This window comes from Mesocricetus auratus, unplaced genomic scaffold (assembly GCF_017639785.1).
Source record: "Mesocricetus auratus isolate SY011 unplaced genomic scaffold, BCM_Maur_2.0 Super-Scaffold_100024, whole genome shotgun sequence".
NCBI lineage: Eukaryota > Metazoa > Chordata > Mammalia > Rodentia > Cricetidae > Mesocricetus > Mesocricetus auratus.
This window is the reverse complement of record NW_024429205.1, coordinates 20372849-20630819: the sequence shown is the minus strand read 5'-3', so window position 1 is coordinate 20630819 and position 257971 is coordinate 20372849. Positions and strand designations below refer to the sequence as shown.

Here is a 257971-nt window from a genome sequence, read left to right as displayed (position 1 = left end):
AGTTTGGGGATTTTATTGACAACACATCTCATCTTTTGGATATTGATATGTTTTATATCAGGTATCAACACAGTTGGCATCTGTAACCATATCATCAGTTACCATCTCATTTATTTACTTATTTGAATAATTTATTACACTAAGGGACCAGCAAGATGGCTCTGTGGGCACAGGTGTTTGACCCCAAGCCTGATGACCTGAGTTCCATTTCTGGAGTCCACGTAGTAAAACGAGAAACGCAATTTCCACAATTTCCACAAGCTGTCCTCACTCCCACACGCATGCCATGGGCATTTGAACATACGTGCACACACATACAAATTAGTAAGAGTTTATAAAAAACCAAGTCCTAGATCATTGTGTGTAGTGCTGAGACTCTAGAGATAAATATGAGTCCTGTACTCTAGAGACTTGGCATTAGTAAGGAAAATAGCCAACTAAACAGATTAGATGCCATGTGGGAGCCAGCAAAATGACTCGGTGGGTGAAGGCACCTGTTGCCAAGCCTTGGCAACCTATGTTCAATCCCTACCACCAGCATGGCAGGTGAAAAGAATTGGCTATTGCTGCTGTCCTCTTTTTCTACATGCCCTATGTGTGTGTGTGCATGCGCGCGTGCACGCACACACGCACACACACACACCACAAATGTAATTTTTAATATTGTCTTTGTTTTTCGAGACAAGAGTAGACCTGAACTCCCAGAGATCCTGCTTCTGCCCCCTGAGTGCTTACAAATGTAATTTTTTTAAAAATGTGGTAAATGTTGTCATAGAAATGTATCAGCCAGGGGGCTGGAGAGAAGGTTCAGTGATTAAGGGCACTGATTGCTCTTCCAGAGGACCCTAGTTCAATTCCCAGCACCCACAAGGCAGCTCACAGCTGTCTGTAACTCAGTTCCAGCAGATCTGGCATCCTCACACAGACATATATGCAGGCAAAACAGCAATGCACATAAAATAAAAATAAATTATTTTTAAAAAAGGAAATATATTAGCCGGGCAGTGGTGGTACATGCCTTTAATGCCAGAACTTGGGATGCGGAGGCAGGCAGATTTCTGGGAGCTTGAAGCCAGCCTGGTCTACAAAGTGAGCTCCAGGACAGCCAGGGCTACACAGAGAAACCCTGTCTCAGAAAGAAAGGGGGGGAGTAAAGGAGGGAGAGAGAGAGGAAGGGAGCGAGGGAAGGAAGAAGTATCATTGAGCACAGCAGACTACGTTTAATTTCATAAAGAATGGAAGAATAACTCCATAATATTGCCATTTATGCTAGAGATCAAAAAGTCGGTAGATTATCAGACAAAAAGAACAATGTAAGCAAGCGAGACTGTCACTGCAAATGGAGTATTGTGATTTTTTTCAGTGCATTTTTGCTGAGCCGTTGGAAGATGAGGCTTGAAAGGGGACAAGAAGAATGATACTTGATGGTAAGATTTAAGTCCCAGTTCCTAAGATCTTCAGGACAAGCAGCAAACACCTAGGATTTTGCAAAGATGCTCTGGGTAGTTTAAGGGTATTAATGACATTTGTCATCATTAGAAATAAAAAAAACATTTATTACTCTTCTTTGAATCAGTGTATCAGTATCTCAGAGGATGTCACAAGAGCCTAGATGACAATTCTGGGACATTTGGTGAATATGTCCATGATTAAGTAACCCAGTTTAAAGCTAAATATCTTTAGTGGTAGTTTTGACAATTTTAACTTATTTTATGCTTATGCATTCATTACTTAATAATTTATGTTCCTGGTGAACCATTAATTAAAGATAAAAAGCAAAGGAAACCTGACGCCGAGCCATCGGCTAATATGTCTGCCAATGATCCTTCTGTGTATTTATCTCCATGTGATCCACACAGCTCACAGACCTAAGTAATCTGCAAAGTGCCGCACTGTGAAGCACCTACAGACACTGGTTAAAACATGGCATCTTTCTAAAAATGCAGAGCTTATCTTCTGTGAATTACAAAGTCAGAACAAAAGCAATATTGAGAATTTTTCCAAACAGGAAAGCTACTGACAGAACCTGCTGTCATCTCAGGAAGCTTGGTCCCCTTCCCTTCACTGCAGGTCTCTGGAACAAACACATGGGAAGAGCAGACAGCTAGCGACTCTGAACACATGTCCACAGGCTCTTCAGCTCTTGTGTCATGGACATTTTGCTTGGCATGGCGATTCCTTTCTTTGTTCCATTGGTTACACGGATCCTGCTCTCTTCTCTCCCAGCAGTCAGCAGCTGGTGCTGCTTGCCATACAAACCCTGCTTCCCTGTCTTCTTTGGACCTGTGCTTCTCGGATTGCTAGTTAGAGGACCTCAAATGAGTTCTTTTAATTTTACAGGTTCAGGTTGAATTGGTTAGCATGCTGCAAAGAGAGACAGGAATTCCATCCAGGAAAAAAAAATTGAAAAGCAACAAGGTCCCTAAGTCACCTCAGTGTCAGACCGTTAGAAAATTTGGATTAGGAACAAAGTTGGGACAAAGAAATGTCCTGTGTAAAGTGTGTGTTTGAAGTAAGACCTCATTTGAAAAACCGAGATTCTCAAAGTGCCACATGTTCATAGGAAACACAGTAAGAAGTTGCCGAAATCAAGATCGTGTCAGACACGGCATCACTAGAGCCAGGAGAGCATTTGCTCCCTTCTGCTGGAGATAATCGCGGTACAAATACTTTCTACATGCACCATGAGAGAGTCCTCCTGCATCAGCGGTTCTCAACCTGTGGGTCACAACCCCTTTCACAGGGGTCACCTAAGACCATTGGAAAACACAGATGTTTACAATTCAGTTTGTAACTAGCAAATTTGCAGTTATGAAGTAGCAACGAAAATAATTTTACAGTGAGGTCACCACAAAATGGGGAACGATATTGAATGGTCTCAGCATTAGGAAGGTTGAGATCCACTGTTCTACATGGGTCATATGCCTCCGTATGTACACACAGATTCCATAGGTTTATCTTTAATGGTCTTTAAAACAGCAGACGTTCGGTCAAGGTGTCCCCAAAAGAACATCTGCCTAGTAACAGCCCTTCCACCAATGCACTGATAACAACTCCTGCTTCAGATCTGTGAATTTTCAGTCCAAACAGACCAGGTAAGTTTCTCATTCTTTGCCTTTAAGGGCTCCCTTTTCACTTGGTTTCTTCAATACAGCCATAATCTACTCTATTAGACATAGTCCCCACAGTGCTCTCTTGTTCTCTCTCTCTCTGATGGTTATTTGGGCCAATGGTGACCAGAAAATGCCTGCTCACAAGGTGAGGAAGAATGAGTTTCCACTGAAGCATCCTTTTAAAAAGGTGTTATGTGTTGAATGTTTGATCCTCAATGCAACTTTCAGAGATGGGACTGTTGGGATGTGATTGGATCACAAGGATACCAATTTAGCATTATTGGAAATTAGTAGGAGGTGAACCTGTTAGGTTACTAGGATCAAGCCCTTGGGGGTGGTATACCTTGTCCCCAGTCCCCAGTCCCAGGTCCCTTTTTTGTTTGTTTGTTTCCTAATGGCCATTAGAGGGCTCCACCATGATGTTTCCACCGTGGCTCGGAGCCAGCCATGCCAGGACTGAAACCGGGCACGTAGTAAACCACTCTGTGAGTTTGTCTTACAGTTTTGTGAGAAACTAATGCAAGGTTGTAAAAGAACTTCACCTGGGAGCCGGGCGGTGGTGGCCCACGCCTCTAATCCCAGCACTCGGGAGGCAGAGGCAGGCGGATCTCTGTGAGTTCGAGGCCGGGCTGGACCGACAGCCTCCAAAACAATACAGAGAAACCCTGTCTAGTAAAACCAAAAAAAAAAAAAAAAAAAGAACTTCACCTGGGAATTTCACAGTGGATTTATCTTCACGCAGGTTTGGAGTTCTAACTGGTGTATTGCCAAAACCCTCACACGTAGGGTGGCAATGTTCTGCAGGTGGAACTATACATCTTAGAAATAGAAAACTAAAAAAAGGGGGGGGGGGGATTTGAATGACCAAATATTGAAAGCCAGTTTTTAAAAAAATCATTAAATTCTTAGACAAATGTATTAGCACCAAAATTCACAAAATTATAGATCACTTGAGTAGGATCAGTAAGTATGGAAACAATGGCAATAATAGATATTCTCCAACAAATCTGTCTACAGGTAAATGCTGTTTGTTTTTTTTTTAAAGCTTAAGACAAGGTCTCCTGTAGCCCAGAGTGTCCTTAAATTTGTTATGCAGCTGAAGATGACCTTGAACCCTTGACCTTCCTGCCTCTTCCTGCCTCTGCCTTCCAATTTCTGGGTTCACAGGTGAGCTCCACCCTGCCAAGCCTTTTGTGTATTGAAATAAGGATTCATGCAGCCCAGGCTTCTTGGACTTATTTCTCATCACACACATGAAAAAACATCGGAAGTGAAAATATATTAATTATTTGATTGATTTAATTATTATGCAATGCATAAAGTAAAACATAGTATGCTTCATAAATATGCATTTGCTAATTAATAACATGTATTTTTATGTGATGAGTGTTTAATTGTATGTGTGTATGTGAACTACATGCATGCCTGGTGCTCTCTGAGTCCAGAAGACGGTGTCAGATCCCCTGGAACTCGAGTTACAGATGGTTATGACATACCATGTGGATTCTGGGAATCAAACCTGGGTCCTCTGAAAGACCAGCAAGTGCTCTTAACCACAATCTCACCAATTAATAACAGTTTTAATCCAGCAGAAGACACCCCCACATGCTCATTTAGAATCTCTAAATAACAAATTTACCACTTATTCCCAGACCCTGGGAACTACTAGCAAATTTAGCTTCACACTGAAAAGGGAGTGAAGGACTGAAGGGGAGTCCTGTGGAACCTTGAATGGCAGGCTGATTGCGTGGTTCACAGTTTACATTAGTTACTTCTATTGCTGGGCCAAAAGCAGACCGAGGAAGGAACGGTTTGCTTTGGCTCACAGGCTGAGGGTGCAGACCTCCATGGTGGGGAAGGCAGGTGTCAGCTGGTCACATTCCAGCCACCGTCAGGGAGCAGACCTCCATGGTGGGGAAGCAAAAACCCTTCCAAACCATGAATTCTAAAGTGTGTCTGGACTGATGGTGCCATCATTGAAGGTAAATGAAATGCTTTGAGTAAATTCCTAGGCTCCAAAACCACTAAAAATGAACTGGAGCGATAGCTCAGTGGTTAAGAGGAGCTGGGTTCAATCTCCCCACCCACATGGCAGCTAACAGCTGTAACTCCAAGATCTGATAGCCTCACACAGACATATATGCAGGCAAAACACCAATCCACATAAAATAAATCAAATTTTAAAAATCACTGTAAACCCAGATTATGGTGACTCCTTCCTGTAAATCCTCCACTCTGGAGGTGGACATAAAAGGATTACGCTGAGTTTGAGGCCATTTTAGGATATCTAGTAAGTTCCCAGCTAGCCTGAGCTACAGAATGAAATCCCATCTCAAAATAAGACATCTGAACTTGGGTGGTGAAATGATTATATATATAAAAAAATAATCTCAGCCGGGCGTTGGTGGCGCACACCTTTAATCCCAGCACTCGGGAGGCAGAGGCAGGCGGATCTCTGTGAGTTTGAGGCCAGCCTGGTCTACAAGAACTAGTTCCAGGTCAGCCTCCAAAGCCAGAGAAACCCTGTCTCGAAAAACCACAAAAAAAATCTCTCCTGTTCAATTTAAAATTTCCATGTGATGAAAGATCTGAAGAAGACATCTACGGTGCAGCGTGGAGAGGTGAAATAGAGCCAAGAAACACAGGAGATACCATAGTAAGAGCCCCAGAAGTCAAGGGCAGCAAGAATGAAGACTTTACTTGAGGATTAATAACACTAAAGGACATAGAAACTCAGTACTTTCTGCTCAACTTCACAAGAATCTAAAAACTGCTTTGATAATGGGGGATGCCCTTCTGTATATACGCTTCTCTTATTGGTTGATGAATAAAACACTGATTGGCCAGGGGAGGCAAGAAGATAGGCGGGGCTAGGAGATGAGATTGCTGGAGAGAGGGGAGGAGGGGGCAGAGAGGCTCCACAAGGAAATACCACGTAGAGACCGGGAATATAGGGCACGCCAGGCCTTCTCTGGCAGCATAAAGCCACATAGAAATACATAGATTAGTAGTTATGGGTTAATAATTGGGACAGAGCTAGCCAGTAAGAAGCCCTAGCCATTGGTCAACAGTTCATAAATTGAAAGTCTTTGTGCATTTATTTGGGGCTGGAAAGAAACTCCGCCCATAGCTTTGTTGTTATGTGTGTGTGTACATGTTCACATGGGTACACAGGTATGCAGGGGTGTGCCTGCTTATGTGGCATGTGCACGTGGGAGGCCAGAAGTCAGCCTCAAGTGTCATTCCTCAGGGGCCATCACCTGGGATTTTGAGACAAGGTCTCTCGTTGACCTGGAGCCTGCCAAGAAGTCTAAGCTGTCTGGGCAGGGAGCCCCGAGAACACGCCTGTCTCTACCCCCCTCCCCAGCGCTGGGATTACAAGTGAGTGCCACTGAACACAGACCTAGGGGTCGGGGCCAGGTCCTCGTGCTTGCAAAGCTGGTGTTTTACTGACTGACAGAACTCCACATCCCTAAAGCCTCTTTGAAGCAGTGTGTTCCTTGACTTAGTAACTAGCAACCTGGGAGAACTGAGAAGCATTGGTATGTAAGTGCTGTGAAGACAGGAACAGCTGAATTAAGTACACTCAAAAATGCTGAGACCCGGGGAGAAAGGATCTTAATGCTTGCCCCCAAATAAAAGAGTTGTCGTATCCACATGAGTAATAAAGTCTTCGAGGAGCTGATGGGTTGTTTGAAATATTGGGCACCAGAAAAAAAAACCAGAATAAACTCCCTAATGTGCCAAAAGAAAACAACTTCCTATCTAGACTCAGTGAAACTACTCAAAAATGTAAGACAGAGTGGAGGAATTATCAATTACACCTAACTGGGCTGGCCAGAACGTACAGAATGATGATGAATACAAGTGTCTGGGGTTTACTCCAAGAATGTATGGATGTTTACTATGACAGAGACGCTTGCACACCAGTGTTTACTATGACAGAGACGCTTGCACACCAGCGTTTACTATGACAGAGACGCTTGCACACCAGTGTTTACTATAACAGAGACACTTGCACACCAGCGTTTGCTGCAGCACTATTTATAGTATGTAAGTCGTGGAACCAACCTATACGTGCAACAGCGGAGGAGTGGATGCTAAATGTGTGTGTGTACACAGTGGGTACCCCCCATCACCACCCCGATCATAAACAAAGCTAAATGGAGTTTTCAGGAAAAGGGAAGCAACTGGAACTCATATTAGGTAATCTAAGCCAGCCTCAGAAAGGCCAACATCAAATGATTTTTCTCATTTGTAGTTTCTAGATTTTATATGGATACATAAAATCACAGATGTGAACATGCCATTAGAGTAGAAATGAGATTATCTAGAAGAGTTAATGAAACTAATGGAGAGACAGTGAAGGAGAAGAGTACGGAGGAGAAGGGAACTGTGCTCCGTGTACGACACGTACTCACATGACATTGTCATTACGTGACAGCACTATATACAATGGATATTCACAGTGAGAATGATTTCTAAATAATGCATGACTAAACATAATGCAATGACTAATACACTATACCACACTAATAAGATAAAGTGGAGAACTGCCATGGTCATATCAATGGTGCAGAAAAAAAACCCACAAACATCCATTCATGGTTTTTTTTCCGTAAGAGAGTCAACAAATTAGAAATACCAGGGAACTTCCCCCAAAATACATTGAGTCCAGTATTATTCCCCAGCTTGATATGTCGAAATCCTAACTTCCCAGGTAATAGTGTTAGTAGGTAGGGTCTTTGGAAAATGTCTATGTCATGAGATAGAAAACTACAAAGTATTGTTATAGAAAGTAAACGGTAAGTAAGACATTCTTTGCTCATGACTGGAAGGTGTAATGCTAAAAATGACTTTGCTAATGCAATCTATAGATTCTGCAGGGATGTTGTGTAAATCCTATCCAAACTCCAATGGTCTGTCCTAAAAATCCCTATGGAATTACAATAGTCCCTCAGGAGCCAAAACAATCTTGAAAAAGAACAGTTGAAAGACACATACTTTCTGCTTTTAAAATTTAGTGCAGAGCTGGGCGGTGGTGATGCACACCTTTAATCCCAGCACTTGGGAGGCAGAGGCAGGCGGATATTTGAGTTCAATGCCAGCCTGGTCTACAGAGTAAGTTCCAGGACAGTCTGGTCTACACAGAGAAACCCTGTCTCAGGGGGAAAAAAGCAAGAAAAAGAAAAACTGTACAAAACTATAGTACTCTAAAATAGTTGTGGTATTGGTTTAAGAATAAATCTAAGGATCAATGGAATCTAATATTAAAAATCAGAAACAGACCTTGTTGATTCCCCATGGGAGGTCTCACCCTCTCTGAGGAGTGTATGTGGGGGGCGAAGGAGGGGAGCTGGAGGACTGAGGGAGACGAACTGGGATTGGTATGTAAAATAAGATTGTTTAAAAAAATCAGCTGGTTCTCTACACAGGCACCAGGATCATTCGATGCAGAAAGATTAATCTTCAACAAATGGTGCTTGGACAGCTGGACAACCACATGGGGAAGGAATGAAACTGGACCTTTATCTCATATCTTATTTTAAAATGAACTTGAGATGGAGTGAAAACCTAAATGTAAGAACTATTTAAGTTATGCAACTCTTTACAAATAAAAAAGGAAAGAAAGAATTGGGCTTAGTGTTAACATTCAGGCATCTGTACTGGCCTGTCCTTGGGGTTCTGACAGGATACGCCCTCAGCTGCAGCCGCCTGAGCACATTCACTATGTTCCCTTTTAAAAGGGCCCTGGCCACCTCCCGTCCCTCTCTCTCTCCTCTCCCTCTCTCTCCTCTCTCCTCTCTCTCTCTCTCCTCTCTCCTCTCTCTCTCTCTCTCTCTCTCTCTCTCTCTCCTCTCTCTCTCTCTCTCTCTCTCTCTCTCTCTCTCTCTATCTCTCCCTCTCTCTCTGCCTGTCTCTCTGTCTCGGTCTCTGTCTGTCTTTCTTCTGTCTTCAGCTGCTCCTGCTTCCAGGGGCTGGTCTCCCTCCTTCCCTCCCCCCTTCCCATTCCCTTTCCCCTAAATAAATAAAAAAAAAACCTCTCTACATGAGTTCTGTCCTATGCTGTCTTTCTCTCTGGTGCCACTTTTTAAAATTACAACAGCACTTAGGGAGATGGCTCAGTGGTTAACAGCACACACTGCTCTTGCAGAGGACCCAAGTTTGATTCCTAGCACCCATGTCAGATGGCTCATAATTGCCTGTAACGCCAGCTCCAGGGGGATCCAGCACCTCTGGCTTCTGCTGACACCTGTCCCTCGTGTTCACACTCACAATTACACAAACACAATTCTGTACACACACACTTTTTTAAATGATAATAATAAACCTAAGCAACAGGACAGAATGCTATGGTTAATTTTATATCGACTTGGCTAGGCTATGGAGCCCAGTTGTTTGGTCATATATTAGTCTAGAACATTTCTTTGACAGGAATTTTACATATGATTAACATTTAGAATGGGTACACATTAAAGCAGATTGCTTTCCATACTGTGTGTGGGCATCACCCAATCAGCTGAAGGCTTAAAGAAACCAGAACTCCCTGAAGAGGAACAAATCCTTCCACAAGACTGAAGCACACAAAAGTGTACCCATTTTACTAGCCTGTCCTGTCCTGCAGATTTTGGACTCAGGACAATGACATTAACTCTTACCCAGGTTTGACTATGAATTTCAGAGGAGCTGCCAGAACCAATTTCTTAACCTTTGTCTCTTCCTTTGGAGTGTGTGTGTGTGTGTGTGTGTGTGTGTCATAAAGAACAATCTGGTCTTTCTTCCAGATTGTTAGTACAGAACTCCAAAAACCCTTGTAACTCCATGAGTGTTGAGGGTGTCTGTTACATTAATGAGATGAAAATGCAGATTTGCTTCTATTTTTAATTAAGGAAGCTGGAACAACCATCATTCTAAAATCTAATTAAGACCTGGCCAGCCAATATATTTATGCATAAATGCATAAATCTCAAACAAATTATCAGCAAACTGAATCTAATAAATCTAATTAAAGTATTGGGACCAACATTGCAAATGTGTTATAGGTATCCTAGGAAATCACACTTGATTTATTATCTTACATTCTCATGCAACAAGAAAAAAATTCATGACCATCAAAATAGAGGCAGAAAATATGCTTAATACTTAGCATCCAATATAAAGGGACTAAATTAAAAATTTTAGAAGATTTTTTTAAAAAATGAACACCAATTCTTGATAAAACTTCCTTGATTTGGTAAAGAATATTTGAAAAACACAGAAAACATTATACATAACTGATGAATTATTGAAAAATTTCCTTGACTTAATAAAAGAGACAGAGGCCTACAACACACTGCTACTGAATATTGTACCGGAAGTCATAATCATAAATGAAGGCAAGGAGAACAAAGACATAAAGATTGGAAAAATAATAAAACTGTTATTTACACATGACATGATTTAGAGAACTTTCCTACAGGAGATTAAAGTCAAAGTGATAAACTTAGAGGGCCCTCTAAGCAGGGCAATGTGGAATTGTATTTTCAGGTTTTGGCATTATTTATAAAGTGATATTTACAAGGGGCAGTGGTGGCATACATCTTTAATCCCAGCACTCGGGAGGCAGAGGTAAATGGATCTCTGTGAGTTCAAGGTCAGCCTGGTCTACAAAGTGAGTTCCAGGGCAACCAAGGCTACACAGAGAAACCCTGTCTCAAAAAACAAAAACAAAAAAATAGGAAGGAAGGAAGGAAAGAAGGAAGGAATGAAGGAGGGAAGGAAGGAAGGAAGGACGAAAGCAAGAGAACTGCTTGTCTAGCATGTGAGACCCTGGATTTGGTCCCTAGCACTAAACATAAGTAAATAGATGATATAGATAATAGATAGATAGATAGATAGATAAAAATAAAATGCCTTACCAAATGCCATTATGTGCCTCCTGATAATTATCATTACCTATGAAATATGTCCCCTCTCAGAAGAAAACAAATTCTGATAAATCTTAGACCCAACTTCCTCCTGGTTATGGTTCATATTGAGTTGCTGAAATAGATTACTTGTGATCAGCTCATTTATGAAGGAAGGGGTATTGTGGAAATATTAAGCTACAAATGATAGGGATGTCATGTGATATTTTATTGAGGGAGAAATCACTTACATGATAAGCTGAGAACCCAAGGTCAGGCTCCGCTACTCTCAGTGATTCGACTGGAACCCCAAGACAGAGCGTGTCTCCTTTACCCCAGCTCTTTATCTCCCGTCCCTAGGGGTGTGGACAGCGGTACAAGTGCCTAAGATCTCTCCCTACAATTTCCCTTTCAGTCTAAAGAAAAGATTTGGACTTAAAACAAAACTAAATTGTGTCAATATACAAAATGTCTCAAGCATATATAAAGCATATATACATAGAAGATGATAAGGATATTTATGTATCAAACATCATGAATAGAAATAAGACTTTACACAGTATGACGAATTATGATAAACAAATTATAAATCACCAGAAGATATAATAATATAACTATATCCCATAGTATTGGTATGGATTTTCATTTACTGATACAAATTTAAGGTCAATTTTGTGATGTGTATATTCCTGCTCTTGTTTAAGTATTGTGTTTATACTGATCTTTTAAAATGTAGTGCATAATTAAATACAGATTGTATATAGTCACCTATAATAGAACTTATAGTTAGGTTAATTAGGTTTTCTAGATATGCAGAGATGTATTTGAGATGGATAGATTTTCTCCAAACCTTTCAAAGATCTGCAGAATATATGGCATTAAATGGTTTAGGGTTTTTCATGATAGTGAGACACAACTATCCTGGCACACCAGTTACATCTGAGAGGAAGATGGGCATCGAAGAACTCGTTATGGAGTTTGCTTTCAACATGGCAAGATTAGTCATTTGGGCAAGAAACTGCTCTTGCCTGGACTGTTTGACTGTTGCTGTATAATCTGGACATGCAGGACCCACAGGAAAGTGACTGCTGAACTTGATGGGACAGTCCTAAAGGGTTCCTGTTTCATGGAAGAGTCTGCAGACATTCTACAGGACACACACACACACACATACACACAATGACTGACAAACTGCCAATGCAGGCGTGCAGTTTAAAATTTCCTGCTTTGCTGAGAAGTCTGCCAGACACGCTGTGGCCTATGGGATGAAAACGGATGTCCCAAAGTTACAGAGGAACTTTGCATGACTGTCCAGGTAGTGAGATATCACTGTTAATTCTAGTGTTTCTATATTATCCTTCTGTGCTCTTTGATGGAGATGAAGACAGATAGTTGTAATGACCATACTCGGCATGCCTGCCTCTTCTATTTTAGTCATTCCAGTGAGTGTGTGGTATCAAATTGTGGCTTCATGTTCATTACCCCTGATAACTAATAACACTGAGCACTGTCTCAGGCTTATTAGTCATTTGGAAATTCTCTTTTGTAAACTGCCTATTGAAGTCATTTGTGCTTTGGGGTGTGTGTGTGTGTGTGTGTGTGTGTGTGTGTGTGTGTATCAAATTCAGTAAACTGCTCATGCTAAGCAAACACTACCACTGAGCTATATCTCTGGTCCATTTTCCTTGATTTTTTTTTTCTTTTAGGTTTTTTTGTTTGTCTGTTTTTTGGTTTGGGGGGGGTTTGTTGTTGTTGTTGTTTGTTTTTCAAGACTGTCTGTGTACTCTCTCTGTAGACCAGACTGGCCTCGAACTCACAGAAATCTGCCTGTTTCTGCCTCCTGAGTGGTGGGGTTAAAGACGTGTGCCACCACTGCCCGACTTTCCTTGACTTTTATTAAGGGGAATTTTAGACAAATCAAAGGCACACAGAATTGGCAGAGGAGCCTAGTGTGAACAAAGCCCTGCATTCAGTCCTCAGTATGGGGAAGCCAGTCAGAGGAGGCATAGCCTACTAACGTTAAACACGTGCACCCTGTGCTCAATTCCTCTCCCGCTGGAGATAAAGATGCCCCAATAAAGTTCCATTTGCAATTCACTTCCTAAGGCCTTCTTTGTCTTGTCATGTGATTATAAATCTTTCTTTATAAAAGAAACTCACTATGGTCTGCCTTGCATCCATGTGAGGGACAACATCCATACCACTCCTCACATTCTTTTCCCCAAAAGTTATGTCATAGCAATGTATTCACTTCAGTTGGAGATCCTAGACAGTATGTCTTCTTCTTCTTCTTCTTCTTCTTCTTCTTCTTCTTCTTCTTCTTCTTCTTCTTCTTCTTCTTCTTCTTCTTCTTCTTCTTCTTCTTCTTCTTCTTCTTCTCCTCCTCCTCCTTCTCCTCCTCCTCCTCCTTCTTCTTCTCCTTCTCCTCCTCCTCCTCCTCCTCCTCCTCCTCCTCCTCCTCCTCCTCCTTCTTCTTCTCCTTCTCCTCCTCCTCCTCCTCCTTCTTCTTCTCTTTCTTCTCCTCTTCCTCCTCCTCCTCTTCCTCCTCCTTCTTTAATCTCTCTGCGTACTCCTGATTGTCCCGAGTAAACCAGGCTTGCCTTGAACTCAGAGAGATCCTCCTACCTCTCCTTCCCAAGTGTGGGGATTAAAGGTGTGCACCACCATGCCCAGCCTAAGGCTTCTTGAAGTGAATTAAGAGAAAGACAAGCTCACGCCTTTAAACCCAGCCCTTGGGAGACAGAGGCAGGTTGGTCTCTGAGTTCAAGGCCAGCCTGGTCTACAGAGTCAGTCAGGAGAGCCAGGGCTACACAGAGAAACCTTGTCTGGAAAAGTCAAAAAAGGAAAAAAAAACAGGGGGGAGCCACCTGTCAGTGCTGCCTCAAACCCCCTCTGCCCTCCATCTAGTTTCTCCTGTGGCCCAGGGGATAGGCATTCAGACAAACCTATAGGGCTTCAGCATGGAGAGAAGTGGGTTTCGAGAGAGTGGTTATCACATACCTCTGTCTTGGCTGCCACCTGTGTCTGGCTCTGATACCTAGAAAACAGTACCCATATGCCACAAACCAAGAAGCCAAGTAGCATAAGGCTGAGATGTGCCGGCGGCAGGGGGACATCCAGCCCCCACATTATCGCCATCGCTCAAGCCCATGCCCCCTCTCCTCTCTGTACAGTTTCTGTCTCCACGCTGGGATTCCATGACATCACAATAGGCACTGCCAGGTAAAGCCAGTCTGAGTGCACGCTGAGGTCCCAGCTGCTGCCCTTCCCCGTGACCGACCTTGGCTCTCAGAGCTCTCACAGCCAAACTTGCCATTGAGGAAGGAGTGACAAGGCAGAGTTCCAAAGGTCACCCAAAATGGCTTGCCCTGACTCCCATTTTCCTTGGAGCTGGTCACTGTCATTTTGAACTGGGTCTATGGCCATAAATTTCAAACTGCAGCTTAGAACACAGAATTGAGTGGAATCTAAGGGAGTTGGAATAGTTCACAGGTCTCCATATTTCCTACACACATCACACTGAGTAGTGGCCTTAGAGGTTTCTATGGTCTCAGTGCCACATTTAGAATGTCACTGTATCATCACACTGTCTTCTCTAAAGTCAATACAGTATGATGTGATAAATTCACGTGATAAATTCTTTTTTATATATAGGAACACTAATGAACTACTGACTATTTGGCTCCATTTTAGAAGACAATGTCTTTTCCCCACAGGGTTTTCTGTCTATAGGGGCAGTGCAACTAATATTCTTGGGAAGCCCACTAAAAAAGAGATAGTTAAATATGGTGTGTGTATGTTTTATGAAGCACTGTGCAATTTCTTTTTAACATTTCTATTTATTTATTTATTTTTTGGTTTTTTTGAGACAGGGTTTCTCTGTGGCTTTGGAGGCTGTCCTGGAACTCGCTTGGTAGTCCAGGCTGGTCTCGAACTCACAGAGATCCGCCTGCCTCTGCCTCCCGAGTGCTGGGATTAAAGGCGTGCGCCACCAACGCCCGGCTAACATTTTTATTTTATGTGCATTATTGCCATGTGTGACAGATTCCCTGGACCTGGAATTGCAGACAGTTGTGAGCTGCCATGTGGGTGCTGGGAATTGAACCTGGATCCTCTGGAAGATCAGTCAGTGCTGTTGACCACCTAGCCATCTCTCCAGCCCTGCACTGTGCAATTTCTAGAAGGATTTTAATTCTGAAGAACTTTGACTTGTACACTGAGCACATGCTGTTTGACCAGCCTGGAGCCTTGAAAGAATAAGGAATAAGATATCCCTTTGGGTTATTAAAACATTTATGTGAAGTTCAACAGAATTTTTAAAGATTTGTTTTTATTACTATTTTATGTGAGTTTGGGGTGGGTTTTTTATTTGTTTGTTTGTTTTTTGAGACAGGGTTTCTCTGTGAAACACTTCTGGCTGTTCTGGGACTCCCTCTATAGACCAGGCTGGCCTCGAACTCACAGAGATCCGCCTGCCTCTGCCTCTTGAATCTCTGAACTTAAGTCTCTGCAGAGCAGTATACATTCCTCTCCATTGTGCTACTTCCAGCCCTGACAAGGACCTTTAGGTTATGATGTCAGTGTGTCCCCTAAGGGTTCATGGGGTGAAATTTCACCCCATGGTGAGGTATTAGGAGAATAGGAACTTAATTCATCTACATAAATAGTTGTTTATTGTTAAATATAATATTTTTGATACAGGGTCTCAGCCCAATCAGGGCTCAGATTCACTCTGAGGCCAAAGTTGGCCTCTAACTTCTTTTTTTAATTTTTACTTAATTAACAGTATTGTCATTTATTTTACATACTGGCCACAGTTTCTCCTCCCTCCTCCTCTCTCCTCCCATTTTCCCCCTTCACTCCTATCTACCCCTGTCCCCATCCACCCTCCTCTGTCTCCATTCAGAAAGGGGCAGGCCTCTTATGGGCTTGTACAAAGCCTGGCACATCAAGCTGGGGCAGGACCGAGCTCCTCCCCCTGCACAAAGGCTGGGTGAGGTAACCTAGCATGGGGAACAGAGTCCCCAAAACAAGCTGAGCAGCAGGGTCGGGTCCTGATCTCACTGCTAGGAGCCTTACAAACAGACCAAGCCACGCAACTGTCACACACATGCCTAGGTCGGGCCTTGAACTCCTTGATCCTGTTGCCAGCACCATTCACGTATTGAGAGGGCATGTGAGCACCACTAGCCTGCCTTCAACTATGGTATTTAAAAGTAGGGCCATCAGAGGTGATTAAGCATAAGATTATGCACACAGAGGCCCCGTGGTTGAAGACTGGTAGGTAGCCTTAGAAGGGAAAGAGAGAAAAGTGGACAGACATACACACATGTGCTCCCTGTTCCACATCTGGACTCTACCAGCAAAGGGTCTGTTGCCAGATGTGACCTTTCAACACTGCTTCAACTCAGAGTCAAAATAAACTTCTTTTCTTTTCTTTTTTGTGGTTTTTCGAGACAGGGTTTCTCTGTATTGTTTTGGAGGCTGTCCTGGAACTCACTTTGTAGACCAGGCTGGCCTCGAACTCACAGAGATCCGCCTGCCTCTGCCTCCCAAGTGCTGGGATTAAAGGCGTGTGCCACCAACGCCCGGCAATAAACTTCTTTTCTTGATCAAGTAGCCTAGAATGTGTGGGAAAGATATTCTTTGTGTCTTAAACATTTAGCCACCATGCAAGGGATGTTAGCAGCTCTCTGGCAGAGCAGGTCTCCAGCATGCATGCGTCTGAGTTTAATCCATAGCATTAAACAGACAAGGTAAAATAACTAAAGCAGTCTATAGGTGCTCAAAGACAAGACGTAATGAACAAGTGACATAAACATAGTCTCCATCTTCCCCTCGGTCCACTTGCACAGTGTCTGTGGCTGCTTTCATGTCTCCATGTCAGGGTTAGGTAGCTGTGCTAAAGGAAGAGATAGCAGCATAGCAACCATGCATATTCCAGGGCTGAGAGTTTCAAACCCAGGGCCTCACGCTTGCTGGCCAAGCATCCTACTTTTAAGCTACCCCTAGTGAATGCCTTTTACAAATTACACTTGTTTATTATTTGTTTGTTTAGTGTGTGTGTGTGTGTGCCCGCGCGCGCGCACGCGCGCACTTGCACTGTGGCCTACATATGGAGGTCAGGGGACAACTTGATAAAGTCAGCTCTCTTCTTCTTTTCAAATATATATATATATATATATATATATATATATATATATATATATATATATATATCGGTTTTTCACTCACTCTGTAGACCAGGCTGGCCTCGAACTCACAGGCTGGCCTCTGCCTCCCAAGTGTTAGGATTAACCAGCGCCTGGCCTCAAATGTATTTTTTTTAGATTTAGTTCTTTTTATGTGTACAGTGTTTTGCCTGCATGTATGTATGTGAGCCACATGTGTACCTGGTGCCCAAGGAGGTCAGAAGAGGGCGTCAGATTCCCTGAAGCTGGAGTTAGAGGTGGTTGTGAGCTGCCCTGTGGGTGCTGGGAACTGAACCTGGGTCCTCTGGAAGACAAGTGCTCTTCACCACGGAGCCACCTCTCCAGCCCTGTGCTCTGTCCTGAGAATCAAACTCAGGTCATCAGGTGCAGTGGTTTCCTGCTGAGTCTTCTCAGCAGCCCTGTGTATCGTACACTATGCACACTGATCAGAATGTTAAATCAATCAAACATTTCTCTTATGCATAATTCAGGACCCTGAGAATATTTAAATTCATTTAGCTCTTCCCACACATGACAAACTATTATAATTTGCTTTTGTTTTGTTTTTTTTTCAAGACAAGTTTTCTCTGTGTAGCCCTGGCCATCCTGGAACTCACTCTGTAGACCAGACTGGCTTTGAACTCAGGGATCTTCCTGCCACTGCATCCTGAGTACTGGGATTAAAGGCATGTGCCATCATATCCCAGCAGGAATTCTAGCTCTTTAATACACTTTTTATTTTGGAGTAATCACAAAAGCTGTATTAATAGTATAGGAAACCCCATTTACCCTTTCTCCTCTATCCTTGACATTTTTTAAATTTTTATTTTTTGTGTATGGATATTTTGCCTGCATTTATGCCTATGATCACATGTGTGACCAAGACCGTCAGAAGAGGGCATCAGAACCCCTGGAACTAGAGTTACAGTTCCACCATCTGGGTGCTGGGACTCAGCCCAGGCCCCCTGGAAGAGCACCAGTGGTCGTAACCACTGAGCCATCTCCCCAACCCCACTCTTTTTGTTCTGTTTTGTGTTTTTGGTTTTTTGAGACAGGGATTCTCTGTGTAACAGCTCTGGCTGGCCTGGAACTCACAGAGATCCGCCTGCCTCTGCCTCTCGAGTGCTGGGATTAAAGGTGTGCGCCACCAACGCCCGGCCCCAGGCCCACTCTAAACATCTTGTACAACTTCAGTATACTTGTCAAGACCACGAGATAAACCTTCGATGTGGAAACAGGAGGATCCAGAATCCAGTGTTATCCTTGGCTATGTTGCAAATTCAAAGCCAGCCTGAGCTACAAAAACCCTACCTCAAAAAATAAAGCAAGTGGGCTGGAGAGATGGCTCAGAGGATAAGAGCCTGCTCTTCCAGAGGTCCTGAGTTCAATTCCCAGCAACCACATGGTGGCTCACAACCATCTGTAATGAGATTTGGTGCCCTCTTCTGGCCTGCAGGTATGCAGACATATGCTGTATACATAATAAAAAAATAAATGTTAAAAAATAATATTTAAAAAAAATAAAATAAAGCAAAAGCACTGGCACCTTTACTATTAACTAGACCAGCCTCCATTTGGATCTCACATTTTCCCACCAATGGTCATGTTCTAACCCATAGTACCATGCTGCTGGAGGCCAAACCCAGAGTCCTGAGTGCTCTGCAAATCTCTACTACTATGCCAGATTTGGGGGGGGGGTCTCTATGACGTTCTCTTTATGCTTAGACTGAGACTGTGTGTGTGGGTGGAGACTACACAGCCTGAAGGGGCTGTCTCATATCATCTAGATTCTATGTGCAAATGTTTGTCCTTGCAACACTAGGATCTAATCCCTGTGTATAAACCCCACCTTCAGTTTAGATGGGATTCTGGGCATTTTGCTGTGTTTGTTGAGCCCATAACTGGAACTGGGTTGGTACTTTCATCCCCCACCTGGTTCAAACTCCCTTCTTTGACCTTACAGGCTCTTTAACATATTTAAGACCCAAGCTAGCCTCCCTAAACCCAATACCTCCTAAGTTGTGAAATTAACAGCTAATTGACCTGGAAGAATGTTCATGAGTTCCATTTTTTAATATATAAGACTTTAAATGTGTTCATTATCCCTGTCTCCCACCCTAAATACTCTTGGTTTTGATCCAGCAAATGGATATCCGAGGGATCATTTACTTTTATCTTCTTCAATCCAGTGGTTATCCCCGTCAACATTTCAGCATCATCGCAGCCTACTCTCTAGCTGTTTCCATTCCCTCAGATGTTTGCTTTCTCCAGCGAGTGCTAGCTACTTGGGGGCAAGTTGTAGCCCACTTGTCTCTGGATAATTATCTGGGACAGAGACAGAGCTCTTGCAATGTAGCCTCCAATTCACAATCTCCTATGCATCCTCTCACGTGAAGGGATTACAGGCATGCACCACCATGCCTTAGTCAATTCTAACACATTTCTGAACTTCTTTAGCTCTGCCTAGAGTCCAGAATCCCCTAACAAGGACCTAACTCTGTTTTTTATTCCACATAACCACTGTAAGCCTTCAAAACATCCTCGGGTTTTATTTGTCTTACTTTAATCTCTTGTATTCCAAAGCTTTCTTTGATTCTTGGCTTTCCCTGTAACATCACCAAATAGTTCTAGCCTGTAAAGGCTTCCTAACTCCCTCCGTGGGGGGAGGTTCTGGGGCATCTCTGAATTGGCTATCCCTCGGCCACAAGGGGGAGCCAAATCTCTACAGTAAGAGCCTTGGCCGCAGGTAGTGAAAACTGCTCCTAGGAGGAATCCAGGTTCCTTTGATTTATCAAACCCGAGATAGACAAAGTCTAAAGCTGTGCAGACAAGTCTCTAGTGTTTGTTGGGTCCTACCACCAAAGGGTCCCCAGCACCCCCAGAGCTCCTTTGCTCTTTCTTGCAAACACAGGGAGAGGATGCAGCCAAAGCTCACTGGTCTCTAAACGGATATGGCCTTCATTCTTGTCAAAAGGATCTTGTCTCAGTGGGATTGTCTTTCTCTAGTGAATAGTATCTGGAAAACAGCTTCTCCCTCGCCCGAAATTACCCGATGCCTCCATTTTCCTAGTTTGTGTGTACTGAGTCTGATAACTAACTTTTTGCAAGGTTAGGTTCCAAAACAGGACATTTAATTTTATTTCTGAGATCAGAAGATGCCAATAAAAGTGGAAATGACCCGACTGAGAGAGGACTCTTCCCCGATCCTGGGCTGTTCGTGTCCCCGCCCCCAAATTAGGTGTATTGCTGGCACAAGTCCTCTTGGGACCGGACCCGGGCTCTGTCCCTTCATGGTCCCAGAAGCATCAGTTCACTGCACTCCAGGCTGCAGGGTCTCCGAGGGCTCGAGTGGTGCGCTTCTGACCCGGCCCAGAGAGGGCGCTCCTGACAACTTCACAGACGGAAGGGGCTGCAGCCAGGCGCGCCTTAGCCTCCATGATGGGGCACCGGAGTAGCAGGCTCAGCAAGGCTGTGGGGATCACCTGCAGAAAGGAGCAGGGCGAGCTGCGGAAAAGGTGAGGTCATTTGAGAAAGAACCCGGGAGGAGACAAAGAATTGGGCGCAGGAGTTAAGTTGGGTCCAAGAATAGGAAGTCGTTACCAAGACTAGTAGGCCCAAGAGCAGAGAGAAACCTTCACTGAAGCTGGAAAAATCCTGTGCCAAGAGCCTTCTCTCAATTCTTGATGCCCCTCCAAGGCAGAACAGAAGCCCCTTGGTTGGCACCTTTTTTTTTTTTTTTTTTTTTTTTTTTTGCCTCTGTCATTTCTGTTACAGTCATGCCTCCTCAACCGGCCCCAACCCCCATCCCTCCAAATGGCTCCATGTGGCACGGATCTCTGAGCTCTGTAAATCAGTGTCACACCAAGTTCCTACGATGTTTAAGATCCTCGAGACATGCTTGTGGAACGACCGGCCAGGGGGAAGGATACCTTCTCCTTCTCGTGGGCAACCTGGACATGGTGGGAGATGGGAGCAGCCCGGACATCATCGGACAAGGATTGAGGAAAATGGATGGCTTGGAGGAGGCTGTCGATGCAGCGAGCCTTGGACTGTCCAGAGAACCGCTGTGAAAGTTAAGGTCAGTGTCAGGATAGATGCCAAGGAGAACTGAGAACGGAGGCACAGGAGAAGGAAGTGTTTTGAGAAGGGGGAGGGCGCTAGGATCCTGAAGACTGGCTGAAGACACTGTGGAGGATTTTCACTTCCGGCAATCACCAGGTATAAAGAAGAAGTGGGTTAAAGGAGTTGGAGGACCATCACTCGCCCATAATGGATGGGAATTGGTGAGATTTACAGCTGGGATCCAACAACCCCATGGATCAATGATCAAGGGTAGCAACCCCCAAGGCAGTCAATCCATCATGCTCTCTGGTCAACATCCATTCTCTCTCCTTCCTGGCATTAGCCCCTTTCTTTTTCCCTGGATAACTTGTTGGTCTCCATTCTGAGGCATCTCCCATCCTGCCCCACCAGTGTCTTCAAAGTACACAAAGCAGATGGGGGGGGGTCCCTTTCCACCCTGGAGGACAGGGATTGGTTCAAAGTTGTGCACATGACCCAATACAAGCCAACAAGAGCCCTCCCTCGGGCAACGGGAACTCTGATTGTCAGGACGTTAGACTGGCGGTAACTGTGGCCCCCAATGAAGAAAACGGGCCTGAGATTGAGAACAACTCAGAGGAAAAGCAGAGCTTACCGAAGATTCTAGGTCCTGGAACTCACTTTTGTAGACCAGGCTGGCCTTGAACTCTGAGACCCACCTGCCTCTGCTTCCCGAGTGCTGGGATTAAAGGCACGTACCACCACCACCCAGCTACAAGTTGGGTTTCTATTGCATCTTTGAAACTTAAAGAAAGTCGCCTGGTAGTTACAGTTTCAAACTCGTTGTGTCTTTGTGTGCAAGTAAAGCAGATCGGAGGATGTACCTGAGAAAGATACGCCTGGGGAAAACTAGCCCTTAACCCTACATCGCTCCCTGACTTTGCAAAAAGAAAACACCTTCTGTGGAAGTCTAGGTTCGGGGGTCTCCCATTACTTTCCCACCTGCAACATGGCCAGTGCCCTCCAAAAGAGCTTGGAGTTGGCGATGCGGAGGTCCAGCATGTGGTTCTGTAGAACCTTCCCCAGCAGCACATGGGCCCCGGTACTCACTGTATTCAACACCCACTTGGTGCTTAGCTCACGCTGGAACTTCTGAAATGCAAACACAAGGGAGCTGAGAGACTGGGAGAGCAGCAGGGTCAGAGAGCCACATTGCAACACAGAAAACTTGTGCTGAGAAACCAGACACCAAAACACAGATCATTTGTTTGATGCGAACAACCTTTAGCAATCTTTTTTACTTTTTATTCTATTATCATAAGGGCTAAAAACTAAACTGTAAGCCAAGTGTCCTCACTTCAGTAAACTAAATTGGTTGCCCCAACTGCACAGGATGTGCTTGCTCATGCATATAGGCAGGAGTGAGTAGGCAGGAAGTACATCAGGACGGATGCTTGCCCCTGATTGGACAAGGGCAGGAAGTAAATTGCCTTGTGGGTTTTGCCTTTATTAACACCTGATTAACCCAATTCAACATTATTCTCTGGCAGTCCCAGGTGTGGATCTGACCAGTGTTCATCTTTCTGATCAACATTTATTAAAGTTTGCTTTAATTAGACAATTGTGGATTTGGCCTTTCTCCTCGAAATTTTCAAGTATAACAGCATACTTAAAAAGAAAAGATGTATATACGTGTACTTTGAACATGCATGGGCATTTTGCTGGCATGGGTGTCTGTGTATTGTATGTCTGCTGTTGTTTACCCTGTGGGTGCTGCCAATTGAACCTGGGTCCTCTGGAAGAGCAACACGTGCTCTTTGAAAGGAGATCGGAGCAGCGGGGGGCTTCCTTTGGGACCCTAAATTAGGCACAAACCACACCCAAACACCTGTTGTCACAGAGAGATCCTTTATTAAGTGGGGTGGGGTGGGGTGTGCTAAAGTGACTGCTTTCTGATTCAAGCAGAAAACTGCAGCAAATGGCCTTGCAGGTGTCATTGTTAAGAGGAAGAAAAGGGGAGGTCTGTGTTAGAATGGGCTAGGATGTAGTGGGATATTTTTATTGGGCATATTGATTAGGTGAACCAGAGAGGGCTTTTGATTGCTGGACTTTGGTATTCATACTCAGGGAGTCTGGCATGCGAAAGTGTCCAAATAAAGGAAAAGACCTTCGTGGTTTTGCTCTAGGACAGTTTTTAGCAAGGCAGAGGGAATGGGAGAGAAGGACAGGGCCTGCCGGAGACATGCGCCCTAGTGGGCTGGTGTCCCTCCACTCCTGACTACTGGAGACATGCGCCCTAGTGGGCTGGTGTTCCTCCACTCCTGACTGCTAAGAGACATGCACCCTAGTGGGCTGGTGTCCCTCCACTCCTGACTGCTAAGAGACATGCACCCTAGTGGGCTGGTGTCCCTCCACTCCTGACTACTGGAGACATGCACCCTAGTGGGCTGGTGTCCCTCCACTCCTGACTACTGGAGACATGCGCCCTAGTGGGCTGGTGTCCCTCCACTCCTGACTACTGGAGACATGCGCCCTAGTGGGCTGGTGTCCCTCCACTCCTGACTACTGGAGACATGCGCCCTAGTGGGCTGGTGTCCCTCCACTCCTGACTGCTAGGAAACATGTGTTCCAGGGTCTCTGTCCTTCTGACAGTATGAGATTGGAAGAGTGTGTGCTGGAAACTTTCTGATCACTTTTTAAAGGATTTTCTTTTTATCACTGTTGCATGAATGCTGGGGGTTGGAAGCAAGCATGAAAAGCAAACATTCTCTATGGTTTCTGCTTTAGTTTTTGCCCTGACTTTCCTCAGTGATGGAGTTTGCCCTGAGAGTCACGAGATGAAATAAACCCTTCTTGTGCCATGCTACTTTCGGTTATGATATCTTATCACAGCAATAGAAACCCGGAGAGAGAGATGCTATATGCCATTTATCTCTAGGTCTCTAGGTCTCTAGGAAAGAAGTCAATTAAATTTGAGTTATATTGTTACCCATTTATCCCATTAAGTATCACTAACAAAGTTATTTTGAAGTTTATATGATTTACTTTAAAATTCAAATGGAGAAATAAACCTGCAATTATAACCAGGAAAGTCCTTAATATTTAATTAAGGGAGGACTAATCCTCCCAAATATCAAACATGCCGTAAATCTTCTATAATTAAGCTCATAGCACCAGTGCATCAACAAACAGGCCAGGGGACCAAACAGAAAATCCAGATTGCGTGTAACTTTACAGAGATGCATGCAAAGTCACTGTCTTGCTATTGAGCCGGTGCACATGGGACTTGAACATAGGGCGCATGCGACACCCTGCGTCACTCAAGACAGTCTATACTTAAAAATTAAACTGGGACAATTGGTGCGGCAGTTTGGATGAGACTGACCCCAACAGGCTCATATATTTGAATGCCTGTTCCACAGTTAGTGGGAAAGGTTGGAAAGAATTGGGAGGGCCTTGTTGGAGGAGGTGTGTTGCTGGGGGTTAGGCTTTGAAGTTTCAAACACCCAGGCCATTCCCAGTTAACGGTTGTGGTCTCAAGATGTGAACCCTCACCTGCTGTTTCAGCGCCAGGCCTGCCGGCTGGCTGCCACACCCCCTACCCTGATGGCCATGGACTCCCTCTCTGAAACTGTAAGCAGGCCTCCAGTAAAGTGCTTCCTTTTACAAGTCTCCTTGGTCCTGGTGCATAGTCAGAGCAATAGAAAAGTAACTGAGACAGTTAAGTAATTGCTAGGGAAAATATAAGTGAGTTTACCGTCTTACTGCTTACACAAGAATAAACAAAATTCCTAGGAATTGCAAGCAAGAAGAAACACGGAGGTGCCCGGACCAGCATCCGTGGGGGAGGGACTACCTGTGCTTCAAGCCCCAGATGGCAATGGAGAGATTGACAGACTCAGCCTCGGAAAAACTGAAGCAGACTTTTTGCAGACCGAAGCCAAGAGAAAGTATTTACAACATGGGTCAGAAATAGAACACTAATGGCTTCATGAAGAACCCAAGGCCAAGGGTGTCAGCAAAGATTTAAAGGCCTATTAGAAGAAGTAAATGCAGGCACGGTGGCGGGCATCTGTAATCCCAGCATGCTGAAGGCAGGAAGGGAGGGATCAGCATGGATTTGAGGCTAGTCAGTTTACATAGGGAGGTCCAGAACTACAGAAGGAAGGGTTTAACGGGGAGCAAGAGAGAGCAGGGAGAGAGGTGGAGGAGGGGACAGGCTTGCAGAGGGAGATGCTCCACTCTCACGTCACAGAGATACAAGCTGGGGACTGGCTCAGCTGCAGAGCATTTACCTAGCATGCGTGAGGCCCTGGGTACCATTTCACTACTTCAAAATGTCAATAAATAATATAAGTGAAAATGCCACAGAAATTGAATGAAGCTAGACAAAACTCTCTGGGACGCTGTGTGGAGCCAGCACTAATATAAACCCCAGCTGTGAAAAGCAAAAGGTAGAAAGCCTGTGGAAGAAAATTTTACAGCATCCAGCAAAATTACATTTGTGTTTAACCTTTGACAAACACCTAACACTTCTAGGTATTTACCTCAAAAAATGTGTGCATAAACCTTGCTTCGTTATTGGCAGTAGCAAAATGTTGAAAAGAAGTTAATGCCCCAAATAAGAGATTGGATAGGTCAGTTACCATACTGTGCACACACAGTTGTCAGGGAAGAAGGGATCTGCACACTGCAGTTAAGTCGTATTCAGGAAGTGCTAAAGCACACGAGATGTGAAATGTACGCCACGCGTTGCCCAGAAAAAGAGGGGTTTATTTGCCTGCTTTCCTTTCGGTTTAGTTCTTTAAAAGAAGCATGCAAGATCTGTTCAAATAAGGATATGAATAGCCCGAGGAAGACATCCTGAACAAGCTCTTGTTCTGAGGGTTAGAATGAACAATAAGTATTAAGAGAATGTATTAAGGGAAGCCACTCGTGGTGCATACCTTTAATCCCAGCACTCAGGAGGCAGAGGCAGGTGGATCTCTGTGAGTTGGAGGTCTACAAAGCGAGTTCCAGGACAGCCAGGGCTGTTACACAGAGAAACCCTGTCTCGAAAACAGAGAGAGAGAGAGAGAGAGAGAGAGAGAGAGAGAGAGAGAGAGAGAGAGAGAGAGAGAGAGACTTATTAAGGGGCTGGAGAGACGACTCAGTGCGAAGAGCATTTACTGCTCTTGCATTGGATTGAGATAGATTCCCAGGACCCACCCTGAGAGGTTCTCAATCTCCTGGAACTGCAGTTACAGGAGGTTAAATACCCTCTTCTGACCCGTGGCACTGCACATACATGGTGGTGCACATATAGACAAGCACACACACACACACACACTAAAATTAAATAAAAAAGAACATATTAGCTGGGTAGTGGTGGCACACACTTTTAATCCCAGCACTCGGGAGGCAGAGACAGGCAGATCTCTGTGAGTTCGAGACCAGCCTGGTCTACAGAGTGAGTTCCAGGATAGCCTCCAAACAATACAGAGAAACCCTGTCTCGAGAAAAAAAAATTTAAGTCATGCATGATGGTGGACATCTATAATTCCAGTATTTAGGAGGTTGATGTAGGAGGGTTATGAGTTCAAGGCCAGACTGGGATATATAATAAGTTCTAGGCCAGCCTTGGCTACATAGAAACCCTGTCTTTAAAAAAAATCTAAACATTTAACAACAACAGAAAATTCATGAGTCCATAATGACATTAAACAAATACAGATGGGATAGGGAGTGAATAGGAAGTTCCTTGGAGAAGAGAGCCAATTAATGAATATAGATAAGAGGAAGAAGGTTAGAAATAGAAAATCACCAGTTGAGAGTCACCACAGGAATAGTTGAGTCAAGCAGAACTCATCAGCAGATGCGAACACAGTGGGTAAGGACGGCTGGGTGGCAGGATGCGAAGAAACATAGCAGCCGTTGCTACCACTGAATAAGCCACCATGGCCTCGCCAAGGAAGAGACGAACAGATGCCAGGTGACTCCTGATGTGACATGCTCATCTCCTCCCAAAGAAAACAAAGACAAATGTAAAGCTGAATACACAGCAAGTCGTTTGTACATTTGGAAATGTGAGGTACATTCTGGAAAAAGATTTGCTTAGACTTCTAAAAATATCACTGTCATGAGAGACAAGGGGAAAAAAGCAAAAACAAAACCAAAAGACCAAAGACTGTTAAAGAAAAGCAGAGAGGCCTACTGACTAAAGTCAGTAGATTATCCTTGATTGGATTCTAGATCTGGAAAATAACAACTTCCCCAGGGATCTCTCAGGAAATCTGGATTTAGGTAATGGTATCAGATTAACTGTCATTCCCAGAGTGGATAATTATATTGTACTTATAGCAGCAAATGCCCTTGCAGGAAACAGATTATTCTGAAGTGATTGGTGTGAAGGTTTGTTTTCTGAGACAGGGTTTCATGTAACTCGGGGTGACCTCAAAGTCCTTACGTAGCTGGGGATGGCCTTGAGCTCTTCTTGATTCTGCTTCTGCCCCCCAAATGCTACGATGCTGTGACACTCCGCCTGGCGTAGTGTGGAGTGTAAGATGGCTTCGCTTATCTTTCAGATGAGCTAAAGGGAAGAAAGAAATGAAGTAAATGTGGCAAAGGACTGGTGAGTAGGGCAAAATGTTTCAAATTAAAAGTGAAGGCCAAGCTGGAGAGAAGGCCCAGTGGTTAAGAGCACTGGCTGCTCTTCCATAGGGTCCAGGTTCAATTCCCAACACCGGCATGGCAGCTCACAACTGTCTGTAACTCCAACATCTGACACCCTCACACAGACACACATGCAGGCAAAACACCAATGCACATAAAATTAAAAAAAACTTCTTAAAGTGAAGACCATTACAATATCAAAAATATTCCTAACCAAAGATCAACACGTCTGTGCTAGTTTTTGTCAACTTGACACACACTAGAGTCACCTAGTAATAGAAGACTTCAAATGAGGAATTGCCTCCATCAGACTGGTCCATGGGCATGTCCTTATGACATTCTCCTGGTAGATGCCGGATGGGGGAGGGCCCAGCCCACTATGGTGTGTGGTGCCACCCTGGGAGAGTGGTTGTGGCCTGTGTGAGAAAGCGGGCTGATGAAATCGCCCAGTGGGTATAGGTGCCTGTTGACATCCTAAATTCAACCCCTGATCCACCAGGTAGAAGAAGAGAGCCAACTCCTACACACACACACACACATTCACTCATACTCATGCATACTCACAGTCATACACACACATACACACATTCACACATACACATATTCATACATACACACACTCAAACGCACACAAACACACATACTCACACTCACACACACACATTCACTCATACTCACACATACTCACAGTCATACACACACATACACACATTCACACATACACACATTCATACATACACACACTCAAACGCACACATACACACACTCACACACTCACACATTCACACATACACTCACACACAAACACATACTCACACACGCACACAAACACACATACTCACACTCACACACATATACATTCACTCATACTCACGCATACTCACAGTCATACACACATACACACATTCATACATACACATACATACACACACTTACACACATATACACATCCACACACTCACATATACACACACTCTCACACACATACCCTCACATGCACACACTCTCTCACACACACACACACACACACTCACACATACACACAAATAGTAAAATGTAATGGAAAATTTAAGGAGAAAACTGAACAAGCCATGGAGAATAAGGGGAAGCAGTTTCTCTCCATGGTTCCACCTCTGTTCCTGCTTCCTGCTGGAGCTCCTGCCCCAACTCCCTGAAATGATAGACTGTAAAGTGCCAGATGAAAGTCTTACCCTTTCCAAGTTGTTTTCCGTCAGTGTTTAAACACAGCCGCAAAAAGCAAACTAGGGTAAAGTCTCAAAGAAAGCTTTTTTTTTTCCAGACAATTTCACATGGAAAGATGAAGTCAGTATTCAAGTGAAAGACTGGAACCTAATAGATTTGGATACGGACAAAATTTAAATAACATGGTGCTACATTAAAAGCAGAAATAGTCAACCAGTGGTGGTACACACCTTTAATCCCAGCACTCGGGAGGCAGAGGCAGGCAGATCTCTGTGAGTTCCAGGCCAGCCTGGTCTACAGAGCGAGTTCCTGGACAACCAGGGCTACACAAAGAAACCCTGTCTCAAAAAAGAAATAAAGAAAGCAGAAATAGGGGCTGGCGAGACGTTGAAATTGATCACATATGCCTTAGGAGAGTGCTATGAGAACTGGAGTAATATACATGAAATATTCATTAGGGCATAAAGAGTATGTTTGTATTAAGCATCATGATTGTGTAAGGGTGAGGAACATGACACGGAGGTCCAAGACAATCAAGTTAAGCAGAGAAGACTTCTTCAGAAACAGGCCGCGTCAGAGGAGAATGTGAACGGGAGAAACGGGACAGGAGTAAGGATTTGACACAGGAGCACCATTTAGAGCAAAAGACAAAGGGGAGACTGCATTTCGCACTAGGGAGAGACAGTTAGGAACCCAGAGCTCTGGGTTCAGCGAGGCTGTGCTGGCTCTGTCTGGTCAAGTCTGGAAGCTTCCAAAAGAAAGCCACTTGAATAATGATGAGAGTCTAGCACCCCTTCTGGGCCTTGGATCTGCCCCTTGAAGGGTGGGCAGATAGAGTGTGAGAAAAGTAAGGCCCGAGACAGAAATTCGTTTTCTTTCCTGGGACGCACAGCTGGGTTGGCACCTGGATTTCCTCGTGCCCACTCCAAACCAAACTGCAAAGTGCACCCAGACTGCTCGTTGTGCTATGACTCCTCTCCGTGTGTCTCCTGGATGACAATCTCTCACACGAGGGCTAATGTCTGCATTATGATCAGCATGGTGTGCCAGGCACAGGAAGTGCTTTAGACGCGGTAGGGTGGTGACAATGACTTCAGTATCAACAGTCATCCCTCCCAGAGAACAAATGAGCGTGTGGTGATTGGTGGCCTGTCTCGCCCTTTCTGTATATTCCTAGAAAGAACTGAACCCCGTTGCCTTGGCAACGCTCTTTAGAGACCCGATAATTTGGGAATTTGCCCAGTTTGGGGAGGAAAGGAGACAAACAAATATTTAGGCTTTCTCCCATCTAGCTTTGGGGCTCGGGGGCGGGGCTCCTCTCCTGCAGGCATTGCCTTCTCCTCCCTGTCTACCTGGACGTAGCTCCCTTCATATTCAAAGAAAAGAAGCGGCCACGTGATGCTGATGATGGAGGGAAAGAGCCTCTTCAGAGGGGCCTGAGGAGAGAGAGATAAATGGGGGCGGGGTGTTCCAGAAGGCCAGGCTGTAACCATGCCCAGATCTTCTTCCCAGTGCCGGACACTCACCGGCAAGGACTGCCCCACAGTGCTGTGGACAAGGGCTTGGACGTTCGTGGTCTTCCCTCTCACCCGCCGCACCAGTGCCTGGACCTCCGTGAGGTTATCTGGATGGGATAGGAAGCATCAGAGTTAAAAGGCTAGCCTATGAAGCTCCTCTTCCTGCCACCCTGGGGTCCTGCCAGGACGCTCAGTCTGTCACTCTCCGTTAGTTTTATGCCAACTTGACCCACGCTGGAATCGTTTGTGGGAAATGAATTTTTTTTCGAGACAGGGTTTCTCTGTATTGTTTTGGAGGCTGTCCTGGAACTAGTTCTTGTAGACCAGGCTGGCCTCGAACTCACAGAGATCCGCTTGCCTCTGCCTCCCGAGTGCTGGGATTAAAGGCGTGCGCCACCAACGCCTGGCTGGAAAAAGGAACTTCTATTGAGAAAAAGCCCCCACCAGACTGGCCTATGGGCAAGCCCATGGTGCATTTCCTTGATTGATTGTTGATGGGTTCAGCTCGCCATGAACACCGCTACCTCTGGACTGGGCTTCCTGAAGGCTATAAGGAAGCAGACTGGGCCAGCCATGAGGACAGTAGACAGTAGGCAGCATGCTCCACAGACTTTGCATCAGCTCCTGCCTCCCCGTCCATGCCCTGACTTCTCTCAGTGACAGACTTACAAACTGTAAGACTGAAACAACAACAGCAAAACCAAACCTTCCCTGTCCAGGTCGCTTTTGTCTCAGCGTTTTATCACAATAGAAACCCTCACTAAGACACCCTCCCTCTGACAAGGTACCCCAGACTCAAAATGGCAGCTCCTCTAAACCACTGTTGCCTCCAACCCCACTATTCCCATCTTCCCTCTCACCATCCAGGGTGAAAATGAAGACCACAGTGTCAGTTTCCATGAGAGACGGCAGGATGGAAGACAGGAAGTCATCCTGGGAGAAGGTGAACTGGGGATCCTGGGACAAAAGAAGAAAGGGGAGATCCTCCCAGCAGGACGCTCAGGCTTGAAGCTGAAGGAGACCTTAGCGGGCATCTGACACAGCCCTTTTGACTTCACTCATGCTTCTCCTCATACTTCTGCCCCAAGGCCCCCTCCTCTACTGCCCTCCGCACACCAATGAGTTCTACAACTTCTCAAGCCCTGTCATCTCCCAACCTGGTTGGTGAGCTCCGCCTTCTGGTTAAACATGTCATTGTGATCACCAATGAGAAAGCCACGGACGTCTTGAAAATCTGGGGAATTTAAGAGGAGAGAGAAAAGAATGGCGGGCTTTGTAAGGCAGGAAGGTTCTCCTTCAAGGGCTGTCATGGGGCCAGAGAGTGGGATGTGGGGTGAGTGGTAACCTGTGTGGGCTGCTGCAGTTAGAGCACTCGGGTGGGGATCAAGCACCGAGGTGGAATTTGGTGCTTTCAATGAAGAAAGCATCTGACTGAAATGCCTCTCTATGTAGCACGGAATGGGCACGGAGAACCTCAGGGGTTTGCAAGAAAATGTTTTGGTAGCGGAGCAGTTGACTGGAATGCTTGGAATCGGAAAGAACATCAGGGCTAGGGCCTACCAGCACCAAAGGTGTGGATACACTCTACTCCATCCATGATGGCAATGGTGCCGAGGATCCGCCAGCCAACCAGGTACACTCGGCCTTTCTTCTCCAGGCTGAGAAAGAGTCGTCAGAGGCCAGGACACAAAGGATCGCCATGAAAAGAGGCCACAGAATAACACAAGAGTAAACACCCGAGACCTTCCAACATGTGGACCCGTCGCTCTTGCCGTGTTAACACATTTCTCAGAGTATCCCCAGCGCCCAGGACGTCCTCTGCAAACACACAGCCACATACCTGGTGCTGACTTGTTTCATCAGGGTGGCAATTTTGGAACTTTGACTATAGGTCACCTGATGAGCCCGCTCAAATGTCCTCAGGATTTCCAGAAGGCATCTGGAAGAAAATTCACTAGCTCCCAAAGAGGGCCTGGTGTCCTCCCCACAAAAGACCTAGGTTCCCCTACCCACACCTAGGGGGTGTCACAATTCCCATTTAAAAGAAAAGTTTTGCCAGTCCATGCTGGAGGGCAGTGGGGGGAAGGAAGGGAGAGAAAGATCCCTGTTAATAAGAGCAGACAAGACTCTATTTTACAAAGGGCATCAGTGAGAAAAACAAAAGTCAAAAAGGGGGTGGGTGGGTGGGCTTGAGCATTCTAGAAGCTGGGCCAGAGACTCCTGTAAGGGAAGGAAGTCACAGCAGGGCAAGTTCTAGCCTGCATGAGTCTTGGAAGCTAGCCTCTGGGTTCCGAACCTCCCATCTCCTCCCCTGTGTCACCACTGCGTGGATCTGATCCCCAACTTGTCTGTTTCCTCCATACCTTTGAGAGGCTGCAACACCCTGGTCCACAGTCTTATGGGCCACTAGTAGCAGGGTTTCCAGCAGAATCTTGGTGGCACTTCCACCTTTCATTCGGGAAGAGCCGCTGAGCCCCTCAGGCTAAGGAGGCAATGACACTAAGAGGAATTGGGAGAAAGAGAACGACCCAGGGGTCTACCAGTTCTCCAGTCCACGACCGCTGAGCATGGAGCGATGTTGGTGATCCTGGGGCATGGAATGTGATTGGTGACTCCTAGGCATGAGTGTGGTTGGGGATCCCCACTAGATGTCCACTCTGGTTAGTGACCCCTGAACACATCTTTCACTGGTGACCTTGACTGTTTGATAAGAACAGGCGCTGGCATGAAGAAAAGGACCACCTCTGGTCATCTCTATGGTGAGTCCAAGACTCTCTAGGAGGAAGCCACAGTGGTTGTGTCTCTAGGTCAAGGGTTTTCAGAGAATACTTTTCTTTCTGAGAACCTTCCCCACTGTGTTTCATGGTAGTTTGTCACTCCTAAGTGCCAAGTTTCCCGTGCTTTGGACAGACACATGGAGCAGATCATCAGTGGTACATCACAGTACATCACAAAGATTGCAGCAAAGAAAATGTTATGGGCAGTGATTAAAAACAGAAGACTAAGGGCTGGAGAGGTGGCTCAGTGGTTAACAGTGCTCTCTGCTCTTGCAGAGGACCTGAGTTCAGTTCCCAGCACCCACACTGGGAAGCTCACACCTGCCTGCTCCTGGGGAATGATGCCCTCTTCTAGACTCCATGGTTACCTGCAGTCACATGTGCACACACGCACACACATGCATGTACGCATGCATGCACACACACCACACACACATGCGTGTTTGCACGCATGCACACACAATACACACACGTGCACTTACACCACACACACGTACACACACACTCACACACATACACATGCACGCACACCTAAAAAACTTTTAAAATGAACCTTTAAAGAAAAAACAAACCAGAAAACCAGCCAGTAGAATGAGAATGATACATGAAACAAGGCACAAGACAAGAACAAGTTATATAAACCTTCCTATCTCACATGAAGATTGACAGGACAAAGGGAGGTAGGAAGCAAAAGTTTTAGTTAAGAAAAAAAAGCAGGGATCCAGGCAGTGGTGGTGCACACCTTTACTGCCAGCATCTGGAAGGCAGGGGCAGGCGGATGTCTGCACATTTGAGGCCAGCCTGGTCTACAGAGCAAGTTCCAGGATGGCTGGGTCTACACAGAGTAGCCCTATCTTAAAAAAGAAAAAAAGGAGGGATAGATGTTCTAGTGAGATGTGTACAGGACCCAGAAAAAATAAAGAACAGGAATTCCGAGGTTAAGAAGGCCAAAGGCATTGTGGAGAGGAGAATGAAAGGCATAAGAATGAAACTGTTCTGCGTGGCACACGCCTTTAATGCCAGCACTTAGGAGGCAAAGGCAGGTGGATCTCTGTAAGTCCAAGGCCAGCCTGGTCTACAGAGTGAGTTCTAGGACAACCAGAGCTACACAGAGAAACCTTGTCTGGAAAAATCAAAAAGCAAACAAAGGAATGAAACTACATCATGATTGTTTAAGCCATATTTGACATTTGAATCTGTAAAAGAGACTGGATGAGACTTAACAGCAGTTAGTCAAGGCTGTCAGTACATAAACTGTTCTAGCTCTTCTAGATTGTTCTAGATCCTAGAAGTGCTTATTGGTTACTGATCTGAGAAACAGGGCTAAAATAAACATTAAAAAAAACACTGTGAGGAAAAGAGAAAATAGGACTTCACTGAAAACATGTGGATTGACATGAAATGCCTTGGGGATTTATGAATAAGGACTGTGAGACCAAAGATTCCCAGTAAATAACAAGCAATTCCCATGTGCTTGAAGAGGAGAGCAGAGAGAAGCGAGTCTGGCCTACCCCAATGGCAGGGTTGAGTACAAAAGCCTCCTGTCTCTCTTGCATCTTCTGCATCCGCTCTGCCACTTGCCGGAATGTTGACCTCCAGTCTTCAATGGGATCGTTTCTGAGGTCCCAAGAAACATGGGAGAAAAAGGACAGCCCGTGAGAACCTGAAGAAAAGGCCTCAGCGAGAAAGTGGGGTCAGAGGTCAACTACTGCACAGAGACATACGCTTTGAAGCATCTGGGGTGGTGTGGCTCTGAGCCCCAAGGATTTGGGGTCAATAATACCTCCAGCAACAAAGCCAACATTCAAGTTTAAAGCTCTAGCTGGAAGCCAAGTGTCAAAACTACCATCTTACATTCTACCTTAGACTCCTTCGAAGCCTTTTCCATCCTTGGAAATGCATCTGAAAATCTCTCCAAGGAGTGAACCCCTACTACCTGAGGGAGGTATGAAGTTATGCTATCAACTGTAGCATCTGTTGGTGAATATAAGTTAATCGGGAGCAAAGCAATGTGTTAATGAGATAAGAGAGAGATTACAGTCTATATGCTTGGCTACAAATTGTAGAATCTCAAGAAAATGAGGGTCTTCTGAAGTGGGGGGAAATTTGTGAATTGCTCAATGTGGCAAGACCTCGAAGACTGAGCTAAGCCAGCACACGACACCCCTAACTGTGCCTTATCATCATGTCCCTGACAGGGTTCCATCCCTTTTTGAACTATTAGTTTTATTTTATTTATTTATGTGTGTGTGTGTGTGTGTGTGTGTGTGTGCGCGCGTGCAGCTCCACATGCCCATGTGCGTGGAGGTCTGAGGTCAACCCCAGCTATCTTCTCCAATTACTCTCCATCTTATTTTTTGAGACAGGGTCACTCACTAAACTAGACTGATTGGCCAGCATACCCAGGAATCCTCCTGCCTCTGCTTCCCTGGCCCTGGGATGACAGGCACACACCAGGCCTTTCTTGAACTATCTTTACAGATTTTTCTTCTGTGTGAATCCTGAGGCAGACAAAGTTTCACCTTTTTCACACCCATTGTGTAAAGTGTCTTCTATTGCTGTCCTCAAGTTAATTTCTAACACTTCCTAAAGACCAGAGAGACAGAGAGAGAGAGAGGAAGAGGGAGAGGGAGAATGAGAGGGAGAAGGAGAGGAAGAGAGAGAGAGGGAGACAGGGAGAGGGAAGAGAGGGAGAGGGAAGAGAGGGAGAGGCAGGAGACCTAAGGATGGAACAGAAAAGGCACTGACATTGTGCAGTAAAAATTAGGATCCCCAGTCTTTAATGAACATCAATTCCCCCCAAAGGGGGGATCTGTTTTGTTCTGGATACCACACCTACCCAGAGGTTAGCCTCAGCAGCTGTGCACAGAGCCCTAAACTTTGTTTTATCAAGCTTCTGAGGCACTTCTGAAAATGAGCCAAGACAGGAAGCTGCCACTTTAAGGAACAACTGGAAGGTCTCCACGCCTACATTGTTTGAAATTCTTCATTTCACTTAGTCACAGGGCCTGAAATTAGCACCCGCTGCTGCAGATATATTTTGGGTGAAGAAGAGTCCTCCATGAAAAGGATCAGGGTTAAGAGTATCGCAGACTCATTTACACCTCAGTATGAGTTACACTACGAGCCTGGAATCCGTAACCTCCAAAAGAACCAGCCTCTCTCACTGCAATGTCCCATGGACAGGAAGTGCTCAGTATCATCTAGTGATCCAATCCAATCAGGGTTCCCAAAACTTGGCTGTGTATTAGAATCACCAAGGATGCCTAACAGGCAGGAAAACCACCAATGTGCATAAAAATAAATACATAAAAAAGGCAGGGTTTCTCTGTGTCTGTAGACGAGACTGGGTTCAAACTCTGAGATCCTCCTGCCTCTGCCTCCTGAGTGCTGGTAATAAACGTGTGTGCCACAACTGCTCGGTTTATGTAGCATTTGTAAGCTGCCTTTCACCCTTTGTGAAACAAGGAGAGACCATTTAAAATGAAGCAACCAACAGAATATTCAAAGGCTTAGGGACCACCCCATATTTACTTGAGCATCCTGAGATTTGGCAAGCAAGACTGTAGACCCTTCTGCCTTCTACCTGCTGGGTAGACTGGGGACCCTGACAGGTCCCTTTTCCAGGCTTCCCTAAGGCCTGGTAAATCCTAACAGAAGCCTCACCTGGCCATGCTCACCGGATTGAAGCCAAGCAGGACTGGCAAAAAGACAGCTGTGTTGTCCATGCAGTAGTCCATCTGGCCCGCCACAAAGGGTGCCTGATGGTAGCAAGGGAGGAAGGCACAGTAGAGGAACCACTTGGAGCGTTCCCCAAGGTCCACATGGAACCTGCCCCGACATGCTTGCTAGAAATACAGATGCCCGCCGGGCGTTGGTGGCGCACGCCTTTAATCCCAGCACTCGGGAGGCAGAGGCAGGCGGATCTCTGTGAGTTCGAGACCAGCCTGGACTACCAAGCGAGTTCCAGGACAGCCTCCAAAGCCACAGAGAAACCCTGTCTCGAAAAAACCAAAAAAAAAAAAAAAAATACAGATGCCCCAGCCAAGACTTGGTGAATCCAGATTTGATGTGAGGGAGCATGCTTTTTACAAGTACCCCAAAAGTACCAGGACTAGCTTTTCTTTGAACTTTGACTTCTTGTATAGTCCATGCTGGCTTTGAACACACAACCATCCTTCTGCCTCTCCCTCCTGAGTGCTGGGATTACAAGCAGGATTCACCCAGTTAGTGCTACACTTTTCGTATGTTCCTCCATAGAAATCTCCCAAATGGTGAAGTTCTGAAACTGCTGATCACAGTCGTAATTGCAATGACCTCCTTGAGGTCAATGTCACTGCTGGCCATCTAACGCTCTGCACCCTGGACTCTTAGAAGCAAAACTGCTGTGGGGTTGGCAGGACCAAACCTGGTGGTTCTCATACAAATGTCCTGAGACTATTGTTAAAATGCAGATTGACCAGCTGGGGTCTGAGAGCCAGTATTCCTAACAAGTACCAGTTGATGCTGATGTTGCTGGAGGGGATGAAGCCAGGGGCCAGACTCTGCATGGAGAGCCAGAGAGCAAATACTTCAGGCTGTGTGGGGCCTGTGATCTCTGTCCAACTACTTAAGCCCAGCACAAAAGAGGTCATGAATTCTAAGTAAACACGAAGGCTACATGCCAGTAAAATGATCCACAAATTCAGGCAGCTAGTTACACCAACTGCCAGCATAGCTTGCTGGCTGACCCCTGGACTAGTCTGTCCATCTTGACCGTTTACAAATCAATACACAGTTATTCTGGGATGGAATTCCCTCCCCCTCTTTTCATAGCCATAAAAAAATAGATCCAAATTGGTGGAAATTAAAATAAAATCCCTTGCATAGGTTTCCCGTTCCCTGGAATCCTCCTCATCAATCTGCCTTGCATGCTGTTCCAGTCCCGCTGTCTCCCTCCTGGTAAAACTGCCGCATCCGCTGCCGTCAACTTACAGAGAGCCCCACAGAAATGCCGATGACAACGACTCTCTTCTTCCCAGCGGCCACCTAGGAATGGAGGAGGTGTGAGTTAGGGTGACAGGGAGCAGGGAGGCCACCAGGGTGCAAACCCATCGTGTGAGAAAATCAGGGCCAGACGAGGGGCCAGGCCTTGGCTGAGGTTGGAATCCTCCGAACCCTAGGAAAAGGCAGCCACAGGTGTCTCTGGCTGAGCAGTATCAGAAAACACAAACCTTTTTCAGCTCCTCGATCCCGTGTAGGGCACTGTCTTCTGTTCGTTCCCGAGAGGCCACGACAGACCTAAGGGTACAGACTCAAGGTTAGTGGCACTGGCTAGCAAGCAGAAACCTACAGTTCCTCAGGGACACTGAGACAATGCATAGAGGAAGCAATCCCTGGATGAGCATCTCCCGTTTAACAGGGACCACTACAGATACACCAGGTGGTGGCGCTGGCCTTTAATCCTAGCACTCAGGAGGCAGAGGCAGGCGAGTTCGAGGCCAGCCTGGTCTACAGAGTGAGTTCCAGGACAGTTGGGGCTCTTACACAGAGAAAATCTCTCTCGAATAACCAAAAAAAAAAAAAAAGATAAAAAATAAAATAAAAATAAAAAACCCTCAAATTCTTACAAGAGCTAGGTAGGCAATAAAAGTCTATGAAGGGGCCAGAATACAGAATGGTGGAGACGGAGGTAGGTTCAATATAATCTTTGACTACACTCATTCTAAAGAAAACAAAACAAAACAAAACCATTTGGGCCACATGCACAGGTCAAGGTCACTTACCTGTCGCCTCCTGCAATGAGGTACGTGTAAAGAGGCTTTTGTCCTAGACCTTTCATCAGCTGGTTAAAAGAGGCCTGTCCAGGAGGAGAGGGTATGCGAAGGGAATGATGGAGAGGATATAATGCGGATTCTCAATTCCTAGAGGACTGAGGACGTGTGACCGCCTTCTAGACCACCATCAAACCCTAACTTATTCCTAATCTGCCACTTGAACAAACAGCTTGGGGGCAATGGATTAGTGATGTAGGAGATGTTAACAGGAGGGTGCTCTAGTGGGGCCAGAGAAATCGGACTCTATCCTGGGCTCTAGCCTTTGGAAAGGAGTCGGGGAGGGAGGGTAACTACTGAGAGAACTTACCTCTGATGAGCCTCATGGTTCTGGGTGACACCCCCCAGAAGGAAGGGAGGAAACAGGGAGTGGGGTACTCACAGCCATGAGGAATGCCATCCGGCCAGAGGTCCCTCCCCCACTCAGCACGACCAGGCCTCCGTCTGGCTCCTGAGGAAGGAAAGCAGCCCGGCTGGCTCACCAGGGCTCAGCTCAGGGGGAAGCACGCTATTCTCTCCTTTGTCAGGAATGGAGGGAGACTTAGAACCGCTTATTCTCCTCATCATAAAACTTAGCAGAGCATAAGCTGTGTGAAGCAGCGCAAATGAACAATGATTTGGAGAAAGAAGTCCTCTTGGCTCTCCTCTCTGACTAAGCTATTCATTAAAATTCTTACTTATTCCAGAAAGGACTTGAGAGCAGCTTTGTCAATTAAATAAAAATAAATAGGCAAAGCAGCATCCAGCAATTGTTAGCTGGATACATTCAAGCAAGCGGCTGTGATCATCTGTTTTGTTTTCTGGTCTGGAAAGAGAAAAAGTAAAAAAGGCAACGATACCAACTTCCCAGGTTTCTGTGAAGGTACTGAGTGTAAAAGTGTCACTGCGGATGGAGAGGTGGCTCAGCGATTTAGACACTGGCTGCCCTTCCCAAGGAGCCAGGCCTGATTGCAAACACCCACATGGCAGCTCCCAACCATTTGTAACCCCAGTTCCCAATGAGCCAACACTTTCTTCTGCCCTCCATGGGCCCCAGATACTCATGTAGTACATAGGCATACATACAGGCAAAACAACCATAGACATTAAATAATAATAATAATAATAAATTAAAAAAGAAAATGTATGCTAGGCAGTGGTGGTGCACTTTTAATCTCAGCATTCGGGAGGCAGAGGCAGGAGGATCTGTGAGTTCGAGGCCAGCCTGGTCTACAGAGTGAGTTCCAGGACAGCCAGAGATACACAGAAAAACCCTGACTTTAAAAAACAAAAGCAAAGCCGGGCGTTGGTGGCGCACGCCTTGGTGGCGCACGCCTTTAATCAGGGGCAAGCGGATCTCTGTGAGTTCCAGGCCAGGCTGGACTGACAGCCTCCAAAACAGAGAAACCCTGTCTCGTAAAACCAAAACAAATAAACAAACAAAAAAAAAAGCAAAACAAAATTGGAAAATGCACGGCTGATGATAAGGCATTATTCATCTAGTGATTATCATAACTATTATTGATGACTAAGATAACAATAAATATCCAAAGGGAAGACCAAGACAATAAAGAGTTAAGACTTGGGACTGAGAGATGACTCAGAGGTTAAGAGCACTGACTGCTCTTCCAGGGCTCCTGAGTTCAATTCCCAGCACCCACATGGTGGCTCACAACCATCTGTAATGAGATCTGGTGCCCTCTTCTGGCATGCAGGCAGACATGCAGACAGAACACTGTACCCATAATAAATAAACAAACAAACAAATAAATGGAAGAATAAGAAAAGAGTTGAGATTTATCAAAATGAGGAGTAGAGGTGTTTGGCTGAGAAGCAGGTGGAGAGTTAGTACCTTCAAGACCTCCTGGATCTTCCCAGCCACTTGCAGCATGGTGGTCAGAACTGACTCGCTGTACAGTCGCTGTGAAGAGTGAACAGGAATCAGCAGGAAGAAAAGGAGGATGGGAGGGAGGCAGTGAGATGGTTCAGTGGGCAAGGGGATTGCCGCCAAGCCTGACGATCTGAGTTCAATCCCTGGGGCCCACATGGTGAAAGGGCAGACTGATTCCCCAAAGTCATCCTCTGACCTCCATATGCTTCCCCATGGAATAAATCCCCCACCTCACAAAATAAATGCATAAATAATGAAAAGGGGGAAATGAAAGAAACAGAGGACGGTGGATTGGGATGGAGGAGAAGGCTCAGGATTTCCGAATCAGGAGCCATAGCCTGGGATGGTAGAGGTTAAGATGTGGTTGGCTTGGCATCTCTTTTGCAGTGTCCAAGGTTTGACTGCGGGTCACCTGATAGATGGGCATCATTTGCCCCTCCTCCTGGAAGATCTCAGCATCACACTGCCCCAACAGTTGAACAATTTTCTCTGCGTCTGCTTTGTCCAAGTTCCGGGTCAGTGGGTTGGACTTCTCTGTGACTGGCACAGCTGCTTCATACCCTGACAACTAGAGAGAAAGGGGCAGAGTCAGGGAGCCAAAGTCTGCTTCATGCCTGCTGACAGGAGGTGGGAGTAGAAGGAGGCACAGTGTTTGACTTGGAGTCACATACTACACACACACACACACACACACACACACACACACACACTACACATACACACACACACTAAACACTACATACACACACACCATTCACACACACACACTACACACACACTACACACACACCACACACACCACACACTACACACACACACTATACACACACCACACACACATACTACACACTCACACTACACACACTACACACACTACACACACCACACCATACACACACACTACACACACCACACACACACACCACACACACACACCATTCACACACACATTACACACACTACACACACACCATTCACACACACACACCATTCACACACACACTACACACACACTACACACACTACACACACACTATACACACTACACACACCACACCATACACACACACTACACACACCACACCATACACACACACTACACACACACCATTCACACACACACACACCATTCACACACACACTATACATACTACACACACACTACACACACACCACACCACTCACAAACACTACACACACACCATTCACACACACACCATTCACACACACACACACTACACACACACACTACACACATACTACACACACACTACACACAGTACACACACACTACACACACACCATTCACACACACACTACACACACTACACACACTGCACACACACCACACCATACACACACACACCATTCATACACACACAAACTACCACACACACTACACACACACTATTCACACACACACACCCCATTCACACATGCACACACTACATACACACACACCACACACACCATTCACACACGCACACACTACACACACACACTACATATACACACCACACACACACGGTTCACACACACACACACTACACACACACCATTCACACACCATTCATACATGCACACACTACACACACACACTACACGCACATACACACCATTCACACACACTACACACACACACTACACATACACACTACACACACACTACATACACACCCCATTCACACATGCACACACTACATACACACACCACACACACACCCCATTCACACATGCACACACTACATATACACACCACACACACACGGTTCACACACGCACACACTACACACACCACACACACACACACGGTTCACACACGCACACACTACACACACCACACACATACATACCATTCACACACACACTACACACACATTACACACACACTACACACACCACACACACACCATCCACACACACCATTCACACACACACACCACACCACACACACCACACATACACACCATTCACACACACACACTACACACACACACCACACCACACACACACACAGACCACACACCACACCACACACACACACAGACCACACACTACACACACATACACCACTCACACATACTACACACACTACACACACACTCACACACATACTACACACACTGCACACACACTACACACACACTACACACACACCACTCACACACACATCATTCACACACACATCATTCACACACACACACACCACTCACACACACCACACACACACACACACATACACCAAGATCTTAGTCTTCATGTGATGTTCTGAGCTATTAGAGAAGGAAGATCACAAGGAACGATAAGGAAAAGGGTGCCTATCACAGGATGTGTGCCTTCTGTCCCAGCATTTGGAAAGTGACAGCAGGGGGATGAAGAGTTCAAGGCTATCCTCAGATATGTAGCAAGTTTGAGGCCAGCCTGGGCTAGACCCTGTCTCAAAAGTCAAAAAAGAGAGGAGGAGGAGGAGGAGAAGGAAGAGGAGGAGGAAGAGGAGGAGGAAGAGGAGGAGGAGGAGGAGGGAGGGAACAGAAGTCCAGGGTTGAGGCCAGTTCAAATTTAAAACTATTCTAGGAACCAGTGCAGAGGGCTAAAACTGCAAAAGGACCTCACCTCCCACTCGCCAGGCTCAGGGGTCTCGATCACATGCTGATAGCGTTTTGTGCCTGGCATGGTCCCACACTGTGGACACTCCGTCCTGCCTCCTCTGCAGTCACAAAACCTCTCTGGTAACAATGACTTTGCTTCCAGTTGGCAGGGTCTTATCTGAGCCATGGAGATGATTAACCTAAGAATCCTGAGCACCGCCCCCGCACCCCTCAGTACCCTTTCCTGTCACTAACTTCCCAGCCAGCTATGGGGGACCCTGGGGATCCTCCTGCATATCCTCTGTCTTGTCAGCCTCTGCTTGCTTCACAGAAGAGGACCAGGAGGTCATTGCTCTCCCCCTTCAGGCACAGTGCACTCTGGAAGGCTGGGGGCCTGGATATGCAGAACACCACCCGGTCAGAAAGAATCCCTGAGCAAGAGAGCTCTGGGGCCCAAAAGCCTGTGAGGGTCAGAGGTCAGGGTCAGCAGGAGTCAGAGGGCGGGGCCATGACTCGATCACATGTCAACATGCAGTCCTTCCTGCCGCACTGGCCCATTTTATCCTCTCCTCTCAGAAAGAAAAGCAGCCCCAGGTGTACATACACTGAACTGGATATCACAGAGGACAATCCACAGAAATAGAAAGACTGCAAGAAGAATGAGGGCCGAAGAACCTGCCCTAAATACAGCCAGCGTCTTTCTCCCAGCCAATGCACGCCTCCCCAAACGGTAGGCATCACCAGATACACGGCCACTTGGAAGACATTGTTGACAGCCTTGTGTTTAGATGAGGAAACAGGTTCAGAGCAGTGGTCCATTGTCTAGTATCACACAGATTTCATACTCAGCTAAAATACAGAATGCTTTAAGGACTTCTATGTTTCCAAATGAATTTTACAACAACTAACAAGTTGGTACAAATTAATAACACTCTTTGATACAGTAGTGGAAGGCTTTTAAAGATCCTTGTCCTGTGTCGTCACATCTGATAGTCTAACAACTGTCCGAGGTTTCTATTCTTTGTTTTACAGGTGGGAAACCTGAGGCGCAGGTTAATGGATTTCTCTTAAAGGAATGAGTTACACACACACACACACACACACACGAGAGAGAGAGAGAGAGAGAGAGAGAGAGAGAGAGAGAGAGAGAGAGGGGAGAGAGAGAGAGGTCTGCGTTTTAATTGTTCCTATATGCCCAGCATTCTTTTAAGTCTCCAGCTCTTATAATACCAGGCACATAGAAGATGATCAGTAAATAGTTGCTGAATAAATGAAAGAATGAATGAGAAAGCGAATGGAATCAAATCAGATCATGAATGGGATAGAGACTTAAAGGCTGATGCAGTCTCCGAGAGATTGTTAAAAACAATTATCATCTCCACCACTCGGCCTCCTCTCCTCTTAGCCCCCTCCTGCATCGGAGACGGAATGCCTCCTCCCAACTTGGCTAATTTCATGCCGGGAAGGAGGGAAGGAGGGCCTCTCTCAGGTGCCTGAGACCCTCGCACCTGCGCCTGTCCGGGTGCCCCAGTCAGTTCACCTACTAGAGCCGGGAGGATGAAGGGATAGGGGCCCAGCAGGCCGCCATTGGGAGGGTCGTGGGAGGAGCCCCGAGAGAACGGGGGGGGGTGATGGAGAGGGAGGATGACGGCGGCGAGAACCCCAGCGGGGCGGGGCGGGCCCGCGCGTCCCAGCCGGGCTGCAGCGGAGCGCGCGGGGCCAGCTCTGCAGAAGGCGGCGGCTGGCTGGCCGGGACGGTCACATCCCGCCGCAGGGGGCCAGCTTCGGCCGCCGCACTGTCCTCTGCACCGGGGACGCAGGCCAGCTGCCAGACCTCGCCGGCAACGCCCCCTGCTCCGAGACAGACTGCGCGCGGCCCTTGGGAACACTGGGGGCCCCGCAGACCCGCGGCCCGCGGCCACTCCGCCTCTGCCCTCTCTGCCCGCAGCTCGGCCGGCGCTGCCCGCCCGGGCGGGCCCGCGTCGGGATGGGGTAGGGCCAGCGCCAGTCCGGCGATGGGCCGCCCCCTGGGCACCGAACAGCCCCCCGAGGCCTGAGCGACCACGAGGACCCGGGAGGTGGGTGTGGGCTGATCCGACTGCGCGGGTGGGGGCTGGGGTGGGCACCGGGGTTATGCGGAGGCGGGAAAGGTGCGGGGGAAAATGGGCTGTGGGCCGTGGGAATCCTGGGAGAGCTGCGTTCTGGGCAGCTCCTGAACCCCTCAACTCCTGCCTCCTCCAGGATCCCCGCCTGGATGTCAAGCGGATGCCTCCGGGCCCCCCGGCGAACTCGGTGGAAACCATGGCTTCTTTGATGCCTCTTTCCCCATATCTGAGTCCCACGGTCCTCCTGCTGGTCAGCTGTGACCTGGGCTTTGTGCGAGCAGGTGAGTGAAGAGGATACCCGCAGTGGGGTTCCGTCAGAGATAGTGTGGAGGTGAAACCTCTTAACCTGTCGACACCCTGGCACCCCCAGACCGACCTCCCTCTCCTGTGAATGTGACGGTCACTCACCTCAGAGCCAACTCGGCCACTGTGTCCTGGGACGTCCCAGAAGGCAACATCGTCATTGGCTACTCCATTTCCCAGCAAGTATGAATCACCCCGTTTCCCCAACCTGTGCCCTTGGATCTCTGAACACCCCTCCAGTCACACTACTCCTTTCACAGAGTCCTGCGTTGAGCCTGGTGGTCAGGGTCTGGGGCTAGGTTGCTCTCCTTTCTCCGTGTCTCCTTGCAGCGACAGAATGGCCCTGGGCAGCGTGTCATCAGAGAGGTGAACACCACCACCAGGGCCTGCGCTCTCTGGGGCCTGGCTGAAGACAGTGACTACACGGTGCAGGTCAGGAGCATCGGTCTCCGGGGAGAGAGTCCCCCTGGGCCCCGTGTGCACTTCCGTACTCTCAAGGGGTCTGACAGGTTGCCCTCCAACAGCTCCAGCCCAGGTGAGAACCTGTGTTAGTAGATCCTTGGGCTTTTTACCTGGCCTTTAACCTCTCGTTTACTTAAGGCTACTAACAGTCTAGCTCAGATGAATAGGAGGGTGATTTAATTGGTTCTACTGCCAGGGAAGGAAAGAAAAACAGGTGGGCAGGGAACCAGCTATAGAGATGCCGTTAATGAATCCGTTGGGGGAAGGGCTTTCCAGCTTCCTTTCACACAAACTCACATCACATCACAGCCTGCTTGAGCAAGTTCTATGATCACCCTTGGATCGCTAAACACTGCCCACCAAAGGCCTCTTCCTGCAAGGGTTACCCCACAACTCCAGGTTCAGTGCAATGATGGTCCCAATGACTCTGACCCCCCAACATCGCCCTTCTGCGTGTAACAGCATCCTCCGGTGGGTCCTTGGTAACCCAGGGAATGGCTCCTTTCTTAGGTGACATTACAGTGGAGGGTCTGGATGGAGAGCGGCCGTTGCAGACAGGGGAAGTGGTCATCATTGTGGTGGTGTTGCTCATGTGGGCTGGTACGTACTGGTTGGGGAACAGGGACTTGGGTCTGTGGCGGTGGGAAGTGAAGGCTGTCTGTCAGGAGAAGAGGTGGGGAGAAAGCGTGAGGTGGGGGCTGGTGGAGGGAGGACAAGTTTGAGGGGAAGAGAGGAGGCTTCTGCAAAGCCAGGGATGAGGTTGCAAAGGCACCAGGCATTCAAGGATTTTCCGGAAGCCGTGTGAGTGTCTCAGCGCTCTTCAAGGCTGTGAACGGAGATCTCGGTCAAGATCAAGGCTCACATGGTGCTGTTGTGTTTCAGCTGTAATTGGGCTATTCTGCCGCCAGTATGACATCATCAAGGACAATGACTCCAACAACAACCCCAAGGAGAAGGGGAAGGGTCCTGAACAGAGTCCTCAGGGAAGGCCAGTGGGGACAAGACAGGTGATGTGGGGACCAGTGAGTTCGAGAAGGGTGATCTGGGTGTCAGGGAGTATTCTGTGAGAGGCAGCAGACAGGCAGAAAAGGGGGGGCTGGGAATGGAATGTCTGGGGTGAAGGAGTCCAGGAGACAGGGGCGACACCTTTACCTTTCTGGAATTCCAGATTTGGGTAACTTTCTTTCACAGAAAAAGTCTCCATCCATCAACACCATCGATGTCTGAGTGAACTGAGTGAATGAAGAACCAGAACCAGAAGAGAGATGCTCTAATGATGTGGGGGCGGGTGGGGTCAGGGAAAGCCTAAGCGGATGATCTGCTTGAGGCTCCCACAAGGCGATGCACTCCCAGAATCCCAGGCTGGTAGCCATCCTCTTTCCACTGTGAGCAGGGCCAGAAGGTAGGTCTGTTAGAATCTGCACCCCTGGACCTGGGAGTGGATATCAAATGGAACACCTCCTATCCCCCAGGTCCAGGGGAGACTCATTTATTCAATCCTATCCCACTGGGTCCCAAATAGGGGCCCCATCTCACGTGCATCAGGACTCTTGGCATCCACTAGCTGCCCCTACAGCTTGCCTCTGGGCTTCAGAGAGGGATGTTTCTGTCTGTATTGCCCTCCTGGGGTGTAAGAGGAGCCATCTGGGCCTAGAGGCAGATGCCACACTGCACTATTCCAATGTCTTCCACGGAGCCCCAGGTGCTCCCCCTCACCTGGCAGCCCCTTCAGCTGCTGGCGATCTCACCCCTGGGACATTTTTTCCAATAAAGGTTCTTGGACAAACCGGAACTGACTGTATGGTATGCTGAAGACATCTCTACACCTTGTCAGCTCTCCAAGGGCCCTCATGCCACCACCAACTTAAAGGAACAGACTCTATAAGATATTTGTGTTGGCGTTTTCATCTAAGAGAGGTGGGGAAAAGACAGGAAGGAAAGGGTACAGAAAGCCAGAAGCCTCCTTTCTTTGGCTTTGTTGAATGGGGGCGGGGGGAGAAGGTACAGAAGTTTTTGCACCAATGGAAACCAGGCCATGTCACATAAAAGGGCCAGCGGATTGTTTTAAGATCTTTGTCAGGGACCTCGTGTATACTAGGCAAACGCTCTGCCACTGAGTTATATAACTAACCCCCTCCCCATTCTTTTGACCCCACCATTCACTCTGGGGAAATGGTCAGCAGGACCGAGTAGTGCCCTGGGAACCAACAAAAGAGCAGCTGTGTATCCTCACCCTCCGCACACCAGTGCCTCTTGTCTGTTTTCTCTGTCATCTGTCTCTGTTCACTCATCGTTAGCAGTCACTGTAATCCATAACGGGGTTTATATTTATACTCTGTAACATATCCAGAGGCTTCTAGAAATAAAACAAAGGGCTTTGGATGCCCCTATAGACAAAATTATAATTTGGGTTCTGGGGACCTGTTTGTTGTTACCTGTGAGAAAATGGGAACTGCCCTCTGCTCGTTCTTAATTTTTCAAGAGGGAGGTAGCGGTGGGGAGAGAAACATTTGTTGCCATTGGCAACCGCTGTGCATGCAAAGCTTGGGGACCCAGCTTCTGTCTGGAGAGCATGTTATGCTTCTAGGGGGGTATAGGTCCTGCCAACCTGGGACCGTTTAGAGAGAAAAGGCCTACGGAGATCTCCTTTTCTGCATTTCATGCAATCTCTCTGATATGTTGCAAGAAATTAGAACAAAATTTTTTGAAAGGATCCCAATCAAACAAAATAAAGACAACGGTATCTTTTCTGAGTCAATCCCCAACCTCAAGTGTCACATAGCTCCAAGCTAGCAGGGCGGCCAAGCTCTGTCTGTCAGCTGCCCTGACCTATAAGAGAAGCTTGAACTCACCGTTTACCTAAAGGCCAAACAGGGTGCCCTTGCTTTTCCCTAGCCGGTGCTTCCAACACATCCCTCAAACCCCGGATCATTTCCTGAGCCTGTGTTCCAGGGTAGAGAAGTTCGACATGGAGACAATGAGTTAAGACTTCAATCGTCTTACGGGAATTAAAAGGGTATCAGCTCTGTGTTGAATCCCGGTTCCACAGTTTACTAGCTGTTTTAACTTCGGCGAGTGATCCTTCCTGTTGTGTAAAACGGGACTGTACCTCTGTCCACTTCAAGCAGGTATATCATTGAGCGTTCACTGTTACCTATGAGTTTGGAATGGTCTCGTGCAACTCTTGAGGGGTGGGGGGAGATGGAGGTTGCAGTTCAGGAAATTGACTTTCGCCTATCGTAGCACCTGCCTTGCTCTTCTCCAAAGTTTAAGCAACTAAAGTGCGCTTGACTGAACACAACAGTGAGAAAAACTAGGGTTAAAGGTAAGTACGGTCGAGGGGCGGGGCGGGGCTGGGGAGGGTGGGGACAGACGAAGACTTGTGGGTGGGGCTTTGCGTTGGGTTTGCATGCAGCAACGGGATTGGTCGAGGAGAGACTTCGCCGAGCCCTCTTGTGGGCCCGCCCTAGGACTCACTGCGCTTGCGCATATCCTGCTTGCATCGTCGTGAACCCACTACGTGACCTCATGACGTGTGTCGCACTCACGTCTCCTGTGCGTCAGCGGCTGGCGACGCCGCGGCTTGGCGGGTTGTCCAGGTAACCGCGGGAGTTGTCTCGGTCAGCGAGCATCTGAGACTCGTGCGCGTCATGCAGTTGAAGCACCTGAGGACCCTGCTGAGCCCTCAGGTGAGGAATCGCGTGCCTCTCCCATTCCCGGGCCACCGGGCGTTCCAAAAAAAGAAAGTGTGGGAACAGAAGTTTATGTTGGGCGCCTGCTGTGTGCAGAAGACTGTGAAAGATCTTTTAGTAGGCGACATGCATCGCTTTCGTTGGCTGCATCGCATAAATCAGTTGCGTGCCAGGCCCCAAGCTGAGGCTCTAGAGGATGGAGTTAGGTCACAGGCTGTGAGGGAGAGGCGCATGTATAGACATGGACCATAAATCTACACAGGATGAAATAAGCGCAAGGCCGAGCCTTCGTTTGGGTTGTGAAAGTGTGTCTCGGATTCAGAAGAGGCTGGGCGCTGGGGAAGGAGGAAGAATAGGTTTGGGAGGGAAGGGAACAGAGTTCAGGTATGGCACTGGTCTGCTCTTATGGCATCTCTGGCTTTAACCTCATCATACGCAGTCTTTCTGTCACTAGCTTCTTCATTTGGGAAAGCAAAGCCACAGGGACAGCAACTCTGAGAGACTTAGGAGAGAGTTAAGTGAAGTCCTATACACAGACACACACACAAAATAAGCTGGGCTTGGTGGACCTAAGACCAATAATCCCCGCAATTGAGAAGTGGAGACAGGAGTACAAGGCCATTATTGGTTACTTAGAGAGTTCAAGGCCAGCCTGGGCTGCATGAGACTCTATCTTGGGGGATAAAAAGGGGGGCAGGCATTGAGATGGCTAGGTAGTTACAGGCACTTACCACTCAGCCTGACTACCTGAGCTTGAGCCCTGAGACCCACACAGAGGAAGGAAAGCACCAAGTCATGAAAGCTGCCCTCTGACCGACACACATGCACCACCTTATCACACACAGTAAATAAATTTAAGGAAAAACTTTTTTGTTTTTTGAGACAGGGTTTCTCTGTGGCTTTGGAGGCTGTCCTGGAACTAGCTCTGTAGACCAGGCTGGCCTTGAACTCACAGAGATCCACCTGCCTTTGTGTCCCGAGTGCTGGGATTAAAGCTGTGCACCACCACTGCCTGGCAGGAAAAACATTTTTTTTAAATTTTCTTTATTGATTCTTTGTGTCTTCATACTGTACATCCTGATCCTGCCCATCTCCTGTCCCCTCTAATCTGCCCTCTGCCCTTGCAAACTCCCCCCCCCATAAAACAAATTTTAAGATAAAAAGAGAAAAGGAGAAGAAACAAAGGAAGAAAGGGAAAGTGTCATCATGGAAGCTGTAGGCGAACACAGTCTTGCGGTAAACCTCATTATCCATACATCTTTACATGCACACACTCATCTCAAAGAATCATTGGTTTGGTCCGAGGCCCCTGGTCTCTGCTACTCTGGCAACACTGGGCCTTCGCCGGAACTCTTTCTGGACGTTATACTGCTGCTTTGTGTCGTGAAGGTGTAAGGAAAATTATTTAAAAAGCATTAAAAACTGAAGAACTGTGTGGAAAAGCATGGAGTTGGAAAGACGGGCTGACAGCACAAATAAGAAGGTTGGCTGTGGGGCAATGGCTCTCTGTAAGTTCCAGAAACTGAGTTCAGGTCTCCAGCATCCACTTAAACACCAGGCACACCTGTAATCTCAGTGCTGGGGAGGCAGAGACTGCTGGGTCCCTAGAGCTCATTGGCCAGCCAGCTTAACCAAATTTATGAGCTTAAATAAATAAATAAAAATAAAAAATAAGGTGGAGCTGGGCAGCGGTGGCGCACACCTTTAATCCCAACGCTTGGGAGGAAGAGGCAGGTGGATCTCCGTGAGTTTGAGACCAGCCTGGTCTACAGAGCGAGTGCCAGGAGAGGCTCCAAAGCCACAGAGAAACCCTGTCTCGAAAACCCTAAATAAATAAATAATAAGGTGGAGAGCAATAAAGGAAGACACTGTTGACCTCTGATGTATATGTATACACACAAACATGCACATACAACCCCAACATCACAGACCTACACTCAAAAAGAGTAAGCGATTTGCAGTGGATGTTGCTTACTGGTACAGCATATGCTTGACATGTGTGAGCCCCTGCCTTCGTCCCCAGAACTACAATAATAACAATAATAATAATAATAATAATAATAATAATAATAATCCCCAACCCGATCCTGGTGTTGTATGTCTGTAATCTTAGAGCTTGGGAGGCTGAGGCAGGAGGCTTGCTGTGTGCTCAAAGCCAGCCTGACCACAAAGCAAGACCCCCATTTAAAAAGTAAGAAGACTGTTTTTGGCTCTTAGAGTCTCCTGGAGAAGTCAGGTGTAGTCCTACCTCAACTTGAGGCGCCAGGCTTTGTTGGTGCCCATGGGAGGCCCGCCCCTTTCTGAGCAAAAACAGAGGAGGAGTGGATGGGGGGTGGGCAGGGGAAAGTTCGGGGATGTAAAATAAATGAATAAATTTAATTAATACAAAGAATTAAAAAAAAAGAGGGCTGGAGAGATGGCTCAGAGGTTAAGAGCACTGCCTGTTCTTCCAGAGGTCCTGAGTTCAATTCCCAGCAACCACATGGTGGCTCACAACCATCTGTAATGAGATCTGGTGCAGGCATACATGGAGACAGAGCACTATATACATAATAAATAAATAAATAAGTCATTTAAAAAAATAAGTAAAAATAAAAGAATAGGCTTGGTGCCTCATGCCTTGAGACAGGCAGATATCTGTAAATTCAATCCCAGTCTGGTCTACAAAGTGAGTTTGAGAACTACATAGAGAGACCCTACCTCAAAAATAATAATAGTGACAATAATAAATAAAAGTATATGGCAGAATTAAGTCATTAATACATATACCATGATAGCATAATTAAAGACATTAGATTTACAGCTTAAGGAATCAAATATACACAGATTCAAATATTGCATCTGTCATCTAAAAGCAGTCTATGTAAATCTGAGCAGCTTTCTTAATTTTCAGAGCCTTGGTTTCCCCATCTGTAAAATGGGAATAATAATAACTTCTGTCTCAGAGATGTGAGGTAAGGTGTTTACTGGATGTCACGCACTTATGAAAATACCTGTCCTACCACATGTTTCCCTTAGTCCTCAAGACAGGCCAGTTGGGCACTTACTGCAAAGAGGAGAATCCGCTGGCTGTGGACCTCTGGAATGTTGTTGGGGTATGCTGAAGTAGAAGTCAGTTAGAAGAAGGAGAGTTGTAGGGGATGGAGCCCTGGCTCAGAGGTAGAACAATAAAAAGTTACTCCTTGCTCAGTAAATTGTGATTTCAGAATCCCCTAATGGAAAAATTGGAAATAGAGCCCTTTGGTCCCTTAACAAAAAGATGATGTCATGGTGCAGCTGGGCCAGATGCCCAGCACGGACTCAGCCAAAGTGACCGGGGCGCCTGCACCCCCTTCTTGCCTACTGTAGTGAATGGTGCTGGTGTGGCTGTTTTCTGGCTGTGGTTTGAGGATTTTGGTGCAGTGACCCCTCTCCCTTCTGGTTCTGGAAGTGTTTGGGCTAGGCATAGAACGTAAAAGTGTTGTAAGCCCCATTGGTTAATCGAACATTTGGAGCAGGAGCTAAATTTGATCTCAAGAACACAAATGTTTAGGGGTAGAGCCTTAGGGGTAGAGCCTGGTGCAGGGAGGGACAAACAGTAGGAATGGTTCACTGCAGCGTGGTCACTTTTTTCTTAAGACAGGCTGGCTTCAAACTTGTTGCATGGCAGAGGAGGGTTTTGAACATCTGACCCTCTGTCCTCCCCTCCAGGCGTGAGCCTTGGTACCTGTCACTCCCACATCCTTTTTATTTGTTTACATCCTCTTTTGAGGTACCACAGATCAAACCTGGGGACTCAGGAACGCAAGACAAGCACTCCATATCTGAGCGTTCACAGTTGTCACTCTTCATAAAGTGCAGTGAGCAGGGGAAGGTGACACCGTCTACCCCAAGTCTTGGTTCTGATTGTGTTACTCCTGTTGCCAGACTCCCACTGTTTCTCCTATTCCTGCCCAATAAATCCAAATCATCAGCCTGCCTTAAAGGCCCTTCCTGGCTAGCCCAGTCTACACCTGCTGCCTCTAAAGGCCCTTCCTGGCTAGCCCGGTCTACGCCTCCTGCCCTACCCCTCTCTGGTTTACAAGGTCTCGGCTTCCTTAAATGCTGGTTTTTGGTCACGCTGCTCATTACATCTGAAGTAATTTACCATTCAATGGCATCCATCCTTCAAAGTTTAATTTTGACCACTTAAGCATAAAATTGTTTTGGGCTTCTCTTAAATTATCACTGCACTCAGTGCATATTATTCTTATGGGGCATTTCCAATTCTGTAGCATCCAATTAGGTCCTGAGGCAGGATCTGTGCTTTGCTCTTTGTCTCTCTGTCAGCTCCTGGCCAAGAGCCTTTGTCGGTAAAGTGCTTGAAAACATTAATTGAATGAGTAGCTATAAAGACTAACATTTATCAGATTAATTGATTTTTTTTCAGTAGGAGACCTGAAAGATGAGGGACAAGGAGGCCGTTGCTTTTGGGACAGTTGATGCTTTACATTTATATCTTGAGTCTCAGAAAGCACGTTAGGGACTGAGGAGATGGCTTGGTAGGCACAGTGTTTGCCTGCCTTGACTGAAGCCCTGGGTCCTGTCCCCAGCACGGTATACACTAGACATGTTGGTGCGTGCCTTGAATCCTAGCACTCAGGAGGTAGAGACAGGAGGATCAGAAGCTCAAGGCACCCTTGCAGTAGAATGAATCTGAGGCCAGTCTGGGCCATGGGAGGCCCTGGAGACAATTGTCCTTACCATTCAGGTATCCAAGCAATTTGTCTTATCTTGTCTACGTTTGAGAGAAACCCTGTAACGCAACGCCACGCTGAGACTGAAGAGTCTGGAAATGGTGTGTTTACACTACCCCTCTGCCTCTGCAGGATGGAGCTGCGAAGGTGACGTGTATGGCCTGGTCCCAGAACAATGCTAAATTTGCTGTCTGCACAGTGGACCGAGTGGTATTGCTGTATGATGAGCATGGAGAGCGGAGAGACAAGTTCTCCACCAAGCCAGCCGACATGAAGGTGGAGAGGACTCGTGTGTGCTCCAACATGTTATCCTAGAAAACTTTGGAATCGGCCTTCTAGCCGTAGGCATGGGAAATGGTCTGCCCTTTTCTCAGTATAAATTTTCTGGGCCTTTTGGGACATGTGTGTGTTTTCTTTTCCCTTTCATTTATACTCATTACTTCTGGTTTTACTCCTAGTATGGCAGGAAGAGCTACATGGTAAAGGGCATGGCTTTCTCTCCTGATTCCACTAAAATTGCCATAGGACAGACTGACAACATCATCTATGTCTACAAGATTGGAGAAGATTGGTGAGGATAGAGATGGGGGGTAGGGAGGTGGGGTGGGGGTTGTGGCCTCCCTGGGGTAGGTATGGGGTCATGTGTGGAGGCAGGGACTCTCCAGAGCCTGGTTCTGTTGTGTCCACCCTCTGCCTACCCCATGTGACTGGAGGGATGGGTGTATGGGTGTAAGGCCGGCAGAAGGTCCCAACTTGCTGTCTCTTTGATGTAGCTCCAGGGCTTCTAGGGTGCCCCGCCCACGTCCATCAGACCTCCCGCAGAGGGTCAGGAAACTTTAGTCGGCCAGGGACGGAGGGGCGGTTTCCAGTGTTGCCTCCTTTCACCATCATGTTGGGCAGGTGGTCTTTGGGAACAATTTTTAAGTAGGTTTCCTTGCCTTCTGTTTGACAGGGGTGACAAGAAGGTCATCTGCAACAAGTTCATCCAGACGGTAAAGTTCCAAGATGAGCAGACACCTGCTTATCTGCTGCTTGTAAATGTAACCAGGAGTGGCATTTTCCAGTGTCTAACCCTGACTTGACCTGCTAAGGGAGGGTATTGACTGGCTGCTCATTGTCACCTACTAAAGAGGCTTGTCGTGTCCCCTCCTTCCCCATGGAAGACTAGGGTGATGGTGTGGGGGGTGTCGGGTTGTTACAATTGTGAATCCACACAGGTGGGGTTATCTCTCGCCCTTTTTCATACAGAGTGCTGTCACTTGTCTGCAGTGGCCTGCAGAGTACATTATTGTCTTTGGACTGGCTGAAGGCAAGGTAAGGGAGAGCGTGGGGATAATGGTCCCAGGGGCGGGGTTATGGTTTATCTTTTCCCCTGAAGCTCAAGTGTGTACTTCAGATGAATGCTTGAGGCCCAATTTCATTGTGCTGGGTTTTTGTCTTTGTTTCTTGGTGCCTGGGTGAAATTGGAAGTAGCTTGGCCAGACTTGTGCATGTTCTCTGATCTTCAGGTTCGCTTAGCAAACACTAAAACTAACAAGTCATCTACCATCTATGGGACAGACTCTTACGTGGTGGCACTGACTACCAAGTGAGTGACAAAATAAGACCCGGAGGTGTCAGGAAAACCCACATGTGACGGAAGGGGCTTTCTGGGGTGCGGGGGGGACGTCTCTCCCTCTGTGTCTTCCTTTCCTCAGCTGCTCTGGGAAAGGGATCCTCTCCGGTCACGCAGATGGCACCATCGTCAGGTATTTCTTTGATGACGAAGGCTCTGGAGAGTCACAGGTATGAACAAGGCATCCTCTGGGGTGGGTAGGCATTCTAGGAGCCCTCGCTGGGGGAAGCTGCAGGTCTCAGCACCATGGCTGAGGAATTGGGGGAGGAGGCCGGAAGAGAAGCATTTGGGTGCCGTCACAGAGATTTGTGTTCAGGAGGCTAGAGCTCACTATTTATAGGGAGGGGTGGGTGGAAGGGACCTTGAGAGAGGGGAAAATAAAGACTCTAAGGGGGACAAAAAGTGAAACGTATTTCCATTTATGTAAATATATACATATACACAAATGTGTGTATATATACATGTTTATGTAATACATACGCATCCAAATGCATAGGGGGAAAGAAAGTTAACAGGCCACTAAGATCAGGTAAAGGTGACGATGTCGAACCTGACTGAACCTGTGTAGTGCAAGGGCAGAAGTGACTTCTGCAAGTTGTCCTCTGCTCTTCACTCTTGTGGGCACACACACAAAGGCATGCCCACACGCAAATGCACACACACAAAGGCATGCCCACAGGCAAATGTGCACATACACACAAAGGAATGCCCACACACAAATGCACACACACACAAAGGCATGCACACATGCAAATGCACACACACACAAAGGCATGCACACATGCAAATGCACACACACACAAAGGCATGCACACATGCAAATGCACACACACACACAAAGGCATGCACACATGCAAATGCACACACACACAAATAAGTAAAATATCAAAGAGGTAACTATTGTCTTGGAAAAAGAAAAGATAGACATAAAGGGAAACCCTGATATTGTACTCTGTGTAACTTGGTACTGTTTGAATCATTTACACTGGGAGTTACCTGTGTAGTTGCCTGTATAATTAAACTTAGCCCTCCTTGAAGCCATGTGCTCAGGGGCCTAGACAGTGCTGGTTACTATGTGTTGTCTCCCTTTGGGTGACATTACTAGTATACACCAGAGATCTCCAACACACCACTTTGAGCACAAGGTCAACAAGTGTGTACCTATGGCATGTGTGTGCCCATGACACGGGGGATAGTTTGTGAAGTCTTCAGAATTAGGGTGTGTTGGCATGGGGAAATATCGGCAGGAAGTTTTTTTTCTGCAGGGTGGAATGGTCAAGAATGTGTGGACCAACTGCTAGGTTGAGGAGTTTCTAGGGTGGCATCCACAAAGTACAATTGAAACATTCTTCTCAGGGGAAGTTGGTTAACCATCCATGCCCACCCTATGCCTTGGCCTGGGCAACCAACAGCATTGTGGCTGCAGGCTGTGATCGGAGGATTGTGGCCTATGGAAAGGAAGGCCATGTGCTACAGACTTTCGACTATAGCCGTGACCCTCAGGAGCGGGAATTCACCACAGCTGCAGCAAGTCCTGGAGGCCAGTCTGTCGTGCTGGGAAGTTATGACAGGTAGGTCCCCTGTCCAGTTCCATCTTCTTCCTTCTTTCTCTGTGAGCTCTCTGCGCTAGCCAAGTCGTTCTGAACTGCAGCGGGAACCTGGACAGAGCAATGTCTGTTGAAAGGGGTTCTCAGATTGTCATCATTGGCGTGCCAGCGGCTTCAAACTGCACTGGCTGCCCCAGCCTGGCGTTCATCACGTTCCCCGTGTTCCCGTCGCCTCTTTCAGACTTGAGCTTCTCCCACTGTACCGTAGCTGTTGCTCCTGTTTTGAGGGGCTCTAGGGAAGAAGGCTGAGTAGCCATCTTTTTATCTCCAGTGCGTGCATTGGCGTCTGGCATGGAACGTTAAGCACTGTTTGGTGGATGAATAAAGAATGAAACGGCAGTGAGGCTCCAGGCCCCGTCTTCTGTGTCGGTCCGTCTGTGTGTCCTTCCGTCTGTGTGTCTCCTGCCTTCCTGAGCCCCTGTACTTCCTCTCCCCTTACACTCCCGGCCGTCCATCTGTCTCACTGGTCCTGCATCCTTGCTGTTGTTTTTGATTATTGTGACGGGGTCTCGTTCTGTAGCCCTGGGGAGCCGGGAACTCACCAGATGGCCAGGCTGGCCTCAAACTTGCAGTGATCCTCCTGCCTCTGCCTCCCAGGTGCTGGCATTCCAGGTGTGCGCCACACCTGCTCCATCTTCTCTCCCTGTCCCCTTCCTACTTGGCGTCCTCGGCTCCCTTCATGCCTTTCCCTCCTCTGCTGGCCGCCTCGCTGCCCTGTTCTCTTGCGTTTGCCCTGTCTGACAGGGAAGCGGTTGCCTTTCGCTACTTTGCCCATCTTCACCTTTCTAGACTCCGGGTGTTCAACTGGAGTCCTCGAAGAAGCATCTGGGAAGAGGCCAAGCCCAAGGAGATTGCCAACCTATACACCGTCACTGCCTTGGCCTGGAAGCGGGACGGCTCCCGGCTCTGTGCGGTATGTTATCGGTGGCCTCGTTGTGAGCTGGCGACTGTCTGCAGACTAGATTAGAATACTCCCCGTGCCAAGGCACGTACTCTACTGTGGCAGCCCCAGCTGCTTGTGACTTCAACCTAAAATCTGCTGTTAAAGGCAAGAAGCTTACACGCGCCATACCTGCAGGTCTTAGGATCTGCACTTTTTTTCTTCTGATATATCCAAAACCTGCCCACCCTTTGACTGCCTCTCATCCCGACTGTGACTCCGAGGCCTGAGGTCTAGAGGGTGCCGGTGTTCCGTGCATGGCCTTCCATGCTGTCCCTCTCTCCCTTAGGGCACACTCTGTGGTGGGGTGGAACAGTTTGACTGTTGCCTCCGAAGGAGTATTTACAAGAACAAGTTCGAGCTGACGTATGTGGGACCCAGCCAGGTGAGCAGCTGATGGCCTGTCATGCTGAGATCTCTGGTGGCTCATTGCCCTTGTGACATTCCCCCCCCGCTGGCCACACCCAGTGTCAAGTTTAACCATCACCCTCTCACAGAGGGAACAGAGTGTGGCAGAGAAACTTCCTGGCAGCTCTCCTGCCCATTGTAAGAAAGGCTCTGGCACTGGGATTGGCACCTTGATCTTTGTGGTGTAAACTGTCTTCTCCAGTGCTGCCCTCTGGAGGTGATGAGCAGAATCACAGAGGACTTGAAGCTCCAGGATTCTGTAGTCTTGGAGACACACTTTTCACTCGCTGCTGTCCTTCCCTTGCTTGTATTATTGGTCCTTTATCTTTTCATTCTCTCCAGAAACATTTGTCCTTTCTCTACTATTGTTAATACCGTTAAGGACTGGGAATACAAAGGTAATTTATCTGTAAACATTATACCAGGGCCAGAGATACGGCTCTCACTGTTCTTACAGAGGACACCCATGTTAAGTAGCTCACGATCGCTTGTAACTTCAGCCCTAGAGAATCCAGCACCCTCTTCAGGCCTCTGTACTCACCTTTGTATATACCTACACGCATAATGAAAAATCCTAAAAGGGGGGGGTATAGCGAGGCCAGCCTAGTCTACATAGCAATTTCCAGGCCAAGCAGGTCTACATGTCTCAAAAAAAAAATCAGAAGTAGAAGAGGAAGAAAAAGAAAGAAAATATTAGCACTCAGGAGACTGAGACAGGAGGATGGCCAGTTGGAGGTCATCTTAAGCATACAATTATATAATAACAATAATAATAGGTACAAATTATATAATGATAATATAGCATTCTGTCTTAATAGGTAAAGAGATTTATACTAAGAGAGTGATTAGTGTTAGTCAGTAGAACTTCCAGAATCAAATGAATCATGAACAGCAAAGGTGAGAATGTAAAAGTATTTCCTAGGTAGCAAATCCCCGTGTGAAGTACGGTATTGCCATTATCAACAGCACCCTAGGCTAAGGGAGAGACGCAGCATTAGCTGTGCTGTCACTGGAGCTGTGTGAGGGAACCCTGAAGGGTGGACTTGTCCCTCCAGGTGATAGTGAAGAACCTGTCTTCCGGGACCAGGGTGGTGCTCAAGTCCCACTATGGCTATGAGGTGGAGGAGGTGAAGATCCTCGGAAAGGAGCGCTACCTGGTGGCTCACACATCGGACACACTCCTGCTCGGAGACTTGAACACTAATCGCCTCAGCGAGGTAGGAGCCCGGAGTGAAAGCGGGGGTGGTGGATGTCTTGGCTTGCTATTGCTGGAGACACAGGGCCCCAAGAAGAAAGATCCCCAAAGGAGGCCATACCATGTGATGTGGGTGACCTCGTTTCAAGCAGTGAGAGGTGCAGAACCCTGGAGTATGGATTTCTATAGCTGGACTGTTTTTTGCTTCCATCTCTCACAGAAATGTGGGTATGGGCAAGAATCTGACACAGCACATCTTTTGTGGAGTGTCAAAGCCTCCCTGAAAGCCGTCTGTTTGCCTCCCCAGCCTTGTCTTGGGTACTTGTCTACACTGTCTCTGATGTTTTCTCCTCGCTTTGCAGATAGCCTGGCAGGGGTCTGGTGGCAATGAGAAATATTTCTTTGAAAATGAGAATGTGAGTAGACTCGCTTCCTCGCCACCATTTCAGTAAGCCCCATTCCAGCGTCTAGTCCGAGGGACGAGTGGCAAGGGATGGGGAGTCTGCAGGTAAAGGGTGGGGGTGAGACAGGGAGAGGCGGAGAGAAGTCACCCTGAACACAGCACCTTCCACCCTTTTCCTCCATTCTTCCCCAGGTGTGCATGATCTTCAATGCTGGAGAGCTCACCCTGGTGGAGTATGGGAGTAATGACTCCTTGGGTTCTGTCCGCACCGAGTTCATGAACCCTCACCTCATCAGGTAGCCTCACAAGGTTCTCTGAACCCTTGAAATCCAGGAGGATCCCTTTTGAGCGTCTAAACCGTGTGCCCCCAGATGTGTCTAAAATGTCAACCCCATATAGTAAGACCCCAGGCTCAGCCCACTTCACCTTACCTTGTTCTTATTTCAGCGTCCGTATCAATGAGAGGTGCCAGCGAGGAATGGAAGATAACAAGAAGTTGGCTTACCTTGTTGATATTAAGACTATTGCTATAGGTAAGATGCTCTTAGCACTTTAATACCGAAACAGACACCGGTATCGCTCTTCTGTGTCAGGGGATTGCATTCAGTGGTGAACCCAGGAGTCTGCAAGGCACCAGGTAGAAATGTAACCTCATTTTACAGTGGTTACAGGAGATGTTTACATCCCTGTGGGTATGCCTTTATATAAGTATCTAGTTATGGATACATAAATGTTCAGGCATATCACATAGGCCTGTCCATATAATTGCCATGTTTTCTCGTCATCTGTCTTGGGGTCAACAAGTTGTGAGTAGAGAAGAATTAGCAGCAAATTTGAGAATTTTCTTGTTTAGATATCATCAAATCATAGACTCTTTAGAACTGGAGGGGCTGTAATTTTTTTATATCCTTTATTATTAGTAACTAGTAACAATAGAAATGTAATTTGCATTTCACAAGTGTTTCGTTTATAAATCTTAACTTTGTAATTTTTGTCACCAAATGTTACGAGCATGGAAGAAGGAATTGAGAATAGCATAGTATCCTCTAGAAAGTAGAGATGAACATACATATACAGCATAGCTGTAAGAATGGGACTCTGGGGCCAGCTACCCCAGCTGTACTCGCTAGTGTGTGAGCCTACCAAAGTTATTTAGTCTCTCTTAGATTCTTCGCCCACAGAGAGGGACCAGAGGTAGCAGTTGTGTCAGATGGCAGCACTTAGATTCTTGCCTGCCACATGATCACTGAATGAATTTCAGTCGCTGATAGTCATGGCATACTGTTAATACTTGCTTACCCGTGCCTAGGCCTGCTGAATCATAGCCTCGTGTTGCATTTACACAGGGTCTTTGCCTCATCTCTCACTCATGGGCATTTAGAGCGTTAATGTTTTTGTTTTGTTTTATTTTTTTGAGACAGGGTTTCTCTGTGTGGTCCTGACTATCCTGGAACTCCTGCCTTAGACCAGCCTGGCCTTAAACTCAGAGAGAGATTCACCTGCCTCTGCCTCCTGAGTGCTGGGACAAAAGGTGTATGCCACCACACCCTGCTGAATGTAATTTTTTTTTGTTTTTGTTTTTTTGAGGCAGGGTTTCTCTGTATTGTTTTGGAGGCTGTCCTGGAACTCACTTTGTAGACCAGGCTGGCCTCGAACTCACAGGGATCCACCTACCTCTGCCTCCCGAGTGCTGGGATTAAAGGCGTGAGCCACCAACGCCCAGCTGAATGTAATTTTTTGTTGTTGTTGTTGTTGTTGTTGTTTGTTTTTTGAGACAGGGTTTCTCTGTACTGTTTTGGAGGCTGTCCTGGAACTCACTTTGTAGACCAGGCTGGCCTCGAACTCACAGAGATCTGCCTGCTTCTGTCTCCCGAGTGCTGGGATTAAGGCGTGTGGCACCAATGCCCAGCGAATGTAATTTAACTTTATCTTATGTGCATTGGTGTGAAGGTCTCAGATCCCCTGGAACTGGAGATAGGTGTGAGCTGCCATATGGGTAATGGGAATTGAACCCCCGTCCTCTAGAAGAGCAGCCTCTTAACCACTGAGCCATCTCTCCAGCCCCCAAGTGTTTTTTTTTTTTTAAGGTTTATTTATTTTCTGTGTATGGATATTTTGTCTACATGTATGGCTGTGCACCATGTACATGCCTTATACCCTTTGAGGCCAAAAGAGGACAGTGAGATCCCTGGAACTTGACTTATAGATGGTTGTGAGCTGCCATATGGGTGCTAGGAATTGAACCTGGGTCCTCTGGAAGGGCAGTCGGTAGATTGAAGCACTGAGCCATCTCTCCAACCCCTCATTGTTTTGTTTTGTTTTTGTTGTTGCTGTTTGTTTTGTTTTGTTTTTAACCACAGTAATGCTATTCCCTGAGGTCTGTGCTTAGAGTAGCATTGAGGATCACAGAGGAGCTGTGCCTTCAGCTTCATGGTTTCCCATTGCTCTCCAAAGCTGCTGGTCAGTTTCCATTCCTCTCCCAGTTAGACTCGAGATACCTGGTGTGTGTGAAATGCTGTTGCGCTTGCTTGTTGGTCACTTAGAGCTCTTCTGTGACTTGCCAGCCAGTCCTCACCCCTTGAACATTGTAAAAGTCAAGTGGCCTCTCTCTTAGAGATGTGAAATTCTTAAGTGCATATGTAGCCCCTGATGGTTACTTACAATGTAGTTTTTTTCCCCAGTCCATGTGGCTTGACTTTCTCTCTTTTAGGTGTCTTTAGTATTGAGGCGTTTAAAAAGTGGGGTCTTCCCTTCCACCACGTGGGTCTAAGAGCTGCAAGCAAGCCCTGCAGCAAGCACCCTTAAAAATTAATTTAGGTGGCCGGGTGGTGGTGGTGCACACCTGTAATCCCAGCACCCGGGAGGCAGAGGCAGGCGGTTCTCTGTGAGTTCGAGGCCGGGCTGGACCAACAGCCTCCAAAACAATGCAGAGAAACCCTGTCTCGTAAAACCAAAAAAAAAAAAAAAAAAATTAATTTAGGGCCAGTGAGATGACTCAGCATTGAAAGGTACTTGTCACCGAGCCTGATGACTTGACTTCAGCTCCTTGAAGACTCCTCCAAGCTGTCTTATGACCTCCACGTGTGCTTCTTGCAAAGTAAAAGCAAATAAAGGAGGCTGTAATTAACAAATTAGATTAAAATATGAGTCTGGGGTACAGCTTGACTGTGGAGTGCATGGCAGGCCCACGTTCAATCACCAGCACTGCCAATGTAATAACAACTGCTGATTTTTGAGGCCCCACTTAAGAACTTTCCCCTGCTCCCCCCTATATTTTAACATTCTTAAATTTTGCTTTCCACCTGGAATTTATTTTTGTATATGATGTGGGTAGGGTTTTAACTTTATTTTTTTCCATCTGTTTAACCATTTACTGAAAGCACACTGATTTGTTATACCATCCTTGTCATAAATCAAGCTTTCATATACATATGGGCCTCTTCTTAAGATAGGTTCATATTTCATGAATATTACATTTCACATCTGAGCTCAGAGATACAGGTATCTGCAGTGGGATGCTATGTAGGCCAAGAGGACCAGGATTCTGGTGTCAACGATGAGCTGAGACTTCAGACAAGGCCATTCATCCAAAGGGTTCGTTTTCTATATATGTAAAGTGACAAGAGCTCTTCAGTTTTTCCAAGTCACCAGTCCCTTTCAATGTAATGAGAATTATAGACATTTTCCAGAAAAATGCACATATATCAAATTTTGTATATAATTTCAGGGTTCCCAGGGGTCCCTTGAAGCTCTAACTTGGCTTTCTTGGTCTGGATTGTTTTGGTTGCTATTTTGTTTTGTTTTTCAGTGTTTGAAGACAGGGTCTTAGGTGGCCCAGGTTAGCTTTGAATCCCTGGTCCTCTTGTCTCAGGCCCTTGAGGACTGCGATTACAGATAGGAGTCATCATGCCTGCTGTCATCATTTCTTTTTCTTTTTTTCTTTTTTTTTTGTTTTTGTTTTTGTTTTTCGAGACAGGGTTTCTCTGTATTGTTTTGGAGGCTGTCCTGGAACTCGATCTGTAGACCAAGCTGGCCTCGAACTCACAGAGATCCACCTGCCTCTGCCTCCAGAGTGCTGGGATTAAAGTTGTGCACCACCATGCTTGGCAAGACCCTGTTTTTTAAGCATCTTAGAAAAATTGTTCAGTATGGGTCATTCTCAGTCCCCACTGATACTCCTGGGCTGATAACATGTTCTTGAAGCCCAACATGGTTACAAGACCAGCATTCTACAGACCAGCTGCTGCCTTATACTGAGCTCACCCTTCTGACTCTGTCTTCTTTGCAGTGGATCTGATTGGCGGCTACAACATTGGTACTATCAGTCACGAGAGCCGTGTGGATTGGTTGGAGCTTAACGAGACTGGGCACAAGCTTCTCTTCAGGGACCGGAGACTTCGGGTGAGAGGGGTTGCTAGGGGAAAGGTGTGAAACAGCTGTTAGCAGGGTCTGTGGGGGCGATGCAGGACGTAAGTTCTGGGTTCCATGTGCCGTTAGCATAGCAGAAGGGACAGAGGATAATCTGTACCCTGTTGCGACTTGTCCTAGGTACCCTGAAGGAGATTGACTTATGATGGGAACAGAGTCAAGAAGGGTGGTTAAGAGAACATCCCACTGCTCACCAGTCTGTGCCCTCCCCATGACGCTGCTCCCCCTCCTCAGGTCTAGCTGACCTTCGCTCTGCCCCTCTTACTGGTGTGCTTCAGCCAAACTTAGCTGAAGGCATGGAGGCGGCTTGAGTGGTCCCTCCTGGCACTTACGTATTCTCTTCTCAATATGGCATCTCCAAAGAGTTTAGCCTTTCTTGTGATTGTTCATCTCTGCAGGTTGTCAGCTCACTTGGTTTTGTTTGGTAGCCTTACCTGTTAACCTGGTCCAAGGTTACTGTAAGACCTAATCACAGCTTGAATGTAGGTCTTAGCTTGTTTGGTCATCTCATAGTCGACCAGAGTCAGGATATACCAACTTAGCATAAACTCCAGGGGCTGGCAACTCAACACATAACTGACTGGTGGGTCATTTTATCACTGGGGAAATGGGCAGAACCAGACCACATCACCACGCCCCCTCCTAATTGTGCTGTCTCCCTCTTCCAGTTGCATCTATATGATATTGAAAGCTGCTCTAAGACAATGATCCTCAACTTCTGCTCCTACGTGCAGTGGGTTCCCGGGAGTGACGTGCTGGTAGCTCAGAACCGAAATAGCTTATGTGTTTGGTACAACATTGAGGCACCAGAGAGAGTCACCATGTCCTCTATCAGGGTATGTTGCTACCAGGAGACCCCAGACAGGTCAGTCTAATTAATTAGAACCCCCAGGAGAAGTCTGTGAAGGCTGCGTGGTTTGCTCCACCCATAATCTCTATGCTGAAATTGGCAGGTGAAGCTCTTACCCCCTTCCCCATGCTGGCCTGGCCTCCAGAATTATCCTTGCTTGGGTTTCCTGACCTTATATTACATTCCTAGATATGAGCCCACATTCCAGTGGCCCTGGGACTGTATGAAGTCACCATATGGCATTCTTTCTAGTCTAGAGGATAGACCCCAGTAGGAGGGATGGTTCCATGTTATCCTTATGCTTGTTCACTGCTACAGGCCATTCAAAATTCCTCCTTTCTCAAATTACACACAAAACACTCCCCACTGTCCCATCACAACACCACACACACACACACACACACACCATCATCATCATCATCCAGAATCCGTTGGCGATATCCTTGAAAGCTTAACAGGTACTTGAAGACTCAAGTTAGCCAGGATGCAACTTCTTTCCCCTACAAATAATACAAGAACCTTGAAAGCCTTTAACTTTGATTACCTTCCTTTTTTCTTAGTTTGTCCAGTATTTTAATTCTAACCATTAAACGTTAATTACACTTATTTGTGTGTATGTATATGCACACATATTCACAAACACCATGGCATATATGTGGAGGTCAGAGGGCAACGTGTGGGAGTCGGATCTCTCCTTCCACCTGTGGGTCCTGGGATTGACTACAGGCCAATAAGCGTCTCTACCTGTTGAATCTTTTCTCTAGCTCTCAGTTCTTTTTTTTTTTTTTTTTTTTTTTTTTTTTTTTTGGTTTTTCGAGACAGGGTTTTTCTGTGGCTTTGGAGGCTGTCCTGGAACTCACTCTGTAGACCAAGCTGGCCTCGAACTCACAGAGATCTGCCTGCCTCTGCCTCCCGAGTGCTGGGATTAAAAGCGTGCGCCACCAACGCCCGGCTCTAGCTCTCAGTTCTAACCCTCACCATTGCTGCTGCTGCTGCTGCTGTGCTGGGATCAAACCCAGGCCTCAGGCACACTGCACAAGTGTTTACCATTGGGCTCCAACCACATGCAGTGCCTTTCCAGGAGGAGACCTTTAGTTTTGATGGGTTTTTTGTTTTGTTTCATTTTGTTTTTGAGGGGTAGAAAATATTTATTTTTATGTTATATGGATGTTTGTTTTGCCTACATTTAAGTCTGTGCACCATATGATGCATGTCTGGTGTCCATGATGCCCAGAAGAAAGTGTTGGGTCTCCTGGAACTGGAGTTACAGATGGTTATGGGCTGCCTTGTGGGTGCTGGGAACCAAACCAAGTCCTGTGTGAGAGCTAAGCACTGAGTAATCTCTTCAGCTTCACCTTAAGTCATTCAGTATAGAATCTGGCTGTATGGCCCATGCTAGTCGTGAATGTTCTATTCTCTGGCCTTTGCCTCCTAAGTGCCTGAGTACCGGGATTACAGATCTGTGCACTGTGCCTGGCTAGTAAGATTTTTTTTTACACCTCAAATGGGCATCATTCACATTCAATTTCTCATTCTTTCTCTCTTTTCCTTCCTCCCTAAATGACCTGGAGCTGGAGCTTGTAATATAGCCCAGGCTGGCCCTGAACTTATCCCCCTGCCTCTGCCTCTCTGAGTGCTGGTGTCACAAGCGTGGGCCACCACACATGCTCACTTTATGTCCTACATGGACAGGACTTAGATTTGCCAGCAGCGCATTTCCTGCTTTTTCTTCTTGCAATGTTGATTTCCCCTTAGGAGTTATTTTTCTTCCTGGAGAATATAATTTTGAAATTCCTTTGGTGAGTGAGAGTCTCTTTAGTGGAAGAGACTAAAAATGCTGACTGCTGCCCCAAATTTAATCTCTCATCTTTTGATAATCTGAAAGTGGTTTTGGTTAGCTTTTGCTCTAAAAACACTTTTGGACTCAGTACCTAACCTCAGACTGACAGCTAACATGTTATCCCAATAGTTAACTTGCATCCTGTGCACACATGCATGCAGGTGCCAGCTGGGGCCAGAAGAGGACATCAGATCCCCTGGAACTGGAGTTAGAGGTTGCTGTGAGCTGCCCAACTTGGATGCTAGGAAGCTCAGGTCCTCTGCCACAGCGGTCAGCGTTCTTAGTCTCTGAGCCATCTGCTGTAGCCCCTTTGATTGCTTCTAAAACCTACTCTTCTTAGCTGTTTTGACACTTGACTACAGTTTTTCTCCATAGTATTTTTTCCTTGTGGTGGGGTCTTGCCATGTAACACAGGCTGGTCTCCAATTCCTGGGCTTAGGCAGTCCTCCTGCCCCCACCTCCTGAGAGACAGGGACTGTAGGCACAGGCCACCTCGTCAGAGGGTCTGGGGTTTAGTTCGTTTTTGCAGGGGATGACTGACAATTGAACCTATGCATTAGAAGTAAATTGTCTAGTACTGTGCTGTACCCCAGCCTTTCTGTATGAATTTAAATGTATTCCATTCAGCATATGTTGTGTTTCCTGTAGTTGCGAACACACATATCTCCCTCAGTCTTGGGAACTTCTCAGCCACTCTCTCTCAGAACACTGTTGCCGTTCGCTCAGGAAATTCTAACTGAGCATATGCTGTGGTTCTCGTTCTGTCTTGTTTGCCTTTTCTGCCTCTGCTGTGTTTCCTTCTTCTTGCTCCACGAACATTCTGGATAATGTCCTCAGATCCATCCTCCAGCTCATTCTTTTCCTTATCTGCTGCTTACACCACCATTGTCGTTTTACTGTCCATGCCCAGTGTCACAGGTTTTACTCTCATAAGATTTTATTTGAGCCAGGCATTGGTAGCGCACGCCTTTAATCCCAGCACTCGGGAGGCAGAGGCAGGCAGATCTCTGTGAGTTTGAGGCCAGCCTGGTCTATAAGCGAGTTCCAGGACAGCCAGAGCCACGCAGAAAAACCCTGTCTTGAAAAAAAAAAAGGAAGGAAGGAAGGAAAGGTGGAGAGCACTTGAGGAATGACACCTGAGCTTGTCTTCTGGCCTTCTCACCCGTGAGGTCCCACAAGTACATGCAGTCACAGGTGCGCGCGCGCGCGAGCACACACACACACACACACACACACACAGAGCGCGTATGTCTTAGTCTATAGTACTTATATACTAGAGTCTGTAATACACTCTGCTAGTATACATGCAGTCACAGGTGTATGTACACACACACACACACACACACACACGCACACACACACACACACACGCACACACACACACACACACGAGCACTCATGTCTTATCTATAGTACTTACATACTATAGTCTGTAATACGCTCTGCAAGTATACCTCCAGGCACTGGAGCTGACATCTGTAACCGTTGTGTGACCCCTGGGTCAGGTGTGAACCCTGGGTCAGGTGTGAACCCTGGGTCAGGTCAGAGCAGGCCCTCTGCAGCTGGGTGAGTGGGGGTGCTGACCTGAACTGTGGGGTGGCCTGTGCAGGGTGATGTTGTAGGTCTGGAGCGAGGCGGAGGAAAGACAGAGGTGATGGTGACGGAAGGAGTGACTACTGTCGCCTACACCCTGGACGAGGGCCTCATTGAGTTTGGAACAGCCATCGATGACGGCAACTACACCCGGTGAGAGACTGCTAACAGCCAGTGTGGCGGTGAGCCAGTGTGTGTAGGGGACACCTGCCCCAACCCATTAAACTGCCACCGCTCAGTGGGGCCCTGTAATCGTGGGAGGAGCCTAGACAAAAGGACAGAGGGTTCCTTGGCTGCCCCAGAAGCACCAGTTTTCCGAGGCTCCTCCAGATCCTGCTTCTCTCCTATGCTTTGCCTCCCTTCCTCTCCAGGGCAACAGCCTTCTTGGAGACCCTGGAGATGACCCCAGAAACAGAGGCCATGTGGAAAACGTTGAGCAAACTGGCCCTGGAGGCCAGGCAGCTCCACACTGCTGAGAGGTGAGAGCCATGTGGGGCTTAAATGCTGGCAGCCAGAAGGCCAATGTATGGTCACCTCTGTGTGTGTGGTCATCTGTGTGTGTGGGGTCATCTGTGTGTGTGTGGTCATCTGTGTGTGTGGTCATCTGTGTGTGTGGTCACCTCTGTGTGTGTGTGGTCACCTCTGTGTGTGTGTGGTCACCTCTGTGTGTGTGGCCACTCTGTGTGTGTGGTCACTCTGTGTGTGGTCACCTGTGTGTGTGTGGTCATCTGTGTGTGTGGTCATCTGTGTGTGTGGTCATCTGTGTGTGTGGTCATCTGTGTGTGTGGTCACTCTGTGTGTGTGGTCACCTCTGTGTGTGTGGTCACCTCTGTGTGTGTGTGGTCACTCTGTGTGTGTGTGGTCACTCTGTGTGTGGTCACTCTGTGTGTGTGGTCACTCTGTGTGTGTGGTCACTCTGTGTGTGTGGTCACTCTGTGTGTGTGGTCATCTGTGTGTGTGGTCACCTGTGTGTGTGTGTGGTCACTCTGTGTGTGTGGTCACTCTGTGTGTGTGGTCATCTGTGTGTGTGGTCACCTGTGTGTGTGTGTGTGTGGTCACTCTGTGTGTTTGTGGTCACTCTGTGTGTGTGGTCACCTGTGTGTGTGTGTGGTCACTCTGTGTGTGTGGTCACTCTGTGTGTGTGGTCATCTGTGTGTGTGGTCACCTGTGTGTGTGTGTGTGGTCACTCTGTGTGTGTGGTCACTCTGTGTGTGTGGTCACTCTGTGTGTGTGTGGTCACTCTGTGTGTGTGGTCACTCTGTGTGTGTGGTCACTCTGTGTGTGTGTGGTCACTCTGTGTGTGTGTGGTCACTGTGTGTGTGGTCACTCTGTGTGTGTGTGGTCACCTCTGTGTGTGTGGTCACTCTGTGTGTGTGGTCACTCTGTGTGTGTGGTCACTCTGTGTGTGTGGTCATCTGTGTGTGTGGTCACTCTGTGTGTGTGTGTGGTCACTCTGTGTGTGTGGTCACTCTGTGTGTGTGTGTGGTCACTCTGTGTGTGTGTGGTCACTGTGTGTGTGGTCACTCTGTGTGTGTGTGGTCACTCTGTGTGTGTGTGGTCACCTCTGTGTGTGGTCACTCTGTGTGTGTGGTCACTCTGTGTGTGTGGTCATCTGTGTGTGTGGTCACCTGTGTGTGTGTGTGTGTGGTCACCTGTGTGTGTGTGGTCACTCTGTGTGTGGTCACTCTGTGTGTGTGTGGTCACCTCTGTGTGTGTGGTCATCTGTGTGTGTGGTCACTCTGGGTGTGTGGTCACTCTGTGTGTGTGGTCATCTGTGTGTGTGGTCACCTGTGTGTGTGTGGTCACTCTGTGTGTGTGTGGTCACTGTGTGTGTGGTCACTCTGTGTGTGTGTGGTCACCTCTGTGTGTGTGGTCACTCTGTGTGTGTGGTCACTCTGTGTGTGTGGTCACTCTGTGTGTGTGGTCACTCTGTGTGTGTGGTCATCTGTGTGTGTGGTCACTCTGTGTGTGTGTGTGGTCACTCTGTGTGTGTGGTCACTCTGTGTGTGTGTGTGGTCACTCTGTGTGTGTGTGGTCACTGTGTGTGTGGTCACTCTGTGTGTGTGTGGTCACTCTGTGTGTGTGTGGTCACCTCTGTGTGTGGTCACTCTGTGTGTGTGGTCACTCTGTGTGTGTGGTCACTCTGTGTGTGTGGTCATCTGTGTGTGTGGTCACTCTGTGTGTGTGTGTGGTCATCTGTGTGTGTGGTCACCTCTGTGTGTGTGGTCACCTCTGTGTGTGTGGTCACTCTGTGTGTGTGGTCACTCTGTGTGTGTGTGCTCACTCTGTGTGTGTGGTCACTCTGTGTGGCCACTCTGTGTGTGTGGTCACTCTGTGTGTGTGGTCACTCTGTGTGTGTGGTCACTCTGTGTGTGTGGCCACTCTGTGTGTGTGGTCACTCTGTGTGTGTGGTCACTCTGTGTGTGTGGTCACTCTGTGTGGTCACCTCTGGGCTGCTTCTGTCCTGTGTGTAGTCACTGCTTCTCTCTCCCCATCCCCCCCACACCCTCCCTGGTGTACTTACTCCAGACACCCTCTACCCTAGATTTAAAGAATATATCTTTTAAAATATTTACCCTGTCTTGTAAAAACCAAAAAAAAAAAAAAATTTGTGTGTGAACTGCCTTGCTGGATGTGCTGGGCATCAAACTCCTGTCTCTATAAGAGCAGTGCACACTCTTAACCGCAGAGCCATCCTTCTAGCTCCAAATCCTTGCTGGATGTGCTGGGCATCAAACTCCTGTCTCTATAAGAGCAGTGCACACTCTTAACCGCAGAGCCATCCTTCTAGCTCCAAATATGCCCGAAGATTTTGCTTCCCCTTCTTTGCAAGGTTGTTTCTGGTTTGCATTGTTGCTGTTTACCTACTTCTTGCTTTTCTCTGTTTCTGATGTTGCGAATCCAGCCAGGACTATATGCTTATCAGGCAAGCATTCCACTACTGAGCAGCATTCCCAGCCCAAGAGGTTTTTATGTTTGTTTGTTTGTTTGTTTTTTAAGCTTTTAAAGTTTTAAGATTGTTATTTTTAACTGGGTGTGTATTAGGCACAAACACCATGACCAAGGTAGCCTATAAAAGAAAGTACGAAAAGGGCTTATAGTTCCATGGGTTAGAATCCACAGTGGCGTAGCGACCTGGACAGCTGAGAGCCCACATCCTGGAACAGCAAACAGACAGCACTGGAGATGGCAGAAAACTTTTGAAACCTCAAAGCCTCACCCCTAGTGACACGTCTCCTCAACAAGGCCACGCCTCCTAATCCTTCCCAAACAGTTCCACTAACTGGGGCCCATGTATTCAAATATCTGAGCCTGTGGGAGGCATTCTCATCTAAAGTACCACAATGTGTGGGGGGTCTGTGTGTGGGTGTGTCTACATGAATGATGGTTCCTGCAGAGGCCAGAGGTGTAGGATCCCCTCCTCCCTTGACCCCATGGAGACTATCAGCAAGTCCCAAGGAGTATATCTTTTCTATGTGTCTATGTATCCATCTTTGTATCTATCTGTTTTTTACTTTTTAAGGCATATTTATTTTATTTTTATGTGTATGACTGTTTTGCTTGCATATATATCTGAGCACCCATGTATTCCTGGTACCAATGGAGGTCAGCAGATGCCATCAGATCCCCTGAAACTGGAGTTACAGATGGTTGTGAACCACTTTGTATGTGCTGGGAACCAGACTCTAGTCTTCTATAAGAGCAACAAATGCTCTTTAACTGCTAAGCCATTGTTCCCGTCCCAGTTTTGTTAAAGCAAAGTCTTGTGTAGCCCAGGCTGGCCTCAAACTTTTATGTAGCTGCACACGCCTGTTGACCAGAGTTCAGTTGCCAGAACACGTAGTAGAAGAAAACCAACTCTCCTATGTTATTCTGTGACATCTACATGCACAGCAAAACACAGACATGCTTGCATTCACACACATGTAATACACACAAACAAACAATAACTAAAACAATCTTTTAAAACCGTTAGAGGGCTGGAGCTGTAACTCAGTTGCTAGAGTGTGTGCCTAGCATGCATGGAGCCCTGGCTTTCCTCCCCAGCACCACTTATAGCAGACAGTATAGCCTGCCTGTCTGTAATTTCAGCATTTGGGAGGTAGAGACAGGGGGACCAGAAGTTCCTTGACTACATAATGAGGTCATGGACTATGAGACCCATTATGTTGTATAATTGTTTTTGCCTAGAATTTTCCAATAGTTTACTGTTACGTTCAATATAAAACCTAGACAGCTTGCTGTGCCAGTGGCCCTGCAAGTATCTGCCTCTGTCCTTCTTATCCCAGTCGTCCACTTGCCATCAGGTTCTAGCCACATTGTATCCTTTAGCTCTGAGCGGGCCGTCATCCTCGCTGGGAGTGCTGCATAGCCGTTCCTTCTGCCCCATCTTGCCATGACTAACGCTCTTTAAAATGTCTCCATAAGCATATATTATTCACATATACTAATGGGTTTCCTTGTGGTGTTGCAATGCATTTTTATCATATTTATCCCGTTACCCTCTCTTGTTGCCTCTCACTGCCTCTGATCCCCTTCTTCCCAGCCAGTCCCCCTTCTGCCTTAGTATCTTTTGCTTTTGATGATTCTGTGAGTTTCTGTAGAGTTGCTTAAGGGAGCATGGATGAGGGATTCTTTTTTTTTTTTTTTTTTTTTTTTTTTGGTTTTTCGAGACAGGGTTTCTCTGTATTATTTTGGAGGCTGTCGGTCCAGCCCAGCCTCGAACTCACAGAGATTCGCCTGCCTCTGCCTCCCGAGTGCTGGGATTAAAGGCGTGTGCCACCACCGCCCGGCGGATGAGGGATTCTTTACAGGAGCATGGGCACCTTACCAGTGGCCACACCGCTAAAGAAAGTCTTTCCTTCCCCCACTAACCATTAACTGCCCATAGGCCCTGAAAGAGGGGTGGGACCATCCCCACAGCAGGGTGTGTTGGCCCCCACATGGCACAGCCATAAGACAACGTGCTACCCTCTCTTCCAGCTCTTACACTCTTTCCACTCCCTCTTCCACGATGCTCTCTGAACCTTAGAGGGCTTACAGCTGCGCATTCAGTAGTCACTGTCATCACTCCTGCCGGTTATGTCCCTGCAGTTCCATCTGCCCGCTGCACCAGTGCCGATGGCAGCCCTGGCCAATGGACATACACATAATTATTTGGAGGGCAATCTGATGAGCACAGCATGTACATTTAGCAAAAAACAAACAAAAAGCAGTGGTGGCTTCCCACCAGGGTCTATGGCTTCCCCAGTCACAGACCCTGGTCCAGTTTTACAGCACCCGATGTAAATTCGCTCTTGTGGAGCAGGCCTGAAATCCAATGAGAAAGTTCTTGGTTACCCCCTTAACAGAGTTGCCACTTTTAAACGGTGAGCATACTTCTGCCAGGCCAGACTAGCTGCTTCTTGTAGCCAGGTCCCAGCCGATTTCCATGGTCTTTTCAGCCATTGGTGACAGCACCGCCGCACTCGTTTTACTTCTCAGTCTCTCCTCATCTTTGTCCATTTACTATTATTTGTCTCCACTGGAATGGAAAATCCCCAAGGGCAAGGCTTTCCCCTTTCCGTTCCTCTTTGGGCACACATTGGATGTCACTAGTATTTGTGGAACCAGTGACCTAATGGCAATCCTGTAATAATGTAACTGTTGGTATTATTGCCTCCATGCTATAGGTGCTTTTCGGCTTTGGGTCATGTGGCAAAAGCTCGATTCCTGCATGAGACCAATGAGATTGCAGATCAGGTGTCCAGGGAATATGCAAGTATCATCCTCTTGACTTATTCAGTCTCCCAAGCTGAAATTTCTGTTAGTTTTAGTTTTTTCAGCCTCTCTAGCTTCTACCCTGCCCATCCCTGGTCCCTAAAATTGGACCACTTTGGAATTGCCTGTGAAACCTCAGGCTGCTAAGTCCCTTAAAGATCTTTAACTTCTCAAGTCTGTTAGCCTCTATGTCCTCCTGACCTTCCTGTGTCTGCCTGCACTGAATGACTAAACATTCTTTTCCCTGTAGGGCGGAGAAGGAACTGACTTCTATCAGGTTCGAGCACGGCTGGCTATGCTGGAAAAGAACTACAAACTGGCAGAAATGATCTTCTTGGAACAGGTAATGGGAAAAGAGGGACAGGATGGAAGAGGGGGTCTTGGGAGGGGAAGAAGAATGTCGACTGTCTTCCAAAAGTTTGGGAAGAACTTGGGTTTAGAGTTCATCCCACACCATCTTTAGGTTCCTCCTCGGTGTTAATCTTTATCTAGGCAAACATTCACCTTTGGTCTTTAATTTTTTTTCTTTCAAAAACAGTGTCTTAGCTCCTCTCTACTCTAGAACCTGTCTTTGCGGTATTTTATTCATTCATTTAGTGGTCTTTGCATTTTTTTTTCAAGATAGGGCTTCTCTTTGTAGCTCTCTAGACCAGGCTGGCCTCGAACTCACAGAGATCTGCCTGCTTCTGCCTCCCTAGTGCTGGGATTAAAGGTGTGTGTGCCACCACTGCCCAGCTGGTCTTTACAATTCTTGTGCACACAGTAGATCCAAATTTTTTGTGGAGGTCAAAACTTTTACAGTCTAAGAAGCCTTCTTTAAGCTAAATGGCCTTGGGGACCTGTGCAGACAAGAATCTCAAGCTTCTTTTTGTTTGTGGTAAATCCATCACTGAGCCAGGTGCGTAGCTCAGTAGTTGAGCATGGGCTTAACGTGTGCAAGGCATATGTTCAAGTTTCAGTGTGAACACACACAGAACATATTCCTGCCTGGCATCTTAGTCAGGCTGAGAGGTCTTACTGACCCCGCCTCCCTGGGACCCTGTTCCTCCCATGTGGCGCCCTTAGAATGCTGTCGAGGAGGCCATGGACATGTACCAGGAGCTGCACCGCTGGGATGAGTGTGTCGCTGTGGCCGAGGCCAAGGTATTGACTCTGTCTTCTCTTCACAGCTGGTCAGAACTTGGCTTCACCAATTTCAGAACTCTCCCCAAGGAAGCCATAGAATCTGGAATGGGATTGGGGCTGGCTGATATGGCGAGGGATTAACGTATTGGTGCTGTGGGAAGAGCCACTGTCACAGGGGAGCAGGAGAGACGCGGAATTCCTAGCCCCCTTTGTGCATGTCTAGGGACACCCAGCCCTGGAGAAGCTGCGCAGGGATTACTACCAGTGGCTAATGGACACACAGCAAGAGGAGCGAGCGGGTGAGCTGCAGGAGAGCCAAGGGGATGGGCTGGCAGCCATCAGCCTCTACCTCAAAGCTGGGCTCCCTGCCAAAGCTGCACGGCTGGTGCTGACCCGAGAGGAGCTGCTGGCCAACACAGAGCTGGTGGAACACATCACTACGGCCCTCATCAAGGGGGAGCTCTACGAAAGGGTAAGCAGACTGAACCTTTTCCTGGCCCTTATCTCCAGGACCTAACCCCTCCCTCACCCAAGGAGACTTGGGGACACACAGCTCTCCATGACTGCCAGCATTTCTTCTTTGGGGAGCTGATTCCTGGTTCTTTGTGTCAGCGGGTTCATTCACTGGAGTCATGTATGTGTTGACAGGCAGGTGACCTCTTTGAGAAGATTCGAAACCTGCAGCGGGCTCTTGAGTGCTACTGTAAAGGCAATGCATTCATGAAAGGTACTGGCTGCTCCTGAGCCGTCTTTTACCGCAATACACCCCTCCCCATGCAGGGGGTCAGCCACCCGTCTGGCTGACCTGAGCTCTTCTGCAGTCCCCGCTCCTCATCCCTTCGCCCATGCTTATCTCCCTGTCCTGTTTTCCTGAGCCCCATCCGTGGGATTCTGAGCCAAGTGCCTCTTCTCTCCCTGGTAGCGGTCGAGTTGGCTCGACTGGCCTTCCCGGTGGAGGTTGTGAGGCTGGAGGAGGCCTGGGGGGACTACTTGGTGCAGCAGAAGCAGCTGGACGCAGCCATCAACCACTACATTGAAGCCAGGTATGGTGGCATGGGGCATGGGGATTTGGGCATGAAGTGGGAAATCTGAGCGACAGAGGAAGAGATCTCAAACTGTGGGTTAGAATGTGCTCAGGGGCCTCTTACTGCTTCCCATCCTTCTCTCTGCTCATACATATTGAACATCTCTCCTACTGTGCCAGGTGCTCCATTAAAGCGATTGAGGCTGCTCTGGGTGCCCGCCAGTGGAAGAAGGCAATTTATATATTAGATCTCCAGGATCGAAACACGGCGTCTAAATACTATCCTCGTGTGGCCCAACACTATGCGTCTCTGCAGGAGTATGAGGTGAGAATCTCTCTGCAGCACTGAAGCAATGCGGTGCAGGGCAGTAAGGACGTCCCCTCGAAACAAGATGTGGGCAACTCACCACGCCCTTCTTGCTGGAGCTCAGACAGCATCCCTGGTTGAGGAGGTTCACTTACCTGCCATCACCCCGGCATGACACAGATGCCCCAGATAGAGTGACCTCTAGGTCTCTTTCCTGTGCCAGCTCAAGTGATGCTTCATGAGTGACTCCAGCACCGCTGGTGTAGACTGCCCTGCACGGCAGAAATGGGAGGCCCTTGAAGCTCCACTTGAATATGCTATGCTGCCGTGGGAACCTAAGTTCAGATACCAGCACCCACGTGGGCTTGCACATACCTGTGGCCCAGAGCTGTGGCAGGTGAAGACGAGAGGACCCCCTGCCTGGGGCTTGCTGGCCACCAGCCTAGCTAAACATGCACCTTCAGAAACAGACCCCGCCTCAAAGAAGCAAGGCAGAGGGTGACAGGGTAGCACTCTCTCCTCTTGCTTCTGTGTTTATGTGTGTACCTGACACATGCACACACACCACACACATGTGCATTAACACACACATGCACACACACGATTGTTTTCACCCTGCTTTGATCTAGTCTTTTCCTAGAGTCATCTTTTCCTCAGGATTACTACAAAGTGGTGTTCCAGGCTCTCCACCATCCTAGGTGACATCTTTTCAATTTTAGATTGCTGAGGAACTCTACACCAAAGGAGACCGGACCAAAGATGCTATAGACATGTACACCCAGGCTGGCCGCTGGGAGCAAGCCCACAAGGTAGAGAATAGAGAATAAGCAGTGTCCATGAGGAAAGAACTCGGCCTTAGTGGCCGTGTTGCCTCTCTCCTTGATCTCTGATACCTCCTTTTCTGGTTCCCTGAGAGCTAAGAAAGAGTACTAAAATACAGCCTGGCCAACTTGGATCTCTAACACCGGGAATAAATGAGGTCCCTGTTCCTTAACCTGCAGTGCTAAAGACAGCGGATGGACCTGGGAGCCCGGCATTCTGAACTCCCACCCCGAAGCCCCTGGTCACTTTCTACCTCTGTCCTCTCCCCTGTATCCAGAGCTCCGTAGAGTGAGCAGAAGTGTGGCAATGTAGCGTGTGCCGCATGTCACCACTCCTCGTGCTCTTCATGGGCACCTGGTGGACGTGGCATTGTCTAAACTGACTAGCAGAGTGGCGATAACTGCATGCCAGCAACTGTTGGGAGAACTCAGAGTTCAAGAGCAGATGAGTTTCCTGGCAGCTGAAGCTCCCTGGGTTCCATGTTCACAGCTGGCAATGAGATGCATGCGGCCGGAGGATGTGTCGGTGCTGTACATCACGCAGGCCCAGGAAATGGAGAAGCAGGGCAAGTACCGAGAGGCCGAAAGGTGAGTGTGAGGGGCTGAGGAGGCAGAGCGTGACGAAGGGGAGGGGCCGAGGCTGTGTGGCCCCTCCCAGAAGCAGCAGCCGCAGGGATCTAGCTGTGGGAGGCTCCAGGTGCGTCCCCTGTCTGCAGGCTGTACGTGACAGTGGAGGAGCCCGATCTTGCCATCACCATGTTCAAAAAGCACAAGTTGTATGATGACATGATCCGCCTGGTAGGGAAGCACCACCCAGATCTCCTCAGTGACACACACCTTCACCTGGGCAAGGTGAGCCCTTCTAGCTGGCCTGCCCATCCCTCACAGCAGGGTCCATCCCCCTCCATCCTGACACACTATCCTACAGGAGCTGGAGGCCGAAGGCCGACTGCAAGAGGCTGAGTATCACTACCTAGAGGCCCAGGAGTGGAAGGCAACTGTGAACATGTACCGGTCCAGCGGGCTTTGGGAGGAGGCCTACCGGGTAAGGACTTCATGCGTCCCTCTTGCCCGTTCTCACGTAACTAATTTTAACTGAAGTCACAAAGCCCAGGGTATTTTTTGTCAGAAGCACAACACAATGTTTTGCTTATGGCTTTCCCGAAGTCCACCCTCTGTCCCTGAACACTGTGACCTACTTTAGAGACCTGAAACCTGGCCCTCTTCAATGTCCATCTGCAGCAGGGTCCAGAGGCAGGGGCCAGAGATGACAAGGGGCAGCTCTGCAGGGGGCAGCGCTCTTGCAACTTTGTTTTGCAGGTGGCCAAAGCCCATGGAGGGACCAACGCCCACAAACACGTGGCCTATCTGTGGGCGAAGAGCCTGGGAGGAGAGGCAGCAGTCAGGCTGCTTAACAAGCTGGGGCTTCTAGAGGCTGCTGTTGACCACGCGGCTGACAACTGGTGGGTCTCGGGTGAAACGTCCTCTCCACTGGCTCCATCCCACTCAGAGCAGCCCATACACAGAGAAAGAAAACCGACAAACACTGAAAAATAATCCCAAAAGCTGAGGCCAAAATCAAAGCATGAGCCAGGCATGGTGGTGCCACTGCACAATCCTGCCACTTGGGGTGAGGCAGAAGGGTCACAGGTGCAAGGCCAGCGTCAGCTGCATAGCGAGTCTGAGGCCAGTCTTTACACAAACAAAAGAGAATGAAAAATTGGCCAGGCATAATGGACACTTCTCATCCCACTACTTGGGAGACAGAGGCAAGTAGAGCTCTGTGAGTTCAAGGCCAGCCTGGTCTACATAGTCTCAGGCCAGCCAGCCAGGGTTACATAGTAAAACGGTTGGGGGAGGGAGGGAGGGGGAGAGACAGAGACAGAGAGAGAATAACAGAGATCTTTGGAAGGGGGTGTTTTACCAAAGCTTCTAAAGAGATGGGTGGGGCAGGAACGTCTCCAAAAGCTAGAACTATACTAAGTCAGTAACATATCTGGGTCATCAAAGTGTAGTTCTGTTAAATGAAAAATGTGTATTTCTCTCTTTATCTTTTAGACAATTCATGAATACATGCAATGCATTGTGGTCATACCCCCATTACTCGTCTTATTCTCCCACTTCTGATGGCTCCCGGCTTGTCTGTCTCTTACTGTGATATCTTTTGTTTGTGACCCAAGTTTAATCAGGATTGCCTGTATGAACGAACATGAGAGGGGGTTATCTACTGCAGCACACACTACTGATCTGTGCAAATGTCTGCATTTTTTTTAAATGGTTTTTCAAGACAGGGTTTCTCTGTGTAACAGTCATGACTGTCCTGGAACTCACTTTGTAGACCAGGTTGGCCTTGAACTCACTGAGATCTGCCTGCCTGTGTCTCCCAAGTGCTGGGGTTAAAGGTGTGCGTCACTATCGCCCTGGCAAATGTCTGTCTGCATTTCTTAACAACAACAAAGGCACAGGAGCAGAGTTGCAGGCTGGGACTCAGCATTGCTGGGGGTGGGGCTGCAGGAGCTCTCCTGCTGGCCTCAGCAGAGCACAGGACTGTCCGGCCACTTCTACCCGCGCTGTCGGAGTCTGCCTTTCTTCCCCCGGCGGTTGTCTTCTCCATCTTCTCTAAGTATTGTGCCCAAACTGTCTACATCTTCCATTTCAGCTCCTTTGAATTTGCCTTTGAACTCTCCCGGCTAGCCCTCAAGCACAAAACCCCAGAGATTCATCTCAGATATGCCATGTATCTGGAGGATGAGGTATGGATGTAATTTTGTACACCTCTGTGACCAGTTCAATCCCGCCTCCTAATTGCCTGTGATACCAAGCTCCTTTTCACCGCATGCGACTGTCTTTTTGTTTAGGGTAAATTTGAAGAGGCTGAAGCCGAATTCATCAGAGCTGGTAAACCCAAAGAGGCAGTCCTCATGTGAGTTTCCCCATACATTTTTTTCTGTTTGTTTATGGGTATGGAAATGCATGCCATAGCACATGTGTGGAGGTCAGAAGACAACTTGCAGGTGCTGGTTTTCTCTTTCTATCATTCGGGTTCCAGGATTTGAACTCAGGTCATCAGTTTTTGTGGCAAGCACCTTTACCCACTAAGCCATCTCTCCAGCCCCCAACTGCAGGTTCTTTACCCTGCCCTGGGACGGGATAAAGATACTGCCTCAGGATCTTTCGTGGTCATCATCAGTTATACGACTGTCTGTCTCCCACCATTGAGGCTTCTGTCCTTTACTCAACATCTTCCATGTCCCCATCTTGGACAGGTTTGTCCACAACCAGGACTGGGAGGCAGCTCAGCGTGTGGCGGAGGCCCATGACCCTGACAGTGTTGCTGAGGTACTTGTAGGTCAGGCCCGAGGGGCCTTGGAGGAGAAGGACTTTCAGAAGGCAGAAGGGTTGCTGCTTCGGGCCCAGAGACCAGGCCTGGCTCTTAATTTTTATAAGGTGAGTCGCTATATTTGGGCCACAAAGGGAGGATGAGATGGTCAGAGGCCACAGATCCACACTGATTCCTGGTGCTGAAGAAGGCAGGAGAGAGAAAGGACAAGCAGGAGAAGGGAGAAGGCAAACGAGTCAGGGACCAGGCCAGAGGAACCCACCTAGCAGTAGGAAGCATCAGAGCCCCCACCTCTGCCCTTCTGATGGCTGCAAATCTGAGCAGGAGGCTGGACTCTGGAGTGACGCTCTGCGGATCTGCAAGGACTATGTGCCTGGCCAGCTAGAGGCCCTACAAGAAGAGTATGAGCGAGAAGCCACCAAGAAGGGAGGCAGGTAAGAAGCCACTGTCCTGGCAGTGTTGTGCCACACTGCCCCTCCCCAGTCCTGATCATTATTGTCGCCCACCCCACAGAGGCGTGGAGGGGCTTGTGGAGCAGGCGCGGCACTGGGAGCAGGCAGGGGAGCACGGCCGTGCAGTGGACTGCTATCTCAAAGTTCGGGACTCGGGAAGCAGTGGCCTGATGGAGAAGTGCTGGATGAAGGTGAGGCTCCAGTGCTCCCAGCCGACGCCCTTGGGTCCCTTCCTTCCCTCAGCCGCCTTCCCAGACACTCACTAATGCTCCTGTCACTGCATTCCCAGACACTCACTAATGCTCCTGTCACTGCATTCCCAGACACTCACTAATGCTCCTGTCACTGCATTCCCAGACACTCACTAATGCTCCTGTGACTGCATTCCGAGTAACAGATACCTGCTGAGTGCCGCTGTGCACACTAGAGCCACACCCGAACACTAGAAGGATGTAAGACAAACACCCCAGACAGACAGACGTTAGGGGCTTAATTACTACCAAACCTGAGTAAAGACTGAGGTGTAGGAAGTGGAGTTCAGAGACACGAGCTCTCTGTGGGCTGGAACAGTCCAGAAGGTTCTCTGAGGAAGGACTTGAGTGGGAGCCAGAAGAACCCCAGAGCCGGGGGCATAGGTGAAGCCATGACAAAGGCACTGGTGCCCCTGCCCGACAGCTCTCCTTTCGCAGCCTGGGCCAACCCAGTATTCTTCACCAAGCTGAAGACAAGCTGAAGTGCGTATAGACATGGCTGAGATAAGAAACTGGCTCACACAGTTAGTGAAGTGGAGAGTCCCAAGGTCTGCAAGCAGGACGGCCAGGAGGGAAAGCGCTGCAGTCCCTGTCTGAGGGCTGGGGCTGGAGACCCAGTCAGCATTTCAGTTGCAGAGTGAGGGCAGGAGAAATCCAGGAAGAGTTTTCTTTACCTTTTGTTCAGTTAGCCTTTTGTTCAGTTCAAGCTTTCAGCTGACTGGATGAAGCTGTCTACATTAGGAAGGCCAATCTGCTTTACAATTTAAATGTTACTCCTGTCGGAACAATGCCTGTGTACTGTGTATCCCAGTCATCACGAAAAACGAACCATAAGCCAACCCCTTTTATTATCTTTGCATTAAGCATGTATGTGTGATTTAAATGGTGAGCCCTGGGGGCAGGATTACTGGCTCTCTAAATTAAACACTGTTGTGTTGATGTCCATGCAAGATACTCTGAAAGTCTGGGTCCCAGAAGGTGGAACAAAGGAAGTAGAGACTGATGTCTGGTTGTGAGGTTTAATCAAGCACTAAGTATCTGGTACCTTCCACGTTGTTCACCAAAGCATGTGCAGGACTGTTCCTTCAGGGTGGTCACAGGATGGCTCTCTGGATGAGGAGAAAGCATGCTTTAAGCAAGCCAAGGAAGGGAAGGGAAGGGCAGGGGAATTCGTCTAGACGGTACATAAATTGAATCACATGGAAATTAAAATCAGTGAGGATGTGCACACCCCAGTGGAAACAGAGCTGCCAAAAGCACCCTGACCAGCACTGTCTGCTGGGAACCCTGTGCTAGCTACAAATGTGTTGTTTCAGGTTTCTAAGAGAGAGAGGGAATTGAAAATAATTGCAGTACCCCTAAATGAACCTTTAAATGTTGACATTCTGGACTGGAGGGATGGCTCAGTGGTTAAGAGCAGTGGTTGCTCTTCCAGAGGACCCAGTTTATGTTCCCATCACCCACATGGCAACTCGCAACCATCTGGAACTCCAGTTCCAAAGAACCCAATGTCCTCTTCTAGCCTCCATGAGCACTAGACACAGAAAAAAATGCAGGCAAAATACCCATACACATAATATGAAAGTAAGCAAAATCCTTAAAATATTGACATCTCAACATAATAATCATTTAACTTAGTTATTGGTATTTGCCCAAACAGCTGCAGGGTTCCCTGCAGTCTCATTTCAGTTTCTATAACACGCTACCAAGAGTCTACCAGTGACAGAGAAAACGCAGCGAGCTCATGCGGGAAATGAGCTGTGCCCTGGTGGTCAACCGGGAGACTCTTGTGCCTTCCCGCCTCTGTTCAATCTCTCAGGCCGCTGAACTGTCCATCAAGTTTCTGCCTCCCCAGCGCAGTCTGGAAGTAGTTCGGGCTGTAGGTCCCCAGCTGATCGGAATCGGAAAGCACAGTGCTGTAAGTAGGTGCCGGGACCAACATCGTGTCATGGTCGTGGGTGGAGTGGCGACATCACCCTGATGTGCACGGTGGCCCTCTGGCAGGTGTGGCAGTGTTCTGGGGAGAGGGAGTTGGCCAAGTGGGAGGCCACATGGCTAGTGTTCACTCTCCCACTGCAGGCTGCAGAGCTCTATCTGAACCTGGACCTTGTCAAAGAAGCAATTGATGCTTTCATTGAGGGTGAAGAATGGAACAAGGCCAAGCGCGTGGCCAAAGAGTTAGACCCCCGGTAACGGCTAGGAGAGTCTCCTTTTAGTTCCTTTTGTAAACACTGGGGGAAAGTTCTTATGGGAAGGGTGTGGTGTCGCAGGGCCATGGAGTTGGCAATCTCTGTACATCTTCCCAGGTATGAAGACTATGTGGACCAGCACTATAAGGAGTTCCTCAAGAACCAGGGCAAAGTGGATTCGGTAAGGGTCTCAGAGTCAGGAGGCAGAGTGCAGGAAGAGGCCAGAGGGCCTAACTGGATGCTTGAGCTCTTGCCTTGCCTGTATAAGGCCCCGGGTTCAGTCCCCAGCACCACCAAGAGTAAAAGCCAAATTCCTGATGCAGTACTAGAGATCTCCGTGTCCTCCTCTCAGCACGTCTGCCTTCTTGATTGCTCCACAGCTGGTGGGTGTGGACGTAGTAGCTGCCTTAGACCTGTACGTGGAGCAGGGTCAGTGGGATAAGTGCATCGAAACAGCTACCAAGCAGGTACTGCTGTCCCCCCCCTCACCATCTTCCCGACTCCTTCCCTGCTCCCGAGCAGCCTGCCCTTCCCAAGTGCCCCATCTTCAAAGGCTCCTAAGGAGCACCAGCGAGCACCCTTCTCCTTTCTGATACTGTCATCAGAATCGCAAGTGCCCTTTGCCTCCTTTTTTTTTGTTTTTTTTTTTTGTTTTGGTTTTTCGAGACAGGGTTTCTCTGTATTGTTTTGGAGGCTGTCCTGGAACTCACTCTGTAGACCAGGCTGGCCTCAAACTCACAGAGATCCGCCTGCCTCTGCCTCCCGAGTGCTGGGATTAAAGGCGTGAGCCACCAACACCCGGCACCCTGGTCCCTTGTCACGGCCTGCTGTTGCTGATCCCAGCCTTGTCGGTGCTGTCCCTCCACTCCCAAACAGAACTACAAGATTCTGCACAAGTATGTGGCTTTGTATGCAACTCATCTGATCCGAGAAGGTGGCTATGCCCAGGCACTGGCCCTCTATGTGCAACATGGAGCCCCTGCTAACCCACAGGTACCAGCCTTCTTGGGATGAATGTTCCCACTAAGGAATTCCTTCTTCATCCTTTAGAACCAATCATCCCCTCGGCTGTCTCAAAGACTCCTGTGCTGAAACAGACTCTCTGGAGGATTTACACCCAAGCAGCTATCCGTGTTCTTATAGACACACACAGACCTGTCTGTCCATGAGGAAGCATAGGCACCCTTCAAGGGTCTTCACTGGTTTCCTCCAGAACTGGCACTGTCCTATGGAGCATCAGTGTTCTAGACTATTAGCCTGTTAATGTCATAGCTGCACTCACGTTTGTATAGTCGCCCACTCTCACTGAACACCAGCTAACACGATGATGTTTTTCGTTGGGAGTTTTGTCTGTTTTCTGAGTCAGGATTTCACGTAGGCTAGGCCAGCCTGGAACTAGGAGCCTAGGATAACCTTAAAATCCAGGTGGTCCTGCCAAAGGTTTTTTTTTTCTTATGCCTCTTCTCCCTCTGTCAATTTCTTAGCTACTATACACACAGTTCCCTCACTCGAGTCCCCTCCCCCCAACCCCTAGAACTTTAACATCTACAAAAGGATCTTCACCGACATGGTTAGCTCTCCTGGGACCAACAATGCCGAGGCCTACCATAGCTGGGCTGATCTTCGGGACGTCCTCTTCAACCTGGTAAGGAAGGGTCAGCGGTGAAACAGACGGTTCTTTCTGTCCTAGTCTCTTTGGTGTACATAAACCTTTACTGTCTCAGTCCAAAGGGCCAACAGTGACCACTCTATGACCTCCTTGGCCCTCCTCTGACCCGAGCCTAACTATGCTTTCCCTGACCCTTTTCTAGTGTGAAAACCTGGTGAAGTCCAGCGAGGCCAACTCGGCAGCTCACGAGGAGTTTGAGATGATGCTGCTGATCGCTCACTACTATGCGACACGGTCTGCAGCCCAGAGTATCAAACAGCTGGTAAGACTCAGGACAGAGCCCTCTCGGTCACACGGACACACCTTCAAACCTAGGAAGCCACACACGTCCAAGTTCTGACCTTTGAGGTTAGACTCTTGAATCACATGTTTCCCTTTGTGCTTCTCTTCGGTTAATCAGTCGTTAATGCTTGCTGAGACCGAGTTTCTTTCCACACTGTTCTGACCATAAATAGGGCTCTGCCCACAGCTCTACCAGCCTCGTTATGTGGAGACGTTCAAATATCACATTAGTTTTTGTGTACCTCCTAGAAGTACATACACTTTTGACTTATTTGGTTATAACTGTACATACATTTCATGTACTTTGTCAAATTCTAGAAGTAGAAAGAGCCCTATACGTAACCTGAGCTGGTCATGCTAAGCTGATGAAAAGAACTAAGACCAAAGTAGCCTGAGCTCTGAGTGTTTCAGAGCTGCCTGCTGGTTCTCTGGCTCTGTGGCTGCCTTAGTTACAGGCTCCTTGGTCTGGCACCTCAGGCACCACAGGACCAGGATCGTAAACTGCCTTTAACCCCCAGGAAACCGTGGCTGCCAGGCTCTCTATCTCACTCCTGCGCCACACCCAGTTACTACCTGCAGACAAGGCCTTCTATGAAGCAGGCACTGCCGCAAAGGTGAGCCGGGTCAAGGGAAGGGTGGAGCTGGGGAACAAGGAAGATGGAGGCCGCCTGAGCAAAGCCGTCAACAGGGCTGATGCTGACGACACTCTGCCTCTTCGGGGAGCGCTCTCCCTCATACCCATTTACGCTCTCCCTCACACCCATTTACGACTTTTCTGTTCCAGGAAGTCGGCTGGGAAAATATGGCCTTCATTTTCCTCAACCGATTTTTGGATCTGACTGATGTAAGTAGGGAAGCTGTGTCCAGAGGTCAGGTTTGCCGGTCACCAGCTGGGCCTATCTCACGGTGGACTGCTCTGCTACAGGCAATTGAAGAGGGGACTCTGGATGCCCTTGACCACTCAGACTTCCAGGACACAGACATTCCCTTTGAGGTGCCACTCCCGGCCAAGCAGCACGTACCGGTAAGGTGTCACCAGTGGGTTGGCACTGAGAAGGGAAGATGGCTTTGGGATGCTATTTTTCAGCGACATCAGGAGAAGTAGAGGCAGTGGCTAGGTCCTTCAAATCTAAGGGACTATTTATAGCTAAAAGCTAATGTATGGGCTGAGGACTCAGGAAGGCACTGTCCTCACCCCCTCCCCAAGCCCACAGCCTCATGTGAAGCTAGTGCTACCTCTCTTCCAGGAGGCCCAGAGAGAAGAGGTTCGAGACTGGGTGCTCACAGTCTCCATGGACCAGAGGCTGGAGCAGGTTCTGCCCCGGGATGAGCGTGGCGTCTATGAGGCTTCCCTAGTAGCAGCGAGCACTGGGGTGCGGGCACTGCCCTGCCTCATTACAGGTATACAACTCCATACCACCCCAATCCCATGGCAGACAGAAAGAGACAAAAGCAGCGGCGTCAAAATTCACTTCAGTGACAGGACCGCCCATTGCACTCCACCCCAGGCCAGTGTTCACGCTTCCCTTTCTCTTGCAAGCGCCATCATCTGCTTATCTTCCGCCACAGGTTACCCCATCCTGAGGAACAAAATTGAGTTTAAGCGGCCAGGGAAGGCTGCTAACAAAGACAACTGGAACAAGTTTCTCATGGCCATCAAGGTGAGAGAGGGACTCAGTCCCAAAGGACAAGGGCTGGGAGTTGGGTGCCATAAGTAGGGTTGTCCAGAAGGCCAGTACAGACCCTGAGCTGCCCTCGTGACACCAGGAGCTGGTGGCCCCACGACGGCCCGAGGTGTTCCTCTCATGCCCCCCTTTGCCCACAGACCTCCCACAGCCCAGTGTGCCAGGACGTGCTCAAATTCATCAGCCAGTGGTGCGGCGGGCTCCCCAGCACCGGCTTCTCGTTCCAGTGACTGTGCAGCCAGTCCTTGGCTCTGCCCCATTAAAGCTCTGTGAGTAGTTGAGGCTGCCGCGTCCTTTACCAGCGTGTGTCCACCACGTGCAGCCCTTTACCACAAAAGTGACTGCAGTCAGGCAGAAGACAAAGCAAGGGCTTTTATTACATTATTCCTGTCACCCTTGCGTAGTAGAAACACCTGTGGACCACACCGCAGACGAGCACCTGCCCAGTAAAGAAAGAGCCAACCTGTGTCAGAGAGCAGCAGGGCAAGAGTAGCCCAGTCCCAGGAGTGAGCCCGCCCAGGCCTCTTTACCTGTCCTAAACCCAGGTTCTCTGTGAAGCCTGGGAATCCCGATGATAACGCAGTAGCTGCACATTTTCCTGCCTTTTACACTTAGGTGGCTCAAGTTCTGTCAGTTCCTCCAGCTGCAGGAGAGGGTGGATTCAGGAACGGGCCTGAAATGACAGCTCCTTCCAACATAACCAGGGTACGAGTGACCCCTCCCTGTTCCTCCTTACCTGTCCCTGCAGCCCTTCCTTCCTGCAGGGCCCAATTCCCCGCAGGGTGAGTGCAGCCACACAGCAGTAACCAGAGAGCGTGGCCTCGGCTGCAGACATGAACAAAGAGGGGATCCAGAGAGCCAAGGCTGTGTCCTAAAACCAAAAGTAGCGACGAGGACTGGGCCCTGCAGTGGGGGGGCCGCACACAGGGCAAAGGTGAGGACCCAAGGTTTGTGAACAGCAAGAAGGAGCTCACATAAATTCGCGTGGGGTCAAAGGAGCAGTCCGTGTGTCCGGGCCCCTGGTCCAGTGGTATAGAAGGATCCAGCAGTCCTGGATGGCAGTCAGCAATAAGGCGGCGGCCACCATTGGCAATAGTGAGCGACACAGCCAGGAGGAGGCCCATGGCGCAGGCAGCAGACAGAAACAGGTTCACCGAGGCCAGCGCCAGCAGGGCCCAGTGCTAGTGGGGCAGGAGAGCCGGGTGAGCAGACTGTTAATTTCCCCGAGGCTCGAGATTCCCATTGGAAGTCAGAACCGAGGCCCCTCCACCGCTCTCACCAGTCGTGGGTGAAGAAGGTTCCTGGATGCCAAGAGGGCCACAAGTCCCACGGAAACGCTCTGCGGAAGCAACAAGCCTATGGCTCACTGTGTCTGCGCCCTGCCCACCGTGCCCGTCCATCCGCCCTCCACGCTCACCAGCAGCCCCGAGCCCACGGAGATGACATTGGCCGTGGTGTATTCCGGCGTGACGGCGCCACGGGGGTTGGCCACGTGCCGCAGGACAGTGCCATGCAGCACAGCTCCCACCAGAAGGTTGACGTGGCCCACCAGGATCAGCGCGAGGCCCACGCGCATCAGCCGCCTGGGGCCTCGGGCGGCGTCTGAAAACAGGGGGAGGGGTAGATACCAGCCTGCAGGGCGGGGCCACAGGGCCAGCGGCCGCGCGTGGGACGCCGAGGAGCTACAGGGGAGGGGGAGTCGTGCAACTTACCGAAGACGCAGGGGCGGCAGCACCTCATCGTGGGCCGCTCTGCCCGCGCCACCACCCGACCGCCCTACGTGGGCCAGGCCTCGCCCGGCCGCCGACCTGAACCCCGCTTCCGCGCCGCCGCAAGGCAGCTCCACCTGGGCCCGCCCCGCCCCGCCCCGAGGCCCAGCCTCCCAGGGGCCGCCCCGCCCCGCCCCACCTGGGCCCGCCCCGCCCCCCCCCCCCCACCTGGGTGGCTATGCCACCCAACAAGCTGCAAAATACCAAGCGACACTTTTAGCAAAAAGTAGACTTTATTACAGCAGCAACTGAGGCGATTCGAATGGCCCCCGGGGCCACCCCTGCAGCACCACCTTTCTCTCCCGCCCGCCCGTCCGCCCCTGCGGGATTGTAGAACTCAGCTCCCACGGAGCCCGTGGGCCTCCTGTCCACACAGGCAGGGCAGGAGCCAGCAGGTCAGCTACTAGCCCCAGCTAGAAGGTGGCTGCTGAGAAGGCCCAGGCCCACGTCTGTGCAAAACAAGTAAACAAAGTGCAGAGGGGAGCAGGAGGGGAGGAGGGGCAGGATGATGCTCAACCAGGGAGCCCCTAAAGCCCTCCTGAATAACAAGGGGAGAAGGGGCTTCACAGGGTAATACTGACTGGGGAGAAGGGACAGGAGGACTGCAGCATGTCCAGGGACAGCCACACTCAGATAGGGCCTGGCTCAAGTGAGCTCTATGAGGAGACGGTGACAGCGGCTGAGTTGAGGGTGCTGTTCCTGGCAAAATTGAACTTGTTGAGGGTCTCCTCGAGCAGAGAAGTCAGGCGGCTCTGATCAGCCTGAGGAAGAAGCTCAGTGAGACAGGGCTGAGAGGCGGCGGGAGGCAGCCAGGGCACAGAAGGCAGGAACCTCACCTCACTAATGAAGCCCAGCTGCACCAGCTCAGCTGCCAAATCTGGGATGTTCTCATCTGACAGAAAGATGGGAGGGGTGAATGAATAGGTACCGGAGGCCGCGAGCCCGCCCTTGAGATCACCCCGTTCAGAAGCTACAACAGTCATGCTCTGTGAATCACTTCCCCTCCTGAAAAGAAAGCAGACCCTCACTTGGCATCAGGTCACAGCTCAGGTGCCGGTTCAGTTTGTCCTCCAGCTTCAGCAGAAGCGTTAGCTAGGGAAGAGGCAGTCAGAGAGTAAGGCTCCTCTCCCCTGGGATGTCACTCCACCTCTCTCCACCCAGCCCCTCAGCCCTCAACCGGGGCTTACATGGTGTTTGACTCCCTCCTCCACTGATTCGATGTTGCACTGCATCAGCACCACCTGGGACAGGAAGAGAGGACGACACTAGAGACCAGCAGCGAGACACACCAACACCTGGAGCCTCCCAGCACAGAGGACTTGGTAGCCAGAGGCACAGTTCACTGCCAACAGGACAGTGCCTGGGCGAAGACGGCTCTGCCCCCAAGACAACCACACCAGAGCCCCACCTTTCGTGTCTCCACCTCAGCAGGCTCAGGAGTTGGAGTCTTGACAGAGGGGGGCACAACAGGGGATGTCACCTCCTCCTGCTGTGGCTGCTGAGGCCGAGGCAGCCCAAAGGCTGTCAGAGGGTAGATCCCATTCCTGGTGGGAGATGACAAGTCACTCGGACTTTGTGAAAACCTCAGGACGCCTGTCCCCGCTTCCTCACAGAAGTCCACCTTCTCTCACCTGACATCTTCAAGGAATTTGTCTAATTCCAGGGCTGGTGACTGAGAGTACCTGGGGGGAGGAGGAGGAAGCATGAGAATGGGCCTTCTACCGAGGCCCAGTGTGGTAGTGACAAGCTATCCCTTTCAGACCTCCCAGCTGGTTACTCACAAAGTCTGAACTGGTTCTCGTCCTGGCCCTGCAGGGATCTCAGCTAGTACAGCACTGGTGTCCATGTTTTTGGTGATCTCCTCCAGAGCGTTTTCTGGGATCATGTCTGGTGGGTATAATGGGGTGGAGCAGAGTGTAAAGACAGAATTGGTTCACACGTTCACAAGAGGGTTAGACGAACAGGGATAAAGAATCCCTTTGGTAAGAGAATAAAGATGCCTTGTCAGTGATGAAAGCCCCAAGTTGGAAGAAAATTCTAGTAATCTTTGTTTAGCATGGATTCAGTCCTGGTACCAATTTCTAGTAGGGTCTGGGGGACTCACGTTGGTGTCCCACAATACAGTGAGCAGCAAGAAGTTTGAGAGAGGGCACTTCAAACAGTGCTGGGTGGAACAGAAGTTCTCTGGCTGTTGGTCTTCGAGCAGGCTCAGACTGCAGGCACTTTTGAATAAACTCCTATAAGAAGAGAAGAAAAACCTGGAGCTGGCATCTGGCAAGCCTCTCACATCCTGTTAACTTTCATTAGACTTAGGAAAATGTCTCATACATACTTGGAAGTCAACATTTGTTAGGGGAACTGATATATCTCCTGAAAGAACTTTAAATATACATATGGTGATATACAAAATCATCATTCACTGTCTTTCTGGTTTTTCTTTTTAGACTTTTTGTTTTTTTGAGACAGGGTCTCATTAGATGGCTTAAGCTGGCCTCGAACTCACTACATAAGCCTAGGTTGGCTTTGAACTCACAATTCTCCTGTCTTGGCCTCTGAAGTGCTTGAGATTACCACCATGCCTGGCTTTGGTTATTACCTTTTTGTTTGTTTGTTTTGGGGGGAGGTTTTGAGGCAGAGTTTCTCTGTGGTTTTGGAGGCTGTCCTGGAACTAGCTCTTGTACACCAGGCGGGTCTCAAACTCACAGAGATCCACCTGCCTCTGCCTCGGAAGTGCCACCGCACGGTTTACGTTTGTTTGTTTGTTTGTTTTTTAAAGATTTTATTTATTTATTACATATACACCAGATTGAATTGTAGATGGTTGTCAGCCACCATGTGGTTGCTGGGAATTGAACTCAAGACCTCTGGAAGAACAGTCAGTGCTCTTAACCTCTGAGCCATCTCTCCAGCCCCCTACGTTTGTTTTTTTTAAAGATTTATTTCTTTATTATATATACAGTGTTCTGTCTGCATGTCTGCCTGCATGCCAGAAAAGGGCACCAGATCTTGTTACGGATGGTTGTGAGCCACCATGTGGTTGCTGGGAATTGAACTCAGAACCTCTGGAAGAGCAGTCAGTGCTCTTAACCTCTGAGCCACCTCTCCAGCCCCTGGTTATTACTTTTCTACTCTCTAACCACAATATTTTTTCGTTAATGTTGAGACTTAGTATTTTTCTTTTCTTTCTTTTGTTGTTTTTATTTGCTTATTCATGGCCAACGTTTCTTGGATCTTTGCCAAATTTAGTTTTTCTCCCTTCCCACACTTACCAAATTACTAAAGTTAGTAATATTCACCATATTTTTTTGTTTCTCAATACTATTATTACAACTTCTTTTATCTACTACAATTCCTGAATTCACTACATTTCCATGCTTTCTCAAACCTTTTCACCTCCTTTTTTGCCTTTGATCAATCCCATGGCAGCATGTTTTCTTTCAGTTTTAAAGCCAACAAAGTCACATACCTGATCTTTCACCCAACCATCCCATCCTAATGTGAACTAGAACCTGATTACATTCTTACTACCTCTTAGCTAGACCTCTGCTTATTGCTCCCCATTATTGTCTCTAGTTAACTGTTTCTTCCTTGTTATAGTGGGCTTTTCTGGTGGTGGTGGTGGTGGGATTTTCTATTTATTTGTTTGTTTATTTGTTTATTTATTTGGGTTTGGCTTTTGAGACAGGGTTTCTCTATTTGTAGTTCTGGTTGTCCTGGAACTCCCTTTGCTCCCAGACTGGCCCTGAACTCACAGAGATCTGCCTGCTTTCACAAGTACTGGAATTAAAGGGATGAGCTGCCATTCCATCACTGCCCAGCTGGCTGTTTTGTTTTACAGACAGAGTCTATAATGTGGCCCAGGCTGGCCTTGAATACTCTATGTAGAGGATGATGACTTTGAACTCCTGATCCTACCTCCACCTTCCAAGTGCCGGGATTATAGGTGTCTGCCTCCATGCCTGGCCTGAGTTAACTGCTCACTATAGTGAATCTACCTGCTGATTCTTAATTCCTTCATCATTTACATCTTAGCTCATTAAATATAAAATTCAAAATAACTGGTTTGATATTTAAATTTACTTTAGAATGCCAAGATTACTGTGTAAGAGTATGTAGCAATTGACTGAGGTAACCATCAAATCAGCTCGCCTCTATGTAGACATACTTAACTAGGAAACAATTAACCTCAACACTACCTATCTGAACCCCTTTACAAGAAAATTGTAAAGTCAAGTCTTTTCTATTTTGATTTTATTCTTTTTTTCTTGGCCCCTACTCCAAAGAGGTACAATAAGCCTGAAGCATTTGAAAATCAGTTAAGTAAGGATGGACACTGATTCCAATGACTCTTACCCTCTGTAGTGAGTCTTCTAGTAGTTGGATGGCACTGCTGATGGCTTCCTGTGGCACATACGAGGACTCTCCATTGCCCTGAATTTCCAGCACAGCCATCTGTAGTGAGGAAGAACCCAGGGAAAATGAGATCTCGAGACAAACCCAGTGCTTCCACAACCCCTCCCAGCAAATGCTCCCTTTCTGTTTTCCAGTTTCATGTGTTCTCTTTTCCCTTCCCTCTGGTCTGCTCACCTCCAGAGCACACATGCCAAAGGAGTAGATGTCCACTGCTGTTGTCACATTAGTAACTTCTAGAGGAGAACAGATGTCTTAGTAAGCAAGAAAACTGGGGTAAGAAGTGATTGGCATCCTTTTAAAAGGTATACAAGTACAGACAGATGAAGTTTTGATTGCATTATCCCTGTTTCTCAGGTTATAGAGACCTGGGGTGGCTCTATCAAGCAGGGACGGAGTAGGTAGATGGCACAATCTGTTGAGGACCTTAACTGTTTAAGCAGGATCTGAGAGCGGGCAGAGGGTAAGGCTACTCACCTCCATACTCTGGAGCAAAGAAGTGCAGGTTCTTCTGCTCTTCCCGGCAAGTCTTCACATGATTGTTGATGGTGTCAGGGGCCACTAGGAGCAGGAGACACCCACAGTCTGACCACCACCAAAGCATGGTCTGACTCTTGAGAGAGGCTCCAAAAGCCATGTTTCTCCTGAAGTGTCCTTTCTAACACTCCATGGACACAAACCTACTACTCTACTAGTCCTGAACTATAGACTACACATGAACACCACCTATCTTCCCCTTCCGCAGCCGAAGGACTAACGCAGGAACAACAGTCTACACGCTGTACAGACAGACACTGAGGCTTTGGGCTCATCAGGTAACACAGTCAAAGGAAAAACTTTTCATTTGTGACCTGCTCATCTCTCCAGTGTCCCAGATCTATCAAATCCATAGGCCATGAAAATGCTAGGTTTTATTTGATTCATCCGCCCTGCAATTAACATAAAAACACACGCAGCCCTTCCTACTATGGGACAACTGGAGACCTCATGAACCTGGATAAGAAAGGCAAAGCAGCATTAACATACAACCAAGGAGCTAGCCTGTTCCTTACCCATCGATGTTGATGGAAACTCAAAAAACTAATTCAAAAGTGAACCAATACCCTGAAATCAGTTTCACTTTTAATTCACCAAAACTTTAAACTCTTGTCTAAAAGTTTATTTCTCAACATCACCTACCACAGGACTGAAGGAGGAACCAGGGCCAGGCCCAAGCTGGACTCACTCTGACCGTTAACAATGACTACAAGTCACAGAGAATCAAGGAGCACAGTATGATTTAGGGAGCCAGCCAGATGATGAGGGGGAATATGACTAAGAGGAAGTATCCAGCCAGGCAGAATCCACAGGAAACAAGCAGGTTACAAAGGGGCAAGCAGGTGGAGGGCTGGCGGGGCAAAAGCTTAAGCAGGCATAATTAGGCACAGGAAGCAGGGAACGAGCCTTGCTCCCACGACTGCATGCACTGGGCAGCCGCAGAGGGAGCAAAGGGAGCACAAACAGAGCCCCAAGTGGGGCAGAGGGAGCTCTCACCATTAGCAAAAATCCTATGAAAGACTGTTGGGAACAGAGCAGCCCGTAAGCGGGAGGGAGGAAAACAGAGAAAAGTTGTGAGCGATGGAGCAGCCAAGCCCCAGACAAATGGTAACAACACACAGACACGGCACACGGAAATGTCACTGCACACAAATACACAGCAAATGAAGGCACTCACAGCAGGCAGCCTGGAACCTCTTTGGTAGGGTTTGGCCCAAAGGGCGCAAGTCAGACCTCAATCTCCATCTCTTGCCCTTTCCCAGCCTCCTTTCAATTTCTCTGTGTTAGTCCAAGTTTCTCTCCAAGAAGTACAAGAGTGTATACCCTACCCCATTTCACTAATTGGTCTCTCCCTATAAATCACCTCTACTAAAAACCTATCTCTTATCACCAGCCCACACCTCAAAATTCACTGTTTTCCCCACGCCTTTGACCTTACCCCCATGGCTCCCAAATTCCCGAGGCTCCCCTGCCCAGAATCTCTCCCTCCCCTCACCAGAGCCAATCTTGATGAGTCCGTTGTGCTGGATGAAGATGGTGTCACAGGTCAGGTTCCCATGGATGATGGGAGGGTCACAGGAGTGCAGGTAGCTGTGGGGGCACTGGGCTGTTAGAGGGGCCACTAGGAAATTAAGGGCAGGGGGAACCCAAGGGTTAAGAGGAGCAAGGGCCAGGTCTTATCCTGGTCACCATAGTGAGAATCCCTGTACTCTGAATCTACTGTGCCAGGTGACTTAAATCCGATAAGCAGTAGGAGAATGAGGAAGGGTTATTCTAGTGGTTAGGACATTAGGAGGACCCCATAAGAGGCGGGGCTAATCTTGTCAGCACATGACTCAAAGAAATTGGGGAGAGGCAGACTAGAAAAGCAGAGTAGTGCCTTGTAGTCTGTTTAAAGAACTAAATCAGAAGAGACTGGGGAAAAACCAACCAGATATTACTTACCTTAGGGCAGATAGAATCTGTGTGCACCAGCGTTTCCAAGCCTGGAAAAGAGTTTGGTCCAAGGATCAGCGGTAATATTCCCTCTCTCTCTCCCCCTTCCTTCTCCCCTCTCCACCACCCTCCTTCTCCAGGGTCTCACTATATCACCCTAGCTGTCCTGAAACTATATAGATCACAGTGGCACCAAAGGCATGTGCCACCCACCCAGTAGTACTTTCCTCTCTCAGTCTTCCCACTGATCCTTGCCATCCCTCCCTAATTGGCTACATAATTACCCTTTTTTTTTTTTTTTTGTTTTGTTTTTCGAGGCTGGGTTTCTCTGTATTGTTTTGGAGGCTGTACTGGAACTCCTTCTGTAGACCAGGCTGGCCTCGAACTCACAGAGATCCGCCTGCCTCTGCCTCTGGAGTGCTGGGATTAAAGGTGTGCGCCACCAACGCCTGGCCTACCCCCATCTTTTTAAATCCCTAAACCAGCCTAAAACTATGTCTAGCCTCTCTCCATACCTTTTCATTCATAGTCTTGTGGTTCTTTTTGGTCTTCTTCAGAAACTGCTTAAGGCTTCCAGATGACATGTATTCTGTGATGAAAATCACCTAGGGAAGGGAAGCACTTCCTATTAAGGCTTTAACCTAGACATTATCTCTCACTTGGTGACATTTACATCAGATACACAGTAAACTGTGTTTGTTCAACTTTTCTTCAGTGTCACTTTCTTAGGCTTAAGAGCACAGTGAAAATACAGAAGCAAGCAAGTGTTCACTCATCTCTCCCTGTCTTTAGCTGGGAATGCTAGAGATGGCAGATAAAGCCCTGTTCTCCTTGCCACAGCTGTGTATTTCAGTTCCTGTCTCAAAATTCCCTCATTTCAACCTCTGAATGTGAAAAGGACAGTAAATGCAGTTGCTTTCCGTCAAAGAGTTCAGGAAACACTGGGCAAAAATCTTACCCTGGCTTTATTCTCTTTAACATCAGCCCAATACTTGTGAAACTTAACGATGTTCAGATGTTCCAACTGAATCAGATTATCAAACACTGCACGGACCTTTTCCTGCAGCAAGGGAGACAGACAACAGTTCACAAATCACTGTAGTATGTGAAAGCCATTCCCGAACCTCTCCATATATGATCTAACCACGAAGGCTCTCCCACAGTCACTTTCCCAACAACAGCAGCTGTTTAAATACTGGTTCCAATGCCCCCGGGCCTCATTACCTACCTCCTGCAGTTTGTAGTTCTTGCGTTCAGAGAACTGTACCTCATTCCACACAACCTCTACACCTTCCTCTGTGTCCATGGCCAGGTATGCACTGTCAATACCTGGTACATTACGCTGATTCACCTGAGAATCAAGTCAAGTGGAATTAAGTCACCTCACCAACTGGTCATTCTAGTACAGTATTCCACATGACCATCTTCCAACTCCACCCTACTCAAGTCTGGTCTGCTCCTTTGAACAGCTACTCTAGTTCTCACCATTAACAACTTACTCTCCCAAGAACGCCATCACCATCACCTTACCTCTTCTCTCCTCTTCTGCCAACGTCCACAGGGTGACTCTTCCAAGATCTCAGATTCATCTTCACTTTCTTCTTCCTCCTCAGGGGAAGCAGCTGAGGTTGTAGAAGTCACAGGAGGCGACACTGAAGTCAGGCCAGGAGCTGAAGAGGAGGATTCTACCTTTGGGTCTGAGCCACTGCTGACTACTGTTTGGGATTCCCCTTCCGACATGCTGGAACGAACGAACACTCAGCCTGCATTGGTTGGGCAAAGACAGAAGAAGACAGGTCAAAAACAGATCTTCAAAATTTAATAGTCTTGCCGGGTGTTGGTGGCGCACGCCTTTAATCCCAGCACTCAGGAGGCAGAGGCAGGCGGATCTCTGTGAGTTTGAGGCCACCCTGGTCTACAGAGCGTGTTCCAGAACAGACTCCGAAACAACACAGAGAAACCCTGTCTTGAAAAAACAAAAAAATAAATAAAATAAAATTTAATAGTCTTAATTAACTTCATCTTCAGATTCAAAAATACATCTCCCTTGTTTCCTTTAAATCTAAAATCAGGATTACTCCTACCTAAATACTGAAGTGTGAATGAATCTCCTGCTTCTAGAGAAGAGTTACCTTAGCTGAAGACCACCCAGATGCCCAAACACAAGGCTAATGACAACATAACCCACTTTGGTCAAACCAAATACAAAATAAGGTCTGGTTCCCCAGCAAATAGTGATGCAATTAATATAGTTCCCATTGACTCTCCATGTGCTTCAGTTTTCACTGTGCTCAAAAAAAAAAAAAAAAAAAAACGAGGGTTACACAGATTACTTAGAACAGACGACTGTAAACTGTTCCACCAAAACAGCCCTGTGGGTGGGTCTACACCACCCTTAGCCCACTAGCTGAAATAATTTACCCTTCTAGAACCAACAGTGACATTTTCCATCCTTCCCACAGATCCGAAGCTGCCTTAGGGTCAGGTGACTGGCAGGAGTGACTTCCATCCCTAATGGCCTCACCTTCCTTATGATGTGTGACTGTGGTAAATGGGTATTGCTTAATAGCATTTTTTTCCCATTTACTCACTGGAATGTTTAGTTAACATTTGTAGGTTATTGTAGGTCACACAGTGGGTGGGTGCTTGAGATTCATCAGTGAATTAAAATTAAAATGAAATGCCTGCACTTAATTAGCACAAATTGAAAAAAAATCAAAGACCTTAAGTATCTAGCTTCCTTTTTATTCACACTGCTCAAAGGCTCTGACTTTTCCACTCTCCGAAGCATCTGACACTGGTTATTCCTTCAAGTACAAATAATTGAATCTATAGCTTTCATAGGAAAAGTTAAACCATAACATTTCTACAGGGGCAGAGTTGCTTGAAGAAAAACCCAAGTTTTTCATTAACCCACGAAAAAAACAACAGGACAACCAACCAACCAACCAAAGGCTGTAAAGGAACTACAACCTGTGTGTGCTCAGGCTCAAGGGAATACTGTCTACTAAGAAGATGACTTTCCAAAAGTAAACTTGCACTCCAAAGTCAGCTCAGAATACCAGAAACCTGCAATCAATACCAATCCAACCATCCGCTTCTCTCTGACGCCCCTTTCTGCACACCTCTCCCAATCTATTGTTTAAACATATCGTTCTAAGAAACTCAGAGCAACACGGGAAAAATATCTAGTGGGATATTTCCCCGATTTAATTCCCAAGAAAAGCCCTTGCCTACCCTAGAAATTCTCCTCGGTCTTCCAAGAAAGCTATGTGCTTGTCTTAGCAATCTAACAAAAAAGATGAGTTAGGCTAAAAAATAGTAGTCTGTTTCAATTTAGTTCCTAGAGCAGCTACGTTGACTCGATGTGCCTAAAGTCTGAACTGCTAAACTAAATTTCTAGCGAGATGACAACGGAAGATAGGAGTAGAATGTCAATATAGGAAGCTGCGGCCTATGGAATCTAAAACTACTGGTCCAATGACACAGACAGCCGCTTCACAGTTAGGTCACTCGAGAAGACTGTCATCAGAACCGGAAGGTACACGCCTGTGTCCTCCCTCTCCTGACATGTCCCAGTAGGTAAGATGAGAGCAGCGCATAAAGATCTCCAGCCTCTCCCGCTCCGGATGCAGAAACTTCTGCAACACTGGGGGTTCTGCCTCGGGGCTGGGGCAGGTTAAACAGGGGTCGCACATGGAAATGCTCCTTTACATCGGTGAGGGCCGTCTCCGGGAAGCATCTAGCTACCCTGAGGGCACACAGCACAATCACTCCAGGGCACTGTCTGTCATCTTGCAAAAGTTGTTCTCCCGGCTTCCATTATTAGCAGAGAGCCCAGCGCGCGTCACCCCACAGAGCTCGCAGCCACAGGCCGCTCTGAGGAAACCCAGAAAGCCTCTGAGGCCGGCGGAACTGCACAGTCGGGGAGGAAGCAAGCTCAGGGGAACGAGGTCTTCAGCATCTCCACACTCCAACAGGTCGCCAGGCCAGAATCGGGAAGGAAGCGGCGGCGGGCGCACCGTCCCAGCAGGCAGGCGTCTGAGCGCCACAGCCGCCTCCTCCAAGGCCGGCGGAGCCGCGCCGTCAGGCCGCAGGCCACGCCCCCGCGCTCGGCGCGCCGCCCCGCGAGCAGGCCGGGCCCGGACGCCGCGCTTCCTTCCGCAGGCCCTCCGGCCCGGGCCCCCGCCCCGCCCCCGCCCGCGCCGCCCCGCCTGCCCCGCCTCTCGCGGCCAGAGTTCCAAGAGAACGCCGGGCCCCCCGACCCGCGCCCGCAGAATTCCGGGCCGCCGCGGCCACGCCGGGGACACCAGGAGGGCGGGCGGCGCCCTGGGGCCAAGGTGGCCCGTCAGCTGCGACGGGCCGGGCCGAGTCGGGCCTGACTCCCGAGGGAGCAGGGCCGCCCCACAGCACCCGCCGGCCGCGGCCCACCGGCCCGCCGCTCGGGGCGATCCCGCCGCCCTTCCGCGAGCCCCTCCCTCCAGGGCCTCCCTCTGCGGCGCTCACCTCCTGACTCCGCGCCCGCAGCCTGCGCTTCAGCTCCAGCTCGGGTTCCGGGGCCTCGGATCGCAGCGACTCCCTCACAGCTGCGCTCCGCAGCGCAACCGAACTGCGGGCCCCGCCCTCGCGGCGTCCCGACCAACAGATGGGCGGTGCCGCAGCGCCGCCAGGTTTCCATTGGACAGGGCGGCGGGGGGCGGTTCCCGCAGACGGGCGCTCTCAGGGCAGCCTCCTGCCGGGTCTCCTCCCCTTGCGGGGCTCCGGCGGACAGCTTGCCAGCGTTGTCTTCTCGTCTCTCTGTCCACCCTCCGCCCAGTCGAGGTGCCCCAAGTAATTCTGCTGGACGAAAGCAAGGCCTTCTCCCTCTTCTCGAAAGCGCCATGACAGTCCTAATCCTCCGAAAAGACAAAAGGAACGAGAGACACAGCCTCAACCTAAGGGACAAGCCCACCCACATTCACCATTTGGAAAGGAGACAGTGCTTAGGGCACCAATTTTTCAGAAAGCTTTCTGTTGTTTTTAATCGCTTAACATGAAAATTAATAGTTGCTGATTTGCATAACACTATTTACCAAAACACACCTGATTTGACCCCCATAAGGACGAACTCATTGAAATTATCCAGTGATAGTTAACGATTGCGAAAATCAAACATAAGACAAAAAGTTATCCAAATTTAAGTGGATATGAGTCCAATGAAGAATCCAAAATGAGAAGATTCATCAAAACTATCCTTGAAACGGTGTTTGGAAAGAATTTAGATTGGCTGCGAGTTAGTGTAAATAAAGTACAGTTGACTCCGGGTAAGCCATTCATCTTGGAAGACTAAAGGCAGAATCTAAGGAACGGAAGTTCATTCTGTCTTTATACATCTATTATCAGGGGAGAAGGATCTGAGAATGTCATAATAACCAATTTCACCGATCTTAAACGGACTAATCAATCCCACTCACAGTTCAGAAGGAAATGCTGTAGAAACTCATTTTCTCATCTCTTCACTTTAAAATACTAGTTTTAAAAACTAAATTTAATCTAGGCAGTAGTGGCGCATGCTTTTAATCCCAGCACTCGGGAGGCAAAGGTATGTGGATCTCTGTGAGTTTGAGGCCAGCTTGGTCGACAAAGTGAGTTTCTGGACCAGCCAGTGCTCTTACACAGAGAAATCCACGCTCAAAAAACAAACAAACAAAAACCCTAAATTTGGCCAGATGTTGGTGGTGCACGCCTTTAATGCCAGCACTCAGGAGGCAGAGGCAGGCGGATCTCTGTGAGTTCCAGGCCAGCTGGTCTACAGATCGAGTGCCAGGACAGGCTCCAAAGCTACACAGAGAAACTCTGTCTCGAAAACAAAAACAAAAACACAAAATCAAAAACCTACATTTTCTCTGGGCGGTGTGTGGTGGTGCACACCTTTAGCCCCAGCACTCAGGAGACAGGCAGAGATCCTCCAAGACAGAGCTACAAGGAGAAACGCTGTCTCAAAACACAAAAACAAACTAAAACCAAAAAAACTAAAATTTCAACAGGCCTGTCAGGATCTGAGACCAAACAGGACTACACAGTGAGACCTGTATCAAAACTCAAAAAACAATTTTTTCATTCAGCATAGTGGTGCATACCTGTAATCCCATCATTCAGTAGGCTGATGTTATGAGTTCAAGGTCAGTTGAGCTGTAGTGAGACCCTCTCTCAAAATAAACAGAACTCTGATGTGTTTTAGCAAACTGTTTGGATTAAGAGATGCATGCACCTAACGTGTAGAGCACACATTTGGGAGCTTGTTTCACTCTCAGGGGCAAGGATACCCGTGCTCTGAGGGCTAGCCTTTTCTGCTCGTGGGTGCCAAGGCAATTGCAACGCCCGAACCCTGGCGAGCACTAATTAAGTATCTGTTCATGCTACTCCAGGTCCCCATTATCTCTGTCAGCACTGTCAACCTTGGCATTTCAGCCAGCTATTTCAGATATGCATAGGAATGCTTTGGCAATCTCACTTTCTTCCTTTCTCTTTCTTTCTTTCTTTTTTTTGGTTTTACGAAACAGGATTTCTCTGTATTGTTTTGGAGGCTGTTGGTCCAGCCTGCCTCTGCCTCCCTCGTGCTGGGATTAAAGGCGGCGCCACCACCGCCCAGCTTCTTTCTTTATTTCTTTCTTTCTTTTTCTTTCCTTCCTTCCTTCCTTCCTTCTTTCTTTCTTTCTTTCTTTTTTTTTTGTTGTTGTTTGTTTTTCGTGGCAGGGTTTCTCTGTGGCATTGTACTCCAACTCACAGAGATCTGCCTGCCTCTGCCTCTGCCTGACTCTGGGATTGAAGGCATGCTCCACCGCCTGGCTGGCAACCTCATTTTCAATCATTGTCTCACACTTAAAGTGGTCATGAGCTGCCTACATTTTTACCACTTCATTTATGTTTCCTGCTTACAAAAGTAATAAATACACCTGCTTATAAAAGTAGCGAGTGCTTATTGTAAAACTCAGAAACGGACATGGAGAATAGGCTCAGCAGTCAAGAGCACTTTCTGCTCTTGCAGATAACCCTAGTTCTGGTGCCAGCACCCACATGGCAACTTACAACTGTCTGTAACTCCAGTTCCAGAAAATCTGGTGCCTTCTCTTGGCCTCCACTGGTACCAAGCATGCAGGTGCACACACCTACACTTAGGCAATCATGATCATAAAAATAAATCTTTTGAGCCAGGCATGGTGGTGCCCACCTTTAATCCCAGCACTCAGGAGGCAGAGACAGGCAGATCTCTGTGAGTTCGATGCCAGCCTGGTCTATGGAGTGAGTGCCAGGACAGCCTCCAAAGCCACAGAGAAACCCTGTCTCAACCCCCCCCCCAAGAGAAAGGAAGGAAGGAAGGAAGAAAAAGAAAGGGATGTCTGATATCTGGGTGATATGCTCTTTATGTATTTGAATTTATGAAATGGAATGGGACTGGGAATGTGGCTCACTAGTAAAATGCTTACCTAACATGTATAAGACTCTGTGTTTGATCCATATCATTAAAAAATGTGGGGGGGGGGAGTTAGAGTGGAGAAAGGAACTAGTTAACAAATGAAAACTTTACTGGGTGATTAGCTATTGCAGAGCCACTCAGAGAGAAAAGCTTCACCCAGCATGCTGGCATGCTCAAGACCCTGGGCTCAAAGCTAGAAAGTGGTGGCACATTCCAGTAATCCCAGCACGGGGGAGGTGGGCAGCCAGAGAAACCTTGTGGGGGGGGAGGGCTGGGGGTGGAGACCCTGGGTTCAATTACCAGCACACAGATACACACACAAACTGTATGTGTACAACACATTTGTTTGTTACCTCTTTCTTTTTTAGACAGAGTCTCACCATGTAGTCCTGACTTGCCTGGTAGTCCCCATGTAGACCCCTCAGTGATCTTCCTGCCTATTCTCCCAAGAGCTAGGATGAAAGGTGTATGTCACCATGCCGAGGCAGGGCTTAAACTTACCATTATCACACCTTAGTCTCCCAAGTGCTGGCATAATGGCCCACTCCAGCTTCAACTGGATGTTTGATGTATGTGTATATTGATCACCACAACCAAACTATCTAGCACATCTGTCACCTTACATAGTTACTGTGTGTGTTGATATATTATTTATGATTAAAGCTTGCCTGAGGATTCAGAAAACAAAGTCAGCCACAAGTCATAGAGGCCAAGCACACACCTTAAATCCTAGGACTCAGGATTAAGAGGTAGACAGATCTCTGTTAGTTCAAGGTCACACTGACTACACGAGATTGATCCAGTGATAAGAGACACAGCACTTGGTATCACACACCTTTAATCCCAGCACTAGAGAGGTAAAAAGATGGGAGCAGGTCTTCGGTAAGCTCAGTCTCAACCACACTGGGGATAGGAAGACATTGAAGTCTCTAGCCACATTGAGGAGGGCAGAACAGCCTGAGTGAATCTGAGGAGCAGTGAAGTCTGGAGCAGTCTGAGGATCGCTCCTTCGGTCTGAGCTGAGGGAGAAGTAAAAGCTAGTGGCTGGCTGCTTTGCTTTCCCGATCTTTGGCGAGAGAGAGAGAGAGAGAGAGAGAGAGAGAGAGAGAGAGAGAGAGAGAGAGACACAGACACAGACACAGACACAGACAGAGAGACAGAGACAGAGAGACAGAGAGAGACAGAGACAGAGAGACAGAGAGAGACAGAGACAGAGACAGAGAGAGACAGAGAGAGACAGAGAGAGACAGAGAGAGAGACTACTTAAAATCTACCCCTAGGGGGCTAGAGAGATGGCTCAGAGGTTAAGAGCACTGACTGCTCTTCCAGAGGTCCTGAGTTCAATTCCCAGTAACCACATGGTGGATCACAACCACCTACAATTCAATCTGGTGCCCTCTTCTGGTGTGTAGGCAGAACACTGTGTATGTAATAAATAAATAAATACATCTAAAAAAGAAGAAAAAAAAACTACTACTATTGGGTGGGTAGGGAGGCAGCGAGGATCTGGGAGGAGTTGGGGAAGGGGAAAGAATATGGTCAAAATATATATAAAATTTTTAAATAACCAAAAATGGCAAAACAAAACATAAGATGAAACAGAAATAGTCATATTGAAGTTGGACACATAAACCTAACAGGAGGAAAAGAGCCCCAAGAGCAGGCATAAGAGTCAGAAACCCAGCCGGGCAGTGGTGGTGCACACCTTTAATCCCAACACTCGGGAGGCAGAGGCAGGTGGATCTCTTCGAGTTTGAGGCCAGCCTGGTCTAGCTTGGTTATCATTTATTTAACAGCTAATATTCACTTATAGTGAATACGTATTGTATTTGTCTTTCTGGATCTGGGTTACCTTACTCAAGATGATTTTTTTCTAGTTCCATCCATTTGCCTGCACATTTTGTGATATCTTTTTTTCTTTTTATTTTTTCTTTTTATTTTTTTGAGACAGGGTTTCTCTGTATTGTTTTGGAGGCTGTCTTGGAACTCGATCTGTAGACCAGGCTGGCCTCGAACTTACAGAGATCCGCCTGCCTCTGCCTCCCGAGTGCTGGGATTAAAGGTGTGCGCTACCACTGCCCGGATCGTGATGTCATGTTTAATAGCTGATTAATAAATACTCCATTGTGTAAATGTGCCCCATTTTCTTTATCTGTTGTTCTGTTGAGGGGGTTCTAGACTGTTTCGGTTTGGGACTATTATGATAGAGCCACAGTGAGCATGGTTGAGCAAGTGTCTTTGTGATAGGATGGAGTGCCCTTTGGGTGTATGCCCAAGAGTGGTATAGCTGGGTCCTGAGGTAGATCTACTAGTTTTCTGGGGAAGGTTCTTATTGATTTCCACAGTGATTGTACAAGTTTGCAATTCCATCAGCAATGAAGGAGTGTTCCCCTTGCTCCACATCCTGGCCAGCATGAGCTGTCACTTGTTAACCATTTTGACAGGTTTAAGATGGACTCTCAAAGTAGCTTTGATTTGCATATTCCTCATGGCTAAGGATGTTGAACATTTTGTTGTTTTTGCTTTTTCAAGACAAGCTTTGCTTGTGTAGCCCTATCTGTCCTGGAACTAGATTTGTAGACCAGACTAACCTCAAACTCACAGAGATCTGTCTGCCTCTGCCTCCCATATGCCACCACTGCCCAGTGAACACATTTAAAAAAAAAAAGTGTTTCTCGCCGGGCGTTCGTGGCGCACGCCTTTAATCCCAGCACTCAGGAGGCAGAGGCAGGCGGATCTCTGTGAGTTCGAGACCAGCCTGGACTACCAAGTGAGTTCCAGGACAGCCTCCAAACTTACAGAGAAACCCTGTCTTGAAAAACCAAAAATAAAAATAAAAAAATAAAAAAGTGTTTCTCATCCATTTGAGTTCTTCTATTGAGAATTCTCTGTTTACATCTGTACCCAGCTTTTAAATTGGATTATTTGTTTTTTTTACTATCTAGTTTCTTGAGGGTTTTTTATTTATTTATTTATTTATTTATTTATTTATTTATTGTTTTTCGAGACAGGGTTTCTCTGTTTTGGAGGCTGTCGGTCCAGCCTGGCCTCGAACTCACAGAGATCCACCTGCCTCTGCCTCCCGAGTGCTGGGATTAAAGGCGTGCGCCACCAACGCCCGGCGAGGGTTTTTTAAATATATGTTTTGGATATTGATCCTCTAGGATATGGAGTTGGTAAAAATCTTTTTCCATTCTGTAGGCTGCTCTTTGACCAGAAGCTTCCATGAAGCCCCATTTGTTGATTGTTGATCTTAGAGCCTGTGCTAAAGTGTTCTGTTCAGGAAGTCTTCTCCTGTGCCAATGAGTTCAAGACTGTTCCCCACTTTCTCTTTCATCAGGTCCACTGTGACTGGCTTTATGCTAAAGTCTTTGATCCACTTGGAATTGAGTTTTTTGCAGGGTGGTAAGTATGGATCTATTTGCATTCTTCTATATGCTGACATCTGGTTTGACCAGCACCATTTGTTGAAGATGTAGTTTTTTTCCAGTTTGTATTTCTAGCTTCTTAATAAAATATCAAGTATCCATATGTGCTATCAATACCATGCGGTTTTCATTACTATAGCTCTCTGTAGTACAACTTGAAATCAGGAATGGTGAGATCCCCGTGAAGTTCCTTATTATTCAGGGTTGTTTTAGATACCCTGAGTTTTTTTGTTTGTTTTTCCATAGGAAGTTGAGAATTGTCCTGTTGAGGTCTATAAAGAATTATTCTGGAAATTTGATGGGGATTTCATTGAACTTGCAGATTTCTTTTGGTAGGATGGCCATCTTTACTTTGTTGATCCTACCCATTCATGAGCAGGGGAGACCTTTCCATCTTCTGCTATCTTCTTCAATTTCTTTCTTCAAGACTTTAAGTTTTTATCATACAAGTCTTTCACTTGCTTGATAGAGTTACCCCCAATATATTTTATATTACTTGAGGCCATTGTGAAAGGTATTGTTTCCCCAGTTTCATTCTCAATCCATTTGTCATTTGCATATAGGAGGTCCACTGATTTTTTTAAGTTTACCTTGTATCCGGCTACTTTACTAAAAGTGTTTATCAGCTGTAGGAATTGCCTCATGAAATTTTTAGGGTCACTTATGTATATTATCATATCTCCAAATAATGATACTTTGACTTCTTCCTTTCCAATTTGTATTCCCTTGATCTCCTTCAGTTGTCTTATTGCTCTAATTAAAACTTCAAGTACTGCCGGGCGTTGGTGGCGCACGCCTTTAATCCCAGCACTCGGGAGGCAGAGGCAGGCGGATCTCTGTAAGTTCGAGACCAGCCTGGACTACCAAGCGAGTTCCAGGACAGCCTCCAAAGCCACAGAGAAACCCTGTCTCGAAAAAAAAACAAAAACAAAAACAAAAACAAAAAAAAAAACTTCAAGTACTATATTGAATAGATATGAAGACAGTGGACAACCTTGTATTGTTCCTGATTTTAGTGGAATTGCTTTTGAGTTTCTCTCCATTTAATTTGATGTTGGCTATAGGCCTGCTGTAAATTGCCTTTATTGTGTTGAGGTCTGTCCATTGTACCCCCTAATCTCTCCAGAACTTATATCATGAAGGTGTGTTGGGTTTTTGTCAAAGGCCTTTTCTGCATCTAATGAGATGATCATGTAGTTTTTGTTTTTCAGGTTTTTTCCCACTGTGCCTGTCTTGAAAGCAAGTTCTCACAAATATTAAACATAGAACTAATATATGATCTAGGTATTTCTATTCTAGTATTATCTAAAACAACCTGAAAGCATGGACTCACACCATATACCACTAGCATTATTCACGTGGTCCAAACTTGAAATAAATGACCATTGAGAGATGAGTAGGTAGGGCTAGAGAGATGGTTCAGTGAGTAAAGCATTTGTGCACAAGTGTGAGCACCACAGTTCAGATCTCCAGAGTCCATGTAAATGCTGGCAGGTGTAATGGTCCATCTGCCATCCCAGAGCTCTGGAGGTAGAGACAAGAGCTCTCCACAGCAAGCTAGCTTGCTAGACTAGGCAAATGGGTGAACTCTAAACCCAAGCGAGAGACCCTGCTTCAAAATACAATGTGGAGAATGATTGAGGAAGACTCCCTACATCACCTCTGGCCTTTATATGTGCACACACACACACATACACACACATCTATACATACTAGTGTACCCATACACATGCAAACACATGTATGCACACTGTTAATGTGTAAAATTCTTTTTATATGGCTGGACACACAAAATGTGGTATTAACGGATGAGCAGAAAGCCAAGCATGATGGTTCATACCTGTAATCATAGCACTCTGGACACTGAGCTGAAATATTACAAGTGAGAGACTACATAATGAACTGAAGGCCATCCTGGGCCACATCCCAAGACTATCTCAAAACAAAACAAAACATATAAAATACGTGTAAGGAGATATATGTAGACATGACAAGGGATGGAAGGGATCTGAGAGAGAGAGAGAGAGAGAGAGAGAGAGAGAGAGAGAGAGAGAGAGAGAGAGAGAGAGAGAGAGCTCACATTAGAATATTATTCATCCTAGCCAGGCACACACCTTTATTATTATTATTATTGGTTTTTCGGTACAGGGTTTCTCTGTATTGTTTTGGAGGCTGTCCTGGAACTCTCTCTGTAGAACAGGCTGGCCTCGAACTCACAGAGATCTGCCTTCCTCTGCCTCTCGAGTGCTGGGATTAAAGGCGTGAGCTACTAACTCCGGGCAGGCACACACCTTTAATCCTAGCACTCAGGAGACAGAGGCAGGTGGATCTCTGTAGACGGAATTTCTGTTCTGTCTGGTCCCACAGCACTTTAGCCCCAAATAAACACAGAGACTTATATTAATTAGATATTGGTCGATGACTTAGGCTTCTTACTGGTTAGTTCTCTCTTAATGATTAACCCATTTCTATTAAACTATGTATTGCCACGAGGCTGTTGCTTATCTGTAATCTAGAGTGTTACTCCTTATGCAGCTACATGGCTTCTCCCTCTCAGCCTCTCTCTACCTCCTCTCTCCAGAATTCTTCTGGTCTGGTGGCCCAGCCTATACTTCCTGCCTGGCTACTGGACAATCAGTGTTTTATTTTTATTTATTTATTTTTTTGGTTTTTTCGAGACAAGGTTTCTCTGTGGCTTTGGAGGCTGTCCTGGAACTCACTCTGTAGACCAGGCTGGCCTCGAACTCACTGATGTCCACCTGCCTCTGCCTCCCGAGTGCTGGAATTAAAGGGGTGTGCCACCAACGCCCGGCTCAATCAGTGTTTTATTCATCAACCAATAATAGAAACATATAAACAGAAGGACATGCCCCATCATATCTCTGAGTTCAAGGGTCGCCTGGTTCACAGAACAAGTTCCAGGACAACCAGGATTGTTACATACATGTGAGCACACACACACACACACAGGCTGGTCTCGAACTCACAGAGATCCACCTGCTTCTGACTCCCAAGTGTGCCACCACTGCCCAGCTACATACACATAACTTAAAAACTGTTAAAGATTAAGTTGATATTACAACTTTAGGTAATCATAACAAAATTGGAAGTGTTCACAGGTAGTTAAAACCTATCTTTTTAAAAATAAGGATAGAAATACTAAATAACCTTAGATTTTATTATTTGTACACACACACACACACACACACACACTCTTGAAAGCATCCATGAGCACCTGTCAAAAGCCAAGGAAGATATTAGGTGCCATCCTCTATTGCTCTCTCTTATTCCTTTGAGACAGGGTCTCCCACTGAACCTGGAGCTCCCTATTTTTCAGCTAGGCTAGCAGCCAGCAAGCCCAATGGTTCTCCCATCTCTGCCCTGCCCCAGTGCTGGGATTACAGGTCCATGTGACCTCACACGACTTTCTAGGTTAGTGCTGAGAATCTGAACCCACTTTCACAGAGCCATCTGCCCAGCCCCCTTATGTTGTGAGGCTCATGTATCCCATGCTGTCTTGAAACTCTGATATGTGGCTAAGGGTGGCCTTGAACCTCTAGTCCTCTTGCTTCCACCTCCAGAGTGCTAGGATTACAAATGTTTACCAACCACCATGTGGTGCTGAAGATCAAACCCAGGGCTTTGAGCATGTTAGGCACGCACTCTGCTAATCCCCAGCCTTTTGTGCTTGTTTGTTTGTGTGAGAAATAATCTCACTCTATAGCTCATACTGGTCTACAATTCACTATGTAGCCCAGGCTGGCCTCAAACTCACGATGATCCTTCTGCCTCAACCTTCCTAGTGCTGGGATTCCAGGTGTGAGTTACCATGATACCTGCTTGTTAAACACCTATACCTATAATCCTAGCACTTGGGAAGCTGAGGCAGGAGGATCATGAGTTGAGAACCAGAATGGGCTACATTGCAAGACTATGCCTCCAAACAAAACAAAGTATACCAATTAAAAGTATGATCCAGTTAGGTTTAAAAACGCAGCAGTGGCAAGCCAGCCAGGAGACGGGCATCCACAGCAGTGGTAAGAAAGCCATCTTGGCAGATGGCACAGGATTCCAGCTGACAGGTTTCCTGTTATTGCTGTTATTGCTTCATACTGAAATACAGGGCCAGAGCTGGCACGATGCCTCAGCATGGAAGAGCACTTGTAGCACAAGCCTATGGCCTGAGTTCATCCCCTGGAACCCACATCAAAAGCCAGGTACAATCCCAACGCTTCTGTGATGAAATAGAAAGTAGAGACTGGAGGATTGCTTAGAAGGTCAAGACCCTGTCTCAACAAGGTGGCAGAAAGAACAAACTCCTGAAAGTGCCCCCCACACTAATAATAATACATTAAATTAAATAAACATGTAAAATGTAGGGCTGTTATTGGTTTGTGAGGTCATTTGTTACTTTGACCAGGAGCCTCAATTTTAAGATGTTTTGCCCTAGTGATGACCACAAACAGCAACAGGACTTTTCTAAGAAACACACTGTGGACCTGGTTGTCTTGGGTCAGTCTATCAGACTCAATAAAGGAGTCCTCCAGTCTCAGAAGTGAGCATGGGAAAGGAGTGTTCTTATTCAGGGATTTTCATGGATTCTCCTAAAGAGTGGTTAACCAGCAGTCAGTGGTGACACACACCTTTAATCCCAGCACTTGGGAGGCAGGGGTAGGCAGATCTCTGTAAGTTTGAGGCCAGCCTGGTCTACAGAGTGAGTGTTAGGCGCTGCCCTGGAACCACGCCATGGCGAGATGGCGCTGACATCCGCCTGACAGTTGCAATGACAACCCTGCTGCGCATGAGCAGGAGCTCCCTGCCCACGAGGCCGGGGGTGCCTGTGCCTTACGTCACCTCGGGTGACATAATTGGACCAGTAATTAACTGCCACGTCCGAGGCGAGAGAAACTCTCTATATAAGGAGAGTCCCGTTAGGGCGTGGGGTCTTCGCTTTGTGATAGCTTATGCTCCTCCTCTCAGGAGCAATAAAGCTTACTGCAGAAGGATCCTGATCGTGTGCCGCGTCATTCTTGCGGGCGAGATAGAGCGCGGGACAACTGGTGCCGAAACCCGGGAAACTGACCAAGCCATCGTCCGCACCATCGAAGACCCCTTGGAAACGAGGAGGATTCAGAACTGCAGGCAGGTAAGTTCGGAGAGGTATGCTGATCTGGGACTTTGGTCTGGGGTTGTCTCCGCCTTGGGAGGGTTTGCCTGAAGCAATCGTCCTCCTTGGTATTGTTCTTGTCTTCTTTATACTGGTCACCTAAGCCTCCTGTAGATAAAGGGGCCTGAACAGTCTCTTCTGTCCTTTGCTTTCGTTTTTCCCCATTTGCTGTAAGACGGACGTAGATAAGCCGCGGTCATCTGTACCATTGGTAACGGTGGTGATTAGTCAGACGTAGATAAGCTGCAGCCACCATGGGGTCCTCTCAATCCATATTAACTACCTTGGAGACTGTATTAAAGCAGAGGAATATCAAGGTTGACAGAAAGACGTTACGGAGCTTTGTCAAGGAGGTCGATCGTGTGGCACCCTGGTATGCCCTTTCTGGCTCTCTCACCCTGGCATCATGGAATAAGTTGGGGAGGGATCTTGATCGACACCTAGAGCAAAGAGACCTAAGGATAGGGACCAAGGCAGTATGGAAACTAGTGAAGAACTGTATTGAGGATGAAGCTTGCCAGGCGGCCGTTGTAGAGGGTCAGGCCATTCTCGAGGTAACCCAGGATAGCATGTCAGAAACCGAACGTAGTGAGAGGTCAGAGCGCGCGAGAAAACGGAGGTATACAAAAGAAAAACTAAGAAAAAGAGCCCTCCTGTTTTAGGAGAGAACATTATAGCAAAACCAGATGCCCTTCCTGGCCTTTCCACTAAAGGGACAGGTCAAATGTATCCTTTTAAAGAACTGGAGGCGCTGAACCTCGGCAGCTCCGCCAGTTCTGAGTCTTCTGATTCCGAACAAGACTCTCTAGGCCCTGGAGATGAGACAGAACTAGAAGAAGAGGCTACAAAGTACGAGGCGGAGAGATATCACCCGGATGGGGAGTTTTTCTCTAAACTGCTACCCAAGGGCAAGGCCTCAGCAAAAGCGATAGCAACTCCATCTGCTCCGCCTATGCCGCTCTCTCCCCCCCCTTATGAAGGGCGTTTACATAGTTTCTCCTTTTTACCTGAAAAAATTAGAAGAAAGGTCCATCTCACCTTCCCCGTTTTCGAAGTAGAGAATGGAGGGCGGGTACATACTCCGGTTGAGTATAAACAGATAAAAGAATTGGCAGAATCGGTTCGTAATTATGGACCTAATGCCAACTTTACTATTATGCAGATAGAAAGGCTTGCCTTGGATCCCCTAACTCCTGCCGATTGGCAGATGGTGGTGAAGGCAGTATTACCAAATATGGGGCAATATATGGAATGGAGAGCATTATGGCATGAGGCTGCCCAGTCACAGGCGAGGGCTAACGCCATAGCACTCACCCCAGAGCAGAGAGAATGGAATTTCGATCTGCTTACAGGACAAGGAGTCTATGCTGTGAACCAAATTAATTACCCTTGGGGCGCATATGCTCAAATAGCCACCCTGGTAATTAGGGCATGGAAGTCACTTACGCAGAAAGGGAAGGCAGGTGGACAACTTACCAAGATTATACAACAACCTCAGGAGCCGTTTTCCGATTTTGTGGCAAGGATGACGGAAGCGGCAGGAAGAATTTTGGAGATACAGAGCAGGTTAAGCCGTTGATAGAACAGCTCATCTTCGAGCAGGCTACACAAGAATGTAAAACAGCAATTGCCCCTAGGAAAGGAAAAGGTTTGGATGATTGGCTCAGGGTATGCAGAGAACTCGGAGGACCGCTTACTAATGCAGGCTTGGCGGCTGCCATTCTTCAATCACAAAGAAAGCCGACGGGCTTCAAGGATCGGAGGCTCTGTTTTAATTGTGGAAAGCCAGGGCACCTAAAAAAGAATGTCGAGCTCTAAAAAGGGTCAGGATACTATCTGTGCCAGATGTGGGAAAGGCTACCATAAGGCAAGCCAATGCAGATCCATAAGAGACCTTAAGGGCAATCTCCTTCCCCCGTAAACCAGGTACAGCTGACCAAGAGCCAAAAAACGGCCAGGTGGGCCCCCGATCCCGGGGCCCGCAAAGATACGGGACTCAGTTTGCCAAGGCCAGTTCCGAGGAGGAGACGACTCCACAAGAGACGTCAGGATGGACTTGCGTGCCGCCACCTCAGTCCTACTAATGCCACATATGGGGGTCCATCCAGTGCCTGCGGCACCTTTGCATCCCCCATTGCCTGATGGTATGATAGGACTTATAATAGGCCGTGGTGCCCTTACTGCGCAGGGACTAATTGTACATCCTGGAATAATTGATAACCACCATATTCCAGATATTCAAATTCTTTGTTCCAGCCCCCAAGGTGTTTTCTCCATCCATAAGGGGGATAGGATAGCTCAGCTTGTATTGCTTCCAGCAAAAGATCAAATTTCACAAGATATAAAAGGTCCGATGGGATCCACAGGGACGGACTCGGCCTATTTAACTGTGGCACTAAATACAAGGCCTAAGTTAACTCTTAGAATTAATGGCAAAAGTTTTGAGGGCATTTTGGATACAGGGGCTGACAAAAGTATTATTTCAACACATTGGTGGCCAAAAAGTTGGGCGGTCACACAGTCCTCTCATTCTCTACAGGGGCTGGGATATCAATCCAGCCCTGACATCAGCTCTAGTGCCCTAACTTGGGAATCCTCAGAAGGACTGAGAGGCCAATTTACCCCCTATGTCTTACCCTTACCAGTTAATTTATGGGGTAGAGACATCCTAACAGAAATGGGCCTTACCTTAACCAATAATTATTCGCCCTCAGTTAGAAACATGATGGAAAAGATGGGGTTTCAAGAAGGCCGGGGCTTGGGACGTCTTGAGCAAGGCAATCCCCGCCCTATATCACCCCGACCTCATGAAGGTAAAACGGGCTTGGGTTTTTTCTTGAGCGCCACTGAGGCAGCACGACCCATACCATGGAAGACGGAGGACCCGGTATGGGTTCCTCAGTGGCCATTAACCTCCGAGAAACTGAATGCCATCATGAAAATAATTACAGAACAGCTTTGCCTTGGTCATATAGAACCATCCACTTCGCCTTGGAATACTCCGATTTTTGTTATCAAAAAGAAATCGGGAAAATGGCGCTTGTTGCATGACCTAAGGGCCATTAATGTACAAATGTTACTATTGGGTCCGGTCCAGCGAGGATTGCCTCTACTCACTGCCCTGCCAAAAGGGTGGCCCCTTCTGATCATAGATATTAAGGACTGTTTTTTCTCCATACCCTTACATCCCGTTGATCGCCCGCGTTTTGCCTTTACGGTACCTTCTTTAAATCATGCAGAACCAGATAAGAGATACCAATGGAAAGTTTTGCCTCAGGGAATGGCCAATAGTCCAACCATCTGTCAGCTCTTTGTTGATCAGGCACTTGCCCCAGTTAAAAGACAGTTCCCGCAGGTCCTGTCTATCCATTATATGGATGATGTGCTGTTATGTCATCAAGATCTTACAGTTTTACAGCAAATGTTCCCTGTCTTACAAAAGCAATTAAGTCAATGGGGACTTTCCCTAGCCACTGAAAAGGTACAAATAACCGACTCCGGATCATTCCTGGGCTCGGTTATCCGACCTGATTTCATTAGACCACAGAAGGTTGAAATTAGAAAAGATAAGTTACAAACTCTAAATGATTTTCAAAAGTTATTGGGTGATATTAATTGGCTAAGACCTTTTTTAAAAATTCCCACCATTGAATTAAAACCTCTATTTGATATTTTAGAAGGGGACCCGCATATCACCTCCCCAAGGAAATTGGATCCCTCGGCAAGCGAGGCTCTTTGCAAAGTCAGAAAGCTATAACTCAGGCCCAGCTGGATAGGATAGATTATACCCAGCCAATTTTGTTATGTGTCTTGAACACACAAGGTCTACCCACCGCCGTTGTTTGGCAACAAGGGCCTTTATGCTGGGTCCATCCTCGAGCTTCCCCTGCTAAAATTGTTGATTGGTATCCAGCTGCTGTTGCACAATTGGTTATAAAAGGCATTAAAATGACAATAGAATACTTTGGTCTGGAGCCTAATATCATTGTTAGCCCCTATACTCCGGATCAAATACAGGTTTTGGCCGCCACCTCTAGCGACTGGTCAGTCCTATGTGCTTCATTTTCAGGGACCTTTGATAATCATTATCCCAGGCATCCACTTTTACAGTTTGCTTTGGCCCAGCCTTTAGTTTTCCCAAAAATTACCTCTAATACCCCAATTAAGAATGGGATAGTAGTATATACAGATGGTTCTAAAACAGGACAAGGGGCCTATGTTGTAAATGATATGACTTATATAAAACATTTTCCTGAATCTTCCCCACAAGTCGTTGAATGCCTCGTGGTATTAGAAGTTTTACAACAATTTATGGGCCCACTTAATATTGTTTCAGATTCATTATATGTAGTTAATGCAGTTAAAATTCTTGAAACTGCCGGGTTGATTAGACCTTCTAGTAAGGTGGCTCACATATTTGAAGCCATTAGAGCTGCTCTGCTGCAAAGGCGGCATCCTTTCTTTATTGAACACATAAGAGCTCATTCTGGTCTTCCCGGCCCCATGGCAAAAGGGAACGCGCTCGCTGATCAAGCCACTAGACTTGCAGCTGTTGCGCTTTCTTCACCCATAATAGCTGCAAAAGAATTTCATAATAAATTTCATGTTACTTCAGAGACATTACGCAGACGCTTTTCTTTAACCAGAAAAGAAGCTAGAGATATAGTGATACAATGTCAAAATTGCTGTCAGTTTTTGCCTGTCCCCCATCGAGGAATTAACCCGAGAGGTTTGATCCCCTTACAAGTTTGGCAAATGGATGTTACCCATTATGTCCCTTTTGGTAAATTGCAATATATACATGTTTCTGTTGATACTTGTTCTGGAATATTTTTGCCACCCCACTTTCAGGGGAGAAGGCTTCTCATGTGATTCAGCACTGTCTTGAGGCCTGGAGTGCCTGGGGCAAACCCCGCTGTCTTAAAACCGACAACGGGCCTGCCTATACTTCACAAAAATTTAAACAATTTTGTGCACAAATGCAAGTTACTCATATTACTGGATTGCCCTATAATCCTCAAGGTCAGGGCATCATTGAGAGAGCACATCGGACACTTAAATCATATTTATTAAAGCAAAAGGGGGAGCAATAATGGAGCTACCCCCTGGACCGAGAGTGGCCATAGCCATGTCACTCTTTACCCTGAATTTTTGAACTTGGATGATTCAGGGATGAGTGCGGCTGAGCGACATTGTACAGAACCTAAAAGGCCCAAGGAATGGGTGAAATGGAAAGATGTGCTAACTAATCAATGGAAAGGCCCGGATCCTATCCTGATAAGGTCCAGGGGAGCTGTCTGTGTTTTTCCACAGGATGAAGACAATCCGTTCTGGGTTCCGGAAAGACTCATTCGTAAGATGGGGAACCCTGATGATAATGATCATGGCTCAAGCCTGGAGGGCAACGTGAGAAAGAAGATGGGGAATCATGTCGACCTTTCCCCTCCCCATGCCGGTGATGTATAATGCACAAGTGTTTCCTAGATTTTTTTTTTTCACCAATAAAGAGCTAGGGCTAGCTTATTTGCCCCAAGATAATCAGATTCATGCAGTACAAGAAAATCGCTCCCTCTCCTTAAGAGGAAGCTTATGCTTTCATTTTTCCAAAGTAAATGATAATAAAAATAGTATTAACTGTGTTAATTTGAGGAATCAATCGGCTGCCTGGCAAGGCGAGGCTAGTTGGGGAACTGATTTAGAGATTGTAGCCAATGCATCCATCCATGTCACTCTTTACCCTGATTGGGCGCTGCCGGTTAGTACTAATGCTACTCCCCATGATCAGCCAAAGTTAGCCCCATTTTGTAAAGGGATTCAATCAGAAGAGTATATCCTGCCTTGGACTGAATGTCAATCTAGGTATCAACACTGGGTAGGCCCTAATACCTTCACTTTCTCACCCAGCCTAGGGCATCATTTTTTGAATATGACACCCTTGACAACTTGGGTCAATCCCTTTGACGGATTTGACTCCTATGGTAATGATAGGAGGAGGAGCTGGGGAAAAAGGACAAATCTCTTACAATTGGAAGGGCAAATTTTCGGGGGGATCTGGCTCCGGCACTTGGCAAGCTTCAGATATGAAGCATAAAGAATTTATTAGAAAAGAATATGCCCCATCACCAGTTTGTGTTTGGCCCCCCTTTTTATGGATTGTAAGCAATAATTTTATAGGTGAGAATGAGGAATTAAGATGTGATACCAAGAGCTGCTTTTATACATTATGCTGGGATGCCACGAAATATTCTTATGCTGTGGTGACTAGAATGCCGAGGTTTGTGCCCGTGCCGGTGAAAGCCCCGAGTAGCTTGTCTCTGCTACGCACAAAAAAAGATTTTGGCATCTCGGCCATAATTGTAGCCATTGTGGCCACTACAGCAGTGGCTGCCTCTGTGACTGCCTCGGCAATGGCCCTATCCACATCTGTACAAACGGCAGATACTCTTGATGGTCTTTCATCATCAGTATCAGTGGCGCTCGACCGACAAAGTTCGGCAAATACTCAAATTCAGGGAGGGTTGATGCTGGTTAATCAGCGCATCGACCTGGTTCAAGAACAATTGGATATTTTATGGCAATTGGCGCAGTTAGGATGTGAATATAAAATGCCTGGACTTTGTGTTACATCAATACAATATGAAAATTTTATTAGAGCGGCTAATTTGTCCAAAAGTCTTTCTCAGTTCATTTTACAGAATTGGACATTCGAATTTGAACAGATACTGCAGGACTTGAGAACAGCGATCCACCAGAATTGATGTCTCCCTACAAGAAGGACTGTCGTCATGGATCTCTTCTGTCTTCTCTTATTTCAAGGAATGGGTGGGGGTGGGACTCTTCGGGATGTTTCTCTGCTTCGGGATGTTTCTCTGCTTCGGAATGGCAATTTTATTCTTTTTGTTTTGCAAAGTGTTCAAAAAGGCAAAAACAGATAAAGTCATGATTACACAGGCACTCGCGGCTCTAGAGTATGGGGCCTCGGCGGAGGTCTGGCTCACCATGTTAAAGCGTGGAGAATAGCCTTTGATTATCCCCATTTCATTCTGGCTTTCCCTGTCACCTTGGCAGACTCCGGCTATATTTCTCTGCCCCTGCTTCAATAGATCAGCCTTTGCACCTCTGAGTCCGAAATGTTTTGGACATTTGCACCAGAGAAGGTGATCATTGATATTGCAGCCTTTGCACTCCGCTGAGCTCGTCTCATTGCACGCGGAAAGGTGCTATATGGGGTATATTCATCTGTTTCGAACCCTGATGGGCTGCAGAGCCTGACGGTGATCAACGGATGTAGGCCATTCATCTGGTTTCTGTCTCTGGTGACGAGGTGGCCATTAGCTGTCGGCAGAACAGCCCTTGCACCCTCAGCGACTTTGTTGCATTGCACGAGGATGGGTGTTTTAGCCTATGCAGCCCAGTTGGGACACTTTTGTGTGCTTTTATTAAAATAAAAAGGGGGAGATGTTAGGCGCTGCCCTGGAACCACGCCATGGCGAGATGGCGCTGACATCCGCCTGACAGTTGCAATGACAACCCTGCTGCGCATGAGCAGGAGCTCCCTGCCCACGAGGCCGGGGGTGCCTGTGCCTTACGTCACCTCGGGTGACATAATTGGACCAGTAATTAACTGCCACGTCCGAGGCGAGAGAAACTCTCTATATAAGGAGAGTCCCGTTAGGGCGTGGGGTCTTCGCTTTGTGATAGCTTATGCTCCTCCTCTCAGGAGCAATAAAGCTTACTGCAGAAGGATCCTGATCGTGTGCCGCGTCATTCTTGCGGGCGAGATAGAGCGCGGGACAAGTGAGTTCCAGGCAGCAAGGACTGTTACACAGAGAAATTCTCTCTCTCAACTCCCCCCACATACATGCACTCGGGCTGGAGAGATGGCTCCGAGGTTAAGAACACTAGCTGCTCTTCCAGAGGTCCTGAGTTCAATTCCCAGCAAACCACATAGTGGTTCACAACCATCTGTAATGAGATCTGGTGCACTCTTCTGTCATGAAGGCATACATGCAGACAGAATATATAGGTAATAAATAAATCTTTAAAAACAAAACAAAACACAGGCCTGGAGATGACTCAGAGGTTAAGCACTGCTTGTTCTTCCAGAGGTCCTGAGTTTAATTCCCAGCAACCACATGGTGGCTTACAACCATCTATAGTGAGATCTGGTGCCCTCTTCTGGCGAGCTGATATATGTGTAGGCAGAACACTGTGTACATAATAAATAAATCTTTAAAAACAAAACTAAATAAAACACACACACACAAAAGTATAACTTGTGGCAATGGCACAGCCCTTTAATCCCAGCACTAGAGATAGAGGCAGGTGGATCTCTGTGAGTTCAAGGCCAGCCTGGTCTACAGAGCTAGTTAGGACAGCTAGGACTGTTACACACACAGAGAAACCCTGTCTCAAACAAAACAAATAGAACAGAGTGGTTAACTGTGTTGCCCCTGGATGTTACTCTCATTTTTGCATCTATTCTTGCTCTAGACCACTGCTGTCCTGGGCCTCAACATCCCTTCTTCCAAGCTCCTCACATGCCTCATCCCAATGGCCATAAATGTCTTTCTTCTGTTGGTGGGGTATGAGAGATTGAATTAGGGTTTTGCACATGCTAATCCCACACACTCCACCACTAAGCTCACACCTTCTTACTTTGTTCTCAAGGATACAACCTTTGTTCAGGTTCTTCAGTTCTACAAGACCCATCTATCACTAGAAGTGGCTGCTCAGATTTCTTATAATGCAGGCTCACCCCCCACCCCAAGAATCTCCAAACTGTGCCATACCTTAAAGTCCTGTTGCCAATGGCAGGCAAGGGTGTTGGAAGATCTTTTCTTTTTTTCTGTTTATTTCCACTCAGGAATGTCTTCAGAAAAACTATACTTTTTCTTGAGGGAAAAGAAATACCTCCTCCAATGCAATATCAGGAGTCTCCAGTGCCACCCAGAATTTGGAGGCTCTGCCTTTACATGGTACAGCCTGTGAGACAGCAGACCTTTCTGGCTTTCTGAATGAAGCATGAGGACCAGGTGAACCTCTCAGTGTGGTCCAGTTTTGTGATCACCTATGAGCAAACCCTTAGACAAAACATACATAGGTCACCTAAGTGAAAAAAATAAGGACTGTATAAGATACTTACATGTTTATTCTTATTTGGGAGGAAAAAAACTATCTTTTCTTCTTTCAAGGGTACAATCTTGCTACAGGCATCTTTTATATTACTAATAAATAGAAAAGCCTCAGCATTTCAAGATAACACATTTAATTATTTTCTTTAGGACAAACGTATCTCCCGAATGAATGTGTAGAATACTCACAAGTAGTAGTAATTTTAGTAGTGATTGCCTTGAGTAAAATCATACATCAAGATGGATGTCTCACCTTCTAGAAACATAAAAATGCAACTTTAAACATAACACCTCTCTGGCTTTCACATTGGGAAGCTGAGTTTGGTGGCGCATGCTTATAATTCTGTACTTGTGAGGCTGAGGCAGGAGGATTGAGAGTTTGAAGTCAGTATAGATTACATGACAAGACTATGTCTCAAAAACTAAAACAGGTCAGGGATGGTGGCATACACTTATACTTCCAGTACTTGAGAGATAGAGGCAGGTGTATCTCTGTGAATTTGAGGCTAGCCTGATCTATATAGTGAATTCCAGGCCAGCCAGAGCTAAATCAAGACCCTGTCTCAAAAAACAAACAACAAAACCCAAATGAACAAAAGAGAGAGAAAAACCACACACAAAAACAAACAAACAGTTTCACTTTGGGATATCTTTTTAGTGGTTTTTTATTATTATTTTTTTTTCTTTTAAGATTTAGTTATTATTTACACCAGAAGAGGGCACCAGATCTCATTATGGGTGGTTGTGAACTACCATGTGGTTGCAGGAAAGTGAACTCAAGACCTCTGGAAGAAGAGCCAATGCTCTTAACCTCTGAGCCACCTCTCCAGCCCCTATCCTGTGGTTTTAGGTTGGTGGCCAGGTGCAGCCGTAAGAGATCAAGATGAGGCACGAGAAAACAAAGGTGGTGGTGCACACTTGTAACCCCAGCTCTGGAGAGACAGAGGAAAGAGGACCAGGCTCTTAAGGTCAGTAGTATGTAGTAACTCCTGTAGCAAGGACTAGATGGGACTTGCAAACAACAACAACAAAAGAAACAGGCCATTTTGTACTCACAAGTTCTGGAGAGGCAGTCCTCCTCACCTTTGAAGTCTCATGGGACAAGGAAGTACCCATTTGATTCAGGTGGGAGAGCAGGAGCAACACAAGCTATGGACCCATAGCTTCACTGGCGTTCCAAGGGAAAGACAGGCAGAGTCTGTAGGACAGGGACCACCAAGGACTGGCCCCTTGGTGCCTGGGATGACAAGGGAAGAGGAATGTTGTCTACTGCCCTGTAAGGAACTGATAGAGGAGACTCAGCTCCAGATTGGTCAATTTGTATATTAAAGGGCATGCTCTTGGCTGAGTCCTTTGCTATATCTCTAATGTCTGGCTAGCCCTGGGTGGGGCTGTCTATCTCAACAGAAAGTCTTTGAAGCTGCTGGAAAATTTGAAAAAAAAATATATACATATTTATGAGTACAAAGATAGACCTAGCTCAGAGCCCAGACACAGACTCTTCCCCAGATCTTCTAGTAACTCCAAAATTTTGCATTCCTTCTTAGTTCTAAATCTGTATGTCTCTGGTCTCTGGCTTTCAGTCCCTCCCTCCCTCCGTGTACGTGCATGCATGTTTATGCACGTCGGGGACACCTCAGGTGTCACTCACCAGACACCACGTAGGCTAGGCCAGCTAGTCAGCTAGTCCCCAGGGACCCATCTATCTCCACCCTCCATCCTGCCATGGCTGGATGAAACACTCCTACCACTGCCTTGTTTTTCTTTATATAGATTCCAGGTGTCTGTACTTCGGGTCTAATTTTTGTGAGGCAAATGCTTTACTGACTGTTCTCCTCAGGCCCAAATCCTTTTCTGGGACAGGATGGTATGTATTTCAGACTAGACTTGTTATAGGTAGCTCAGGAGGACCTTACACTTCTGTTCACCCTGTTCCCACCTTCCTAGTGCTGGGATGACAGGCCTTCACCACTGTGCCCAGTTTCGCCTGCCAAGGCTTCGTGTCTCTTATGGAAGCACCCTACCAATATCTTGTCACTGAGGCCTTCCTCCCTGGATCAATCTTTCACTTGTGCTCACTCCAGGAAGAGCTACTATCAAAACTGCTACTCTCCTGAGAAACAGCTATTTTTGTTAACATGTTCAGTGACAGATCATGTGCTTTGCATGTATAGCCATTAGTTTAATCCCCAATACTGGAAACAATGCTGCCAGGTTTCCATAGTAACATCTTATGAGTAATATTATGTCTTAGCCATGAAATACACAAAAATGGTTGAAAACCAGAATTAGGAGCCCCAAGAAAAGTCTGAAAGATAAGACGCCTAGAAGACTAACTTTCACCGCTTTCTTACTATGGATCCCTTTAACATCTTTCCCATTCGAATTGTTTTCTCAATCTGTTGCCTTTTGATGGTCTTGTATTTCTAAGGCACCTTTAGAATTTTTATTTATTTATTTATTTATTTGGTTTTTTGAGACAGGGTTTCTCTGTGGCTTTGGAGGCTGTCCTGGAACTAGCTCTTGTAGACCAGGCTGGCCTCGAACTCACAGAGATCCGCCTGCCTCTGCCTCCCGAGTGCTGGGATTAAAGGCGTGCGCCACCAACGCCCGGCCTGAATTTTTATGTTTTTTAAAGTAATATAATGAATATGTAAAGCACAAGCATAGCATATTTTGCATCATATGGGCACACATTTTTGAGTGAGTGGTCTTGAGTTTACAGTTGAACTGGCCTCATACTATAAAGTTAGAGCATCTGGCTTTTGAGGCAATATTTCTTGCACTGAGGTCCCTTGAAATCCAAGTCTGCAAATATACATGAGGAGTTCACAATTACAAGCCCTATCCCCCTCCTTTTTTTTTTTTTTCAGTGCTGAGCTTTGAACCCTGGGCCTCGTGTTCCATAGGCAAGCACTCTACCACTGAGCTGCACCCTTAGTCCCTCATTGTTTCTTGTGTTTGAAAGACCTTGGCCTCAAACACATTCATCTTTCTTCTTTCAGGAAAGGCAAATGGAAATAAACAGTTTTTCTTTTCTTTTGGTTTTTTTCGAGACAGGGTTTCTTTGTATTGTTTTGGAGGCTGTCCTGGAACTCGCTCTGTAGACCAGGCTGGCCTCGAATTTACAGAGATCCACCTGCCTCTGCCTCCAGAGTGCTGGGATTAAAGGCGTGCGCCACCAATGCCCAGGGGAAATAAACGGTTTTTTAAAATGACTAACATTTCGTAGTTTTCTTTAGTAATCAACCAATTTGAAAAAAAAATGCCACAAGAAAATCTGAGCAACCTAGCGATCCTTGGCTATATTGTTGCAGGAGCTGTGGAGTGCTTCACGGTGGTTACTTTCTATTCACAACCACCGAATCCCACGTCTTTATTCTGTGCTGCTTCCCATGCTGTCTTCATCCTTGGCTAGTGAACAAACATCCTGTATACTATTGAGACTACCTTTTCAGGCCACTCCCTCAAATACATAAGCAGGAACTGGTTCTACCACTATGTTTGATAAGCCAGGTTTTTGCAGTTTACACTGTAAAAACAGTAAAAGACAGTGTTAATGATTCAACTAGTGATCTTAGCACTTGGGAGACACAGAAAACAGGATCAGAAATTCAAAGTCATCTCTGTTCCATAGCATGTTCAAGGCCAGCCCAGGATACATGAGACTCTCAAAGCAAAGCATATAATAAAACAAAGTCAAAAGACAGACTGAGCGTGTAAGCATTAGAAGTGTATTATTGTGGTTAGGGAGGAATGGAAATTAATGGCATGGAAATATATCCTTATTGTCCCCCAGTTTACACGTGTCCTTTTAGTGTCTCCATTTCCTCTCTGTGACTTTGTCTTCCTGGTGACTCATTTTTGCTTCCTATCATTTTATTAAGCCACTTTTGTTTTGCCTTTCTCTCGTTATGTTTCAGGCCATCCAATTTTTGTGGGCATAATACATACTTTTAAGACTTTTACTCCATACTTAGCATTTATATGGATACTTAGTAGATGCAGGTCTTTGTTGTGCAGAGGAATTGGCACTTTACTTTTAGGGTTTTATTTCTAAGACAGTTACTGTGTAGCTCAGGCTTGGTCTGGAATTCTAGAAGCCCTATGAAAGTGCCCCAGATCTGTAATCCTTCTACCCCCATCTCTGGTGTACTGGGGCATATTCAGTTTTTCTTATTTTGAACTCAATCTTGAAGATTAAATGTCATGTCTTTTTCTTATAGGGGAAGAAATCAACCTGAAGAAATAACTTATAAAAGAAACCATAGATAGTACATGACAGTCTTTTTGTTCTGTGGTTATTTTCATACAGGGTCTCATGTAGCCCAAGCAAGAATGTAATTTGCTACGTAGCCAAGGATAACCTAGAGTTCATGACCCTCCTTGTCTGCACCTTCCAAGTGCTAGGCATAAGCCATACTGCTCTCCTCACAGGTTCATGTTTTAGGGAACAAAACAAAACCCAAGAATAAACGGCAACTGTAGCAGCAGAGTAATTTCATGCTCCCCCAGAGACCTCACCGAGGGTCATAACAACCTGCAAAAGTCTCATTCAAATCTACCTTCATGGCCAGAATTTTCACTATTTTTATATGAACTATTGCCTCAAATGGGACAGTTTCTGACCAACTGGTGCAGATATCCAAATTGCACCATCTTCTATTGATGAGGTAAAAGTTTTGGTGCTATGTATGAATTCAACAAAAACTGAAATATTGATCACACAGTATGCTAGGGACAACGGGGATCCAAACTAATGCAAGGGATATTAAAGAACCTAAGGAGCAGGTTCTGGTCAGGCAGGGTGGGTGGAAGGTGTATTTCGTGGATGAAAACACAGGGAGAGAAAGCATGGCTTTGGAGGCACAAGGAGGCTAAATGCTGAACCACTGAGTTACTGGGGAAAGAGAAGCGAGAGACATTCTAGAACCCACTCAAAGAGTTGTGGAAGGGACCAGTTCTAGTGATTTCTGATAATTAAGGAATTTGGACTGAAAAGCTATATACTAATTCTAGGATTTGCTTTTTGAGAGGCGGGTCTCATTCTGTAGCCCAGGCTGGAATTTGTGATCTAGCTGAAGCCTCTCGAGTGTTGGGATTACTGAATGAGCCATCATGCTGGGCTTTGTTTTCCATTTAAAATGTATGTATATGCATCTTTTGCCTGAACGAAAGTCTGTGAACCACTTGCATGCCTGGTACCAGAAGAGGGCGTCTGATCCCCTGGACCTGAACTGCCGTGGGCGCAGGAATAGAACCTGGCTAAAAAGGAAGAGCCCTTAACCTCTGAGCGGTCTCTTCTGTGTTTTCAATGGGTTGATTTCCGAATACATTGGGGATTTTCTCCTTTCCATGACATCTTATCTGTCAAATCTGCTGCATTGCCTCCACCCCCACCCCACCCTCCGGCCGTTGCCAGCACCGCAGTCCCAGTCCATCAGGTTCGTTAAGGGCCTTCTTTCTAACCAGGCACAGGACCCAGACTCTCCCCGTAGTGTACAGTGCACACAGGATCAGACTAACCATCGCAAAAGGCCGCACCGGTACAATGACGCCCGCATTACCCATCCTCATGTGTACGGCCATGGCTACATCTGCTCCTACTTAGAATCCTTCTCCCACGAGGCCAGCCAGCTTCCTTAATAAGCCTCCCCAGTGGAGCTTATCGCACTCTCCCCAGCCTTCTAACCGCAACCCCTTCTCCCGCGGCTCAGCGCCATCCTGAGGCACCTTCTCCGACGGGCGAGCAGCAGCTCGTTCCCGCCTCTTTGCTCTCGGCTCACCCAGCCGACTGCACCAAGCGTTCCTACCCTGTATCAACTCGAATGTTTTCACGGACCGTTTTCCTTTGTCAGTACAGGCCTCACAGAGCCTGGCTAAACACCGCAGAGGCGCAGAACAAACGCTCGTCAACTTTAATTCAACCCAACGCGGCGGGGTTTGTCGGAAGCTGAGGGCGTGCGGAGGGACAGAGGGAGGGGACAGGGCTGACAACACCGCAGGACACGAGTGGAAGCTCTAGGCCCCACACAAAAGAGACTTCTGGCAAAAAATGCTGAGGCCAGAGGCGCAGAGCAAAGGAGGGTCAGCGGAGAGAGATGGCCGCTCCTTCCCGCCGCCCCCTCGGGCCGCGGCCGTTGGTGGGTGTGGCGACCAGTCTCGCGGGAGCGGCGGTTGGGCGGGCCGTTGTCACCGAGGGCGGGGCGAGTTGCTAAGGAAATGACCGCCCGCAGCGGCTCACCGCGCCAGCAGGGCGGGGTCTGGAGCAGCGCGTTTCCGCTTCCGCTCTCTCCCCGCTCCCGTCCCGTTACCGCCTCCTGTCCGGCCTCGCGCCTTTCGCCGGCACCTTGCGTCGGCTGCGCAGCCGGGCCCGCTCCGTGCCACGCGCGCCCCCGGGGCCCCGGCCCCGGCTCCGGCAAGGGTCGCGTCCTGCTCGCCTTCCCCACAGGCCGCCGGCCAGCCGCCGCCATGGGTGCCTACCTCTCCCAGCCCAACACGGTGAAGTGCTCCGGGGATGGGGTTGGCGCCCCGCGCCTGCCGCTGCCCTACGGCTTCTCCGCCATGCAAGGCTGGCGCGTCTCCATGGAGGTGAGGCGACAGGGCCCCGGAGGCTGGCCACTGCACGGCCAGACCCTGACAGAGAAAGGGAGCGGGGGGAGGGGATGGGCTCTCCTCCTCAAGCAAGGGTCCCTGACGAGAGCCTGCGGCCACGGTGCGGGCGGCGGCGGCGAGCGCGGGATCCGGGCGGAGAGGGAGCTGCTCGGGCTTGGGGACCGCGGCACGAAGGCCGGTGGCGCCGAGAACCCTGCCATGTGGGGAGAGGCACCTTCCGCCCACTGGCCGCGGGCTCTCCATGCCTTCGCGCCATCCTCTGGTGCCAGCCCAGCCCTCCAGTCTTACAGGCGGCGTGGGGTGTAGTTGTCAGAGCCGAGAGGAAAGATTCGCTATTTGTTCGCTTTTTGGCGGAATAGATGGGAAGGACTGGATCGTTTTTATTCTTCAAATATGTGATGTGGCAGGCCTCTTTGGGCTAAAAACTTGATGGAGAAAAGGAGCCCGGGCAAATAATGTGTTTCCCATTCTTAACCCTTCGTTGCTTGCCTTAGACACCTCGTGTTAATTTCAGAGGCTCCGCTTGACCTTCGAGAATTGTCACTCGTTTGTATTCTTTTCGAAACCTTTTATGACCTTTAGGAAAAGAATTGTGTCTGTCACCAGGCCTTTTTTTTTTTAATTATGCTTGCAATTTTTTTCTCACTCGATTTCTTTAAAACTTACGGAGTTGTCATTCGCCTGTGCTTATAATTTAGTTTACTCGATTTTCAGTCATTTCAGCAATTTATTTGTCACAATCTACGGATAATTTTTTAAAAAGAAAAACCCACTTGGAATGAAAGGGAAAACAACTATCAGGGTTAACGCTGTGGAGCAAATGGATGTGGAACTACAATAAACAAGGAAACGGTGGAAGGATAGGAATAGGAAAGATGGACGATGTCTTTGAGAAATTTTGTGAGCTCTAGGTAAAGGGACTAGGTAAATGCTCTAATTATGTCTGGAATTGAGGGTTTATCCACTTGGTAGGTGGGCTTCAGGTAACAGCCAAATAGGTCTCCATTGGGGATTTTTCTCAAATCCCTCGCTCCTCCCTGTGGTTAGCTCTGGAATGCCAGTGTGAACTTAAACGATTTGTTCTCAGACCCCCAAGTTTATTCTTTCATTAGTCTTTAATAACTAGCATTACCAATAGCATTTAGATAAACAGTTTCAATAAAGAGGGGGTGTATTCATCTGCCTCACCCTGCTTAGTGCCCACGTTTGACAGCTTGGAAACTGAGGCCTAAAAGGTTAGGACACTTGGACCTAGATACAAAGAATTGGTATTCATTAAGTTGTTCCAGACATTAGGTGCTGTTCTTATAGCTTTTGAACTAAAGCACAGCTTTCACATTTCTCACTATAGAATTATAAATGGCTATAGTTAGAGACACCTGGATATAGCTTTCGGAAGGCAAGCCTTAGGGTGACTCAGTGGCTAAGAGCACTTGTGTTGTTGCAGGGGACCAGAGTTCGATTCTCGGCACACAATGTCAAGCAGCTCACAACCACCTGTATCTCCAGCTCCAATCAGAATCCAGTGCCCTATTCATTCATTCTCTCAAAAGGGTGTGGGGAGCTCACAGTGTTAGTGGCTGCTGTTTGGGTTAGTTATTCTTTTAGTGTCTGTCTCCTCTCATAGACTTTAACGCTTCTCCTTCCTTGATTTCCATTTCTGTGCAATGAAATGGTTTTTCCATTTAGTAGGGGAACTTTCTAGTTTTCTTTATAAATTGACTTGCTTGTTTCCAAACCCAGGAATTCTGTGTTTTTCTTATCTGCTAAACATAATAGTCTTCATTCTAAGAGTCAATCTCCTTGAGCATTAAAGCCTTTCTGCTGTGCTATTCCTGAATTTAGTCTTGTTTAAGCAGTTAAATATGCCTAATCTTGGAGTACTATTTCAGATCCTTTTCTTCTCATAGATACTTCTCTTTCTAGGTTTGTTCCCTCCCTCAAAGTATTACATAGTATCTTTGCTATTGTTAAAAAACAAAACAAACAAAAAACTGGAGGGTCGCTGTTGGCACAACCTTTAATCCCAGTGCTAGGGAGGCAGAGGCAGGTGGATCTCTGTGAGTTTGAGGCTAGCCTGGTCTATTGAGCTAGTTGTAGGACAGCCTCCAAAGCTACATAGAAACCCTGTCTCAAAAAAAAAAAACTAAGATACTATGATTTCTAGTCTTTAAATGAAATCATTTTGAGAAACAAGCTTTTGACCTAGGAGTGTGTATGTGTGTGTGTGTGTGTGTGTGTATGTGTGTATATATATATATATATATATATATATATATATATATATATCTCAATAGTCCAGAAAGGTCAGCAAGGGTTATGGTACATCTTTGTCCCTTTTTTTTTAAAGAAACACACTTAATTTCACCTATTAATGAAGCCCATTTACATTTTGGCCTGGTTCTAATGACTGAGTTCAGGTAAGGTTAATTAGCATACTTTACAGAGTTTGCTTAGATTTTAGCCTTAGACCTGTTTTACTCTCTCTTGAAGCAAGGGTGGATGGTAGTCACCAAAAGCTGATATTTTATACTTTTTGCCTCTTTCCAACCCTCTTGCTGTGAAACCAGAATTTGGGGGAGGGGGGAGCGTTGACAAAATAGCATAGCAATGTTTCCTCCATCATGATTTGGAAGGATCCTCCAGCTGGTTGAGCTGTGTGCTGTGGGCTTAAGAGTAGGAGGAGGTGCTGAGAAATACGAGTTGTGAGGTTTTGGTGACTGACGACAAGTCCAGTCTAAAGGCAGTGTGCTATTGAAAAGGAATCTTGAGGTTCCTGTGAAGAGGCAAAACAGTTTTCTGTGAGAGTTAGGATTTTACAAAATTCAATAAATATTTTTCTGTTTTTTAAAAAAGGCTGTGTCAATGTTTTGTATTTTATTTTTGGTGTGGGTATATGAGTGTGCTACCACACATGTGAAGTTCAAAGGACAGCTTGTGGAATTTCATCTCTACTACTACCATGTAGGTGCTAGGGATTGAGCTCAGGCTGCCAGACTTGGTGGCAAGTGCCTTTACCTACTGTCACCTCTGCAGCCTTTTGGGGGAGCTGAGGAGAGAAGACCAGGTCTTACTATGTAGCCCTGTCAGTTCTGGAATTTGCATGTATTCTCCTGTCTCTGTCTCCTGAATGCTAGTATTACAGGTATGCATTGCCATGCCCTATTAGGTATTGATATATTTTGAGTCTAATTTTGAGTAGTAGTCATAAAAGATTATCGAGGGTCTAAAGAGATGATGACTTACCAGGTAAGAGCACTTGATACTTTTCCAGAGGACCCTGGTTTGATTCCCAGCACCTATGTGGTGGCCTACAGTTACCTGTAACTACAGTTCCAGGGGATCTTTTTTTTTTCCCTCCTTTTTGGTTTTTCAAGACAGGGTTTCTCTGTATTTGCTTTGGAGGTTGTCCTGGAACTAACTCTGTAGACCAGGCTGGCCTTGAACTCACAGAGATCCGCCTGCCTCTGCCTCCCAAGTGCTGGGACCAAAAGGGATCTTAACAGCTGCTTCAGGCCTCCTGAGGCACTAGGTACACATGTGATGTACACATACATTCAGGTAAAATGTCTGTGCAAATAAAATAAAAATATATCTTTAGAGAACATCTAGAATTGAATATAATGCATATACCACAATTGGCCTTTTAAAATTAGAAAGGTAATTCCCTTCCTAACTGCAATGGAATGTTTTGTCTTCACTTACAAGTATTTAGATAAACATGTATATCATAAGCGGAAGTGGTCAGTGGATTTAGAGACAGGACAGCTATCAGGAGACTGGCATCAGTGAAGGGAATTAACTAACCCTTTAATATGGATGCATATGTGGCTTATAAAGTCAGAGGGGTTGTGGAATATATGAGTTAGTAAGACCAAGGCCTAATAGCCTTCCTTATTCTGGTGTATTCTAGATCATCTCTTCTAGACATCACAATAGTATATTTCTGGGTTTCATGCCACAAATGAAAGAAAAGGACACCCCCTTCCCCCCCTCATACACAGGGTTTCTCTGTGTGGCCCTGGCTGTCCTGGCACTCACTCTATAGACCAGGCTGGCCTCCAACTCAGAGATTCACCTGCTTCTGCCTCTTGAGTGCTGGGATTAAAGGCATGTGCCACACCCATTTTACAAAGAAAAATTTTGTTCATAATTTGGAGGTTCAAGCATGGTGTTAGAATCTGCCCCACTCTGGTGAGAAGCATGTGGCAAAATGTTAGCACATGTAGAAGAGATCATTTGGAAGCAAAAAGACCTGGAACGACTCAGGCTGTCTCTTCATAATAAGCAGTCTTATGGGAGTAATTCAACATACTAGGCTTGACCCATTCCTACAAGCCATCGTTACTCTTTCATAAGGCTGGAGCCTTTACCTAATTCTAGGTACCACTTCTTTAAGATTCTATTGCCTCAACACTACTACACTGGGACCTGACCTCTCTAGAGCATATACATGTCTAGGCGTAAACCACATCAGAACCTTAGCACCATCCGAAGCAGACATGGAGGACCTGCTCTATTATAGTAGCATTAGAACCCAGAGCAATAAAGAAATTTAAAAGTCTTTGCTTTTGCTTGCTGGTTTAAAGTCTGGCTTTGAACATAGGACTACTTTCTCCCCATGGAACATTGAGTGATAGTGTGAGGTAGTTGGGAAAGGCCTTTTAGAGTCGTTGAGGTGTTGAGTATAACAGACTGAGGAATAAGTAGGGGAGGTAGAGTTAGTAAGGATAGGAGAAAAGATCGAATGCATATGTTCTTTGCTGGGTAGTGGAAGAGTGTCTGTGTTAAAAAGTGGAATAGTTGGCTGGGTGGTAGTGGCGCACGCCTTTAGTCCCAGCACTGGGGAGGCAGAGGTGGGTGGATTTCTGAGTTCAAGACCAGCCTGGTCTACAAGAGCTAGTTCCAGGACAGCCTCCAAAGCCACAGAGAAACCCTGTATCGAAACCAAAAAAAGAAGAAGAAAAAAGTGGAATAGTTGTAGAATGGCATTAGAATTAAGAGATTAGGGGCTGGGGAGATGGCTCAGATTAAGAGCACTGGTCTTCCAGATGTCTTGAATTCAATTCCCAGCAACCACATGGTGGCTCATAACCATCTATAGTGGGATTGGATGCCCTCTTCTGGCATAAAGTCATACATGCAGATAGAACATATTATATAAAAAAATCTTTACAAAAAAGAATTAGAGTATACACACGAGTAGGGGGTGAGTATCTTAAAGCAAAGTAAGGCAGGAACAGCGTGATGAAAGCTACCAAGGATAACTCAGTAGCCCTCTGGTAAGTGGATGACAGCTAGTAATTTAAGGATGAACCGCTGTCTGGTTGGCTGGGGAAATTAAGATTCCACAGAAAAAAATAAAGCCAAAGATTTAATTTTAGAGATTAAGAACACTTGTGTCTGGGCATTGGTGGCACACGCCTTTAATCCCAGCACTGGAAGCAGAGGCAGGTGGCTGTCTGAGTTTGAGACCAGTCTGGTCTACAGAGCTAGTTCCAGGACAGCCAGGACTACACAAAGAAACCTGGGGGGCGGGGGACGGAGATGGACACGGGACACGACTTGCTGCTCTTGCAGAGAACTTGAGTTCAATTCACAACACCCACATGATTTGCAACTATCTATAACCCCTTTTCAAGGGATCCAGTGCCCCCTTCTGAGCTCTGTGAGAATTAAGCATACACACGGTGCATATACAAACACGCAGACAAAACACTCACACAAAAAGTAAAATGGGTAAACCTAATAAAATGTTAACAGAAAGTTCATTTTTCTTTCTTTTTTCAGGGGAGGGTTTCTCTATGTAACCACCTATATAACAGCTCTGGCTCTCCTGGAACTTGCTTTGTAGATCAGACTGTCCTTGAACTCATAGAGATCTGCCCACCTCTGCTTCATGAGTACTGGGAGTAAAGGCATGAGCCACTACTACCCAGCTTATTATTTGTTAATTGAGACGTCTGTGTCCCTATTTATAGGAGTATTGAAGCGTAATAGACAGCCTCTAAGAACAATCAGTTGAAGGTATGGAAGTATAGTTCTTTACTAAATTCAAGAAAGCCTGAAACAGTGACATGGTTTGTACTAGTTAATCCTTCAAAATACTTGAGAATGAAGCCTGCCCTTGCACCCCCCTCCTGTACCGACACCCCCAAAAAGTTGTTTGGATTGCTTTTATATATTTTCTCTGTACAAGATGTTGACAGAGAAGGATTTGAGATCAGGACTTCTAAAGAAGAAATGCTAGTTTAGGAAGAAAAGAACTAGAGGTAAAGGAAAGTTTAGACAAAGGTAGGGAGAAACTTTGGCGTAGAATATTGACAATGGAGTATTTCTGGTAAGGGAAATGATATAAGAGGTTAGACTAAGATAAGAGTGAGCAAATAGCGCTGATAACTTGAACAGTGTGGGAAAGACTTGAGACTAGCTATGTACACAGAGTACACACACACACACACACACACACACACACACACAAATGCTGAATGAAAGTAGTGGCCACAGTCAACATGATCTCATACTTTCAGTGACCAACAGTAGTGCTTCTGATTCAGGACTGACTAAAGAAGGTAGCTGGGTATTGGTGGCACACACCTTTAATCCCAGCACTCGGGAGGCAGAGGCAGGCGGATCTCTGAGTTCAAGGCCAACCTGATCTACAGAACCAGTTCTAGGACAGGCTCGAAAACAATACAGAGAAACCCAGTCTTGAAAAACAAAACTAAAACAAACAAACAAACAAAAAGGCTGTTGGCAGTTATACAAGGTTGGATGAGTTTTTCTAGATTGCTAAGCTATAGTGATAGTGTCAAAATACTTGGCTGTGACTCAGAAAAGGACAAAAAAGCCAAGGATAAAGGTGTAAGAAAAATCAAAGTTCTTAAAGAAGGTGGAACAATTCCAAACAATAGCATAGATCTATAACCTCACTGAAAAGTGCAAGAGTAAGGTGGGGTCATTCTCTTTAAGAAAAAGGATAGATGACCGGGCTGTGGTGGCGCACTCGGGAGGCAGAGGCAGGCGGATCTCTGTGAGTTGGAGACCGGCCTAGTTTACAAGAGCTAGTTCCAGGACAGACTCCAAAGGCGCAGAGAAATCCTGTCTCAAAAAACAAAAACAAAGAAAAGAAAAGAAAAAGAAGGATAGATGGAGTGGAGAGATGGCTCACCGTTTGAGAGCACTGGCTGTACTTCAGAGGACTGGGGTTCCCAACTGCCTGTAACTCCAGTTCCAGGGTATCCAACACCCTCACACATACATGCAGGCAAAACACTAATGCACACATAATAACAAGGAAAAAGAAAAAGGACAGACAAGAAAAGTGTGACCCAAGTGCCAAATTTTAGTGCAGAATATCCATATAGCAAATTGCAGTTTACAGTTTTGTGTCATCCTGGTGACTGTCTTAAGATAAAATGGTTATTGTTACTCCATATTATAAAAGAAGATAAAATTGACACCAGGTAGTTGCTGGAACATCATTTGGTACAGTCCGCCCTTCCTCTGTATCAGCTAATCCTACCAACTGTGAATCAAAAATATTTGGAAAAGGTTAATTATAGTGACTAACCCTGTTGTTCCAGCACTTTTGGGAATGAGACAGGAGAATCATAAGTTTGAGGATAGCCATGTAGTAGAACCCTGCCTCAAAAACAGAACAAAGCTGTCCTGGCATGGTGGTAAACACTTTTAGTCCCAGTACTTGGGACTTGGGAGGCAGAGGCAAGTTGAGTTTGAAGACAGCCAGGGCTATATAGACACTGTCTTGAAAAACCAACCAACTAAGAAAACAAAAACCTGAGCAAAACAAAATTTTGAGGCTATGTTGAACATGTATTAACTGCCCCCTAATTGAATATACTTATTTCTTATGTTATTCTTAAAGAATACAGCAGAAGTATTTTTATAGCATTTACATTAAACTAAATATGAGTAATCTAGAAGTATATACCACCTGTTTAGCGTTTAAATATTCTGTTGTTGTTTTGTTTTTTGAGACAGGGTTTCTCTGTATAGCTCTGGCTGTCCTTGAACTCACAGAGATCCGCCTATCTCTGCCTCCTGAGTGCCAGGATTAAAGGTGTATGCCACCACTGCCCAGTTTAAATATTCTTTTTTTTTTTTTTTTTTTTTTTTGGTTTTTCGAGACATGGTTTCTCTGTGGCTTTGGAGGCTGTCCTGGAACTCACTTGGTAGTCCAGGCTGGTCTCGAACTCACAGAGATCCGCCTGCCTCTGGCTCCCTAGTGCTGGGATTAAAGGCATGCGCCACCAACGCCCGGCCTAAATATTCTTAAACATATACTTTCTGCATCCTTGTCTAATTATTTTTATAAAACAAACAATTGTCAAATTCCTAGGTCACTTTAGAAAAAAATTAAAGATTTTTATGTATATGTCTATGTCTGTATGAGTATATGCCATGTGTGTGCAGGTACCTTTGGAGGTCAGAAATAGGCACTGGATCCCATGGAGTTGGCATTACAGTAATTGTGAATCTCAGGGTGGTACTGTGAAATGAGCCCTGGTACTGTGTAAGCAGCAGGAGCTTTCAACTCAGGATCCTCTCCAGCCCTCACCTTAGAAACTGTGATACATGTTAGCAAGTTGTTCAAGAGATCTAATTTGTAGCCTGGTTGTTTGGTCTATAAAAATGTGTTTCTGCTTCACTCTTATTGCTGCTGCATATTATTACTTTCTAATTCTAATTTGCTTTAGTGTTTAAAGTGAACTCCTGTGGTCATTAAACTGATTTTAATATTACTTAAATGTGGACAGACATACCTGGGCATGGTGGAACATGGCTTTATCCCAGCACTTGGGAGGCAGAGGCAGGTGTATCTCTGTGTGTTCGAGGCCAGCCTGGTCTACAGAGCGAGTGCCAGGACATGCTCCAAAGCTACATAGAGAAACCCTGTCTCAAAAAACAGAGAGAGAGAGGGGGGGGGGAGGGAGAGGGAGAGGGAGAGAGAGAGAGGGAATGAGGGAATGAGGGAATGTCTAGGAAGATAAACGTTGGCTTCGATGGAAGGAAGGCTAGTGAACATGGCCATAGTGGAGTCATGGGGGAGAGAGAATGTGACCTTTTGACTGTGATACTTAAAAGGTAGGTCCTGGAGAAGAGAAAGAGCTATGCCATAGTTTTAGTTCAACTCCAATAAAAGAATTAGTACATTGAGATTTTTCAATATTGATATAAATTTTAAAAATGCTGATGCCTAAAAGAGGAAGAGATTTTAATTGGAATTAACTTACCTGCTGGGCGGTGGTGCACATTTTTAATCCAGTATGGGGGGTGAGGCACAGAGGCAGGCGAATCTCTAATGAGTCAGAGGGCAGCCTACAGAGAAACCCTATCTTGAAACACCCCCCCAAAAAAGAAAAAAAAAGAAAAAGAAATTAACTCACACAAGATAAGTAACCAAAGTACAGTGCTGATTAGCACTTATCCCTTCTGTCTGAAGAGAGTATCTGAAGGAAGTTTTGGTTGTTTTCAGGGTATTGTACAATAAGCTGCAAGGTACTTTTACCACAAACTGACTGACAGTCTTTCTTGAACTTTGTCCTATTCTGGAACATTAGTTTGAGGCAATAGAAATTTGCTGGAAGAATTTGACCAAGCTTTTCCAGCTTCATTTCAGATGTGCTATGGCATTGGAATTGAATGATTTTTAATGGTAGGAGGTAGGGAGCCTGATGATGCTGTAAATTTAATAACTTAATCTGTTACAAAGAAAAATCCCTTTGTAAGTCTAACTTAGCTGAGCTGAGAGTGGCCTCTTGAGTTAAACTTTGGGAAGAATTTGTTAAGATGCTGCAATGCTTCTTTTTTTAAAAGTCTGTTTAAGACAATATTGCCTGGTGCTGTTACAGTCTTCTGTGGAGTCTCCTGTACTCTGGGTTTGTAAGGTCCTAAGTTCTTCTTGCTCTTCTCTTTTACATTTTCTTCCTTGAACTTCAGTTTATTCAGAGAATGGCTCTACAAGTAACTTTATTTTTTAATTTCGTGTGTTTATTTAGTTTAGAGGGAGGGTGGTCAGAGGACAGACAACTTGTGGGAATTTGTTCTTCCCTTTGACCGTGCATTGAATCCTGGTGATAAAATTATATAGATAAGCTTGGTGGCATGCACCTTTACTCTGTGCTATCACATGGACCCAGAGGTAACTTTAAAGAGCCTGTATTCTGATTCTATAGCTCAGAAGGGTCAGGTCTAGATTTACTGAACAGTTAATAACCAAATATTCTCTGGACCAAGATCTGTATTACAGAGGTAGTGTCTGAGTCTGCTGTTCTTAGTCCTTTTTGTGCCTTTCTTTGCCTTCCTGTCCTTTTTTTATCACCCTGCCTTCCTTTCTCATTTCTAGTCCATGTTTGGCCAGCCAGAAGATTGTGCAGCAAAGATAGGACAGTACCTTGTGACCTGAAGTATAGTAGAAACGGGGTTTGAACTTGAGACATGCTGATTATGTTTTTTCTTCTAGGATGCTCATAACTGTATTCCTGAGCTGGACAATGAGACAGCCATGTTTTCTGTCTACGATGGACACGGAGGTAACTTTAGCAGATCTTATTGATAACAGTTGGAGACCCCAAACCCAGACTTTCATGGGCAAGAGAAGGGATCCTTTTTTCTTTTACTTTCCAGGTTTGAACTAAGAATGATAGGTAAGAAAAAAAATCAAAGGATATGTTAATATACACCTCAGAAAAGTGATACTGAAATCTGTTTTCAGGGTCAGACTTTCCTATTGTTCTACACCTAGGTCTCAGGTATGCTAAGGTGTTTATTGCCTGTGTCTTTGCATTTGGGAAGCACTGTTTTGTTAATAAAACCTTTCTTCTAGGGGAGGAAGTTGCCTTGTACTGTGCCAAATATCTTCCTGATATTATCAAAGATCAGAAGGCCTACAAGGAAGGCAAGCTGCAGAAGGTTTGTCTTACACTGTTAATTCTCCACATTAATTTAAGACTCCTATGCCCCAAAACAAGCTTCTTTCCTTATCTGGGGTCTCTAAAGCATTTTGTCTGTTTATATGTGTCTTAGTGTGATTGACATTCCTGAATTTGCATCTCAGCTGTGTGTGCCTGCGATTGTGTGTGTGACAGTTGATTTGTGCCCACTGCGTTTGTCTTACACTACTCTGCTTATGTCCAGGCTTTAGAAGATGCCTTCTTGGCTATTGATGCCAAATTGACCACAGAGGAAGTCATTAAGGAGCTGGCACAGATTGCAGGGAGACCCACTGAAGATGAGGATGATAAAGAAAAGGTAGCAGATGAAGATGATGGTGAGTGTGGTGTCCTCTGAGAAAGAAATGAACAGTTATTGTCAGTTCTAAGAAATGATGACTTCAGCCAGGTGGTGGTGGAACATGCCTTTAATCCCAGCACTCGGGAGGCAGAGGCAGGCGGATCTCTGTGAGTTCAAGGCCAGGCTGGACCAACAGCCTCCAAAACAATACAGAGAAACCCTGTCTTGTAAAACAAAAACAAAAAAAACAAAAAAAAATGACTTCATAGGGACCTGGGGAATTTTCACATTAAGAACACTATATGGGCCGGGCGGTGGTGGCGCACGCCTTTAATCCCAGCACTCGGGAGGCAGAGGCGGATCTCTGTGAGTTCGAGGCCGGGCTGGACCGATAACCTCCGAAACAATACAGAGAAACCCTGTCTCGTAAAAACAAAAAACAAAAAAAAACACTATATGGTGTTCCACATTTCTATGTTATGTGTTTATAACAAAGAGAGTTAAGCATATCACTATATCAGTAAGCATTTTTGCATATATTATGTTTTGTTGTTTTGGTGTGTTTTTCCTGGTTCCTATATATATATGCTTTTATATGCACACACACTTTACATGTTATATATGTGCTGACCTTTTTTTTTTCCCAAGACTATGGCAGTTATATTAGCCTTGATAGGCAGATGTTACAACTTAGCCCTCCTAAGCTAATATATGGGCTTTCTGGGTCCTCAGCCAGAGTAAAGCTTTCAACTTAATACAAGTGAGAGGCACAGTGGATAAGTATGACTGGTGTTCCTTGGACTCAGAAAGACCAGAAGTGTATTGAGGAGAAAGTGAGGTGTTTTCTTCTGAGACATGATTAGATGTAGGAGGTAATCAGGAAGCTCAACCTCAGGTCACGAGAGGTATTGAGCTAGTGAAAGGGGCTGATACCTGTGAAGGGTCTGGGATGGGGCCTCTGACTTAGCCTCTTCCCTGCAGTGGACAATGAGGAGGCTGCATTGCTGCATGAAGAGGCTACCATGACTATTGAAGAGTTGCTGACGAGATATGGTCAGAACTGTCAGAAGGGCCCTCCCCACACCAAATCTGGAACTGGGACAGGTGATGAGCCAGGGCCTCAGGGCCTCAATGGGGAGGCTGGACCTGAGGACCCATCTAGGGAAACTCCTTCCCAGGAAAATGGCCCCACAGCCAAAGGCCACACAGGCCTTTCTTCTAACTCGGAACATGGGACTGAAGCAGGCCAAATTGGTGAGCTTGGAACTGCTACTGGTGAGGCTGGACCTTCCTGCTCTTCAGCCTCTGACAAGATGCCTCGAGTTGCTAAGTCCAAGTTCTTTGAGGACAGTGAGGATGAATCAGATGAGGCAGAGGAGGAAGAGGATGACAGTGAGGTAAGGGCCTGTGAGGACAGGCAGATACTGAAGTTGCAGTGAGGGCCTGTTTGGTGTCAGTTTTTATTACATGTGGGGGTTTGTGTGTGGGTCTGTGTCTGTGGCTTGTTGGTTGAGGTGAGAGGATATATAACTTGCATGAGTCAGCTCTCTACTTCTATCATGCATGTCCTGGGGCTCAACATCAGGTTGTCAGGCCTGCTGGCTAGCGAGGGTCTAATTAACCTCTGGGCCATCTCATCCCCTCTTCCTTGTACTTAACATCATTTCCCAATACTCACTGAGCTCTAATCTGCCTCCTTAACTTTCTTTGTTGATTTTATATTCAGAAGAATAAATTTTAAGATTTAAAAGTAAAAACATTAATCTTGTATTGTGTACATGTGTGTACTCGAGTGCCAGGGCACGCGTGTGAGGGTTTGCTTTCTTTACCATGGGAGTTCTGAGGATTGAACCTATGTCACTAGGGTTTACCCAGAGCCAACTTTCTGGGCACAACAGAGTGAATTAGTTCTGGCCTTTCAGGATCTGTCTCAGAGAGAGAACAGGAAGTAAATTTTACTACTTTTAGGTAGGTGAGTGTCTCCCTTTTCCAACAATTTATTCTCTGGAAGCAAGGTGTTTTGACTAGATGTTTTGATCTTCCCCAGGGCTGCTTTTGCTAATGACATCTGTGCCCAGTTCAGAATGTAATCACTGCATTGGTTATGTCTCTGTTGTCGGCGTTGTTTTGAGTCTCCGTTGAGGAAGGTGGGTGGGGCAGAGATGTCAGCATCCCAGTCTCAGTAGATTGAAATCTTCCTGGTAGGGATGCAGTGAGGAAGAGGATGGCTACAGCAGTGAGGAGGCAGAGAATGAGGAAGATGAGGATGACACTGAGGAGGCTGAAGAAGATGATGAAGAAGAGGAGGAGGAGGAAGAGGAGATGATGGTACCTGGAATGGAAGGCAAAGAAGAGGTGTGTGAACACAGGAACTAGTGATTTTGGAAAGAACAAGAAACAAGTGTAAATCTCTTGATTTTAAGCAGTGTATACCCTTGATATTAGTCTTTAATTTATGATCAGGAGTATTAATTCTGCAATGGGAACTGCATGGGAGATCCGGATGGAATGGCCTTTAACAAGGCAAGGGAGCATGCTATTGTCCCGTTTGTGAAAGCTGTCTAGCATAGATGATTGGTGAGGAGTGCTCACACCTGGAAGCTCCCACAAGCTTCCCTTTCTTCCTCTTAAGCCTGGCTCTGACAGTGGCACGACCGCGGTGGTGGCTCTGATACGGGGGAAGCAGCTGATTGTGGCCAATGCAGGGGACTCTCGCTGTGTGGTGTCGGAAGCTGGCAAAGCTTTAGATATGTCTTACGACCACAAGCCAGAGGATGAAGTTGAGCTAGCACGCATCAAGAATGCCGGTGGCAAGGTCACCATGGATGGACGAGTCAACGGAGGCCTCAACCTCTCCAGGGCCATTGGTAAGGGTTAAGAAACTATAGGGAAATTTTGGGGTCTTGCCCTCTGTCCCAGATTACTTAGTAGCAAAGTTTAATATTCTAAGCCCTGTACTTTTCAGAATAATCTAAAGCATCTTTGTGAAATAGTGAAGTTAGAGTTTTCATTGTGTCCTGGATGATAAAAAAAAAAAAGCTAGAAGTTAGTTCTTTATTCCACTAAGTCATGGAAGTGCTTCTAATACATGTCTGGGAAGCATTCAAACTACTGACCACTCTTACCTCTCAGGAGACCACTTCTATAAGAGGAACAAAAACTTGCCACCTGAGGAACAGATGATTTCTGCCCTTCCTGACATCAAGGTGCTGACTCTCACTGATGATCACGAATTCATGGTCATTGCTTGCGATGGCATCTGGTGAGCACTGGTGAATGCCCTTAAATGCCCTTCTGCAACCTTACATCTGTAAGGTTTGGAGCTACAGTAGAGGTAGCTTCAAGGTTGACTTCTCAGTGAATTAAAACCACCAAGCCTAAGGTACTGCTGAGGAGCATTTCTTCAGGTGCTGCTTACATGACTCTCCTCTGCCTTGGTGGGGCTAGGGATTCTGACTGTCGTTTTTTGACCCCAGGAATGTGATGAGCAGCCAGGAGGTTGTAGACTTTATTCAGTCAAAGATCAGCCAACGTGATGAAAATGGGGAGCTTCGGTTATTGTCATCCATTGTGGAAGAGGTGAGTCTGAAGTTAGAGGAGGGTACTTAGTCTACATAGCCACAACTTTTTTTCTCTTCGTTTGAGCTGAGTAGTATTAATGCTGGGAGTAGAATTAATCACTCACAAACACACTAGAAGACCTCGTGTCCCTGATACAGCCTTAGGCGTCAAAAATCAAAAGACACGTTGGTTTTGTGATACCGGCTACCGATTCCTTGTGTGTCAGCAAGGTTCCCTCCCAGGAAGGTGTTCAAACCCTGTGGCTAAACTACCTTTACCTTTTTGTAGCTGCTGGATCAGTGCCTGGCACCAGACACTTCAGGGGATGGTACAGGATGTGACAACATGACATGCATCATCATTTGCTTCAAGCCCCGGAACACAGAGCTCCAGCCAGAGAGTGGCAAGAGGAAACTTGAGGAGGCACTCTCCGTGGAGGGGGCTGAAGAGAATGGCAACAGTGACAAGAAGAAGGCCAAGCGGGACTAGCAGCTGTCCTGACCCTGCCCACCTGGACTGTTTTCTGAGCCCTTGGACCCGAGACTGAGTTTTTGTCCTTTTCTTTTAGCCTTAGCAGTGGGTATGAGGTGTGCAGGGGGAGCTGGGTGGCTTTCCTCAGCCCATTCCAAAGAGGGCTCTCCCTCCAAGCGGCAGCCTGGGAACCTCGCGTCCTCTCCAGCCTCCTCTTTACTCGGGCTCATCGGTCGGTTCTGTGCCTGTGCGCTGTTGTGTTGGAGGGAAGGACTAGTGGTTCTGATTTTTACTCTGTGAACACTTTATTTAAGGACATTCTTTTTTATTGGCGGCTCTGTGATCCCTAGCCGCTTGCACCCGCTCTCTGTTGTACACTTTCGAGCAACACTTTTTCAGACTAAAGGCCAAACAAAACCTAATCGTGCCCATAGTGTCCTTTTTTCTTCTCCTACCTTGACCCCAAACTGGACTGACTGTGGGGGCGCTGTTGGCGTGTGCCTGAGTCAGTCCTGCGCCCTGGGCGGGGAAGTGGAAGTGGTAGTTAACTCCTGAGCGGTTGGAGGCCGTCCTCACTCAGGCACGACTTCCTAGTTCGTACGCGGAGGGGGCAGGGTACCTTTTGCCTGGCTGGCCGGCCGGTTTAGTCCTGCAGTCTCCGATTGGTCGGCTAGCAGAGCATCACAATCACTTCCCGGTCACGCTGCGGCCGGGTTCCCGTTGTGCATCCCACAAACTACACGTCCCGTGCGGCTGTGCGGCGGCGGAAGCGGAAGCGGGTACGGAGGTACCAGCTGGTCTCCGGAGGGGGATAGGGGGCTCCATGAATGGAAGCGGCGGCGGCGGCGGGAGCGACCTGAGCTGGGCGCCGGGGCCAGGGCCGGGGGCTGCCCAGGGCCCGCACCGGTGTATGGGGGCGGCTGGTGGACCCTGAGAGCGAGGGCCGGCGGCTGGGCCGAACTGGGAGGGGCGGGGCCCGGCGGCCTCAGGCCGGAGGCGCGTCGGGCTGGAGCCGGTCACGATGCCCCGGAGGAAGCAAAGCCACCCGCAGCCCGTGAAATGCGAGGGGGTCAAAGGTCAGGGGTCAGGGGCCTTGAGCAGGGAGGAACGGGGGTGGGGTCAGTACAGTGGGCTCGGGTCAGGGTGGAGGGTCCTCCTGAGGTTTGGGGCGGGTGATCTGAGCTCCTAGCTACCTTCCAAAGTGCTAAGGGAACCCGAGAGGCTCATCGAGTGCGGGAACTGCGGTTCACAATGGCTGGCTCCCGGGTTCGGATTATGGGCACGGCTTGGGAGGGAGATTCCACCAGCACCGTCCTCTCTTTAGTGGATACTGAAGATTCCTTCGACGAAGGACCCGGGGCCCTGGTGTTGGAGAGTGATTTGCTGCTAGGCCAAGATCTGGAGTTCGAGGAGGAGGAGGAAGAGGAGGAAGGTGACGGCCACAACGACCAGCTCATGGGTTTTGAGAGAGACTCTGAAGGTGTGTTTAGGGGTCGTGGCTATTTGTGGTGACTCAAGCCTTCTAGAAGTCAGTGTCAGTGACCGAAACACTACTTCCTGATACAGCCTAGGACTGACTTGGCTTCCCATTTGGTTGCTTGGTTTGCTAAAGGGGTCCCTCAGCAGCATCAGTTGGCTGGGGAGAAGTTGTGGGTCGGGGCGAACGGTGGCCCGAACTCAGAGGTGGGTGACTCACGTGGTCAGAGTTAATGCCCTTTAATAACCTTGCCCCTCGCCCGTCCCTGTATGTGCACATCGAGAGCTTCACGGAAGGGCCTTGGGAAAACGAGCGACTCTCACCTGGTCCTTAACTGAGAGGCTCAGTCTCCACCCTTTTTAAGTCTCTCATCTCCCCCTTGAGTGTCTTTGTGTCAGGGAGAGAACCCCGTATAAAACAATCTGCCCTTCAGTGTAATCCCACTTTGTCCAAATGGTGTCTCCTTGAGATGGGCTCCAGTTTATAGTCAGCCTTACACAAAGCCAGTGCTTACTAAAAAGATCTCAGGGCCTTTGTAGTTTCTTTTCTTATCTCAAGAGTTAATGCTCCACATCAGCCTGCACCCCTGCTTCAAGCCCTTGATCTTCTTTTTCACGTAGCGGAAATGGTGTAGGACAGCCCTAATGTCAACAAATTAGGCTCAGAGAGGTAGACAGGTTGAATGTTTTGAAGTCAGTGTAGGGGAATCCTAGATTCCTGGGAGAGATCTAAAAGTTTTGGTTTGGTTTTTATCAAACGAAGGGTGGGGCTGATAAGTGGGGCCATAAACAAGAAATGAGAATTTGGAACTTGGTCTTGAACGGTGTTGATTCCTTTCCCGTCCTTGTTTCTGTCTCACCAGGAGACTCTCAGGGGGCCAGACCTGGACTTCCCTATGGGCTGAGTGACGACGAGTCTGGGGGCGGCCGGGCACTAAGTGCGGACAGTGAAGTGGAGGAGCCAGCCAGGGGTCCAGGGGAGGCCAGGGGTGAGCGGCCAGGCCCAGCCTGTCAGCTGTGTGGGGGGCCGGCAGGTGAGGGGCCGTGCTGTGGGGCAGGAGGGCCGGGTGGGGGGCCCGCGCTGCCCCCGCGGCTACTGTACTCATGCCGCCTCTGCGCCTTCGTGTCCCACTACTCGAGCCACCTGAAGCGGCACATGCAGACACACAGCGGGGAGAAGCCGTTCCGCTGTGGCCGCTGCCCCTACGCCTCAGCCCAGCTCGTCAACCTGACGCGACATACGCGCACCCATACTGGCGAGAAGCCCTACCGCTGTCCCCACTGCCCCTTTGCCTGCAGCAGCCTGGGCAACCTGAGGCGGCACCAGCGCACGCACACAGGGCCTCCCACTCCTCCCTGCCCGACCTGTGGCTTCCGATGCTGTGCTCCACGACCAAACCGGCCCCCCAGTCCCACAGAGCAGGAGGGGACAATGCCCCGGCGATCAGAAGGTAAAGAGCCGACCACCAGAGATCCTGAGACATGGGTGGGCAGCAAGAGGGAGACACGGGTTGATAGCGCATGTCTATTCCCACAGGTGCTCTGCTCCTCCCAGACCTGAGCCTCCATGTGCCACCAGGTGGTGCCAGTTTCCTGCCGGACTGCGGGCAGCTGCGGGCTGAAGGGGAGGGTTTGTGTGGAACTGGGTCAGAACCGCTGCCAGAGCTACTCTTCCCCTGGACCTGCCGGGGTTGTGGGCAAGAACTGGAGGAGGGTGAGGGCAGTCGGCTGGGAACGTCCATGTGCGGGCGCTGCATGCGAGGAGAGGCTGGAGGGGGGGGTGCGAGTGGGGGGCCCCAAGGCCCCAGCGACAAAGGCTTCGCCTGTAGTCTCTGCCCGTTTGCCACTCACTATCCCAACCACCTGGCTCGACACATGAAGACTCACAGCGGTGAGAAACCCTTTCGCTGTGCCCGCTGTCCGTACGCCTCTGCTCATCTGGATAACCTGAAACGGCACCAGCGCGTCCACACGGGAGAGAAGCCCTACAAGTGCCCCCTCTGTCCCTACGCATGTGGCAACCTGGCCAACCTCAAGCGTCATGGTCGCATCCACTCTGGTGACAAACCTTTTCGGTGTAGCCTTTGCAACTACAGCTGCAATCAGAGTATGAACCTCAAGCGTCACATGCTGCGACACACGGGCGAGAAGCCCTTCCGCTGTGCCACCTGCGCCTACACCACCGGCCACTGGGACAACTACAAGCGGCACCAGAAGGTGCACGGCCATGGCGGGGCAGGAGGGCCCGCCCTCTCCGCCCCGGAGGGCTGGGCCCCACCTCACAGCCCGCCCTCTGTCTTGAGCACTCGGGGGCCAGCAGCCCTGGGTGCTACCGGCAGCAGGGCTCTCCATACAGACTCACCTTGAGCCAGGTTCTTTTACCTGGGTCCTTAGGAATTAGCCCTGTCTCTCCTGCGTTTTATACAAATGGACTAGAAACCACTTTCCCCTTCCTCCCCCGCTGGCCAGGGGCTCCACACAGACTAACCTAGGCACTATATGGACCAGCCTAAATCCCATGGGCAGGGGGCCTGGTCTTGGCTCATGTACTTAATTTAATGAGCTCAGTGATTAGGCCCCTGGATTCACCGCCACTGCTCCCAGGGGCCATGGATGAACTGGCTGGGGGACTGCCCAGCCTCTCACCTGTTTAACTTATTTCAGTGCTTTATAATAAAGGAAACACTAACAAAGCCATGTCTATGCGGAATTGGCAATGACAACCAGGCCTTACCCTTAGCATAGCCCTTGCTGTGATAGGGCAGTGAGAGGGAACCAGAGGTAGGCAGCAGTCAGGCTGAGTTTAATGATGGGGAGCTGGTCAGACCATTCACAGACCTCTGCCCACCCTGTGTCCATGGCTCGGCCCTAAGAAAGCCGGAAACAGCCCATGGGGAGCAATGGTGCCTCCCCAAGGCAAGTAGCCATGGTCCCTTGGACTTTGTGCAAAATACTAAATGCTAATTTGGCATCAAGGGCCAGCTCTGAAAAAGAGACACTGATCTTTTGTGTCGCCAGCCCTGGAAAGGGAAGGTAGGTTAGGAGGCCCCTGGCCAAGAGGAAAGAAGAGAAGTCGGAAGGGTAGGAAAAGACTCCGCTAACTTGGAGCATAGGCACAGGGCAAGTCTGTAAATTTCCTCTGGGGTAGAGGGCAGAAATCCAGGCAGCTGAGATTACAAATCCTCATCTCCAATGCCCTCGAAGGCGAAATTGCCATGGACGGCACTGGCACTGGCATCTGTGCTGGGACTGCCAATTCCCCGCAAGCTCACCGCACTCAGCTTACTCTGTAACAGAGGTGGGAGGTGGTCAGAGGGCAGCCTGTCAGCCCCTGTGGTCAACCTCACCAACCCAGAAACTCACTGAGAGTTTGACCATGGATTCCCGGCTGGCATCTGGTGACTCCTGGGAAAAAGGAGGCAAAGCAGTTAGACTTAGGAGCAGAGGCAAGACAAGGCAGGGCTGGGAGCCAAGGCTGACATTAACTTACGAGCAACGGTGGGGACTTCACTGCTTGCTGGCTCTCTGAACGTCTCAGGGTGCCCCCCACCCGCCGACGCAGCATCTGGGGACAGACCCAAGGTACTGGTAAAAGCAGGAACATTCTTCTCAGAGCCCAGCCACTCCCCTCCTCCTAAGAGAAACCTTATTCCTAGACCACCACAGCAGAGCACAGCCCCGCAGCCCCTTGCTCTCCCGTGCTGCTCACCTTCCTGATGCTGCCCCCCGACTTCTTCACCATCAGCTCGTCCACCATGGACTGTAAGCAGATGCTCATCATGATGGCCTGGGGGAAGTGGAGAGTTCAGACTGATTACATCATCCCTAGCCAGGGGTTTCCACTCACATGGAGCCCTGGAAGCCCAGGCCTGGGACTTGTGGGCTCCGAAGGAGCTCTGTGGGGGCTCACACCTGTGGGCTGGTGATGGTGACCCACTGCAGCCGGTCCTTGCTCATGAGGTATTCAAAAGCCAGTTCCAGGCGCACCTCACCCCGACCCCGGCTTGGACTGCTCGTGCCTCCACTGGGGAGTGGCACCTAAAAGAGGAATAAGGGTCAGGTTGATTCCATTTTGGTCAAGCTGTGGACCTCTGCAGCCTGGAATCTCAAGGCTTGCCAGGTCCCATGTCAGAATGCTTCCTCTCACCCCAACTCACAGAAGAAAGACTGATGTGCTAATGCCAGCCCTTTAGAAAGCTGAGGCAGGAGGATCATGAGTTCAAGGATAACTGGGCTACATAGTTCCAGGCCAGTAATAGGAACATAATTAGAAGCTGTCACAAAACAACAACAACAAAAATATAACGCAACTCACAGAGGAGGTGACCCGCCAGCACCTCATGCGGGTGACCCGGAAGGAGCCTTCTCGGAGCTGCTGGCCAGGCAATCGCAGCTGGAGACTGAGCTCACTGTTGCCTGCACTGACTACCACAGGGCAGTCCTTCTCTGGAAAGTCAGCCACACAGGCGTCAAAGCGTAGGTAGCCATAGTGCCGCAGAGTTTGAGCCAGCCGCAAGAACTGGAAGATGGTCACCAAGTGTGGTGAGTTACAGAGGAAGTAGCTCAGGCTGCTCTTGTAGGGAACAAGGAAAAAAGCTCACCTCCTTCTTGGAGACTTTCTCTTGCAGAGATTTGAGCTGCCGGTGCTGCTCTTTGGTGACCAGGATCCAGCCATGTTCAATATCCGACACCGTCTACATACAGTGGAGACAATGAATGGGAGCTTGGGGCTCCCAGTTAGCAGTTCCAACGAAGTGATCAAAGTGAGCTGACCACACGAGACCCATCTGCAGCGAGACCCTGACCTTATCAGTTTATAGAGGCAAAGCTGTGCCAGGAGCTCTGATAGTGCCCCGGAACTTCCCCATGAACTGAGAACCAGAGATAGGGCAAGGGTTCTGAGGCTCCAGCTCACCTGAGCATAAAGCAGGTTCAGGCCAACACGGTTCTCCATGACATCGTCATCATAGGCAGAGTCCCAATAACTGTGAGGCCAAGGGGTGGGAATGAGTAATGGGGCTAAGCTGGGGTTAGGCAAACAGAAGCAATTGCAACTATAGGCTAATTAACAGTGTACAATTGGGATGAATGGTGGGAGGTTTAAGGAAAACATCAGTGTCCTCCCTTGGCCAGAAGAAGCTACCTCAGCGTGTGCCCAGCAATCCAACCCGGGCCCTCTACCACTGTGCAGCCCCGCCCTGACCTCTTTCTGAGCACAATCTTATACTCATGACTCCGAAGACTGGTAACCGATACATAAGGCAGCTCAAACTCCTGCAGCTTCCGTACAACTACAGATTCAAAAAAGAAAAGTGGTCAGACTAAAGAGGAAGGGAAACCAATGGGAGTGCTCAGGGGAAATGCCCCATTCTGACAAGAGTCAGACAACCACTGCCGGAAGCAGTAAAGGCCAGAGACACTCACAAGAAAAGGATCCATCTTCTTTTTCTCGAACAAGGAAGAGACTAAAATACCCGATCAAGTCATCAGGAAGATCTAGCTTTGCAGCCACAGCCTGGAAACAGGAAGGACAGCTTATCCAACCAGCTGGTTTTAGTGGAGGGCTCAGGTGCTCACTGGGCAGAGGGCTGTGCGGATGCACCTCACCTCTAGCACGTCTTCGGTCTGATCAGAAGTTAGTACATTGACCAGAACTTTCTGTCCATTGCTAAGCAGCACTTCCAAGGAAACCTCCTCTGTGGGGACTTGCTGTGTCTCCTGTATGGACAAACAAGGATGGGAGGCCCTACCTTGTTAATGTAAGCCTAGGGCCCTGCTCAGATGCACCCTAACTTCCTAACCCCCTCTGATATGGTTCTTAAATTCAGGCTGGGCCTCCCTTAACTTCAGTGGTTCAACAGAAGCTTTGTTCCATTAAAAAAAAAAAAAGCCAGGCAATAACCGCGTACTGACAGTGACATGGTGCCCCATCAGGTTTTTCTCTTAAATATGGGTTACCTGTTGGGCCCGACGCAGAAAACTATTAAAGGTCTCGCTGCTCCCAAGCAATGGGTCTTGCCGAACTGTGGGGTCAAGAGAATGATATCTTAGTAACGTAGGCCTCACTGGGCGTCCCTGAGTCCTGGGTTGATGGTGGCCTGTCACATCCCCATCTGGCCTCACTTGACACACTGTTTGCATAAATTCTTTACCTGCCCCACCCTTGGCTGCAATCTAGTTGAGTCCAGTCGACAGAACTAGGGAAATTAACAACAATGTTAATCTAAACCATATCCGTCAGGGCGGTGGTGGCACACGCCTTTAATCCCAGCACTCGGGAGGCAGAGCCAGGCGGATCTCTGTGAGTTTGAGACCAGCCTGGTCTACAGAGTTCCACGACAGCCTCCAAAGCCACAGAGAAACCCTGTCTCGAAAAACCAAAAAAAAAAAAAGCATATCCTCTCACAAATCTAAATTACTCATAAAACTAGTATTATACTCATAGTTCCAGCTTGCTTTACTAGTACGGAGTTTCATATCCTTTGCCTTACTAATTAAGTACCCTCAGCCCGGAGGCTTCCTGACTGTTATTACAGGGCATATGACAGAGCCATCTGACTTACTCTCTCCCCAGGGTTCTCAGCACAGCCTAGATTTACCCATCCACTCACCAGCTTGCATGTACTTCTCTAACTGTTCTCGCCTCTGTTCTACCTCTGCAGGCGTCAGAGAGAAAAGCTTCTTTGGGGGGAATGCAGGAAGCACATTGGCCCCGTACTCCTTCCGAAGCTACGTGGAGAGAGAAAGAAAGTTCCTGAGTAAACACAGAAACTGAGAAGTGGCAACTGAGACTCACCAAATGCTCCCGGGTTCCCCTAACTACTCTAGGTGGTCATCTGAGAAAAGAGGACTTTGGAAGAGTCAGGATTTCATGGATCCTGGGTATAAATTCTTATGAATTAATGTGTATCCGCAGCTTCACACTGTGGGGTAGGTTTCCATGGCGTTCAGGAGCCCTCTGATTATCTAGCAAGGCTGTTCACTGAACCCTCACAGGAAGTAGAGGGAGCATTCATATGCACAAATAATAAAGTCACAATATGCTTGCTCAGACAGTGTGCTGAAGGGGCTTTGCTGATTAAACAATCCATTTTTCATCTGGAGACACTGAGACTCGAAGTTAGGGAACTTGCTCAGGATTGACAGCTAGCTGTCAGTAGATCCAGGGCTCTCTACAGAGTTAAATACAGAGCTCACCATCCGGTGAGAAGGTAAACTTTGCATCACAGATAACATGACTACTCAACAGTTCTACACTGAAAGGAGCCGAACCAACGAGAAATCAGCGAACGGTTTGTGTTAAGGAGGGAAACGAATTTCTAAGTTGCAGCTTGGGCTACTAACAGGGTTCGGTTTTTCCATGCAGGGACAAAGGATGAAAAAGCAATTAGCTCAGAAAAGGAGGAGGGTGTGATTAGAGGGGAGAGACAAGTGCTGTGGGAGACAGCTGCTTGGGAGACCCTGAAACATCACGCTACTCAGGCACGCCTTCCACCGTGGCGGCGACTAAAGGGGAATGCAAGGAAAGGGAATAAATGCCCACGGGCATGGAAGGGCTTGAAGCTGCACCCAGAGGGGGCTCTCCTCCCACCTGCTCGTGCAGCCCCAGGAGCTGGCTGTAGCGCACCCGACAGTGCAGGACTCCATTCACGTGAATGTTATAGGCCTGAGGACACAAGAGCAGGCAAACATCTCAGGGTCGAAGTCCGAACCACCTCTTGCCCGCAGAAACCTGGCCGGAAGTTGCCTGACAGATCCGTCTGTGCAACGTGCCGAGACTTCCCGGGATTTAGCCTGGATTTTTCCCCCCACAGAGCCAGTTTCCAAACAGAAGGCCCAGTTCAGGGGAAACTCGAGCGCCCGTGCGGCCAGTTTCCCTCCCGGAGATGACAGTAATGCCCACCACCAGTAGCGACCTGGCCGGGGGAAGCAATCGCCCAAAGAACCTATGGAGCTTGGGATGACTTCCGTACGAAGCTGAGACAAGAGATGGCTTCCAGGGAGGTTCGGAGGCTGGAGGCCGCTCCGAGGGCTCCGGCCCGTTATCCCCGCCCCGGCCCAGCTCTAGCAGCTCCTCACCACGTAGGCGGAGCCGCCGCTGTCCCCGCTGCGGGACTCAGTTTCGGGAATGGAAAAGTGCATGTTCCCTAAGGCAGAGCACCGGACTACCAGGGCCGTAGCGGCTCTGTTCGCTCGCCTCCGCCACTCAGCGCGTCTCCGCAGCCCAGCTCGCCATTTTGGGGGGCCTGAACTCCGAGGTGGGAAGGCTGTAGGACGTCGGCTCAGCGAGCAGCCACCTCGGCATGCTGGGAACTGTAGTCGAGAGCCAGAGACTAGCCTAATTGGCAACCCGCCGTCCCGTGGTCCTCACCACGATCCGTAGTCCGGGGCGGGACCCAATGCACGCCGGAAGTTGTAGTCCTCTGGGGATTAACTTCTCGGGAGGCGACAGGATCGCCTGCAGCCCAGGTGGCGCTGTAGTCTGAGTGACCTCGGCGGGAGGAGCCTGGGACCGACAGTCATGGCCGCGGTGGTGGTGGCCGTTCGCGAAGGTGAGTGAAAGGCTGGTTGCACCAACTGGTACAGGAGCAGATAAGCGCCGAATCGCTGGCGCGGAGCCCCGAGCGCCTTTTATGCCTTACCCACCGATTTTTGCGCATCTCCGGGCTCTGGTTTACATGATCTAGGGGCGCAGCTCGGTGTTGCTTGCCGGCTGTTCCCAGAAGGGTGACTGATCCTTTTCCTCCCCCGCCTGTCCTTTGATCCTGCCGCGCAGTGCGTCCCCACGCGGATCCCGGAGCGTCTCGCGCCCGGCAGCCGAGCTGTGGTCATGCCAACCCAGCAGCCTTTTGCGCCGACGAGTCTCCCCAAGCTCTCTCGGAGCCTCTCTGGCTCACTCTGTGCCCTGTTTTCTGATGCAGAATCGAGATCCGAGATGAAGGCAGAACTTTCTCCTCGGCCAGGGGTAAGTAGGGGAGACCTCCCACGTCGCCTGTCAAAGCGCCGCACGGGAAGCTGTGTCACCTTCATTCGGCCCCACCTCCCACCCCTTTTCAGTTCATTTCTCAGCAGAACCAGGTTTTGACAGAGCTTACCGGTATGTGACTATGGCTCTGAGGAAGTTTCTCTCCTTATGAGATGTGGACTTGTAACAGAGGTCAGAGAGGAGTAGGAACTTAACCTCATGAGAATCTAGTAAGCATCCAGTAGTGTTGATACATCTTTGGCATTGCCTGGGGAAGAGCAGTTCTGTGTCTGTGTCTCAGGCAGCGGGGCGGGAGATGACCCAAGAAGAAAAGCTTCAGCTTCGGAAAGAAAAGAAACAGCAGAAGAAGAAACGGAAGGAGGAAAAGGGGGCAGACCAAGACGTTGGCTCTGCTGTACCTGCAGCTCAGCGTCAAGGTGAGCGGACTTTTTATAGGGCTGGGGTAGGACGCCGGTTAAGGGATTTGGTGGGGGAGACAGAACAAAGTTGATTTAAGCAAGCACAGAAGAGGGTACTAGGAGGCAGAGGCAAACATGACTCTACCCTGGGCCAGCCTGGTCTACACAGTGAATTCCAGGCCAGCCAGCCATATAGAGAGACTTAAAAAAAAAGTCTAGATAAATTAAAAGGGAAACTGGTTGGGACAGAGAGATCACCATCCTTGGGCTTGGACCTTCTTCCCTGTCTTTAGGAGACCCAACCAGAGAATTCCCAGCACCTGGTAGAGAGTTGGGAGGCACTACTGGGGAGAAAGTTCCAGCTGGCCGGAGTAAGGCTGAACTTCGTGCTGAAAGGAGAGCCAAGCAGGAGGCAGAGCGGGCCCTGAAACAGGCAAGGAAAGGGGGACAAGGAGGGCCCCCTCCTCAGGCCTGCCCCAGCACAGCTGGAGAGACCACCTCAGGTATCTTCTCTTGTTAAAAGTCCGGGTACGCCAGTTCTTGTGCCAGCCTGGGCCCTTTTTACCTTGGGAGACAGAATTTAAAGTTTTTTCTGTTGACTCCATCCCTGCTCCATCTTGACTCCCCCTATTACATCTTCCCAACTTCCTAATTTCCTGCTGTTCCATATGTGCTAAAAACACCTGTCAGGACATACAGCATCTTGAAAACATACCATTAACTTGCAGGCGTGCAGCGACTCCCTGAGCACCCCCAGGTGGAAGGCCCCACACTTCTGAGGAGGCTTGTTAGAAAACCAGAGCGGCAACAGGTAGGAGTTGGGTTTGGTACGTAGAGTTGCCCTGGGCAAAGCAAATGTCTGGAGTCACTGAGTAGCAGCGTCAAAGAAATGAGTCTACCTTCTTTCCAGCTTTGTCCAGTAAGTTCTGAACTCTGAACTATTGGTCACATTCCTTTGGTTTGTCAAGGTTCCTACACGAAAGGATTATGGATCCAAAGTCAGTCTCTTCTCCCACCTACCGCAGTACAGCAGACAAAACTCCTTGACCCAGTACATGAGGTAGGAGGGAAATGGTTCTAAGGCTAGGAGGCTGTGGAACTTGGGGTTGAAAGTAGCTGGAAATTGGAGATGAGATGTGGGGTGGGGGTCCAAACCCAAGACAAAACCTAAGGAAATTGGGGGATCTATAGGAGTGAAGGACGTTCCTTTCATCAGGGGCGTGGGGCAGGAGGCACTCAAGTTCCCTTTAAAAGTGTGTGACACCACCGTCCCATCAGCATCCCCTCCTCTGTGATCCACCCGGCCATGGTGCGGCTTGGTCTGCAGTACTCCCAGGGCCTCGTCAGCGGCTCCAATGCCCGCTGTATCACGCTGCTTCGCGCCTTGCAGCAGGTACGTCCCGGCCTGTTCTCTGACTCTCCCCCACTCCACCTCAGCCTGTCTCCCCAAGGTCGTCTCTGAGACAAAGGAGGGACTCTCACACTCTGAACACTTTCCTAATGAAGCTTGCCTCTGTCCCACGTAGACACCTTACTTAGGTGGCATTTTGCTAATGAGATTGTGTGTTCTGTAGGTGATTCAGGATTACACAACACCTCCCAATGAAGAACTCTCCAGGGATCTTGTAAATAAACTAAAACCCTACATCAGGTGAGCAGGTCCCTTTGTATCTTTCTTAGGTCCTTCTCTATTTTTATCTTGCTGTTTTCTTTAAGCCCTAACCAGTTGCACAAACATGAGGTATTGTTTTTGCAGCTTCCTGACCCAGTGCCGCCCCCTGTCGGCAAGCATGTGCAACGCCATCAAGTTCCTTAACAAGGAAATCACTGGCATGAGCAGTTCCAAGCGGGAAGAGGAGGTGATGCAGGATTCTGGGAATGGGAGTTAGGATACGCAGCACATTCTGAACTTCCAGAATCCATGTGTTGACATGCCACACAGCCCTAGTCACTGCTTAGGGAAGTGCTTAGACATTCGCCTTCTTGGCATTTGGGGGCCAGTTGTTACATACTTATTTAAGCATATGGCATGATGATTTTTGTTTTGAGATAGCTCATGCAGTCTTCATTGTCCTGGAGCTTGCTATATAGACCAAGTTGGCTTGAACTCAGAGCTGCTCCCACCATGCTGGGCACATATGGTATGACAACCAGAGGGTGAATTATACCCATGTTCTCTCAACATTTAGGCCAAGTCAGAACTTAGAGAAGCCATTGATCGGTATGTACAAGAGAAGATTGTGCTTGCGGCTCAGGCAATTTCACGGTTCGCCTCTAAGAAGATCAATGATGGGGACGTGATCCTGGTGTATGGATGGTATGGTCAACACCTGACTGGAAAGCCTGGGGAGGGGCGGTCAGAGGAGAGGTCTGCCCTTGCCTTTGCAGACAGGCTGGCCAGCGGTTAGCCACTTTATATCATCTCTCTCCATCTCTAGCTCATCTTTGGTGTCACGAATTCTCCAGGAAGCCTGGGTCGAGGGCAGGCAGTTCCGGGTGGTGGTGGTGGACAGCCGGCCCCGGCTTGAGGGAAGGCACATGCTCCGTTCTCTTGTCCATGCTGGGGTCCCCACCTCCTACCTGCTGATTCCTGCAGCCTCCTATGTGCTCCCAGAGGTGAGGGTTCTCACGAGAAAGGAACTCCAAAGATGAAGGGAAAGGGTATAGTAACACAGACATAACCTTACCTTTTATTCTTACTCTGTTTTACATTTATTTATTCATTGTGGCAGGGCATGTGGGGCGCGAGGGGTGGGGGCAGACAAAGGCATCGTGCCCTGGCTCCCATGTGGAAGTCAGAATACGCTTGACGTTTGGAAGAATCAGGTCTTTCTTCCCACCGTTTATACCCTAGGAACTCAGATTGGCAGGCTTGGCAGTGACTTCACATACTGAGCCACCTCACTGGCCCTTACCTGTTTATAGTATTAGTAATATTTATTATCATTATGATCATTTTTCTTGAGACAGGGTTTCTCTGTGTAGCCTATTTTTGGGGGGACGGGAGTCTCATTACGTAGTCCTGGCTCACCTGGACTCACAGAGATCTGCTTGCCTTTGCCTCCCAAATACTGGAATTAAAGGCATAAACCACCACACACCAACACCTCTTATCCTTAATAGAAAAAAATGCAATTAGTTGCCCTGTAACCTGGTAATCTCAGCCCTTGAAAGGCAGAGGCAGGCAGATCTGAGTTCAAGGCCAGCCTGGTCTACAGAGAGAGTTTAAAGACAGCCAGGGCTATTCAGAGAAACCCTGCCTTAAAACAAAGAAGATAGAAAAGAAAAAAGCAGCTGCTACATGCAATAGCACAATTTAGTTATTACAAGGTCATATTAAAGAAGCAGCCACTAAAAGGAACGGGCAGTTTCCCTGTTCTGGGATGAGACAAGATGGCAAGTGTTCTCTAAAAGCAGCCAACAGGGTTGTTGCTTAGTGCTGCTATCCTGGACAGAAGTGGGGGCCTTGTTACATACTGATAGAACATGACATTTTTTCTTCCCTTTCCACACTGTCTAAAACAAACAGGTCTCTAAGGTGCTATTAGGAGCTCATGCGCTCCTGGCCAACGGATCTGTGATGTCACGGGTAGGGACAGCACAGTTGGCCCTCGTGGCTCGAGCACATAATGTTCCAGTACTGGTCTGCTGTGAAACATACAAGTTTTGTGAACGCGTACAGACCGACGCTTTTGTCTCTAACGAGCTAGGTAAGCGGAGCAGAACTGAGGCTTTTGGAGACCTGAGAAGACTTGGGTGGGGGAGGGGAAATGAAGCAAGACTTCTTTTCTGAAAGAGTGCTAACAGGCCTGCTTCTCATTGCAGATGACCCCGACGATCTGCAGTGCCAGCGGGGAGAGCAGGTGGCCCTGGCTAACTGGCAGAACCACCCATCGCTCCGGTTGTTGAACCTGGTCTACGATGTGACTCCCCCTGAGCTCGTGGATCTGGTGATCACAGAATTGGGCATGATCCCTTGTAGTTCTGTGCCTGTCGTCCTTCGAGTGAAGAGCAGTGACCAGTGAGGGGGAGTAAGGGCCAATAAAAGCCTTACTCCTTACCCCGTAGCTCTGCTGCCTTTGTATCCATCTCTTTGAGCATCGCTGCCTCTTAGGTCAGGAGCACACTCTGCAACCCTCCTCACCCACTGTGAGCCTACCTGTAGAAACCCTCCTCGGGCGGTTAGCTCCAGGCCAGTGCTTTAGAGCAAGATGTTTGTGTAGGCATCAAACATATTCATAGGCCAGGCACTCCTAGAGCTTTCCTTTAGTCCTAGCTGACGTAGCCTCGGTCTGTAAAATTAAAGGTCGGCCTGGTCTACATAATGAGTTCCAGGCCAGCTAGGGCTACAAAGCAAGGCCTTGTTTCAAAACCAACTACTGGGGGTGGAAAGGTGGCTCATTAACTAATTTCCAGAAGACTGTTTTCAATTCCCAGTACCCATCTGGTGACTCACACCTCTCTGTACCTGCAGTTCCAGAGTATCTGGTACCCTCTTCTGACCTCAGGCACCAGGCTTGCGTATGGTGACCATACACACAGACAAGATGCACATACACATGAAATAATAGCTGGAAATGGTGGCCTATGCCTTTAATCCCAGCATTCAGAATGCAGGGGCAAAAAGGTCTCTTGCTTTTGAAGCCCCCCTGGTCTACACTGCTAGTTCCAGGACTACATAGAGAAATCCTGTCTCAAAAACGTAAACATATTTTTAAATAAAAAAACCCTATTTTTTAAACAAAAAGCTATTCATGCTTTGAGCCATTATCACTAATATTTTGTGTAGTACCTGAGCTAGGAATGAGGTGTATGAATATGTCACAACTAGATATGGTAGGCTCATGCCTTTAACCACAGTGTTCAGATGCAGAAGCGGACAGACCATGTCAAAAAGCCAAGGGCTACAGCTGTAGTTGTAGAGCACATGTTTACCTTGAACATCCTCAAGCACAAGTCCTACCCTTAATAAGTTGTTGTCTTTTCATTTATTTATTTATTTCAAGAGAAGCGTTCTCTGGCCTCAAACTCACAGAGATCTGCCTGCCTCTGCCTGTGGAGTGCTGGGATTAAAGGTCTGGTCAATTTATTTTTATCTATTTAGGTTTTGAGACAGGGCCTCTATGTAGTCCTGACTGCTATGTAGACCAGGCTGGCCTGGAACTTACAGAAATCTGCCTGCCTCTGCCTCCCTTGGTGCTGGGACTAATGGTGTTTGCCACCATCACCCATTTTTTTTTAATTTCCATATAGTTCACAGAGTTCACAGCAATTTTCATCATTAGATGCAACAGTTATCAAAACTTGCCACTTTTTTTTCCTTTGACACAAGATCTCATAGCCTTGAACTATGTAGCTGGTGCTGGTGACCTTGAACTCAAGCTACTTCCCAAGAGCTGAAATATGCCACACTTTTTATTTTTATATCATTTAATGGGGGGGCCACACCAAGGTGGCAATTAGATGACAATTTCATCTCTCCAGACCTTATTGTTTCCCTTGCTGAAGTCACTGTACAGTAAATCCCAGACATTAGTTGTTTTCATTCTTGCAGACTTCAGTGTGTCTCTTAAAAAAATACAGAAGTTCACACATACCACATAACACTTCCTTAGTATTATCTAGCCCATAATCAAATGTTCATGGTTGTCTCAAAATTGACATCTTACAGTAGGCTACTTTGAATCAGAGTCGGAACAAATTCATATACCCGCTGCTGTTTTTCTTTTTTTGGTTTTTCGAGACAGGGTTTCTCTGTGGCTTTGGAGGCTGTCCTGGAACTCACTTGGTAGTCTAGGCTGGCCTCGAACTCACAGAGATCTGCCTGCCTCTGCCTCCTGAGTGCTGGGATTAAAGGCGTGAGCCACCAACACCCAGCCTTTTTTAAAATTTATTTATTTATTATGTATACAGTGTTCTGCCTGCATATCAGAAGAGGACGCCAGATCTCATTATAGATGGTTGTGAGCCACCATGTGGTTGCTGGGAATTGAACTCAGGACCTCTGGAAGAGCAGTCAGTGCTCTTAACCTCTGCGCCATCTCTCCAACCCCAAAGTTTTTTGGTTATTTTATAATATTTTATTTATTTATTGTGTATACAGCTTTCTGCCTACAGGCCAGCAGAGGGTACCAGATCTCATTCAAGGTGGTTGTGAGCCACTATGTGGTTGCTGGGAATTGAACTCAGGTCCTCTGGAAGAACAGTTAGTGCTCTTAACCGTTGAGCCATCTCTCCAGCCCCTCACTGCTGTTTTTCATGAGCTGAGCTAGGATATGGCTCGGAGCTGAGTATTTAACTGCCTGGTCTATAGATCTTGGGTTCCATACCTGTACTCAAAAGAAACAAAAATGTGTCTTTCAGAATGACCTTCTACTCCCTTCCCACAAGACAGGGTTTCCCTTTGTAACAGCCCTGGCTATCCTGGAACCCTCTTTGTAGACCAGGTTAGCCTCAAATTCACTCAGATTCACCTGCCTCTGACCACCCCTCCCCCATCCCCCAGTGCTGGGATTAAAGGACCTTTTTCTTTCTTTTTTTTAAGTGGTGTCACTTAACTCACTTCTCTAAGCCCAGTAATTTCCTATTCACCTTTTTGGTAGAGATACCTAAATGGGTTGAGCTGATTCATATTGCTTTGTTATCAGGAAGCAAACAATCATTTGTGATTTTATATTTAGAGTGTGGCCTGACATTTTAAGGTTCCCCTGAGCCTTTTATTTAGTGGTTTTATCCAATAATAATAGTTATTTGAATAATTTCACTGGAATATGAATGTTTTTTTTCTCTCAGACCTTCCATATTTAGTAATGACAATCATTTTAAAGGGTGTGATGGCGGCGCATACCTGTAGTCCAGGGACTGTTGAGGTAGCAGAATCATGAATTTGTGGACAGCATAGGCTGCTACATAGCAAGAGAGCCTACTCAAAAAAGAAAGGGGTGCGGAGTAAGAACCGAACAGCAGTGTGTTTTCCTAAACTCTAAATCATATGGAAGGTAGGGTAAACCATTGTTTCCTGCGCTTTCTCGATTTTATTTTTCAGACAGGGACTTGTCACACAACCCAGGCTATCTTTAAACTTATCTTGGCCTTCTTTAGGATTCTTGGCTTTGGACCACCGTATTGGTGGTGTTGTAATTTAAAACACAGCGAGCAAGAGGAAGATGATATATGACAGAGCTTGGGTGGAGGGATTTTTTGGGGGGGGGAGTGAATGGGGAAGAAGGGAAGGGGAGAGAGGAGACCAGCCTCTGGGGACAGGAGCAGAAGAGAGGCAGAGAAAGGAGCAGACAGACAGATGGAAAGTGGACAGGGCCCTCTGAAAAGGGAACAGTGAACGTGTACAGGTGGTGCTCTTAGTGGCTGTAGCTGAGAGTGTATCCTGTCAGAACCTCAAGGGCAGGCCAGTGCAGATGCCTGAATACTAACAGCGGTATTTTTTTACTTTTAGGTCAGTATGAGCTTATGGGCTTTTTAGATTGAATGTACCACTCAGTCATCAAATTTAAGCAAATCAACAGGGTCAGTCTCATGCTTAGAAAGGTAACTATTGCTGGGCAGTGGTGGCACACACATTCTTTTTTGTTTTTGGTTGTTGCTGTTTTTTGAGACAGGGTTTCTCTATTGTTTTTGGAGTCTGTCCTGGAACTCGATCGGTAGACCAGGCTGGCCTCGAACTCACAGAGATCCGCCTGCCTCTGCCTCCTGAGTGCTGGGATTAAAGAGTGCTCCACCAACTTCGTGACTTCGAGACCAGCCTGGTCTACAAGAGCTAGTTCCAGGACAGCCTCCAAAGTCTCGGGAAGATAGAGAGGGAGAGAGATTGTGTTCATTACAGAAGTAAATGTCTGGAGAGATGGCTCAGAGGTTAAGAGCACTGGCTGCTCTTCCAAAGGTCCTGAGTTCAATTCCCAGCAACCACATGGTGGCTCACAACTACTGGTAATGAGATCTGGTGTCCTCTTCCGGCCTGCAGAGACACATGCAGACAGAATACTGTATACTAAATAAATAAATCTTTTAAAAAATCTGTGACTCTCTACACAATGCTGAGGAACCAAATCTAATAGGAAGAAGACATCCATTCAGAATGCTGTATTTGGGCATAAGGGGATATGAGAGAACTGGGCGTCCTCTGTCTCTCCCATAGGTTTTTACTGACTCCCACACTCCCCAGCCCTCCCCCCTTTTTAAAAAAAGACAGGGTTACCCAGGTAGGGTCTTAAGTCCTGGACTCAATAAGGACTACTGGTGGGAGTCGATATATCCTGCTTTTCATATAGTTGAGGCTGCTTCCAACATCCAAGTATGACCTTGATCCAAGTATGATCCTCTCTCCCAAGCGCTGGGAATAGAAGTGTGCACCATTATGCCCAATTTCTACTTTTCCTAAATCTCCATCCAGGAGGATTAATGGACAAGACTATTTGGAAAAGGAAAGGCTGCCTTATTCCACCCTCCTCCTGGGTCTGGGCAGACCTGCAAAATGTATATGGTTTTACATCGCACGTGATTCCTCCTCATCACAGGCCACCTCCCAGGGACGAGGTGGCAGTAGGGCTGAGGATCTCCTCAGAAGCTCAGCGTACCCGCCTAGGCTAGGCTTGCCCCCTTTTTATTTTCTTCCTGTCTTTGCTCATTCACTAGCAGCAGAAAAACCAGTAGATCCTCTGTGGGTCTGCGGCGAGGGTTCGTCTCCTCGTCTGTCGAAGCTCGGGGTTGCAGTTAGGAATCAGTGCGGTCTGGTTCAGCTCGCCACAAGGCCATCAACCTGGGTGGGAATGGCTGGTCGGAACGTTCGGCGACGGCTAACACGCGACAACCTAACCCTCAAAGCTTGCAGCAAGGCCGCTGGGGAAGCCACGGTGCCGCGCAGGCGCCGACCTCCCCTTCCGGTTGCTGAGTTTCCCAGAAGGCCCTGCTGTGTACCCGGGCCGCGGAAGCCCGGCTCCAGCTCGCGGGCGTCGGAGGGCTCAGGCCGCGCCGCGCAGCGCCGCGCTGCATTATGGAACACGGAGTTTAATAGAAAACTCGGAGGGGAACGCGCTCTCGACCAAGCTGGCGTTTACCTTGTGCCGGGGGCGGGGCAAGGAAGAGCCGCTCAAGATTTCGTCATAAAACCGCGACCCGACAGGCGGCGCCATCTTCGAACTTGGACTTCCGGAAGGACTTTGGCGCGGGTGAGTGTACCGCAACGGGGTGTGCGGGGGACCCAGAATTACTCCTCCCCTTGGTTCGCCGCAGCGCTAAGGCACTGGGAACCGACTCCCGATTCCGCGCTTACCCCCGCGCAAGGCAGCGCGCCTCCCAGCCTTTGCGCGCATCCAGGAAACCGTCGCGCTCTCTCTCTCACCTCAGCCCCCACGGTGGCCACTGAGCATCCCCCATCTCTGCCCGCCTGTCTCACTCTCTTCCCCCACGCGGTGCGTGTAGCGCCGTAATCTGGGTTCAGGCTTCCGCGCTGCTTCCGTTGCTCCCCTTGCACTCGGTAAACCTGCCGTTGCCCTCAGACTTAGGGATCAGGGCTCGCCTGCTGCCCAGGCTAGAGGAGAAAGCTGCCCCCACGGCTGGGACTGGGGAATGGCAGGCGGCGGTGTCTAGACTCTTGGCAGTCAGTCCCCTCGTTGTGCTCGGTCCCCTCTTACTGCGTCCCAGCATTTTTCTCCAAGTGGCTCTAACCCCGGGGGTTGTGCCCCGCGCGCTGCAACCCCATTGGCGCAGCCAAGGGCCAGTTATGTTTCCTTGTCTGGTCCTTTTATCCCGCGGCAAGTTGGCCGTCTACTGGGCAAGACAGAGATGGCGATTTCAACCCCACAGGAGGTAATTCACTTTGCTGGATAGGTTTAGGATATAATCAGATATGTTTGCCCTTGGGGACATGTTGTTACATAAATTTAAGTTAATCTTTTGCTAACGTTACCTTTTACAGTTATCAACTGTAGTGCCACTTTCTTAATAGTTTTAAGCTGTTCTACTTTTCAAGTTTACACTCCTTAGTCTCTAGCAGTATAAACTGAAAACATGAGTTGAAGGTTTCTGAGCCAAATGAAAATGTTCGTTTTTGTACCAGTAAAATTCACCAGTTGCATGATAGGATTACTTTGGGGGAAGAGTGTATTAAACCAGTGTATGTGAAATGATTCCGTGTTTATGATGTAGTGTTATCTAATTGTTTTTCTTTTGCCCAAGTAGTCAGGTTAGCAGCCTAAAGCAGCAAAGAAATCAGTTTGGGATGTAAAAACTCTAATAAGAATTTACTGAACATTTCTTCCTTACTGTCTGTCCAAAATTTGTATAGTAAACTCCTAAGTAGAAATTACACCACTCAGCCAGGAGGTGGTGGCACACATCATTAATCCCAGCACTCTGGAAGCAGAAGCAGGCCGATCTCTGTGACTTCGAGGCCAGCCTGGTCTACAGAGTTGAGTTCCACGACAGGCAGGATACACAGAGAAACCCTGTTTTGAAAAACGAAAACAAAAAAGGAATTAAACCACTCACTGCTATTGCCTTTCACAAGAAGTGACTCTTAAAAAGGATTTTTTTGCCGGGCGGTGGTGGCGCACGCCTTTAATCCCAGCACTCGGGAGGCAGAGGCAGGCGGATCTCTGTGAGTTCGAGGCCAGCCTGGTCTACAGAGCTAGTTCCAGGACAGCATCCAAAGCCACAGAGAAACCCTGTCTCGAAAAACCAAAAAAAAAAAAAAAAAGGATTTTTTTATGTTGAGTCACTCAGTGAAAAAAGTTATGAGTTAATTGTTGTATTTACCATGCATCAAATTTGAATACTGTTTAATAGGCAAGAGCGTACAAACTTTCAAAGAAGATAGATTTTTGTCTTAGTTTACTACAGTCAGAATACTATTTTGTTGTTGTTGTTAATTTATTTTGCAAGGCCTTTATGTTAGACAGATTTTTAATTCCAGGTTGGCCTTGAACTCCAGATCCTTTAGCAACTGAGATTACAAGTATTCACCACCATGGCCAAAGAAATCTTTAAACGTTGTAGTTAGAATCTGTTTCATAGCTATAGTTACCATAGTTACTTAATCTCAAGTTAATGTTTCACTGTTGTAAATACAGCCAGTCTTTTGATATCACACTTTTTATCAAAGTCTTCCTCCCTCCTGCCCTCTCTGTGCTTGGAATACTAGACAAGTGCTTTACTCCTGAACTCTTTCTCTAGCCCATAGGAAAGAATGGCATGTTGTTGCCTTCACATGGATGACCTCCCAGCTTAGCAAAGACTTTCTCAAACCCGTGTTTCTTTATTTTCTGACTCCAAGTGTTTTTTGAGAACTTCGAAGTGGGGCTGATGCCTTTTCCTCTATAAGAGACATGTGTCAAAAGTACTGATATGTACATTTGTTTGCTTTTTGGCCTCAGTAATTCTTTTGTTTGTTTGTTTTTTAAGACAGGATTTCTTAGCCGGGCGTTGGTGGCACACGCCTTTAATCCCAGCACTTGGGAGGCAGAGGCAGGCGGATCTCTGTGAGTTCGAGGCCAGCCTGGTCTACAAAGTCAGTTCCAGGACAGCCTCCAAAGCCACAGAGAAACCCTGTCTCGAAAAACCAAAAAAAAAAAAAAAAAAAAGACAGGATTTCTTTGTGTAGCTTTGTAGGCCAGACTAGCCTTGAACTCACAGAGATCCACCTATCTCTGACTCCCGAGTGCTGGGATAAAAGAAATGCACCACCACTGCCTGGCTCTGGTCTTAATAATTCTTTATCGATCTTATTTTTCTTGTGCACAATAAGCCATCTATTTATTTATTTATTTATTTATTTGTGTGGGGGGATGTTTTGCTTTTGTGTGTATCTGTGCACCACTGGAGTTCTGGTTGATTGTGAGCCACCATGTGGGTGCTGAGAACCAAATCCAGGTCCTGTGCAAGAGCAGCGAGTGCTCCTAACTTCCGGGCCATCTCTCCACCTCCCTCATCCAGTAAGCCTTCTTTTGTTTTTTGTTTTTTTCAGTAAGCCCCTTTTGTTTGTTTGTTTTTTCAAGACAAGGTTTCTCTGTATTGTTTGGAAGCTGGCCTTGAACTAACTCTGTAGACCAGGCTGGCCTCGAACTCACAAAGATCCACCTGCCTCTGCCTCTCAAGTGCTGGGGTTAAAGGCATGCGACACCAACACCCGGCCCAGTAAGCCTTCTTGATGTCTAAATTGGGGTCTTCCTTATTTCAGTGTTTGGAGGGAGGAGAGTGTGAGAGGAGACAGGGTCTTGCTGTATCCCTGATGGTCTGGAAGTCTCCATTCTCTTGCCTCTGCTCCCTTCTGCTGCTGGAATTACAGGTGCCAACCACTACTCCTCCCTCTCTTCTATTCAATTTTTTTGTTTTGCTTAAAGCCAGGGCTTGCCTAGAACTCCTGATGTACACCAGGCTGGCCTTGGACTCACAGAGATTAAAGGCATGTGCCAATATCCCCAAACCTCTTCTGCTAAATTTTTGAAGTTTTTTCTGTTCCCATTTCTTCTTAGTTTGTGAGGCAAGACCTCTCAAGTTTCAAAGGCCAGTTTTGAACTCCTGATCTCTTCCCAAGTGCTGGGATTACAATTGTGTGCCATCACACTTGTCTTCCTTCTTTAAACATAAATTACTTAAACCAGGGATGGTGGGACACACCTTTAATTCCAACAGAGGCAGGCACATTTCTGTCCATTCAAAGCCAGCCTGGGCAACAGAGTGAGACCCTATCTCAAAAACAACAACAAAGCTGGTAAATTACTACTTCTTAGCCCCTCACCTCTCCTCCATGTATGTCATTTTTTGTCACTAACTCCTCCCTCTTGGCAGTCTGGCTTTTCTCAAACCTGCCCTTCACCTCACTTTTTAGCAGTATAGTTTTAATTTGCTGTTTCTCTTCCTGTGGATTTAATTTCTAAGAATTTATTTTTAACTTACTCCTTTCCCTGTGGCTTCCAGTTTACTTAAACCACCTTGCCATTGTTTTCTCTTGTTTCCTAGATCCTGTAGTTTTTGTGTTTGCTGAAAATTTTCTTCTGTTTTCTGGAATAGTTCTTTTGAAAGGTACTTTTCAACTTTTTTTTTCTTCCTGTCCTGTCTGTACATAGGTCCCACATTGGATCCTTTTTTACTTATGGGTTTTGAATGGGTTACAGGTCTTCTGTTTACCAAAGAACAATGGCACCATAGACAGTATCTTTAGCATATGAGGTTGCACCGTATCCTTACCACTTGAGTTAGAGAACTTACTGCTGCCATGTTATAAGAAGAGGGGTGGGGGCTTTAGCTTGTATATTTCTTTTAGAATTTATATGAGCACATGTTTTCCATTGAGGCTGATGAATTCTTTATCTTTTAGTTATATCTCAAACTGTGGAGGGTTACCTCCTGGGATTTGAGCTATTTCTACCCCTTGTCAAAGGCAAACAGATAGTCTTGACCAAAAATCTACCCTTACAGAGTTGTATTTGCTCAAATTTTTGGTTTGTGATCAGTGTTTTACTTCTGCCAGTCTTCTTGGGCTGTGGTTCTATATCTAATTTTTCTGGGTTCATAAAGATTCGGGACACGTTAGTCCACTATTGGATGTGAGAAAGTTCTCTTAATGTGATAGGATGATCTTTAACTGTATTGCACCCCCTCTCCTCAATTGAAGTGTAACACTGATGGCTAGGTTCCAGAAAACTCTTACTCTGCTTTCTTTCTTTCTTTTTTTTGTTTGTCTTGTTTTAAGTCATACATGATCTCATATAGCCTAGGCTAGCCTTGAATTACTGCCTCCACCTCCCAAGTGCTAGGATTTCAAAATGTGCCATCCCACTTAGTTCAGTACAACTCTTATTTTTAAGGAAATCTGTTCCTTTACTTCACAGAAATGGATGTTAACTCTGGGTAGCCTACTTTTGCTCAGTTTTATTAGTATCTGGCAATAGTAACAGTTTTAATAGCCTATTTTGGTCTCAATTTTAATAGTGTGTGGCAACTCTGTATGTTTAGGAATCTTGCTGTATTCTACCCCACACTAGTCCCAGACTCCATAGTAACTAGGACTTTGCACTGCACCGTCACACCTGTTTGGCAGCTGTTGTTTAGTCTGTTTTTAGGAAGTTAACAATTCTTCCCTAGAGATGCATAATTTATGTCTCTTTTTTCCCTTGTGGTGGGAAATCTGAATATGATTTATTTGGAGTTTTTTTAGTAAGAACTAAGTTAATTGTATATTCATTTCTATATTCTTATGAAGCTATATGAGGTTTAAGTAACAAAACATTTAGTGTTATTTGGCACATAGTAAGCAAGTTAATAAACGTAGCTTATTATCTGTTTACTTATTTATTGTCTGCTGCACGATAGAATGTAAATCTCAGGAAGGTAGCATCTTGCCTGTCTTTTGTTGTTGTTGTTTTTTTTCTTTTCTGAAACAGGGACTTGTGTGTAGCCCAGGCTAGTCCCGAAATCACAGCATCTCTCCTGTCTCAGCTTCCCAGGAGCTGGTATTGCAGGTGTGCACTACTGTGTCCAGCTCCTTGTATGTCTTATCATTTACTAGTTCCTAGAGCAGTGCTTGACATAATAGTTTGTGTGTTGTGGGTGCATTTATTTATTTATTTATTTGATAAGGGGGCACATGTGAGCATGTGGAAGTCAGTACAGCTTGTAGAAGTTTGTTTTCTCCTTACGGCATGCCACGTGGATCAGGGGGATTGAATTCAAGTCATTAGACTTGGTAGCAAGCATCTTAACCTACTAAGTCATCTTACTACCCCAGTAGCTATTTGAATGAATGAATGAATGAATGACAGTGATCAGTATGCTTGGGTTTCTGGTTGTGCGGTGAAGGGGGAAAGAGAAAACTCTGAGCCTTTACATATAGCTTCTGTGTTCCACTCATTGCTATATCTCTGTATGCAGGGCAGCCATTTTGGGGGGTGCTGATGGATACCTGCGGGGTCGGCTATGTTGCCCTGGGGGAGGCCGACCCCGTGGGGAACATGATTGTGGTAGACTCTCCTGAACAAGAAGAACTAAACCAGCTGGATGTCAAGGCCTCTTCAGAAACATCCAGTGTGGAGACTTCCATCGAGATGTCACTACCCACTCCTTTGCCTGGATTTGAGGGTTCTTCTGACAAGAGGAGGCTTTCTCCAGAGCAGGAGAGCCTCACCAGGTTGGAGCAGCAAGGTATGTGCCTTGCCCTGGCTCTTCTTGTCTCTCCACGCTTAGATTAGGATGAAAGAGACAGCATGTTGAACTCGTGGGTTCTGACAAAGTTGGGTACTGTGTACTGCACTTGAAGGAACTTTACCCCAAGCCCATCTCACAGGCCATGTTCTTCTCCACAGATCTTTCTTCAGAGATGTCAAAGGTCTCAAACCCTAGGGCCTCAAAGCCTTCCGGGAAGAGAGGTGGTAGGACACCAAGAGGCCCTAAAAGGCCTCAGCAACGTAAACCTCCATCCACCCCTCTGGTTCCTGGTCTCTTAGATCAGTCCAACCCTCTGTCTACCCCTATGCCTAAGAAACGAAGTCAAAAGTCCAAGGGAGACCTGCTACTTCTCAAGTTGTCCAAAGGCCTAGATCAGCCAGAGTCTCCACATCCAAAGAGACCCCCTGAGGACTTTGAGACCCCTTCTGGGGAACGACCCCGCCGAAGGGCTGCCCAAGTGTAAGGATTGTGGGGCACAGCCTGGTGGAGGGGTGGTGGCGGAAGGAGGGGGAAGGTGGGGCAGAGGTTGGAGAGATGGGAAGACTGGTGAGGCATCAGGTAAGTAGGGTGGTGTCTGGGTTCTGGGTGGGGCAACCCTTTGGCTCTTAAAGCCACTTTTGTGGTATGTGTTGCTAACTTTTGTATCTAAGTGATTTCTTTCTGTACCTCATACTCCATCACATTTTTGTTTGTTTTGTTTTTGTTTTGAGACAGGGTGTCGCTGCCTAACCCAGGTTGGCCTCGAACTTGCGATCCTCCCACCTCAGCCTCCCGAGTGCTGGGATTGCAGGCGTGCGCCACCACACCTGGCTCTCCATCACATTTTTCACAGACTTCCCCCAGGTCTTCATTGCTTTTACCACTCGATATATTTCAGTGTTATGTGCCTTTGCTTCTTTCCCTGCCCTTTACGTTCTATGTGGGGGACTCAAGAGTGAGTTGGCCTAGAATTAGAAAACCTAGACTCAGATTCCTTGGTGTCTGGCTTGCCTATGCCAAGTCACTTAATTTTCCTGGATTTCTGTTTCTGCATCTATTAGAGGGAAGGGGAAATTGGCAGCTGCTTCACAGCATTACTGGGATAATAAAGTCTGGAAGTGTGGGCTCTGCTGAGTGCTTGTGAGCATGGCTCTGACTCTACCCTGTCCCACAGGGCACTTCTGTACCTTCAGGAACTGGCTGAAGAGCTCTCAACAGCCCTGCCTGCTCCACTGTCAGGCCCTAAGAGTCCCAAGGTGAGCAGTCCCACCAAGCCCAAGAAGACCCGACAAGCAGCCTCTCAGGGTGACGAAGATGGTAGCGCTCGGGACGAAGACTTCGTTCTTCAGGTGGAGGGTGAAGATGAGGAAGAGAGTGAAGCCCCCAGTGAGAACTCATCTGATCCTGAGCCTGTTGCACCCCGAAGCACCCCACGAGGACCCTCTGCAGGGGTAACTAGACTAGACAAAAAAGGGTGGGAAAGTGGGAATTTTAGGAGCGTCTGAGTACCCAGAGGATGACTCTGATGTCTCATAGCAAAAACTAGTACCAAAAAAGGGGAAAACTTCAAAACTCTGATGTATTGGGGAGTCTATAGTGGGGAGGGACAGGGGGACACAGTGAATAAGATGGTTCTCTCCAGAGTATTTTTACTAGGATCCTGCCTCTACTGAATGCTACAATGACTTAGACATGGGAGAGGGGGACTAGCTGCTCAGATTTCACAGAGGAATGTCGCTTGAGCTGGGCCTTGAAGGGCAAGAACAGGTTTCCAAGGCTGTGTTTCCCCAGAAGGTGATTGCAGCGGGAGAGCAGGGAGAGATTGGTAGAGAGGGTGGAAGGTGAAAGGACTTAAATTGGTAGGCGCCAGCACATGCTGCTTTTTTGTTTTGTGTAGACTGGTGTTTAGCTATGGGTATTGTGTCCCCCGAAACTGGAGTTACAGACAGGCGTGAGCTGCCATGTGGTTGCTGGGAATTGAACTGAATCCTCTGGAAGAGCAATCTATGCTCTTAACCGCTGAGCCATCTCTCCAGCCCCAGTTTTGCTTAGCTTTTGACTGTGATAAATATACATAACATAAACTTGTTATTTAAAAATGTACAATTGTGTGGCTTTCTCAGAACTTTCTTCTTTTTTTCCGTGGCACTGAGGACCGAACCCAAATCCTCGTGCACAGTAGGCAAGTGCTCTTCCTGACCCATGTACCAGCTCTTTTTTTCTTGTCTTTCGCTTTTCCATTTTACATTTTGAGACATGGTTTCACTCAGTTTCCTAGAGTGGCTCTAAACTTACTCTGTACCAGGCAGGCCTTGAATTTGCAATCTTTCTGCCTCAGCCTCTTGAGCAGTTAGGATTAACAGCCTGTGCCACCAGGCCTGACAATTCCCAAAACTGTTCTTAACATTTCCAGCTAGAACTGTAGAATTTTTTCCTTTTCTTCTTCTTCTTCTTTTTTTTTTTAAATATTTTTATTTATTTATTGTGTATACAGCCTTCTGCCTGCATGCCAGTGGAGGGCACCAGATCTCATTCAAGGTGGTTGTGAGCCACCATGTGGTTGCCGGGAATTGAACTCAGGACCTCTGGAAGAACAGTCAGTGCTCTTAACCTCTGAGCCATCTCTCCAGCCCCTTCCTTTTCTTCTTTTGGGAGGGGGGTAGTTCAAGACAGGGTTTCTCTGTGGCTTTGAAGGCTGGCCTGGAACTCACTCTTGTAGACCATACTGACCTTGAACTCACAGAGATCCGCCTGCCTCTGCCTCCCCAGTGCTGGGATTAAAGGCGTGCGCCACCAACACCCGGTTTACAGAATCTTTTTAAGTATTAAAAAAAAAAACCACTAGGACAAGCTGCAGTTGACATCTGGAGGACAGCTTTCAGTTATCTAGATGAAAGGTTGCAGGGCCCTAAATCAACCAATGGAGAAAGCAGAGGTGAGAACCCATTAGGGAATGAAAGAAAGGAGAGGAACGGGTGAATTCCAGCTGTGGGACAGCATGCAAAGTAGGTGTCAAGGACATGTTGAACTGCTGATGGGTGGGGTGGGAGGTGCCTGTGAGCCATGAGCAAGCCCCCACTATAACTGTCTGGTCTCTAGTGTGTGGGCCATGAGCAAGCCCCTACTATAACTGTCTGGTCTCTAGTGTGTGGGTCAGGGCTTCACTTGCCCTGAGTGCACATTTAAGGAGCGTGAGACCTTCAGTAATCAAGATAAAGTGTATATATGTCTGTGTGTATATAATAGATTTTATACATACATACAGAATATTGTCCAAATAGTGTGTGGGTACTTGAATGCTACAGAGTGAGTATGGAAGTCAGTAGCCAACTCAGGGGAATCTGTTATTTCTATCATTGTGGGTTCTAGGGATCCAACTCAGGTCATCAGACTTGGTAACAAGCACTTAGTCTGCTGAGCCATCCTGCCAGTCCTAAAAACTAATTTTGTACACACTTGAGGTGCTTTCTTAGACATAGCTTAAGCTGGTCTTTGACTGTTTAGTTCAGACTAGTCTCAGACTTGACCCCCTTGCTGCAGTTGTCTTAGTACTAGCATTACAGGTGTGCACCACCACGGCCAGCATGGACAGGAGCTTGTTAGGTAGGCACACGTGTACTTGCCCATGTGTGTATGTGCATGCCTGTAGCAATGTGTGCTATGGTGTGAAGGCTAGAGGTAGATCTTGAATGTCTCCCTCTATCATTCTCTACTGTATTTTTTTAAATTGGATCTCTTTCTTCTCCCAAATGCTGGGGTTACAGTCATGAGCCACTGTACTAGAGATCTATCTATCTATCTATCTATCTATCTATCTATCTATCTATCTATCTATTTTTGATTTTTCTTTTTTTGCCTTAGTCCTTAATATGGCTCTAGACCTACAGCTTATAGAAATGTTGTGATGGAGCCAAGTTTATAATGCTGTGAGCTTTGTAATTGGGTGATAGTCATCTCTGGAATATGGGTGAGACTGCAGGACTGTATGTATAAAGAGAGGGAGGGTATTTAAAGGAGTACTGGATGTGGGAGGAATCGGTAGCACTGTCCCACAGGGCAAGAGTTGCAGGAAGTATATGAGAATCGTCTGAAGCAAATGTCGTTGAGACTGGAGAAAGCTGACCAGAGACTGCTTGATAGGTGGAGTCAGTCATTGGAGCACATCTTCTTAGATGCTGAGAGGGGAGTTAGGGGGATATGTAAACACCAAGGAAAGTTACTAACCAAGAAAGAAAGCTATCTACTGGGGTGTTCTCTAATCTAAAATGTGTATGTTTTCTTTAATTTGATCCTCAGAAGCAGAAACCACACTGCCGGGGCATGGCTCCCAATGGCTTACCCAATTACATCATGGCTCCTGTTTGGAAGTGCCTGCACCTCACCAAGGACCTGTGAGATATGGGGACAGGGACTGAGGGCAAGGGGATGGAGGAGGACTACAAGACCATGTAGAAAGAGAGCCTCCCTTGCTTGTGTGTGGAATGTGGTGGTGTCTCTTATTACTGAGAGACTCTGTTAAGGGCAACATCTCTAGTTCTTGACCATATTTCAAGTGCTGGTCACTCCCACCCTCACAGAACATGGTCTTAAGACAGTGCTTTGTGGAGTCTCTCTGTGCCCATTGATGATGCTTCTGTCTCTCTAGCCGAGAACAGCAGCATTCATTCTGGGAGTTTGCTGAATGGATCCCAGTAGCCTGGAAGTGGCAGCTGTTAACGGAACTGTAAGTTGGGTTGACATCTCTGAAGCTGTGTTACTTTGTGTTGCTGTGCTGGGTCACCCCAACAAAAGCAACTGTAAGGAGAGAGAGCGCGTTTGTTTTGGCTCACAGTCAAGGCACCAGTGCGTCATGCGGGGGCGTCCTGGCAGAGTGCTGAGGCAGCTGGTCGCTCTTTATCTGCAGCTGGGGGGCGAGACCAGTGGGTACCAGTGCTCAGCTAGCTTCTGTTTTCTGTAGTTCAGAGTCCAAGCCTGTGGGCTTTGAGGAAGAATTGTCCCATTTCCATCAGCCTACTAACGAAAATGGCTTACAAACTTACCCAGAGGCCATCCTTCACAGGTGTGCCCACAGGCTTGACTAATGAGTGATTCTAGGTCCTGTCAAGTTGACAGTATTAACCACTACAGAGGCCTTGAAGGAGAGGACAGACAAGTGACAAAGAATTGTTAGGTATACATGGGAGTGAAAGTCTTCTGAGCTCAAGCTGATGTTTTTGCTTCCCACAGTGAAGCAGCTCCCTACCTGCCCCAGGAGGAGAAGTCTCCCCTGTTCTCAGTACACCGTGAGGGGATTCCTGAGGACGGCACGATCTACAGAATAAACAGGTAAACATAGTCACGTGCTTTTTTGTCTGATTCTCCAAGAGAGAATAGGGAGAACGAATGTTGTAAGAGATAGTGGATTAGTCCTGTCCTCTCCTGAGTTCTGAGGTTAGAGTCCAGCTGTAGCGGGCTAGTCCTCTCCAATGTACAGTGTTAACTTTCTCTGCGTGCTGGGCTGAGAAAAGTTTGGGAGCCTTGGGCAGGCCAGTTCACAAGGTGACATGCATTTAGCATGAACAAACAACCTCATCTTTGAAGATGAGCTGGAGTTCCTTTCTGAGAGGGAAAGGAGGGAGTTGGGAGCTGTGGCAGAGTCTTGCTCCAATCACAGATTGATTTTTTTTTTGGAGTCTCACATAAGCGGATCATACCTGTTGCAGTGGGACTTTGCATTTTGTCCTTAAATTCCCTAATATGTCTTTACTCTCTAACTTTTCTCTAGATTTAGCTCCATCACAGCACATCCAGAGCGCTGGGATGTGTCCTTCTTCACAGGAGGACCACTCTGGGCTCTGGACTGGTGCCCGGTGCCTGAAGGATCGGCAGCCTCACAGTATGTGGCCCTTTTCTCCAGCCCAGACATGAATGAGACACACCCACTGAGCCAGCTTCATTCAGGCCCTGGGCTGCTGCAGCTCTGGGGCCTTGGAACATTGCAGCAAGAAAGCTGGTGAGGTGGGGCTGGGACACTGCCCCAGACAGGCAGTGGGTGAGGGAGAAACACGGCTGGGGAAGGGCTTGCATTGGGCTGAGACAAGACGAGGAAGTGGAGCTCTGTGAGTCCTAGGCTCTTCCTACCTACTATTTCCCATGTTTCTCTCTCCAGTCCTGGCAACAGGGCCCACTTTGTCTATGGGATTGCCTGTGACAGTGGCTGTATCTGGGATCTCAAGTTCTGCCCCAGTGGGGCATGGGAACATCCAGAAACCCCTCGGAAGGTACTTGTAGTTGACAGTGGCCTAGCTCTGGGAGGGAGTTCTTAGAGTTGGAGGAAGGAAGGTTAGAATGTGGTGGGTGGTGTTTTCCAGCAGTCTGTGTGGTGATCTAAGGGACAGAGCCTCGGGTTTTCTGAGAGGCACCTGAAAGTAGCAAGCCTCAGCACAGATCTGCTCTCATCCCATAGGCTCCTCTCCTGCCTCGCCTGGGTCTCTTGGCCCTGGCCTGCTCGGATGGGAAGGTACTGCTGTTCAGTCTACCGCATCCTGAGGCCCTCCTGGCTCAGCAGCCTCCAGGCAAGTCGCACAGCTGCAGTGGTGGTAGCCAGAGCTCTCCAGCCTGTCTGCCTCCCGTGACTCAGTACAGTCTCAAGCATGAAAACGTAGTCAGTCAGGCTTTTATGACGGTACTATGACTCCAGTTGTTCATTCTTTTCCAGACTAGCTGTGCCCTCTCAGCGTTTACCAGTCACTTCTCCCTCTTCCATACTCTGTGAACCCATAAGTTGACCATGCAAAGAATTGCTAAGGGGTGAGGCTGACAAGTGGGACTCACCTCCTCTGTCCTATGTTTTCCCCTAGTGCTGGTCTCAGGGCCTCTAACCCATGTTTAGACAGTATCTTTTTTTTTTTTTTTTTTTTTTTTTTTTGGTTTTTATGAGACAGGGTTTCTCTGTATTGTTTCAGAGGCTATCGGTCCAGCCCCGGCCTCAAACTCACAGAGATCCTGGGATTAAAGGCGTGCGCCACCACCGCCCGGCTAGACAGTATCTTTTAGGAGAGTCAAGAAAGGCAGATCCTTTTTTTTCCCCCAACAGTGCTGAGTATTTAAGAGAGTATATGGGTTTAAGCCCTAGGATGCTTTGTGTTTTGTCGTCTGATGGAGGAATAGTTTGAGGCGGAAATAGGAAATCAGGCATGTCCAGCCTTGTGATATGATATCATCTACAAAGTTCATTTCCATAGTTCAATTACCAAGAAAAATGAGAACTCTGGTAATACTATTTCGTGTTGAGCCACATTCTTAGCTATTCTTAAAGATTGGGAAAGCCTCATAGATAATTTCTTGAGAAAGTTTGGAGATAACAGGGGACTTGGGAGGCAGTCAGGTGGGTCTCTGTGAGTTCAAGGCCAGCGTGGTCTACAAATTGAGTTCCAGGCCAGCCAAGGCTCTGTAGAGACCTGTCTGAAAGGTTTAAATGTAAAGGAAGGCAAATAAATGAGGATGGTGGCTGGGTGAATATGGGCCAAAGCGGGGTTAGTTTGTGTTTTGAAGCAGAGTCTCATGTAGCCAGCCTGGCCTTGAACTTACCATGTAGCTGAGGATGACTTTGAACTTCTGTTCCTACTTCTTCTGCTTCCCATGTTCAGAGATTATAGGTCTACACCACTACACCTGACTTTATCTACTTAATTAACCCTTGAAGAGGAGATAGTAAAGCATGTTTACATAGAAATGTAGGAACACCACAACCGGCGAATGTATCTCTAGTGCACAAATAGACTTCGGGGGGGCCATTCCCCATGGAAGGACACTCTCTTAGCCTAGATATACAGGGGAGGGCCTAGGCACTGCTCCAAATGACTTAACAATCCCTCATGGAAGTGGATGGGGGATGAAATGGGGGTGTCGGTGGGGGGCGTGGGAGGGAGAGAGAACTGGGTTTTTATATAAGGAAAAAGAGAGAAATGTAGAAACAAGTCTGTAAGGAAAGTGCAAGTGGTTAATGGGGGGGGGAACTGAGCAAATGAGCAGAATTCTAGAAACAGCAAAGAAGAGAAGACCATGTAGAGGAGTTAGTGGTTCTCACAGAAGGAAAGCTAGTGTTGGGGAAGAAGGGGGCAGGTGGAGATCGTGAGAGAATGAAGGAAGGGCATTGCCTGGGCCTGAGACCCTGATCTCAAAGCAAGGCCTGCGTAGGAGCTCAGCCCTGTGGATCCAAATCTCCAGCTGTTTGTTCTTCTTCCCTCACAGATGCTATGAAACCTGCCATCTACAAGGTGAGTGGGAAACCTGTTGTCTTAGAGGCTTCATCTTCCTAGAGCCTTATTTTACAGATTCTACAGTGACTCTTTCACTTGTGAAAAGTATCCCCTTCTGGATTAAGAACTGATTTGAAGCCAGGAGGTGGTGACGCACACCTTTAATCCCAGCACTCGGAAGGCAGAGGCAGGCGGATCTCTGTGAGTTTGAGGCCAGCCTGGTCTACAGAGCGAGTTCCAGGACAGCCAAGGCTACACAGAGACTCTGTTTGCAAAAAAACAACTGATTTGAGGGGGCCGGAGACAACTTGGGTTTGATTCCTAACACCTGCATGATGGCTCACAACCAACCATAACTCTGGTTCTAGGAGATCTGACCCCGCCTCTTCTGACTTCCTTGGGCATGAGACACACACATACACACAGAGGCCACTTAGACACATAAAATAAATCTGATTAGTCTTATTTCAAGCAGTAGGAACCCCTAATTGTAATCTTATCTCTTTTACTCTTACAGGTACAGTGTTTGGCAACCCTTCAGGTAGGGTCTGTGCAAGCATCAGACCCTTCTGAGTGTGGTCAGTGCCTTAGCCTGGCTTGGATGCCTACCAGGCCCCATCACCACCTGGCTGCAGGATATTATAATGGTAAAAACCAAGACAATTGCACTTTAAGCTTTTTATATGTGCATGGATTTGTGTTGGTTTTTTTTTTTTTTTTTTTGGTTAAGAATGACATATTATAGTTGAAAATATTCAAGCTTGGCTAGAGAGACAGCTCAGCAGTTCTATGCATTTGCTGCTCTTACAGAGGCCCTGGGTTTGGTTTCCAGCACCTACCTCGTAGCTCACAACTATCTGTAACTCCAATTTCAGGGGATCCAAAGCCCTCTTCTGGGCACTAGGCGTGCACATGGAATAGATGTGGCAGTGTTTCGGTATAACTTACCAAAGCAGGCAGCCTAAGCCAAGCATTGAGGCTGATAACTACTGTCCCAACACATAGGAGGCGGAGACAGCATGCTGTGAGTGTAGTGTGAGGCCAACCTAGGCTGGATACTACGATGCTGTCTCAAAAGAGTGTGACACTGGGGGTGTAACTCCATCCCCATGAGATGAAGTACTTTCCTGGTGTGCATGAGGCAAGTTTAGTCCCTAGTGCCAAAACAAAAAGGCAACCCTGAATCTGTTGGGTCTGTTGGTTATAGTTTGCCAATTGCTATTCTAAAGGGCTTTTGGTTTGTTTGGTTGAGATAGGGTTTTATGTGTGTCCCAGGCAGATTGTCCTGCTTCAGCCCGCATGCGGAGATTATAAGCATGTGCCAGTATCAGCAGATGTGCACTTTTAAAACTCTTACTCTGAGGCCCAAGAAGTGACTCAGCATGTGCTGCTCTTACTTGAATTCAGTTCCTGCACTCACATCAAGCAGCTCAGAGCCACCTGCAAATCCTGCTCTAGGAGATCCAAAGCCCCCTTCTGGCATCCATGCACTCACATAGACGCACACCCACACACAGACAAATACACATAATAAAAAGTTTAAAAGTCTCTTTACTTGTAGTTAGCAGCTGTCAGATACACTCAAACTGGAACTTCAGATGCACGCCCAGAACTAAGCTGTCGCTTCTGGTTGATGTCATGTTGGGTAGTTGAACTGGGAGGGAGAGCTCAGTGGTCATCAACATCCCTACTCTTTGACTGTAGTTTGAATTTGAGAGCAGGAGAAAAAGTCTGGGTCCCAAAGAAAGAAATGAGAAAATGGAATCAAAAGCCTTCCTTTAATGCAATGGTTCTCAACCTTTCTAATGCTGCAACCTTTAAACACAGTTCCTCGTGTTGACCCCCAAACATAAAATTATTTTGTCATTACTTCATGACTGTAGTTTTGCTACAGTTATGAATCATAATGAAAATATTTTTAGAGATAGAGGTTTTTCTTTCTTTTCTTTTTGGTTTTTTGAGACAGGGTTTCTCTGTGTAGCTTTGGAGCCTATCCCAGCACTCACTTTGTAGAACAGGTTGGCATCAAACTCACAGAGATCCGCCTGCCTCTGCCTCCTGAGTGCTGGGATTAAAGGCGTGCTCCACCAATGTCCTGCCCTAGATAGAAGTTTTTCAAAGGTGTTGTGACCCACAGGTTGAGAACCACTGCTTTAATGCCTACATATTCTATCTCTACTTTAGGCATGGTGGTTTTCTGGAATCTTCCTACTAATTCACCCCTCCAACGGATACGTCTCTCTGATGGTTCTTTAAAGCTGTACCCCTTCCAGTGTTTCCTAGCCCACGACCAGGCTGTTCGTACAATTCAGTGGTGCAAAGCTAACAGGTACTCGATGAGGGGCTGTGGGGGAGGCTGCAGCAGGCTGACTCTTCCCTACTGGCTCTGATTTGGTCTCCCGTCTTTTCAGTCATTTCCTGGTTTCTGCGGGGAGTGACCGGAAAATCAAATTCTGGGATCTTCGGCGACCTTATGAGCCAATAAACTGTATCAAGCGCTTCTTGAGTACAGAGCTTTCCTGGCTGCTTCCCTACAACGGTGTCACGGTGGCCCAGGACAACTGCTATGCCTCGTACGGCAAGATGAAGATATGAGTTCTGGGGACAGGCCCTAAGGGTTGGGGCACAAACTGGGGAAAGGAGGGTTGGGTTCTGGGTTATTTTAATTCTGTAAGAAAAGAACTTGCTCTTAGAAGAAGTACAGTTCATTTTATCTCTTTCTCTTATAGTTACGGGCTCTGTGGAATTCATTACATCGATGCTGGTTATCTTGGTTTTAAGGCCTACTTTACTGCTCCGAGAAAAGGCACCGTCTGGGTGAGCCTCTGCTTCCCCAAGCTTCAGTATGCAAGAGATGCTTATTTGCTTGCTTTAGTAGTCAGGGCATAAGGAGGAACAGTATGTGATCATCATTAAGGACATGAGTTATTTCTTTATCCTCAACCTCAGACTGTATAGTCGCTATCACAGGAATGACTGAGTGGATGGGTGAAATAAATATGTCTCTTCCTATTAGAGTCTTTCAGGTTCAGACTGGCTTGGGACAGTAGCTGCAGGAGACATATCCGGGGAGCTCATTGCAGCTATTTTACCTGATATGGCATCAAACCCAATTAATGTCAAGAAACCTGCAGAAAGAAGATTTGTAAGTATATAAACATCTATCTATTAGGTCATAATCTACTTGCCTTGTCAACTCTTGGTAGAATGCAAACTAGTGCTTGGTCTCCAAACTCTGATAGTGTCCTTGTAGCAAGGAATTAGATATATTCTCTGCCCTACTGGAGCTGAGCATGCTTTTCTAAAAAAAGTTGTTGCTATCATTATATTATTCTGTATGTGTATGGGACATGGTGTACATGTCACGGTTTATGTGTGACCAGAGGACAACTTTTGAGAGCCATTTCTCCCTCCACCATTTAGACCCTGGAGATTAAACTCAAGTTACCAGGGTTAGCAGCCAGAGCTTTCCTCATAGCCACCGTACTAGCCCTAGTGGTTTGTTTGTTTTCAAGACACAGTTTCTCTGTGTGACAGTCCTGGCTGTCCTGGAACTCACTCTGTAGACCAGGCTAGCCTCAAACTCACAGAGATCCGCCTGCCTCTACCTCCCAAGTGCTGAGATTAAAGGCATGCACCACTACATACTGGCTTTGAGTGTATTTTTATACACTCTTGAGACTTTGCCACAGTAAATCAGTTTACTTTCTGCTTTTGTGTTGAGTGTTTTAAAGTCTAGTCTCAGGTGGTGGTACACACCTTTAATCCCAGCACTTGGGAGGCAGAGGCAGGTGGATCTTAGTGAGTTCTGAGGCCAGCCTGGTCTACATAGTGAGTTCCAGGATAGCTAGGGCTATACAGAGAAACCCTTCCTCAAACAACAACAACAAAAAACCAAAAGGGAAAAACCAGTCTACCTTAGGCTAGAGAGATGGCTCAGTATATAAACACTGGCTGCTAAGCCTCTGTGAACTGAGGTGTCAGTCCTTCGGACCACAGGATAGAAGAAAGAATTGAAGCCCAAAAGTTGTTCTCTGAACTTTTATTTAAAAAATAAAGATATAGCCAGGTGGTGGTGGCACACGCCTTTAATCCCAGCACTTGGGAGGCAGAGGCAGGTGGATCTCTGTGAGTTCGAGGCCGGGCTGGACCGACAGCCTCCAAAACAATACAGAGAAACCCTGTCTCATAAAAACCAAAAAAAAAAAGATATGACACTAATCCTGTGTCTTCTCCTAGCCCATATATAAAGCAGATCTGATAGCTTACCAGGACAGCCCTGAAGACCAAGATTCCTCGACCTCCTCTGAGACCCCCAATCCTCCCAAAGCGAGAACTTACACTGAGACCATCAATCACCACTACTTACTCTTTCAAGATACAGATCTGGTAAGTTGTGGCTCCTAGTGGGGGGGGGTGGCATTAGAAAAGGTAGATTCCAGGAGATGCTAAGGAATTCCACTTCTGTTCCCCAGAGTTCCTTCCACAACCTGCTCCGTAGAGAGCCGATGTTACGCATGCAGGAAGGAGAGGGACACTCTCAGCTTTGCCTGGACAGGCTGCAGCTTGAAGCTATTCACAAGGTGAGAGCCTTTCTTACAACTTTCAGACCCTCTGTGCCTGCGATCAGTAAAATGTGAGACTAAATGGCAGCAGAGATGGCTAGAGGAGAAGCAGCCTTGACAACTTCTCCTGGGTCATGATAAAGGGCCCATTCACTGACTGTCTCTTGTGGTCCAGTCCTCCTGATGGTGACTTGTTTTTTCATTTATTTGGTTGGTTGGGTTTGGGTGTTTTTGAGATAGGGTGTCTCTATGTATCCCTGGCTGTCCTGGGTTGACCTCAAACTCACAGAGATATAGATATACATCTGCCTCTGCCTTCTGGGTACTGGAGCTAAAGGTGTAATGACCTGTTTTTAAAGCTCACATGGCTAAGACAATCCCTGAGGCTCTTTTTGGTTTTCTGTTCTCTCCACAGGTACGTTTCAGCCCAAACCTGGACTCCTATGGATGGCTGGTATCTGGGGGGCAGTCAGGGCTGGTTCGGATCCATTTTGTTCGTGGACTCACCTCCCCGCTGGCCCACCGTGTGCAGCTTGAAAGCCGAGCCCACTTCAATGCTATGTTCCAAACCTCCTTTTCAACTGAAGGGCCTGGTTTCTCTCCAGCTAGCCATTGCCTTTCCCCCAATCCCTAGTCTGGTCCACACAGAGCTCTTGGATTGAAGTCTGACAAGAACAAATGGCCCCATGCACAAAGCATAGGACCTGGGCCCTTCCCGGACAGTGATGGTGCCTAAATCTTTAGACCTGTCTGCCCAGAGCTCCTTAATCCCTCTCCTTTCACAGACTTCTATGGTCACAGCTCCCTGCAGGTAGGGGGGCTCCCCCTCCACAACAATTCCTATGCCTAAAACCATGGCTCACAAGAAACACTCAGGCCTGACCTAGGCTTGGGAGTCAAATTGCTCATATTGAGCATATTGTGAAGGAGGTAAAGCTAAGTAAAGGTACTGGGTGTTTTTGAGACCACTTGTGAGTGGGTGTTTGGAGAGTCGGAAAGGATATCTTCATGAAGGCTCCTGTCCATTTCCAGGACTTGATGTTACTGCCTTCTGTTCTTCCTCTTTAGAATAACCAACACACAGGCCCAGTGGGGGTGACAGTAATTTATTGGACTGAAGCTGCTCGTAATATTTTAACTGAGGAACACCATAAACTTTCTACCAGTAGAACAGCGGCCAGCTCTTAATGGCTCCTGCTTATGAAATATTCCCAATCATTGGTCACTTGACACTACTTGAACACTCTTAGATAGTAGTGTTTTTTAAAAAATTTTTGAAGCTGGGTATAATGGTGCACACCCGTAATGCCAGCACTTGGGAGGCCGAGGCAGGAGGATCACAATTTTGCGTTCAGTCTGGGCCATCTCATAAAACCAAAAAGTAAGAAAAAAAATCTTCCTTTCTATCAAGTCAAGATTATACCTCTATTAATTTTACTAATGGGTGTTAGGAGATGTAGTCATTCTTCCCTGTGAGTGCCCTTTTCAGTACTTAACAGTAGCTATCATGTGTTTCCTAGCCATTTTTTTCTCTAGATTAAATATCTTTAGTTATTTCAATCATTCTTTTACAAGTCATGATTTTTGATCTTCATGATATGGTCACATTGTTGACATATTAAACATGTTTAAACTCTGTATACAAAGTATTTAGAACCCAATAATGTATTGTCATCTGGATAGAGTCCTCTTGTGGGTAGCTGCACCTCACATGACTGATACATACTGCCTCGGAAGCACAGGCAGCCCCAGTGATGTGAAATCTCCAGACCACAGCCATGGGACATGTAGGGTGCAGGCTGAGGTTTGGAAGGAAGTAGTTAGATCATCTTAGGAAATAGGAAACAAACAGGGCTCCTGCTTCCTCTTGAAAGAGATGCATTCTAGATTAGTGTTACCTGAAACAAAACCTAGACTTTAGAGCACTCAAGATTGGTCTGTCATGTCTGGGAACAGCTTTCTGCCTGAGTAGTATAGAAGATTTGTCAAATGCCAAATCTTTCGGAAGAGAACCAAGTAGTTCAGTCCCTTGCTGTACAGAAGAGGGAGCAGACCTGTAGGGAACTCAGGTCCTTAAGCGGCAGAAGGAGCACAATGCACGCTGGTGGGAAGGAGCCAAGTGTTGTACCACTCTGTTGTGACCCAGCTCGGGCTGCGTCAGGCTTGCTTTCTGAACTAATAAAGAAGTGCCTTCCATTGCAGAGAAGCTTGGCTCGTCCTGCAGAGCAACCCCTTGACACAGCACATCCGTGTTCCCCTACTTCCAGTGGGAGAGGATGTGGGGCCTGGGGATTAAAGGCTGAGGTTGTAGGCTGGTGCCAGCAGCCCTGCTCCTGGTATTGAGTCAGCCCTCATCTTGAACTCAGAAAAAAATGCAGGCGATGTTTTCTGCTCTGTTCTTTTCCCTTTCCCTTGGACCTTTCCTCAGTTTTCTTCCTTCCCAGTGTACCCATCCACCTAACCCCATTGATTCCTGTTCTTCCGTTGTGCCTTAGTTTGTTGCCCGCATCACCTAAATCCTGGTCATCCTTCAAGATGCTATCTCAGGGCTGGGGTTGTAGCTCAGTGGAAGAGCATGTGCTTAGCATGTACAAGCCCTTCCTTGTATACCCCATACCCCCTCCCCTCAGAACAAAACAAAAGCGATCAAATTTCAGTAGGGAACGTTTTTTGTCTTTCTCCAAAGAGGGGTAGGGTGGACAGGGCCGGTGCTTCAGAAAAGGCTGCATGGGTGTTTTGGGTTCCTTACATATGTTGTCGAACTCTGTGAGGTATACTCTTTTATGTATGTTAAGCAATCTGAATAAGGTCACATAACTACCAAAAACTACCACTGAGATCTGAACCCGTAACTTCCAATCCTGCACATTTGGTCCATTACATCTGCTGGTGTAAGTTCCTTTTCTTTACACAGGAATCTGAATTCCATTGAGTCCTTATTCTCTAGTAGCTAGTAGCATTCGCCCTCCAGTAGCCATACAGGAGTTGAGTGAATGAGCTGGCCTAGGCAGAACAGGAAAATTTAGCTTTCTCAAGACTTGCGGATGGATACCTGGGGAAGGTAATTGCAAGGCTTTGGGTGTTGCAGCTGGGAGACTTAGTTCCCTAACTGGTTTTCAAACAGGTGTATGCCTCTTTGCTTAAGATGACTCTTTAAAAAACATTTTTAAAAATTGGGTCCCCTCTTGCACGTTTCTAGAATATAAGGAACCCTGGTAGGCACACTGCAAACTCATGACAAAGGCTGGGCAGCCTCGATTACAGAGAGCTAACACGGGTGCTCTCAGATTCTGCTATGCCACTGGATCTCGTGGAAGTCTGCATGTTGAAAAGTATTTCATACAAAGCTTAACATTTTGGTATGAAGCACAAAAGCAAGTCCGAGTCCAGCTTTAAAGTTTCCAAACGAGGGAGTCCAGACCGGGCTAGCTCCGGGAGACTGGGATAGTGGGGACCTCTGGGCTGGGAGCCCGGGACCAGACAGGTATAGGGAAGCACACCCCACCGGTGTTTGGTGCGCTCAATGACAAGGAGGCTGCCCACTAAGTGGCCGGTTGAGTCATATTGCTGTAAGTATTTAGGGCCCCATGCACTAACATTTCCCCTGGACACGCCAGTGTCCAAACCGCAAGATTCATGCGGGCGGAAGGGGCGGGGCCCGATGCGGAAGTCCCTCGGCCAGCGCCGGTCACGTGGGAAATGGTTCCACGCATTCCTGGCATTCAGGTGAGTGGAGGATTCTTGGCTGGCAGTGTTTTGAAGCGCTGTGAGCCGTAAGCTCCTGCAAGTCATGTGACCTTCCAGACCCAGCTCGTAGTTTATTTCCGGTGTGGAGTTGCACTTTGGATGCAGCTTAGTTCCAACTTAACTAAACTCTGGATAGACGCTAGAGTAAGCCTGACCTCGTGAGCTCTGGAGGCCCGCAGGCCGCCTTGCTTTAGGACCCGGTTTGGGGCGGCAGAGGCAGCCTCTGGGAATTCTAAAGTTAGGCGACTGTCTCTTCTCCAGTTGTCTAAAGTGACCATGAGGCAGAACACTGCCCAGTAAGCAGCCTTTCTGAGGCTTCTGTCACTTGCAGATTTTCAAAGTGGAGAGAGTGAGCAAAGGAAATGGCAGGCGTGTTCTTTACTGTGAGGAGGGCCAGTGGGAGTGACTTCTCCTCTTGGTTTGACAGGAGGCATGGCACTCTGGCGGGCATACCAGAGGGCCCTGGCTGCACATCCGTGGAAAGTCCAGGTTCTGACAGCTGGTGAGTGTCTCTCTGGGACCAGGGTGACTAGAGTGGCTGATTTGAGGAGGAAGAGGCCCACATTACGGCAACTACTTCTTCCTACTTAGCCCTCCTGAAGGAGCTGACTTTGTCCCGATCTGTTCTGTTTTGGAAGGCGAGGTCCCAAAGCTATTCCTAAGATGTACACACTGGGGCGCTAGAGAGATGGGCCAGGTTAACAGCACATACTTGCTCTCCTGGAGGGCCCAGCACCCTTGTCTGGAACTCCAGCTCCAGAGAGATCTATCAGTCACCTTCAGCCACTTGGGGCACCTGCACTCTCGTGCACCCCACACACATAATTTAAAATAATTAAAGGCGATAACAGTAGATCTGAGAGAGAGAGAGATGCACACACAGTTCTGCCCAGTAAGACTTAGAGTCCTCACACACCTAAGTAATCCTTTTGCTTGCTTGTTTGCTTGTTTCTCAAGACGGTTTCTCTGAGTAACCCTGGCTGTCCTGGAACTCTATAGACCGGACTGGCCTTAGAGGTCCATTCGTCTCTCCCTCCCAAGTGCTGGGATCAAAGGTGTGTGCCACTGCTGAATGGCTTAAGTAGTCCATTCTTAAAAGCATTGCCCCCAGGAGACTGCCCACTTTGAGAATTTAAGTGTTTTCCTCCCCCATTTCATAGTGTGCCAAGCACACTCATATGCATGCATTGTGTCATAGGGGCCTCAAAAGGTCTGTTAGATTACTTGAGTCCATATTAGATCACACACCTAACAAGTGCTGAAGTAACTTACTCTAGTTTATTTTTCTTAGTATTTTTATTGTGAAGTGTACAAAACAGTCGTGTATCTGAAGTTTAAATAACATTAAAACCTTAGGACTTGAGGCCCTCTCCTCAGCTCGTACACCCCACTTCTGTGCTTCATTTTTATTTCAGGAGCCCTAGCCCAGGCTGACCTGACTGTGTAGCCAGACTGGCCTTGAACTTGCAGTAGTCCCGTCTCGGCCTCCTGGCTGCTGAAGTTGCAAGTGTGAGCCGCCGCAGCTGGCTGTGTGGCCACTGTGCTGAGCTTGGCCCCTTTTACATCCATGTCACCAGACAGGGCACTAACTGGGGCCTTTGGCTCCACGTCCAGTGCTGAAGCAGCAGCGGTGCACACCTCCATTTTGCTGGTTAGCTAGTACACAGGGTCAGGACAGGGAAACACCATCAGTTCTCTGGCCGTCACAGTAGTGCCGTGGAGGATCGGGTCATAAACACTCCTTGCCTATCGTTAGAGAAAGAACCCCCTCCTAAGGAGGGCTGTGGGCTTCCGAGAGGGAAGAGCGAGGCTGAAGGGCAGGGTAGGACTGTGGTTTGTCTCATTAGCAGAATAACCCTACATGAGCCTTAGGAACTACTGGCCAGAAGGTGGACCCCTTACCTCCCCCCTAGCCCCTCGATAGCTTCCTGCACCCTCCACCTCTTGTCCTCAGAGTGTCCGGCCTGCATGACTCACCTGGCTGAGTGTGTGGTGACTCACGCTGGACAGTGGCTGTGATGGGAACTGACACGCTGGGCCCTTTGCCCAGCCTCAGATTCCCTCAGGGCCCCCGGCTGCCAGATAGAAGGTCCCCCCTTTGCAGCCGTCAAGAATGGAGAGGGAAAGGCAGTCATGTTTCCTTACCTAAATGATCCATAGATGACAAAGGCAGAAACTAAAGCTTCAAGAGACGCACGTGTAGAAGTGGGGTTAACTGGGGTGTCTGTGGGGCAACTGGTGTGTCTGTGGGGTAACAGGGGTGTCTGTGGGTTAACTGGGGTGCCTGGTGTGTCTGTGGGGTAACAGGGGTGTGTGGGGTGTCTGTGGGGTAACAGGGGTGCCTGGTGTGTCTGTGGGGTAACTGGTGTGTCTGTGGGGTAACAGGGGTGTGTGGGGTGTCTGTGGGGTAACGGGTGTGTGGGGTGTCTGTGGGGTAACTGGTGTGTCTGTGGGGTAACTGGGGTGCCTGGTGTGCCTGTGGGGTAACAGGGGTGTGTGGGGTGTCTGTGGGGTAACAGGGGTGTGTGGGGTGTCTGTGGGGTAACAGGGGTGTGTGGGGTGTCTGTGCTGTATCTGGTGTGTCTGTGGGGTATCTGGGGTGTCTGTGGAGTAACTGGGGTGTGTGGGGTGTCTGTGGAGTAACTGGGGTGTGTGGGGTGTCTGTGGGGTAACAGGGGTGTGTGGGGTGTCTGTGGGGTAACAGGGGTGTGTGGGGTGTCTGTGGGGTAACAGGGGTGTGTGGGGTGTCTGTGGGGTGTCTGGGGTGTCTGTGGAGTAACTGGGGTGTCTGTGCTAGGCTCTCATATGTATATTTCTCCTGAAACTGCTGCATCCTTAGTTGGTCCTGAAGCAGCCTCCTAACATTTCTCTCAGTCTTCCTTCCTTGCTGCTCAGGCTATTTGGAGCAACCTACTAATAAAGGGTGGGATGGGCCTGTCTCGCCTTATCATTTTGGACTGTTTTCTGAGCACAGTGCCTCCAGAGATCCCATGGGATAGCTCACACTGGGAAACAGAACAGAGATTTCAGACTTGGAACTAGAAGACCAAGATCTGAATCTCAGAGCATAGCACTTAGTAGCTGCCTAATTAGTCCATGTCAATAAACCTTTTTGGGCCTCAGTTTCCTCAATTAGACTTAAAAGGTCAGTTACAGGAATTATCTCTGAGAAGAAGCTAGGGAAGTGTTATTTACTTATTTACTCACAGTACTAAGGTTGGAAGCTACAGCCTTGCACATGCTAGGCAAGTGCTCTCTCTGGATAATATGCCTATCCTTTTGTACCTTTTATTGTTTCTCTTACATAGTTTATTGTGCATGTGCACGCACATGGGTTACATGTGTGAAATCAGTTCTCTCCTGAAATTGACTGGAACTTTTTTAAATGTACATTAATCTTCCTATGGTTTTTTTTTCTTTTGGATTTTTGAGACAGGGTTTCTCTGTAGATCTGTAGGCTGTCCTGGAACTCGCTTTGTAGACCAGGCTGGCCTTGAACTCACAGAGATTAGCCTGCCTCTGCCTCCTGAGTGCTGGGATTAAAGGCATGAGACACCACTGTCCGGCTTCCTTCCTATGATTATTGGCATGTACAGCAGGCTCCTCTTTTGGGCTGGATTTGTTCCACTTTCCTTAAATCTAAACATGGAAAAAGTATCTTTTAATTGTTTTCACTTATTTTCTTGCTTGTTTGTTTATTTATTTATTTATTTTGAGGCAGGGTCTCACTCTGTAGCCCTGGCTGTCCTGTAACTCACTGTGTAGACCAGGCTGGCCTGGAACTCACAGAAATCCACCTGCCTCCCAAGTGCTGAGATTAAAGGGGTGTGCCACTATGCCAGGGGTGGTTATTTTCGATCAGAACCTCACTGTGTAGCCCAGACTTGCCTTAAACTATTGGTGTAGCTCAGGCTAGCCTTGAACTCATCAGTCCATCTACTTCAGCCTTTCAGTTGCCTAGGTTGTAGGCTTGCACCAAGCCCAGCTTATGATAAGTATCTTAGTCTTGGTTTTCCCAACAGCAGAGCCTGAAGCTATGATGCTGGTTAGAAAGTAAGCCTTCCAGGGGCTGGAGAGATGGTTCAGCAGTTAAGAGCACTGGCTGCTCTTGCAGAGGACCCCAGGTTCAATTCCCAGCATCCACGTGGCAGCTCACAGCTGTCTGTGACTCCAGCCGAGAGCAAGAGGCAGGTGAATCAAGGTCTGCGATGCTTGGGCGGAAGTGGCTAACACGCCATGGTGCCATGGTGTTTTGAGTCAAGTCAGAGTCACGACCAGGGCAGCCTGGGGAAAGGTTGACGGTGCATTCTGCAGTCTGAGTCAGCTTCAACCCTTCCTTTCCAGTCTCCAGTGGGCCCAGAGCCCAGGGCCCCGGGGCCACCTATTGCAGGCCACCAGAGCAGTAAAACCGTAGACACTGATTTCCTTGGAACCTGAGTGTCAGCCCAGCTGGGTTTAGACACGAGAAGCTGCAGAACTGTCAGTCTTGTCTCCTTTTCTTCGGCAGGGTACTTGTGTACAGTAGTGAGCTGAGCGCCCAGACACATCCCGGGGAATGTGCTTTCCCTTCTCAGTAGAGCTTCAGCTTCCCCTGGGCACCAGCTGGGAGTCCCCTTACTCATCAGCACCGCTGGCTCTGTGCCAGGGATGTCTTTACCTGGAGACCCCACCTCCTCTAGGCATGCTCCCTCATTCAGGAAGAAGCTACTTCCTGCCCATCTGCACCTCATCTTCCACTAACACTGTATCTTCTTGTACTAAGACTCTTTAAAAAACAAGTGTAGGATCCAATGGGAAGCAGGAGATTTGACTCTTGTGCCTTGGGAGAGCTGGGGCTTTTCCACTGATGGGCCCGGGATGGCTTCAAATAGACCAGTGTCTAGAGCCGAGCATCGTTTCCCCCACCCCTGAATCCAGTGGGGAGTGAGAATGAGAACTGGCATCTACTCAGAGGCATGATGTCATACTCAGAGCCAGTGTCCACTCAGTAGGCTCCGTGCCCAGCCTGGCTTTGGAGCACCACTGCCCAGCAACCTCTCACCCTGCCCCACCGGGGCTCTGAGCACTATGTCTCAAGTCCAAGGAGAGAGGAAGCAGATCATTATGCCATCCTGGTTAACCAGATATTGGAGGGGTTTGGGTTCTGGGCTGGAGAAAATGGAATAAAAAGTTTGGATATTTGAACCCTTCCTATTGAAGGCTCACTTGGACCAGGAATGCAGGCCTTGCTCTTGGCATGCACCAAAGTATTTGGCCATCCTGGAGTTGCTGCAGGTCCAGCGACTGCAGTCTCTTATAAGCAGAAGAGAAACTTCAGGATGGTGTTACATCAGAAATGAACAGACCTGGGTGGACCTCCAGAGTCCTCCTCATCTCATTGCTCTGAAGATGGCATGTCACCTTGTTTTGCCTCAGGCTTGATGGCTGTGGCTTGGGACCTGGACTCAAAGATTTGGGCTAGGGGCTACACAAGCAGTGCTCACACGCACCAGCCTCACCGCCACTACTCTTACATGCGATGCGCTGCAATGGAAACAACAGGTGCCATACTGTGGGTGTCTGAGAGTCTGGACAGGTCACCTCCATTTCCCCAAAGGAGGTTTATCAAAGCACCCCAAGCAATCAGGAACTACAGCCAGCATATACCATGTAACAGACACTAAAGCGGGGAGTCCTTCCCCAAGCCCCTGCTGTCCAGGAATCAGACAGTCTTAAGTACAAATACATACGGGCTACTCGTCATCGATTTGCCATGGAACTCACCCCTACAGACAAACAAGAAAACCTTTGAGAGGGGACTCCACTTACTCTTGTGGACACCAGGGCACCATAGGTAGTCTTCAATAGCTGGAAGCTTCCAGAACCATGACATTGGGAAATCAGTTCTCGTTCAAGTTCTGCCTTTAGCTTGTATGACTATTGATAAACCATGAAGAGAGGAAATATGAACATCTCGATTTTCCAAAAATATTGCTTCCCTATGGGAAACAAGGAACAGAGGAGATAGAAGTCTGGGAAATGTGCTTTACACGGTTGCCTATAAAAGTCTATGTTATCCAAGCAGTTCACTCTAGGAGCTTCACTCTTGTTGTATGCAATTTTTACTATCATGCAGATAAGCTTAGGTAAATAAAACTAATAGATCACCTTAGAAAATTATGCAATTAATGTGAAAATAAAAAAAAAAGTCTGGGAAATAATACAGAGGTGCATGATGGGTACATACTAAGCTTTTTAGTGTTTTTTGTTGTTGTTGTTGTTTGTTTGTTTTTGTTTTTTGTTTTTCCCAGACAGGGTTTCTCTGTATTGTTTTGGAGGCTGTCCTGGAACTCACTCTGTAGACCAGGCTGGCCTCGAACTCACAGAGTGCTGGGATTAAAGGCGTGCACCACCAACGCCCGGCTGCTTTTTAGTGTTCTTAAGTGTGTATGTGCCTATGTGTATGTATGTGCCTGGTGCCCCCAGAGACCAGAAGAGGCCAGTAGATCTCCTGAAACTGGAGTTCGACCTGGCTGTAAACTGCCATGTGAGTGCCAGGAACCAAATCTGGGCTCTCTGCAGGAACTGTAAATGCTAGTGACTACTGAGCCATCCCTCCAGCTCCTGGTTGGTTGGTTTGTATGTTTGTTTTTGTTTTGTTTGGTTGGTTTTGCATGACACAAGGTCTCACCACATAGCCCTGTCTGGCCTAGAACTCACAATGTAGATGAGGCTCTTTGAACTTGAAGCAATCCTTGTGCTTCTGCTTCCCAAGAGCTGAGATTACAGGCATGTGCCATCAGACCTGCCCAGAAAACATCTTTGCTGTGTGGCCCTTTAGGCTTTACTTAGGTAGCCCATGGCCTCTGAGCTTGCCTCTGCCTGTGCTGTGGCCCTGCTCCCCTGCCTTGAGCTGATCCAAACTCCACTCCTTACTAGGTCACTCCATCTTTCCCAGACTCCTAAATTAGGCGGACATATGACTGCCTACTTCCCAGACCGTTTGTGAGGATGAGCTGAATCCTTTGTGAACTGTCACCATCTTAATCAAAGTGGACTGTTGTCCCTTCATTCCCCAGGTGCTCTCAGCCTTCTTAGGGTCATTTGTCCCTTTATGCATTTTCCAGGAGAGAGCGCTGAAGATAGTCACAGCCGATGGCCACGCCCTGGCAGGAGGCGAGGCTAAAGGAGGGGGAGCTGACTGGGACCAGGCACAGTCTGTGTTCCCTGGCTCCTCACACTTGTGCCTGTCACTCAGGTTGACCCTAGAGTTCTTTGTGCCCTTCCCCCAAGCAATCTCATTGCTTAGGGCTGTAGGTTTTTGTTTCACTGTCTTCTGAGCACCTATTAGGGGCTTAGTTAGATGTGGGGAATGACAACAAACATATCTAGGATTCTACTCTGCCCCCCAACCTCCAGGAACTCTGACCTTGCCCTTGGGGAGGCCATGTCTGACTGGGGGAGACTCGGGGAAAGAGGCAGTAGGGACTTGATGAGATGCTAAGAGGAAGAGCCGCCGATGGCCAGCTGCCCAGGTCACCTAGGGTTGCCCATCACCAGCTCTAGCTTTGTCCAGTCGCCTCTGACTAGGTTGCTCTGAGGAAGGAGAGGGCATGGGGGGAGAGCAGAGCCGTGTGTGCAGCCAGCATGGACGTCAGAGCCAGCGCCAGACCAAGGAATGGGGTTGAAGGGTGTGTTTGCCCAGTGCTAATTGAGGGCATGGGGACAGTGGTGGCTTCGGATCTAGAGGGGACTCTCATTACGCGGTGAGATGGATGGGGGAGCTGGAGATCATGTGGTCACTCCCAAGTGGCCCTGCGACTGTTTGTTAGAAACCATCACGCCATCATGACAAGCTGGAGGCCCTAAATAGTGATGATTCCAATTCTGTCTTGGCTTCTAGGAGTGGGTGTCTATGCAGTTAGGGGAGGGGAAGCAGGCGCAGAGGTCTGAGGGGAAATGGCCCTGAGTCCTGTTGCCAACTCACTGGTGCAAAAGGGGAGTCTGGCTGGTTTCCGGTGTGTGTGATAGATGGCCAGGATGCTTCCTTGTGGAGGAGGCTCTTGTTATCGAAACAAGTCAACTGCTTCTCTGGCACTGTTTGAGCATATTTTAGAAATAGTTATCCATGCTGTTTTCTACCAATAAAGACCCCTAAACCCAAAGCAAAAGAAATCGGCCAAAGTCTAGCTATTCCTTATTCTCCTGCTCATAACCTGTTAGCATTTGGGGTTCTCAAATAGTGTACAGGAGTCAAGTTATCTGGCTCTCCGCTAACAGCACATAAAATCGTGTATAGGAGTCAAGTTATCTGGCTCTCTGTTAACAGCACATAAAATTGTGGACTGTCATTTCCTTGCTTCTGAAATAAGAGTTTAGATGGAACGTTCTGTGGGCAGGGGCTTTCAATTCTGGTCTCTACAGTTCTTAGCCCTGGACCTTGGGTTTTCCTTCTGTCTGGGATTTCTTTTTTTTTATTTTGTTTATTTATTTATTTATTTATTTTTGGTTTTACGAGACAGGGTTTCTCTGTATTGTTTTGGAGGCTGTCGGTCCAGCCCAGCCTCGAACTCACAGAGATCTGCCTGCCTCTGCCTCCAGAGTGCTGGGATTAAAGGCGTGTGCCACCACCGCCCAGCTCTGTCTGGGATTTCAGCCCTGGTTCCCTTACTGTATGTTCATAGATCCTGGCTTGCTCACCTGTGTTTTTCTGTCTCCCTCTTCCCTCTCTCTCTCTGCTGCCCCCTCCCACTTCCTTCATGGTTTATTTGTTTTAAGATGTTGTCTCACTGTGTAACCCCTGACTAGCCTGGGACTCCCTATGTAGCCCAGGCTGGCCTCGAACTCATAGCAGTCCTCCTACCTCCGCCTCCCAAGTGCTGAGTTGCCAGACATGCACTACCCCTCCTCATCCAGTTTTTGATCGGACACATGAGAGATGTCACCATTCAGTCAAGGCAGCAAGAAGGGGCTGGTATTTGCCAGAACAAAGTCCCAGGCCTCAGAGTGCCAAGCCTCATTTGGTCAACAGACTTACCTTTAGGGAGATGTCCTGACAACACCTGTGTGCCCTGCACAGGGTCACTGATGGGCCTAGGTGACATTATCTCACAGCAGCTGGTGGAGAGGCGGGGTCTCCAGGAACACCAGACAGGCCGAACTCTGACCATGGTGTCCATGGGCTGTGGCTTTGTGGTAAGTTATCCTTACAGTGGGACCGCAGGGCCTTGGGCAGTGGAATCGGTTCCCTGCCATCCTTTAGTTTCCTCTGGCCTCTCACACCTAGGCCAGCCCATGCCCTCTTTTTGTCTTAGAGTCTGCCTTCATCAGGATTTGGTTTCTGCTGCCTTGGGGAGGAGCTTGGTGATATAAAAGCCAAGGGTCTGTCACTCTGCCCGCTGCCCTGTCTTTTACTCTCAGGGCCCTGTAGTTGGAGGCTGGTATAAGGTTTTGGACCGCTTTATCCCCGGCACCACCAAGGTGGACGCTCTGAAGAAGATGGTGTTAGACCAGGTGAGCTGAGGGAAGGGGAGTGGGGAGGAGAGCCTGGTCAGGGCTGTGGGCATTCACAGCTTTCACTGGCGCCCTCTTCCCTAGGGGGCCTTTGCCCCCTGTTTTTTAGGCTGTTTCCTCCCCCTGGTAGGGGTGCTCAATGGAATGTCAGCACAGGACAACTGGGCCAAACTACAGCGGGTAAGTGGCCAGCTGCCCCAGGGAAGGAGAGGCAGGCACAAGGAGAGTGCTGGGCTCGGGAGGAGACGAGCCTAGGGGAGCTGGGGCAGGAGTTTCTTCTTGGAACAGAGTCTCTGTGCTATTCGTGCAGGGTGTGGCAGCTGCTTGGATGTGTGAGTGTTAACCATTCCCTCCATCTTTGCAGGACTACCCCGATGCCCTCGTCACCAACTACTATGTAAGAGTTTACCCCTCCTTTAGTCCAGAAATGCCCCGGGATTGGGCCCCTCTATAGGGATCGCTCTCTCTTTCCCCACATGGGTACCTTGTCCAGGGAAGCACCCACTTCAGCATTTTCTTATGTGCAGATTGTGGGGTGGGGCCCAGCAAGATGGGGAGTCTGGGTGTCACTTAGCGGGCACCTACTGACGTAAACATTTTCTTTTGATAGCTCTGGCCTGCTGTGCAGTTAGCCAACTTCTACCTGGTCCCCCTGCATTACAGGTATGACAGATCCCTACCCCACCCTGGAAGGAAGACAAACGATAGTCATCTCACCCTTGACCTACTTTAGGTCTTCAGCCAGCACGCTGTCCTGGTCAGACCTCCTCAGAGTCTCCAGCATTTCATTCAGAACCTTGGATCCTTCAGGGAGACTATCTCAGACGACCCCAGCTGACCTGTCAGCTCCACTGGGAGGCTTCTGTTCCCACAGACCTTTTTCCATCTCACTGAGTTCCACGTTTGGTGGCCCGTCTGCAGGGACAGTGCCTAGCTGTGGTACAGGGGCAGCTTAAGTTAGACAAAAGGTAGACTCATGCCAACTAGGAGCCTTATCTGGTTAGTTCCCCTTGGAGGATTACTTTGTCCTAGTAATAAAGCTTGTGGCTGAACTGCAGTTTAAAAAAGACAGGTGGTGGTGGCACACACCTTTAATTCCAACATTTACGAGGCAGAGGCAGGCGGATCTCTGAGTTCGAGGCTAGCCTGGTCCACCAAGTGAGTTCCAGGACAGGCTCCAAAGCTATACAGAGAAACCCTGTTTTGAAAAACCAAAATAATAATAATAATAATAATAATAAGTTCTGGAGAGATGGTTTAGTGATTAAAAGAACTTGCTGCTCTTTCAGAGGACTCTGATTTGATTCTCAGTGCCCACATGGTGACTCACAACTGTGATTCCAGTTCCCAAGGATTCTACACTTCATACACATACACGAAGACAGAATACCCATAAACATGCAAATAAGTAGCCCTTAAATAAAAAAATTAAGACTGGCATTCAAAAGGGGCTAGAAAAATGCACACAGATGAGGGGTCTTGAGAACACAGGAAAATATGAAACTGTAAAGCGGTGATATGTTGACAGTTTCACAAGTAACTTAGCTAAAAAGAATATAGATTTGTGAGCTAAATCCTAACATCAGAGACTTTGGTGGCACTCTTAAAAACTAAAGCAAGGTCAGCAGGGCGCACACCTTTAATCCCAGCACGGGGAGGCAGAGGTGGGAGGATCTCTGTGAGTCCGAGGCCAGCCTAGTCTACAGAATTCCAGGACAGCCAGGACTGCTACACAGAGAAACCCTGTCTCTGAGGAGAAAAAAAAAAGATTTAAAAACAATTTTTGCTTGGTGACACATGCCTTTGGTCAGTACTCACAGGTAAAGACAGTTGGATTTCTTTGAGTTCAAGGCCAGCCTGATCTGTATAGCGAGTTCCAGGCTGGTGAAGGCTACACAGTGAGACCCTGTCTCAAATCAAACAAACAGCCCCCTCCTTTTTAAATATGTGCAGCTGTATGCATGTTGTGCAGATGTATAGACTCAAGAAGACGACATCGGATTCCCTGGAACTGGAGTACAGACCATTATGAGCTGTCAGTTGTGTGTGTTAGGAAACAGACTTGGCTCTTCTGCAAAAGGCCAGGCATGGGGGTTGGAGTGATGGCTCAGTAGTTAAGAATACTATCTGCCCTACCAGAGGACCCAGGTTCAATTCCCAGCACCCACATGGCAGCTAACAACTGTCTGTTATTCCAAGATTTGGCAGTCTCAGACAGACAACATGCAGACAAAACACCAACGCACATGAAATGATAAAAAATTTTAAAAGGCCAGGCATGAGGGTGCATACTTATTACTAGAACACTAGAGAGGACCTACTACTGTGGAGACTTCAGTGGAACCAAACTAGGTCCTCAGTATGTGACAGACAGTTGGAAATAGGTGACACTGGACTATCAGAGGGCCCCTGGCAGCAGGACCACAATGTAAACCTGGTACATGAGCTGGCTCGTTGGAGGCCGTTCCCTATGGTGGGTGCCATACATACTCAGCCTTTTTTGTTTTTGTTTTTTGAGACAGGGTTTCTCTGTGTGGCTTTGGAGGCTGTCCTGGAACTCACACTGTAGACCAGGCTGGTCTCGAACTCACAGAGATCCGCCTGCCTCTGCTTCCGAGTGCTGGGATTAAAGGCGTGAGCCACCAACGCCTGGCACCATGCTCAGTCTTAATGCATGGGAGAGGGCCCCTGCCCTTCCCCAACCTATTGTGTCAGACTGTGTTGACTCCTCATCGGAGCCCCTACCCATGACGAGGAGTGGACTGGGGGTAGGGTGTGGGGGTGAGGGGGGGTGGGAGGGAGAACTGTGGTTGGAATGTAAAATGAAATTTTAAAAAAAGTGAAAAGGAAAAGAACACTAAAGAGTCAGAGGGGGGCCGGGCATTGGTGGCACACGCCTTTAATCCCAGCACTCTCGGGAGGCAGAGGCAGGCAGATCTCTGTGAGTTCGAGGCCAGCCTGGTCTACAGAGCGAGTTCCAGGACAGCCTCCAAAGCCACAGAGAAACCCTGTCTCGAAAAAAACCAAAAAAAAAAAAAAAAAAAAAAAAAAAGTCAGAGGGGGGAGGATCAGGAATTCAAGACTGTCTTTGGTGACATAGTGTCTACAAGAGTTCAAGACTAGCCTGAACTATATGAGAGCCTGAGAGTGGATAAATCACACACACACACACACACACACACACACACACACACACACACACACACACGGCTATTTTATATGGCAGGCAGTGCGCTATTTTGGGGAATGAAATCTTGGCTGGCATAAGGTGTACAGATGCATTTGGAAAGGTCTAGAAAGAGGCATGGATGACGAGTCATTTGTTGAAAGAGCTGCTGGTGGACTGGTGAGATGACTCAGTGGGTGAGAACTCTTGCTGCCAAACCCGACAGCCTGAGTTCATTGTTGGAACCCACATGGTGGAAGGAGAGAACCAGCTCGCAAAGTTGTCCTCTGAATCTGTGTGTACGAGTGCCCACTGAATCCGTGTGTACCCATGCCCACGCATGCACAGCTAGTAAATAGAGGGGGAGCTGTGGGAGTTACTCTAGCTTTGAGGCCTTCATCCGACAGGCAGCACTGCCTCCCCTGCTCCAAGCCATACAGTTCCTCCTCCATGGGGCTCAAAGGAAGGAGGCCCAAATCTGCAACTTTTTTCCATTACTCTCCCTACCCTACCCATCCTCCTCTTCACAGTCTATCCCTAACCCCTAGGTTGGCTGTTGTCCAGTGTGTTGCCGTTGTCTGGAACTCCTACCTGTCCTGGAAGGCACATCAGCTCTAAGCCTGCCTGGCTCCGTGGCTTGCACCTGGCATTATTGCACCTTCAGCCTGGAATGCTTGGCCATTGTCCTCAAAGGGAGTACATCAGGACTGGAGAGGTGGCTCAGCTGCTAAGACCATAGACTGCTCTACAGAGGACCCAAGTGTGGTTCCCAGAAGCCACATCACATGGCTCACAACCACCTGTGAACCAAGCTCCAGGAGCTCTGGTGCCTCTTCTGGCCTCCGAAGCACCCGCACTCACATGCACATGCGTGCAGATAGACACCGACTCATAGTTAAGCATAAAATAAAATCTTTCTTACAGTCTGTTGGTTCTCATGGTATGGAGTTGCTGATCAGGAGAGACTTGCCACTCTGAAGTGGCACATTTCACTCTAAAAATATAACACTTCTGGCCGGGCGGTGGTGGCGCATGCCTTTAATCCCAGCACTCGGGAGGCAGAGGCAGGCGGATCGCTGTGAGTTCGAGGCTGGGCTGGACCGACAGCCTCGAAAACAATACAGAGAAACCCTGTCTCGTAAAAAAAAAAAAAAAAAAATATATATATATATATATATATATATATATATAACACTTCTGAAATTACTGAGAAATTATAACATTGTCCCTCTGTACTGATGGGGACATGGTATGAGAATTGTGTCTTTTAACAACGTTGTCTTGTGTACACATCATAGAGTATGCTTGCACAGATAGCGACAGATAACTTCACATGACATCTGGATGCAGTGAGCTGTATTCTCCTGCTGCCAGTGTAACATGGTACACTGTTTTATAGGGAGCTTTTTTTTCCCTGTATGTACGACATTCTAAAGTAATGATAAATATAGCAAATTCATAATCCAGTAACATTGTCCTTTATCATTAACTTGCACATTCTGTACATAATTGCACAAGCCATACTTCCATGTTACTGGCAGCTTAGTATGTTTCCACCAGCATCATCACAAGTACATGTATAGTGAATAGAACATGACAACTAATGTTGCTAGGTGGTAGGATGTTTCAACTCTCTTGTACTTACATGAAGCCACCATTGTACAAGTTGTCATCATTGACTAAAAGATCTTTATGCAGCGTGACTTCTCTTATTCCTATACCACATAGTATATATTCCACAAATACTTGTAGAATAATATGACCTCGTCAACTTTACACCCATATTCCAACAATTAATACTCATCCTCCAAAAAAGTACTCATCCTCACTTTGTTTTTGAGACAAGTAGCTCGGCTGTCTTGGAACTTCCTCTGTAGACCAGGCTGGCCTCATACTCACTGAGATTCACCTGCCTATGTCTCTTGAGTGCTGGGATTAAAGGCGTGCGCCACTGATGCCCAGCACATCCCCACTTCCTATAGATACATCTTTCTGTCCAGTGTGCAGGATTGGACTCAGCCTTGTGCATGCTAATCAAGTACTCTAGCCCAGAACGTCTGTCATCCTAACTTTTCTGGGTCCTAGTGCCCTCTGAGACACTCTGAGTGTCTTTATGACACAGAAATAAATACATTATTATCTGGAGTCTGCAGCGGTCATGGATAAAACCCTTCAGGAGACACAGACATGTCTATAACTGGAGAGTGGAGCTGTTGATGCCTGGCCTTCATTTACAAAGATGGACACCAAGTCTCCAGAAGTGAGGAGCCTGCTCACACCATGAGTTGATGGCAGAGCAGGAACTGGGGCCCGAGTTTTCTCACTTCCTACCTAGGTGATCTTAACTAGAACGTAAAAAAGTATAATAGTAATATTGCTGTGGTTCCCGGGGGAAAAGCTAGCTTTGTCAAGCTCAGAACGATAGATCGGTGCGTTTCGTTCTGAAAGCCAAACACCTGTTTTGTATCATGCGCAATCTAACACCTGTAGATGTTAGGTTCTGCTGCTTAAGAAGGTCAAGAACCCTGACAGACCGCCGGGCGTTGGTGGCGCACGCCTTTAATCCCAGCACTCGGGAGGCAGAGGCAGGTGGATCACTGTGAGTTCGAGACCAGCCTGGTCTACCGAGCGAGTTCCAGGACAAGCTCCAAAGCCACAGAGAAACCCTGTCTCGAAAAACCAAAAAAAAAAAAAAAAAAAAAAAAGAACCCTGACAGACCAATTGGGGCAGAGGGCCTTTGGGTGGGACTGTGTCGGTCGAGTCCCTGCTGGTAGAGCATTCCTGATCTTAGTTTGGGGACTCGGTAGTCAGCCTGGGGACTGTATAAGCAGCACAGGATTCTCCTCCAGAGCTTTTGGCCAGATTCTCGGCTGCTGGTAACTTCAGGACCACGGACAGATCCACGGTCCTAGGGCCCCTCCCGGACTAGCCTGGAGCTGTTCTGTGTGAGGGAAGAACTCTGCATCCGGAAAGAGCAATCTTTATGCCTTAGCTGGCTTCTCCCTCCTCTACAGTCAGGGTGCTTCCAAAGCTAGCTCCAGGGTCAGTATGCGCGCCCCTCCGGGGGCTCGAAGTTTCTGGACTCGAAGCTGCCGCTGTCATTGCTTCTACAATCAGTTCATGTTCTTCGCTGACGTCAGTCGGAGCTGTCCTGGTGCTATATAAGGCTGTCGGCGGTCCCGGGACAGACCCTGTGCTCCCCAAGGCGTCTTCAGCCCGCCCCGAGGGACAGAGACTGGAGCTCCATCTTGCCCCGGGCAGACACTCCGACAACCTGTGAGTGGCTCGGAGCAACGATTCAGACTCCCTTAGCAGCAAGGTTGCACTCAGCCTACCCACTGCGAGCCGCCGGGAGGGAAGGAGGGAGAGAGGGGTGGAACCGGACTGGCTCAGCGGCTGGGGCTGGTGGGCAAGCTGTGGACACCAGGCAGCAGCTGGCGGGTCCCGGCGGGGGCACTGGGCATGCGGGAGAAGGGGCTCGTGTCACCTGCGGCTGCTCCAAGCGCACCTCACCCTATGCTGTCCCTGTGTGTCCAGGGCAGGTGGCACCATGAGGCAGAGGGGACGCGCTACGCTCCTAGTGGCACTGCTGCTCCTGGCACAGCTGCGCCCCGGGAGCAGCCAGTGGAGCCCAGCGACTGAGGCGGCGCCCGGGGTCCAGGATCCGAATCTGCGATGGAGTCCCGGGGCGCGGAATCAGGGCGGCGGCGCCCGTGCGCTCCTCTTGCTGTTAGCCGAGCGCTTCCCGCGCCGCACCGGATCGGGGACAGCAGGCGAGCGGCAGCGACGGGAAGACCTTCCGCTGTCCATCGACCTCACATTCCACCTGCTACGGACCCTGCTGGAGCTGGCCCGGACACAGAGCCAACGCGAGCGCGCAGAGCAGAACCGCATCATACTCAACGCGGTGGGCAAGTGATCGGCCCGGTGTGGGACCCCAAAAGGCTCGACCCTTTCCCCTACCTACCCCGGGGCTGAAGCTCACGCGACCGAAGTCGGCTTAGTCCCGCGGTGCAGCGCCTCCCAGAGTCACCCTGAGCACTCTGAGTGGCTTTTTTTTTTTTTTTTAAATAAAACTGCCCAAGAACTTAGCCTTTTATCGTCTGTCGTGGGGGAGCAACGGCAACTACAGAAGGGTGGGAACTTTGGGGGCGGTGGGGGTTCCCAGGCCAGAAGCAGACACAAGCATGCTAAGTGGGGCGGGAGAGGAAAGCTTTCAGTTAAGTCCCTGGGGCTCATCGCCCCTCCCCCCAGCCCGTCCAGATCCCGGAACTCGGGTCCTAAGACTCCACTCCTTCCGAGGTCTCGGGCTCAGGAGTCCACCTCTGGTGTAAAGGAGGTGCCCACCCGGGGCTTATTATTTCACCTCCACCCCTTCTAATGGTCTCGGGTTGAGAAAGGGCAGAGTGATGGCGAGGTTGCTTCTACAGCAGAGACTTTGAGTGGGCAGGGAAAGGAGCCGGGACGTGGGACGCAAGAGTCCTTTATTGAGACCCTTCCCCGGGGCGGGACGCCTAGCTGGGTTGCGCGGTGGTCTCTGAGCAGATCCTCTGCAAGCCTTGCCTCCCGCTGCGGGCTCGCGCTCTGGATCCGGGTCCGGTCAGTGCAGGCCTGTTCCCGGGAAAGGCAGCTTGGTGGGCGGGCGCTCCAGAAGAACACAGAGCCCCCGTCCCGCGCACCCGCCCCCCACGGTCAGCTTTCCCCAGGCACCCACCTTGGTCCCCCAAAGCCCGTGGGGAACCCACGGTGGGAAGAGTGCGCTCTTGAGCGCGCGCTAGGGGGCGCGCTTTGCGGCTCCTGTTGCGTGACACTTACCCGAGTGGGGGCTCCCAGAAGTCCTGGTGCCGCTGGGAAGGCAACCGCCCAAAGCTGGCCAGTCACTCCTCACCCCAAAGCCCTCGTTCACCTCTCACCTTCTGGCCCGTCCAGCCGCTCCTCCTCCGGCCCTGCGTTGCTCTCGTCCCCTTCCAAAGCCACCTCGTCATCCTCTTCATCCCCCGCGGCGCCTAGGTGGAAGGCAGGCCAGGTGACGTGGAGTCGCTGCTCCTCTGGCAGTGGCGTCCACCTCCCACCCTTTGGCCGGGTCTAAGCAGTCCCTCCCCCGGCTCCCTCACCCGGCTGGAAGTCGATGGTCCGCAGCATTTCGGCCACGTGCTCCACGTTCACAGAGAACTGCTCCATGCTCTCGTAGCCTGGCTCCGGCCGTCCTGCCAGCTCCACCTTCGACATCGCCCCGACCCTGTGAGGGCCGCAGGGCTCAGCAGGGAAACGAACTCCTCCGCTCCCGCGAGCCCCTCCCCAGATCGGAAGGAAAGAATCCACAGGGTCCCTTCCTTTCCCACCGGGCAGACTGCTCACTTGTTGATCAGCTCCTTGGCCTGCTGCAGGGGAGAAAAGGAGGGCCAAGGTGAGCGCTGGGCCAGCCCCGGCAAAGCCCCATTTCTGACTCTCACCAGTCCTGCGGGGTAGGTGGGGCGTTTATCCCGATTCGTTAAGGAGAGGCCGCTAGTATAGAAGGGTGACTTTTCCCAGGTCGTGGTGGTAAGACTCGGCCGGGCCCCCCAGTCCCTGGCTCCTGCCACCCTGGGCGCCTGCCGCCCTCCCTCTCCGCTCACCTGGAGGTAGAGAGCCATCTGCGGCTCCTCCATGGATTGGATGGCGGACTCCACCAGCTTAGAGGAAACCTCCAAGTGGTCTCCGTACTGTCGGATGAGGCCCCGCACGCGCTGCAGCTTCTCCTCCTGCTCCCGGGCCAGGGCTTGCAGCAGCTCTCCCTTACGCTCCTCCAGCACGGCGCACAAGGTCTCGAACCTCTGGTTTAACAGTTGCTTCTGCCTGCGGCTGTTGTCCTGCAAGATCAGAGCAAGCCCAGTCCGAAGGAGGACGCGGCCGAGCACCCCAGAGCTGCCAGAGCAGGGTGTTTTATCCCTCTCCCCCTTAAACAGAACTCAGGAGAGCCAAGCAGGAAAGTGTGACTAGGGTCACACCTTGAGTTAGGGGCACAGACCCCAACTCCGGTCTTTCCAATTAGCAATGATGACAACACATTTCAAAGCTGCTCTGGGAGCCATGTATGTCCCTGACCCTGGCTTTGCTTTGCTTTAATTTCCACTTGCTTCTTTTTTTTTTTTTTTTTACCAGACAGGGTTTCTCTGTATTGTTTTTTTTTTTGTTTTTTGTTTTTTTTTGTTTGTTTGTTTTTCGAGACAGGGTTTCTCTGTAGCTTTGGAGGCTGTCCTGGAACTCACTCTGTAGACCAAGCTGGCCTCGAACTCACAGAGATCCGCCTGCCTCTGCCTCCTGAGTGCTGGGATTAAAGGCATGCGCCACCAACGCCCGGCCTCTCTGTATTGTTTTGGAGGCTGTGGGTCCAGCCTGGCCTCGAACTCACAGAGATCAGCCTGCCTCTGCCTCCCGAGTGCTGGGATTAAAGGCGTGCGCCACCACCGCCCGGCTAATTTCCACTTGCTTCTTAAAGAAAATAAAATGAGGTAGCTACCATGTCACTATCAGCATCATTTTTGAAAAAGTTATTTGAGTTGTATACATTTAATTTTCTGGTCTAATATGAAATTAACCTTATTTCAAAATGTGGACATTGGTTAGAGCTGGAGAGATGGCTCCCCTGTTAGTGTGCCCTGCTCTTGCAGAGGTCTTGAATTCTGTTCCTATATCCATGCCAGAGGGTTCACAACCACCTGCAACCCCAAGAGATCCACCAAGCTCCTCTGGCCTCCGTGGACACTAGCACTCAAGTGCACAAGCCCATACACAGACACACACAAATGCACATAATTGAAAATAAAACAATAAATCTGAATTTCTGAAATTAATGAACTGGAAATATTGTCTCAATATTCAAATATATTTGGTTAACTACGTTCTAAGGGCGTACAATTATTTCTTATCACATAATTTTTAATTAAATGTATTCATTGATAATTTCATACATATATAATGTCTGGTTACTCTCACCTCCCAGCCTCTTTTATTTTTTAATTTATTTTATTTTGCTTATTCCCATGATTTCATTGTGTGGGCGCCTGTGGAGGCCGGAGGAATTGAATTCCCCTGGAGATGGAGTTACAGGCAGTTTTGAGCCATGAGTGTGGGTGCTGGGAACTGAACTCTGGTTCTCTGCAATAGCAGGACTTCCTCTTAACTGCTGGGCCATCCCTTCACCGCTACTCATTTATTTTTGAGATGGGTCAAGTGGGCTTCAGACGGGAAATCCCCCTGCTTTGGCCTCCAAGTGCTGGCATTGTCTTGAATTACCATGCCCCAGTTGCTTATTTACTTGCTTAGTTTATTTAGAGATAGGACCTCCATAACTTGCCTAGGCTGGCCTGCGACTTGTGTCTATTCTGCCTCCACTCCACTGGTCATCTCTACCTTATGGAGTCAAAGGACAAACAAGACCAAAGCATAGACGGTTTAAGCAAGCTGACCAACATTGCAGAGCTGGTGAGTACTAGGATCAGCCTGGCTAAAAGCAATCCACCATGAGCCAGGGCCCAGAAACTTTCTGGCCAGTTTGCCCAGAGGTCAAGGAGGAGCTGTTTTCTCTGACTATGGACCATTCTGTCCCCTTCACCCGCCCAGCCCAGGCTCACCTCAATGGTCTGGCACACCTCCTCCATCTGCGTGATCACTGCTTGCACACGGTCATTGCCTGCCACCAGCATCGCGATGCCATCGCTCAGCTCGCTCTGTCACACACAGGGGCTACTTCTTAGAGCTGGAAGCTCCAGCCTGCAGCAGCTCCCCCCAGCCCCATGGGACTGTCCCCACCTCAACCCGTCGAGGACGTCTACAAAGATCTAGAAGGCTTGGATAGTTCCAGACACATGGGAACACATTCAGTGGATTCTAAGTGTCCCCAGCCCCAAATGTGAGGGGAAATGACATTCTCTAGTCACCCACTGGGTACCAGTCTCCAGCCTAGGCGCTTTGTCAGCAGTCATGTCTTTCACTAACCCTGAAATATTCTTAGGGCTACCATTCAGGTAACACTGCCTCCCTTCTATTCTTGTCATTCTGTAAGTCAAAGAGGACTTACGTTAGACCTCACCTCAGCCTCCCACTCCCCGGTGCATTCTGGGTTTCTTTATTTGATGTTTGCTTTCTTCTGTGTCCAGTAATTCTTTCTTGTGAGAAATCCATCACTTGATCTATCCACTGGTTTTTTTCAACAGTTACTAATTTCTTGCTTCCTTTCTATGTTTTTGGTTTGTTTTTTCTTGGATTGGGTCTTTCTAACCTGGCTTTGGATTTATGATCCTCTTGCCCAGCCTCCCTAGTCTCTGAGATTACAGTGTACACCACCACAACAGGCTGTTGCATGGTCATTTTACATGTTTTCAGTTCTGGAATCTATCCTGGATCTTGTGCTAGGCAGGTGTACTGCAGCTCCAATCCTACTTGTTGTTGTTGCTTTATTTCATCTTCAGTTTTCTTTAACAACAGGTCTCCTTATATAGTCCAGGCTGCCTTGGAACTCCTTGTGTAGCCTAGGCTGGCCTCATTCTGGAGATCCTCCTGCCTCAGTATCCTAAGTGCTAGAATTGCGGAGTGTTCAACCGTGCCTGCCATTATTCCAGCTTCTAAAAACATTCTGTGCACAGTGACTTTCTGTTCTCTAATAATTCCAACATCCGAGTCTCCACCAAGTGTTGCAGCCCGAGAGGCCAGCTCCCCTACTGTACCAGGGCTGCAGAAAGAATGCCTTCAGGGTAGGGGCCTTAGGAAACATCGTATCTCTCTGAGGGTCTCAGGGGAGGGCTCATGCCTTCTGGTTGTAACTTAAGAAAAAAAAGGAACAAGCACAGGCTTTTCTGATGGCAACTTTTTACTTGACCTTGAAAAAAACTTTCTTGACAATCTCTCTACAGCTGCATCTCCTTACATAGAGCTTCATCTCTTTTCTCCACACATCTCTCTTCTATACACACTTCTCTACTCTGTTACATTTCTCCACATAGCTGCTACGTCTCTCTTCCATGTCACTCACTCTCACACACACACTTCCACTCACCTGCTCGTTTACACACTCACTCACCCACTCATTCACTCACATTCTCACTCACTCATTCACTCACTCACCCACTTTCTCATTCACTCACTCACTCACTCACACTCACACACATCCACTCACTCACACCCACTCACACACACTCACATACTCACTCACACAAACACCCACTCACACACTCACTCACACAAACACCCACTCACACACTCACTCACACACTCACACAAACACCCACTCACACTCACTCACACACTCACACAAACACCCACTCACACACTCACTCACACACTCACACAAACACCCACTCACACACTCACTCACACACTCACACAAACACCCACTCACACACTCACTCACACACTCACACAAACACCCACTCACATACTCATTCACTCACACACTCATACACTCACACACACACCTCCACTCACACACTCATACACTCACACTCACACACATCCACTCACACACTCATTCACACACTTCCTCATAGAACAAACTCTGGACAATATATAAATTACATTTTCAGGTTCACATAGTATTTCTTGAGTAAACAATAGAGACAGCCATTCTGATACACACGGAATCACACAGTTTCTCTCAGGCTTAGAATGTCACACTGACCAGCTGGAAAAGAGTAACCGTGGCAACGCTTGGCCATACAATCCTATCGTCTGTAGCCTGAGAGATATCATGGAGAGTGACACTAAATTAGGACCTAAGCAATGAACAGTTAGTTGGCTGAACCTTGAGCCTTGTATCATAAGAATGAGGTTAGGAGTACATGCAGAAAGTTAATTTCTGTGGGGAGTTATATCCTGACTTTGGTTCAGCAGACACACACCTGGGAACTTGCCCTTGTGCATATTTTGCAGGGGCAACTAGTCTATTTTGAATTTGTTTTAAGATCTAAAATCAGCTAATGGGGTAAAAAACTCTTTGTAACTGAGAATAATGTAATTTTCCTATGTCAGTCTCAGCTACTAAAAATATCTTAGTATTATTTCTACTCACCAAAATTATACAGTTACCAGAAATCATCTTCCTGACCATCCCCAGCTATATGTGTGCCCAGTAGATGGAATTTACAAGAGGTAAATACACAGGCAGTGGGAGAAAATACCCATAGCTGTTTTTACGGAAGGAATGTGGCGGCACATGAGAAAAATTACAGACAGAAGCAACCAGTTTTCATAGTCTGTGGCCCTGTGAAGTTTTCTGCATCAGAGAGTTATTCATCTGGTGGGTCGAACTATCAGTTCCCATCTGCTGTATATTTTTGTGGCCTCTGGAAAAGCCATTGCTTCCAGCTGCTCTCAGAAGCCAAGGATCTAAACTGTAATTGTCCCTGCTAACTGCACTCACAGAGGACATTTCTCTGTGTATCTTCAGTCGTGAATGACTGTTCTGTTGATATTAATCTAAGGTCAGCCTAAGGGTCTACATTGAAGGGATTTTCCTCCAGCTTAGAATTTGCGTTTGTTTCTGTCACAAGTCTGGTGATACAATTGACTTCTTTTATGTTCTGGGATTCCTGAGGTTTTGGGAGTCTTAGAATGCACCCCTACCAACACACCTGTTACAGTAGGGTTGTGATATAGCCGCCTCCCTCTGGCCAGCACCGCTCAGCTGAGAAACAATCCATGTTCTGTTTGCAGTGGCTCTCTGACCCTGTCCTCCCCACCCCTCCTAGGATCCCCCTTTCTTCCCATGCCCCCACCAATCTGATCTTAAAATGCCAGCATACTTAGAAGCCAGCTGCGTGACTAAAGACCCCCGAGGGTATCCAGTGCTCTGTATTGAAGCCATTGCTGCCATGCATTACTTAGAGCTATGGTGACAGCAGCCATCATCTTCACCTTGTCCGACAAATGAAGGATGTCAGCGGCAGAGAGGTCAGGTGACATCCTCAAGGTTGTGTGCCAAGTCAAGAATAGACCTGGGTGCTCTGGCCCAGACCTGCTACACCTTACTTAAGTAGCACGAGAAGTGTCCCAGCCTAAACCCCCTTCCCAAATCCCTCCCTGGCTAGATACCTTCTGGCGTTTGTAAATGGTGGGCAAAGGGGCCACCTCACAGTCCTTGTGGGCACCGAAGACCTTGCAGAGGGAGCAGGTGGGCACCTCGCAGCTCAGGCAGTAGATGTTGATCTTCTCATCTTCATGCTCCTCACACATGAGGTGCTGTTCAGCCTTGGAGTGCAGGGGCCTGAGGACCATGGACAAGGGAGCAGCAATTGCCAGAGAGTTAGGCTGTGACCAGTGGGAGAAACTCACACCGTGTTCTCTCACTTTGGGGAGGCAAAGATGCTCCAAGAAGACTGGGCCCAAGAAGAGTTCATTGCAGGGGCCAAAGATGTCCCACAGGGCAGGAGTCATGGGAGCGGGGGAGGTCAAGGACTTTGGGGTGGACTTTGGTTATAGATCAGGGGGAGTAAGATTTAACACTGGCTCCAGAGGCAAAGTGAGGCCTCCCTGGAGGTCTCATCACAGCAGCGGTGACCCTGACTAAGACAACCCCTCTACCCCTGATGGTGCAGGCTCTTCCCTCCAGAGAGGGCAGCAGCCAGGCAGCTTACCGGGAGGATTCCTGCTTGTAGATGTCAATAATGTTCTCCACTAGCAGGTTCCGCTGAAGGCCGTAGACCCCATGCCGGTCCAGGACAACCTCATGCCTGCAAGATGGGCAGCGGAAACGACCTCCTGAAGATACCGTTGTGGAGCCTCGGGATTGCCACAAAGGGTTAGATGCCTGCAGGGACAGGTGACACAGGAGTGTAGTGAGGGAGGGCAAGCGGTGGCCATAGGAGTGGTGAGGAGGGGACACTGGCGCTCCTCTGCATCTGCTGTCCCCAAACAGCAGTCTGACAAATGACTAGGATGGTTTCCTGCCTTTGTCTCTACCTTGGTGTCTGCCTTGTTCCTCAGCCCAGCTCCTTGAGTGTCCCTGCATGCAGAGCCTCACTTTGGCCAAGGCCTGACCGGTGTTGGCCCTAGTGGGGTCCAGTATGGAGCTTTGGCAGGAACGCTGACACAGGCAAGGGGCTGGCAGGATAGCCGGTATCCTCCAGCTTGGACTCTTATGGGCCATATATAAGGTGCTTTTTTTGTGTGGATTTGTTGTTGTGTGTGCATATATGTGTGCATGTGTGTTTGGCAAGATCGTGTAAGCTTGATCCATGTGTAACAGAGGATAACCTTGAACTCCTGATTCTCCTACCTCAACTTCCCAAATTCTGGGATTAAAAGTGTGCCTCCCGTATTATCACCCCCCCATCTCTCTCTCTGTCTTTCTCTCTGTCTCTGTCTCTCTCTGTGTGTCTCTGCCTCTCTCTCTCTCCTCCCCCTTTCTCCACATGGTCTTGTGTAGTCCAGGCTGGTTTCAAACACTCTGCAAGTACAATACTGGCCTTGAACGTCTACCTACCTGCCTCTGCCTCCCAAATGCTGTGATAATATGCTGGGCCAGGAGAGAGCTTCTCTCTAGTCCTGGGCAGAGGCACAGGCCAAATGCTAACCAGTGAGACAGAAACTGTCACCAGGGCTGGGTGGCTCAGTTGGTAGAGTGCTGGTCTCGGTTTGACCTCCAGAGACACGGAAACAGGGATTGTGAGTACTTGGGAGGTAGAGGCCAGAGGATCTGATCCACTGGAAGTCTGAGCTACCCTCAGCTGCATAGGGAGTCTGAGGCCAGCCCCGGACGCGTGAGGCCCTGTCCAGGAAAAAAAGAAGAGAAAGGAAAAGGTAGGCTGGACCCATGCCGCACGCCTTTTATCCCAGCACCCAGGAGGCAGAGGCAGGTGGATCTACACAGTGAGGACAACCATGTTGAGAGAGACCCTGTCTCAAAAACAAAACGAAAGAAACCACAATTATCTGGATAATTCTGGGAAATCGCTTCTGGCACTAGAGTCAGAGCACATAGGCCCTTGTACAGCCCTTGACAATACTTTCTTCTTCAATCTCTTCAGTATTCAACCTCAGTAAAGTTACAGGCTACATCGGATTGTTCATTTTGCATCTGATGTTATGCCAAGGCTGTGGGTTAAAGCCAGGAACAAGCCCCCACCTCCACCCCTTCCCCAGCCCTGCCCTAAGGACAGACAGCCCACAGTGCAAAGGGCGGTTAGAGGGAAGCTGTAATGAAGGCTTAGCAGAGGCCCTTACACCATGTATCTTAGAGATCAGCTCCAATCCACCCTAAAGGGGTGTCCTGCTACCACAGTGCTGACTGAGGTGCTATCACCTGACCTGATGCAACCAATCAAGTGTTCTCTCCCTGAATTTGGCTTGAGATCCAGAAGCCAAGTGGACTACTGAAAAAAGGCTCATGGAATTGGGCTAAGAACTCCTCTCTCTCTCTCTCTCTCTCTCTCTTTATTTTGGTGTTTCTAGACAGGGTTGGTTTATCTGTATTGCTTTGTCCTGGAACTCACTCTGTAGACCAGGCTGACCTCGAACTCACAGAGATCCATCTGCCTCTGCCTCCTGAGTGCTGGGATAAAGGCTAAGAACTCAACTTGTGGTCCTCCTGGAAACCGTGAGACAGAAATTATTGACACCAAAGGCTGGTTACAGAGAGGTGAGAAGAATCGTTTGTGGGGACTGGCAAGATGACTCGATGGGTAAAAGCACTTGCTACCAAACCTGATGCTCTGAGTTTGACTCTGGGACCCACTTAGTAGGAGAGGCCACCTACTCCGCAAGTTGTCCTCTGTCTCCCACACCCACTCTGTGACATTCATTCACCCACATAAGTAAGTAAACATAAAATAAATAAATAAATAAGGCGTTTTTGCCGGGAAGCAGAGGTGAACGACCGGCAGGGATGCCCCGGTATTCCTTTCTTCAGAAATAGATCGTCTGAGTTGGCAAGACCCATGGTATAAAGACCACGCAGCAGAGCCCCCTTCGGGCTGGATGTGGCCAGTGACTGCGTTCTGGAACTGCAGACGCAAAGGTTTTGTGCAGTGTTAGAGGTGTCTCTAGTGGTCGGAGCCTTGCCCTCTCTTTCCCATTCCCCTTTTCTCCTATTTGGAGTGTAGGCTGGTGCTGAAGAACCATGCCAAGCCAGGATGTAGCAGGCACACATCGAGAATGGCGAGGAGGTCAAGAAGCAAGTGTGTCAGGAGGCAAATCCCGGACAGCCCTTCAAGCTTGCCCTTTGGAGAGAAGCAAGTGTCTACCTTTCTAAGTTATTGCTCACTTGAGAAGTGGGAGTGGTCTAACCTGGGTCATTTAGTGTTTTCTTCCCTTTACTGTAAAACCCCAAGCTGATCAGCTAGAGCAGTTGTTCTCAACCTCTGGGTCGTGACCCCCTTTCATGGGGTCCCTAAGACAACTGGAAAACACAGATGTTTACAGTTCATAACAGTGGCAAAATTAGTTATGAAGTAGCAACCAAAATAATTTTATAGTTGGGGTGGGGTCACCACAACATGAGGAACTGTAAAGGGTCGCAGCATTAGGACGGTTGAGAAACGCTAAGCTAGAGACTCATGAACTCATAGAAAAACAATGGAAACAGTAGTCACCATTAGCTTTGAATATTTGTGACGATTTCCTACAGAGGGCTCCAGGGGACTTTCCTTGTACACCAACTGGAAGATGACATTGGAAGGACCCTTACGGGGCAGGACAATATTCCATCCCACTCATACCACCCAAGTCCTAGGCTAACTCTTTTCTCTTGTACCCAGGAAGGAGACATGGCCCTACCAAGATCAACAGCTTGGTTTGTGGGGTGTAGATAACATTGCTATAAAGACGGTTTTTCTTAGACTTTCTTAATGGGTTTGAGATTACCCAAGGCTGGGCTTGTAAACTGTCCTTTGGCTTCCTTTTAGGATTTTTCTGAACACTGCTAAGTTTATGGAAAGTTTAAAAGATTGATCAGGGGCTGGCTGCTCTTCCAGAGGACCGGGGTTCAGTTCCCAGCACCCATATGGCAGCTCACAACGGCCTGTGACTCCAGTTCCAGGGGGGATCTGACACCTTCATACCAATGCCCATAAAAGAAAGTTAGATAAATTATTTTAAAAGGTGTGATCAGGGCTGGAGAGATGGCTCAGAGGTTAAGAGCACTGGCTGTTCTTCCAAAGGTCCTGAGTTCAATTCCCAGCACCCACATGGTGGCTTGCAACCATCTATAATGAGATCTGGTGCCCTCTTCTGGTACCACAGGGATATATGCAGCCAGAACACTGTATACATAATAAGTAAATTAAAAATCTTTAAAAACGATTCTGTAAGACTGATTAGCTGACTGTGAACTTCCATGGTTGTGGAGAGCTGGGATGTTGCAGTGTTGCAGTCTGCAGCCAAATTATCTTGGGCTGGGTTTTTTTTTTTTTTTTTTTTTTTTTTTTTTTTGGTTTTACGAGACTGGGTTTCTCTGTATTGTTCAGGAGGCTATCGGTCCAGCCCGGCTATTGGGCTGGTTTTTAATAGGCATTCATTGCTCACCCCTTGTTTGGCTTAATATCCATCCCCGTGGTTACTAGGCAAATCCCCTCTGTAATGTATGACATATCACTGGCATCCACTACCTCCCTAAATTAGAAATGTCATGTGATGACATCTGGAGCCTGTGACAGAGATTTCACAGCTTGGCTGTGCCCTCCTTACCACTAAGATATTTTATTTTTGTGTTTTAAAATTTTTTGGTTATTATTTGAAAGTACCTCATTATGTAGCCCTGTCTGTCCTGGAACTCCCTCTGTAGACCAGGCTGTCCTCAAACTCACAGAGATCTGCCTGCCTCTGCCTCCGGAGTGCTGGGACTAAAGGCGTGCACCACTACAGCCCAGCTCCATTAGGGTATTTTTTATAAGTGCTTTTGATTTATAATTTCCTTTGTTCTGCTACTGTAAACATTTCATATGGACCAGAGAGACGGCTGGCCTGATGATCTGAGTTCTAGCCCTAGACCAATGTGATGGAAGGAGAACTCACTCCTACAAGTTTGACCCCTGACCACCACACTCTAGCATGCACACATGTGCTAAACAATAAGAATGTCATTAAATATTTTTTAAAATAATAAAAGTCTTCAGGAAACTTCTACCATGTTGGAACATGTTGGGATGACCTGCATCTGTGTTCCGAAGCCATTGTCTCTCATATTTGGTTCCAGAATGAACTGTCTCTTAGTCCCTTTTAGGTGAGAGGTATGTTTTTTTTCACCCTGCCCGACGACCCAAGTAGGCAAAGCGGTGGGGAGAGAGCTCTAAGTCTGCAATCCAGAGGGAGCTAACTCACTTGACTGAAGCTGGCAATCATAAAATGTGTGGTGGTTTCAATGTAATTGGCCCCATAAGCTCATGGAGGTGTGGCCTTGATGAAGTAGGTGTGGCCTTGTTGGAGGAAGTGTGTCACTGTAGGGGTGGGCTTCGTATTGCCTGGGGATCAAGATGTAGGACTCTCAGCTATCTCTCCAGCACGGTGTCTGCCTGCACACAGTCATGTCCTACCACGATGATAATGGATTGAACCTCTGAACTGTAAGCCTCACCATTAAATGTTTTCCTTTATAGGAGTTGCTGTGGCCATGGTGTCTCTTCCCAGCAATAGAAACCATAACTATGACAAAACATGGCTGGGCAGTGGTGGTCCATGACTGTAATAGCAGCACTTGGGAGTCAGGGGGAGGTGGATCTCTGAGCCCAAGGCCAGGTTGGTCTACAGAGTGAGTTCCAGCACAGCCAGGGCTACACAGAGAAACCCTGTCTCAAAAAAACAACAACAAACAAACAAAAAAACCCACAACAACAACAAAAGACAAAACATTCTGCAAATGCTTGAAGGGAGGAGAGGGGCCTCCCAGCTCACAGCAAAGACAAATATGTAGCCTTTGTCCCTCCTGGTGAAGGCATAGCCTCAGTAGCAGTTGAAGACTCAGGACTGCAGGGGTCATGCAAAGAAGTTGAGGCTTGGTCCCATGAAGAGAGCCTATTGGTGAAGTGTAGCCCAGTTGCAGCAAGGGACTCCAGTGTCTTGAAGATGCCGGTACTGAGGGATGACCACCAAGAACAGAGGCAGCAGTGGAGGGGAGCCAGCTGGGGCCTGCAGAGGGCAGAGCTGGAGAAGGGACCCAAGACCCTTGGAGGAGCCCAGATGATCATGAGTGGATCCCAGACAGTGGATGGTTGGGATTCTGTTTTGCCTTGACTTGATTGTGACTTTGATTTGATTTTTCCCTCTTGAAGTAAGGAAGTATTTTACTGGATTTTTGGATTTTAAAAGAGATTGACTATTTTAAGGGGACTGAAATTTTGATGTGTTTGAATGTGTAAAGACTGTGGGACTTTTTTTTTTTTTTTTTTGGTTTTTCGAGACAGGGTTTCTCTGTGGCTTTGGAGGCTGTCCTGGAACTAACTTGGTAGTCCAGGCTGGTCTCGAACTCACAGAGATCGGCCTACCTCTGCCTCCCGAGTGCTGGGATTAAAGGCGTGCGCCACCAACGCCCGGCCGGACTTTTAAAGTTATTTAAGATCTTGGGGATGAGTAAGAAAGGGAGGGTTGTGGCTTAATAGTGATGTGCTTATGTGTCAGGGTGACAAGGGGTCGGTTGTACTGGGTGCTTTTGTGTGTCAACTTGGCACAAGCTGAGGAAATGCCTCCTTGAGATCCAGCTGTAGGGCATTTTCTCCTTCAGTGATCAGTGGGGGAGGGCCCAGCCCATTGTAGTTGGTGCCATACCATCCCTGGGCTGCTGGTCCTGAGTTCTATAAGAGGGTAGGCTGAGCAAGTCAGGGGAAGCAAACCAGTAAGCAGCACCCTCCATGGCCTCTGCATCAGCTCCTGCCTCCAGGATCCTGCCCTGCTTTGAGCTCCTGTCCTGACTGTCCTCAGCGATGAGCAGCAATGTGGAAGTGTGGACTTGCTTTTTGGTCATAGTGTTTTGTTGCAGCAATACAAACCCTAACCAGGACAAGTTGGTGCCAGCATAGTGGGGTGTTGCTATGATAGACCTGACCTTGTTTTGGGAGGATTGTGGAAGCGCTTTGGAACTTTGGGCTAGGAAAGTCATTGAGTGTTGAGAGCCCCGTGGGATGTTCTCTAGGAGGTTGGAAGCATGTTGAAAGCAGTGCAGGGGATGGAGGCCTGACCTGTGAGATTTCAGAGGATTAAAGACTCTATCAGGGCCATTTGTTAGTTTGAGTTAAGACCCCATGGTTCTGGACAGGTGGGACTGAAGAATCAGCTGTGATTAACAAGATACCAGAACCACTAAAGCAAGTGTTTGTTTTGCTGGGATTCTTGATGCTGGTCTGCTGGAGCTAGGAAGTTATCGATGATTAAGAAGAGATCAACAAGGCAGAGGCAGGCGGATCTCTGTGAGTTCGAGGCCAGCCTGGTCTACAGAGCGAGTTCCAGGACAGCCTCCAAAGCCACAGAGAAACCCTGTCTTGAAAAACCAAAAAAAAAAAAAAAAAAAAAAAGAAGAAGAAGAGATCAACATTGCTGAAGGAAAATCTTCTAGGAAGTGTTTCCTGAGACCACAGAGCAGCTGTGTTCCAGAAGCAGCCGATGAAACAGTCTGCGACACCCTCCCTTTGCCCTTCCTGTTCTTGACACAAACACATGGGACTTGCTGTTAGCATTCTGCCCGGGTGCTGAGGGCCTGCTGTGGTCAAGTACAGGCACTAGAGGCTTCACAGATATTCAGTCTACTCTAATCCTCAAGAGCTTTTTGTAAAGACAGTGGACAAACCTGGGCATGTTGCTGCACACCTGACTTGTTAGGTAGGAGGATCAGGAGTTCAAGGTCAGCCTGGGCTATAAGAGACCTAGTCTGAAAAAGGTGTGTGTGTGTGTGTGTGTGTGTGTGTGTGTGTGTTTGTGCTCTGAGATAGCCCAGTTGGTAAAATGCTTGCCTCACAAGCATGATTACCTGAATTCAAAACCCAGAACCCACTAAAGAAACGGGCACATGCTTGTAATCCCAGGAGGGCTCCTTCCCCAGGGTGACAATGTAGGTGACAGCGCTTCCTGACCTTTCTCTTACCCCATCCCTGTTTACTCTTTCTTTCTTTTTTGTTTTTTGTTTTTTTTCTGAGACAGGGTTTCTCTGTATAAAAACCCTGGCTGTTCTGGAACTCATTCTGTAGAGCAGGCTGGCCTTAAATTCACTGAATCCTTCTGCCTCTGCTTCCTAAGTGCTGGGATTAAAGGGGTGCGCCACCACTCAGCTCTTTCTTTCCCTCCCCCTCCCTCCCTCTCCCTCCCTCTCTCCCTCCCTCCCTTCCTGCCTCCCCCTCCCAAGTTCTGGGATTACTCGTGTACACCACCACACCCAACTTCTTTATAATTTCCGAATTTCTTGCAAGAACTCTGGAGTTTGGAAAAACAGATCAAACGGAACAAAAGGGGGCGCTAGAATGCCATAATAAAGAACAACCGACCCACAGAGAGCTGTCAGTTACAGGGTCTGATACTGAAGCTGTCACTTGAGAAGAGCTTGAAGTCAGGGCAGACAGGTAGCCAAGAAGGAGGGGCTGGAGAGACTGCAGGAGCTTATTTAAAATTGGGGGGCGTTGGGAACAGGAGAAGTGGTAAGGCTGCTCTCACCCTAGGAGGCTTTTGAATCTGTGAGCATCTAAACTTGTTCCTGTGGGCTAGGTCTCTAAACTGGGAGTAGAAAGGGGAGTGGATTTGAACTTACAGAGTTAACAAGGATGCACGGATGGGAGAGGCTACAGAGGCCCGACAGGAAGCAAGTGCCACAGTCCAGGACAGGGCACGGGATGCTGGTGGCAGCAATTCTGAAGGAGGTCATGGCGGGGAGGTGGGATTTGGACTGAGCAGTGCCTGGACATGGGGAGAGGAGGGAGGTGGAGATTCTGAGGCTTGGGTGCCTGGGAAGACGCTGTCCCTCCAGGGCTGGGGGACTGACCCAGGGACCACAGACCAGGAAGACATGATGGCATCTCCACTTTCACTAACCCCCAAAGTCGAGGGCATGCCACAAACCCCGCATTTTAAACAGCGCCCGTGGCTTCCCCCAAAGAATCAGTTGTTTTCATACAACATGACACTTGGGTTCACTTCTCATCATGTTACTAGGCCCTCTGCTGATCTCATGATTTGTCTATTTTGGTGCTTTTGAGATGGGGGTCTCTCTGTGTAGCCCTGGCTGTCCTGAGACTCGCTATGTAGACCAGGCTGGCCTCAAACTCACAGATCCACCTGTCTCTGCCTCCCCAGTGCTGGGAACCAAAGGTGTAGACCACCTCACCTGACAAAACATGGGCTTTAGAATGGTACCATAGCTAGTGTGGTGGTTCACAACTCCAGCACTTGGGAGTCAGAGGCAGGAGGATTTCTCTGAGTCTGCTCTATGTAGTGAATTCCAAGACAGGCAAGGCTATGTGGTCAGACTGTCTAAAAAAATGGAGCCATGAATTGCTCAAGTATAGAAGGACTCATGGGCTTTACAGTTGAATCTACAGGAGAAAAAGAAATTATCCTCTGCCTTGAGTGTAGGCCCCTAAATTTTCTCGTCACAAAAAGCAATTTTAGATTCTAGGGTATTGGTGGAAACCTTAAGAAGTCTCCAAAAAGATGGTAATGTCTAAATCTGGGCTAAAGATCTCTCCACCTAATTCATACTAGCCAAATCTCCTCTTTTGTTTCTGTTTACCTTGCTACTTCAGGAAACCTATTGGCTATGTCATATTCCATAACTTCCTTAGTCCCTTAAATGTCATGCTCTGTCACATACCATACTGTCTTACTCTTCCCTTAGATGTCATGCCCCGCTGGTGTCTGCCCCATGAAGCACAGGTTCATGTGCCGACCACGTGACATGTGGAGGAAATCCCATCACACTAGGAAGCACCTCTGTGGATGTCCCTACCCCGTCTCTTTGTGTGAATGTAACCTGTATTCAGTGTGCTTGCCTGTGTGGTAGCTATGACACCACTCTACGGAATCATGTGAAGGTGCCCAGCCAGTTATTAAGTACTACATGAGCATGTGGCATGTGATCTTTTTTTTTTTTTTTTTTTTTTTTTTTTTTGGTTTTTCGAGACAGGGTTTCTCTGTATTGTCTTGGAGGCTGTCCTGGAACTCGCTCTGTAGACCAGGCTGGCCTCGAACTCACAGAGATCCGCCTGCCTCTGCGAGCATGTGATTTTAATCTGCATGGTAAATTAAATGACTGTATAGAGCCACAGGGCGTGAAATACCTGTTGTTTTTCACTGTGAAGGTTAAGATGAAGTGAGCAGAGGCAGCTCTGTGGTAGACTGATGCTTAGCACGCCCCATCCTCAGCACCACAGACAGCAAAAAGAACGGAGCAGATGGTCTGGGGTTGTGTCTCGGTTGGCAATGTTTGCCTAGCATGCACAAGGTCCTGGGCTTGATCTCTAGCATCCTATGGACTGGATGTGGTGGCAGGGACAAGTCTGTACCAGCCCTTGGGAGGAGGCAAGAGGATGAGAGGTTCAAGGTCATCCTCCGATACAAATTGTGTTCAAGGAGACCCTGAGTCAAACAAAGCATGGAGAAGACCTGGTTCCAGCTGGGGGTTGGGGCACTTAGGAGGCAAGCCCAGCCAGAAATACATGGCAAAAATGCTGCCTTAAAGCCCCAAACACAGCAGGGTGCTGGGACTTTCAGTGAAGACCTGTACTAACCTTATCTTTTCCAAACTCTCTCTCTCTCTCTCTCTCTCTCTCTCTCTCTCTCTCTCTCTCTCTCTCTCTCTCTCTCTCTCTCTCTCTCTCTGAGTCTGACATAGCCTAGGCTGGCCTTGAACTCACCATGTAAAGCACTTAAGGGTGACTTGTGAAATTTCTCATCCTCCTGCCTCTACCTCTCAAGTGCTGGGGATCAAACCAGGGCTCTGTGCAGGGTGGTGCAGCACCTCCATGGAAGCCGCCTCTCCTCTGACAGTCCCTTCGGTAAGTCCCTCCCTCACTGGACTTCCTCCAAGAGGACAGCACTTCCAGCAGCCTCCTTCCAGTACCTTCTGGTTGTCTACTGACTGACAACAGGTTGCTTCTCAGAAACAAGTGCCCACAGCAAAGCGGAGGCAGATCCAAAAATACAGGGGAGGCTTGCTTTAAAGCAGTTTGGACGTGAATAGAGTTTACAAATACAGAAAGAAACACATGGGAAGATGTTTATGTCAGATTCCCTCACCAACAGCTTTGCTCTCGTCCAAATTTTTGGTAGCTGAGTGGGTGCAAGTGTGGGGATGAGAGGGGGCTAATGTCATATTTTGAAGTTTTCTGTTTCATATCGGAGAAAAAGAGGATTATAGCTTTAAATAGAATTATAGCAGCAACTAAGTAAAATAATAGGGAGATGAAGGCTTGAAGGTAAATAAATATGTAAACATAAATTGGCATCTGGTAAACACTTGTAATCTCAGGGAAACTGAGGCGGGAAAAGTGTTATGAGTTCAAGCCCAGCTTTATCTACATAGTGAGTACTAGGCTAGCTAATGCTATAGTAAAATTCTATCTCAACAATGATAAAGGAGGCAAAAATTAAGATAATTGCCTTGAGTGGGTCAGGATTGGATTATACATATGGTTTCTTCAAATCCTTAATCTTGGTCAGTAATTTCCTTTGGGGAAACAAAAACAAAAGGAAACCGTATCTCATGTAAACCAGGCTCTCATCCAAATCATTATATTGTTGGGAATGACCTTGAGTTCTGACTCCCCTGCTCCTTCCACCTTCTGTGTGTTGGGATTACAGGTGTGTTTTATGTGGTGTGAGGGGTTAAACCCAGAGCTTTGCATGTCCTAGGCAAGCACTTTACCAGCTGAGAATATCTCCAGCCTAACACCACAGACACAGCTCCCCCAGCAAACCCTGGACGACAACCACCTGAGGCAGATAAACATCTTAGCAAACAGACAGACTGTGGTCTGGTCATACAACAACGGAAACTGCGCTGCCGTCTGAAAACAGAAAGCGCAGCGGGGTGTGGAGACTCACCCCTCTAATCAGGCCCTTGGAAAGTTAAGGCCAGCCTGGGCTGCAGAGCAAGGCTTGTGTCTCCAGACAGAGCCAGCAGGACTGGGGGAAGACATCTGCCCATAGCCCTAGTGGCTCTGCTTGGATTTCCAGAGCCCAAGTGAAGGTAGAAGGGGAGAACTGACACCCTAAAATGTCGTCCCCTGGACTTCTACACACGTGCCCCACCCAGATGATAGGTACAAAAGCTAAAATAACAGCGATAATAAAACAGAAGACATACTGTGTCTTCTATGTGTAGATAGGGAACAAATTAAAACAAAAATGCAGGGCAGTGGTGGCATGTGCCTTTAATCCCAGCACTAGGGAGGCAGAGGCAGTCAGATCTCTGGGTTCAAGGCCAGCCTGGTCTACAGAGCAAGTTCCAGGACAGCCAGGACTACACAGAAAAACCCTGTCTCAAAAAAAAAAAAAACAAAAAACAAACAAACAAAACAAAACAACAACAAAAAGGTGACTGGCAGGTGTATCTGTACATGCAAACATGTGCCTAAGCATGGAAATTTCTAGAAAGATTCTCAGGGAAGCTGATAATGCTTGTTTGTATTTGGTAAAGGGAATTAAAGATCTGAAGTTGGCAGCATTCATTTTTCATGCTATGCTCTTCCAAGGTGTTTGAAGAAAATTTAAATGTGCTATACTGTTGACATGTTCCTAACTGTTAACTTTCTAGGCAATGCTCTGAAGGTTTTCCTCCTTAGTGATCTGAAGATGAGGAACTAAAAGTCCTATTCGCCATACTTAGAAAACAGACAATCTGATTATGCCTAGAGTTGTCAAAATGTGGAGGCAGCGTGTGAAAAATGGGATATGCTCATTATTCAGACAGAGCTGTGATGTGTAGACATGGGTACAGCTGGGTAACTGGGTCAGCCTCCCCCAGGTCTTCCAAATAAAGCCTGGAGGACTGAGCTGTCCACTCTGTTCCCTGAGGAGAGCTGGGCAGTCTGCACCAGACCTACAGAATCATTGTCTCAGAGGCCTGCGGGTCATGTTACCTCTCAAATAATCTCCACAGGCTTGGGTCTCATTTGTCTGCTTTTGAGACCGGGTCTCATATAGCCCAGGCTGGACTCAAACTTACCATGCCTCTACCTCCTGACTATGGGAATACAGGTGTAAGTCACCTATATTTATTTGGGGCTGGGATCTGTGCACACTAGGCAAACACTAAGAACACCCCCAACTTCTGACTTTTTGTCTGAAGACGGGATCTTGGTATGTTGCCTAGACTCATCTCAAAACTCACAGGTTTAAGTGACACTCTCACCTCAGCCTCCTGAGCTGCACAACAGGTGTATGCCACGAGCCTGCTTTTTCACAGGGTTTGTTCCAAACCCTTCCTAGATCTCTCTGAGCCCGGATGTGTATTCTAGAGCTTCAGTATTCTGCCTTAAAGAAGAAAGGTCACAAACTCACTCTATATTCTCTGTAGATGGCTGTTCCTATGCTAAATACCTTATCATTTACAAATCAACATTCTTGAGTTTGTTTGTTTGCTTGTTTTTTAGACACGGTCTCACTATATAGCCTTAACTGGAGCTCACTGTATAGACTAGGTTGGCCTTGAACTTGGGAGAGATCCACCTGTCTCTGACTTTTGAGGGCAGGGGTTAAAAGCATGGGCCACCATACTCGGCCCCTTGGCTACTTTTTGTTTTGGTTTGGTTTTTTGAGACAGGGTTTCTCTTTATTGTTTTGGAGGCTGTCCTGGTACTCTGTAGACCAGGCTGGTCTCGAACTCATAGAGATCCTCCTGCCTCTACCTCCCAAATTCTGGGATTAAAGGTATGCACCACCAATGCCCGGCCTCCTTGGGTACTTTTTACCAAATACTTTCCTTCGATTTCCTAACATTTCTTTGACTACACATATTTTGGGTTCTGATAACGGGATGTCTCAGGGCCAGAGAGTTGCTCAGTGGGTAAAGTTGCCTGTCAAACCTTCCGTTCACATAGTGGAAAGAGAAAGCCTACTCCACACATGTGCCATGGCACGTGCAGAGAGCGGGTAGGGGAGGGAGGAAGAAGACTCATACACAGACACACACACAGAAATATTTTAAAAATAGCTTGTGTGGTGTAGAGCAATGGTAGAATGCCTATCTAACACACACAATACCCTGGATTAACCACAGCACCAGAGAGGGGAGGAAAAGGGGGTGTGGAAAATCTCTGCTCAACTCATTTCCTCATAGTCTGCGAGAGGCAGGAATAACTCTTTAAATTTTTTAAAGATTTATTTTATGTGTGTGTATTTTGTCTGTGTGCACGGTACCTATGAGGGGAGGGTTCAGAAGGGAGCATCAGATCCCCTGGAGCTGGAGTTACAGACAGTTGTGAGCTATCATGCGGAAGCTAGGAACTGAACCTGAGTTGTTTGGGAAAGCAACAAGTGTTCTTAACCACTGAGCCATCTCTCCAGCCCTAGACACTTTTTTTTTCTTTTTGAGACAGGGTCTTGCTATATATAGCCAGTGGATATACTGGTATAATTGTTCCATAGACCAGGCTAGCCTCTAGTTTGTGGGGATTACACAGACAAGGCTAGCCTCTAGTTTGTGGGGATTACACAGACCAGGCTAGCCTCTAGTTGTGATGGTCCTCCCAGGTGCTTCAACCACAGGCATGTGTCACACATCCTGGCTCCTGGCTAGAATCTTATCCCTGATGCTCCTGTCTCAGATTTGCACACTAAGCCACTCAGCTCTTGCAGTTTTTACTTCATCTGCAAGGTCTTGTGTCTGTACATGTGTATCCTGTCCCTTCACTCTCTCAGACCTCTGATGCAGTCTATAGCCTACTCGAACCTCTATGAATGACACAGAGTAAGAAAGCACACCTATGAATTCATAAGGAATTATGGTATTGTGCATCTATTTAGTTGGTTAGACAGGGTCTCACATAGCCCAAGTCTGCCTTAAACGCACTCTCCTGCTGCCACCTCCCAAGGGCTGGGATTGCAGTCATGCATCGCCATGCCCAGCTTCTTTGTTTTTATTTTTGAAATGTGTGGACAGAATGATATCAGTGACTTAACTTAGCTTTGCCTGGCCTCATGACCACAGCTACACAGGCATTTCTGGGAAGCACAATTCTGCTTCTGTCTTCTCTCTGTCCATAAGTCACCTGAGTATCAGTCAGTTCACGGGCTTCTTCACAAGGTCAGAAGGGCTCACAGGTGTGAAACTGGGGAGAACTTCTGCTTCCCTGGCTCACTGTGTCTAAGCAGCTTCCTTGTGGAGAGAGCTCTGTCTCAAATACACACAGCTCTGCTGGCATCGTGGGCTTTCTCACTGTTCATCATCAATTTCTAATTTTAGGGTTGTTTCTTGTTTTCTATTTGAGACAGAGTCTTGGTTCAGAATTCACTAAGTAAACCAGGTTAGCCTCAAAATCATGACAGTTGATGACCAAGCATGGTCGTGATGTCTCTCTGATCCCAGCACTTGGGAGGCAGAGGCAGGAGGATCTCTCTGAGTTCAGCCTGGTCTACATAGTGAACTCCAGGACAGCCAGTGCTACACAGAGAAACCATGTCTCAACAATAAAACAAAATAATATGACAATTCTCCTGTCCTAGCTTCCCAAGTACTAGAATTGCAGGTATATACCACACCATACCTGGTTATTATTTTAAAGGGAGTGTGTGTGTGTGTGTGTGTGTGTGTGTTCATGTAAGTGGAGGTAAGAGGTCAACTTTCAGGAGTCCTCTCTTTCACCATGTTATGTTTTGGGGATCAAATTCAGGTTGTTAGGTTTGGTAACAAGTCCCTTCACCCACTAACCGTCTTGCTGGCCCTAATATTTCATTGACCTCGTCTATAGTTTGTAAATAAAATAAATAAATACAACCACAAGGCCTCAAAGTAAATGAGATCTAGTAAGACTCCCACAAAGCCCAGGCAAGACCACCCTTCCTTGCCAGTTTCTGCCAGTCTCCCTCGGATCCTACTTTCTAGCTGTTGTGGACACGGGCTGCGTTTGCCAGCCTCTGGGCAACTGCTGACTCATTGTTCCCCTGGGATCCCAAGACCTCCAACTCCCCTGCCACTCAGCCGGGGCGGCTTCACCACCCCCCACCTGAGGGATCTGCCGCCCTGGTCCCCTCCTTGGCCTGGCCCAGCTGTCCCTGAGCCCACCTGGAAGACGTCGTTGGCGCACTTGCGGCACAGGTTGTGCTGGCACGGCAGGATGACCACGGGCTTGGAGAACATCTCCAGGCAGATGGGGCAGATGAGCTGCTTCTCCAGGTTGTCCATGCTGTGTGCATCCCCTAGCAGCGGCTTGAAACCCACGGGGAAGTTCATCCCTTGGCGCTCTAGTGCCTGCCTCGGCTGCGGCCCTGGTCCTGGCCTTCTCCCGCTGTCTGCACACTTCTCGTGATCTTTAGGCTGCCAGTGAGTTCCTAGGACCCCTGCTCTTGCTCCCTCTTGAAGGAGTGGTGTTTTCTGTCTCTCCTCCTAGCAGCTCCTTTCACCCTGGCTATTTCCAGACGCTTCCGTCTGCACTCCTTGCTCGGAGCCCTCTGCACGCACTTGTCCCTTTAGCTCCCCGAGTAGTTCCCTTGCTCCCCCAAACCACCCTCGAGCTCACTCTACAGGCAGCACTGTTTGTCCCTTGCTCCCTAGAGAGATTAATATTACTGTGGGGGTGGGGAGACAAGGGGCATTTGTGTGACATTCCAGTTCCCAATTTAGCTCGTGTAAGGCGAGCCACAGCTGTCTTGGACTGAGTGACCCTGACTCACTCAGTTAGTGACTTTTTTGAGCAAGAAGAGCAGCAGGGGTGTCACTCCTTTCAGTGGGTGGTGGGTCAGCGAACGTGTGGGCCTCACTTGTCACTGGAAAGGTTCCTGCAAACTCTGCTCTCCATGTTCTGGCTTGAGACCTTCTTCCTAACAGCGAAACTGTTAGGGAGAGATGGTCTGGACAGATCTACAGACTGCTGTCTCTCCTTCTGTGACTTAGCAGTGACCCTGACCCTCCTCCTGGAGACTCAGGATGCAGAAGTAGAACACCAGACCCTAGAGAAAGAGCGTCTTGTCCTATATGTCCGGTCCATATTTGTTCTTGCTCAGCCTTAAGAAACAACTACATTTATTTCTTTAGGGAGGGGTAGGTATGACATGGAGCATATTTGGAGGTCACAGGTCACTGACAGGAGTCACTTCTTTTTCTTCAGTGTGTGGGTTACAGAAATCAAACTCAGGTCATCAGACTTGGTGAATAATGCCTTTATCTACTGAACAATAGCCTCACACCTCTCTCTCCCTTATTAAAGACAGGCTCTCATGTAGACTAGGTTAACCTTGAACTCCTGATCCTCTTGACTCTACATCCTAAGTGCTGAGATTAGGGGAGAACACCACCATTCCCGGTTTACGGGGTTCTGGAGGTCAACTCAGGGTCTCGTGTGTGCACTGTACTGACTGAACTACATAACCCTTGGATGCCAGTTATGTCATCCTAGGAGAGCAGCTGAAGAGGCAGAGATGGCTGCCTCATGATGAGGACATGATAGTGCAGGACTCTGGTTCACCACTAAAGCCATTTCAGAGATGCTAAATTTGCTTAGAAACTGAGACAAGCGTGGACTAGAGATGTCTCAGAGGTTAAGACAGTCTCATGAGGAGTGGAGTTCAGATCCCCAACACTCACTACCACCCTTCACCCCAGCTCCCAGAAACTCAGCACCCTCTTGTGGCTTCCACAGGCATGCACAGACAGATGTGCAGACCCATTTACACAGACACATGTATGCACACACACACACATGAAAAGGGAGAAGTTGTGAGAACAGATGTGGCTGGAAAGAATCTGCATGCTGCAGTTATCTGGAACCCCAGTCTTAGAACACTGACAAAGTCACTACCACTGGGCATCTCTGACCCCCAGCTCCATAGTGATCAACTCCACCGACCATGGCAGCCTCATCCCAGGCCTGAGCAACAGTTATAGATCTTTTTCTCTATCCCCCACATAACTTGGACACAGTGGAATTGGACAAGGGTTTTTTTTATTATTGATATTCTTTAGCCCTTCTCACAATGAGGGCAGAGGAGTTTGAGGGTTCCTAGGCCCTGATCCCACACGAGTAAGAAAGAATTGGTGAAGACGACACAGAGAGAATGCCAAGCCAACAACACACAAAAGCTAGTTTGTGAGTAAGTCTGTCCCCATCACGTTCCATGCCCCTGTGTTAAGAAACGATATATAAGGATCAACCTGCATGAGGTGTCTGCAGGATGGAGGCAGCAGGCACCGGGGCATGGGCTGCAGCCAGTCCACAGGACCACGGCTCGCAATGGGTATAGGAGTGAGGCTGAAGTCCAAGGAGAAACCACAAACCTGGAATGCACTCACATGTTCCCATGCTGTCTTATGAATGGGGTGTCAATGCCAATGGCCAGGCTCCCAGAAGACCAGCCTCCTAAAGGTGTACTGCTAAGAAGTGAGGCGAGCACTGAAGTTCTTGGTACACAAAGTTGTGACAAACAAGGATTAGCTGATCCACCAGCTCTTGGGACAGGAGCCACCTTGCTTGGTGATCAGGGTCTCGGTGAAGTGAATCAGCAAGTGCTCAGGGGGCCGAACCTGGCATTGGCAACTACCCAGGCACGCACTGGAAAAAGAGTACTCCGGAAATGCCTGCCACCATGGCCTGAGACCTCGAGTGGTTAAAGCTGGGATGGGAGCTAGGGCTAAAAAGATCAGCTCAAGGCTCTGTGTGGCCAGGCTCAGTGGCATATCGACGGCAGGGTGTGGCCCTTTCTAGGATGGATGTCGTCACGGCTTCTGAAGCAGGGGTTGTTTTTTAAGAACACGAGTCAAATCAGGGTCAATGGCAGCACAGGGTTACTTGCTTGTGTCTTCAATGTGTCCAGAGGGCTGGGTGGCAGGGGAACTCTCACTGGGCCAGTACCTAATGGTAGAAACAGTTGGACTCTTATTAGGAATAACCACCAATAATTGAAAGCACGCTGTCTCTAGGAAAGAGTGCAGGCAGCTGTGGTTGATGCTATAAAAAGACTTTCCAATAATGACCCATTTGAAGTACTATATATGCTTTAAATGCATATAACGCATATGTATGTGTGTATTGTATATATAACAGATCACACATACACACGCATGCACATGCGTGCAGATGAGTGTGTGTGAAGAGATCAGAGGACAGTCTGAAGAAGTTAGTTCTTTCACTCCACCTTGTGTGTCCCAGAGGCAAGCTCAGGGAGTCCGGCTGGGTGGCAGCGCCTTTACCAGCTGAGCCATCTCTTATACGTAACCACCGCTGCTCTGTTTACATACCTCACTCGTCTTCACGCTTCCTTAATCATCATCGCTGTCCTCATCTTCTATTTGATGTTTCTGTTGTGCTCCTGGGGAGGAATTACAACATGCTTACATATCTACAGTAACAACCATTTCCGTTTGTTTTTCTTTTTTAGTGTACAGATGGGAAAACCCTTACCTTGTAGTTATCTGTTGGCATCACCAGGTGGAATGGTGTGAACTTCGGTCAACGTGCCATTTTAAACTTTTAACTATCCGGGCGGGAACAATCTCAAACAATACACCCCCCACCCGAGGTTGGGGGTGGAATCCAGGCTCTCCCCCGAGCTAGGCAAGACCTCTATCCCAAGCTCATGCTTCTGTCTGCAGTAAATCTCATCTATGAACTTGTCTTCAACTAGCTCCTTTCCAAGGTCTATTTCCCCCAGTTCAGTCTGCAGCCTAAGGGACATCAGCTGCTGTCTCTGTCTCTCTTCACCCCAACGCAGGACTTGAAGCATTCCCATTTCAGGGTTAACTGCCTGCCTCACAGGCCTTTCTCACCAGCCTCCTACTCTGCTAACCCCTGCCTCTGCCCCCACCCCAGTCCCTGCCCCTGCCCCTGCCCCCACCCCAACCCCTGCCCCTGGCCCCCACCCCAACCCCTGCCCCTGCCCCCACCCCAGCCCCTGCCCCTGGCCCCCACCCCAACCCCTGCCCCCACCCCAACCCCTGCCCCTGGTCCCCACCTAGTCTCGTAGGCTGACAATAGATATTCCTTTGCCGCGTCTTTTGTGATTTGTTAATTTCCTCGGGCGGTGGACTAAGATATCCACAGCAAAAGCAACAGCAGCAGCAGCAGCAGCAGCAAGTTAAAAGACAGCAAAGGATGACGAGGGTCTACGCGACAGGAGAGGGAGGGGCCATGGTCCCCCGTTCCTCTGGGAGCTCCACGCAGGTCTCCCCAGCCCTCCACCCTCACACACACAAAGTGACAACAGAGGCATCTATTTCCAGGAGAAGGCAGCCCTTCCTTCCCTACTCTATCGACACAGACAGGATCGTACTGTGTACCCCAGGCTACCCCCAGTGCCTCCTAAAGCCTGGGCTGGGAGGCATGAGCCACCACGGCTGGCTCTCTCTTATTTTATGTGTGGCTGTTCTGCCTTCATGTGTGTCTGTGTACTGTGTGCACGTCTGGTGCCCACAGGAGCCAGATGATGACTGTGGATCCCCTGGAGTGGGGGTCATGGAATGTTGTGAGCTACCACATGCATGCTGGGAATCTCACACCCTGGTCCTCTAAAAGATCGCAGAGTGCTCCAAACTGTAAGCCATGTCTCCAGCCTCCCCCCAAACTCCTTTCTTACTTTTGAGGGAATAGGAAGAATGGTGTACCTTGAACCAACAGCTGTGCGCTATAAAATAGTATTTGACGCCGTCTTCACCAAAATGATCAAACAGGTATATTCCTAATGAGCCATGCTGGTCGTAGATTCTCTTCTTGGTAGGGTCACTGAGCACAGCATGGGCTGTGTTGATCTCTTTGAAGACCTCTGCTGCTTGAGTGTCCCCCGGATTCTTGTCTGGATGATACTGCAAGGCCAGTTTCCTACCCAGGCAACACCCAAAGGACAGTGGGGAAGGGCATAGGACGGGACTGAGCGGAGAGGGTTAGGGTAGGTCTCTAGATGATGCGAGGGGCACTGGAGATACGGTACAAGCGATGGAGGCAAGGTTCCTTCCAGTGTCACACTGAGGAAGGGGTGGCTTTCTTTGGCCCCCAAATGAAAGCTTCTTAGAGCTACAAAAGGAGGGTCCAATGATGGTGAAGGGGCCGGGGGAAATGCCAGGGTTGTTGAATAAAGGGTAGGGTCTGAACCTGTAGGCTTTTTTGATCTCTTCAGGCTGGGCCCCTTTCTTTATTTCTAGCACAGCATAGAGGCTTGTTCCAGTCCTGGATAGTCGCCGGGGCGCATCATCGGCATGAGGCATGCTCTGGGCCGAAAGAACAAAAATTACAAGATGGCAGTCTACGGCTGAATCAGAAGAAGGCCAATGTGAAAGACAATACATCTGCCCTCACTTTCCCGGAGCCTCCGCATACCACAGTCTAGAGAGGCCTAACAAGGAGGGGTCTAACATGACCAGCACAATGGTTTTGTCCACAGCTCTTTTATCTGAAGTAAACCGCCCTGTTCATGTCCTAGCTGGTGGCTGGGTTTGAAACACCAGGGTAACCCAACCATTACATAGGGGTGGATCAGAAATCGAGAAAAATCACAATAGCTGGGGGAGAACTATCCAGACCAAAGCCCATTGCGGGGGTCGGGGGTCGGGTTCAGGTTCAGGACCCCAAGCAGGGCCTAGGCCAAAGATGCTTTCTCCCCAGCCTCTGGCCATCTTACTCACCTCTACCCCTCAGAGAGCTCACAGAAGAGAGAGCAAGATGACTCCCTGAACAGAGGGAAGCCTACAGGAGCTGCTGCAGGGGACACACCCTGAGGGGTCCCAGAGAGTGAGGCGGAGGCCTAGGAAGCCCGTAGGCCTCAGGAGGAGCCAGGCAACAACATGGGAGCTCTGGGTGTGTTGGGACAACTAGCCTTGTGTAGACTCCCTACCTGGCTCTTTACCTCAGAATTGGTCTATTAAGCCAGGTAGGCCTCACACAAGCTTTCTTTCTCCTGGTGGGTGCGAAGCTTCATATTGCTGCCGGATCTGTGGCCAACTGCGCTTGCGCACTGTGTAGAGGCAGCGAGTCGTTTTTTGGCGCTGCCAGGAGGCCCGCGTGGAGAGCCCGTATAGGGCCTGGGACTTATTTCGCTCCAGAAGCCTGACCCTCAGGCTGGGCGTTACGTCCAGCCCACGGGGCAGAGGCACAGCCTTCCACATCACCTCTCTTCTCCAGGGAGAGGCCATGACCATCCCGATCACCGTCATGGCTCTTCAACTCACTCACGGGAAAAGTGCGGGCTTGGTGAACAGGCGGACGAGAGGTGAGGCGGGGATTATCGGTCCAGATTTCCTAAATCTTCACTGGGTCCTTTTTATTTCCTTCACACCTAGAAACTTCCCTACGGACGTTGAGACTCACCCCGAGTGTCAGTGTTCCGGAAAATCTGTCCTTCACCCCTCGGTGGTCCCCACCTTGTCAAGGCACTTATCCCATCAGACTGTAACTGCGTTGGCACATCCCTTAAAAATGACATTTGCGGTCCTTCCCGAAACCACTTCACTACGGTGCTTCCATAATAAGGAGATCTCATAATGTAATTATATAATGTAGATTACACATTGAGTTGTTTATTGCTTGATAGTACATTAACCCTTTTCATGAAAATGCTTATAGACACCCTTGAACAGATTTCTGATTTTCTTTATTTTGAATTTTCGAGACAAAGTTTCTCTGTAGCTTTGGAGGCTGTCCTGGAACTCACTCTGTAGACCAGGCTGGTCTCAAACTCACAGAGACCCACCTTCTTCTGCCTCCTGAGTGCTGGGATTAAAGGTGGGTGCCACCACTGTCCAAAAATTTCTCATTTTTGTCTAAGGATAGAGTAGAGGAAATGGAGCTTATTGAGTCAAATTGAAAGAAAAAAGACATGTATGTGGGATGTGTGTATGTGAATGTGTGCATGAGTGTGTGAATGTGAGTGTGTGAATGTGTGTGAAGGTGAATGTGTGAGTGTGTGAGTGTGACTGTGTGTGTGAGTGTGTGAATGTGTGTGTGAATGTGTGTGAAGGTGAATGTGTGAGTGTGTGTGTGACTGGGTGAATGTGAGTGTGAGTGTGTTGTGAGAGTGTGGCTGTGTGTGTGAGTGTGTTGTGAGAGTGTGTGTGCAAACACGCACACTGTGTGACAGTTACTGGCACGTGGAGGTCAAAGAACAGCTTGTGAGAGTTCCCTCCTTCCATTATGTAGGTCACAGGGATTGAACCCAGGTGACCATGCTTGGTGACAGATGGGCACCTTCACCCAAAGAGCCATTTTACTGGCCCTGACTATACATATTTTAAACTTCCAACCTGGCAGGTTTTAAGGTTTATTTATTTTATGTATATGGTGTTTTGCCTGCATGTATGTCTGTGTCCCTTTATGGGTTCCAGGATCAAACACAGGTCAGGGTTTTTTGGGTTTGTGTGTGTGTGTGACAAGTATTTTGTTTTTTTGTTGTTGTTGTTGTTGTTGTTTTGTTTTTATATCTTTGGAGACATGGAACTCGGTAGGTAGACAAGGCTGGCCTTGAACTCACAGAGATCCGCCTGCCTCTGCCTCCCGAGTGCTTGGATCTAATGTGTGTGTCACCACTGCCCGGCTGCAGCAAGTGTTTTTGCCCACTGGTTATCTTGCTGGCCCAAACTGACTGTTTTTGAAGCTCTTAGTCCATATTGTTAACTTTCTTACCTGAGGGGTTCTGAAGGTACCATTTTATGTCATGAGAAGGGACACTTGTCTCTGTCTGGCGGGACTTGTGGTCATCCCTCACAGGAGGCAGGGTTTGTGGTGTTAGCTTCCTCTGTGGAGGAGAGTTCTCAGTGCTTTTTGGAACATGCAATTGAATGAGTTTCTTACTTCAGTAAGACCTGGCCATCACACCCTGCGTGGGTGGTGAATGCCTTAATCCCAGCACTCGGGAGGCAGAGGCAGGTAGATCTCTGAGTTCAAGGCCAGCCTGGTCTACAGAGCGAGTTTCAGAACAGCCTCCAAAACAATACAGAGAAACCCTGTCTTGAAAAACCAAAACCAAACAAAAAAAGGCCTGTCCATCATTCATTTGTAGCTTTTATTCTTTATTATAGCTGTTGCTACAATTCACTTTCTCTCTTAGGTTTAAGTGCCAAGCCAATATTCCACCCCTGAAATGCTAGTCGTCTTGGCAAACAGTCTATATGTAAGAAACATACTCACCAAGCCCATGGGATTGAGTCAGATGAGTTTTGAGGTTATCCAACCAAACAGGAAAGCCTGAAGCTGACCATGTTGGTGGTTTGGCTGTGTTTGATTTTCTAACCTCAATTTTCAACAGCACCAGGGGCAGCAGAACTAGTGGGACAAACCAGATCTTTTCCACGCTGCACTGGGGAGGGACGGCAGCAGACGCCAGAGCAGGGTGAGCGTACAGCGGCTCCCCTGGCTCAGTTTCCAGGCTGGTGTGGTTCTGTCCCTGCCTCCTCTTCCAGTCTCATTGGGGACCATTGTCCTGCTTGCTCTGGGGTGTGACCCCCCCCTTCCTGTCACCTCTTTGTGAAGACACTGCTTCCTTTGACTGTGTTTCCTTGACATTTCATCCTCCAAAGGTCTCACTCAGGTGCATGCTTCAGGCTTTAAACTTCTCCCTCTCTACTCCATAACCTTCACCATGATTTGTGTATTGTCTTACTTCAGGTTTATATTGCTGCAACAAAACACCATGACCAAAAGGCAAGTGTTTATGTGGCTTACATTCCAGCATTGCAGTTTGTCACTGAAGGAAGTCAGGACAGGAACTCAAACAGGGCAGGATCCTGGGGGCAGGAGCTGATGCAGAGGCCATGGAAGGGAGCTTCTTTCTGGTTTGCTCCCCGTGACTTGCTCAGACTGCTTTCTTATAGAACCCCGGACTACCAGACCAGGGATAGGACCACCCACAATGGACTGGGCCCTCCCCCATTGATCACTAATTGAGAAAATGTCTTACAGCTGGATCTTATGGAGGCATTTCCGAAGCTGAGGCTCCTTCCTCTGATGACTCTAACTTGTGTCAAGTTGACACACAAAACCACCCAGTACCTGTATATATCATCATTTTCATATTCATTTCTTTAATGTCTGACTTTCTTGTTGGTTTGTATATCCAGTACCTACAGCTATGCCTGGCTTATAGTAAGCGAGTTAATGATTTGTTGAATGAGCTATAGCTAAAGGATCCCTCTCCTAGTGGAATGTAAGCCTGGAGGTTGGCCAGCAAAAATCCCCCCGGGATAGGAACTGGAGAACTGGACAAAATGACAGACAGTGTCTTCCCTCATCCAGTTCTGGAGGCAAAAAGACTATCGGAAGGAAATGGAGAGGACAGGTAGTCTGTAACGTGGCCCTGATCGCCATTCCTTTGTCTTAGTATTCCTTCCTCCTGCTCTTAATACAGTTACAGGATACTGGATGTATCCCTGAGTGCTGACTGCTTGAGAGAGAGCACTTGACCTCTGCCATGCCCCTTAGAGATGGCATGATCACATCCCTGCCTTACAGAGGTGCGCCCTGGGAAGGAGTTAGCAAGCAGCTTTCACGGCTTGCTAGACGCTCCCGGATGATTACTTCTTATCCATGCCGCCTGAAATTTGAATTCATCACAGTCCGTGCCCTCGAAGGAGCCTTTCATTCCTGTGAAGCCCGGCAACAGGCAGCTGCAGAGCAGGGACAGAGCAGGCAGGGCCTGGCATGCTGGGACCTGAGGCTTCTGGGCTCTGCTTTCCAGAAACCACAGCTCTTTTAATGGTTTTTCATGATCGGGCTCCGTTCTCACACCCATCGCTGTAATGGGATGAGTGTGCATGTCAGTGTTAGACTCTAGATCTCTGTCTGGCTCTGATTCTAAAAAACTGTGAGCAGATCCCTTTGCCTCTACATTTCTTTTTCTTCTGTAAAAACCTGAGCTACCTCACAAGATTGATTCTAAAACTTAATTAGATTTGATTGCAAAACATAATAGGAATTATTCTTTAGAAGCCAGGCATGGTAGTGTGTACCTTTAATCCCAGCACTCAGGGGGTAGAAGCAGGAGGATCTCTGTGAGTTCGAGGCCATCCTGGTCTACAGAGCAAGTTCCAGGATATCCAAGGCTACACAGAGAAACCCTGTCTTAAAAAACCAAAATAATAATATGGTGGCACACACCTTTAATCCCAGCACTTGGGACACAGTGGCAGGTGGATCTCTGTGAGTTCGAGACCAGTCTGGTCTACAGAGTGAGTTCCAGGACAGCCAAGGCTGTCTCAAAAAAACAAAAAAGAAGAAGAGGAGGAGGAGGAAGAGGAAGAAGAAGAAGAAGAAGAAGAAGAAGAAGAAGAAGAAGAAGAAGAAGAAGAAGAAGAAGAAGAAGAGAAACAACAAAACAACCTTGTCAATGAACCTTGTCTTGAGTTCTTTGTCTTCCCATAATGCCTAGAGTGAATGAGCTTACTATATCCAACAGCCATTTGGTCTTGTCTGAAGAAACCATGAAGCATCCCTTTTTCATCCATAAACAAAAACACATTGTAGTCATATAGCTAGAATACACACATACGCAAGATGGCAAACACTGGCATATTTATACCCAAAACACCATGCTCTGGAACATATGTAACTGGAGAGAGAGATCATAATTTGCCACATCTGACAAGCAGGTTCCAGAATCACAGTTTCTGAGCTGGAAAGGACCATGGAGATTTAACCCCGACTTGACTATTTCATTTCCTAACTGAAGCAGGTATTTCCAAAGAGAAACCCAAACTGCTGAAAGTCACCCAGTGGTGTCCAAACTCAGTCTCCTGAGTTAGAGTCTATGCAGTGACTGCCCCTTGTGGTTTCTCTTCTGTATTAGTCAAGGTGCTTTCTCTAGAGCAGTGGTTCTCAACCCGTGGGTCATGACCCCTTTGGGGGGATAAACAGCCCTTTCACAGGGGTCACCTAAGACAACTAGAAGTATCAGATATTTACATTGTGATTCATAACAATGGCAAAGTTGCAGTTATGAAGTAGCAAAGAAAGTAATCTTATGGTTGGGGTCACCACAATATGAAGAACTGTATTAAAGGATCACAGCATTAGGAAGGTTGAGAACCACTACTCTAGAGGAACAGAACTGATATATGAGATTTATTAGAGTGCCTTACGGGTTTTGATCCAACTGTTGTGGGAATGTTTCTGTAATAAGCACTTGGACACCAATGAGAGTAGAAGAAGAAAAGATGTCATTGGCAGACCTAAGCTAAGATACTGAAAATCTTTGATACCTGGTACAGTTTGTATTCTCATTTTATTTTCTGAAACCACAAGGTGGGGTGGCCACACAAGACAGATTTTACAGAATGGCAGTCATTGGGATGTTAAGGTAGTGACCCACTGTCTCAGCTGTTTCTCCAGGTCATTCTGTTTCAGGTAGCAAGCGAACCCGTGCTTGACAAATAGGTAGTACAAGCAGTGCTAATAAACCAGTGTCTAACAGCTGGTCTTTTCTATCTTTTTCTACTTCATGACTATTCTAATATTGGCTTTCTCAAGATACAAAGTCAATTATATTTTGATTGATTGATTGATTGTATGTGTGTGCTCAAGCCCATGCACCAATGGCACATGTGAAGGTCAAAGGACAACTTGTGGGAGTTGGGTCTCTCTTTCCATCATGTATGTCTCAGGAATAGAACTCAGGTCATCAGGCTTGACAGCAAGCGCCTTGAACCACTCTGGCCCAAGTGTGCTTTTTTTTGTTTTTTTGTTGTTGTTGTTGTTGTTTTTGTTTGTTTGTTTGTTTTTCAAGACAGGGTTTCTCTGTATTGTTTTGGAGGCTGTCCTGGAACTCACTCTGTAGACCAGGCTGGCCTCGAACTCACAGAGATCCGCCTGCCTCTGCCTCCCGAGTGCTGGGATTAAGGGCATGCACCACCACCGCCCAGCAACCTTGAACTCTTGATCCTCCTGCACCCACTTCCCAAGTACTGGGATGATTGTAATGTACCACTACACCAGGCACCACCACACCAGGCACCACCACACCAGGTACCACCACACCAGGTGTGTTTATTATTGTAATGTACCACCACACCAGGTGTGTTTATTATTGTAAGGTACCACCACACCAGGTGTTTTTATTATTGTAAGGTACCACCACACCAGGTGTGCTTATTCGTTTGTTTTTTATTATTGTTACTATCATTGCAATGATTCTGTCCTGTCTCCTTCTGACTTCAAAAAGAAAGAAGTTGCTTTCCATCTTGTCTTGCCTCTAGAAAGAAAGAAACCAAAGATTCTTCTCTGAGATTTGCTTGTTGTCCCTGGTGCCTTCCTACCCCGTTTATGTGTCCTTCTCCCAGGCCCTCAGAACCCTGTTTCTTACTACCCTGCAAGTGTGCTTCAGTCTGGCTATAAATTCTGTCCCTCAAGACCAGCTTACTGGGTTGGAGAGATGGATCAGTGGTTAAGAGCACTGACTGTACTTTCAGAGGACCTGGGTTCAATTCCCAGCATCTACATGACAGCTGACAACTGTCTATAACTCCAAGATCTGACACACTCACACAGACTTACATGCAAGTAGAAAAAAAAAAGACCAGATTACCCTCTCTGTTGCTGGAGTTTCTTTTGTCCAGCCAAGTCCCGAAGCCCCTTCAGCTCCAAATAAGCACACAGACGCTATATTAATTATAAAACTATTGGCCGATGACTAAGGCTTCTTATTGGCTAGCTCTGTCTTAAATTATTAACCCATTTCTCCATGTGGTCTTGGTTTACCTGAGAAGGTCCGGACCTGTTACTCCTACCTCGATACATGGTATCTCTTTGTGGTCTCTGCCTACCTTTCCCAGAATTCTCCTTGACTCTTAGTCCTGCCTATCTTCCTGCCTCTATTGGCCAAACAGTGTTTTATCCATCAACCAACAAGACATTTACAGAAGGATATCCCCCAACACCTCTCCACTGCCCTAACATAGCCCTCCCACAGTCATCTTACTAGTCTTCACCATACTCCAGCTGTTCCTCAGCTCTGTCGGTTGCTCTCATTCCACGCACCCCATGCAATGTCTAATTATCATCAATTAATTTGTTCAAGAAATATCCACTAAGTACTGCCAATATGTCTAGTAGCTTAGATACGTTGATAAGTGGCCAGAGTCTCATATATAATATATATATTTTTTTCCAAGACAGGATTTCTCTGCATTGCTTAGGAGCCTGGCTCTTTTTTATATTTTTAAAAGATTTATTCATTTTGTGTGTGAGTATTTTGCCTGCATTTATATATATGTGCCAGGTGTGTATTTGGTGCCCATGGAGGTAAAAAGTGCAAAGATCCCCAGGAACTGGAGTTACAGATCGTCTTGAACCATTGCATGGATGCTGGGAATCAAACCTGGGTCCTTTGCAAGAGCAACACGTGTTCTTAACTACCGAGCTGTCCCTCCAGTCCTCCTCCAAAGCCCTTTTTGATAGATTTTTTTGTCTTCTGTGTATAGGTATGTGTACATGGATGCCTGTGGGTGCCAGAAAGGGCATGGATCCCTTGGAGCTGGAGATACAGGTGGTTGTGAGCTTCCTGAAATGGGTGTTGGGAATCAAACTCTGGTCTTCTGCAAGAGCAGTAAATGTTCTAACCAGGGACCATCTCTCCAGCCCCCAGAGTCCTTGTCTCATTGCTTAGTCTCATAGCCTCACGAGACATCCATTAGCTCTTTTAACAAATATTTATGGGGTGTTATCACATCTGGTTGGTCTAGGTGCCAGGGATAAAAACAAAATTTTAGGGCTTCTCAAGGTGGCTCAGTGGGTTATGGTGCATGTTGCCAACAAGCCTGCTGACCTGAGTTCAGTTCTGGGTACCTGCATGGAGGAAGTATATCGCTGACTCCTACAAGTACTCTATCTCCACCTGAGCACAGTGACACACATGTGCCCACATACATACATACATTTGATATATGTGTACATGTATACACATATATGCCCCAAAGCTTATGTTCTTTTATGTGGGTATCTATGTGGGTATGAGCACAGGTGTCTAAAGAGGCCGGAAGGAGGAGCCACACCCACTGGGAATAGAGCTACAAATGGCTGTGAGCTGCCATGTGTGGCTGCTGGGAACTGAACTCAGGTCCTCTGGAAGAGCAGCCAGCACTATTAACCGCTGAGCCTTCTCTTCATCTCACCCACTTTTTTCTTTAGACATGGTCTCACTGTGTAGCTCTAGACTGGCTTCGAATCCACAGAGATCCACTGCTTCTGTCACCTGAGTAGTGGGATTAAAGGCTATAAGAGCTTTTTTGTTTTGTTTAGCTCTGGCTGTTCTGGAACTCACTATAAAGGCCAGGCTGATCTCAAACTCATAGAGATCTGCTTGTCTCTGCCCTCAGAGTGCTGGGATCAAAGGTGTGTGCCACTATAGTTAGCTAAAAACAAAACAAAACAAAACATGTTTTGCTGGGTAGTGGTGCTGCGTGCATTAATCCCGGCACTTGGCAGAGACAAGCAGATCTTTATGAGTTCGAGGCCAGCCTGGTCTACAAAGCGAGTTCCAGGACAGGCTCCAAAACCACAGGGAAATTCTGTCTTGAAAAACAAACAAAAAACAGAGCAAAAAAATCTCCACTTTTTTTCTTTTGCTTGGGTTTCTTGAGCTAAAAGCCTTTTCAAAGGTTGTTTATTTTGTGAGCATGTGCTTGGTGTGTGCATGTGTGCATGTGCTTGGTTGTGATGTGTGCATGTGCTTGATGTGTGCATGTGCTTGGTGTGTGCATGTGTGCATGTACTTGGTGTGTGCATGTGTGCATGTACTTGGTGTGTGCATGTGCTTGGTGTGTGCATGTGCTTGGTGTGTGCATGTGAGCATGTGCTTGGTGTGTGCATGTGCTTGGTGTGTGCATGTGAGCCTGTGCTTGGTTGTGATGTGTGCATGTGCTTGATGTGTGCATGTGCTTGGTGTGTGCATGTGTGCATGTGCTTGGTGTGTGCATGTACTTGGTGTGTGCATGTGCTTGGTGTGTGCATGTGAGCATGTGTTTGGTATGTGCATGTGTGCATGTGCTTGGTGTGTGCATGTACTTGATGTGTGCATGTGCTTGGTGTGTGCATGTGAGCCTGTGCTTGGTGTGTGCATGTGTGCATGTGCTTGATGTGTGCATGTGCTTGGTGTGTGCATGTGTGCATGTACTTGGTGTGTGCATGTGCTTGGTGTGTGCATGTGCTTGGTGTGTGCATGTGCTTGATGTGTGCATGTGTGCATGTGCTTGGTGTGTGCATGTGAGCATGTGCTTGGTATGTGCATGTGTGCATGTGCTTGGTGTGTGCATGTGTGCATGTGCTTGGTGTGTGCATGTACTTGGTGTGTGCATGTGCTTGGTGTGTGCATGTGTGCATGTGCTTGGTTGTGATGTGTGCATGTGCTTGATGTGTGCATGTGCTTGGTGTGTGCATGTGTGCATGTACTTGGTGTGTGCATGTACTTGGTGTGTGCATGTGCTTGGTGTGTGCATGTGTGCATGTACTTGGTGTGTGCATGTGCTTGGTGTGTGCATGTGAGCCTGTGCTTGGTGTGTGCATGTGTGCATGTGCTTGATGTGTGCATGTGCTTGGTGTGTGCATGTGTGCATGTGCTTGGTGTGTGCATGTGTGCATGTGCTTGATGTGTGCATGTGCTTGGTGTGTGCATGTGTGCATGTGCTTGGTGTGTGCATGTACTTGGTGTGTGCATGTGCTTGGTGTGTGCATGTGAGCATGTGTTTGGTATGTGCATGTGTGCATGTGCTTGGTGTGTGCATGTACTTGATGTGTGCATGTGCTTGGTGTGTGCATGTGAGCCTGTGCTTGGTGTGTGCATGTGTGCATTGCTTGATGTGTGCATGTGCTTGGTGTGTGCATGTGTGCATGTACTTGGTGTGTGCATGTACTTGGTGTGTGCATGTGTGCATGTACTTGGTGTGTGCATGTGCTTGGTGTGTGCATGTGCTTGATGTGTGCATGTGCTTGGTGTGTGCATGTGAGCATGTGCTTGGTATGTGCATGTGTGCATGTGCTTGGTGTGTGCATGTACTTGGTGTGTGCATGTGCTTGGTGTGTGCATGTGAGCATGTGCTTGGTGTGTGCATGCAAGCATGTGCTTGGTGTGTGCATGTAAGCATGTGCTTAGTGTGTGCATACACCACTGTGCTGGGGTGGAGGGGACAACTGGTAGCATTTGGTTTTCCCCTTTGGCCATGGAGGTCAGGGATTGAACTCATGGTGTCAAGCTTGGTGGTAAGTGCTTTCACCAGCTGTGCCAACACTCTGGCCCTGCTTTGTTTTATTGTTAAAGGAGACAGGACTGCTGTCTGCAGCCCAGTGTGGCCTTGCACTCACCATGTAGCCCAGGCTGGCCTCAAGTTCTCAATCCTGCCTCATCCTCCTGAGTGCTGAGATTACAAGCAAATGCCACCACATCTGGCTTACATTCTGATGGGCAAAAATGGCAAGAAAAGTAAGCAAAAGGTGTAGGCTAGTTAGCCGGGATTGTGGCTCAATAATGGTGGTAGAGTACTTTCCAAGCATACACAGGCCCTGGGTTTGCTGTCTATTGTTGCAATAAAAAGGGATGAGGAACTATGTCACTGGCACGTCTGACAGAGTCTGCTACAGTTAGAGATATAGACAAGTGCAAATGTCCTGTGGCTGGCATATTACAGCGTTGTGGGGAGTGGAGCAGGGGGAATGCGGGAAAATGTGTAAGAGAAAATGACTAGCAGAGCAGTGGTGGCACACCCGTTTACTCCCACACTTGGAAAGCCGAGGAGGCAGGTCTGGTCTACATAGCTAGTTTCAGGACAACCAGGGCTGTGTGTGTGTGTGTGTGTGTGAGAGAGAGAGAGAGAGAGAGAGAGAGAGAGAGAGAGAGAGAGAGAGAGAGAGAGAGAGAGAGAGAGAGAGAGAGAATATCTGACCTGTGCTGCCTAGCTACTGGATACTGGACTGGGAACAGTCAGAGGTAAGAAGAAAGTGGAAATGGGGAGGTCACCTAGGAGGTGACCACAGCCATCGGGAGGGCAGGCGGTGTCAGTGTGGAGGGGTGGGAGCAGGCTGTGGTGACTATAGGAGAGTCAAGGATGGCTGTTAGGTTTCTGGCCTGAGCAAATGGAGGATGGAGTCGTGTTCTGACATGGGAGCACTGTTGGAAGAGGAGATTTGGGGTTGGGTGCTATCAGGAGCTCAGTTTTTAAATGTATAACCCAAGATGCCTCCCTGCTAGACACTTGAGACAGCATCAAGAATGACACTGGGTAGAGAGTTTGCAGGGAACCATCATCCTTAGGCACCATCTATTTTGATTCTTTTCTAGACAAGGTTTCCTTGTGCAGCTTTGGAGGCTGTCCTGGAACTGGCTCTGTAGACCAGGCTGGCCTCAAACTCACAGAGATCCACCTTCCTCTGCCTTCTGAGTGCTGGGATTAAAGCCGTGGGCCGCCACCACCACCACCTAGTTATTTTTATTCTTTTAAAATACATTTCAAACATAAAAATAGAATAGGACTTGGTTTCCCATCACCCAACCCCCAGCCGTAACAACCACAGCTTTCTATTGTTACGTACCACCATTACAGGCTTAAGACCATAGGAGAGACCACAGGAGTGAGTGCAGAAAAGTAAGGGAAACAGTGACCAAGTCCTGGACCAGTCCAGCATTAAAAGATTGAGAAGATGAGGAGGCAACAAAGAGAGAGAATAGGCAGTAAGAGAGGAAAAACCAATGATATCCTGGGAGCTGGGTGAAGAAACAACTGTCAAATGACAATTACAGTTCAGAAGGTAGACACTAAGAAAGAAAAGGCCAGGAGGGCGTTTAGTACACCTGACCTAGTTAGGAGCCAGGGAAGACTCCCTGGGGCAAGGAGGCATTTAAGCTGCAGGCTCTTGTCATTCCCGTTATTACCAACTAAAAGCCCGCCTCCTCCGTCCTGCTGCCATGCTCACAACCCACTTCTGTTTGGAACGGTTTAATTGAGAACCATGTGGCAGCCACTAGTGAGGTGCGGGGGGGGGGCACAGCAGGCTTAGATTGCAAATTTTGCCTGCGCCCAGCTTTAATCCTGACTTCATTGCCTCCTCTTCCAACAGGAGCTGGCCCAGGGTGGACTTATAACCTAGGTACCCCCGCAGCTTCTTCCAGGCTGTTCTGACGGAGGCCCTCTGGAATCTGGCCCTGAATTGTCCTTCTGGAGAAATGCGGGGTTCCTGTGTCAGTCAAGCCTTTGGGACCTTAAGATGACCAATGAGTCACTGTAGGGAAGATTGCTAGAAGGGCAGAGCAGGGCCGGTAGCAGGCACGTGGATGAGTCAATATTGCACAGACTTAACAAAGGACCATAGAAGAGAAATCTCTAGAAATCATTAGGAGAGGGACCTTGTCTATCTCATTCAGCACGAATCCCCAGCTATGGCGTGGAGACGGTAGTGGGAGGTGTTGTGTTGAGTAAACTTGACTGTTACATAAGGGATACCAGCCTTGGATTGGCCTTCCAAACCCCTCTCCAGGTGCAGTACGATTCCCCCAAGTCTGTCGTTTCTTATAACAGCCCTGTGCAGAATTCCGGTAGAGCCTCTTGGTGGCTCCCGGAGTAGCAGGCGCAAACACCGGTTTTACTGCCAAGCTTTCCTAAAGTAGATTCCCAAGCGAAGGCAACTGTTGGTCTTCCCACTGCCGGCGCTCTGGGCTTCTGGAGGCGGCGCATTCGGCAGCCAGACACACAGTGAGGCTGTCATCCATCCTCTCCGACGTTCCTTTCACTTCCAGGCCTGCCGGCTTTCCACCCGGTAGCGGGTCGGGCACGTGCCAATATCCGCGCCCCCTCCTGGGTAGTCGGGGATGCTCTGAGCGCTGCGGGCTGCCCAGGAAGGGAAATCCCAGAGGAAGCCATTGTTGTCAAGGTCCCTGTTGTCGTCATCGGCCGCGGCGTGCCTAGAAGCCGGTTCCCCATCCTGGAGCTCGCCCTGGCCACTGGGGGCGAGGCTAGCACACCGATCACCGGAGTGCGGGATGGCTCTTTGCAACGCTCCGCCGCTCCCGCCCAGCCAAAGCACCAGCGCAATTGGAATCGGGAACCCCAGGGCAAGCAGCGAGTTTAGAAAACCGACGGCGCTGGGCAAGACGAGCCCGGGGCGCTGGCTTAGCCAGACAGGGCCATGATTTCCACCTTGGCTCTGGCGTGGGTCAACAAGGTGACCTTGGCCCATGGCTTCCCCTCTGTTTGTCCTCTAGAGGCGCGAACCGAGAGCTGAGGCCCCCAATACCGTAGGGAAGATTGGGAGGAGAGAGCCCCTTTGGCCCAAGCGCGGGGCGGACAGTGGCCCCAGGCGTGCGTGCGCGGAGGCCCGCCCCAAAGGCTCCGCTCCTCCGCTCACTGCCATCCCTTTCCCTTGTGCAAGCCGCCCCACAAACCTGGCGCGAGCCTAGCTGCACTCTTCCCCCGCCGCCGGAACAGCCAGCCCGCTGCCCGGTTTGCCTAATCCTTTTTAAGCCTCACCTCCTCCGCGAAGCGCTCCCGGGTTAACCCCATCACTTCCAGACACGGTTTCACTCACTTTTTCATTTTTGTTTGGTTTGTTTTCCTTTCTGGAAATACACTCTGTCATCGTTTGGAACAACCATGTTGAGGGCAGATGTCAATCCCCAGCCCTTGAATTCAGACGGCTCGGTGTGTTCCAAGGGGCGCGGATTGGTGGTTTATTGCCTGGCTCTCTACCCCCTGCCCCCAGCTCCCTTTCCATCCCTGCTCTCTCCCCTCCTCCTACGGACCCTCCTCTTCGCAGGCTGTGACAGCTGAGAACCTGCAACCCAGATCCCCCCTCCTTTTCATCCTGCAGTGGCGGCGGGTGCGAGGAGTAGAGAGCACTGAGCGTTTCAAGTTTGACTCCAGCCTTGACCACCCACACCTGTAAGTCACTCCTGTCTCAGGACTTTGGTCTTCCCCCAAATGAGCACACCAGACGGTGTTAGAGTAGGCAGCACAAACAGCCTCCCTCAATAAACGGTGGCGAGTGACCCCGCAGAGGGGACAGTGCACCTCTTGCTGTCCCAGCCTCTCTGAGAGAGGAACGTAGCCCACAGTCTTCAATTGCTAGCCTGGCGCGGCGCAGTAATCTGATCCAGGTGGGGAAAAGGATGGGGCATTTGTTCCTGGTCTCACGACCTTGTGTGCTTCTAGGACTTAGTTTACTGGTCTGGAAGGTGGGGATAATATATGGGTTGAAGGACAACAGAAAGGGTCTTTGCTACCCAAGGTCCCTGTATAAAAATAAACGGTAATTAGCGGTAGAGTGCTTGGCCGCAGATTTTGCTTATGAATTCCTATTCTAGAGCCTCCACAGTGGGATTTCTGGCTAAAGTCCTTAGAGTTGTTTGGGAATGTATCACTGCTCACCCCAGATTCTCTCTGTTTCTCTCCAGATCGACTTGGCACCTGTGTCTGCCTCCGCGTGGGGGCCAGAGCCACAGAGTGATTGGGTGGTGGGACGACGCCCCTAAGCCCTCATGCATAGGGCAGTCTCTTCCAAAAGTTTGGTGCCAGACGGGTCCCTAGGTGAGTAGAGCCGGGCTAGGAACCGGTGGGCGGGACTTGGGACGAGGGCGGGGTGTGGAGAAGGAGCGCTCACTGGAACCCCAGTGTCAGGGCACCGTGGTGGTTCCCCCACCCCACGATTCGCCGCGGGAGGGGGGATAGATAGGGCTTTGGGTTTGGGGGGCGGGTCCTGGGGGCGGGTCTTAAGTGTGGGGGAGAGAGAGACTCTGGAGGCGGGGCTTGGGGAGCTCGCCCCACGTGGGGCGGGGCTCCCGCGGCCGCGGGCTCTGCAGTTGGGACTCAGAGCGCCACAGTCGCCGCAGTTCCCTCCACTTGGTGGCCCCACGGCCCTGCGGGGAGTCCGGGTGGTCCTCGCGCCGCTCGGACTTGGGCAAGGCCGGCCCCGCCGCTCCCCCTCCGTGCGGCCTAGACGGTCGGGGCCGCGGGGACATGGAGCCCTCTCCCGCCACCGGAGGCTCGGAGACCACCCGCCTCGTGAGTCCCCGGGACCGCAGCAGTGCCGGCGGCGGCCTGCGGTTGAAGAGGTAGGACAGACCGGGGCTGGCTCTCAGCCCGGGGCCGCCAGACTCATGCCATCGGCCCGTTTCGTTGTCTCCCTCAGCGCGGGCCCGGCCCGGCGCGCCCCCTCCCCGCCTGCCTCTGCCCGGCTCCCCTTTTCTCGACCAAGTCCCCTGCCGCGGCGCCCCAAGCCTCCCGACCCCGGCGCCGCCTCCGCCGCGGCTGTGGCTCCGAGCGGCCGCCGCTCCGTCGGACCGAGGGGTCCAGGCGCGGCGATGCCCGCATTGCCCCGCGAGCCTCGCCTCCCGGCTCGGAGCCCCGGCTTCAGGCCCCGGACCCTTCCCTCAGCTCCCCGGGCTCGGGGCGCCCCATCCAGCGGCGGCCAGCTGTGGGCCCCGGCCCCGGGGATCGGCTCGGGCTCGGCGGGCGGCCAGGAGGAAGCGAGGGGGCGGCGGGAAGGAGCAGGTGCGGGCTGGGCGGCGGGGGGGTATTCCCGGCTCCGCACAGACGGGGCCGGGGGCGGCGAGGTGTGAAATGAGGCGCCGAGCGGCCGGGACAGCGGGCCGGGGGCGGCGGCAGAACCTCCCCCGCACCCTGCGGGCCTCCCGCGCCCGCCGCCCGCCGCCGGCTCCGTCTGCCCTGCCATCTCGGAGCGGCCACCGCGACAGGCCCTCCCTGGCCACCTCCGCTAGCCATTTTGTCTGGGAGCCGACCGTCCGTTTGTCTCTGGAATTTGACAGGGTCTCTGGCTTTTTCTGTTCTTCATGTCCCTCAATCTTCCTATTTCCCTCCCAATCCTCTTCTTTTGTCTCTCTTTTCTTGTGTTTCCAGTTCTTTCCTGGGGGGGGGGGGCTTAAACCTGAGTGGGTGGGAGAATGGGGGAGCAGAACGGAAGGAGGGATTCTTCCTGCAGGGGACTGCAGTGGTGGGCAGCTGTGGGGCTCCAGCCGCGGGGCTCCAGCCGTGGCCCTGACATCGCTCCCATACCCTTTTGACTTGGCATCACCCTCTCTTACTTGCCCAAGGAATACCCCAGGCCTCACTGTTTCCCCTCACGCTGTATCGTTTTGTTGTTTGTTGGGGGTTTTCAGAAGGCCAGGGAAGGAAACAGCCTCCATCCCTGGAGAAAACGTAGGCACACCTCCACACCCCAGCAGAGAGACCCAGACAAAAGGAGGCAGCCTGTTGATGGGAGCTGCGTTGATGGCCAGCTGTGTTGTACCTCACAAGCCCGAGGAAGATGTGTTTCTAAAGCCTCCTAACTGCCCAGCATCTGTTTCCTCTTCAGATTGCATCTTCATCTACTGGACCATTTTCATCCTCGTATGACCATTAGTCACCAAATCCTGCAGGTTTTTCCTAGGCTCCGCCTGTTTCCCTGACCCTCCTCTGATACTGCATGGCAGAGCACCCAGCCAGACCCATTCTAGACTCTTCTATGTCCCCCCTCCTGCCCTCCACCATCAAGGTCATTTCAACATGAAGATGTTTTCTCTGTCAGACAGTCTCCTCATCTCCTTCCTCTGAGCCCTTTCCTCAGCCCTTCCCCTAACACCACGCTTACACTCCGAGCTGCCTACCTCGTCGTTGTAATTCCACCTGTCAGGAGCTTGTCTGTGGCTTGGGACTTCCTGTGATGCCTTCCCTGTCCCCATTAAATCCGGCCACTCCCTCCCCTGTGTCCCAAAGTGATTTGTTCTGAACAACACCACCCCCCAGCCTGCCCTAGTAGAAGTCATGTCATGCACTGTCCTCTCCCTGACTCTCTTCTGGGAACACCAGAACCATGCACACTCATCCTCAGTCTGGGAAGGGGCTTTTCATTCCGACATAAAGCTACCTTCCTACTCTCGAGTTCTGGGAGCCTTGGCTCCGCCCTTTAGTAGTGTTCTTTTCAGATAGCTGCCAGTGCCCCTTACCAGTCCCTGTTGCCATCTATCCAGTTCAGAGCCCCCATCCCCACAGGATCCCCACGGGATCCCCACAGGATCCTTGTTAGTCCTGTGTTTCAGAACTGTCTTCTGTGTTAGGGCCTTTGTTTTGTTCTTCCCTCGCTGGGGTCCAGGATGGACAGTGAGGGCAGCAAGAATTTGGCTAGAATAGCTCCCAGTCAGTCTGAGCCCTACCCTGTGGCATCCCTAGGTACGGCCCATCCCTGTTATCAAGGGATGTATGGGCATACTGGGCTCCAGGTAGCATGAGCTAGACTATAAATCCTTCGCTCCTGTTGCTACCACCCCAGCTGTGGCAGACAGAAACCTCCCCTCCTGTGTCAACCCTGCTTGCTCCCCTTGCTAACGTTTAACTCTTGATCCTCCCGCCTCAACTCCTATGTGCAGGGACTGCAGGCATGAGTCATCATGCCAGTTTCCGCTCCCCTTTCAAAGGATCTCACTTGTATCTCCTGGCTTGAGAGGAAGGGACAGACAGGGTTTGGGGACCAAGGCATTTGAGATGCATGACGAGGGTTTGTGTGCAAATCAGTTTTTTTTTGTTTTTGTTTTTTGGTTTTTAGGAGACAGGGTTTCTCTGTATTGTTTTGGAGGTTGTCAGTCCAGCCTGGCCTCGAACTCACAGAGATCCGCCTGCCTCTGCTTCCCGGGTGCTGGGATTAAAGGCGTGCGCCACCACTGCCGGGCCAACGCGCGCGTTTGTGTGTACCATGCCCTCATACCTGCTTTGTTTCATGTTCCTCTGGCACTCTGACTGTCTGTCAAAATCCTCCCCATTCTTCAAGGCTTTCCTCATGTGGTTTCTGTGATCTCCCCACTAGAACTCATTTGAGAGCACCAGAATTCCTCCAACAGCAACATCTGCCACCTGCTGTGTGTCATCGTGTCTAGTACACATTTGTTCCGTTCATCAAGAGCTCTCATCATTCAGGAAGAGTGGCCATTCGTTTTGCATTCCTGGGGTGCCTGTCATAGTATAGGAATTTGGTCAGTATCGAGTCCTGGCTTCACTACCTGCCCATGTGTGGCCCCCGTTGGTTCTTTCCCGCCCTGGGCCTTGCATTTCACATCCATTGTAAAGCATCAGACTTGACTTTTCAGATACAGGATTCTATGGCCCTGTGTGTGGGAGGAGAGAAAGCCTGGGTCTTAGTGTTTGAGCCCCCATGCACCCTCATAGCTTCAGGCATGGTTGGGTCTAGCACAGGGGCAGAGATGGGCCGTCTGCTCAGGCAGGCACCAGGCTCTTTGAGCCTGTGAGTGAGCAGGCCATTTCTGTGGTCAGGCTCAAGGGTGACCGTGATGCCTGCCTCAGTCTTTTCGCAGAGTCCTCAGAGCCCCTCCCTGAGGAGCCCAAGCTTGAGGGGATGGCCTTCCACCACTGCCATAAGGACCCCATGCCCCAGTCAGGCCTCTCTCCCGAGAGGCTGAAGGCCCGGAGGCAGCTGTGTGCCGCCTGTGCTGTGTGCGTCCTCTTCATGGCCGGGGAGGTGGTTGGTAAGTTGGGGACACCCCTCCAGTCCCACACTCTGTACTTCCTGACCACTCTGTACCAAGACCCAGGGCTCCTGGGTGGAGAAGCCGGAAAGAGACAGGCTGGGGGGGACTGGAGGATAGGATACCAAAGTGGGAATTCAGTATGAACCAGCATGGGGTTTGCGGGCCAGGCTCGTTGTGAACTGGCCTGTTGTCTTGTTATGAAAATCAAATATATTATCATGCAAAGACTAGAAAAAAATACCCATGATCAGCCAGTGTGGTGGCGGCACACACCTTTAATCCCAGCACTTGGGAGGCAGGCGGATCTCTGTTAGTTCGAGGACAGCTAGGGCTACACAAAGAAACCCTGTCTTGAAAAACAACAACAACAAAAATAATAATAATAATAACAAATATTTGTAAACTTCACACTGGAGAAAGCCTTGGTCTCTTTTTGGTGCCCCCCTTCTTTTCCATGCCTATGCACACATGCTGCATATTTTCTAGAATTCCAGGCTCTGCATTCTTTTCGCCCCCCTTGCAGGTGGGTATTTGGCACATAGCTTGGCCATTATGACCGATGCTGCTCACTTGCTGGCCGATGTAGGCAGCATGATGGGCAGCCTCTTCTCTCTCTGGCTCTCGACTCGGCCAGCCACCCGAACCATGACCTTCGGCTGGCACCGCTCAGGTAAAGCCCTGCGTGACTTGGTGCCACCCTCCCCCCTCAGCCCTGCCTGTGCCTGAGGGCCCTGACCTGACAGCTCGTTCTCCCTGCAGAGACTCTGGGGGCTTTGGCCTCTGTGGTCTCCCTCTGGATGGTCACTGGCATCCTGCTGTACCTGGCCTTCCTCCGCCTGCTGCACAGTGACTACCACATCGAGGGGGGTGCCATGCTGCTCACCGCCAGCGTCGCCGTCTGTGCCAATATGCTGTATGTCCCTGTGTGTCATGGGTACCAGGTGGGGTCCAGGGCGAGAGGGTCTTCTTCCAGGATGACAGACAGTGCTCACACACACACACACACACACACACACACACACACACACACACACAGAGGCGGGAGTGGGGGGGTGGGGGTCCTATAGCAGAGGCCAAGGACAGGCCATCTGGCTGACCTTCTCTCCTCCTCCTTCAGAATGGCCTTTGTGCTGCACCAGGCTGGGCCCCCCCACAGCCATGGATCTAGGGGTTCAGAGTATGCACCACTGGAGGAGGGGCATAGCTACCCGCTGTCCCTGGGAAACACCAGTGTGAGGGCTGCCTTTGTGCACGTGCTGGGAGACCTCCTTCAGAGCCTGGGGGTCCTGGCTGCCTCCATCCTCATCTACTTCAAGGTACTGCTATGGAGGCTGCCTTGGTCTCCCGCCCCTGTTCTGAATCCCATCTCCCTTCCCTGGTTCCTCTGCCTTCCCCACTCCAGTTTCTAGTTTCTCAGCGCCTCTCCCATTCCTCGGCCTTGTCTCCTTCCCCTCTGGGAGTCTCAGGATCCCTTCAGGTTCTGTTTGACAAGATGGCCCTAGAGCCTTCTCTGAGAGTTGTCCCTTCCTCTACAGCCTCAGTACAAGGTGGCTGACCCCATCAGTACGTTCCTCTTCTCTATCTGTGCCCTTGGATCCACAGCCCCAACCCTTCGAGACGTTCTCCACATCCTCATGGAAGGTGAATTCAACACTGCCGCTCCCACCCTGGGGCTGCTTCATGGGGGCTATTGCAGACAGAGGCGGTCAACAGGGTGGGGGAGAATGGGACTGGGCAGAGCGGAGTCTGGTGGGGCTGCTCCTGGACGGGGCGGGCCCTGGCAGCAACATGGTGGCATTGGTTGCAGGTGCCCCTCGCAGCGTGGGGTTTGAACCTGTAAGGGACGCACTGTTGTCAGTGCCGGGAGTCCGAGCAACCCACGATCTCCACCTGTGGGCCCTGACGCTGACCTACCATGTTGCCTCTGCACACCTGGCTATCGGTGAGTCAGCACTTATAACCAGCAGCTCTGCGGTGAGTCAGCACTTATAACCAGCCCCTCCGCTTCCACCTGTGGCAATAGCCTCACCTGTCGAGGCATTGCTTACTTGAGACTGAGTCTCACTCTGTAGCCCAGGCTATCCCTAAGATTCTTCTGCCTCAGCCTCCTGAGTGCTGTTTTGCCTGTTTGGTTTCCTTATCTCTCTCTGATGCACATTCATGTGCATACTCATGCATATACGTACTCTGGAGACAAGGAGGCCTGGGCACTTGAGTATCTTCTCTGAAGTAGCCTGGGGACCCAGTACCTGAAAACAGTACCTCCAGGATGTAGTTCTGCGACTGTGGCAGCTCCACTCAGCAGGGTGTTAACGTTGCTATTTAAAGTGGTGATTATGAAGCCTGTATGGCAACTAGGGAAAATGTTTGTGGTATAATGCTTGAAGAAAAAAAAGCTGAATATAAATTACATCTACATTATGATTCAACTATTAAAATATATATACAGTGACTCATGAGCTGACAAAGGGTTTTTGAGTCTCTCCCAGATGCAAGAAGCAATCAGAGGCATGCAATTTGGATGCCAAAAATATCGTAACTTGTGGGGTGTTGGAGGGTAACTAGAGAGGGACAGTGGGGCAGAATGCTTAACATCTGGCTTGTACTGGAAAGACAGCGGTGTGGCCTCTGAGCTATCCAGCTGAGTACTGACGCTTAGAGGCAGGCGGGAATAGGTAGCCGTGTCAGCATGGCCCATTGGTGTGAGTCTCACGTTTTCTTTAGTTTTATGCTGTCCGTATAATGTAGTGATACAGAAGGCAATGAGGCCTGTTCAGTCCTTCAGGGTTATACTGTGCCTGGGCCCCTTCACTCCTTATCACAGCCCTCGGCTGTGCCTGACTCCCTGAGGACTGAGCTGCCTCTTATCACCCTCCCACAGACTCCACGGCTGACCCCGAAGCTGTCCTGGCTGAAGCCTCATCCCGGCTCTATTCCCGGTTTGGATTCTCCAGCTGCACCCTGCAGGTGGAGCAGTACAAGCCGGAGATGGCCCAGTGTCCACGCTGCCGGGAGCCCTCCCAAGCCTGAGCCTCAGCTCCACCCCCACCCCACTGCCCGGCCCAGGCTCAGCCGTGGACTCCCAGCACCTGCCTCCCCATCACAGAAGGGACCATCCTCTCTCCATCTTCCACCTGCCAAACACCCCAGCCCCTGCCCTGATGGTCAAGACCAAAGTGTGTATGAGGGGAAGTGTGTATGAGGGGGGGGATCAGACTGAATGGCTGTAAGCAGTTGAGGGGTGTGGGGTGTGTGGAAGCCACACCATTCCTGCTCCACACAACCTGGAGAGTCATGCTTGTCCTTTCTGTGCAATTCATGTGTCCTTGTGGCAGGCTGGCTGGCTAGCTGGGGACATCTGCCTGTCTGTGTGCTGTTCGTGTGCCTATATGCCTGGGGAGGTCATCAGGGGCCCCCTCCCCACGTGACCCTTGCTCTGTCTATGCAGGGGCCCCAAAGCCTGCACTTTGTTTGTTTGCCCTAGTCCTGTGGTTCTGTCTGTCGTGTATGTGTGCTCTTTGGTGCTGTGGTCTGTGTGTCTTTGTGCCTGTGTGGCTGTGCTGGTCCCTGTGAGTCTGCTGTACCTGTGTGTCCACTTAAGGCTCTGTCTGTCCATCCCTCTGTTGGTGCTGTATCCTCAGCTTTCCCCTAGGGAGAGGGAGGAGTCCACCGCAGCTCCACCAATAAACTTGTATCCAACTGCATTTCTGTGCTCCGTGACTCTTCAGAAGTGGAACACGGAGTGACTACCCACAGCCTCCTGGCCCTTCACAGTCTTCTGTCCCTGTCCATGGATGGGTCAGATGGAGGCTGAAAGCCACCAGCCTCCCCCAGCTCTCCCAGCCTGGGCTCTTGACAAAGGAGAGCCCCTGTGCGAGCAGAGCAGGGCTGCAGGAGGCCACCCTGGAGGGCCATTCTCACTGGAGAGCTCCAGAAGGCCAGGCCATGCTCCAGTTAGCGGGAAACGAACCGTTTGGGCAGAGGGGCTAGACTACAGGGCCGCCGTGGGCTTGGTGCTTGTGCTGTCAGCCAGGCTGGGAAAAGCAGCAAGCTGTGTGTCCAGGGTTTTCTTCACACTTACTCTCCTGTCTTAAAAATCATGTATTTCAAAGACTCTTAAAAACTCTTTCTCTTGGTTTTTTGAGACAGGATTTCCTGGTTGTCCCGAACTCACTGTGTAGACCAGGCTGCCCTTGAACTCAAAGATCCTCCTGCCTCTGTCTCCGTAGTGCTGGGATTATAGGCGTGCACCACCTGTCTCATTATTTTAAACAGTCTTATGCAGTCCAGGCTGGCCTTGAACTCACTTTGTAGCCAAGGATAACCTTAAACCTTTTGAATCTCCCATCTCCTCTTCCTGAGCACTAGGATTGCAAGCAGGGTTACCACAAGTTTTATGAGGTGCATGCTAGGAATCAAAACCAGGGCTTCATGTCTGTGAGACAAGAACTTAACAAGTGAGCTACAGCACCAGCGTGTGCGCGCCTCCCAAGTGCTAGGATTATAGTCTTGAGTCACTTTGCCCTGCTAGCTCCTAAAATTAAAAGCAAACTCTCTGTGCTTCAGTGTTAGACCCACCCATGCTTTGGAGCAGCAGAAGTTAGTAGACCGTTCCTCCCTGGGTTGATAGAGTTTCAGCCCAAAGCCCAGTTCCTGGTCATTTTCATTGACCCATTCACGTTTCTGTGAGCTGTTCTCCCTATAATGGAAATACTTTATCCTAAAGTTATTTTTTAATTATAAAAGCAATATACTTTTATTGGGGTTCAACAAAGGGAAAGTGAGTATTTTCTGTACTTACTCCCAGGGGTAGCTGCTACTCAGTCCCCCTTCTTGCGTGCATACCAATATCTATAATGACATAAATGGGACCCTTTGTAGAAGCCCTGTGTCAGCTGTTTTGACATGCATCCTGGACACATTTTCCTGCGGCAGCAACACTCACAGGTTTCATGACATTTTTCAGGATGAGGCCTCCTTATTGACATCCAGCTGGGAGCCTGGCCTGGCTGGGCACTTAGCGGATGGCAGCAATGACTGGGTTGGGACCAGAGCTGGGGGTGAAAGGCTGGGGTCCACCCACTCAGGCACGATGCAGGGACTACCCCAGCTGCTCTCCACGCTTTGCTAGCTCCGGACACTTCCTCATTTTCCGTCTCATTGATTACAGGCCCTAAGTGACAGGGTGGGGGTGGGGAAATAGAGAGGGATGCAGAGTAGGGGAGGGGTGGAAATGATCACCCTGTGAAGCAGCGTCAATCTGCTGCCACCTGAGATGCCTGGGACAGGAGAGGGAGCTGGAGGCAGCCTGACCACCAGCAGATACCCTCCATAAGGGTCTGAGAGGACTCTGAAATCACCTGCCCAGGCTCCTGTCCCACCCCGGAACCTCGAACACTGGCCATCTCTTCTCCAGCCACCAGATCTGGGGGGGCTCTAGGCCAGTCCTGCTGTTAACCTTCTGCAAACTCTGGCCACTGCCTCCCTACGGTTCAGCTTCCCCAGTAGTAACATAAGGGTTCCCTGACACCATGGATTGAAGCATGCCTGGTATGTGGAGGGTATGTATGCACAAAAAGATTAGCCGTGGGGTAAAGCCCAGGAAGCAGGGAGGAAAAAAGAGACCCTGTTCCCTGGTGGAGACAGGAACCAACTATTGATTTGGGATTGTGCAGAGGACTGAAGTAGTAGTGTTGGCATGTTACAGATAGGGAAACTGAGGCTGGTCACACAACTCGGTGGCTGCCAGGGTTGAGATTTAAACTGCTTTGTCATGGGTGGAGTCTAAGAAGCCGTCTCCAGGGTCACACACCTTTCCCCCAGCACTCGGGAGATAGAAGCAGATAGATCCCTGTGAGTTTGAGACCAACCTCAGCCTGGCTACAGAGTGAGTTCCAGGACAGTCAGGACTAAACAAACAAACAGCAACAACAAAAAAGGACAGACAAAAGGGAGGGAGGGAGGGAGGGAGAGAGAAAGGAAGGGAGGGAGGGAGGGAGAGAGAAAGGAAGGGAGGGAGGGAGGGAGGGAGGGAGGCAGGGAGGGAGGGAGGGAGGGAGGGAGGGAGAGAGGGAGGGAGGGAGGAACGAAGGCATTCTCCATTGGCACTCCCTCCCAAGGGAGCCCGGGAAACCCTTATCTGCAGAGCTGCCATTACGCCTTGCTATTATTCTCGGGCCACTTGCTTATCGGGAAGTCCCTCCCTCCAGCTACCGGTCTCTGCTGATAAAATACGTGATGGCGGAGAGGTGAGGTGAGCTAAAGTCGGGGTGGGTGGGAGACTCGAGAGAACACAGCAAGAGGGTGACATCTTAGCAACCCTAGGCAACTGAATAGCTGGCGAAGAAGGGTCTGCCAGCCAGAGAAGGGCCTGAATTGAAGCCCAGCCAGGATGAGGGGACAGGCAGGGAGCTGGGCGTGTCTTGTGAAAGTGTGGCTGATGTCTTCAAAAAGACCAAGTGCAGCTGTGGCTGCGGGGTCTAAAAGGCCTGGGAGGCCCGGCGTTGGTGGCGCACGCCTCTAATCCCAGCACTCGGGAGGCAGAGGCAGGTGGATCTCTGTAACTTCGAGACCAGCCTGGACTACCAAGGGAGTTCCAGGACAGCCTCCAAAGCCACAGAGAAACCCTGTCTCGAAAAAAATAAAAAAATAAAAAATAAAAAATAAAAGGCCTGGGAGATGCCAGGGCAGAAAGACAGGATCTGCCCTTGTCATGGAGACGCCCAGAGCCTGCACGTCTATGTGAGCCACAGGCCAAGACTCAGCCCGG

At 48.3% G+C, this 257971-nt stretch overlaps 15 protein-coding genes and 1 long non-coding RNA gene across 45 annotated transcripts; 9 read left to right on the top strand and 7 right to left on the bottom strand.

The window, feature by feature from the left end:
• Positions 1 to 20299: 20299 nt before the first annotated feature.
• On the bottom strand, positions 20300 to 43822 carry Gckr (glucokinase regulator). The gene is given in 20 exon segments (XM_021229245.2): positions 20300 to 20536; positions 20538 to 20672; positions 21120 to 21254; positions 22234 to 22383; positions 30438 to 30521; positions 30612 to 30709; positions 31463 to 31559; positions 31760 to 31836; positions 32163 to 32260; positions 32443 to 32541; positions 32966 to 33084; positions 34891 to 34996; positions 37046 to 37140; positions 38354 to 38407; positions 38593 to 38659; positions 39145 to 39218; positions 39575 to 39643; positions 41024 to 41092; positions 41475 to 41630; positions 43676 to 43822. Coding segments are annotated over 20 exon segments (1878 nt in total). The 5' UTR covers positions 43736 to 43822; the 3' UTR covers positions 20300 to 20500.
• A 1520-nt stretch (positions 43823 to 45342) lies between these two features.
• Fndc4 (fibronectin type III domain containing 4) lies at positions 45343 to 48312 on the top strand. The gene is made up of 7 exons (XM_005073559.4): positions 45343 to 45728; positions 45892 to 46036; positions 46126 to 46241; positions 46389 to 46593; positions 47031 to 47120; positions 47403 to 47527; positions 47712 to 48312. Exons 2-7 carry the CDS (start codon positions 45916 to 45918, stop codon positions 47745 to 47747), a joined length of 693 nt encoding a protein of 230 aa, XP_005073616.1. The 5' UTR covers positions 45343 to 45728; positions 45892 to 45915; the 3' UTR covers positions 47748 to 48312.
• Positions 48313 to 50060: 1748 nt separating this feature from the next.
• On the top strand, positions 50061 to 92892 carry Ift172 (intraflagellar transport 172). 5 transcript variants are annotated; one of them, XM_040730976.1, is made up of 49 exons: positions 50061 to 50209; positions 55060 to 55203; positions 55386 to 55498; positions 55880 to 55919; positions 56176 to 56241; positions 56436 to 56515; positions 56625 to 56712; positions 57899 to 58113; positions 58939 to 59062; positions 59379 to 59474; positions 60553 to 60714; positions 61055 to 61108; positions 61288 to 61391; positions 61543 to 61628; positions 65384 to 65496; positions 66192 to 66359; positions 69823 to 69959; positions 70178 to 70285; positions 75479 to 75563; positions 75817 to 75909; positions 76632 to 76709; positions 76915 to 77163; positions 77340 to 77418; positions 77614 to 77734; positions 77896 to 78040; positions 78742 to 78831; positions 79334 to 79431; positions 79560 to 79695; positions 79772 to 79888; positions 80164 to 80306; positions 81503 to 81596; positions 81702 to 81766; positions 82110 to 82290; positions 82508 to 82617; positions 82697 to 82826; positions 84706 to 84804; positions 84966 to 85075; positions 85193 to 85256; positions 85456 to 85542; positions 85952 to 86068; positions 86610 to 86720; positions 86887 to 87006; positions 87545 to 87640; positions 87811 to 87870; positions 87952 to 88050; positions 88274 to 88427; positions 88596 to 88687; positions 88852 to 88980; positions 89940 to 92892. In XM_040730976.1, exons 1-48 carry the CDS (start codon positions 50171 to 50173, stop codon positions 88939 to 88941), a joined length of 5250 nt encoding a protein of 1749 aa, XP_040586910.1. In that variant the 5' UTR covers positions 50061 to 50170; the 3' UTR covers positions 88942 to 88980; positions 89940 to 92892. The 5 variants fall into 5 exon arrangements, with proteins under 5 accessions (XP_040586910.1, XP_005073615.1, XP_012971455.1 ...); XM_005073558.4 differs by lacking the exon at positions 89940 to 92892 and having other exon boundaries at positions 88852 to 88992; XM_013116001.3 differs by lacking the exons at positions 50061 to 50209; positions 89940 to 92892 and having other exon boundaries at positions 55069 to 55268; positions 88852 to 88992.
• Krtcap3 (keratinocyte associated protein 3) lies at positions 89069 to 90563 on the bottom strand. Its single transcript, XM_005073557.4, has 7 exons — positions 90424 to 90563; positions 90129 to 90313; positions 89991 to 90050; positions 89686 to 89892; positions 89448 to 89582; positions 89242 to 89354; positions 89069 to 89150 (listed from the first exon to the last, which is right to left on the bottom strand). The coding sequence occupies exons 1-6, from the start codon at positions 90449 to 90451 to the stop codon at positions 89247 to 89249; spliced, it is 723 nt and encodes a 240-aa protein (XP_005073614.1). The 5' UTR covers positions 90452 to 90563; the 3' UTR covers positions 89069 to 89150; positions 89242 to 89246.
• Positions 90695 to 102001, bottom strand: Nrbp1 (nuclear receptor binding protein 1). Of its 3 annotated transcripts, XM_005073555.4 has the most exons (19): positions 101869 to 102001; positions 98893 to 99125; positions 98591 to 98713; positions 98321 to 98422; positions 97878 to 97967; positions 97372 to 97412; positions 96923 to 97017; positions 96424 to 96447; positions 95368 to 95451; positions 95068 to 95126; positions 94834 to 94932; positions 92585 to 92717; positions 92262 to 92367; positions 92112 to 92162; positions 91889 to 92024; positions 91668 to 91721; positions 91509 to 91572; positions 91317 to 91372; positions 90695 to 91241 (listed from the first exon to the last, which is right to left on the bottom strand). In XM_005073555.4, exons 2-19 carry the CDS (start codon positions 99100 to 99102, stop codon positions 91137 to 91139), a joined length of 1632 nt encoding a protein of 543 aa, XP_005073612.1. In that variant the 5' UTR covers positions 99103 to 99125; positions 101869 to 102001; the 3' UTR covers positions 90695 to 91136. The 3 variants fall into 3 exon arrangements, with proteins under 3 accessions (XP_005073612.1, XP_005073613.1, XP_021084903.1); XM_005073556.4 differs by lacking the exon at positions 96424 to 96447; XM_021229244.2 differs by lacking the exons at positions 90695 to 91241; positions 91509 to 91572 and having other exon boundaries at positions 91366 to 91485.
• A 19570-nt stretch (positions 102002 to 121571) lies between these two features.
• LOC110341516 lies at positions 121572 to 128853 on the bottom strand. Of its 2 annotated transcripts, XR_005870797.1 has the most exons (4): positions 128361 to 128853; positions 123604 to 123784; positions 122206 to 122496; positions 121572 to 121622 (listed from the first exon to the last, which is right to left on the bottom strand). It is a non-coding gene; the product is annotated as an uncharacterized LOC110341516 (long non-coding RNA). The 2 variants fall into 2 exon arrangements; XR_005870796.1 differs by lacking the exon at positions 121572 to 121622 and having other exon boundaries at positions 121729 to 122496; positions 128361 to 128851.
• A 1-nt stretch (position 128854) lies between these two features.
• Positions 128855 to 144872, top strand: Ppm1g (protein phosphatase, Mg2+/Mn2+ dependent 1G). The gene is made up of 10 exons (XM_005073554.4): positions 128855 to 129138; positions 139649 to 139718; positions 140012 to 140097; positions 140323 to 140455; positions 141400 to 141815; positions 142624 to 142773; positions 143051 to 143285; positions 143551 to 143680; positions 143895 to 143997; positions 144268 to 144872. Exons 1-10 carry the CDS (start codon positions 129019 to 129021, stop codon positions 144466 to 144468), a joined length of 1644 nt encoding a protein of 547 aa, XP_005073611.2. The 5' UTR covers positions 128855 to 129018; the 3' UTR covers positions 144469 to 144872.
• A 303-nt stretch (positions 144873 to 145175) lies between these two features.
• On the top strand, positions 145176 to 148619 carry Znf513 (zinc finger protein 513). Of its 3 annotated transcripts, none has more exons than XM_040730873.1 (4): positions 145176 to 145229; positions 145775 to 145930; positions 146790 to 147377; positions 147464 to 148619. In XM_040730873.1, the coding sequence occupies exons 2-4, from the start codon at positions 145906 to 145908 to the stop codon at positions 148291 to 148293; spliced, it is 1443 nt and encodes a 480-aa protein (XP_040586807.1). In that variant the 5' UTR covers positions 145176 to 145229; positions 145775 to 145905; the 3' UTR covers positions 148294 to 148619. The 3 variants fall into 3 exon arrangements, with proteins under 3 accessions (XP_040586807.1, XP_005073606.1, XP_005073605.1); XM_005073549.4 differs by lacking the exon at positions 145176 to 145229 and adding an exon at positions 145247 to 145526; XM_005073548.4 differs by lacking the exon at positions 145176 to 145229 and having other exon boundaries at positions 145588 to 145930.
• Positions 148620 to 148708: 89 nt separating this feature from the next.
• On the bottom strand, positions 148709 to 154208 carry Snx17 (sorting nexin 17). 2 transcript variants are annotated; one of them, XM_005073551.4, is made up of 15 exons: positions 154006 to 154208; positions 153518 to 153592; positions 152538 to 152655; positions 151885 to 151949; positions 151534 to 151644; positions 151351 to 151441; positions 151130 to 151217; positions 150842 to 150911; positions 150528 to 150620; positions 150242 to 150445; positions 149839 to 149964; positions 149636 to 149713; positions 149417 to 149491; positions 149290 to 149331; positions 148709 to 149213 (listed from the first exon to the last, which is right to left on the bottom strand). In XM_005073551.4, the coding sequence occupies exons 1-15, from the start codon at positions 154066 to 154068 to the stop codon at positions 149100 to 149102; spliced, it is 1413 nt and encodes a 470-aa protein (XP_005073608.1). In that variant the 5' UTR covers positions 154069 to 154208; the 3' UTR covers positions 148709 to 149099. The 2 variants fall into 2 exon arrangements, with proteins under 2 accessions (XP_005073608.1, XP_040586808.1); XM_040730874.1 differs by lacking the exon at positions 153518 to 153592.
• A 133-nt stretch (positions 154209 to 154341) lies between these two features.
• On the top strand, positions 154342 to 159370 carry Eif2b4 (eukaryotic translation initiation factor 2B subunit delta). Of its 2 annotated transcripts, none has more exons than XM_005073546.4 (13): positions 154342 to 154478; positions 154848 to 154891; positions 155193 to 155328; positions 155604 to 155813; positions 156039 to 156121; positions 156279 to 156370; positions 156589 to 156703; positions 156885 to 156961; positions 157067 to 157169; positions 157500 to 157627; positions 157749 to 157926; positions 158840 to 159020; positions 159136 to 159370. In XM_005073546.4, the coding sequence occupies exons 1-13, from the start codon at positions 154448 to 154450 to the stop codon at positions 159333 to 159335; spliced, it is 1578 nt and encodes a 525-aa protein (XP_005073603.2). In that variant the 5' UTR covers positions 154342 to 154447; the 3' UTR covers positions 159336 to 159370. The 2 variants fall into 2 exon arrangements, with proteins under 2 accessions (XP_005073603.2, XP_012971444.2); XM_013115990.3 differs by having other exon boundaries at positions 154372 to 154478; positions 154703 to 154891.
• Positions 159371 to 164250: 4880 nt separating this feature from the next.
• On the top strand, positions 164251 to 185472 carry Gtf3c2 (general transcription factor IIIC subunit 2). 6 transcript variants are annotated; one of them, XM_013115986.3, is made up of 21 exons: positions 164251 to 164492; positions 168283 to 168345; positions 170194 to 170463; positions 170625 to 170946; positions 171202 to 171330; positions 171641 to 171917; positions 174763 to 174857; positions 175112 to 175189; positions 175693 to 175791; positions 176231 to 176458; positions 176615 to 176726; positions 176912 to 177020; positions 178699 to 178724; positions 179224 to 179353; positions 180891 to 181035; positions 181118 to 181279; positions 181436 to 181523; positions 181723 to 181851; positions 182946 to 183095; positions 183182 to 183289; positions 183687 to 185472. In XM_013115986.3, exons 3-21 carry the CDS (start codon positions 170217 to 170219, stop codon positions 183903 to 183905), a joined length of 2853 nt encoding a protein of 950 aa, XP_012971440.2. In that variant the 5' UTR covers positions 164251 to 164492; positions 168283 to 168345; positions 170194 to 170216; the 3' UTR covers positions 183906 to 185472. The 6 variants fall into 6 exon arrangements, with proteins under 6 accessions (XP_012971440.2, XP_012971441.2, XP_040586950.1 ...); XM_040731017.1 differs by lacking the exon at positions 164251 to 164492 and adding an exon at positions 164518 to 165132; XM_013115987.3 differs by lacking the exon at positions 168283 to 168345.
• A 1432-nt stretch (positions 185473 to 186904) lies between these two features.
• On the top strand, positions 186905 to 200602 carry Mpv17 (mitochondrial inner membrane protein MPV17). 7 transcript variants are annotated; one of them, XM_021229239.2, is made up of 8 exons: positions 186905 to 186997; positions 187446 to 187520; positions 196029 to 196192; positions 196418 to 196510; positions 196595 to 196690; positions 196875 to 196907; positions 197121 to 197173; positions 197244 to 197577. In XM_021229239.2, the coding sequence occupies exons 2-8, from the start codon at positions 187451 to 187453 to the stop codon at positions 197464 to 197466; spliced, it is 732 nt and encodes a 243-aa protein (XP_021084898.1). In that variant the 5' UTR covers positions 186905 to 186997; positions 187446 to 187450; the 3' UTR covers positions 197467 to 197577. The 7 variants fall into 7 exon arrangements, with proteins under 7 accessions (XP_021084898.1, XP_012971387.1, XP_021084900.1 ...); XM_013115933.3 differs by having other exon boundaries at positions 186907 to 186997; positions 196077 to 196192; XM_021229241.2 differs by lacking the exon at positions 197244 to 197577 and adding an exon at positions 200225 to 200602 and having other exon boundaries at positions 186908 to 186997.
• A 2130-nt stretch (positions 200603 to 202732) lies between these two features.
• Positions 202733 to 203768, top strand: Ucn (urocortin). Its single transcript, XM_040730930.1, has 2 exons — positions 202733 to 202953; positions 203215 to 203768. Exon 2 carries the CDS (start codon positions 203228 to 203230, stop codon positions 203594 to 203596), a length of 369 nt encoding a protein of 122 aa, XP_040586864.1. The 5' UTR covers positions 202733 to 202953; positions 203215 to 203227; the 3' UTR covers positions 203597 to 203768.
• A 376-nt stretch (positions 203769 to 204144) lies between these two features.
• Positions 204145 to 227315, bottom strand: Trim54 (tripartite motif containing 54). Of its 2 annotated transcripts, none has more exons than XM_005073636.4 (9): positions 226844 to 227315; positions 211287 to 211459; positions 210745 to 210916; positions 207291 to 207386; positions 205293 to 205526; positions 205036 to 205058; positions 204792 to 204916; positions 204591 to 204683; positions 204145 to 204288 (listed from the first exon to the last, which is right to left on the bottom strand). In XM_005073636.4, exons 1-9 carry the CDS (start codon positions 227009 to 227011, stop codon positions 204278 to 204280), a joined length of 1095 nt encoding a protein of 364 aa, XP_005073693.2. In that variant the 5' UTR covers positions 227012 to 227315; the 3' UTR covers positions 204145 to 204277. The 2 variants fall into 2 exon arrangements, with proteins under 2 accessions (XP_005073693.2, XP_040586863.1); XM_040730929.1 differs by having other exon boundaries at positions 211287 to 211382.
• Positions 227316 to 228702: 1387 nt separating this feature from the next.
• On the bottom strand, positions 228703 to 232728 carry Dnajc5g (DnaJ heat shock protein family (Hsp40) member C5 gamma). Of its 4 annotated transcripts, XM_040730880.1 has the most exons (7): positions 232609 to 232728; positions 231858 to 231973; positions 231374 to 231587; positions 230725 to 230875; positions 230175 to 230185; positions 230012 to 230082; positions 228703 to 229625 (listed from the first exon to the last, which is right to left on the bottom strand). In XM_040730880.1, the coding sequence occupies exons 2-6, from the start codon at positions 231968 to 231970 to the stop codon at positions 230059 to 230061; spliced, it is 513 nt and encodes a 170-aa protein (XP_040586814.1). In that variant the 5' UTR covers positions 231971 to 231973; positions 232609 to 232728; the 3' UTR covers positions 228703 to 229625; positions 230012 to 230058. The 4 variants fall into 4 exon arrangements, with proteins under 4 accessions (XP_040586814.1, XP_040586812.1, XP_040586811.1 ...); XM_040730878.1 differs by lacking the exon at positions 230175 to 230185 and having other exon boundaries at positions 232597 to 232728; XM_040730877.1 differs by lacking the exon at positions 230175 to 230185.
• A 70-nt stretch (positions 232729 to 232798) lies between these two features.
• Slc30a3 (solute carrier family 30 member 3) lies at positions 232799 to 254906 on the top strand. 4 transcript variants are annotated; one of them, XM_040730875.1, is made up of 11 exons: positions 232799 to 232971; positions 246537 to 246607; positions 247120 to 247252; positions 250524 to 250689; positions 251018 to 251199; positions 251726 to 251872; positions 251962 to 252115; positions 252320 to 252518; positions 252738 to 252843; positions 253010 to 253144; positions 254084 to 254906. In XM_040730875.1, exons 5-11 carry the CDS (start codon positions 251070 to 251072, stop codon positions 254230 to 254232), a joined length of 1020 nt encoding a protein of 339 aa, XP_040586809.1. In that variant the 5' UTR covers positions 232799 to 232971; positions 246537 to 246607; positions 247120 to 247252; positions 250524 to 250689; positions 251018 to 251069; the 3' UTR covers positions 254233 to 254906. The 4 variants fall into 4 exon arrangements, with proteins under 4 accessions (XP_040586809.1, XP_021084897.1, XP_005073597.1 ...); XM_021229238.2 differs by lacking the exon at positions 232799 to 232971 and having other exon boundaries at positions 246519 to 246607; XM_013116038.3 differs by lacking the exons at positions 232799 to 232971; positions 246537 to 246607; positions 247120 to 247252 and adding an exon at positions 247534 to 247776.
• Positions 254907 to 257971: the final 3065 nt, after the last annotated feature.

Coding starts and splice junctions, on each gene's coding strand:
- Fndc4 (XM_005073559.4), top strand. CDS start 45,916: ATGCCTCCGGGCCCCCCGGCGAACTCGGTGGAAACCATGGCTTCTTTG. Junction 46,242..46,388: donor GCTACTCCATTTCCCAGCAA/GTATGAATCACC, acceptor GTCTCCTTGCAG/CGACAGAATGGCCCTGGGCA. Junction 46,594..47,030: donor CTCCAACAGCTCCAGCCCAG/GTGAGAACCTGT, acceptor CTCCTTTCTTAG/GTGACATTACAGTGGAGGGT.
- Ift172 (XM_040730976.1), top strand. CDS start 50,171: ATGCAGTTGAAGCACCTGAGGACCCTGCTGAGCCCTCAG. Junction 56,713..57,898: donor AAGGCTCTGGAGAGTCACAG/GTATGAACAAGG, acceptor CATTCTTCTCAG/GGGAAGTTGGTTAACCATCC. Junction 80,307..81,502: donor GACCACGCGGCTGACAACTG/GTGGGTCTCGGG, acceptor CTTCCATTTCAG/CTCCTTTGAATTTGCCTTTG.
- Krtcap3 (XM_005073557.4), bottom strand. CDS start 90,451: ATGAGGTGCTGCCGCCCCTGCGTCTTCG. Junction 89,893..89,990: donor ACCTTCTTCACCCACGACTG/GTGAGAGCGGTG, acceptor CTGCCCCACTAG/CACTGGGCCCTGCTGGCGCT. Junction 89,355..89,447: donor AGGAAGGGCTGCAGGGACAG/GTAAGGAGGAAC, acceptor CCTCTCCTGCAG/CTGGAGGAACTGACAGAACT.
- Nrbp1 (XM_005073555.4), bottom strand. CDS start 99,102: ATGTCGGAAGGGGAATCCCAAACAGTAGTCAGCAGTGGCTCAGACCCA. Junction 91,573..91,667: donor AGGAGGGAGTCAAACACCAT/GTAAGCCCCGGT, acceptor CCTCTTCCCTAG/CTAACGCTTCTGCTGAAGCT. Junction 91,242..91,316: donor AGCTGGGCTTCATTAGTGAG/GTGAGGTTCCTG, acceptor CTTCTTCCTCAG/GCTGATCAGAGCCGCCTGAC.
- Ppm1g (XM_005073554.4), top strand. CDS start 129,019: ATGGGTGCCTACCTCTCCCAGCCCAACACGGTGAAGTGCTCCGGGGAT. Junction 140,456..141,399: donor GGTAGCAGATGAAGATGATG/GTGAGTGTGGTG, acceptor TCTTCCCTGCAG/TGGACAATGAGGAGGCTGCA. Junction 142,774..143,050: donor GAATGGAAGGCAAAGAAGAG/GTGTGTGAACAC, acceptor CTTCCTCTTAAG/CCTGGCTCTGACAGTGGCAC.
- Znf513 (XM_005073548.4), top strand. CDS start 145,702: ATGGCTGGCTCCCGGGTTCGGATTATGGGCACGGCTTGGGAGGGAGAT. Junction 145,931..146,789: donor TTTTGAGAGAGACTCTGAAG/GTGTGTTTAGGG, acceptor CTGTCTCACCAG/GAGACTCTCAGGGGGCCAGA. Junction 147,378..147,463: donor AATGCCCCGGCGATCAGAAG/GTAAAGAGCCGA, acceptor CTATTCCCACAG/GTGCTCTGCTCCTCCCAGAC.
- Snx17 (XM_005073551.4), bottom strand. CDS start 154,068: ATGCACTTTTCCATTCCCGAAACTGAGTCCCGCAGCGGGGACAGCGGC. Junction 152,656..153,517: donor TCCTGGGGCTGCACGAGCAG/GTGGGAGGAGAG, acceptor CTCTCCACGTAG/CTTCGGAAGGAGTACGGGGC. Junction 150,621..150,841: donor TGAACCTGCTTTATGCTCAG/GTGAGCTGGAGC, acceptor CACTGTATGTAG/ACGGTGTCGGATATTGAACA.
- Eif2b4 (XM_013115990.3), top strand. CDS start 154,757: ATGCCAACCCAGCAGCCTTTTGCGCCGACGAGTCTCCCCAAGCTCTCT. Junction 157,628..157,748: donor GTGATCCTGGTGTATGGATG/GTATGGTCAACA, acceptor CTCCATCTCTAG/CTCATCTTTGGTGTCACGAA. Junction 157,927..158,839: donor CCTCCTATGTGCTCCCAGAG/GTGAGGGTTCTC, acceptor TAAAACAAACAG/GTCTCTAAGGTGCTATTAGG.
- Gtf3c2 (XM_013115987.3), top strand. CDS start 170,217: ATGGATACCTGCGGGGTCGGCTATGTTGCCCTGGGGGAGGCCGACCCC. Junction 175,190..175,692: donor TGGCAGCTGTTAACGGAACT/GTAAGTTGGGTT, acceptor TGCTTCCCACAG/TGAAGCAGCTCCCTACCTGC. Junction 177,021..178,698: donor CCTGGCTCAGCAGCCTCCAG/GCAAGTCGCACA, acceptor CTTCCCTCACAG/ATGCTATGAAACCTGCCATC.
- Mpv17 (XM_021229239.2), top strand. CDS start 187,451: ATGGCACTCTGGCGGGCATACCAGAGGGCCCTGGCTGCACATCCGTGG. Junction 187,521..196,028: donor AGTCCAGGTTCTGACAGCTG/GTGAGTGTCTCT, acceptor TTTGGTCAACAG/ACTTACCTTTAGGGAGATGT. Junction 197,174..197,243: donor CTGGTCCCCCTGCATTACAG/GTATGACAGATC, acceptor GACCTACTTTAG/GTCTTCAGCCAGCACGCTGT.
- Ucn (XM_040730930.1), top strand. CDS start 203,228: ATGAGGCAGAGGGGACGCGCTACGCTCCTAGTGGCACTGCTGCTCCTG.
- Trim54 (XM_005073636.4), bottom strand. CDS start 227,011: ATGAACTTCCCCGTGGGTTTCAAGCCGCTGCTAGGGGATGCACACAGC. Junction 211,460..226,843: donor GCGCCAACGACGTCTTCCAG/GTGGGCTCAGGG, acceptor CTGTCCCTGCAG/GCATCTAACCCTTTGTGGCA. Junction 205,059..205,292: donor AGATGGCTCTCTACCTCCAG/GTGAGCGGAGAG, acceptor TCTCCCCTGCAG/CAGGCCAAGGAGCTGATCAA.
- Dnajc5g (XM_040730878.1), bottom strand. CDS start 231,970: ATGCCTCATGCCGATGATGCGCCCCGGCGACTATCCAGGACTGGAACA. Junction 230,876..231,373: donor CGCACAGCTGTTGGTTCAAG/GTACACCATTCT, acceptor CCTGTCGCGTAG/ACCCTCGTCATCCTTTGCTG. Junction 230,083..230,724: donor TTGTCAGCCTACGAGACTAG/GTGGGGACCAGG, acceptor ATTCCTCCCCAG/GAGCACAACAGAAACATCAA.
- Slc30a3 (XM_005073540.4), top strand. CDS start 247,682: ATGGAGCCCTCTCCCGCCACCGGAGGCTCGGAGACCACCCGCCTCGTG. Junction 251,200..251,725: donor CATGGCCGGGGAGGTGGTTG/GTAAGTTGGGGA, acceptor CCCCCCTTGCAG/GTGGGTATTTGGCACATAGC. Junction 253,145..254,083: donor CTCTGCACACCTGGCTATCG/GTGAGTCAGCAC, acceptor ACCCTCCCACAG/ACTCCACGGCTGACCCCGAA.